At 43.6% G+C, this 243,497-nt stretch overlaps 11 protein-coding genes across 16 annotated transcripts in view; 7 read left to right on the top strand and 4 right to left on the bottom strand.

Annotated features, from left to right (window-relative positions):
* Nucleotides 1–13,621: 13,621 nt before the first annotated feature.
* On the bottom strand, nt 13,622–26,244 carry POLR3C (RNA polymerase III subunit C). The gene is made up of 15 exons (XM_040412853.1): nt 26,117–26,244; nt 24,678–24,846; nt 24,117–24,372; nt 23,758–23,949; nt 23,603–23,685; nt 23,425–23,529; nt 23,252–23,344; nt 22,975–23,055; nt 22,840–22,891; nt 22,643–22,703; nt 22,400–22,550; nt 14,548–14,649; nt 14,288–14,337; nt 14,015–14,164; nt 13,622–13,931 (listed from the first exon to the last, which is right to left on the bottom strand). Exons 2-15 carry the CDS (start codon nt 24,822–24,824, stop codon nt 13,847–13,849), a joined length of 1,608 nt encoding a protein of 535 aa, XP_040268787.1. The 5' UTR covers nt 24,825–24,846; nt 26,117–26,244; the 3' UTR covers nt 13,622–13,846.
* A 53-nt stretch (nt 26,245–26,297) lies between these two features.
* On the top strand, nt 26,298–38,497 carry RNF115 (ring finger protein 115). The gene is made up of 9 exons (XM_040412855.1): nt 26,298–26,487; nt 31,065–31,123; nt 32,682–32,739; nt 32,874–33,082; nt 33,282–33,353; nt 36,968–37,040; nt 37,180–37,273; nt 37,347–37,462; nt 37,911–38,497. Exons 1-9 carry the CDS (start codon nt 26,410–26,412, stop codon nt 38,040–38,042), a joined length of 891 nt encoding a protein of 296 aa, XP_040268789.1. The 5' UTR covers nt 26,298–26,409; the 3' UTR covers nt 38,043–38,497.
* Nucleotides 38,498–39,940: 1,443 nt separating this feature from the next.
* On the bottom strand, nt 39,941–80,356 carry ITGA10 (integrin subunit alpha 10). The gene is made up of 30 exons (XM_040412852.1): nt 80,239–80,356; nt 70,126–70,237; nt 66,770–66,879; nt 66,429–66,517; nt 63,868–63,982; nt 63,372–63,499; nt 62,645–62,793; nt 53,706–53,856; nt 53,460–53,625; nt 53,075–53,148; nt 52,565–52,709; nt 52,188–52,336; nt 51,856–51,999; nt 51,411–51,614; nt 51,198–51,328; nt 50,892–51,058; nt 50,665–50,807; nt 48,933–49,043; nt 48,757–48,842; nt 48,531–48,672; nt 46,980–47,072; nt 46,820–46,896; nt 46,653–46,742; nt 46,296–46,380; nt 45,861–45,977; nt 45,665–45,751; nt 45,444–45,557; nt 44,974–45,069; nt 44,546–44,659; nt 39,941–40,584 (listed from the first exon to the last, which is right to left on the bottom strand). The coding sequence occupies exons 1-30, from the start codon at nt 80,288–80,290 to the stop codon at nt 40,519–40,521; spliced, it is 3,507 nt and encodes a 1,168-aa protein (XP_040268786.1). The 5' UTR covers nt 80,291–80,356; the 3' UTR covers nt 39,941–40,518.
* Nucleotides 80,357–83,103: 2,747 nt separating this feature from the next.
* On the top strand, nt 83,104–91,912 carry LOC120982450 (low affinity immunoglobulin gamma Fc region receptor II-c-like). 2 transcript variants are annotated; one of them, XR_005774902.1, is made up of 9 exons: nt 83,104–83,231; nt 83,327–83,347; nt 87,545–87,808; nt 87,893–88,159; nt 88,425–88,592; nt 90,209–90,289; nt 90,610–90,713; nt 91,230–91,255; nt 91,791–91,841. XR_005774902.1 is itself a non-coding variant. In XM_040412596.1 (8 exons), the coding sequence occupies exons 1-8, from the start codon at nt 83,201–83,203 to the stop codon at nt 91,836–91,838; spliced, it is 894 nt and encodes a 297-aa protein (XP_040268530.1). In that variant the 5' UTR covers nt 83,105–83,200; the 3' UTR covers nt 91,839–91,912. The 2 variants fall into 2 exon arrangements, 1 of the variants encoding a protein (XP_040268530.1); XM_040412596.1 differs by lacking the exon at nt 90,209–90,289 and having other exon boundaries at nt 83,105–83,231; nt 90,645–90,713; nt 91,791–91,912.
* Nucleotides 91,896–110,810, bottom strand: LOC120982449 (Fc receptor-like protein 5). Of its 3 annotated transcripts, none has more exons than XM_040412594.1 (18): nt 110,747–110,810; nt 109,549–109,569; nt 109,142–109,162; nt 108,786–109,043; nt 103,128–103,394; nt 102,264–102,545; nt 101,264–101,509; nt 100,825–101,085; nt 99,865–100,146; nt 98,826–99,077; nt 97,674–97,925; nt 96,882–97,175; nt 95,714–95,986; nt 94,841–95,128; nt 94,456–94,762; nt 94,064–94,200; nt 93,344–93,404; nt 91,896–92,978 (listed from the first exon to the last, which is right to left on the bottom strand). In XM_040412594.1, exons 1-18 carry the CDS (start codon nt 110,775–110,777, stop codon nt 92,957–92,959), a joined length of 3,555 nt encoding a protein of 1,184 aa, XP_040268528.1. In that variant the 5' UTR covers nt 110,778–110,810; the 3' UTR covers nt 91,896–92,956. The 3 variants fall into 3 exon arrangements, with proteins under 3 accessions (XP_040268528.1, XP_040268527.1, XP_040268529.1); XM_040412593.1 differs by having other exon boundaries at nt 94,064–94,204; nt 94,460–94,762; XM_040412595.1 differs by having other exon boundaries at nt 94,064–94,204; nt 94,460–94,762; nt 97,833–97,925.
* A 9,105-nt stretch (nt 110,811–119,915) lies between these two features.
* On the top strand, nt 119,916–126,645 carry LOC120982451. Its single transcript, XM_040412598.1, has 5 exons — nt 119,916–120,032; nt 120,653–120,973; nt 122,921–122,947; nt 124,850–125,167; nt 126,426–126,645. Exons 1-5 carry the CDS (start codon nt 119,963–119,965, stop codon nt 126,563–126,565), a joined length of 876 nt encoding a protein of 291 aa, XP_040268532.1. The 5' UTR covers nt 119,916–119,962; the 3' UTR covers nt 126,566–126,645.
* A 1,830-nt stretch (nt 126,646–128,475) lies between these two features.
* On the top strand, nt 128,476–190,935 carry LOC120981576 (Fc receptor-like protein 5). The gene is made up of 27 exons (XM_040411114.1): nt 128,476–128,514; nt 129,119–129,139; nt 132,628–132,891; nt 135,738–135,968; nt 136,202–136,483; nt 136,724–136,999; nt 137,214–137,483; nt 154,722–155,039; nt 155,383–155,532; nt 155,612–155,633; nt 155,769–155,830; nt 156,637–156,708; nt 156,947–156,972; nt 157,716–157,841; nt 166,584–166,725; nt 168,571–168,591; nt 171,648–171,914; nt 172,419–172,691; nt 173,851–174,105; nt 179,645–179,923; nt 183,756–184,037; nt 185,164–185,481; nt 185,788–185,903; nt 189,221–189,299; nt 189,826–189,885; nt 190,078–190,115; nt 190,573–190,935. Exons 1-27 carry the CDS (start codon nt 128,484–128,486, stop codon nt 190,711–190,713), a joined length of 4,422 nt encoding a protein of 1,473 aa, XP_040267048.1. The 5' UTR covers nt 128,476–128,483; the 3' UTR covers nt 190,714–190,935.
* A 7,201-nt stretch (nt 190,936–198,136) lies between these two features.
* Nucleotides 198,137–208,329, top strand: LOC120981974 (low affinity immunoglobulin gamma Fc region receptor II-like). Of its 3 annotated transcripts, XM_040411801.1 has the most exons (8): nt 198,137–198,275; nt 199,618–199,638; nt 200,646–200,912; nt 201,011–201,271; nt 202,894–203,046; nt 204,418–204,492; nt 205,001–205,023; nt 207,188–208,329. In XM_040411801.1, exons 1-8 carry the CDS (start codon nt 198,206–198,208, stop codon nt 207,266–207,268), a joined length of 951 nt encoding a protein of 316 aa, XP_040267735.1. In that variant the 5' UTR covers nt 198,137–198,205; the 3' UTR covers nt 207,269–208,329. The 3 variants fall into 3 exon arrangements, with proteins under 3 accessions (XP_040267735.1, XP_040267736.1, XP_040267737.1); XM_040411802.1 differs by lacking the exon at nt 202,894–203,046; XM_040411803.1 differs by lacking the exon at nt 200,646–200,912 and having other exon boundaries at nt 198,147–198,275.
* Nucleotides 208,165–212,182, bottom strand: SLAMF8 (SLAM family member 8). Its single transcript, XM_040411112.1, has 6 exons — nt 211,847–212,182; nt 210,547–210,873; nt 210,166–210,459; nt 209,508–209,618; nt 208,734–208,831; nt 208,165–208,236 (listed from the first exon to the last, which is right to left on the bottom strand). Exons 1-6 carry the CDS (start codon nt 211,968–211,970, stop codon nt 208,165–208,167), a joined length of 1,026 nt encoding a protein of 341 aa, XP_040267046.1. The 5' UTR covers nt 211,971–212,182.
* Nucleotides 212,183–213,588: 1,406 nt separating this feature from the next.
* Nucleotides 213,589–236,479, top strand: LOC120982051 (NACHT, LRR and PYD domains-containing protein 3-like). The gene is made up of 11 exons (XM_040411930.1): nt 213,589–213,628; nt 215,646–215,736; nt 216,372–216,532; nt 217,259–217,439; nt 218,187–218,249; nt 219,521–221,222; nt 221,713–221,799; nt 221,957–222,127; nt 230,560–230,724; nt 231,530–231,784; nt 236,469–236,479. The coding sequence occupies exons 2-10, from the start codon at nt 215,703–215,705 to the stop codon at nt 231,615–231,617; spliced, it is 2,652 nt and encodes an 883-aa protein (XP_040267864.1). The 5' UTR covers nt 213,589–213,628; nt 215,646–215,702; the 3' UTR covers nt 231,618–231,784; nt 236,469–236,479.
* Nucleotides 236,480–238,395: 1,916 nt separating this feature from the next.
* Nucleotides 238,396–243,497, top strand: part of LOC120981756 — a 28,990-nt gene continuing 23,888 nt past the window's right edge. The window contains exon 1 of the mRNA XM_040411463.1: nt 238,396–238,870. Coding sequence (XP_040267397.1) covers nt 238,646–238,870 — 225 coding nt within the window. The 5' untranslated portion in view covers nt 238,396–238,645. The remainder of the gene's footprint in view (nt 238,871–243,497) is intronic.

Raw genomic sequence — 243,497 nt, 5'->3', positions numbered from 1 at the left:
ATAGGATTAGATACACAGCTCAGCAGTCAGTATCACACAGGATAGGATTAGATACACAGCTCAGCAGACAGTATCACACAGGGTAGGATTAGATACACAGCTCAACAGACAGTATCACACATGATAGGATTAGATACACAGCTCAGCAGACAGTATCGCACAGGATAGGATTAGATACACTGCTCAGCAGACAGTATCACACAGGATAGGATTAGATACACAGCTCAGCAGACATTATCACACAGGACTGGATTAGATACACAGCTCAGCAGTCAGTATCACACAGGATAGGATTAGATACACAGCTCAGCAGTCAGTATCATACAGGATTGGATTAGATACACAGCTCAGCAGACAGTATCACACAGGGTAGGATTAGATACACAACTCAGTAGTCAGTATCACACAGGATAGGATTAGATACACAGCTCAGCAGACAGTATCACACAGGGTAGGATTAGATACACAGCTCAGCAGACAGTATTACACAGGATAGGATTATATACACAGCTCAGCAGTCAGTATCACAGAGGATAGGATTAGATACATGGCTCAGCAGTCAGTATCACACAGGATAGGATTAGATACAGAGCTCAGCAGTCAGTATCACACAGGATAGGATTAGATACACAGCTCAGCAGTCAGTATCACACAGGATAGGATTAGATACACAGCTCAGCAGTCAGTATCACACAGGATAGGATTAGATAGGACCTTCTCCTCATAAAGGGAAGGCTGTCAGTCACTGATAGGACCTCCTCCTCATAGAGGGAAGGCTGTCAGTCCCTGATAGGACCTCCTCCTCATAAAGGGAAGGCTGTCAGTCACTGATAGGACCTCCTCCTCATAGAGGGAAGGCTGTCAGTCACTGATAGGACCTCCTCCTCATAGAGGGAAGGCTGTCAGTCACTGATAGGACCTCCTCCTCCTCATAGAAGGAAGGCTGTCACTCACTGATAGTTCCTCCTCCTCATAGAGGGAAGGCTGTCAGTCCCTGATAGGACCTCCTCCTCATAGAGGGAAGGCTGTCAGTCAGTGATAGGACCTCCTCCTCATAGAGGGAAGGCTGTCAGTCACTGATAGGACCTCCTCTTCCTCATAGAAGGAAGGCTGTCAGGAAGGCTGTCACAGCCTTCCCTCTATGAGGAGGAGGTCCTATCAGTATAGGACCTCCTCCTCATAGAAGGAAGGCTGTCAGTCACTGATAGGACCTCCTCCTCATAGAAGGAAGGCTGTCAGTCACTGATAGGACCTCCTCCTCATAGAGGGAAGGCTGTCAGTCACTGATAGGACCTCCTCCTCATAGAGGGAAGGCTGTCAGTCAGTGATAGGACCTCCTCCTCATAGAGGGAAGGCTGTCAGTCACTGATAGGACCTCCTCCTCATAGAGGGAAGGCTGTCAGTCACTGATAGGACCTCCTCCTCATAGAGGGAAGGCTGTCAGTCACTGATAGAACCTCCTCCTCATAGAAGGAAGGCTGTCAGTCACTGATAGGACCTCCTCCTCATAGAGGGAAGGCTGTCAGTCACTGATAGGACCTCCTCTTCCTCATAGAAGGAAGGCTGTCACTCACTGATAGGACCTCCTCCTCATAGAGGGAAGGCTGTTAGTCCCTGATAGGACCTCCTCCTCATAGAGGGAAGGCTGTCAGTCACTGATAGGACCTCCTCCTCATAGAGGGAAGGCTGTCAGTCACTGATAGGACCTCCTCCTCATAGAGGGAAGGCTGTCAGTCCCTGATAGGACCTCCTCCTCATAGAGGGAAGGCTGTCAGTCACTGATAGGACCTCCTCCTCATAGAAGGAAGGCTGTCAGTCACTGATAGGACCTCCTCCTCATAGAGTGAAGGCTGTCAGTCACTGATAGGACCTCCTCCTCATAGAGGGAAGGCTGTCAGTCCCTGATAGGACCTCCTCCTCATAGAGGGAAGGCTGTTAGTCCCTGATAGGACCTCCTCCTCATAGAAGGAAGGCTGTCAGTCACTGATAGGACCTCCTCCTCATAGAAGGAAGGCTGTCAGTCACTGATAGGACCTCCTCCTCATAGAGTGAAGGCTGTCAGTCACTGATAGGACCTCCTCCTCAAAGAGGGAAGGCTGTCAGTCACTGATAGGACCTCCTCCTCATAGAGGGAAGGCTGTCAGTCCCTGATAGGACCTCCTCCTCATAGAGGGAAGGCTGTTAGTCCCTGATAGGACCTCCTCCTCATAGAGGGAAGGCTGTCAGTCCCTGATAGGACCTCCTCCTCATAGAGGGAAGGCTGTCAGTCACTGATAGGACCTCCTCCTCCTCATAGAAGGAAGGCTGTCACTCACTGATAGGACCTCCTCCTCATAGAGGGAAGGCTGTCAGTCCCTGATAGGACCTCCTCCTCATAGAGGGAAGGCTGTCAGTCAGTGATAGGACCTCCTCCTCATAGAGGGAAGGCTGTCAGTCACTGATAGGACCTCCTCTTCCTCATAGAAGGAAGGCTGTCACTCACTGATAGGACCTCCTCCTCATAGAGGGAAGGCTGTTAGTCCCTGATAGGACCTCCTCCTCATAGAGGGAAGGCTGTCAGTCACTGATAGGACCTCCTCCTCATAGAGGGAAGGCTGTCAGTCACTGATAGGACCTCCTCCTCATAGAGGGAAGGCTGTCAGTCCCTGATAGGACCTCCTCCTCATAGAGGGAAGGCTGTCAGTCACTGATAGGACCTCCTCCTCATAGAAGGAAGGCTGTCAGTCACTGATAGGACCTCCTCCTCATAGAGTGAAGGCTGTCAGTCACTGATAGGACCTCCTCCTCATAGAGGGAAGGCTGTCAGTCCCTAATAGGACCTCCTCCTCATAGAGGGAAGGCTGTTAGTCCCTGATAGGACCTCCTCCTCATAGAAGGAAGGCTGTCAGTCACTGATAGGACCTCCTCCTCATAGAGGGAAGGCTGTTAGTCCCTGATAGGACCTCCTCCTCATAGAGGGAAGGCTGTCAGTCACTGATAGGACCTCCTCCTCATAGAGGGAAGGCTGTCAGTCACTGATAGGACCTCCTCCTCATAGAGGGAAGGCTGTCAGTCCCTGATAGGACCTTCTCCTCATAGAGGGAAGGCTGTCAGTCACTGATAGGACCTCCTCCTCATAGAAGGAAGGCTGTCAGTCACTGATAGGACCTCCTCCTCATAGAGTGAAGGCTGTCAGTCACTGATAGGACCTCCTCCTCATAGAGGGAAGGCTGTCAGTCCCTGATAGGACCTCCTCCTCATAGAGGGAAGGCTGTTAGTCCCTGATAGGACCTCCTCCTCATAGAAGGAAGGCTGTCAGTCACTGATAGGACCTCCTCTTCCTCATAGAAGGAAGGCTGTCACTCACTGATAGGACCTCCTCCTCATAGAGGGAAGGCTGTTAGTCCCTGATAGGACCTCCTCCTCATAGAGGGAAGGCTGTCAGTCACTGATAGGACCTCCTCCTCATAGAGGGAAGGCTGTCAGTCACTGATAGGACCTCCTCCTCATAGAGGGAAGGCTGTCAGTCCCTGATAGGACCTCCTCCTCATAGAGGGAAGGCTGTCAGTCACTGATAGGACCTCCTCCTCATAGAAGGAAGGCTGTCAGTCACTGATAGGACCTCCTCCTCATAGAGTGAAGGCTGTCAGTCACTGATAGGACCTCCTCCTCATAGAGGGAAGGCTGTCAGTCCCTGATAGGACCTCCTCCTCATAGAGGGAAGGCTGTTAGTCCCTGATAGGACCTTCTCCTCATAGAAGGAAGGCTGTCAGTCACTGATAGGACCTCCTCCTCATAGAAGGAAGGCTGTCAGTCACTGATAGGACCTCCTCCTCATAGAGTGAAGGCTGTCAGTCACTGATAGGACCTCCTCCTCATAGAGGGAAGGCTGTTAGTCCCTGATAGGACCTCCTCCTCATAGAGGAAAAGCTGTCAGTCACTGATAGGACCTCCTCCTCATAGAAGGAAGGCTGTCAGTCACTGATAGGACCTCCTCCTCATAGAAGGAAGGCTGTCAGTCACTGATAGGACCTCCTCCTCATAGAGTGAAGGCTGTCAGTCACTGATAGGACCTCCTCCTCATAGAGGGAAGGCTGTCAGTCCCTGATAGGACCTCCTCCTCATAGAGGGAAGGCTGTTAGTCCCTGATAGGACCTCCTCCTCATAGAGGAAAAGCTGTCAGTCACTGATAGGACCTCCTCCTCACAGAGGGAAGGCTGTCAGTCCCTGATAGGACCTCCTGTTAGGTTTGTAGATTAAGATGGTCAGTCATGAAGGTACTCTTGTGTACACATGGAGCTACTGCTATGTGGGTGGTACTCACCAGTGACAACTGTGCCCCTTATGTGTTATATTACTTTGTTTTTTTATTACACGTTGATAAAAAGAAAACTACATAAATTTGTGTTTAAAGCGAACCTTTCACCTCATTTTCACTTTATAAACTAACAACAGTACCTTATAGATTATCTTGAGTGTGTTGTTATCCATGTTAGTGCCGCTTTCCTGGGCTCTTTATACTTTAAAAAATCGTCTTATAAACTTCACATTCGGTGCTCCAACAGTCATGCAACCAGTCAAGGGGGTAGCCCTTCCATCTCCTCAGGCCGTACCGCCCCTGCCCTAACCCCTCCTCTATGCTCCTAACTGACAGCCGGCTCAGTCGCCGGGACGGCGCTTCCGAAACCTGCGCATGCGCAGTCCTCCTGATTCGCCGCGCGATCCCGTCATTCTTGCTGACAAAAGCGCGATCATGTAAGAGAATCGCGCATGCGCCTTACGCGATGCCGGCCTGCATCGCGTAAGGCGCATGCGCGATTCTCTTACATAATCGCGCTTTTGTCAGCAAGAAAGACGGGATCGCGCGGCGAATCAGGAGGACTGCGCATGCGCAGGTTTCGGAAGCGCCGTCCCGGCGACTGAGCCGGCTGTCAGTTAGGAGCATAGAGGAGGGGTTAGGGCAGGGGCGGTACGGCCAGAGGAGATGGAAGGGCTACCCCCTTGACTGGTTGCATGACTGTTGGAGCACCGAATGTGAAGTTTATAAGACGATTTTTTAAAGTATAAAGAGCCCAGGAAAGCGGCACTAACATGGATAACAACACACTCAAGATAATCTATAAGGTACTGTTGCTAGTTTATAAAGTGAAAATGAGGTGAAAGGTTCGCTTTAACAAACCATTTCAATTATTTTTAAAAGTCAGACATTAATTAGCAGAGCCCAACCAGACACTTCTTAATTTTTTTTTTTTTTTTTTTAATCAAAGTGTTATGGTTGTTGACTCATTTAACCCATTCTTTTTAATTTTCTTTACACTCAGGGAGACTTTCAGCAATGCAATCTGGGTAAGTATCCAAATCATGCACATTTCTATTGGATAAAACAAAACTATTCAAAACACTTGTCCCATCAGCAGTTCGTGCATCAGGCAAGGCCGTTCAGCACCAGAAGCATGGCCTTCTCTCTAACTGTCCCTCACTGGTCATCAGGAAGCCATCAGCCTGTTCACCGGCCTATAAACGAAGGAGAGATTAATCTCTGATCACTACTAGGAGGTCTCCATATGGAAAAATAGTCCCCCCTGAGTCCTGACAAAGGCCTCTCAGCAAACAGTGTTAGGACGCTCTCCAGTGCATAAGTATGTGATGATCACTTTTGAGCAGAGATATGACATTTAATTTGCATAAACTCCCATAGTGCTTTGCTTGTAACTCTCCTTAGGTTAAATGAACATGGCAGTAAAGGTAACACTATGTGTGCACATTGTGTGCATGAAGTCAGGAAGGTTTTTTGAATGATGGAAGCGGTGAGCTTTTTCAGTGATTCATGTGCAGTGTTCTTTATGTGTGACAACAGTGTCTTTGGTTGACAATTGTTTGTAATAAAAGTGTTTCAATAAAAAATAAATAATATGTGTCTTTATTGGGAAGGAAATTTTGATCTGGATTGAATGGTCAGGATCTAAAGCATTAAAAAAAAAAAAAAGACTACTCTCTGAACCCGTTCAGTTGCACAATCCATGGCGAGCGCTGTTACTTCTCACTGGATTAGAGCCCAACCAGTCTCCTCCCATTCAGTCCAGCTGGGCTGCGTATGAGCTGTGGCATCATTGAACTTTCAAACTCTTAGCAATGCATTCTGGGTAAATATGCAAATCTTGCACATTTCTATTGGATAAAATGTAAACTATTCAAAACAGCTGTCCCATCGGCAGATCGTGTATTAGGGAAAGTAGTGCAGCACCAGGAGCATGGGCTTCTTTTCTCCACCTGCCCCCACTACTAGGAGGTCTCCATAAGGAAAAACAGTACCCCCTGAATCCAGACAAAGGCCTCTCAGCCCGACTGATCTGTTTTTATATGAAGTAGCTATCTGTCAATGAAGTTGATAGCTGCCTGTTTCATCTTAGTTTCTTGCAATAGCCATAGACTTGAGTAGGTTTATGAGAGGGTCCTTTTCTTATGCAGGGGATCTGCAATAGACTGTTGCCTAGTGTGCATTTTTTTTTTTTTTTGCATGGTTGTAGAAAGGATACTCCACGGTATTAAAAAAAAATAAAAAAATTATGCAGTAGATGTCCAGCAGGTGTCAGTAGAGATCAGTTTATTAAGGACTAAATGTAGTAGCACAGAATGTCCACTAGGTGTCAGTAGAGACCAGTTTATAAGTTAAATGTAGTAATGCAGAATTTCCAATGGGTGGCAGCAAAAAGCCAGACCTTTTCAGATTAGCATATTTCCCACAGTGCATTGCCTTCAACTCTCCTTAAGTGTAATAGGTGTCTCACAGAGGGAGGCCGCTGGGTTTTGTAATGGTTTATATGGGCTATTGTGGTTCTGCTGAATGGAGTCTGAAAGTTTATAGGCTGAAAGTATAATCAGTATTACACCCTAAATGCAATAACACAGAATGTTGATAAAGTGTCAGTAGAGATGAGTTTATTATGCAGTAAATGTAATAGCAGTAGATGTCCACCAGGTGTCAGTAGAGAGGTGTTTATTATACTGTACTTGTTATAACAGTAGATGTCCAGCAGGTGTCAGTAGAGAGCTGTTTATTATGCTGAACTTGTTATAGCAGTAGATGTCCAGCAGGTGGCAGTAGAGAGCTGTTTATTATGCTGTACTTGTTATAGCAGTAGATGTCCAGCAGGTGGCAGTAGAGAGCTGTTTATTATGTAGTTAATGTAATAGCACAAAATGTCCACCAGGTGTCAGTAGAGAGCAGTTTATGAGTTAAATGTAGTAATGCAGAATTTCCAATGGGTGGTAGTGGAGAGTCAGACCTTTTCAGATTTGCATATTTCCCACAGTGCATTGCCTTCAACTCTCCTTAAGTGTAATAGGTGTCTCACAGAAGGAGGCCGCTGGGTTTTGTAATGGTTTATATGGGGTATTGTGGTTCTGCTGAGTGGCTTCTGAAAGTTTGTAGGCTGAAAGTATAATCAGTGTAACAATCTAAATGTAATAACAGAATGTTGATAAAGTGTCAGTAAAGATCAGTTTATTATGCAGTAAATGTAATAGCAGTAGATGTCTACCAGGTGTCAGTAGAGAGGTGTTTATTATGCAGTAAATATCCAGCAGGTGTCAGTAGAGATCAGTTTATTACGCAGTTAATGTAATAGTAGATGTCCAGCAGGTGTCAGTAGAGAGCTGTTTATTATGCTGTACTTGTTATAGCAGTAGATGTCCAGCAGGTGGCAGTAGAGAGCTGTTTATTATGCAGTAAACGTAATAGCACAAAATGTCCACCAGGTGTCAGTAGAGACCAGTTTATAATGAGTTAAATGTAATAACGCAGAATTGTCAATGGGTGGTAGTGGAGAGTCAGACCTTTTCTGATCTGCATATTTCCCACAGTGCATTGCCTTCCACTCTCCTTAGGTGTAATAGGTGTCTCACAGAAGGAGGCCGCTGGGTTTTCTCAGTTTAGTTCTTGTGGTTCTGTTTGGTGGAGATGGAGTGGGTTCTGTGAGCTCCTTGTGGTGTTGGGATTGGTTTGTTCAGAAATATAAGAAATAAGTTTTATAAGAAAGAGGTGATTGTTCAGTTGGTTTGTCCTGGTCCATCTGTCATATAATTACAAGCTCTGCACACAGGGCGGGTCTCAGGAAAAACGGGCGTCTGATACCTTTGCTTTTCTATTGGCTAAAAACGTGTTTGAAACCCATTAATTTGCATATTTCCCATAGTGCACTGCCTGAAAGTCTCCTTAGGTTAAATGATCATTGCAGTGAAGGTACTACTGTGTGTGTGTGTATATAGGGTTCTTACATGGTGAGTGCTTCTGTCCTCATGATGTCCGTGAGGGCTGAGCTACTGCAATGTGCGGTGGCGGGAGGCTGACCAGTGTGAACAGTGCTCCCTGGTGGAGGCCTGAGCTACTGCAGTGTGCAGTGGTGGGTGGCTGACCAGTGTGAACAGTGCTCCCTGGTGGAGGCCTGAGCTACTGCAGTGTGAAAATCGCCCCCTGTCTGATTTTTATTGAAGACGTGAAGCTCCCCAATTATTTTTCTATACAACCACTTTCAAAAATAAAAAAGTTTTTTATTTTTTTTAATCAAAATTATTATTCCACATACCTGTTGCCTGGGAGTCTCTGCCAGAGGGTCCGGACAGCGCCGGCCTGTGGCTCAAATAGGCTCCGCCCACTTCATCTTAAAATTCAGTTTTTTAAGTCCAAATTGGGATTTAATATATTCTTTTCGATGTTCATTTAACTTAGGGCGACTTTTTGTAATGCATTGTGGGTAAATATGCAAATGAGGTCCATTTCTATAGGTTGAAAACGTAATTATTCAAAATGGCTGCCTCAAAGGCGGGGTTTATCTCAGGAGAAGGCACATCAGCTTTGTTCCCCATGTGGGATGATTGGTTTGTCCAGAAATATAAGAAAAAAAGTTTTGTAAGAAAGAGCTGGTTGTTCAGTTGGTTTGTCCCAGTCCATCTGTCATATAATTACAAGCTCTGCACACAGGGCGGGTCTCAGGAAAAACATGCGTCTGATACCTCTGCTTTTCTATTGGCTAAAAATGTATTCTCAACCCATTAATTTGCATATTTCCCATAGTGCACTGCCTGAAAGTCTCCTTAGGTTAAATGACCATTGCAGTGAAGGTACCGCTGTGTGTGTACATACAGGGCCTTACATGGCGAGTGCTTCTGTACTCATAATGTCTTGTGGGCTGGGAAGTCTGCTCTCTGGTGGAGGCCTGAGCTACTGCAGTGTGTGGTGGCTGGAGGCTGACCAGTGTGAACAGTGCTCCCTGGTGGAGGCCTGAGCTACTGCAATGTGTGGTGGCGGAAGGCTCTGAACACTACTGTCAGTTATTTTTTATATTGAAGACGTGAAGCTCATCAAATACCCACTTTCTAGAGTACTACCACTTTTAAAAATAAAAAACAAAAATAAGTATATATATTTTTTTTAAAATCAAAATTATTATTCCACATACCTGTGCCTGGGAATCTCTGCCGGAGGGTCCGGACTGCGCCGGCCTGCGGTTCAAATAGGCTCCGCCCACTTTGTCTTAAAATTCAGTTTTTTAAGTCAAATTTGGGATTTAATATATGCTTTTCAATGTTCATTTAACTTAGGGAGACTTTTTGCAATGCATTGTGGGTAATTATGCAAATGAGGTCCATTTCTATAGGTTGAAAACGTAATTATTCAAAATGGCTGCCACAAAGGCGGGGTTTATCTCAGGAGAAGGCAGATCAGCACCAGGAGCATGAGCTTCTCCTCACCTCAGACCTCACTGACCATCAGGAAGCCATCGACCTGTTCACCGGCCAGAGGGAGGAGAGGCAGAGGACAGAGCGCAGGGAGGAGAGGCAGAGGACAGAGCGCAGGGAGGAGAGGCAGAGGACAGAGCGCAGGGAGGAGAGGGGAGGACAGAGCGCAGGGAGGAGAGGCAGAGGACAGAGCGCGGGGAGGAGAGGGGGAGGACAGAGCGCAGGGAGGAGAGGGGGAGCAGGGAGGAGAGGGGGAGGACAGAGCGCGGGGAGGAGAGGGGGAGGACAGAGCGCAGGGAGGAGAGGGGGAGCAGGGAGGAGAGGGGGAGGACAGAGCGCAGGGAGGAGAGGCGGAGGACAGAGCACAGGGAGGAGAGGCGGAGGACAGAGCACAGGGAGGAGAGGCGGAGGACAGAGCGCAGGGAGGAGAGGGGGAGGACAGAGTGAGAAAAATCAGCACCATCCCTGGACTCAGCTTGTGTGAGGTACTGACACTCAGCCCCATCGCCTTCTAGAGCTGAAATACCGCACACGACCACTGACAGGAGAGGCGCTGTTCCTGGAAGAAAACATCCATGACTTTCCCAGTCCTGTACAACACAACACTTTTCACATGGTCATTAGATGTAGGTCAGGGGTTGGTGTTTTTTGGCTCTACAGCTGCTGTGAGACTGAAACTCCCAACATTCGCACCCGCTCTGCTGTTCTCAAAAATTGTAGAATTGAATGGTGCATGCTAGGAGTTGTAGCTTAATAACAGCCAGAGGTTTCCAACTCCTGCCCTAGAAGCAAGGCGTAGGGATTTCCCAGGCACAGCGCCCCCTAGAGTTGTGATCCTGCCATTCAGGGCTCTAAAAAATAGGGTGTTGGCAAACAATGGGGACTTTCTAGAGTCCGGAATAGTAAAAACAAGCCATGTTATGCAGTAATGGGGGATGTACTGATGTAGAAGAAGCATATTAACCATTGATAGCTCCCTCTAGTGGTGACTGTATAATCTGTATGTAGTGAGCTCCCTCTAGTGGTGGCTGTATAATCTGTATGTAGTGAGCTCCCCCTAGTGGTGGCTGTATAATCTGTATGTAGTGAGCTCTCTCTAGTGGTGGCTGTATAATCTGTATGTAGTGAGCTCCCTCTAGTGGTGGCTGTATAACCTGTATGTAGTGAGCTCCCCCTAGTGGTGACTGTATAATCTGTATGTAGTGAGCTCTCTCTAGTGGTGGCTGTATAATCTGTATGTAGTGAGCTCCCCCTAGTGGTGGCTGTATAATCTGTATGTAGTGAGCTCCCTCTAGTGGTGGCTGTATAATCTGTATGTAGTGAGCTCCCTCTAGTGGTGGCTGTATAATCTGTATGTAGTGAGCTCCCTCTAGTGGTGACTTTATAATCTGTATGTAGTGAGCTCCCCCTAGTGGTGACTTTATAATCTGTATGTAGTGAGCTCCCCCTAGTGGTGACTGCATAATCTGTATGTAGTGAGCTCCCCCTAGTGGTGACTGTATACTCTGTATGTAGTGAGCTCCCTCTAGTGGTGACTGTATACTCTGTATGTAGTGAGCTCCCTCTAGTGGTGACTGTATACTCTGTATGTAGTGAGCTCCCTCTAGTGGTGGCTGTATAATCTGTATGTAGTGAGCTCCCTCTAGTGGTGACTGTATAATCTGTATGTAGTGAGCTCCCTCTAGTGGTGGCTGTATAATCTGTATGTAGAACTCCCCCTAATGGTGGCTGTATAATCTGTATGCTGTGAGCTCCCTCTAGTGATGGCTGTATAATCTGTATATACAGAGCTCCCTCTAGTGGTGGCTGTATAATCTGTATGTAGTGAGCTCCCTCTAGTGGTGACTGTATAATCTGTATGCAGTGAGCTCCCTCTAGTGATGGCTGTATAATCTGTATATACAGAGCTCCCTCTAGTGGTGGCTGTATAATCTGTATGTAGTGAGCTCCCTCTAGTGGTGGCTGTATAATCTGTATGTAGTGAACTCCCTCTAGTGGTGGCTGTATACACTGTATGTAGTGAGGTCCCTCTAGTGGTGGCTGTATACACTGTATGTAGTGAGGTCCCTCTAGTGGTGGCTGTATACACTGTATGTAGTGAGGTCCCTCTAGTGATGGCTGTATAATCTGTATATACAGAGCTCCCCCTAGTGGTGACTGTATAATCTGTATGTAGTGAGCTCCCTCTAGTGGTGACTGTATAATCTGTATGTAGTGAGCTCCCTCTAGTGGTGGCTGTATAATCTGTATGTAGTGAGCTCCCTCTAGTGATGGCTGTATAATCTGTATGTAGTGAGCTCCCTCTAGTGGTGGCTGTATAATCTGTATGTAGTGATCTCCCTCTAGTGGTGGCTGTATAATCTGTATGTAGTGATCTCCCTCTAGTGGTGGCTGTATAATCTACATACTGAGGGTGGTTTGGGGGAGAGGAAAAGTAAGACCCCTGACTGGAGTAGAAGCCGCCATTCTCAGATCAGCCAGGGCAGGGCTATAAACAGCGTGGAGTTTGCACACACAAATATTGTATCAACAGCAGGGACACATTCATTTTTTTTGCAGAAGGAGATGTGCAGAACTGATCTCTAGAGTCGCTAGGGCAGTGATGGCTAACCTCCGGCTCTCCAGCTGTGGTGAAACTACGACTCCCAGCATGCTCCATTCATTTCTATGGAGTTCTGAGATAAGCCAAGCAAGTGTGCATCTTGGGAGTTGTAGTTTTACCACAGCTGGAGTGCAGGAGGTTAGCCATAACAGTTCTAGGGTCATTTCTAGATTACTAGGGTCTCAAAAGATCAGGGCACATACAAGAATGCATATACACATTACCAAATAAGATGTGATCATGGTGTGGCGGTATTATCAGCCATACAGAGCTCAGTATTACCCCCCACACATTGACCATACAGTGGTAGATATGGCTACAGTGCAGTTAGTTCCAGTGACTTACAAGTAACGTCTTCTCTGTCTGGAGTCCTTCACTTTCCAGTCTTCTCCATCTGGCCCAGACCGCCATGATGACCACTTGACAGTTTGTTGGCTCCTCACTTTTCCAGCCTCCTCCACACCTATTACCAACCTAAGGGTTTATTCACACCGCAGTGTCCATTTTGCGGACCGCGAAACACGGGCACCAGCCGTGTGCACCCATCGACTTCATGTCCTACCTTCCGTGTGCTTCCAGGTCCATGCCTCCGCATTGCAAAAGATAGGACATGCCCTATCTTTGCCCACATCTTGCAGATCGCGGACCGATTTAAGTCAATGGGTCCGCACCGCGATGTGTGGTGAACATGGCCAGTGCACAGAGTTTCCGGTCCGAAAAACCGACTAGGCCATGATACGGTTGTGTGACTGGGGACTAAACAAACTCTGCATCCTGCAAATACTGAACCTGCTACTGCCATCCGCTGCTGTGTGCCATGGTGCCTCCACATACTGTATTATAACTATAATTCACCCCCCCCAAATACTGACACATGACATCACCCTGAAACCAGATAGATAGTGGCCACATTCTAGCCAGGATTCAACAGAGCTCGTCCTGCTTCTGCCCCCACGTGACTGTATAATACCGCCACACAATGGAAATGCCCACCGGCCTCTGCCATCCTCCAGCCATATTGCTCAGAGTAGGTGTGGCCTTGTTCACAACAACCAATCAGACCTCAGCTCATACTACGAATTGCAGCGGAAGAATGAACAGCGGATTCCGATTGGTCACTGTGAGAATCGCGCAGAGATCAGGCTCCGCCTCCAAGACTTCACAGAATGACAGACAACAGGAAGAAACCATCCAGGAAAAAATTTATTTCACAAAATCTGCAGCGAAGATGTAAATTGTGAATGCGACGCAGCGGCCGGACGCCTCCGCGGAGGCAGAAAAATAACCACGCTGGCAAATCACAGCGTGCCGCGTCCAGCCCCAGGATGTCCCTAACGTATGATGGCGTCACAACTATTAGGCCAGTATCGGAGGGAGGGGTAGGCGGGTCACATAGTATATACAAGGTGGGGGAGGACAAGGTGGGGGAGGGGAGTGGTGAAATAACCACGTTGTCAGGTGGGACGCCAACCGATAGACCACCACCTGCACACACGGTGTACAAGCTGGGAACAGAGGTCCTGTGCGTCAGAGGATAGTGGCCTTTGTGCTAGTCACATAGGACTCCAGAATGAATATGGTTTCATCCACCTGGATCTCGCTGGCATCCAGTCTGTGGGTCAAAGAGAGAAGCGAAAGGTCAAAATGATAATAGGTCTGTAACAGATGAAATATGGCGGCTCAGTCTCCACTCACTTGTTCACGTTCCGTTTCAGGTTCTCGAGCTGCTGGCGCTCCGGGGCGGTGATCATCTCCTCGATCTCCGCGAGCTGAGACTCCTCAGCCCCGGTGGCCTGCATGGAGGTGAGGATTGCCTCAATCCTCTGGGATTTCTCCAGCAGCCTCCTGACGGTTACAGCAAGAGAAGGACAGTGGTGACGCGGCAGCCCCAAAATATTCCCCAGTAGAGGGCGCAATAATAAACGTATATTTGGTGGCTGCAGCCATATTGTTATACTCAACACTTACTTGTTTTCCTTGGTTTCGAACTGTCGCCTCTCGATCAGATTAGCCACTGTCTGAGGGTAAAAAATGGTGGAAACTAAACTGGTAGTCTCCTAATGACAATTGGGAGCAGTTCTTCGCCTTGACCTGCAGGTGGTGCTATAGAAAAGGAGATGCACTGTATACCATCACCGCCTGCAGGCTAAAGGTGGAACTGCACCTGTTTCAACAATAAAAAATAAAATAAAAAGCCTTATTAGAAATGGAGAGGACGTTGTATGTACCTTGTAGCATCTCTGCAGTAACATCCGAGCGGCCGAAAGAGGATTCACTGTGTACAGGTAGAAGGTTCTGGATGGGGCGTGATCAGGAGTTTTAGGAATTTCCTACAGACAAGAGAGAATGAGATTTACAAGATTACATTAAATTCCAAAAAATAAAGAAAAGTACAACTGAGTGTCCCTAAGGGTCTATCCATCGAGCACAAAGACAATATAGGTCACAATGGTTGTTACTGTACCTTTAAGCTGTAGCTATGGTGCTTATGACATCATAAAGTCACCGGATTGCATGCCACACCCCCTATATATTGGAGGTTCCGTCACCTCTACACAGGTATGGAGGAGGCATCTGCTGAACCAAGCAACTCACAGAGAAGGAGGAGAGAGATGGAGACAACTCCGAGCCCCGCCCCTGAGGTGCGAGGGGATGGCGAGGACATTATAAGAAGATCGGCCGCTACTTCCGGCCAACCAATCAGAGTGAAGAAAAACAGAGCAGTGGTTTATAGAAGAGTTAGGAATCCAATTTATGGGTAATTATAACAAGGATCATCTGATCAGTTATACAAGTCGTCCCCTCCCTGATGACTGGGGGCGAGGGTTAAACGTGCCCCCCCCCCATGTATGAACCGTCCTGACATTCTACGTATCGTTTCCCAACCAGACGCAACGCTGCATATAAAGTGCGCACTGCCAGTCATCAATGGGCGAATTCCCTCCATAGTGAGAGACGGCAGAACGCGGGGAGGGAGGTGAGAAGACTCTACATGGACGTGGACGAGATGCTTCGGAGGAGGATCCTGCAGCTTCTGAGGAGGAATCGACAAGGAGGAAACTGGGACCCGGAGTAAACGAGGAGAATCTGAGGGCGCCGTCACCAGCCCCAAAATATCCCCGTACCCGGACACCCCCATTTCTTATCACTTCTTGTATGAAAATGTATAAATAAAGAATTCAAAATATATATTTGTGTCCTGATTATATAATATCATCATGTACAAGACAGTGGGGCGTTGGCCCGGGCGCAAAACTCCAGGGGGCGCTAGCACATGATTGGGGGGCATCTATGGGGGCACCTGTTACTGGCACGATTGGGGGGCATCTATGGGGGCACCTGTTACTGGCACATTATTGGGGGGCCTCTATGGGGGCACTTGTTACTGGCACATTATTGGGGGGCATCTATGGGGGCACTTGTTACTGGCACATTATTGGGGGCAGCTACTGAGGCCACAAAGAAGGGGGATTTTATATGGGGGAAGGGGGGGAGGAACACTATGGGGGCTTCTACTGAGGCCACACAGAAGGGGTATTTTATACGGGGGGCTCTGTATAGGCACATTTTATACTGGGGCACATTATGGTGGGTACTATGGGGAAAGGGAGAGAGGAGTACTATGGGCTCATCTATGGGGGGCACTTAAAAGGGGCATTTTATACTTGCAAATTAAGGGGGACACTGAGGGCATCTACTGGGGCACTATATACTGGTACATTATAGGGGCACTATGTGGACATTAGCTCAACTGGGGGCATTAAAAGGGGGTATTGTTTGCACTGGCATATTATAAGGAGAATTATTACTACTGGGGGTCTATGGGGAACATGATTACTAGTATGGGCCCTATGGAAGCATTATTTCTTCCGAGGCACAGTGGGGACATGTTGGGGGCCCTGTAGGAGCACTATTACTACTATTGGTGGGACTTTTGGGAGCACTATTACTGTGGGGGCACCTTGGCACAGTATAAGCTTACCACAATTGTTTTTGGGGGACGTTCTGTTTACAACATTAGTGTCAGGGGCACTACTTGCTGGGCACAGTTATTTTAGGGCACTGTGTGGCAATAATTATTGGGGGCATTATCTGTGTAGCACTAGTATTATCAGGGGGTTTATCTGTTTCTGCAGTATAGTATTGGGGAGCACAGCGGCACAATATTTGGGGTGGTAGGATGAGAAATGGCTGAAAACTGGTGTTCTGGTCTGAAGGGAGAACATAAGGAAAGAACATCTACATCAAAGAGACGTCACTGGATGTAAGAGGTATGTGCGCTGTATTACTCTGGATGTTCTGTAGTGATGGGAGGGGGGATATAGAATTTGGCCGACCCTGAAGCAGCCTGGCCCCAGACAAACTACTATAATACTGCTCCTATGTACAAGAATATAACTACTATAATACTGCTCCTATGTACAAGAGTATAACTACTATAATACTGCCTCCTATGTACAAGAATATAACTACTATAATACTGCTCCTATGTACAAGAATATAACTACTATAATACTGCTCCTATGTACAATAATATAACTACTATAATACTGCTCCTATGTACAAGAATATAACTACTATAATACTGCCCCCTATGTACAAGAATATAACTACTATAATACTGCTCCTATGTACAAGAATATAACTGCTATAATACTGCTCCTATGTACAAGAATATAACTACTATAATACTGCCTCCTATGTACAAGAATATAACTACTATAATACTGCCTCCTATGTACAAGAGTATAACTACTATAATACTGCTCCTATGTACAAGAATATAACTACTATAATACTGCTCCTATGTACAGGGATATAACTACTATAATACTGCTCCTATGTACAAGAATATAACTACTATAATACTGCCTCCTATGTACAAGAATATAACTACTATAATACTGCTCCAATGTACAAGAATATAACTACTATAATACTGCCTCCTATGTACAAGAATATAACTACTATAATACTGCTCCTATGTACAAGAATATAACTACTATAATACTGCTCCTATGTACAAGAATATAACTACTATAATACTGCTCCTATGTACAGGAATATAACTACTATAATACTGCTCCTATGTACAAGAATATAACTACTATAATACTGCTCCTATGTACAGGAATATAACTACTATAATACTGCTCCTATGTACAGGAATATAACTACTATAATACTGCTCCTATGTACAAGAGTATAACTACTATAATACTGCTCCTATGTACAAGAATATAACTACTATAATACTGCTCCTATGTACAAGAATATAACTACTATAATACTGCTCCTATGTACAAGAATATAACTACTATAATACTGCTCCTATGTACAGGGATATAACTACTATAATACTGCTCCTATGTACAAGAATATAACTACTATAATACTGCTCCTATGTACAATAATATAACTACTATAATACTGCTCCTATGTACAAGAATATAACTACTATAATACTGCCCCCTATGTACAAGAATATAACTACTATAATACTGCTCCTATGTACAAGAATATAACTGCTATAATACTGCTCCTATGTACAAGAATATAACTACTATAATACTGCTCCTATGTACAGGAATATAACTACTATAATACTGCTCCTATGTACAAGAGTATAACTACTATAATACTGCTCCTATGTACAAGAATATAACTACTATAATACTGCTCCTATGTACAAGAATATAACTACTATAATACTGCTCCTATGTACAAGAATATAACTACTATAATACTGCTCCTATGTACAGGGATATAACTACTATAATACTGCTCCTATGTACAAGAATATAACTACTATAATACTGCTCCTATGTACAATAATATAACTACTATAATACTGCTCCTATGTACAAGAATATAACTACTATAATACTGCCCCCTATGTACAAGAATATAACTACTATAATACTGCTCCTATGTACAAGAATATAACTGCTATAATACTGCTCCTATGTACAAGAATATAACTACTATAATACTGCTCCTATGTACAGGAATATAACTACTATAATACTGCTCCTATGTACAAGAATATAACTACTATAATACTGCTCCTATGTACAAGAATATAACTACTATAATACTGCTCCTATGTACAAGAATATAACTACTATAATACTGCCTCCTATGTACAAGAATATAACTACTATAATACTGCTCCTATGTACAAGAATATAACTACTATAATACTGCTCCTGTGTACAAGAATATAACTACTATAATACTGCCTCCTATGTACAAGAATATAACTACTATAATACTGCTCCTATGTACAAGAATATAACTACTATAATACTGCTCCTATGTACAAGAATATAACTACTATAATACTGCCTCCTATGTACAGGAATATAACTACTATAATACTGCTCCTATGTACAAGAATATAACTACTATAATACTGCTCCTATGTACAAGAATATAACTACTATAATACTGCCTCCTATGTACAAGAATATAACTACTATAATACTGCCTCCTATGTACAAGAATATAACTACTATAATACTGCTCCTATGTACAAGAATATAACTACTATAATACTGCTCCTATGTACAAGAATATAACTACTATAATACTGCTCCTATGTACAAGAATATAACTACTATAATACTGCCTCCTATGTACAAGAATATAACTACTATAATACTGCTCCTATGTACAAGAATATAACTACTATAATACTGCTCCTATGTACAGGAATATAACTACTATAATACTGCCTCCTATGTACAAGAATATAACTACTATAATACTGCTCCTATGTACAAGAATATAACTACTATAATACTGCCTCCTATGTACAGGAATATAACTACTATAATACTGCTCCTATGTACAAGAATATAACTACTATAATACTGCTCCTATGTACAGCAATATAACTACTATAATACTGCTCCTATGTACAAGAATATAACTACTATAATACTGCCTCCTATGTACAAGTATATAACTACTATAATACTGCCCCCTATGTACAAGAATATAACTACTATAATACTGCCTCCTATGTACAAGAATATAACTACTATAATACTGCTCCTATGTACAGGAATATAACTACTATAATACTGCCCCTATGTACAAGAATATAACTACTATAATACTGCTCCTATGTACAAGAATATAACTACTATAATACTGCCCCTATGTACAAGAATATAGCTACTATAATACTACCTCCTATATACAAGAATATAACTACTATAATACTGCTCCTATGTACAAGAATATAACTACTATAATACTGCTCCTATGTAAAAGAATATAACTACTATAATACTGCCTCCTATGTACAAGAATATAACTACTATAATACTGCCTCCTATGTACAAGAATATAACTACTATAATACTGCTCCAATGTACAAGAATATAACTACTATAATACTGCTCCTATGTACAAGAATATAACTACTATAATACTGCTCCTATGTACAAGAATATAACTACTATAATACTGCTCCTATGTACAAGAATATAACTACTATAATACTGCCTCCTATGTACAAGAATATAACTACTATAATACTGCTCCTATGTACAAGAATATAACTACTATAATACTGCTCCTATGTACTAGAATATAACTATAATAATACTGCTCCTATGTACAAGAATATAACTACTATAATACTGCCTTCTATGTACAAGAATATAACTACTATAATACTGCCTTCTATGTACAAGAATATAACTACTATAATACTGTCTCCTATGTACAAGGATATAAATGCTATAATACTGCTCCTATGTACAAGAATATACCTACTATAATACTGCTCCTATGTACAAGAATATAACTACTATAATACTGCCTTCTATGTACAAGAATATAACTACTATAATACTGCTCCTATGTACAAGAATATAACTACTATAATACTGCTCCTATGTACAAGACTATAACTACTATAATACTGCTCCTATGTACAGGAATATAACTACTATAATACTGCTCCTATGTACAGGAATATAACTACTATAATACTGCTCCTATGTACAAGAATATAACTACTATAATACTGCTCCTATGTACAAGAATATAACTACTATAATACTGCTCCTATGTACAGGAATATAACTAATATAATACTGCTCCTATATACAAGAATATAACTACTATAATACTGCTCCTATGTACAAGAATATAACTACTATAATACTGCTCCTATGTACAGGGATATAACTGCTATAATACTGCTCCTATGTACAGGAATATAACTACTATAATACTGCTCCTATGTACAAGAATATAACTACAATAATACTGCTCCTATGTACAAGAATATAACTACTATAATACTGCTCCTATGTACAAGAATATAACTGCTATAATACTGCTCCTATGTACAGGAATATAACTACTATAATACTGCTCCTATGTACAGGAATATAACTACTATAATACTGCTCCTATGTACAAGAATATAACTACTATAATACTGCTCCTATGTACAAGAATATAACTACTATAATACTGCTCCTATGTACAAGAATATAACTGCTATAATACTGCTCCTATGTACAGGGATATAACTGCTATAATACTGCTCCTATGTACAAGAATATAACTACTATAATACTGCTCCTATGTACAAGAATATAACTACTATAATACTGCTCCTCTGTACAAGAATATAACTACTATAATACTGCTCCTATGTATAATAATATAACTACTATAATACTGCTCCTATGTACAAGAATATAACTACTATAATACTGCCTCCTATGTACAAGAATATAACTACTATAATACTGCTCCTATGTACAAGAGTATAATACTACTATAATACTGCTCCTATGTACAAGAATATACCTACTATAATACTGCTCCTATGTACAAGAATATAACTACTATAATACTGCCTCCTATGTACAAGAATATAACTACTATAATACTGCTCCTATGTACCAGAATATAACTACTATAATACTGCTCCTATGTACAAGAATATAGCTACTATAATACTGCTCCTATGTACAGGAATATAACTACTATAACACTGCTCCTATGTACAAGAATATAACTACTATAATACTGCTCCTATGTACAGGAAAATAACTACTATAATACTGCTCCAATGTACAAGAATATAACTACTATAATACTGCTCCTATGTACAAGAATATAACTACTATAATACTGCCTCCTATGTACAAGAATATAACTACTATAATACTGCCTCCTATGTACAGGAATATAACTACTATAATACTGCTCCTATGTACAAGAATATAACTACTATAATACTGCCTCCTATGTACAAGAATATAACTACTATAATACTGCCTCCTATGTACAAGAATATAACTGCTATAATACTGCTCCTATGTACAAGAATATAACTACTATAATACTGCTCCTATATATGAGCATATAACTACTATAATACTGCTCCTATGTACAAGAATATAACTACTATAATACTGCTCCTATGTACAAGAATATAACTGCTATAATACTGCTCCTATGTACAAGAATATAACTACTATAATACTGCCTCCTATGTACAAGAATATAACTACTATAATACTGCTCCTATGTACAAGAATATAACTGCTATAATACTGCTCCTATGTACAGGGATATAACTGCTATAATACTGCTCCTATATATGAGCATATAACTACTATAATACTGCTCCTATGTACAAGAATATAACTGCTATAATACTGCTCCTATGTACAAGAATATAACTACTATAATACTGCCTCCTATGTACAAGACTATAACTACTATAATACTGCTCCTATGTACAAGAATATAACTACTATAATACTGCCTTCTATGTACAAGAATATAACTACTATAATACTGCCTCCTATATATGAGCATATAACTACTATAATACTGCTCCTATGTACAAGAATATAACTACTATAATACTGCTCCTATGTACAAGAATATAACTACTATAATACTGCTCCTATGTACAAGAATATAACTACTATAATACTGCTCCTATGTACAGGGATATAACTACTATAATACTGCTCCTATGTACAGGGATATAACTGCTATAATACTGCCCCCTGTAGATGAGGAGGCGTCACTGACCTGCAGGTTGACTAGGTTGACTGATAACATGCGGTATAACATGTCTTTCGCCTCCTTCGCTGGGATCATTGCAAAATCCTCCACTTGTTTCTGCTCCAGGTGTTTCTTTCGTAGGAGGAGTCGGAAGATCCGGGCGCAGCGAGAGCCGAACCTGACGGAAAAACAAAGAAACAAAAAGAAAAAGTCAAAAACAGAGAAATAAAAAACAAACAAACAAACGACCATTTTCTCTCCGTTTCTCACCTCTCTTGGACGATGGACTCCAGGTTGGAGGTGGCCAGCGAGGTGACAGCTTTGTGCAGATCTTAGGGAGTCAAGAAACCAACGAGACAGAACTGGATGTACAATCCCTTTAATCCGGAACGAGGGGGGGGGGGGCATCGCCGGATTAACAGAGAGAAAACAAATCTGTAAAACCCTCCCCTATCACAGAAGGATACTGATGACGAACATCCCGCCGCCGCTGTCTCCCGACCGTCCGACAAACTCCAACTGCAATCAGCAAGAGAGAGCAGGGTTAGAGGGTGTGGGGGGGGGGGGGGGGGGGGCAGCCGGAAAATGGGCGGAGTCATTACCGGGTCGTCCGCCAGCAGCGTTAGGTACTGGTCCAACACCTGCTTGGCAATGTTGTACCCTGCGGGCAAAGCTCGGAAAATCTGCAAATCAGGAAAAAAAATTAAGTAAGTTCTTAAAGGGGAAGACCACCTCAGACTTCAGTTATCATTATCTAGGATGAGAAAAAGATGGCTGCTCTCTGCTAAAAACAGCGCCACCACGTGTGTGGTACACTGCAATACCAGACCCAACCCGTGGGCAGGGGTGGCACTGTCTTTGGCATTCCTCGGAGAATACCTCGTTGGAGGAGAGCGGCTGAGTGAAGGCGGCGTTGGAGGAGGTGGTGATCTCGCTCATCCTCAGCATGGTGCGGACGATCTCACTGCTGGTCTGTAATCCAAAACAGAGGCTCGGATCAGGAGCTGCGCCCCCTGGCGAGGCGTGAGGTTCTGGGGCGGCCCGCCTCCTACCTGGTCCATCTTATTGGACACGGCGCTGATGATGGCCTGATCCCGGAAGTGCTGGTGGAAGCGATCCATGTTGATCTGCCAGTAGATCCCATCGTCCTGGCCGTCCTGGGGAAGGAGGAGCCGGTCACATGACCTGAAGGCGACGTCCAGCGCCCCCCGCCCGCTGGCCGGTACTCACCTCTGCACCGCTGTCTCTCTTCGGCCTCTTGCTCTGAGTGGCGCCTTCATCGTCATCGGAAGAGCGGCGCCGCTTCCCCCTCCCTGCGGAGAACACAAGACACAGTGAGCGCCCACCCCTCGCCCCGATATAACCCGGGCTTTGAATTTCCTTACCGATCAGGGTGACTTTAGGGACGCAGTACATCTCCTTCTCGTTGGTGACCAGTGTGGGGGCTGGGGGCCGACGCCCCTCTACCCTGGGCGCGTCCCCAGTATCGGACACCCCCGGGCACCGCTGGACAAAGTGAGTGTCTGCCAACTGGGTGAAAGTCGCCAGCACCTCGCTGTACTCTATGCTCTTCCCGTCTGCGGGAAGACACCACCTGTTAGCATGGCGTGCAACTGTACCAGAGCCTCAGCTGTGAGGAGCATTAGGCCAGGACGGTATTCCACCTCTTGACAGTTGGGTTGAACCCTTCGTGCAGTTAGTGATTCGCACCACTAGGGGGCTGTACGAGGCTCTGATCACTTGCCTTCCATGGTCTCGGTCATGCGGTTGGCGACTTTCTTCACGCCGGCGGTCAGCGTCATCTTCCCGTTCAGCAGCAGCTCCTCCACGATCAGCTCGCCCGCGTCCCCGTACAGCGTCTTGGCCGTGAAGATGTAGCGGGGGAAGCGCAGGATGCGCAGGCAGCGGTCACAGCGGGCGGAGTACTCCACAAAGCCGCGGCGGTGCATCTGGTACGTGGCCAGGCCGTGCTGCAGGAGGACGCACAGCGCCTTCTTCACCTGCAAGAGGGCGGGACATCTCACAGCTGAGGGTCTGTTCCAATGGATCACACTGGAACAAACCCTCTGATGCACTAGGTCAGTGATAGGCAAACTGCGGCTCTCCAGCTGTTGCAAAACTACAACTCCCACCATGCCCTGCTGTAGGCTGAAAGCTGGAGGCAGTCTTTGCATGCTGGGAGTTGTAGTTCTGCAACAGCTAGAGAGCCGCAGTTTGCCTATCACTAGGTCACCAGGGGGTTTTCAGTCACTGACAGCAAACGGAGATCTTGAAGATGGTGAGGAATTGATGGCGGCCCCCTTACCTGGTCGGTGGGGGTCCCGGTCTCGCTGACGATCACCCTGAGCGGTTGGGCGCCGTTGCGGATCAGGAAGGCGCCCACGCGCTCCACGATCTCGCCGTAGTGCTCCTGCAGGAGCAGCGCGCTCAGCCACATCTCCATCGCCGTCATGGCGCCTCCTCCGCGGTCCAACCTACGACAAAACCACACATTGGGAGTTGTAGTCCGCAATGTATAAACCTGGCAGCTGCTCTCGCAGGGCATGCTGGTTTTTGTAGTACCATAGTGATCGAACACCCGAGATGGAGATGTTAGGACTACAACTCCCAGTATGGTGCCATACAGCACACGTTACTACCCTAACAGCTATAATAGGAGTAGTATATCATCAGCATGCTGAGACTTGTAGTTCCACCACAGCCCCGACCCTCTATAATAGGAGTAGTATATCATCAGCATGCTGAGACTTGTAGTTCCACCACAGCCCCGACCCTCTATAATAGGAGTAGTATATCATCAGCATGCTGAGACTTGTAGTTCACCACAGCCCCGACCCTCTATAATAGGAGCAGTATATCATCAGCATGCTGAGACTTGTAGTTCACCACAGCCCCGACCCTCTATAATAGGAGTAGTATATCATCAGCATGCTGAGACTTGTAGTTCCACCACAGCCCCGACCCTCTATAATAGGAGTAGTATATCATCAGCATGCTGAGACTTGTAGTTCCACCACAGCCCCGACCCTCTATAATAGGAGTAGTATATCATCAGCATGCTGAGACTTGTAGTTCCACCACAGCCCCGACCCTCTATAATAGGAGTAGTATATCATCAGCATGCTGAGACTTGTAGTTCCACCACAGCCCCGACCCTCTATAATAGGAGTAGTATATCATCAGCATGCTGAGACTTGTAGTTCCACCACAGCCCCGACCCTCTATAATAGGAGTAGTATATCATCAGCATGCTGAGACTTGTAGTTCACCACAGCCCCGACCCTCTATAATAGGAGCAGTATATCATCAGCATGCTGAGACTTGTAGTTCACCACAGCCCCGACCCTCTATAATAGGAGTAGTATATCATCAGCATGCTGAGACTTGTAGTTCCACCACAGCCCCGACCCTCTATAATAGGAGTAGTATATCATCAGCATGCTGAGACTTGTAGTTCCACCACAGCCCCGACCCTCTATAATAGGAGTAGTATATCATCAGCATGCTGAGACTTGTAGTTCCACCACAGCCCCGACCCTCTATAATAGGAGTAGTATATCATCAGCATGCTGAGACTTGTAGTTCCACCACAGCCCCGACCCTCTATAATAGGAGTAGTATATCATCAGCATGCTGAGACTTGTAGTTCCACCACAGCCCCGACCCTCTATAATAGGAGTAGTATATCATCAGCATGCTGAGACTTGTAGTTCCACTACAGCCCCGACCCTCTCACCCTCGTACCTGTCGACTCTACGTCAGAAAGTCATGTGTGTCCACATTAGTTGTTAATAAAGCTGGTTGACACACTGGTGTGTAGTGACTGGGATTGAGCAGTCCCGGGCGCCGTACTCTCTGTACTTCTTTTGTTGGTTGTGGAGGACTACAGGGGAAAAACAGAGCGCCTCTCACTGGTCGCTGGTGGATAGAGCGGCTCGGGAAGGGGGCGGCACTCTGTGAGCAGCCTCACTGCTGCTGGGAGGACTGACGTGACGAGTGGAGGAGCAGCAGCGGCGGCCGGAGGAGGAAAGAGGAAAATGGCGGAGGCGGCGGCGGTGTCTCAGCATCGTTTCTTCTGCCATCACTGCAAGGGGGAGGTCAGCCCCAAACTGCCGGTGAGTGAGGATCAGCCGGGGGGAGGGTCATGACGGGGGAGCCTGACAGGGCGGAGCAGGTACCGGGAGAGGCCGGCATGTAACGGGCAGGTGTGGATGTCCTCTGGACTGATAGGTGCGGGGGCCCCTCAGATGTCCCCCGGGACGATAGGTGCGGGGGCCCCTCAGATGTCCCCCGGTATGATAGGTGGCGGGGGCCCCTCAGATGTCCCCCGGTACGATAGGTGCTGGGGGCCCCTCAGATGTCCCCCGGTACGATAGGTGCTGGGGGCCCCTCAGATGTCCCCCGGTACGATAGGTGCTGGGGGCCCCTCAGATGTCCCCCGGTACGATAGGTGCTGGGGGCCCCTCAGATGTCCCCCGGTACGATAGGTGCTGGGGGCCCCTCAGATGTCCCCCGGTACGATAGGTGCGGGGGCCCCTCAGATGTCCCCCGGTATGATAGGTGCTGGGGGCCCCTCAGATGTCCCCCGGTACGATAGGTGGCGGGGGCCCCTCAGATGTCCCTCGGTATGATAGGTGGCGGGGGCCCCTCAGATGTCCCCCCGGTATGATAGGTGGCGGGGGCCCCTCAGATGTCCCCCCGGTATGATAGGTGGCGGGGGCCCCTCAGATGTCCCCCGGTATGATAGGTGGCAGGGGCCCCTCAGATGTCCCCCGGTACGATAGGTGCTGGGGCCCCTCAGCTGTCCCCCGATACGATAGGTGCTGGGGCCCCTCAGATGTCCCCCGGTACGATAGGTGGCGGGGGCCCCTCAGATGTCCCCCCGGTACGATAGGTGGCGGGGGCCCCCCAGCTGTCCCCCCGGTACGATAGGTGGCGGGGGCCCCCCAGCTGTCCCCCCGGTACGATAGGTGGCGGGGGCCCCCCAGCTGTCCCCCGGTACGATAGGTGGCGGGGGCCCCCCAGCTGTCCCCCGGTACGATAGGTGGCGGGGGCCCCCCAGCTGTCCCCCGGTACGATAGGTGGCGGGGGCCCCCCAGCTGTCCCTTGGTACGATAGGTGGCGGGGGCCCCTCAGCTGTCCCCCGGTACGATAGGTGGCCCCTGACTAGGACGGCCCCCTGTGCTGCACTGTATTCCGCTCCATCTGCTCAGGAATATTCAGGGGTATAAATATGGCGGCTTCGCCTGCGGGATCACTGCTGATCTTCACTACAACTCCCAGCATGGTGGGCACGTTGGGAACTGTAGTTTAGCTATAGCCGGAGAGCCGTGATTACTGGTCTGGACTTATACATTGTAACAGACCCTCAGCTTTAGAAGTATTTACCCCATTCACTCACAGCAAGCAGAGATTCAAGCTCAGGGTCTATCAGAATGCTGGGTGTTGTAGTGACAGGAGCCTGGACCAGCTGGGTGACGACCAATATGGCCGCCTGCGGACTGTCACCCTTCTTTCCCAGGCTTCTGAGCGGACGGTGTCATCATTGGGGGAGGTTTCTGGTGACGCTGCCTCAGCTCTGCTGTGTCACGAGGCGGGGGAGGCGTAGCTTTCACTTTCTCATTGCGGAGGCTGGATGAGGGGGCAGCAGAGCGGCACGCCCCCTGTGGGCCCCCCCCTTAACGGTTACCTGCTGTTATCACCCAGCTTTCCATAGTCTGGGGTAGCAGGGTACTGACCAACATGGCCGCCATGACTGCCGCTGCCCAGCTGAGTGTCTATTACTGGTGCCCGCTGCCCCCCCGCCCTGGCATCTTATACAGCAGATAATCCCAGAACCTTATAAATGAGCCGCCAGTCCCGTGTAGCAGAGCTGTAGGAGCGTTCTTAAAGCGACAGGGGCTGCAGTAGATCTTGTCTCATCTGGTGCGGGGTGCTGTGCCGCCAGTGGTGCTGCAGGGGGCAGAAGTGTTTCCTGTGTGGATGGCGCCATGTCACCTATTGGGCTGCTTCTACTTTCCCTTTAAGCCCGATCCCATCGGACCACTCGGTGATACGGTAGACGGTGAGTGGCGGTTGGTACTGACCTCCCTGCGCTGCTGCCTCTCCTCACCCACATGACCCAAAACTCTCAGCGTTTGGCCAGGTTTCAAGGTGACTCCGCAGAAAACCCGACACTACGCACTGTTCAGTCAGCGGGTACACGGCGCCTCATATAGTCCTGTATGGTGTCCGTGTAATACCGCCATACGCTGCACACATAATAGCGCTGTATGGTGTCCGTGTAATACCGCCATATGCTGCACACATAATAGCGCTGTATGGTGTCTGTGTAATACTGCCATACACTGCACACATAATAGCGCTGTATAGTGTCCGTGTAATACCCCCATACGCTGCACACATAATAGCGCTGTATGGTGTCTGTGTAATACTGCCATACTCTGCACACATAATGGCGCTGTATGGTGTCTGTGTAATACCGCCATATGCTGCACACATAATAGCGCTGTATAGTGTCCGTGTAATACCGCCATACGCTGCACACATAATAGCGCTGTATGGTGTCCGTGTAATACCGCCATACGCTGCACACATAATAGCGCTGTATGGTGTCCGTGTAATACCGCCATACGCTGCACACATAATAGCGCTGTATGGTGTCCGTGTAATACCGCCATACGCTGCACACATAATAGCGCTGTATGGTGTCTGTGTAATACCGCCATACACTGCACACATAATGGCGCTGTATGGTGTCCGTGTAATACCGCCATACGCTGCACACATAATAGCGCTGTATGGTGTCCGTGTAATACCGCCATATGCTGCACACATAATAGCGCTGTATGGTGTCTGTGTAATACCGCCATACGCTGCACACATAATGGCGCTGTATGGTGTCCGTGTAATACCCCCATACGCTGCACACATAATAGCGCTGTATGGTGTCTGTGTAATACCGCCATATGCTGCACACATAATAGCGCTGTATAGTGTCCGTGTAATACCGCCATATGCTGCACACATAATAGCGCTGTATGGTGTCTGTGTAATACCGCCATACGCTGCACACATAATGGCGCTGTATGGTGTCCGTGTAATACCCCCATACGCTGCACACATAATAGCGCTGTATAGTGTCCGTGTAATACCCCCATACGCTGCACACATAATGGCGCTGTATGGTGTCCGTGTAATACCCCCATACGCTGCACACATAATAGCGCTGTATGGTGTCTGTGTAATACCGCCATATGCTGCACACATAATAGCGCTGTATAGTGTCCGTGTAATACCGCCATATGCTGCACACATAATAGCGCTGTATGGTGTCTGTGTAATACCGCCATACGCTGCACACATAATGGCGCTGTATGGTGTCCGTGTAATACCCCCATACGCTGCACACATAATAGCGCTGTATAGTGTCCGTGTAATACCCCCATACGCTGCACACATAATGGCGCTGTGTGGTGTCCGTGTAATACCCCCATACGCTGCACACATAATAGCGCTGTATAGTGTCCGTGTAATACTGCCATACTCTGCACACATAATGGCGCTGTATGGTGTCTGTGTAATACCGCCATATGCTGCACACATAATAGCGCTGTATGGTGTCCGTGTAATACCGCCATACGCTGCACGCATAATGGCGCTGTATGGTGTCCGTGTAATACCGCCATACGCTGCACACATAATAGCGCTGTATAGTGTCCGTGTAATACCGCCATACGCTGCACACATAATAGCGCTGTATGGTGTCCGTGTAATACCGCCATACGCTGCACACATAATGGCGCCTTACACTGCACACTATAGCGCCGTCATCACCCCCCGGGGTGGCCCCTGTGTCACAGCTTCCACTTACATACCTGAGCGGCCGTTGATGTTATCTGGGCAGGCGGCAGATATAGTGCCGTCACGTGGCGGTGCCGCAGCCGTTACATATCCTGCTGACAAGTGACAATGACAAACCTCAGACACAGACCCTGGCACCAGGCGGAGAGCGCTATCTGTATCTAGGAAAGCTGAGTGACAGCCCATGTGGCCCTCTGGTGCCCGCCGGTGGTACTGGCGCTGGTCTCGCTCGGCTGCCCTCTGACAGATGAGATCCCGGTGTCAGATCTCGGGCCCCGGCAGCAGCTGCTGTACACCTGGCAGCGAGCCCCTCCCCCTCAGGCTGGGTGACCGCTGGGGTGCGAGGTGTTAATGGACCCCACAGGGTTGTCACCCAGCTTTCCCGGGCTCATGACTGTCACATCCTGGAAATAATCGCCTCTGAAACTGGTCCTGCAGCTCTGGTGGTATCCAGAGATAATCCACATAATCACCGATCCTGCACTACATCACGTCACACCCGGAGCTGCACTCGCCGTTGTCCTATTCCAGTCACACATGTGGCTCTTTTCACTGCACTCCAATTAAGCCCAGAGCTGCATTAACCACCCTTATACTCCACTTACAACCAGAGCTGCATTCACCTTTTTTACACCCCATTCGCAATCGGATCTGCATTCACAACTCTCTCTAAGCACATCCAAAGCTGCATTCACCACCCTCATGCTACAGTTCCACTTAGAGCTGCATTCACAATTACACGTGATAGCACCAGAACTGTGCATGCAGCTTTAGTGGTTCCTGGAGTAGAAGACCTACCATCACTCTCATCATCCTTCTTGTCTTTCAGGAGTATATCTGCCCCAGATGTGACTCTGGGTTTATAGAAGAGGTGACGGAAGACTCCAGGTAGGTGGCGCTCTGCAAGTAATGGCTGACAATAGAGGCTTTCAGAGTAGCTTTGGGTGTGACTAGAGCGTAGAGCATGGTCACATGAATAGCGGTTATCCTAACTGAAGCTCATTCCAAGGGACGGTAGAATTCTGGATGCAGCTTTGTATGTGATTGGAGTAGTCTGATTTTCGGTCCCTTTAAGGGCACATGGTAGTGAAATAATTTCTGAGATCAGTATTGCCCAAACTGTGACCTCAAAACCCATCTGGTCTTATACTCCAGTTCCAACCAAAGAAGCATTCACAGATCTGCAGGCAGACAGTTGTGGGGGGCAGCGGTGAGGGCTGAGCCCCCTGTGTGGACTGTGGGGGGCAGCGGTGAGGACTGAGCCCCCTGTGTGTGGACAGTGGGGGGCAGCGGTGAGGGCTGAGCCCCCTGTGTGTGGACAGTGGGGGGCAGCGGTGAGGGCTGAGCCCCCTGTGTGGACAGTGGGGGGCAGCGGTGAGGACTGAGCCTCCTGTGTGGACAGTGGGGGGCAGCGGTGAGGGCTGAGCCCCCTGTGTGTGGACAGTGGGGGGCAGCGGTGAGGACTGAGCCCCCTGTGTGTGGACAGTGGGGGGCAGCGGTAAGGACTGAGCCTCCTGTGTGTGGACAGTGGGGGGCAGCGGTGAGGACTGAGCCTCCTGTGTGGACAGTGGGGGGCAGCGGTGAGGACTGAGCCCCCTGTGTGTGGACAGTGGGGGGCAGCGGTAAGGACTGAGCCTCCTGTGTGTGGACAGTGGGGGGCAGCGGTGAGGACTGAGCCTCCTGTGTGTGGACAGTGGGGGGCAGCGGTGAGGACTGAGCCTCCTGTGTGTGGACAGTGGGGGGGCAGCGGTGAGGACTGAGCCCCCTGTGTGTGGACAGTGGGGGGCAGCGGTGAGGACTGAGCCCCCTGTGTGTGGACAGTGGGGGGCAGCGGTGAGGACTGAGCCCCCTGTGTGGACAGTGGGGGGCAGCGGTGAGGACTGAGCCCCCTGTGTGTGGACAGTGGGGGGCAGCGGTGAGGGCTGAGCCCCCTGTGTGGACAGTGGGGGGCAGCGGTGAGGACTGAGCCCCCTGTGTGTGGACAGTGGGGGGCAGCGGTGAGGACTGAGCCCCCTGTGTGTGGTCAGTGGGGGGCAGCGGTGAGGGCTGAGCCCCCTGTGTGTGGACAGTGGGGGGCAGCGGTGAGGGCTGAGCCCCCTGTGTGTGGACAGTGGGGGGCAGCGGTGAGGACTGAGCCCCCTGTGTGTGGACAGTGGGGGGCAGCGGTGAGGACTGAGCCCCCTGTGTGTGGACAGTGGGGGGCAGCGGTGAGGACTGAGCCCCCTGTGTGTGGACAGTGGGGGGCAGCGGTGAGGACTGAGCCCCCTGTGTGGACAGTGGGGGGCAGCGGTGAGGACTGAGCCCCCTGTGTGGACAGTGGGGGGCAGCGGTGAGCGCAGGGATCAGTACACTATCTTTGAGGTTAACCAGCGATGTGCTGCCAGCCGTTGCGGTGTGACCTTTGCCCCGGTCAGAGTCCTCATCCTCTCTCTTGTTTGTGTCTCAGTTTTCTGGACGGCGGAGGCAGCGCTCTAGACGACAATGGGACGCCGCATTTTGCAGAGGTGAGTGCCCTCTCTGGGGCCCCTGGAGAACAGGCTCTGGGGCCCGGGGTCCCTCCTGCAGGGGGGAGCACTAATCCTGTTTTCCTGGGCAGCTACTGTCCCTTTAACAGATTTTTTTTATTATTTCCCCCCAGCTCTGGGACCACTTAGACCATACCATGTTTTTCCCCGATTTCCGCCATTTCCTGAGCGCCAGCTCCTTGGACCAAGACAACCGCGATTCCGAGCGCCGCCACCAGGGGCATCCAGACATTAGGGTGACCCGCCGCCCCCCGAGACAGCCCACCACCCGCTACAGGTCCCGTGTCAGCTCCCGGCCCGACCGCTCACCAGCCATCGAAGGGTAAGTGCTGTGGGCGTGGCCTAGGGGGTCCCCTCCTCCCATGATCCTTTGTGATTGGTGGGGGTTGAGTGTCAAGCTGGTTGTTTTCTTAAAGGGGAAATCCACCCTAATCATGAAGATGGGTGTGAGAGGCGGATGAATAGACTACCACTCCTATCCTCTGACTTCGTCTGCTAATATCTCTTTCATTCTTTCACAGGATCATCCAGCAGATCTTCGCCGGGGTCCTCGCAAACCCCCCCTTACCGGGGTCACCCCACCCCTTCTCATGGTAGGTGTCATAGCTGGGACCTAGGGGAGCACAGCTGTAGTGTAAAGCATGGAGGAGCACTCAATCCTAAGTCCCCAGAGCACAGTGGATCAGATAAGGAGGTTGTGTCGCCCCCTGTGGTCAGGGCAGGGCTAACCAAGTATAAAACTATGCTGCCGAGATGGGAGCAGCCTGCGGAGTGTACAGTGGGGGTAGTAGTTGGAATGTGGCAGATGGCATTGGGTTGTGTAATTATTTTCCTGCAGGGGGCACTCATCAATGCAGCAGTCACAGCTGGTGTGCGGGGCGAGCCGCAGATTACATTACACACCCTCATATCTGTAATATGATAGCCCCCCAACAACGTGTAACAGAGCAGAGCCAAAACCCATCCTGCTGCTGCCCCCTGCTGTCTGCTCCAGGAACTGCACATATCCTGACTATAGAATTACATTACTGTGCTCTGCTGCCCCCTGCTGTCTGCTCCAGGAACTGCACATATCCTGACTATAGAATTACATTACTGTGCTCTGCTGCCCCCTGCTGTCTGCTCCAGGAACTGCACATATCCTGACTATAGAATTACATTACTGTGCTCTGCTGCCCCCTGCTGTCTGCTCCAGGAACTGCACATATCCTGACTATAGAATTACATTACTGTGCTCTGCTGCCCCCTGCTGTCTGCTCCTGGAACTGCACATATCCTGACTATAGAATTACTGTGGTCTGCTGCCCCCTGCTGTCTGCTTCTGGAACTGCTCTGATATACTTGATAATGATCTCCAGTGACCACCACACAGAAGCTGTGGACATAGTGACCCCAACACAACCGAACTCCCACTAATGAAAATGTCTAAACCGACCTTGTAGGCAATAAGAAATGGATTTGGAAATGAAAGCCCTGGAGCCAGCAGATGTAGGGGAGACGTTCTGGAGCGTGTCCCCCTCCAAATCAACCCATTAATGCTTGTCATAAACACTTGGGGTCCACACTGCGCTATTTGCAGAAGCTAAGGATAACAGGATGATATTCAGGTCAACATAATCCTCCTACTCACTACCACCGCCTAGTACTAAAGGGGGGTTATCCTAATACTGATGACCTATCCTCGTACATCGGTCACAGGTCCTAGTTGCAGCTCAGCCCCATAGCAGTGAATGGCTCTGAGCTGCAATACCAAGCACAACCACTATATAATGTATGGCGCTGTGCCAGGAGTCGGTCCCCCGCTCATGTGATAATGATGACCTATTATGAGGAATTTTTAGGGTTGTTTCGATAACATAAAAAAGTATTGCGATACTCGATACAGCATGCGTTCCGCATTTTATGAAACGTCTGGCCCATAATCCGATCCTATTTTTTGGGGGGACTATTTTTCTGTTACGGCGTTCATAGGAGGGAGGGTTAGGGTTGATTCCGACAAACTACAGTATCATCGCCATACAGAGAGTGCGCCTGATCTATACCCCTCATTACCACTGCCCGTCCTTACCACCAATGCCAGCGCTTAAAGGATAACTGTCATATTTTCATTAAAAAAATGAATTTTAGCATATGTTACTGCTGCAGCAGCATTATGCATAAAGCAATCTTTAGTTTCTTCACTTACGGCTGTTTCGAATCCTACATTATGAGTATCTTCTCAAGATGGCTCCTCTGCCAGTTCTCTGAAGCCAAAACTGCCTTCCCTCAGGTCACGTACACACTTGCTGTAGCCAGCAGCTCCCTGCCAGCCAATCAGATTGGATGACTGAGAGACACGCCTCCTCACTCTGAAGCCTAATGCAGGCCTGCAGTGTGAAGGACCGCCCCTCCGTCTTCTGCTTATACTACAGGGAAGACAGACGAGCCCTAACAACGGTATTTTAAGGGAGCAGTGGAGAGGGACAGAGGACATTATACTATTATAAGGTGATTACAGATCTTCTGACAATCATTGACAGACTAGCTCAGGTATACATGCTGAGCTCTAATAAAAAAAATGACATACCCTTTAAACAAGTTTAACGGACTTGAAATCTCCCCATGAGCCTGGCCTGAGGATCGGAGTAAAACAGCTTCACCCAAGGGCTCATTCACACAAACGTAAGCCGTCCGTGCTGTGGACCACAAATAGCGGTAAGCAAGGCTCGGGCACCGGCCGTGTGAATCCCGTATTGCAGGGCGGACCCATCTACAGACTTGAATGGGTCCCGGATCTGCAACATGCGGCAAAAGAGAAGACGTGTCCGATCTTTTGTGGTGCGGAGGCACAGACCAATAAGCCCACAGAAGCGCTTCCGCTCCGTGCCTCAGCTCCATATCTTGCAGACCCATTCCATCATACGGAAGTCACATATTCACGTAGATTGGGCCACAATACGGGTGTGTGATTGTAGACCCCCGACGCAGAGTCCAAAGCCTGAATAATACAAAATACCTGATCACACCATTGACGCGCGGCGCTGTCTGTCCACTATTCAGTTACACTGCGGATGGACAGGGAAACTAGCGCATGCGCAGCCTGTCCCCAGTGTCTGATGGCAGCGCCTGGGCGTCAGCTGTGCAGTAAAGCCTTCTACTAGCTTCAGCTGGTCCATCACACCTGCCTCTGGTAACAGCCCCCCTTCCTTCTGATTGTTGGACGGCCCACCACATGGTAGAATCAGAGAGGTGTTTTCAGGCTTCATATAGTATACCAGTACAGCTGCAGTGTTGTTACAGTGTTCCACAGGTTCAGACGCAGTATTTCAGTACGGCGATGGCCACACCTTCAGCTTTTTTGAAGCCAGAGCCAGGTGTCCTTTATGCTTACTCTCCCTTTATGATCCACTCCTGATTTCGGCTTCAAAAACTGCTTCCAAAAACCCGAAGGTGTGGATGTGGCCAGCAGTATCACACAGCTTCAGACAATACCTGACAAACTGCAGGAAATCCCCAGCGGGGCTCCGCACCACGGGCGACATATACCGTCCTGCCATCTCACAACCCCAGAGCACCCCTTAGGCAACTTACCTCCAGAGCACCGTCCGTACTCTCACCGAACATGACCCAGTCAGCTGACAGTCTCATACAGCAGGCCCAAATACTGGGAGCCGCCTCACCACCGAACATGCGGCACCTTCAAGGCCAGAGCAATCAAATGCAGACAGGTCACATTTCCTGAATGGCTCTCTGCTGCCCCAGTGTGGCTGGTTTATGAGGGGTTACGTTACCTGAATGTCTCTGTTGCCCCGTGTGGCTGGTTTGATAGGTCACATTTCCTGAATGGCTCTCTGTTGCCCCCTTGTGGCTGGTTTATGACAGGTCACATTTCTTGAATGTCTTTGCTGCCCCCTTGTGGCTGGTTTGATAGGTCACATTTCTTGAATGTCTCTGCTGCCCCCTTGTGGCTGGTTTGATAGGTCACATTTCTTGAATGTCTCTGCTGCCCCCTTGTGGCTGGTTTGAGAGGTCACATTTCCTGAATGTCTCTCCGCTGCCCCCTTGTGGCTGGTTTGAGAGGTCACATTTCCTGAATGTCTCTCTGCTGCCCCCTTGTGGGTGGTTTGATAGGTCACACTTCCTGAATGTCCCTCTGCTGCCCTCTGGGGCTCAGTTCAAGAACTGTTCCTTCTGTCAGGATCTCATAACCTTTGCTTTTCCTTTAAAGGAGTGGGATGCTTCATTCAAATCCTGGTGACTACGCCTGGGGGCAGAGTGGCCTGGACTCAATCGTCACTCAGGTACGGGGCGGGGTTACCCTGGCCCTGTATACAGGGTGGGTGGGGCATACCGAATAGGACCGCTATGTCTATAATAGAAGGTGCTGGTGAAGCAGCGAGCGCCGCTCCGGAGGATGTAACTTCTATTTCTCTTCAACAGCTTTTGGGCCAACTGGAAAACACGGGCCCACCTCCGGCTGACAAAGAGAAGATCTCCTCCTTGCCGACCGTCACAGTAACTCAGGAGCAAGTGGGTGAGTACCAGACTGCAAGGGGTTAAGCGTGGCCCCCCCTCACCCTGACGGTGGCCCATTTTGTCTCTGGCAGATATGGGTCTGGAGTGCCCGGTGTGTAAGGATGACTACACTGTATCGGAACAGGTCCGGCAGCTGCCCTGCAATCACTTCTTCCATGGAGACTGTATTGTGCCTTGGCTCGAGATGGTAATTATACCCCGCGGCCCCTTTCCACATGTGTGTGGCCCCCAGCTTTGGGGGGTTGCTATGATGTGGTGTCCTTTTTCAGATATAGTGCAGCAGCGCTATCTGGTGGTCGTGTAGAAGATTACACACAGCAGTGTACTTGGGTGGGAAGGCAGTAATCTTTATGACCACCAGATGGCACTGCTGAGACATTTATATGCTGTATTACAGGGATGCTCAACCTGCGGCACTACAACTCCCACCATGCCCTGCTGTAGGCTGTCCGAGCATGCTGGGAGTTGTAGTTTTGCAACAGCTGGAGGGCCGCAGGTTGAGCATCCCTGCTGTATTAGGTAGTATTGTATCCGGAGTCTAGCGCATCTGGGTGACAACATGTCTGTAGCTGTCCGCAGAGGGTCTTGGGTTGAAATGCCACTTGGGGGCGCTCACTCTTCTTGTCTCTTCCCAGCATGATACTTGCCCAGTTTGCCGAAAGAGTTTAAACGGCGAGGACTCAACGCGACAATCGCCCGGCTCCGAGGCCTCCGCTAGTAACAGCTACAGCGGCGAAAGCCAAGCGCACGACAGATGGACCTTCTAAAGGGGCCCGAGGTTCTGCAGCAGCGTGTACATTGTGTGAGAGACTTCATCGCCAACCAGATTCCAGAACTGGCAGCGGCAGTCGGTGCCCACCGTATCCAAACCAAAAAAAAAACCTTTTACATTTCCTCCTCACCCCGAGGCTTATTGGTTGGACAAGGTCACATGATCACATAGTCCGCTTAGTGTCTGGAGATAGCGGATGTACGGACATGCTATTGCTTTGACTATAAACTGGACAATTTGGACCTTATCCCCTCCCCCACTGCCTAACATCTCGCCGCGCTAAGGGGGCGGGTCCTGGGCCTTATATTTTTTTTTTCTCTTTTGCACATAATCCCCCTTCCCCCACAGACTGTCCCCGGATCAGACGTGGAGGATAATTAAATGATGCAGAAAAATCTATAACGTTAAATATTTGTAAATTTAAGATAAATTTGTTCATATACCTGACAAGAGGCGCCGTGTCCGACCTGGTCCTTCAGAGGAGCGCCGCTGATCTCTAGTGATAGGCTGGATTCTCAGTGATGTCACCGCTGAACTCTAGTGATAGGCGGCATTGTCAGTGATGTCACTGCTGTTCTCTAGTGATGGATAGGCTGCATTCTCAGTGATGTCACCGCTGATCTCTAGTGATGGATAGGCTCCATTCTCAGTGATGTCACTGCTGATCTCTAGTGAATGGATAGGCTGCATTCTCAGTGATGTCACCGCTGATCTCTAGTGAATGGATAGGCTGCATTCTCAGTGATGTCACCGCTGATCTCTAGTGATGGATAGGCTGCATTCTCAGTGATGTCACTGCTGATCTCTAGTGATGGATAGGCTGCATTCTCAGTGATGTCACCGCTGATCTCTAGTGAATGGATAGGCTGCATTCTCAGTGATGTCACCGCTGATCTCTAGTGATGGATAGGCTGCATTCTCAGTGATGTCACTGCTGATCTCTAGTGATGGACAGGCTGCATTCTCAGTGATGTCACCGCTGATCTCTAGTGATGGATAGGCTGCATTCTCAGTGATGTCACTGCTGATCTCTAGTGATGGATAGGCGGCATTCTCAGTGATGTCACCGCTGATCTCTAGTGATGGATAGGCTGCATTCTCAGTGATGTCACTGCTGATCTCTAGTGATGGATAGGCGGCATTCTCAGTGATGTCACCGCTGATCTCTAGTGATGGATAGGCTGCATTCTCAGTGATGTCACCGCTGATCTCTAGTGATGGATAGGCTGCATTCTCAGTGATGTCACCGCTGATCTCTAGTGATGGATAGGCGGCATTCTCAGTGATGTCACCGCTGATCTCTAGTGAATGGATAGGCTGCATTCTCAGTGATGTCACTGCTGATCTCTAGTGATGGATAGGCTGCATTCTCAGTGATGTCACCGCTGATCTCTAGTGATGGATAGGCTGCATTCTCAGAGATGTCACCGCTGATCTCTACTGAATGGATAGGCTGCACTCTTAGTGATGTCACCGCTGATCTCTAGTGATGGATAGGCGGCATTCTCAGTGAAATCACTGCTGATCTCTAGTGATGGATAGGCTGCATTCTCAGTGAAATCACTGCTGATCTCTAGTGATGGATAGGCTGCATTCTCAGTGATGTCACCGCTGATCTCTAGTGATGGATCGGGTGCATGATACAGTTTGATATAGGAAATTATGCTTCCTGCAGCCACCACTAGGTGGAGTATCTTACTGCGTGTTGTTAGTGAGTTTGTATATGCAGTGGGCTCCCTCTAGTGGTGGCTGCAGGCAGGAACTTTATGTAATTGTCTATGCAGGGGATTTGGAGCAGTGTATCAGAAAACAAAGCTCTGGTGGTAACAGGTGGAGATTCACTTTAAGGCTGCGCTCTGCCAGCAGATAAACAACCCAGCGTCTTTGGAATATATTTTATTACACGTTTTCCTTATCTTCCAGTCCATTCTTGTACAGAAACCATCAGCAAGTTGCCTGTCCGCCATTACCAGATCTGAATTTGTCAAGCTCTTCTTTCCCAGTTCCGTTCATGGGGACTGGTCCGACATGACAATGGCCACTGGCCGGTTTGCTGATGGTTTCCAGGTAGGAACAGATTCTTTACCTTTTATCTTTTCAGTGTAGAAAAAGAATATAAAATATGAAGGTTCATTACATATAATACTCCATGATATGTGCGGTGTGCTGACTGCAGTCACCGGGAGGCGCCGCGCACCTACCCTCCATATAAAATGCCCCTCCCCCATGGTACCCTGTATTCCTGAGAAGGCTTCAATGGTCTGCAGACCCCATCTCCAGTCACGTCAGTGTTCATACAGTGTCTGGGGCCGCGTCGTCCTCGTTGCCGCTTCTTTGTGATTATAGTTTGGGGGGAGGGGGGGCTCAGGGTTGCGTTGAGTCCTCAGGGCTGGATCATCATCAACCAGCCTCCTAATCACCAGAGCGGCAGATATGGGGGTCTCTGACAGCAGGATGTGGGGGGCTGCAGATCACTGCTCTTCCTTGGCAGCTTCTTCCTTCTCCTCTCCCTGCATCTTCCGGGAGAAAAATCCCAACTGCAGAAGCAAAAGGAAAAATCTGCTGTTATTCCTACCCAGTAGGTGTAGTACTGTGACCGTCCACTAGTCGGCAGTACAGTAACATATTGCTATCTTTTCCCGTAGCTTCGTAAGAGCTTCCAGTCTCCGGGTTTTGTCAGTGACACATAACAGCAGGGGGCGCTCTGTGGACCAGATTAGGGGGAGGCATGAAAAATATTATTTTCTGTTTCTTTTTAAAGGGGTAGTCCGGTCCCAAAATCAAAATTCTTTTTATGTGCTCCTAACACCCCTCACCATCCATACATAACCCCAATACCTGTTTTTCATGTCCCCCCTGGAAGACATCACATTATCCTGGCAGATCTGTTTCCGTTCTCCCCTTCTTGTTTTGTTGAATACATAACTTTATTGATACACAAGCCTGGCTGCACTGCACAGTGATGAGTGACAGGCTGGCCCCCCCCCCCCCCCCCCCCACTCTGCCTGCAGCAGCCACACCCACTACACCTCCTGTGTCCATGTTACTACACCCAGACAGGAATCTACTTCTCACCCAGTGTCTAAATCCCATTACTGACCGTCCACAGGCTCTGCCCTCACATGTGTATCTAATCCTCTCCTGTGTGATACTGTCTGCTGAGCTGTGTATCTAATCTTCTCCTGTGTGATACTGACTGCTGAGCTGTGTATCTAATCCTATCCTGTGTGATACTGACTGCTGAGCTGTGTATCTAATCTTCTCCTGTGTGATACTGTCTGCTGAGCTGTGTATCTAATCCTATCCTGTGTGATACTGACTGCTGAGCTGTGTATCTAATCCTATCCTGTGTGATACTGTCTGCTGAGCTGTGTATCTAATCTTCTCCTGTGTGATACTGTCTGCTGAGCTGTGTATCTAATCCTATCCTGTGTGATACTGACTGCTGAGCTGTGTATCTAATCCTATCCTGTGTGATACTGTCTGCTGAGCTGTGTATCTAACCCTATCCTGTGTGATACTGTCTGCTGAGCTGTGTATCTAATCCTATCCTGTGTGATACTGACTGCTGAGCTGTGTATCTAATCCTATCCTGTGTGATACTGCCTGCTGAGCTGTGTATCTAATCCTCTCCTGTGTGATACTGTCTGCTGAGCTGTGTATCTAATCTTCTCCTGTGTGATACTGTCTGCTGAGCTGTGTATCTAATCCTATCCTGTGTGATACTGACTGCTGAGCTGTGTATCTAATCCTATCATGTGTGATACTGACTGCTGAGCTGTGTATCTAATCCTATCCTGTGTGATACTGACTGCTGAACTGTGTATCTAATCCTCTCCTGTGTGATACTGTCTGCTGAGCTGTGTATCTAATCCTATCCTGTGTGATACTGTCTGCTGAGCCGTGTATCTAATCTATCATGTGTGATACTGTCTGCTGAGCTGTGTATCTAATCCTATCCTGTGTGATACTGTCTGCTGAGCTGTGTATCTAATCCTATCCTGTGTGATACTGTCTGCTGAGCTGTGTATCTAATCCTGTCCTGTGTGATACTGCCTGCTGAAGTGTGTATCTAATCCCATCTACTATGATACTGCCTGCTGAGCTGTGTAGCTAAACCTTTATGCACACAACGGTATCCACTTTGCGATCCACAATTTTTGCAGTCCCATTGAGTTCTATAGATTTGAGGTCCTCATATTGAGGACCAGAATAGGACATATGGATGTAATAAACACACTGATGACGTCCTGTGCTTTCCACATCCGTATGTCAGTTCTGCGAAAGACAGAACATGTCCTATTCTGGTCCTCATAATGCAGATCTAAAACCCATAGAACTCAATGGGACTGCAAAAAAATGTGAATTGCACACTGACAGTAACCCTATTTAGTGGGACCGCAAAACAGATACAGTTCTGTGTACTAGCCCAATCACTTATACTGAGCCCCCATAACAGTGACATCCACAGTGCCCCCTTGTTTGCCATCCATTGCCCCCTGTGACATGCACAGTACAGCGGACAGCCTCTGCGGCTGATCGCTATGCTGTCACTCCTGCACAGCGCTTACATCGCGCAGTGCAGGAGTCACATAGAAGCCTGTACGATACAGCGACTGGCGGCCGGCCTGCACATGCGCACTAGTGTTTAGCCTAGTGCGCTGTGCAGACTGCCGGCCGGAGCTTTCTCCAGCAGGAGACGGTGACGTCACTCGTGACAATCCGTTTCCTGCTGGTGAAAGGAAGAGAAGACGGACTTCTTCCGGAAGCACAGAAAAGCCATCTGGAGGGAGCACGTCTCACAACGGCTGCACTCTGGTAAGTATGTGAGCAATAAGCTTTCCTCAACAGGTTAACTTTTAAGAGCCAAAAAAAGGTTAAGCCCAGAGAACCCCTTTAAGTCCTCATGCACACGACCGTATTTTTTCACTGTCCGCAAAACGGGGTCCGTTGGTCCGTCCGTGGGTCTTCCTTGATTTTTGGAGGCCGTGCGGAGCCAAACGGATCTGTCCTGAATTACAATGCAAGTCACTGGGGACGGATCCGTTTGACGTTGACACAATATGGTGCAATTTCAAACGGATCCGTCCCCCATTGAAAGTCAATGTAAATTCAGGAGTTAATATACCATAGGATCTGAGTTTTCTCCAATCCGATGGTATATTTTAACTTGAAGTGTCCCCATCACCATGGGAACGCCTCTGTTAGAATATACCATCGGATTTGAGTTACATCTGAAACTCATTTCCGACAGTATATTCTAACACAGAGGCGTTCCCATAGTGATGGGGATGCTTCTAGTTAGAATATACTACAAACTGTGTACATGACTGCTGCCTGGCAGCACCCGATCTCTTACAGGGGGCTGTGATACGCACAATTAACCCTTCAGGTGCTGCACCTGAAGGGGTTAATTGTGTGTATCATAGCCCCCTGTAAGAGATCGGGTGCTGCCAGGCAGCAGGGGGCAGACCCCCCCCCTCCCTCCCCAGTTTCAATATCATTGGTGGCCAGTGTGCGCCCCCCCCCCTCTATTGTAATTTCATTGGTGGCCAGTGTGCGGCCTCCCCTCTAAATACCCCCCCCGCCCGATCATTGGTGGCAGCAGAGATTCCGATCGGAGTCCCAGTTTAATCGCCCTGGGCCTCCGATCGGTAACCATGGCAACCAGGACGCTACTGCCCATGGTTACTTAGCAATATTACAATATTATAAGCATCATACTTACCTGCTGCGATGTCTGTGTCTGGCCGGGAGCTCCTCCTACTGGTAAGTGACAGGTCTGTGCGGCGCATTGCTTAATGATCTGTCACTTACCAGTAGAAGGAGCTCCCGGCCAGACACAGACATCGCAGCAGGTAAGTATGATGCTTCTAATATTGTAATATTGCTAAGTAACCATGGTAACCAGGCCTGCAGTAGCATCCTGTTGCCATGGTTACCGATCGGAGCCCCAGAGCGATTAAACTGGGACTCCGATCGGAGGGGGAGGGGGGGGGGGGGGGGATATGCACACTGGCCACCAATGATATTCAAACTGGGGAGGGAGGGGGGGTCTGCCCCCTGCTCTCTTATAGGGGGCTATGATATGCACAATTAACCCCTCAGGTGCAGCACCTGAGGGGTTAATTGTGCGGATCACAGCCCCCTGTAAGAGATCGGGTGCTGCCAGGCAGCAGGGGGCAGGCATGTACACAGTTCGTAGTATATTCTCACTATGGGAACGCCTCTGTGTTAGAATATACTGTCGGAGTGAAAACTCATCTCTGAAAAAGCTTTTATGCAGATGGATCTTCGAATCCGTCTATATGAAAGTAACCTACGGACGCGGATGCCAATCTTGTGTGCATCCGTGTTCTTTCACGGAACCATTGACTTGAATGGGTCCGTGAACCGTTGTCCGTCAAAAAAATAGGACAGGTCCATGTAGGGGCTGGATATATAAGGCACTGGGACGGGATACCAATCCCTGGTCAATGATGACAATCTCAGATTTACCTTCCATAGGATGAAGATGATGAGCGCCAGAAGCAGGAGACCCCCGATGACACTTCCAATGAGGATCCACAGGGACAGCGGCAGGAGGACGGGCTGCAGCAATTCCAAGACGCTCTGAAAACAGGTCACATGATCACTTCTTAAAGGGGTTGTGCCAGGAAACACATTTCAATCAGCACGTACATCGGAATACTTCTGTAATTTGTGTAGTGCTTTTTTCTTGTCCACCCCACTGAGGTGGTCAAGTGCTCAGTTTAAATCTTCAGCTGCCGCCACCGGGGGGAGCTCACTGCATCCATCTATGCTGTTTCCATGCACTAGCTAATGTATGCTGTAAGCTCCCCCTAGTGGTGACTGAAAGTAAGAGACTATATTAGGGCGAGTGGGCCACTAATGAGGAGTACAACATGTCCCTTCTCCTCAGTTACCTCTGTCCTGTGTTTTGCACTGTCGGTAAACAGGGCGCCATCTTCTTTTACGTCCAGGATGAACTCGCTGACTACTTTGACCGATCGAAACTTGGACTGGAAAACAGAAAGAGACATCCTGATGTGGAACTACAAGTCCCAGCATGTCATGGGCAGAAAGGGAGGGGGGTGTTAGACATGATTATCATCATCTCCCATAAAGCCTCGATTGATGCTCCAAACCCTGAGATGTCAGAGCATTGCATCCTGAGCCACTGTGACCACATGGGAGGGGGCGCCGAGCTGCACCCCCTATATGTTACACTGCAGCTCATTACACCCCTGACCTCTCTGCAGAACATCGCTCTCTCCTGACCGATACATAGTGATATATCCTGCAGATTATTACACCCCTGACCTCTCTAGAAAACTGCAGAACATGGCTCTGTCTTCTCTACGAAGTGATACATGCTGCAGATGGTTGCACTCACGTTGGTGAAGAAGTGGTTGTGGATGATCCTCAGGATGGACAGGGAGAGCTCCGCGTTCTTCTGCAGGGTCGGGATGCGGCAGGTGATGGTCTCGCACCAGCTGTTACTGCAGTTCTGATAGAGACAGATTATTGGGGTACATTATGTGCCCCGTCTTCACTAATTGCATTACGTTCCTCTCCTGAAATACTCTGTGCTGCTCCTTCCACTGTATAACTCACCAATATACTGGTGTGGCTCAGGTCTTCGGGGTGGAATGGCACCATGGCGGTCCTGGATCTGGTCATATTAGATAACATGCAGATCACCTATGAGACAGAGCGGAGGTTACTGTAATGTGGCCCCCCCCCCCCCTCCTCCCTTAAAAAAAAAAAAAAAAAGTCAGAAACTGCGTGACAACAGCACCCCCCATCTTACATCATCAGCTGATAATATCCTGGACACCGACATGAAGTAGAGGCCCCCGTAGCCCATGGCCGGCGTGTGGATGTGAACCGACACATTGTACATGGGGTAACAGTCCACATACTGCACCTGATGAGAGACGTAGACATCTATTATTAAAGGGGCACCCCGCAAATGTGTGTCGCCCTCTGTGGCAGCACGGTTAGTGCTTAGAACCTACCAGGGCAGTAAATTTGGCGCTAGAGGTCTGGCTCTGCCAGGTTAGTTGCAGTTCAAATAATGGACACTTGGTGGCAGCATTGTAGCATTATTATTATTTCTCTATTTCTGTGTGTGAGGGGAACACTGGGACCCCTCGCCCACAGACGTATGGCAGGGGCTGGGGTACTATTTGTGCTCTGTAGGACGTGGCATGTCATATAATGTGATAAGCACCCCCATCATTACCTTGAATTTCGTTATGAACTCTGGGCCGGGCTCCTGGGTGGACAGCAGGACAGGTTGTACCTCATAGCGGTTGAGGCTGGACTCTCTGCAAACACAATCCAGGTCAGTTAGGTAAAGCTTATGCTCCAGTCACATTCAAAGCTGCATCCACAAGCTTTATCTCCCATAATGCTGTGCAACTTGCACCTATGCTGTTAAAGAGGACGGTCTCTGCACAGGAGAGGATGGCAGAATTGCGAATGCAGCTCTGGAGGTGACTGGAATGCGGCATGATGTAACTTTGTGGCATTCCTACATATGTGATACTACAACTCCCAGCATACCCTGTGAAGCAGTATACGGATTTGAGGTCCTCACCTCTGAATGAAGAGCTCGGGTTCGTATCGGATGTGGGCGCTGAGCTGGGCACCGTTGTCATGAAGAGTCTCGTCTAGTTCAGTGTTGTCACTGGGAAGAGGGGAAGGGTCAAGGCACATTTCACCCCTGGCCAGGCACCTGGCAGAAGCTCAGCAGCGCCCCCTTACCTACTGGCCGTGAGCCTAATCTGCACTCTGTTTAAGAGACTGGTACAGCTGTACTCAAACTCCAGGACGAACGCCACCTGCAGGACAACAGAGGTCACATCTCCTCACATTCATGTCCCCAGACCGCCTGTCACCTCCCGTAGATTGCCCAAGTTCTTACCTTTGCCATGGATCTGAGGACGGGGTAACTGATGCTGCAGGAGCGGGTGCTGGGGGACAGCGTCGTGCACTCCACCTTACTTTGTGCATCTCCCTGGGAGAGAAATGATGATGTCATCACTGCAGTATTACTTCATCATAATACATAATAATAGTCTTTATATAGCGCCAACATATTCCGTAGTGCTTTACAGTTCAGCGGTTTATGTGCACACAGTACATCCTGCCCACTGTGTGACACTGAGCTGTGTATCTAACCCTACCATGTGTGATACTGCCTGCAGAGCTGAGTATCTAATCCTACCCTGTGTGATACTGTCTGCTGAGCTGTGTAACTAATCCTATATCATGTGTGATACTGCCTGCTGAGTTGTGTATCTAATCCTATCCTGTGTGATACTGTCTGCTGAGCTGTGTATCTAACCCTACCATGTGTGATACTGCCTGCAGAGCTGAGTATCTAATCCTATCCTGTGTGATACTGCCTGCTGAGTTGTGTATCTAATCCTATCCTGTGTGATACTGTCTGCTGAGCTGTGTATCTAACCCTACCCTGTGTGATACTGTCTGCTGAGCTATGTATCTAATCCTATCCTGTGTGATACTGTCTGCTGAGCTGTGTATCTAATCATATCCTGTGTGATACAGTCTGCTGATCTGTGTATCTAATCCTATCCTATGTGATACTGTCTGCTGAGCTGTGTATCTAATCCTATCCTGTGTGATACTGACTGCTGAGCTGTGTATCTAATCCTATCCTGTGTGATACTGTCTGCTGAGCTGTGTATCTAATCCTATCCTGTGTGATACTGTCTGCTGAGCTGTGTATCTAACCCTACCATGTGTGATACTGCCTGCAGAGCTGAGTATCTAATCCTATCCTGTGTGATACTGCCTGCTGAGTTGTGTATCTAATCCTATCCTGTGTGATACTGTCTGCTGAGCTGTGTATCTAACCCTACCCTGTGTGATACTGTCTGCTGAGCTATGTATCTAATCCTATCCTGTGTGATACTGTCTGCTGAGCTGTGTATCTAATCATATCCTGTGTGATACTGCCTGCTGAGCTGTGTATCTAATCCTATCCTGTGTGATACTGTCTGCTGAGCTGTGTATCTAATCCTATCTTGTGTGATACTGTCTGCTGAGCTGTGTATCTAATCATATCCTGTGTGATACAGTCTGCTGATCTGTGTATCTAATCCTATCCTATGTGATACTGTCTGCTGAGCTGTGTATCTAATCCTATCCTGTGTGATACTGACTGCTGAGCTGTGTATCTAATCCTATCCTGTGTGATACTGTCTGCTGAGCTGTGTATCTAATCCTATCCTGTGTGATACTGACTGCTGAGCTGTGTATCTAATCCTGTCCTGTGTGATACTGACTGCTGAGCTGTGTATCTAATCCTATCATGTGTGATACTGACTGCTGAGCTGTGTATCTAATCCTATATCATGTGTGATACTGCCCGCTGAGTTGTGTATCTAATCCTATCATGTGTGATACTGCTATGAGGTAGCTGTTGATGGTTTAGGGGGGCTTTGCTTACTTTGCTGTATATGCTGGAGAACAGGAGGTTTTTGGAGAACCAGACCTTCACGCTGGTGTTGTAGGAGTTTTCCCCGCGGTTCTCAAGCTCAGTCTCCACTGACACCTTCTTCCGCTCCCTCCGGATTATGGTTGGTTGATCCCTGGAGTTGGAAGGATAAATAGTAGAAGGTCCTGGATTATAAGGATCAGAACCAGAGCAGTGACGTTTTCAGCCAGCGTCTCACCTGGTGCCATTGATGTCCATATGAGCTCGGAGGGACAAATCCGTTATACACTCATTGTCCTCACCACAGTCCTTGAAGAAAGGAACCTGAAGACAAGGGGATCAGAGAACCTTTAGTGCTGTCTACGATGGTACGATGTTCTAGGTTCACCTAAGGTTCTAGGTAATGAAACTCACCAGTCTCTTCATAGAAGTAGGACAGCGGTCGTCAAGCACAGGACTGGACTCTGTGTCGCTTAGGTTAAAGCGCAGGTGGACGCCAATGGGTCTCAGATAGTCAGCGGTATCCTGAGAGAGAGAAAGAATGGGAGTTGTTATACAATGATGACTGGAAACATCTAATGGGGAAATCCACCTCCATCTTCTGACAGATCACAAGTGGGACAGTTATGTACCATGAAGCACTAAATTTCTTTGACATCAGATGGTAACCTCCAACAATGCTCCCCAAAAGAAATGTTGAGTCCAAGACTCTAAGTTGAAGGACTTTTCAATAGATGCCCAGGAGTTAGGGAATTTTACAATATCACCCTTTTGCCATATTGAAGTCACCCATCCCTCTCAACCCATGATCACACATTCATCTTAGGTTTTTGTTGAAGTCTGGGGCTCACAAGCTATCCAAAGACATCAGGAGTAACTCAGATGCCACCCTCTAAGGCTGGCTGTAGACATTAGAATATCTAAGGTCAATGGGGAATGCCAAATGTTGCTCTCACATTAGGTTTCAGAGGAACTTAGACCTGGTAGGGTCCACCAAGAAAAGTCTACATAGATAATGTCTTTTCCCCCATATCACTCAGCTTCCCTACCTGACCTATCCATTACAGTTAATAGCACAACGTTTTCTCCAGTCTCGCAGGTTCGATGCCTGGGGATAACATTTTATTCCGCCCTGTACTTGGAACCAAACATCCAAACCCTAAAATGCTATTGCATGCCCAAGTCATCTCCCGCCTGGACTACTGCAACATCCTCCTCTGTGGCCTCCCATCTAGCACTCTCACTCCTTCCAATCTATTCTCAACCCTGCTGTCCGGTTGATCCACCTCTCCCTTCGTTTCTCCTCTGCCAATCTCTTCACTGGCTTCCCATTGCCTGGCGAATTTTAATATTCTAAATACTAACGACGACATATATGGCTGTCCACAACCTGTCCCCTCCATACATCTGTGACCTGCTTTCTCGATACATCCCCACACGTAATCTCTGATCCTCCCAAGACCTCCACCTTTGTTCTCCTCTCATCTCTTCGCATAATCGACTACAAGATTTCTCACGTGCCTCTCCACTACTCTGGAACTCGCTACCCCAGCACATCAGGCTCTCCCCCAACATCCAAACCTTCAAGGGTAACCTGAAAACTCACCTCTCCAGGAAAGCCTACCACCTGCAATGAGCATGCTGCCATCACACAGCCAGATGAGCAGCATTAACCCTCACCACTGTTCTTCCCCCTTACCTTGAAGATTGTGAGCTCTTGTGGGCAGGATGCTCTCGCCCTCTATACCAATCTGTTATGGTATTTTTATATTATGTACGTGTAACCCCCTCCTGGTGTACAGCTCCATGGAATTAAAGGCGCTTTCAAATGAATAATAATAATGTATTACATCTCAACAAGACCAAGAATCCCAAAACAGCTGTCTACAGATGCGGGTCTTTTGTATGCCTGATACTGGTAGTCAGGTTTCAAGTTTTTTTTTAATGGGTCGGACAATGGCTTACAGGTCAGCAACCTCTAGACGGCACTAGAGACAGTTTGCATACTTTTTTCCCCAGGGAGCATTGCTTCCAGACTAGCTGGCTCTCTGCAGGAAGGAACTAGATGATTCTCCAAAATAAGTGATCAGTCATGAAGCTCTGTACTACTTAGACATCATCCCAATTTTTGGTAGCTCTTACTCACAATGACGTGGAATCCGAGGTTCATACAAGTCACTTTGCCCGTGGTCACTCGAACACGTTTGCTGAGGAGTTTTTGGAGGTTCTCATCAAACACAGCGCGGGGAGTAAGCTTCTTATCATCAAGGGACAGGTTGTAATGGAGTCCTACAAAAATGATGGAACATTCCTAATTTATAATAGTAACCAGTCAAGTTAATGGGAAATCGGTGTTGACCGTTATTTACCGACCGAAACGACTGTCCCATTTGCTGGGGGATTTGGAGTTGACAGAGAAGCAGATGGTGATGTTCAGGCAGACGGACTCCTTGCCTTGTCTCAAGCAATTTTTCTGGAGCAGGTTGATGGAGGTTGGGTTTATCAGCAAGGTGGCGTTAACACGAACAATGCTTCGAGACCTGAGGGGTGGGAGGAAACAAGGATCATACCCACATAGTCCAAGCCAGTTCTCCAGTGCCCAAGTCACCCGATCCACCCTCCCAAATCTCCAACCCATTTCATTTCCACCACCTTTCTCGTATGTGGATGGATCTGTACCTCAACACAACGACTGCTCCTTGGCTGCCGACAGTTAGGTCACCCAGCCCATCGCCATCCAGGTCCATCTGAGCGCTCACGCTGCGACCAAAGTAAGTGAGGCCGTGATGAAAAGAGGCCGAGTCTATTCTCTGACAACAGAAGAGGATAAGGGTTATCACCCTCCATCAAGGTTCACTTATTTCTGTCTGCTTTATTATTCTTGCCCCATACCTGCTTGTAAGATGGTATGACGGTATTGCGGTACCCATGGTAGATGTATACAGCCCCGCGATGGTTATCCTCTAGTGGTGCTCCAACCACTACATCGTTGAAGCCATCGTGGTTCAGATCGGGAGACCCTGACATGGCGTAGCCGAAACGGGAGTCTTGGACTTTGCGGTCAGAGTGCAATGTGCCATTCAGGTTTAACAGGAGCTACGAAAAAGTGATGAGCATTGTTTATACAAATGAGGAAGATAACTCTGCCCACTGGGTTATCGTGGTGACCACTACAGACAGCCCTTAGAGGGACGCTTCATCTTGGGGGATAATATAACATTGGCCAAGCTCTTAGAGGAACCTGTAGGATCGAGTTCAAGTGTCACCATGGTCAGATATCTGCAGAGCTACTGGTACAATCAAGCTTTACAGTGGTGTCTCGTGATTTGGTTCTTACCTGCCCCACCCGGTAGATATAAACACGTCCCGTTTCTTTATTGTGGTGTCCAAGGAACATTGGGGCAGCCACCAGTAAGACATCAGTGACACCATCTCCATTGACATCCAGCGGGCACACTTCACTGCCAAAATAGGAACCAATCTGAAGAGGGAAGAACATGGCGGAGAGATTAAAGCAGAAACAGAAAATATCTAACCACGTGTGAAGTATAGGTGTCCTGCCCAAGGTAAAATTATAACACTGCCACCTGGTGGTCATAAAGGATATTTCATGGGAAGAGACAATACTATTGACAGGTATTTCATTAGGTCTACTCACGGCTTCCTCACCTGTTCCCCCACCAAAGCCTGAGAGATGGTGACATTGCCTTTCCTGGACATCTCAAACAGAATGACCTTCCCCTTGTGTTTGAATCTGGGGGCTCCGGCTATATACATAGTCTTGCCGCTGCGCAGCGTTAAAGAGGATACGGTGTAACCTGGGGGAGTAATTACTACATTACAGTGGTTGTATAGGATTAGAAGAACATGGCTGCTTTTATCTAAAACAACGCCACCCCTGTCCACAGATTGTATGTGGTACTGCAGCTTAGCTCCATTCAGACACAACTCATGGACAGGCGTTGCACCCAAGAAAGTAGTTTCAAACTGGAGCCTGGATTGTGTTGATGGCACCACATGGCCATTGGATATGCACGTCAGATTACCCAAGTAGGCAGCATGTTTCTTCATCTTCACCGGAAACTCCTTCTCGAAGGCCGACCGCGGTGGCATAATCCGACTATTCCGGCTCTCCTTCAGAACTGCTCCGTCCCAGTCATATGCACCCACGGTGCCAAACAGGATACCGTCCTGTGGAGATCAAGTGACCATATAGCAAGGTTTAACCCCAAAAGTGTCACTACACTCCCAACTGAGATCATGGTGTTGTGCATCACATTGTGCTCTACTGGGACGACTGCTTTATCCCAGTTCTCAGGTAATGGGATTATACCCTAAAACATGATTGCGCCCTCTATAACCTCTCCCAGGATGCCTCATTAACATGGATCAGATATAGTAAGCCAATTGTGCCAGACAACACTGCACCTACAGGCTATAAGAGGTACTGCACCCTGTCAACAGAACTGCTAAAATGCCTGTCCCAGTAGACCCTTAGTAAAAAGATATGCTGGGTCTGAGCTGAGGCATCTTCAAGACGCTGCTTCTTTCCTTACCTCCAGGATGTGAATGGAGAATCCGACTTGTGACATCTCCAGTTCAAAAGAGCTTTCGTTCAACTCATGCGTCGCTGTAGAAAAAGCCCCAAAAATGGGTGTGGTAAACTTTAGTAACTGGTTTGTATATCTACTCAAAAATCAGGACACGCTATGAAATTAACCCCAATCCCCCCCAAAATCGTTTACCCAGCACAAAGATATATATCCATAATAGAATCCTGCCTTAGAATAGACTACAAATTACGATCTTATAGATTATCAGGATAAATGGTGTTGCTTCTCCACCTAGTGGATTGAAGAGGTACTACGCTAGATTTATTTTACCTTGTGGGGTCCATAAATAGTGATGGGGACAGAATAAGGGGCCCTGCAAGGTCTCTACCTTCTAAACTGAAGATTCTGTCTCCTAAAGCGTCCACAATGTCGTTCAGCGCTGCTTCATCAGTGACGTTAAAGAAGTATTTGTCATCTGGATCGCTGGCGATGTATTTAATCTCATTGATGAAGGAGTCCGGGTCCTGCTGTCTCCTCATATAGTTACCCAGCACCTAACGAGGTATAATGTAAGAAGGGGGTCACCTGAAAGTTATAATCATCCGTGTGGAGGTTTATTGCATATGTAACATACAGCAATGGCGTAACGGGTGATGTCCCGTTTCTCACATTCCGCCAAGGCGAGAGGCAGCTCATCCCCGTCATGTGACTCGCCATCTGTTACCACAATAAGAAGTCTAGTGGCGTCTTCCCTGCCACCCCTCTCAGGGCTGAAAGCTTCAGAACTGAAAAGAGACAAAAGTGCATATAATATATACAGGAGATGCCCAGGTTATACCAGCTGTACATATATAATTATATACAGGAGATGCCCAGGTTATACCAGCTGTACATATATAATTATATACAGGAGATGCCCAGGTTATACCAGCTGTACATATATAATTATATACAGGAGATACCCAGGTTATACCAGCATGCTCCATATCACTATATACAAGAAGATGTATAACTTATACCAGCTGTACATATATAATTATATACAGGAGATGCCCAGGTTATACCAGCATGCTCCATATCACTATATACAAGAAGATGTATAACTTATACCAGCTGTACATATATAGTTATATACAGGAGATGCCCAGGTTATATCAGCATGCTCCATATCACCATATACAAGAAGATGTATAACTTATACCAGCTGTACATATATAATTATATACAGGAGATACCCAGGTTATACCAGCTGTACATATATAATTATATACAGGAGATACCCAGGTTATACCAGCATGCTCCATATCACTATATACAAGAAGATGTATAACTTATACCGGCTGTACATATATAATTATATACAGGAGATGCCCAGGTTATACCAGCATGCTCCATATCACTATATACAAGAAGATGTATAACTTATACCAGCTGTACATATATAATTATATACAAGAAGATGTATAACTTATACCAGCTGTACATATATAATTATATACAGGAGATACCCAGGTTATACCAGCTGTACATATATAATTATATACAGGAGATACCCAGGTTATACCAGCATGCTCCATATCACTATATACAAGAAGATGTATAACTTATACCAGCTGTACATATATAATTATATACAGGGGATGCCCAGGTTATACCAGCCTGCTCCATATCACTATATACAAGAAGATGTATAACTTATACCAGCTGTACATATATAATTATATACAGGAGATGCCCAGGTTATACCAGCATGGTCCATATCACTATATACAAGAAGATGTATAACTTATACCAGCTGTACATATATAATTATATACAGGAGATGCCCAGGTTATACCAGCTGTACATATATAGTTATATACAGGAGATGCCCAGGTTATATCAGCATGGTTCATATTACTATATACAAGAAGATGTATAACTTATACCAGCTGTACATATATAATTATATACAGGAGATACCCAGGTTATACCAGCTGTACATATATAATTATATACAGGAGATGCCCAGGTTATACCGGCTGTACATATATAATTATATACAGGAGATACCCAGGTTATACCAGCTGTACATATATAATTATATACAGGAGATACCCAGGTTATACCAGCATGGTCCATATCACTGTATACAAGAAGATGTATAACTTATACCAGCTGTACATATATAATTATATACAGGAGATACCCAGGTTATACCAGCTGTACATATATAATTATATACAGGAGATACCCAGGTTATACCAGCTGTACATATATAATTATATACAGGAGATACCCAGGTTATACCAGCATGCTCCATATCACTATATACAAGAAGATGTATAACTTATACCAGCTGTACATATATAATTATATACAGGAGATACCCAGGTTATACCAGCACGGTCCATATCACTATATACAAGAAGATGTATAACTTATACCAGCTGTACATATATAATTATATACAGGAGATACCCAGGTTATACCAGCATGCTCCATATCACTATATACAGGGAGATGTATAACTTATACCAGCTGTACATATATAATTATATACAGGAGATACCCAGGTTATACCAGCTGTACATATATAGTTATATACAGGAGATACCCAGGTTATACCAGCTGTACATATATAATTATATACAGGAGATACCCAGGTTATACCAGCATGGTCCACATCACTATATACAAGATGTATAACTTATACCAGCTGTACATATATAATTATATACAGGAGATACCCAGGTTATACCAGCTGTACATATATAATTATATACAGAAGATACCCAGGTTATACCAGCTGTACATATATAGTTATATACAGGAGATACCCAGGTTATACCAGCTGTACATATATAATTATATACAGGAGATGCCCAGGTTATACCAGCTGTACATATATAATTATATACAGGAGATGCCCAGGTTATACCAGCTGCACATATATAATTATATACAGGAGATGCCCAGGTTATACCAGCATGGTCCATATCACTATATACAAGAAGATGTATAACTTATACCAGCTGTACATATATAATTATATACAGGAGATACCCAGGTTATACCAGCATGCTCCATATCACTATATACAGAAGATGTATAACTTATACCAGCTGTAAATATATAATTATATACAGGAGATGCCCAGGTTATACCAGCTGTACATATATAATTATATTCAGGAGATGCCCAGGTTATACCAGCTGTACATATATAATTATATACAGGAGATACCCAGGTTATATCAGCATGGTTCATATTACTATATACAAGATGATGTATAACTTATACCAGCTGTACATATATAATTATATACAGGAGATACCCAGGTTATACCAGCTGTACATATATATTTATATACAGGAGATACCGAGGTTATATCAGCATGGTTCATATTACTATATACAAGAATATGTATAACTTATAACCTAGGTATCTCCTGTATATAATCATATATGTACAGCTGGTATAAGTTATACATCTTCTTGTATATAGTGATATGGAGCATGCTGGTATAACCTGGGTATCTCCTGTATATAATTATACATGTACAGCTGGTATAACCTGGGTATCTCCTGTATATAACTATATATGTACAGCTGGTATAACCTGGGTATCTCCTGTATGTAATTATATATGTACAGCTGGTATAACCTGGGCATCTCCTGTATATAATTATAAATGTACAGCTGGTATAACCTGGGTATCTCCTGTATATAACTATATATGTACAGCTGGTATAACCTGGGTATCTCCTGTATGTAATTATATATGTACAGCTGGTATAACCTGGGCATCTCCTGTATATAACTATATATGTACAGCTGGTATAACCTGGGTTTCCCTTACGTCCTAACCAGCAGCACATGTGGGGGGTTTATCCGCCCCAGTGAAACTGGTAGGACAGACGGAATATTTAATGAAGTAAAGTAATCAAATGAATCCACGCCCCCACTACCTCACTATAAGAGGCCAAACCCCCCATACATCAGTGTGTTTTTTTCTGTCCTTGGGACTGCAGGACAGGCGGGGGCAGCCATTTGGCTGCCGTACTCTTAGATTATATGCTAACCTTGTGTTTTTCTTTCAGGGTTGCAGCTTATCTGATGGAAGCTGTTACTGCCGTGAGACAAACTCCTGCTAGGCACGGAGCTTCCTGTTTGGCTTCCTCTCATCACCTGCGGTAGCTTGTGTGCCAGCGCCCTCTGGTGGGCTGTCGGTGAACAGCAATGATTAAAGTTTGTTCAAACCTGGCGTCTGACGTCACTTTTGGGCGCCAAATTTGAATATATAAAGCCTCCAGTCCTTCCAGGCTGTGCTGTTTGCAGCCTTGGGTTGGTTACTGAGGCAAACTACTTTAGTTACCAGCTTTCCTGTTCCTGGTAGGTTTTCTGCTTCTTTGTTTATCTAATGAATAGACCTTGTTCATTCATTATAACTTTTTCTCTGCAGATAATGTCCTCTGCCGGTGATGGAGATCGGTCTGGGCGCAAGACGTCATCCAAGCGCAAGCATTTGGCGTGTAGGGATTGTGACACCCCTCTAGCAGACTCCTATGAGTTTAATAGGTGTCCCTCTTGCCGTCCTCCTCCTCTGCCTCCTGATACGGAGCCTACCATACGGGACGTAGTAGTCTGGGTAAAGGACTTTGTGGAGTCCTCAATGAACACCCTAAGGGATTCCGTGTCATCCAGAAGACCCAGTGTCCGATCTCCTCTGAGACCCACTCCTATGCAGGAGGAAGCCTACCATACCGTGGACGAAGTCCATTCCTCTGAGTCTAGCGGGGAGGAAGAAGAGGCTGTAAGGTACTTCTTTCCTGTAGAGAAGACCCAGAGGTTACTTAGATCCATCCGGTCGGGGGACCAGGATGTTGATCCCGGGGAAGCTTCAGAGTCCACCTCTAGGGGGCCAAGGGCCTTCAAAGTGGACGAGACTCTGTCTCGGTTAATGAAGCTAGAATGGAAGCATCCTGAGAAAGCGCCGGTCATCTCAAAGCGCTTCAAATCCATGTACCCGATTGTGACATCCCAATTAGACCAGTGGGGCACTGTGCCCAAAGTTGATTTGGCAATTGCAAAATTGTCTAAGAGGACTCTGGTCCCGGCTGATGACGGCTCCAACTTACAGGACCCGATGGACAGGCGGGTAGAATGCACCTTGAGAAGGTCTTACTCCACCGCTGCTGCTGCTGCATCTGTGGCTATATCCACTACGGAGGTAGCCGTCTTCCTCCAAAGACGCCTCCGACAGGTGCAGTCGGATATCGACTCTGGCATATCCCGTGATGACATCCTGGCGCAGTTTAAGTCCATTCTACTGGCCGTGGAATTTCTGTGTGACTCCGGCCCACAGCAGTTAAAATTAGCCTCTAAGGCTATGGCCCTCTCTTCAGCGGGTAGGAGACCACTATGGCTAAAACCTTGGGTGGCAGATAATGCCTCCAAGTATAATTTATGCAGCCTCCCTTACGAGCCAGGAAGGCTTTTTGGGGCTGAACTAGACCGCATTATGGAGGGTCTTGCCGATAAAAAAGGTAAATGCCTCCCTCAAACCCCTAGGGGTAGGGGTAGGCAGGGTAGAGGGTCCAGACCCTTTCAGGGCCAATCCAGGCCTCAGCGAGGCCGTGGGTCCAGAAGGGGAGGATCATATCGTTCCGGTGGGAACAAAAACAATAAAGCCGACCAGTGACGGCCCTCCCCTTCCGTCAGATCCAGTCATAAATTTGACTCCTATTCTTTCAGACCTCCCAGTCGGAGGCCGTCTAACTTTTTTTCTAAATACCTGGACAGAGTTTGTTCCAGATCCCTGGGTCCTGAATATAATAAGGACAGGGTACAGGATAGAATTTTTATCTGTTCCCCCAGAAAAATTTGTTTTGACAAGATTACTTCCGCGCGAGAAGCAAGCGGTGTTGGAGGAGTCTATACTGGAATACAGGCGGAAAGGGGCCTTGGAGGAGGTTCCTCCAGAAGAGATTGGATCCGGCGTTTATTCGCCAGTTTTCCTTGTTCCCAAAGCCACAGGAGGTTGGCGCATGATCATAGATCTCCGCTACCTCAACCGATTCATAAAGAAAAGGCGGTTCCGGATGGAAACCATCAAATCGGTAATCAGCATCCTGAACCCAGGGGACCTGATGGTTACACTGGATCTAAGGGATGCCTATCTCCATATCCCTGTGTGCCAGGCCCACAGGAAGTATTTACGAGTGGCAGTGAGTCTCAGGGGGACGGTGAAACATTTTCAGTTTGCCGCGCTTCCCTTCGGCATCACAACCGCGCCCTACATCTTCACCAAAGTGGTAATAGCTGTAGTAGCTCCCCTCAGATTGAGAGGCCTGGAGATCATTCCATATCTGGACGATTGGCTTCTAAAAGCCCACTCGGTAGAGACGCTTCATCTTCATCTGCTGCAGGCTCAGTCCTTCCTCCAGCGCTTGGGCTGGATTATCAATTGGCAGAAGTCAGAGATTTCTCCCTCCACCACCAGGAGGTTTCTAGGGTTCATAATAGATTCTGCCAACATGACGCTCTACCTTTCTCCGGAAAGGAAGTTACGCATTTCCAAGACTGCAGATCAACTCATGGTTCCCCGCCGGGTAACTATCAGAGTATTGATGAGGATGTTAGGCCTAATGTCAGCAGCCGTGGATGCGGTTCCTTGGGCCTTGTGGCATATTCGCCCTCTTCAAGCGGAAGTTCTGAGTCTATGGGATCGAACACCCAGAGGGCTAGAGACAAAGTGCTCCCTGTCATCTCAAGCTCGCCGCTCACTGAAGTGGTGGAAACAGGTCAAAGATGGGAGGTCCTTGATCCAACCTTGTTGGATCCTGTTGACGACAGATGCATCCCTTCTAGGCTGGGGTGCCCATCTAGAGGAACTTCAAGTTCAAGGATCCTGGAGCCCTCAAGAGCGTTTGATGTCATCCAATCTGAGAGAACTCAGAGCAATCCGGATGGCTCTCTTTCATTTTTCCCCCCTTATCAGAAACAAGGCTGTAAGGGTTCGCTCGGACAATTCTACTGCGGTATCCTACATCAACAAACAGGGAGGCACCAGGTCTCAGAGTCTACTCTCAGAAGTAGGTCTAATTCTGTCTTGGGCAGAGCAGAATCTTTCCCACCTTTCAGCAGTCCACATTCGGGGGTCCCTGAATGTGGTTGCGGACCAGCTCAGCAGAGGAGTCCCAGCTCTGGGAGAAATGTCTCTGAACCAGGAGATCTTTCATCAGATCACTCTCCGGTGGGGTCGCCCAGACATAGATCTCATGGCGACAAGATTCAATGCCAAAGTGGAAACGTTCTGTTCCCTGTATCGGGAGGACAATCCCTTGGCAGTAGATGCTCTGTCAATTCCATGGGAGTTCAGGCTGGCCTACATCTTTCCTCCCATCACCATGATACCCAGGGTATTGATGAAGATTCGGCAGGACCAAGCCTCAGTAATAGCCGTGATTCCATTCTGGCCCAGGAGGTCTTGGTTTACCCTGCTCATGCAGATGAGCCGAGGGCAATATTGGAAGCTTCCCCCAATGCAGAACCTGGTGTCCCGGGGCACTCAGCTCTGCCTGGATCCATCCAGACTCAATCTGACAGCCTGGAGATTGATGAGTCCCTTCTAGAGCCTGAAGGGCTATCAGCAGCGGTCTTAAGAACGATGTCTCATTCCAGAGCTCCTGCGACTATCAAGGCCTACGCCAGGGTAAAGCGCATTTTTCTTCTATGGTGTGCATCTCATCAAGTACCATCTCAGGATCCTCCAGTATCTGCTATTCTCCAGTTCATGCAGGATGGACTAGATAAGGGCCTCAGCCCTTCTACACTTAAGGTACAGATCTCTGCTCTGTCAGCCGCCTTTGGCAGATCTTTACATCAAGACCCTCTGATTAAGAGGTTCCTTAAAGGAGCCGTACGTCTTAAGCCTAGCATTTCAAGACCTATACCGCAGTGGGATCTCTCAGTGGTGCTTAAAGGGTTGAGTGGTCCCCCCTTTGAACCCTTGGAGGAAGTGGACTTTAAGTTTTTATCCTGGAAGGTAACCTTTTTGTTGGCCGTAACTTCAGCCAAACGCATTTCAGAGCTTCAGGCTTTTTCGGCGTATGAGCCATACACTTTATTTTTACCGGACAAAGTCCTCTTACGTTTTTTACCCACCTTTTTGCCTAAGGTGCCCTCTGTGCACAACATTAATCAAGTTGTGTCTTTGCCTGTGTTATGTTCCTCTTCTTCCTCTGCAGAAGAAAGTTCCCTCCATACTCTGGATGTGGCCAGATGTTTGAGAATCTACATTGAGAGATCCCAGGAGTTCAGAAGGTCAGAGAATCTTCTTATCCTGTTCTTTGGCAGGAATAAAGGGAAGAAGGCCTCTAAGCCTACTCTAAGTAGATGGATCAGAGAGGCCATCAGAGAATCTTTCGCTTCCCAGAATAGACCTCCTCCTGCCTTTGTCACTGCTCACTCCACCCGAGCAGTCTCTACTAGTTGGGCCGAAAGGTCTCTTATTCCACTGGAACAGATTTGTTCCGCGGCCTCCTGGAGCTCACATTCTACCTTTGTGAGCCATTATAGACTCAACCTCAGGGGTTCAGAAGACACTGCCTTTGGGCGGTCTGTTTTGAGTTCCATTCAGCATTGAAGTCCCTACCCTTTAGGCTAACTTCTTGCTAAGTCCCCACATGTGCTGCTGGTTAGGACGTAAGGGAAGCGTTAATTTCTTAACGTTAATTTGTTTTCCCTTAGTCCTAACAGCAGCACACAAATATCCCTCCCTTTGTTTTTTGAGAGTTTCTTGTTATGACACACTGATGTATGGGGGGTTTGGCCTCTTATAGTGAGGTAGTGGGGGCGTGGATTCATTTGATTACTTTACTTCATTAAATATTCCGTCTGTCCTACCAGTTTCACTGGGGCGGATAAACCCCCCACATGTGCTGCTGTTAGGACTAAGGGAAAACAAATTAACGTTAAGAAATTAACGCATCTCCTGTATATAACTATATATGTACAGCTGGTATAACCTGGGTATCTCCTGTATATAACTATATATGTACAGCTGGTATAACCTGGGTATCTTCTGTATATAATTATATATGTACAGCTGGTATAAGTTATACATCTTCTTGTATATAGTGATATGGAGTATGCTGGTATAACCTGGGTATCTCCTGTATATAGTGATATGGAGCATGCTGGTATAACCTGGGCATCTCCTGTATATAATTATATATGTACAGCTGGTATAAGTTATACATCTTCTTGTATATAGTGATATGGACCATGCTGGTATAACCTGGGTATCTCCTGTATATAAATATATATGTACAGCTGGTATAAGTTATACATCTTCTTGTATATAGTAATATGGAGCATGCTGGTATAACCTGGGTATCTCCTGTATATAATTATATATGTACAGCAGGTATAAGTTATACATCTTCTTGTATATAGTGATATGGAGCATGCTGGTATAACCTGGGTATCTCCTGTATATAAATATATATGTACAGCTGGTATATCAGCATGCTCCCTATCACTATGTACGGGGCTGTAGCCATCTTTTTCGGTTTGGTTTTGGACATACCAGGCCTTGTGGATGGCAAATGCTGTCCGGGTCTCTCGTCCTTCTTGGCGACTGATGTTCTTAGCAGCCTCCACCACCTCTTTAGCGGTAGTATAGTCCTTCAGGGACCATTCATGGACTGCGATCTCTCCATACTGAAGGACGCCTACCTGCAAGCAGATATCTCATGAACATTGCCATAGTCTATGCACCTCACATACAAAGGAAGGGGGTGGGTTGAAGACTTCTGCAACTGCCTTGTGTCCTGGCCAAACCGTAGATGAGGATGTGCGGCCCGGGGCTGACTTCTGATGACTTTTGCCCAGATGTGTGTGGTTTAGTTTTGCTTTGTGTTGCTAATGCCAATCTGCAGCGATCAGCGTCTGGCGCTATATAAAGCGATCGGATGGAAACCACGCAGGAAGCGCCGACCTCCGGAGGAATGACACGCTCAGTGGTCAGAGACGCATAAACTTACAATGCGAGGGAGGTCAGATTTAAAGGGACAGGAGCGACATAATATATGTCACCCCATCACAGAGTTGCACGAAACGTCAAAGAGAATTCTCTGAATTATTTAACTATTTTTTGTATGAATGTGGCCACTAGGGGGCAGTGTTCTATTGCTATCCCCCCCTCTTATATTTGGACCAAACCATATATTTTTTTCAGTTTTTATGTGAGAAATATGTAGATCCTCACCACAGATGGAGAAGAAGAAGAAGGTAAAAAAAAACGGGAAGTTGACCTGGATCTGGTCGGGGCCAATGAAAAACTTGCTGAGAATGTTGCTGAGGAAATTCTGCACCTCGTACCAGGGGTAGATGCTGTTTGACCCGTCCAGCAGGATGACGATGTCCAGGTACGTGGAGCATCCTGGGGTAGAGAGAAGGATCCCAGATATTAAGCTGTACCCCAAAAATTAGACATGGGAAAAGCTGCACCCCCAAATTAGTGCACCATTGAAACTGCACCCCGAATATCCTGCACGTGAAGCCATGACAAATCTGATTTGTGCTCTATTATGGGGGTACAGACCTAGCTTTGACATTGTGGAGGGGTAGACACTTACATGTAGATGTGAACCCCAAAATACCAACCCCAGAACATAACCACATGGATAAAACGGCACAACATATCATACCGAAGAATCTGAACCCAAAACTAGGCACCGCTTCTACGTGAAGCCCAAAACCAGACACCAACCAAGCTTCCGAAACACAACATGCGTAGTCTTGACTCACTCTGCGCTGTGGGTGCGATGGTCCCCGAGGGTCTGAAGGACTTATCGACGTTGGCGCAGATCCCAGTGCTGTACATGGAGGTCCCACATTCTTGGGACCAGAGCGGAGCGCAGGCCTAGGGGGGAGACAGAGGGTCACGTGACCCCAAAATCAGTGGAGATAAGTATTACAAGACCTCCTCACCTGGGTAACCCACCAACCATCTGTAGAACCTTCTATGGTGGACGGATCTTTGGGAGATTCTAGGACGTAGAATATTCTTGTTAAATAGGGTTACGGTTATTGGGGTTCACAACAGCCCACCACCAGTGCCCCAAGAGCTCGCGCTCTGTCTTAGGGCTCATGCACATGACCGTTGGCTGTTTGGCGGAACGGAACAGCTGGCCCCTAAGGGTCCATTCATACGTCCATAGTGTCCACACCCGGCCGGCACCCCCCACAGAACTGCCTATTGTTGTACCGCAATTGCGGACAAGAATAGGACATGTTCTATTTTTTTGCAGTGCCGCGGATCTTGGCTAAAGTCTGGAAGTTTGGAGCCGCGCTCGGGAATGCGAATGCGGAGAGCACAAAGTGAGAATGAATGGGTCCGCACCCGTTCCCGATATTGCAGAACGGATGCGGACCCGTTTGCGGACGTGTGAATGGACCCTAATGCTGTGATTTTGCAGATGGCACGGAACGGACATACGGATCTTTTTCAGCCCCATATAAGGCCTCTTGCACACGCTTCGTTTTTTGCGTTCCGTATACGGACTGCATACGGAACCAATTATTTTAATGGATCCGCCCAAAAAAACTGAAGGTACTCCGTATCCCTTCCGTCTCCGTATTTCCGGTCAAAGATAGAACATGTCCTATTATTGTCCGCATAACGGACACGGATAGGACTGTTCTATCAGGGGCCGGCTGTTCCGTTCCGCCAATAAACAGAATGCACACGGACGTCATCTGTATTTTCTGCGGATCCCTTTTTTGCGGACCGCAAAATACTGAAAAAGCCGTACGGTTGTGTGCAATAGGCCTGAGTGAATGGGTCTGCGTCTGACCCTCGAAAAAGGCGGATCGGATGTGGCCCCAAACCGCGGTTGTGTGCACGAGCCCTTGTAGAAATCTCTGCTTCCACCTCCGTCTGGTTGACCTGATGAGGGTTGTTGACTCAGGGCTGAGCGGATGTCTTACCTGCCTCGGCAGTCACAAGACGCTTGTTTTGGCTCAAGACGTCAGCAGCTCCTGGACCGGAAGACCACAAATATGCCCTCACCCCCTGCCCCCTCCTGACTCCTTCCTGCCATTAACCCCTGAAACACCAGAGCTACAAAAACAGGCCAGGAGGCGCATCAGTCAGATGGAAACCGTGGAAGAAAAGAGGAGCAACAATAAGGGCACTTGGCTGAGGGTGTCCACCGCCCTCCTGACCCACCATGCTCTACACTTCCAGCTCCAGTAATACAGAACTTATAGCAGTACTATCCATCAATGACAGTATTATATGGACACTGTATGGGACTGTGGCATGGTATGGTGGTATTACTTACGTAGCATTGTGGCAGTATTTCCTTCTATCAAAACGGTGCCAGATTAAAGCAGGGTCAAGGGGTAATTGCTCTAAGTTCTTCGCCTTCCCACCCATATTATACGACCTGGCCTCAACCACACCCTGGGGACCACAATGAATTAGAAGGTGGAGGAGAACACTCTCCGCCCTGAGCCCGTCATAGCTGAGACGTCAACAGTTCCTGGTCTTAGGGCTCTGTATAACAAGAAGGTTAGGGGCCACCAGAGACCTTTACACAGCAAGGTCCATCCCACTGTTACAACAGCAATGCCCGGTGACGACGTTGGCAGAAGTCCAAGAAAATCTGATTAATACTGCAGAAAGAGAGAGAATGAGGCCTAGTGTGGGCTCCGCCCTGCCCTCCTCTTGGCTCCACCCTGCCCTCCTCTTGGCTCCACCCTGCCCTCTTGGCTCCGCCCTGCCCTCCTCTTGGCTCCGCCCTGGCCTCCTCTTGGCTCCGCCCTGCCCTGCTCTTGGCTCCGCCCTGCCCTCCTCTTGGCTTCGCCCTGGCCTCCTCTTGGCTCCGCCCTGCCCTTCTCTTGGCTCCGCCCTGCCCTCCTATTGGCTCCGCCCTGCCCTCCTATTGGCTCCGCCCTGGCCTCCTATTTGCTCCGCCCTGGCCTCCTCTTGGCTCCGCCCTCGTTATAGCAGGAGGAGGGACCCAGCCCTCAGTTCTTGGTTCACCTTGCACTATTAATTAGATTTTTCAGAAAATTCTTCCTACACAGCGGATTCGAGAAGTTTAGGTACTTTTAAAGTGGCGGAGCTTGCTTGTCAATATGATTAGCCTTCTTAAAGGGATTGCTACAGATCGCCCATTATATATATAGGGAGTCAGTAAAAGGAGCTAACCTCCGAAATGCAAACACAGGGGTTCGGTCTGTTGCCTCCTATTATGGAGTTCTGTAAAATGGACAACCCCTTTAAGGGCGGCAGATCGGATATTTAAAATGACAAGGGCCATCAAATGTGGCAAGTCACGTGACCCGCCTCGGAGACTCACCACAAAGCCGCCCTGTGTGTCCTGGGTCAGCGACATCCCGAAGTGCATGTTATTCGTCTTTTTGGAGACATTCCGGAGAGCGAGATCACCTTCAGAGGGTTCACATCCGGCAGACAGGGTGATGAGGGTGATGATGGTGATGATGATGATGGTGGTTGGGAAGAGATGAGATATGGAAATTAGAGAACCCCTTCATCTCATGAACAACAGGTGAACCTCAAGGAATGTACGATGTTTTCATCAGTGACAGGGAAAGCTGGGTGACCACCAATATGGCCGCCATTACAGCTCCGGTCAGTACAGTGTCCCCCATAGCACGGGACTTCAGGATGACTACTCACCCAAGTTGATCCTGGTGCAAGAAGAATTGCTATGGGGTCCGACAGTGCATTTATATACATCCCCCTGACGGTTACCATCGGACCCGGCCCACGGCGCCCCCACCAGGATCCTGCCGAAACAGAGGGAAGGAATGACACAAAGCAGACTGTATGATGGGGAATGTAGTACTGGGCGGTACTCTGACTGAGTATTACAACTGAGGGGATTGGATACATGGCCTAGCAGACAGTATCACACAGGATTAGATACACAGCTCAGCAGTCAGTATCACACAGGATAGGATTAGATACACAGCTCAGCAGACAGTATCACACAGGATAGGATTAGATACACAGCTCAGCAGACTGTATCACACAGGATAGGATTAGATACACAGCTCAGCAGACTGTATCACACAGGATAGGATTAGATACACAGCTCAGCAGACTGTATCACACAGGATAGGATTAGATACACAGCTCAGCAGTCAGTATCACACATGATAGGATTAGATACACAGCTCAGCAGACAGTATCACACAGGAGAGGATTAGATACACAGCTCAGCAGACTGTATCACATAGGATAGGATTAGATACACAGCTCAGCAGACAGTATCACACAGGATAGGATTAGATACACAGATCAGCAGACAGTATCACACAGGATAGGATTAGATACACAGCTCAGCAGACAGTATCACACAGGATAGGATTAGATACACAGCTCAGCAGACAGTATCACACAGGATAGGATTAGATACACAGCTCAGCAGACAGTATCACACAGGATAGGATTAGATACACAGCTCAGCAGTCAGTATCACACAGGACAGGATTAGATACACAGCTCAGCAGACAGTATCACACAGGATAGGATTAGATACACAGCTCAGCAGACTGTATCACACAGGATAGGATTAGATACACAGCTCAGCAGACAGTATCACACAGGATAGGATTAGATACACAGCTCAGCAGACAGTATCACACATGACAGGATAAGATACACAGCTCAGCAGACAGTATCACACAGGATAGGATTAGATACACGGCTCAGCAGACAGTATCACACAGGATAGGATTAGATACACAGCTTAGCAGACAGTATCACACAGGATAAGATTAGATACACAGCTCAGCAGACAGTATCACACAGGATAGGATTAGATACACAGCTCAGCAGACAGTATCACACAGGATAGGATTAGATACACAGCTCAGCAGACAGTATCACACAGGATAGGATTAGATACACAGCTCAGCAGACAGTATCACAGAGGATAGGATTAGATACACAGCTCAGCAGACAGTATCACACAGGATAGGATTAGATACACAGCTCAGCAGACTGTATCACACAGGATAGGATTAGATACACAGCTCAGCAGACTGTATCACACAGGATAGGATTAGATACACAGCTCAGCAGACAGTATCACACAGGACAGGATTAGATACACAGCTCAGCAGTCAGTATCACACATGATGGGTCTCCGGTGGTACATGTCGCTGGCTCTCCTCCTCCTCCTCTGCAGGATAAGCGATGTCTGTGATTCTCATTTCTCAGGGAGGAAGATGAAGAAAACAGTGACTGAGAACTAAAGGAAAAAAGAACATGGAGGCTACACACATGTACCCCATACACACACATGTACCCCGTACACACACACACATGTACCCCGTACACACACATGTACCCCGTACACACACATGTACCCCATACACACACATGTACCCCATACACACACATGTACCCCATACACACACACATGTACCCCATACACACACATGTACCCCATACACACACATGTACCCCATACACACACATGTACCCCATACACACACATGTACCCCGTACACACACATGTACCCCATACACACACATGTACCGCATACACACACATGTACCCCATACACAGACGTGTACCCCATACACACACACACACATGTACCCCATACACACACACACATGTACCCCGTACACACACATGTACCCCGTACACACACATGTACCCCATACACACACACATGTACCCCATACACACACACATGTACCCCATACACACACACATGTACCCCATACACACACACATGTACCCCATACACACACACATGTACCCCATACACACACACATGTACCCCATACACACACACATGTACCCCATACACACACACATGTACCCCATACACACACACATGTACCCCATACACACACACGTGTACCCCATACACACACACGTGTACCCCATACACACACACGTGTACCCCATACACACACATGTACCCCATACACACACATGTACCCCATACACACACACGTGTACCCCATACACACACACGTGTACCCCATACACACACACGTGTACCCCATACACACACACATGTACCCCATACACACACATGTACCCCATACACACACATGTACCCCATACACACACGTGTACCCCATACACACACATGTACCCCATACACACACATGTACCCCATACATACGTGTTCCCTATACCTGCATAGATGCACACGTCCTGTGTACTGTAAACAGTGGCGCCTTTGGCACTGTCCCTGGGCTGAAGAGCTTACAATCTACGGCTGTATATAACACTGTGGCTGCTCTGTATTCATCTCCCATCTGGATAAGACATTTAAAGTGACCTCCGCCTACCCGGGGGCAGATAGGAGATGAGGCGCGAGGTACGAGGCGCTTGTGTTTTCTCGTTCTTTCACGCACTCAGATGTAACGTGACCTGGAGAAGTAGAATCTCAGACTCCAGCTCCCTGCATATAGGAAGCCCCCGGAGACCCCACTTCCTACAGGTGGCTTATTGCACAACGTGATCCCCATTAACCCTTCCCTATCTGGCTCTCATTGAGGAGGCGCTCCTGTGACATGGAGAAGGAATCACATTACTGAAGATGACAGCCATGATGGGACCGCGCTGCCCTCACATCTTTAGGATTAGTCGCCCATAGACGTTAGTTAACCCCAAACCTCCTTCCTATAAGGGCCCTGCTCCTCCACACCGCTGCCCTGCACTGCATGATGGGAATTGTAATACCGTACAACTTCAGTGTTACAGGGGTGCTGCTCCAAATCTCCGCTCCTCCTGACACAACCAGAGAGGTACCTGCAATAACCACTAGGGGAGCTGTGGGGTCTGTATGCACTGAGCTCCCCCTTGTGGTGGCTGCAGGTAAACCATTCCACCATCTAGCCAGGTGTGGAGTCCAGAGCCCCCAGTCACCCCTGTAGATGCCAGTCCTGGAGGCAGCATGGACTACTATATATATATATACTATACCATCTTCAGGCCTTTCCTCCATTCTGGGAGATGTAGTGCAGCAGAGCTGGCGCTGATCACCGGTTATACCACTCACCACTTCTCGCCGTCCACTTCATGCTGAAGAACTTTATATCCGAACTGAGTGTCATCAGGACCCCGGAAAACCTGCGGCCTCCGAGCATCGATATTAAAGGAGACCACCAAACCTGCAACATGATAGAGCATCAGTAACTCACCTCCAGCATGTGTGATACTGGCACTGAGCCGTGTATCTAATCCTATCCTGTGTGATACTGACTGCTGAGCTGTGTATCTAATCCTATCCCGTGTGATACTGTCTGCTGAGCTCTGTATCTAATCCTATCCCGTGTGATACAGTCTGCTGAGCTGTGTATCTAATCCTATCCTGTGTGATACTGTCTGCTGAGCTGTGTATCTAATCCTATCCTGTGTGATACTGACTGCTGAGCTGTGTATCTGATCCTATCCTGTGTGATACTGACTGCTGAGCTGTGTATCTAATCCTACCCTGTGTGATACTGTCTGCTGAGCTGTGTATCTAATCCAGTCCTGTGTGATACAGTCTGCTGAGCTGTGTATCTAATCCTATCCCGTGTGATATTGTCTGATGAGCTGTGTATCTAATCCTATCCTGTGTGATACAGCCTGCTGAGCTGTGTATCTAATCCTATCCTGTGTGATACTGACTGCTGAGCTGTGTATCTAATCCTATCCTGTGTGATACTGTCTGCTGAGCTGTGTATCTAATCCTATCCTGTGTGATACTGACTGCTGAGCTGTGTATCTAATCCTATCCTGTGTGATACTGACTGCTGAGCTGTGTATCTAATCCTATCCTGTGTGATACTGACTGCTGAGCTGTGTATCTAATCCTATCCTGTGTGATACTGTCTGCTGAGCTGTGTATCTAATCCTATCCTGTGTGATACTGACTGCTGAGCTGTGTATCTAATCCTATCCTGTGTGATACTGTCTGCTGAGCTGTGTATCTAATCCTATCCTGTGTGATACTGACTGCTGAGCTGTGTATCTAACCCTATCCTGTGTGATACTGACTGCTGAGCTGTGTATCTAATCCTGTCCTGTGTGATACAGTCTGCTGAGCTGTGTATCTAATCCTATCCCGTGTGATATTGTCTGATGAGCTGTGTATCTAATCCTATCCTGTGTGATACAGCCTGCTGAGCTGTGTATCTAATCCTATCCTGTGTGATACTGACTGCTGAGCTGTGTATCTAATCCTATCCTGTGTGATACTGTCTGCTGAGCTGTGTATCTAATCCTATCCTGTGTGATACTGACTGCTGAGCTGTGTATCTAATCCTATCCTGTGTGATACTGACTGCTGAGCTGTGTATCTAATCCTATCCTGTGTGATACTGACTGCTGAGCTGTGTATCTAATCCTATCCTGTGTGATACTGTCTGCTGAGCTGTGTATCTAATCCTATCCTGTGTGATACTGACTGCTGAGCTGTGTATCTAATCCTATCCTGTGTGATACTGTCTGCTGAGCTGTGTATCTAATCCTATCCTGTGTGATACTGACTGCTGAGCTGTGTATCTAACCCTATCCTGTGTGATACTGACTGCTGAGCTGTGTATCTAATCCTATCCTGTGTGATACTGTCTGCTGAGCTGTGTATCTAATCCTATCCTGTGTGGTACTGTCTGCTAAGCTGAGTATCTAATCCTATCCTGTGTGATACTGACTGCTGAGCTGTGTATCTAATCCTATCCTGTGTGATACTGTCTGCTGAGCTGTGTATCTAATCCTATCATGTGTGATACAGTCTGCTGAGCTGTGTATCTAATCCTATCCTGTGTGATACTGTCTGCTGAGCTGTGTATCTAATCCTATCCTGTGTGATACTGTCTGCTGAGCTTTGTATCTAATCCTATCCTGTGTGATACTGTCTGCTGAGCTGTGTATCTAATCCTATCCCGTGTGATACTGACTGCTGAGCTGTGTATCTAATCCTATCCCGTGTGATACTGTCTGCTGAGCTCTGTATCTAATCCTATCCCGTGTGATACAGTCTGCTGAGCTGTGTATCTAACCCTGTCCTGTGTGATACAGTCTGCTGAGCTGTGTATCTAATCCTATCCCATGTGATATTGTCTGCTGAGCTGTGTATCTTATCCTGTCCTGTGTGATACTGTCTGCTGAGCTGTGTATCTAATCCTATCCTGTGTGATACTGTCTGCTGAGCTGTGTATCTAATCCTATCCTGTGTGATACTGACTGCTGAGCTGTGTATCTAATCCTATCCTGTGTGATACTGTCTGCTGAGCTGTGTATCTAATCCTATCCTGTGTGATACTGACTGCTGAGCTGTGTATCTAATCCTATCCTGTGTGATACTGTCTGCTGAGCTGTGTATCTAATCCTATCCTGTGTGATACTGACTGCTGAGCTGTGTATCTAACCCTATCCTGTGTGATACTGACTGCTGAGCTGTGTATCTAATCCTATCCTGTGTGATACTGTCTGCTGAGCTGTGTATCTAATCCTATCCTGTGTGATACTGTCTGCTAAGCTGAGTATCTAATCCTATCCTGTGTGATACTGACTGCTGAGCTGTGTATCTAATCCTATCCTGTGTGATACTGTCTGCTGAGCTGTGTATCTAATCCTATCCTGTGTGATACTGTCTGCTGAGCTGTGTATCTAATCCTAACCTGTGTGATACTGTCTGCTGAGCCGTGTATCTAATCCTATCCTGTGTTATACAGTCTGCTGAGCTGTGTATCTAATCCTATCCTGTGTGATACTGTCTGCTGAGCTGTGTATCTAATCCTGTGTGATACAGTCTGCTGAGCCGTGTATCTAATCCTATCCTGTGTGATACTGTCTGCTGAGCTGTGTATCTAACCCTATCCTGTGTGATACTGTCTGCTGAGCTGTGTATCTAATCCTATCCTGTGTGATACTGTCTGCTGAGCTGTGTATCTAATCCTATCCTGTGTGATACTGACTGCTGAGCTGTGTATCTAATCCTATCCTGTGTGATACTGACTGCTGAGCTGTGTATCTAATCCTATCCTGTGTGATACTGACTGCTGAGCTGTGTATCTAATCCTATCCTGTGTGATACTGTCTGCTGAGCTGTGTATCTAATCCTATCCTGTGTGATACTGACTGCTGAGCTGTGTATCTAATCCTATCCTGTGTGATACTGTCTGCTGAGCTGTGTATCTAACCCTATCCTGTGTGATACTGTCTGCTGAGCTGTGTATCTAATCCTATCCTGTGTGATACTGTCTGCTGAGCTGTGTATCTAATCCTATCCTGTGTGATACTGACTGCTGAGCTGTGTATCTAATCCTATCCTGTGTGATACTGACTGCTAAGCTGAGTATCTAATCCTATCCTGTGTGATACTGACTGCTGAGCTGTGTATCTAATCCTATCCTGTGTGATACTGTCTGCTGAGCTGTGTATCTAATCCTATCCTGTGTGATACTGTCTGCTGAGCTGTGTATCTAATCCTAACCTGTGTGATACTGTCTGCTGAGCCGTGTATCTAATCCTATCCTGTGTTATACAGTCTGCTGAGCTGTGTATCTAATCCTATCCTGTGTGATACTGTCTGCTGAGCTGTGTATCTAATCCTGTGTGATACAGTCTGCTGAGCCGTGTATCTAATCCTATCCTGTGTGATACTGTCTGCTGAGCTGTGTATCTAATCCTATCCTGTGTGATACTGTCTGCTGAGCCGTGTATCTAATCCTATCCTGTGTGATACTGTCTGCTGAGCCGTGTATCTAATCCTATCCTGTGTGATACTGTCTGCTGAGCCGTGTATCTAATCCTATCCTGTGTGATACAGTCTGCTGAGCTGTGTATCTAATCCTATCCTGTGTGATACTGTCTGATGAGCTGTGTATCTAATCCTATCCTGTGTGATACTGTCTGCTGAGCTGTGTATCTAATCCTATCCTGTGTGATACTATCTGCTGAGCCATGTATCTAATCCTGTCCTGTGTGATACAGTCTGCTGAGCTGTGTATCTAATCCTGTCCTGTGTGATACTGACTGCTGAGCTGTGTATCTAATCCTATCCTGTGTGATACTGACTGCTGAGCTGTGTATCTAATCCTATCCTGTGTGATACTGTCTGCTGAGCTGTGTATCTAATCCTATCCTGTGTGATACAGTCTGCTGAGCTGTGTATCTAATCCTGTCCTGTGTGATACTGACTGCTGAGCTGTGTATCTAATCCTGTCCTGTGTGATACTGACTGCTGAGCTGTGTATCTAATCCTATCCTGTGTGATACTGTCTGCTGAGCTGTGTATCTAATCCTATCCTGTGTGATACTGACTGCTGAGCTGTGTATCTAATCCTATCCTGTGTGATACTGTCTGCTGAGCTGTGTATCTAATCCAGTCATGTGTGATACTGAGCAGTGTATCTAATCCAGTCCTGTGTGATACTGAGCAGTGTATCTAATCCAGTCCTGTGTGATACTGAGCAGTGTATCTAATCCAGTCCCGTGTGATACTGAGCAGTGTATCTAATCCAGTCCTGTGTGATACTGAGCAGTGTATCTAATCCAGTCCTGTGTGATACTGAGCAGTGTATCTAATCCAGTCCTGTGTGATACTGAGCTGTGTATCTAATCCTATCCTGTGTGATACTGACTGCTGAGCTGTGTATCTAATCCTATCCTGTGTGATACTGTCTGCTGAGCTGTGTATCTAATCCAGTCATGTGTGATACTGAGCAGTGTATCTAATCCAGTCCTGTGTGATACTGAGCAGTGTATCTAATCCAGTCCTGTGTGATACTGAGCAGTGTATCTAATCCAGTCCTGTGTGATACTGAGCAGTGTATCTAATCCAGTCCTGTGTGATACTGAGCAGTGTATCTAATCCAGTCCTGTGTGATACTGAGCAGTGTATCTAATCCAGTCATGTGTGAAACTGAGCAGTGTATCTCATCTGGTCATGTGTGACACTGTCTGCTGTATCTAATCAGATGTGTGATACTGTCTACTAAACTGCTGTATCTAATCCTATTAGATATGATACTGTCCCCCCACAGTACTACATCACCCATCATGTAATATTAATATATGTTCATTGTAAAATCTATTTTTCGGCACCTGCTGCTTCCCCTTTAAGGCAGACACCTGCAGCCTTGGTGGCGGGGTGATGTCTGTGTGTGCAGGGCGTAGGCTCAGCCCCACACAGAGACCCTCTGTCCCAGCAAACATCCGCCACGGGGCGGAGAATCCCACAGCACGTGATTTAAAGGGGAAATGCATCGATAACCATAACCGTCCATGACCAGATACCTCCAAGCTATGCCGACTGGGGAGGGCGGAGTCTTCTAATCACAGCTCCGCCCACTGCTCCTACACCATCTTTTCCTTAAAGGGGTCGTCTCACTTCAGCAACTGGCATTTATCATGTAGAGAAAGTGAATACAAGGCACTTACTAATGTATTGTTATTATCCATATTGCTTCCTCAGCTGGTTTCCATGGTTACGACCACCCTGCAATCCATTAGCGGTGGTCGTGCTTGCACACTATAGGACCTCTGGTGGCCGGGACTGTGGAAGTGCAAGCACGACCACCGCTGCTGGATTGCAGGGTGGCCGTAACCATGGAAACAAGCCGTGTATAAAGTGATGGAAAAATGAATCCAGCAAAGGAAGCAATATGGACAGTCACAATACATTAGGAAGTGCCTTGTATTAGCTTTCTCTACATGATAAATGCCATTTGAGACGACCCCTTTAAGAGCTCTGAGCGTCTATATGGTTAAATTCCTTTTATCCAGAATCAATGGGACAGAGCCAGTATTGGATTATCAGATGTGCCTAGAAAATACATAAAACTCACTTGTCAGGGAATAAAAGGTAAAGGGGTCGTCTGGAAAGAAGTGCTGGATTATCAGACTTTCCGGATTATCAGGTTGAGGAATAACTCGTCCTATAGGAGGCGCTGTGTTGGCGAGATCCGTTTTAGATCCAGGCAGTTTGCTTGACATCTACGGTATTTCGTGTCATAGCGTCTACTAGTCCACTGCTTGTGGGGGGCAGATGTTGTCACAAGGTTTGCCCCCTGCGTCTGCCCCTTTAAGGCTTGTGGGGTAAAAAGCTTTCACTTGACCACTGATAGGGCCACCGGGGAAGTCATGTGACTGCATTTCGCTGCTGCTACAGTGAAACATATGGTCACATGTCAGACGTATTATTACGTCCCATTCCCCCCCCCCCCCCCCCTGGGAAAAACCTGCCATTACACCCCGTCTACTGTGGGTGTTAGTCTCTTCTCTCTAAGGCCTCTCAGTGCAGAATGTGGGGGGCTGCGGTGACGGTGGGGGGCTGCGGTGACTGTGGGGGGCTGCGGTGACGGTGGGAGGCTAAGGTGACTGTGGGAGGCTAAGGTGACTGTGGGAGGCTAAGGTGACTGTGGGGGGGGGCTGCGGTGGGGCTGTGGTCACTGTGGGGGCCTGCAGCGACTGTGGGGGGCTGCTGCGACTGTGGGGAGCTGCGGTGATTGTGGGGGGCTACGGTGACCGGGGAGCTGTGGTGACTGTGGGGGGCTATGGTGACTGTGGGGGGGGGGGGGGGGCTACGGTGACTGTGGGGGGGGGGGCTGCTGTGACTGTGGGGGTTGCAGTGGACTTTGTGGGGTGCGGGGCACATTTTAAGGTTTCTCACACTGTTATTAAAATTCTTTGCGTTTCTCAAGATGGTAAATTGCAGCCTGGAGAACCTAAAATACACAGTAGTAAGTCTATAAATGCTCAGCGCCCACACCCCAGGACACCTCAGCGCCCACACCCCAGGACACCTCGCCTGGTGGGGGGCGCAGGCCTCCGGGAGATCACCGCTATTCTCGTGGGCAGTGAGAATGAAAATATTTCCTCAAGACAAAGGCAAGAATAGACGCCGGTCACTGGGGTCAGTGAGGACATAGGCGGCCATTTATTATTAGTTTTACGCCACTTTGTGAAGATTTTGTCGCAAAGGTGTTTTAATACAAAATATGTGCCTTTACCGCACTCACACCACTATTTCTCATATGGAGATGAAAGAGGAGGAGATAACATGGAGATGATAGAGGAGGAGATAATATGGAGATGATAGAGGAGGTGATAACATGGAGATAATAGAGGAGGTGATAACATGGAGATGATAGAGGAGGTGATAATATGGAGATGATAGAGGAGGTGATAATATGGAGATGATAGAGGAGGAGATAATATGGAGATGATAATATGGAGATGAAAGAGGAGGTGATAACATGGAGATGATAGAGGAGGTGATAACATGGAGATGATAGAGGGGGTGATAACATGGGGATGATAGAGGAGGTGATAACATGGAGATGATAGAGGAGGTGATAACATGGAGATGATAGAGGAGGTGATAATATGGAGATGATAGAGGAGGTGATAATATGGAGATGATAGAGGAGGTGATAATATGGAGATGATAGAGGAGGAGATAATATGGAGATGATAGAGGAGGTGATAATATGGAGATGATAGAGGAGGTGATAATATGGAGATGATAGAGGAGGAGATAATATGGAGATGATAATATGGAGATGATAGAGGAGGAGATAATATGGAGATGATAGAGGAGGAGATAATATGGAGATGATAGAGAATGGGATAATATGGAGATGATAGAGGAGGTGATAACATGGAGATGATAGAGGAGGCGATAACATGGAGATGATAGAGGAGGCGATAATATGGAGATGACAGAGGAGGTGATAATATGGAGATGATAGAGGAGGTGATAACATGGGGATGATAGAGGAGGTGATAACATGGAGATGAAAGAGTAGGTGATAATATGGAGATGATAGAGGAGGTGATAATATGGAGATGATAGAGGAGGTGATAATATGGAGATGATAGAGGAGGAGATAATATGGAGATGATAGAGGAGGTGATAACATGGAGATGATAGAGGAGGTGATAACATGGAGATGATAGAGGAGGTGATAATATGGAGATGATAGAGGAGGTGATAATATGGAGATGATAGAGGAGGTGATAATATGGAGATGATAGAGGAGGAGATAATATGGAGATGATAATATGGAGATGATAGAGGAGGAGATAATATGGAGATGATAGAGGAGGAGATAATATGGAGATGATAGAGAATGGGATAATATGGAGATGATAGAGGAGGTGATAACATGGAGATGATAGAGGAGGCGATAACATGGAGATGATAGAGGAGGCGATAATATGGAGATGACAGAGGAGGTGATAATATGGAGATGATAGAGGAGGTGATAACATGGGGATGATAGAGGAGGTGATAACATGGAGATGAAAGAGTAGGTGATAATATGGAGATGACAGAGGAGGTGATAATATGGAGATGATAGAGGAGGAGATAATATGGAGATGACAGAGGAGGTGATAACATGGAGATGACAGAGGAGGTGATAACATGGAGATGACAGAGGAGGTGATAACATGGAGATGACAGAGGAGGTGATAATATGGAGATGACAGAGGAGGTGATAATATGGAGATGATAGAGGAGGAGATAATATGGAGATGATAATATGGAGATGATAGAGGAGGAGATAATATGGAGATGATAGAGAATGGGATAATATGGAGATGATAGAGGAGGTGATAACATGGAGATGATAGAGGAGGTGATAATATGGAGATGATAGAGGAGGAGATAATATGGAGATGATAGAGGAGGAGATAATATGGAGATGATAGAGGAGGAGATAATATGGAGATGATAGAGGAGGAGATAATATGGAGATGATAGAGAATGGGATAATATGGAGATGATAGAGGAGGTGATAACATGGAGATGATAACATGGAGATGATAGAGGAGGTGATAATATGGAGATGACAGAGGAGGTGATAATATGGAGATGATAGAGGAGGTGATAATATGGAGATGACAGAGGAGGTGATAACATGGAGATGACAGAGGAGGTGATAACATGGAGATGACAGAGGAGGTGATAATATGGAGATGACAGAGGAGGTGATAACATGGAGATGACAGAGGAGGTGATAACATGGAGATGACAGAGGAGGTGATAATATGGAGATGACAGAGTAGGTGATAATATGGAGGTGATAATATGGAGATGATAGAGAATGGGATAATATGGAGATGATAGAGGAGATGATAACATGGAGATGACAGAGGCGGTGATAACATGGTGATAATATGGAGGTGATAATATGGAGGTGATAATATGGAGATGACAGAGGAGGTGATAATATGGAGATGATAGAGGAGGTGATAATATGGAGATGATAGAGGAGGTGATAACATGGGGATGATAGAGGAGGTGATAATATGGAGATGACAGAGGAGGTGATAACATGGAGATGATAGAGGAGGTGATAACATGGAGATGATAGAGTAGGTGATAATATGGAGATGACAGAGGAGGTGATAACATGGAGATGATAGAGGAGGTGATAACATGGAGATGATAGAGGAGGTGATAACATGGAGATGACAGATGAGGTGATAGAGTAGGTGATAATATGGAGGTGATAATATGGAGATGATAGAGAATGGGATAATATGGAGATGATAGAGGATGTGATAATATGGAGATGATAGAGGAGCTGATAACATGGAGATGATAGAGGAGGTGATAATATAGAGATGATAGAGGAGATGATAACATGGAGATGATAGAGGAGGTGATAATATAGAGATGATAGAGGAGATGATAACATGGTGATAATATGGAGGTGATAATATGGAGATGATAGAGAATGGGATAATATGGAGATTATAGGACCCTCCTCTATTCTACAAAGTTGACAACACCAAATTTGTAAGAGCGATAATACAGGATCAACGAGAGCGATAGCACCGACTCACAAGAACAAGAACACCAGATCCATGAGAGAGAGAACACTGGACTCGTAAGAGAGAACGCTGGACTCATGAGAGAGAGAACGCTGGACCCATGGGAGAGAGAGAGAGAACGCTTGATCCATGAAAGAGAGAGAGAGAACACTGGACTCATGAGAGAGAGAGAGAGAACACTGGACCCATGAGAGAGAGAGAGAAAGCTTGATCCATGAAAGAGAGAGAGAGAACACTGAACCCATGAGCGAGAGAGAACCGGAACAAGGACAGCATCAAGAATGGACTCTCGAGAGGAGCCAACACTCAAAAAGTGGCGCCAGGATCCAGCACTCACCTTGTCTGAGCAGAAGAGACAGCAGGAAGATGAGGGGTTTGTGAGACTCCATGATCACAGCTCAGGCAATGAGAAGGAAGAAAGTGCCCGGAATTTGGGATGGAGATGGGTGTTCCCCGGCCACAGGCTGAAAGCTCGCTCTGTCCTCAGTCCCTGCGTCTCCTGCCGCTTTCATTGGCAGCTAAAAATAATCCTGGCTTTTCTTGGACCCGACTGCCTGTAACTTCAGGGGCAGCTGCCCGGGGGCGTGGACCCATGGAACGGCCACCCAGCGGAGGTGGAAACTGCCCCAAGCCACAGAGACGTGGACGGAGAGGTCAAGGTGACACCAGTGAGAGGTGGAGGATGCAGGGGCTGAACGTCTGCTAAACGTCAGGCAGTTCCTACAAGGATCCGCTCTCGGCTGACTGCAAGCTCTTCAGTCCAGGGCTCTCTCGCTGCACTATAGTCACCCAGCTTTTCCAGACTCCTGAAAGGAAGTTGTAAATATCTGTGAAACAAAGGAAGATGCATCGCCTCATAATCAGACTGGCCCTATAGTCAAGGAAAGCTGGGTGATAGACTCCGGTGAAACCATACCAGAGGTGACCCAGCTTTCCCAGGCTCCTGAATGGAAGATGCAAATACATGATGTGTAACGTCATATCTAGGCAGAGTCTATCTCCAGGAATGAGACACTTGTGCTGAGCTCGGCCTTCTGTGGTCTAGTAATGAAACGTTGCTGCATTCGCGCGGCTTTCCGCTATGTCTGGGTGCACTTTTTAACCCTGTATAACCCACGCAGCACTCAGTGCATGATGGAAGTTTCACAACAGCGGGAGAGCTGCAAGCCGCAGGTCACTAGTTTAGAAGCAAGTTGGGAATTTTATGAGGAAATCGCTTAATGGCAATCGCATAATATGTTTTATTGTCCAAGAGACTGAACAGGCAGGCTTTAATCCGCTGGAAGCTTTGCACCCTACTGTATACACCCGCTACCCGGCTCGGTATATAAAGCGGATTTACTATAACACTCATCATTTTAATAAGCGCAATTGCAAATAAAAAAATATAGTACAAGTGCGCCACCTGGTGTTCACTAAGGAAATTACTGGAGACTGTATAGTAGTGGCAAGTGAGTAAGTTAGTATGTACGAGATATACTATAAACCCTTCAACTCCAAGGATACAACATTATGTAATGGTGCCACGTATTATTTGGCCATTGAATGGCAATATTATATATTATAATGCATATTCAATGTGGAAGCTGTATGATAGTGTCTATTGTACTGTATCTTATACAGTCCTGATCAAAAGTTTAAGACCACTTGAAAAATTGCAAAAAATCGTATTTTACATGGTTGGATCTTAACGAGGTTCCAAGTGGAGCTTCAACATGCAATAAGAAGAAATGAGAGGGAGACAGAACATTTTTTGAGCATTCAATTTAATAAAAAAAATGTTTTTCAGCTGATCCAAAGTTTAGGACCACATGCCTTTAAAAGGCCAAATCTGTGCACAGATGTGGATTCATTGTCCTTGTCTGTCAGGTAGTCACACGTTGTGATGGCAAAGGCAAAAAAACTCTCCCTTTTTGAACTGCATAAGCAGGGTCTCTCACAGCCGCCATCGCTGCTGAGGTGGGACGCAGGAAGACAGTCATTTGGAATTTCTTCAATGATCCTGAGGGTTATGGAACAAAAAAGTCAAGTGGAAGACCCCAAAAAATTTCAGCAGCACTGAGCCGGAGGATCCAATTGGCTGTCCGTCAAGACACTGGACGATCCTCGACCCAAATTACGTCCCTTACTGGTGCTGACTGCAGCCCCATAACTATCAGACGGCATCTGAGACTGAAGGGCTTCAAAAACAAAAAACGTCTTCAAAGACCTCGTCTCCTTGAACGCCACAGAACTGCTCGTTTGGACTTTGCAAGAGAGCACCGAACATGGAACATGGGACATTCAAAGGTGGAAGAAAGTTTTATTCTCTGATGAAATGTAACCTTGATGGTCCTGATGGTTTCCAACATTACTGGCATGACAAGCAGATCCCACCTGAGATGTTTTCTACGCGCCACAGTGGAGGGGGCGCCATAATGGTCTGGGGGGCTTTTTCCTTCAGTGGAACAATGGAGCTTCAGGAAGTGCCGGGGCGTCAAACAGCCGCTGGCTATGTCCAGATGTGTCAGAGAGCATTCCTCATGACTGAGGGCCCTCGTCTGTGTGGTAACAGGACAACTCTACAGTACACAATGCCCGCAGGACAAGGGACTTCTTCCAGGAGAATAACATCCCTCTTTTGGCCCATCCTGCGTGTTCCCCTGATCTAAATCCAATTGAGAACCTTTGGGGATGGATGGCAAGGGAAGTTTACAAAAATGGACACCAGTTTCAGACAGTAGATGGCCTTCGTGCGGCCGTCTTCACCACTTGGAGAAATGTTCCCACTCACCTCATGGAAACACTTGCATCAAGCATGGCGAAACAATAACGGCGGAGCTACTCATTACTGAGCTCATGTTTGGAAGTTGGATTTCTGTTTTGGGGGGGTTTAGGAGTTTTTTGGAGGTGTGGTCCTAAACTTTTGATCAGCTGAAAAACAGCCTGTTTCAGTTTATTCGTTGTTTTTATTAAATTGAATCCTCAAAAAATGTTTTGTCTCACTCCCATTTCTTCTTGTTGCATGTTGAAGCTCTTGGAACCTCGTGAAGATCCAACCATGATACATAGGATTTTTTTGCCATTTTTTAAGTGGTCTTAAACTTTTGATCAGGACTGTATTGTTCTATTATGTGGGCGCTGTATGGTGGCTGTAGTATTACAAGGCAGCAGGTGGGAGTACTATGTGGACACTGTAAGAAATGCTGCATGGTAATTGCCATATGTGAACAGAGTCTTCTTAGGGAAGGAAGTAGACGCCTCCAGTTTCTATTTTACAAGACAGGCAGTAAGATGACCGCACGCAATGTGACAGCACCATGTCCGTCCTGGCTCGGTGTGTAATACTAGGTAAGTACACAGATAAAGGTCGGTAATGTAATCTCAGAGACCGAGTGATCATGGACGGACTTACTAGGAAATGCTCTTATTTCTTCTCGTTTCAGCACTCACTATGCAAGGACTGGGTGAGTACAACACAAATATTAATACTGCCCTAAATGTAGACACCATAATCCTGACGAGACAGGTAGAAGCTGCACCAAACATGCCGCAGGGGCTCATGCCACATTTGGCACATCTTGATGGATCTTCAAAGACATACCGATAGGGACCTTAGATTGTGAGCCCCATTGGGGACAGTTAGATGCTAATGTCTGTAAAGCGCTGCAGAATATAGTAGTAATAAAAATAAAAATAAATAGATGTTAGACACTTTTTGGCTCATGCCAACCCTTGACTTGTATACTTTATGCCAATGCTTTGCACCAAAAAGTGCTGCACACCGCTGGTAACTCTGGTGCATTTCTAATGAGGTGCAAAAAGTTTCTAAAAACATCTGCACGCGGAGTGGGTAGAAGAGATGGAGAGAGAGTAAAGGGGAGAGAGAGGGACATAGAAAAAAGAGACGGGGAAGTAGAGAGAATAGGAGAGCGCAAAGGAAGAGGAGAGGGAGAATGGAGAGATATGAGAATAGGGGAGTGGGGGAGACAGAGGGAGAAAGGAAGGAAGAGAAAGAGAAAAAGAGTGAATAAGAGAATAGAGAAAGAAACAAGACAAGGAGGAAGGTGAAGGGGTAGGGGGGGATAGAGATTAAGAGAGAAGGGTGAGAGAGGGGGATAAGAAAGAGAGAGCAGGAGAAAATAATAGACAGAGGCCAATACAGAAAATAGAGGGAGAGAAAGAAAGAATGAGATAAGGAAGGAGATAGAAGAGAGAGGGGGTAGAGAGAAAAAGAGAGGTGGTGGAGAGAAAGACCTCTTGCACACAACCGTATGGCTTTTTCAGTATTTTGCGGTCTGCAAAAAACGGATCCGCAAGAAATACGGATGGCGTCTGTCTGCATTCCGCTCAGCTGGCCCCTGATAGAACAGTCCTATCCTTGTCCGTTAGGACATGTTCTATCTTTGAACGGAACGGAAATACAGAAACGGAAGGAGAGAGAGATAGAGAGGGAGGAAGACAGAATTGTAGAGGCAGAGAAGGTAAGAGAGAGCAAGTGAATGAGGAGGAGGAGGGGGAGAAGGACAGAAAGGGAGAGGAGGAAGGTGAACAGAGTGGGGGGGATATAGAGAGGGAGAGGAGGAAGGTGAACAGAGTGGGGGGGGATATAGAGAGGGAGAGAGAGAGGGAGAGGAGGAAGGTGAACAGAGTGGGGGGATATAGAGAGGGAGAGGAGGAAGGTGAACAGAGTGGGGGGGGGATATAGAGAGGGAGAGAGAGAGGGAGAGGAGGAAGGTGAACAGAGTGGGGGGATATAGAGAGAGAGGGAGAGGAGGAAGGTGAACAGAGTGGGGGGGATATAGAGAGGGAGAGGAGGAAGGTGAACAGAGTGGGGGGGATATAGAGAGGGAGAGGAGGAAGGTGAACAGAGTGGGGGGGATATAGAGAGGGAGAGGAGGAAGGTGAACAGAGTGGGGGGATATAGAGAGGGAGAGGAGGAAGGTGAACAGAGTGGGGGGGATATAGAGAGGGAGAGGAGGAAGGTGAACAGAGTGGGGGGGATATAGAGAGGGAGAGGAGGAAGGTGAACAGAGTGGGGGGGATATAGAGAGGGAGAGAGAGAGGGAGAGGAGGAAGGTGAACAGAGTGGGGGGGATATAGAGAGGAAGAGAGAGGGAGAGGAGGAAGGTGAACAGAGTGGGGGGGATATAGAGAGGAAGAGAGAGGGAGAGGAGGAAGGTGAACAGAGTGGGGGGGATATAGAGAGGAAGAGAGAGGGAGAGGAGGAAGGTGAACAGAGTGGGGGGATATAGAGAGGGAGAGAGAGAGGGAGAGGAGGAAGGTGAACAGAGTGGGGGGGATATAGAGAGGGAGAGAGAGGGAGAGGAGGAAGGTGAACAGAGTGGGGGGATATAGAGAGAGAGAGAGAGAGGGAGAGGAGGAAGGTGAACAGAGTGGGGGGATATAGAGAGGGAGAGAGAGGGAGAGGAGGAAGGTGAACAGAGTGGGGGGATATAGAGAGAGAGAGAGAGAGAGAGGGAGAGGAGGAAGGTGAACAGAGTGGGGGGATATAGAGAGAGAGAGAGGGAGAGGGAGAGGAGGAAGGTGAACAGAGTGGGGGGGATATAGAGAGGGAGAGGAGGAAGGTGAACAGAGTGGGGGGGATATAGAGAGGGAGAGGAGGAAGGTGAACAGAGTGGGGGGATATAGAGAGGGAGAGGAGGAAGGTGAACAGAGTGGGGGGGATATAGAGAGGGAGAGGAGGAAGGTGAACAGAGTGGGGGGGATATAGAGAGGGAGAGGAGGAAGGTGAACAGAGTGGGGGGGATATAGAGAGGAAGAGAGAGAAGGAGAGGAGGAAGGTGAACAGAGTGGGGGGGATATAGAGAGGAATAGAGAGAAGGAGAGGAGGAAGGTGAACAGACTGGGGGGGATATAGAGAGAGAGAGAGGGAGAGGAGGAAGGTGAACAGAGTGGGGGGATAAAGAGAGGGAGAGAGGAGGAAGGTGAACAGAGTGGGGGGGATATAGAGAGGGAGAGGAGGAAGGTGAACAGAGTGGGGGGGGTATAGAGAGAGAGGGAGAGGAGGAAGGTGAACAGAGTGGGGGGGATATAGAGAGGGAGAGGAGGAAGGTGAACAGAGTGGGGGGGATATAGAGAGAGAGGGAGAGGAGGAAGGTGAACAGAGTGGGGGGGATATAGAGAGAGAGGGAGAGGAGGAAGGTGAACAGAGTGGGGGGGGGGTATAGAGAGGGAGAGAGAGAGAGGGAGAGGAGGAAGGTGAACAGAGTGGGGGGGATATAGAGAGGGAGAGGAGGAAGGTGAACAGAGCGGGGGGGATACAGAGAGGGAGAGGAGGAAGGTGAACAGAGCGGGGGGATATAGAGAGGGAGAGAGAGAGGGAGAGGAGGAAGGTGAACAGAGTGGGGGGGATATAGAGAGGGAGAGGAGGAAGGTGAACAGAGTGGGGGGGATATAGAGAGAGAGGGAGAGGAGGAAGGTGAACAGAGTGGGGGGGATATAGAGAGGGAGAGGAGGAAGGTGAACAGAGTGGGGGGGATATAGAGAGGGAGAGGAGGAAGGTGAACAGAGTGGGGGGGATATAGAGAGGGAGAGGAGGAAGGTGAACAGAGTGGAGGGGGATATAGAGAGGGAGAGGAGGAAGGTGAACAGAGTGGGGGGGATATAGAGAGAGAGGGAGAGGAGGAAGGTGAACAGAGTGGGGGGATATAGAGAGGGAGAGAGAGAGGGAGAGGGAGAGGAGGAAGGTGAACAGAGTGGGGGGGATATAGAGAGGGAGAGGAGGAAGGTGAACAGAGTGGGGGGGATATAGAGAGAGAGGGAGAGGAGGAAGGTGAACAGAGTGGGGGGGGGGGGTATAGAGAGGGAGAGAGAGAGAGGGAGAGGAGGAAGGTGAACAGAGTGGGGGGGATATAGAGAGGGAGAGGAGGAAGGTGAACAGAGCGGGGGGGATACAGAGAGGGAGAGGAGGAAGGTGAACAGAGTGGGGGGATATAGAGAGGGAGAGAGAGAGAGAGGGAGAGGAGGAAGGTGAACAGAGTGGGGGGGATATAGAGAGGGAAAGAGAGAGGGAGAGGAGGAAGGTGAACAGAGTGGGGGGGGATATAGAGAGGGAGAGAAGAAAGAGAGAAATAAAGGGGAAGGTAGAGAAAAGAGTGGCAGAGAGAAAGAAAGAGAGAGGAGAGAGGGAGAAAAAGCACAGGTAGAGAGCGGAAAGAGAAAAGATGGGTGAGGGCGATGGAGGAAGAGATATGGGAGAGAAGATACGGGGTAGAAGAAGGAGAGGGGAATAATAGTTGTGGGAAAGAAAATGGAAGAGACAAATGGAAAGGTGGATACAGAGGCAAAAGGAGAGAAACAGAAGGAAACAGGATGCAAGAGAAAGGGAAGGAAGGGAGAGATATGGGAAATTAATGAAGGAGCAAACGAGGAGACAGTAAGAAAGAAATAAGACTGAAATGGAGAAAGTTAGGAGAAGGAGAGCACTAGTAATGGTAATTCCCGGGATCACTTGACCCGGGTAGATTTTCATGTTCTGGAAGTAACCAATAGATCTACCTACAAGCAGGAACCCTGACAATATGGAATAGGTGATACACTAAATTAAAAAGATGTAGGATGAATACAGTTGATTTGCTAGAACTGGAAACCCCCTTTTAAGTAAATCCAGAACCCCCTATAATTACTACTTCTGCTTGTAGGTGTCACAGTCAGACCGGTGGTCACCTTCACACCCAACTGGAGTCAAGTCTTATACCATGATGGAGTGACCCTAACATGTGATATGGGATCTGCTCTCGTGGAGAACCAGAAATATTACTGGTATAAAGATGGCAAACTGATGCCAGATATAAGAGGGAAGAGCTTTGAGATTAAACATGTCGGAAACAAAAGTGAAGGTCATTACCAGTGTCGGATAAACAATAGTGACTTCAGTCTTCCTGTCACGCTGGATGCTATGGAAGGTCGGCTGTCTGCTCATCCATGTATTCTCCATGTATTGTATTTAGAGGTGATTCCTTATCTTGTATTCACTGTTATTATTGCAGGTCATCTCATCCTGCAGGGACCTCCAGTTACCTATGAAGGAGACCCCCTGACTTTGAGATGTCACCATGTATATGGATATCTAGGAACAAACACAACATTTTACAAGGAAAATAAAACTATAAAGTTCTCAGTCAATGACTCAGAGTTACATATAGATACAGTAGATGAGGCCTCAACTGGGACATACAGATGTACTAAACTGCTTCAACATCCTAACGATCATAACTATCAATGTATCTCTGCCAAGATCCACATCTTAGTGTTGGGTAAGTCAATCATTAAGAACCTCAATAGGTTACTCTTTACCCAGAAGTGTATCAGCTGTAATTTTGCTTCCCCTGCTTACCATCACACAGTAATTTAGTTCAAGGATGAATTTTGTGCCAAAACTTTGCTGTTTTTAGCTTTTGTGCAGCACACCCTGTGGTCTGGAGTGGTATTACAAATCAAAATGATTAATGGTTTTGATGCAGAACAGTTATCAGGATGTCCTAAAGTCAACGGATCACAAAATGTCCCAAACCATTACAGGTCGTTCTTCTTCCAAGACTGCAGTCCATCACATTATCATTATTTGGGTTACAGTCGGGATTGTAGTAGTCTTTCTCCTCCTATCCCTCATCTTCTGGAAATGTAGAAATAAAAAGACTTCACTGTCTACGAGTCAAGAACAACATGCAACCAGGACACCAATGGAAGGTAACTAAACGGAGACATATCTAGGGTCAAAAACTTTGGAAAAGAGAGGATGCTTATATCTAATGCAGAGTGTAGTCAACCAAGACTGGAGTAATGTGGACAGTGCTACAGTACCCCAAAGCCATCAGTGGAGACAAAAACTGGAAGCTGACCTGGGTGGCATTGTTACAGGGTGTTTTAGAAGGAAGACATTAGAAGTAGTAAAGGTGCCCATACTCATAAGGGCATAGTTGCCCAATTGTCATGGCTGTATGTGAGCAACAATAGAAATACACAGTACAGAGCAACTGACTGGACCCAGAACTAGGGAGGATAAAGGGTGACCCCTGTCCGACCCTCAACGCTCTCCCTATTCTGCTAAAGCACATGCCCGGATCCCAATGGCGGAACGAGGCATGCCCACGTGCCTAAGACTAATGACCACTGTAACCCCTACAATAGTGGAAGGGGCACGGCCACCAGTGCCCTACTCAGTATATGGAGGGAACCGTGGCCACCTCAGATCCAGTCAGAAAACAAACAGGAACACAACAATGTCTGCAGACTTAGCTGAAGGTGTTGCAGCCACAGAGAAGACGGAACCAAGGACAGGCTGGCAATATCCGGAGTGCTAGCTGCAGCAGAACACAGGTCCAGTGAACTGATAGCTACAAGTGAAGAACCTAAAGCAAGAGCTACAACTGAAGTGAGAACTATAATCCACATCCTATCATAGGAGGAGGGGTGATATAAAGAGAGGGAAATCAAACACATGAAGAACAGCTGTGGTGAAAGAAACCAAAAGTAAACAGAGTAGTGAGAACTCCTCCCAGCTCTAGTAGTGACATCATCACAGGGGTGGAGAAACAGAGCTGTGAGAACGTCCCAAAGCTCTGGTAGTGACACCAATCCCACCAATTTCAACTAGACTGATCGATTATCTTATCAGTATGTGGGTGTGTGCCATCTCTCCCCGACAGATGATGTTAAAGGCATGTTGAATTTCAACACCCAATCCTTTTGTTCCCAATGCAGATACATTGTTCTCAGAGGAGTATAACTGCTTGTTCAGGTTCTGCAGAGAAGTCTTAAGAGAGTTACCGTACCTTCACTGATATCCCCTTCTTCGTCAAGTAGAAGATTTGAGAGGGATGCATCAGGAGAGCTTGGAAAGCCCATGCAGTTGGGAGCCATGATGGCACAGCAAGGGTTATTGGAATGGCAGGTGATCAGACAAAGGAGCTCCAGGCAGGGGTGGATTGGCCATAGACCCTACAGGGAAATTTTTTGGTGGGCTGATGTCTAGGAGGGCCACCCAAGCCCTCCTCATGGACGCCAGTCGGGTTCATAATTATCTGATTCTCTCTTTCACAGATGGCCAGCAGCCGCAGGTGCCCTCCTGAATTCAACTGTATCGACGTCCTCAGGACAGCGATACAGTTGAATACTGTGGTGCTGCAGTATTTTGTGTTGCTCTGTGGTATTTGGTTCAGGTAGAGAGGTATATTGCCACGCAATACTGTATTGCTGGCCCCGCCAACTTCTGTTGTCCCTACCAACTTATGTTGTCCCGCATTCTGTCAATTTGGACCTATCTGCAACATGGGGGAAGGGGCACTTTTACTTTTTTTTTCCAGGGCCACTTTTAGTTCCCAGTCTGCCCCTGGCTCAAGAGGATATCACTTTCTCATGTCTATCGACATTTCAGAATTTAGAAGATTTTATAGAAGTTTTGTAAAGAAGAGGACCGGCACTCGCGAATGGAATTTTCACTGCTGTGGTTTATTCAGTCACTCTTAAAGACATAGTGACGCGTTTCAGCACATAGAAAGTGCTTTCATCAGACCATGGTCTGATGAAAGCACTTTCTATGTGCTGAAACGCGTCACTATGTCTTTAAGAGTGACTGAATAAACCACAGCAGTGAAAATTCCATTCGCGAGTGCCGGTCCTCTTCTTTACATTGTTTGCTGGAACGCCGACCTCTTGACACGTGCACCGCAGCCATCACAAGGCAGTGCCGACCCTTATCTTCAAAATTTTATAGAAGTTTTGTCTTTTTGGATTTTGTAGCTGACACACACCCTGCTCTTGAAGACGATATCTGCTATACTTATCTCAGTATGGACCACTTGCAGATAGGTTGGTATTAGATCTTCAGAATTCAGACCAAAATCTTCAGTCCCATGATACTTATTCCAATGCCAACTCGGGTCGTATTTCTTTTGAATGAATATTTTTGTATGATTTTCATAAACAAGTTTTATACACAGATGCTATAAACTAGGTGGAAACACTCAAGGTTCTCTAGAAGCCCCCTAATCTTGGCACACACTATGGCTACTGGAGTGGTCACCGCTAGCCAGATAGAGAAGGAGCTTTTTAGTTAATGTCTGTTCCCACATGAAGGACACCTCAGGCAGGATACACCATTTTGAAAAACCACTACATATGATGCCATCACTGTTGGTAAATTTGGGAAATTCAGCCCTGAACCCAGGCATTACCAAACCCACATGTGTCCACACACTTGAGTGTGGTTTATATATACCCCAACCATTTGGGCAGCCGAATTTTCTGGGATTGTCGTAAAATGCAGTAAATATTTTGGCACCTATGCCATGGTTGCCTACCCCTGTCCTAGACCCTTTTTTTTTGCCCCATCCAAATCTGCCAGTAAAAATGTGAGTAACATGCAATGTGGAGGATTCTGGGGGTTGGTGATTTTGGAACAAATTAAAGACATGACTTTGTTTGTAGGGATGGAGATATGAGTTTAGCCTTGATGGTTTCACAGTAGATCAGATGAAAATGGGGTAAGGGTTGTCCCAATATGATGACCCCTAACTATATTCCGAAAGGAATTCCCCCATTGAAGGGCATTGAAAAGATCATATTATTTGGGCCCCTAGATGTAAGGGTTACAGCGGCCACCTTTCTGCCCCATCCTTGGCATGACAAGCACAGGGCATATTTTCCCAGATTGGTATTGCCATCGTGGCCCAATGGGTCCTTACGTCAGGAGGACTGGACATAAATGTGTAAGAACGTCAGTGGCCTTATCACCACCACAGAGCCTTGTGGGTTACTGTCACAACATCGTGTAGTTCTCTATAAAGCCTAACCCTCCGTGTAGTGTAGTGCAAAGAAGTAGGAAACCATATATTAAAAAAATATATACGGTATATATTCTAAAAGTATTTTATTTTCATCTCACAGGTTGATATGTCTACCACATACGCAGAGGTGAAGCATAGACACCACTGAATGAACATACCAATCACATTGGACCTGAATGTAGAAACCCACCATTTTTTATTGGACATCACAACCCTCTCCGACATTGATGAGGAACACGAGTCTTATTAAATATGGGTTCACAGCCTTCAAGTCATTTTTAAAACAGCCACTGAACCCCAAAACCCAACTGGACCAAAGGGAAGCACTAGAAGATGCTTACAGCCCCCACAAAGTTACCTAGAGCTCAGTCCTTATTTTCTCTTTAATCCACAAATATCAAATGAAATGCATCAAATAAATCCTATTTTCATTTAAAATATTTGGAATTCTTAAAAAAATGAGTCATTGGTCTCAGGTCAAGACATTTGGGCCACAGCACAACTGTGGAGGGTTACATTTACTGTAGAGTTATAGAGATCTCTTTTGGCCATAATAAAAACATTAGGAATATATTACAGGTGTGAAGGGGGCGTCCACTGAGCCCTAAGACAGGTATACCAGCTAACTTTAGGCCATAGTAAAGACTTAGTAGGACAATATAGGAGCACAGTCAAGGCATGAAGAGACACATATGGTTTGCAAATGAGCTCCCCTCAGAAGAGAACTGTCTCTGTCTTGTCACCTACAGTCACTCTATTTCCCAGCAAACATTGCTTGCTAGGCTTTCTTCACAACCAGTACACGAGAGCTACATTTAAGGCATTTTGCTCATTCAACCAGTAATCTGCTCTGTACTGAGAAATGGCAGAGTTTACTGGGTATCTTTGGTTTGGCTGAAATCCCTAGTTATGTCTGAAGGCTTGTTCAAGGGTTGCCATCTATAGGTGACACTAGAGGGACAATTTTCTTCCTTTCTGGAAAAGATTTGCATAGTTTTACTCAAGAGGCATTGCCTGTTAGACCTCACCAGAGGAGCTGGATCTCCACGAGGAGAACCAGCAGACCACAAGAGCTACATATAGGTGACAGGAATGGCATGATGAGCTACATTTCGGACACCATACAGACATTGAAATAGTTTGCATGACATAGAGGCACACATAGGGATCACAATGGAAACATTAAGAACCAGGTTTGGTCCATAGTAAAGTCTTGGAGTACACCTGTGGACATGTGTCATTATCCATCCTTGGTTTCTTGCTGTTTCACTGGTGGGAATTGGAAGTTCTGGAAACAAAACCCAAAAATGAGAATGCGAAACGGCAAATACAGTCATTTTCTAAGAAAGGTTCCAAGTAATCAGCTGTAAACTACAGGGAAGTCCCGAAGCAAGTGTTCAATTTCTCTGCAGCACCTCCAGAGGAGAAATGAAGTATTACATGGTTCACTTTGAAATGAATGGGCTGTCTGTGTAATGTATGTATGCATTTACTCTTCCAGAGAAAGAGAGAAGCTCTTGGTAGCAATTCTCTGGACTGATCTATAGATCTGAGGAGGACGCCCCACTATACCCTGATTTTATAATGGAAGGTTCAACACAACCTTAAGTTGCACTTTAAGTAAACGGTAGACATCCCAATAGAAATACTGACCTCTCCAAAATCTCCATGTTGTCAACGAGAAGAACCTTATCTTCAATGGTTTTCAGTGAGACTGGAGGTAAATAATAGATATTACTTTGTGTACACTACACATAGCTATTTCAGACCATACCCAACCCATTCATTTTATTATACTCTTAAAGGTGCCCATACACCTTCAACACTCAATTGGCTGACAGCTATTCCTGGGAATGCCTGTGTTCTAAAAGAGGAGAGTGGAGCAAGTCGCTTCCAGATACCTATGGTGATGGCTTATTTCCCAAAGAATCCATGGTTATTTAGGCGATATCCAACTTGCCCCATCATTATCTTCTCCCACCTGCTGCTGGTGGTCAGCTAGTTTCTCCAAAAGTGGTGGGTTTGGACAGCATACATCTGATCAGCTGTATGGACAGCATTAGACCTTAACCATATTGTTCCTAATCCATCACAATTTCCTAATCGCTTTTATAGGTGCCGCTGTGAGTGATCCATATAGTACTTATACTATAGTACAGTGAGATCTCTTTGAGATGGCCCCCTATAATTGCAGTGAAAAATATTCTTCTAAGGAGATGGTCCTAGTAAGGAACAGACCAATATACAATAGAAGATCTGTTCTGGAGGGTTTGTGGTCTTTTTACAGAGGTGACCGTTCGGATTGGCTGTATATTTTTCATGATCCAATTTTATATTGAAAAAATTGCATAAAACATTGTTTTTCCTACTTACATGTGGTCTTCTGGGGTTTTCCTTGGAGAAAGTTAGGTATAACCAACTTGTTCTGATACTTGTACACCAGAATACCAATTAAGAGGATAGATGCCACCACCATGACTATAAGCAGTGGCTTTAGGTATGAGCTGTCTTTACCTATGAAAGAAGTCAAGAGTTAAATGGGTTTGTGTCCTTTACAGATATGTCCCCTTAACATTCTACTTGGCTCAAGATATCTCGAGAAAAGAAGTATCAGATGACAAGCAATTGCTGAGCATTGGGACTGAGTAATGTAAAAGTTATTGTTCGTCTTGGGATGTCTCGAGCCAAGAGAAAAGCTAAGGAAAGGCACATCTGTACTAGATCGGTATAATCATTTTAGCACAAAATCATCACTAGAAAAAGACTTACTTGAGATTTTCAAGGTTAGAGTACCACTTTCTGATACCAGTGTTCTTCCAGAGGAGATATCCTTTGCAACTCTACATTGGTATGATCCTTCATGGAGCAGTTGCGCAGACTTTATATGTAGCACCTTTCCTCCTTCTCTGAACTCGTACGTAGAGGTGTCTTGTTTCAATTCTTGCTTGTTGTGTATCCAGAAGAAATGAGTACCATTGCCTTGAGTCAAAGAGCAAGTTAAAGAGAAGCTTTCTTGAGGCATCAAATTAAGGACTTTGCTGTCGGTTCTGAGGATGGCATCACCGATCGGTTCTGTAGGGAAATATTACAGAGAAGGTTACAAATAAACTGCCATGTCTTTCTTCTACTGTCTACCTTGGTGACTCTTACCTATAACAGTGACCTCCAGCTTATTGGTATCACTAGAGGAGAAGTGGTTGCTGACTATACATTGATACGATCCAGAGTGAACCTCCAGAATGGATTCGATGAAGAGCACTCTGCCATCTTGTCGGACTTGATATATTGCACAGTTCTTGTCTATCTTCTTGAAATTGTGCAGCCATGTAAATGAAAGCGAGGTACCTTCACGCACAGAACACGTGAACGTTACATTACTTCCAGTCATCATCTTGAGATCTTGTCGGTCGGCACTGATTTTTGCACCTACTACTCGTTCTGTACGAAAATAAATGTATGATAAGCCCCATCTCCACAACAAAGCTCATCCCCTTGGCTGTCCACCAGCTAAAAGCATAAGAAATACACATATCGTATTCATCCCAAAGGGAGATGCCAGGGGGTAGTTGGCCATCCCTTAGACAACATGTTGTTGACAGGAGACACCAACTAATATCTAATGTATCTGAGCTGCAATCCCACACACCACCCATGACCAGGAGTGGCGGTCTTTCTAGAGGAAAAGGAGACACTCTTCTAAGTTCATATTTCTTTAAATGAGTTTATCCCTTAAGAAACAGTTATCATCTACCTGAATGCTAGGTAATAAATGTATGATCTTTGGGGTCCTAACGCTAGGACCTCAGCCCCTATTCTGGAGACATTTAATGGATTGTTGGTTACACATGTGCCAGTATCTAATTAAGTTCCGTATGCCACTGATTAGATGAGGGACAACCCCTTTAACTCCTGAAAATTAGACTTTCTTTATAGAAAATGGTACAACCATGCAGTCTAGTTAAAATGTGGACACTGACGTGGACAGAAGAGGAACAACACCCACAGACGAGGCTTTACAGTTACCTTCCACCAGGATATGAATGGTGTTGCTATATTTGATAATGTTTCTGCTGGAATCAGCCACTTCACAAATATAATCTCCAGAGTTTTGCTCCTGAGCCGATAGAATTCGGGAAGTTCGGACTCTCCCAGTAGCTTTACCATTCTTGAAAATGGTAGGCCTCAGATCTGCTGTCATTCTGTCCGCATGAACTGTATAATCGCACTGTAGAGTCATTTGTTTCCCGAGCTCAATATTGGTGGGGTTGACCATGAAAACAGGAGTGGAAAATAGCTCTAAAATCAAGAATAGAGCATAAAATTATATAATTAAAAAATATATATTTTTTTTTAAAAGTAAATCCTCCCACTATACACTAATGCACAGCTCCAAATCCTCTTCTTCCTTTATTGCAACCACCAGGGGGAGCTAAAAACCTAATGAATTGATTTATTTATATTTATCTACGGAGCCCCCCCTGGTGGTGGTGATAATTTGTAAGCTTTATCTTAAAAATGGTCCAGTAGGGTACAATACTCATACTAAGGGTGGGTTCACATTATGTTTTATGCCTCCGTTTGACGTATACGTTATAAAAAAAAAAGGATACAAAAATGCAGCACACCACGTTCTTGTATGCTGCACAGTCAGGTTTAAAAAAGCAACTCTATGGTGAACAGAAGCCGCTGTACGGTATCAGTCTGAGGAATCCGTTTAACGTATACATTTTACGGATGGGAAAAACGTAATGTGAACCCAACCTAAGTGAACAAAATATATCACAAAAAAATAAGGAGCTCCATTTTGATTTTTACTATGAAACCCAAGGTTTAATCTGACCTTTTAGGTAGTAGGGCAGTGTCCTAGGGCCCAGGGCTAGATGGGGTTCACGGCTCCTCAATTAGTTGCAACCCATGCTAACTCTACGATGACAATGGTGGTTTGTAACAAGTGCATTGGGGGCAGACCTGGGCAAATGGAGACGGGGCCCCACGACAGATGAGCCCCCCCTTCACACTGAAGCTTCTAAGGTGCTCAAGATTCTAGTTAAACCCCAAATCCTACTTGTAGGGAGCAGCACTATTATATGTCCTTGCGCCATAATCTACAAGGGCATTTAACTTCAGTGAACACTAGAGTCTACTTCATATCTAGAAGGCCACCAAACGAGCCGATCTCACTCCTCGTTACCTTGCACGGTGACTTCAAGCTCTTGGCTGGTCCTCACTACATCGTTGAGGGAGCATTTAACGTTGCATGTATAATTCCCAGAATTCTTTGTCATCGCTGTTTTAATTTCATAGGTATGAAGTTTAGTGAAATCCTGTATTTTCTGCCCATCCTTGTAAAAAGCAAATTCCACTGTAGTGCTGCCACGGAGAGGATTCAAGGCCGAATTTAGAGCGACATCACAGGACAGGGTCATGGGCTCGCCTTCTATTATTGGAGCGTTTTTCACTTTTAGTACCAGATAGGTGAAGATTTCTTGGAAATAAAAAAAAAATTGCATGAAGCAGAAATTCGATAAGCTTCCACGGGACAGAGAAAAAAAGATGCATTTCTCAGCAAGGGACGACAAAGAGCACAGGGAAGAGCTCCTCCCAAGAGGAACTCGAGCCTCCATCATGAGTAGAAGACACATTTAGTAAGAAGGAAGGGAACCAATCAACACCTCTGTTATTAGTTGCGGGGCACGACCCAGGTCCATGCATGTAAATTGGGCTACTTTCACACTGGCGTTTTGGCTTTCCGTTTGTGACTTTCAATGGTGTTCAAGACGGATCCGTCATGGCTATAGAAGACATAATACAACCGGATCCGTTCATGCTGAATGCATAAAGTTGTATTATTGTAACGGAAGAGTCTTTGTAGATCCATGACGGATCCGCAAAAAACGCTGTGTGATAACTTTATGTTACTTTCTCTACACGTCTCTAGTCAATTAAAGGTCCAGTGATACAACCGAAAGATAGGAGTTCTTACCTGTGACAGAGACAAATATATCTGCCATATTAAAGATAGGGCCGAAAGCTTTTTTGTGGCATCCATATACTCCGGTCATAGTGTAGTGCGCTTTTCCCAGCTGCATAACAGACTCACTCTCCAGTAATTTGAGAAGTTTGTCATCCTTATAAAACTCACTGCGGCGTAAATCTAGACCTTGACGACTGTGACAGCTGAGGGCCAGGTTGTCACCTTCTAATATGGACGGAGGAGCTTGTACAATAAGATTACCTGAAAGACAAAAGGAGCTCACAAGATAGGACAACCTTTAGGCACCATCTTACAGCTTTTCTTCTAGTTGACTTTGGAAACAGTCAGCAGACTTGGATGGGCTCCTATAATGTGTTGGGTTGGGGGGACCACAAACATTTATAGCACCAATGCATGCACTGAGCAATTAGGGAATGCTTGGATTTCAGCTCTGAAGTTAACACAGGAAAAGATATGTAATAAAACATATTTGTAAAATTACTTTCATGTTTAAGTAAATTTATTTTGTGTATAATTTAGGATATTGCCTGGACATGTGCTTTAAAGGAGTTTTCCGTTAGTTAACTATTGATGGCCTATCCTATACTGTAGATCATCAATACGTCATCAGTGGAGGTTTGACTCCTGGCAGCTGAAGCCTCTTCATGCACAGCGCCATACATTGTATAGTGGCTGTGCTTGGTATTGCAGCTCAGCTTCTTTTACTTGAACTGAACTGCACGGTGACCAATAGATGTGACCTTTTGGATCTCTTCAAACAGCTGGTCGGGGAGGTGGTGGGAGTTGGATCCCCATCATTTTGATATGGATGACTTATCTTGAGGATAGGTCATCAATATGTAATTCCTGGAGAACCTCGTTAAGATGCTTGATTTACTTCATATTAATGTCTTGTTTCAATCCCTAAATGTTTTTATTCATCGCTCCCCATGACATCCAGTTATCATAAGCCACCACTAGGGGAAGCTTAGGCATCACTTCATAACTGTTGTACATGAATCTCTGAGCTTCAATACCAGGCACAGCCTATGGAGAAGAGGGGCGCTGTTTCAGTTAAAGAAGTAGACTTTTTTTGCAACCCCATACAACCCCGATAAGGTGTAGGAGGCACCGAGTTCCTTATGCATGTAAATGACTTACTGTTAGAGACATCCAGCCTGAGGGGTTCACTCATGTGAGTGTTAGTGGATCGGCACTGGTAATAACCGCTGTCGCTGACAAGTGCATCCTGAATGGTGAGGCTCGGTTGAGTTATATTCATTTGGTTACCATCCTTGTACCAGTAAAAGGCTTGTTTGTCTACGATTTTAGGATCCACTTTACACGTCAGGGTCATGTTTTCTGTCGTCAATATCTTTCCAAAATTGGGCTCAAAAGACACCACTGCCATACCTAGAGGAAAATAAAATTCTGACATAAGGGAACTGTTCAGAATGAGATATCGGGATAGTCCAATTTTGGTAGTCTCCTTGAATCAAGCGAATAAAATGTGACCAGTACCTTGGCTGGTGGTAGACATGAGGCAATCCTTGGCCAAGCAATCCTATAGCTGATGCTACAATGACCATGCGTATTCTGGCTCAGCCTAAGATTGGCCATACACAGTCAATCACTGGTGGCCAAACATTCCTCCGGCTGATACTGTTTCTCTCAACACCACCACATACATGCACACTTGACTTGACCCTGTGGCTTTAATGGGGATGAGGAGGTTGGACACTGCCAGACACCTCTGGTGGTGACTTATCTCCTGTGAAAATTAACCAACAGGCCTGATCCTTCTAAAATCATGCTTGATCGGCAGATGATGCCCATGAGAGTCAGCACCCCCATACGCATAAGAGAGATGGCCGATCCCATTGAAATTGGTGGTTTTGTCCACTTTTCTCTTATGTGTATGAGCAACTTCAAGGGCATGTTGTTTCTGTTGTGGGTTATGACCATGATGACAGCACTTTTCTCAGGGAGGGCCAAATGTATTGATTCGATTGATGTCTAATCTACCAAGCCGCACCTAGTTTTATGTTATAGGAAGAAGTGCGCCCTGTCTGGGAGTCCTAATATGTCTACAATTCCCACTAGCTAGAGTTAAATGAACCTAAATGAACCCCAATTTTATAAAATGTTTAAAAAAACTTTTGAGGGATACTTTTCTTCACCAAAAACATAACTGGCTCACCTTGTACATCGATGGGTACAGCCTTGCTTATTTTCTTGACCACATTGAAGGAAGATTTCACCTCACAGGCATAACTCCCAGAATCCTCCAGCTGGGCGGATGAAACTCTATATTTATTGGATTCACCGAATTCTTGCACAGTCTTTCCATTTTTATAAAAGGCAAATGCCAAGCGTGTTGACTGTCTGAGTGGACTGATGGTAGTGTGACAAGTTAAGGTCATGTCAGCTCCTTCCACTACCGGATGGAGATTTACTCGGATTTCTGGAGAGGTGAAAAGCTCTAAAACGGAATAATGCAAAATGGCTAACATATTATTCAACATTGTTAACTAAATGACTACATGTCTACTTAATACTCCTTTGACTTCATATGAAATTCCAGCCATGAGCATTAGGGGTACTAAGTAAACTTAATTTCATCTGAAGGTTAAGACTACATGTCTACTTAATACTCCTTTGACTTCATATGAAATTCCAGCCATGAGCATTAGAGGTTCTAAGTAAACTTAATTTCATCTGAAGGTTAAGACTACATATCTACTTAATACTCCTTTGACTTCAAATGAAATTCCAGCCATGAGCATTAGGGGTACTAAGTAAACTTAATTTCATCTGAAGGTTAAGACTACATGTCTACTTAATACTCCTTTGACTTCATATGAAATTCCAGCCATGAGCATTAGGGGTACTAAGTAAACTTAGTTTCATCTGAAGGTTAAGATGAAGGAGAAAACGTAAAATATTAGTCTCCAGCTCAAGGAAGTCTGTGAACCTAATAATCAGGAATCATGACTTGGATACGCACTTCTCACCATTAAATAGGTTCGTTGGCTTCACATGAAACTATCTAGTGTGTGAGATATGGAAATTGGGATGTGAGACCCGGAGGAGGAAGGGCCACTTAATTTAGTGGTTACAATAATATAATAAAGGATATAAAAAGAGATCCTAGATTTACCTGCTACTGAAATGTACTCCTCGGCAACATAGACTTTAGAAGCAGACCCCGTGTTTATAAATCTTGTACATTTATATTTTCCTGTAGCGTTTGTGTTAACGGTTCCAAGTTTTAAGTCTGATTGAAGACCCAAAAACTTTATCATATTGTCATCCTTGTAAAATGTAGTATTAAGAGCCGAGCCGCTGCGCCACATTTTACATTCCAGTGTCACGCTGTCCCCTTCGTGGATGGAGAGGGGTGCTTGCAGGATGAGCCACACTGGAATAAAGATGTCAAACTGTAGACACAATCTCACCAAAAATCATTTTTGAACAACAGAATATGACCTATTCTGAATCAAGGTTTCCAACAGCTATTGGGAGACTAGAACTCCCAACATTCTCTGACAGCAAAAGCCAGACCTTTAGAGATTGTGGAGCTGAGCTGCCAATCTTACCAAAGAAAATATCCAGATGAACAGGGTCACTCTTCTCACCAGATTCTCCCTGGCACTGGTAATGCCCAATATCCTTATTACTGTTAGCATTAACCATTATTTTCCTTTCAGTCTTTAACATCCTGACATTGTCTTTATACCAGGTAAATCGCTTGCTTCTCTGGTCATTGCAGGTCATGTGTACTAGGTCATATCTGAATACTTTGTTCCAATTTGGGTAAAATGACAGCAGTGGCTTGAAAGACTCTATGACACAGAGAAAAATGTATTCAAAAATATTACTTAAAATATTCATATAAACCATTTGTACATTTTACTCCGTGGGCATTGATATTACATACATTACAATCAATCTCTTCCCTTATATATTGAGGTTGAGGATATTGATTCTGCTTCTGTTATTGATCTCCACCTTCCCAGACCGGGCTATTCAGGAAACTGAAAACTCTGGAGACTTAAGTAAAAATTTCTATGTTTATTCACTGACTGCAGCTGGAGGCTGCTTCTCCTGATTCTTCAGATAAGTCTGTTTCCTTTATTTGTCTTTCTTGCTGGCTTGATTGTAGGTGACCCTGACTCCGTCCGTATTAATTGCAGGGAGCCGGTGGTCGTGTCCCCTCACTATTATAGGGTTTTCAGGTGTCACATAGTATAAGGTACGAGGGCATGCAATCGTCTACCATAAAGATCTTTGCATGGGCATAGTAGTCAGGGAGAGCTCTAGGGGTTTTATAGGGCTCACCCCTATGCTCCAAGCTAGTCGGATGTTTATTTCCAGCTTTCTGCAACACCATCCGTGACACCAAGCCAATTGTAGGTGTTTTCTTCCCCAGTTGTTTTTAATTTTTTTGACCCTAACCGTAGTTGTGGGAAGAGGAGTGCTATAGATTGTACCGCCTGGTTATTTCTCTGGGTATCATAGGAACCAGACCATTACAAGAATAAAGTGAGTAACAACTATACTCTTGCTGTTTTTAACACAACGGGTCATGTTCCCTACCTTGTATGAGGACCGGTTGCTGTTTACTTATCTTGTTCACACTGTTCATTAATGTTCTTACTTCACATGAATATTCTCCAGAATCCCCCAGTTGAACAGACTGAAGTATGTATTTATTAGAGGATCCAAATCCCTGAACATGCCAGCCATCTCTGTAGAAAGCAAATTGTAATTCCACATCTGCTCTAAAAGGATGGAGAGACGTCACACAAGTCAGAGTCATGTCCATACCCACTGATATTGGATTTGCGCTTATTTTTAACTCTGGAGGCGAAAACAATTCTGGAAGAGATCATGAAAATTAAAATATATAAGTAGAAGAAATGGTAAGTAGGACACACATTGATGATTCTAGAAGGACCTAAACAAACCTTGGTCACATCAACCTTTTGGTGAACAGCCAACTGTCATGTGTATTGGAGTGTGCCAACCTTCCTTGGACAGATATTGGAGGAAGGAAGAATCCGTCATGTTGATTTTAAGACCCTTTTACAAGGGCCAAGGATCTACTCATCAAGAGCAAGTGTTTAAAAGGACTCTCCTAGAAAATAATTCCACATTCATCAAAACTGAACATGTGGGCAATAAACATGTTCAGGCTATGTAAAGTGGTTCCAAATTATGTGATGGGACAACAAAGCTACAGGGTCATCAAGACCAAAAGGGGATGAAACATCTAAAACTTGGGGTACACTTTGTTGACTTTGTCTTTGTTGCCAAATGAGCATCTAGCAACAATGAAGATGTAATCTAGTCACGGGCACACATGTCCTTTGTCCTAATGGTATGGTCCATATCAGAGCTGAAAGATCTCCATTCTATGCACTACAATGAACTTTGCATGCAGAGGTGAAAGGATGTTACCTGTAACTTCAATTAACTCTTCATTATCAGAATCCTTTATTTCACTCTTTAAGATGGCCTTTTTTGTACACTTATATTTTCCATCAACACTTCTGTCCACTTTCCCAACAAATAAATACGTTTCGTAGTTCATAGATTTAACTACTTTATAGTTTTTGGTAAACGAGGCTACAGCATTGGTTGTATCCATATCAAGCCGACTGTCACATGTCAGGGTCAGGATATCGCCTTCAAAGACGTAGCGTGAGACTCTCAATATGGCGAGATCTGGTGGAGAGAGGTAAGATTAGACCCCAATGGACTCAAGCAATTGCATACAATGGCCATATATTACTTTAACTACTCTCCTCAAGGAGTTGTTCGTCTTTTGCTGTGAAATAATATATAAGTTGTGTCCTTTGAAAGTAACCCCAAAGAGGGCTAGAAGTCAGTTAAATGACACAAAGCAACAAATTGGAAAGTAGATGTGGAAGCCAAAAGTTCGAGATCAAGTTTGGTTCGAGGTCAGACATTTTGGATAGGTTGGCACACTTGTGCATTATAAGGAAGATGAAGTCTATAAGGTTGTTGGAAAAGAGATATGGCCGTAATTACAACATGCTGTATCTGCAAGAAGTCTCGCGCAAAGAAAGTGACAGAGGTGGTTGTTGGCATTAAAATTTGAAATGACCATTTCGGTGGTAAACATTGTGTTCATCTGATCTGATGAATATGTAAAGTGGCTGCATATGTGAAACAAGGTAATAACGAAGTGTGTCACTGATGATGGAGAAGGCAACACCATGTTAATAATAATGAGTAAAGTAGAATAATCCTTACATTTAAGTAATAATAATGAAGATGCAGCAGAACTGAATTTTACCATCACTACACCAATAAAGAAGGCTCTCCTACATTAGCTTATTTTCCATCCCAGACTGCCACGGATTGTGACATTTATCCCTTCACTACCCAAGACCACGTGGAATTGTAACATTCATCCCTTTGATACCCTAAACCACCAGGGATTCTGACATATATACCTTTACAACTGTTCACTATTAGGGATTGTGACAATCATTCCTTCATTACCTTGGACTACCAGGCATTTTGACATTTATCCCTTAGCTACAATAGACCACCAGTGATTGTGACATTCACCCCTTTACTACCATAGACCACCAGTGATTGTGACATTCATCCCTTTACTACCATAGACCACCAGTGATTGTGACATTCATCCCTTTACTACCATAGACCACCAGTGATGGTGACATTCATCCCTTTACTACCATAGACCACTAGTGATTGTGACATTCATCCCTTTACTACCATAGACCACTAGTGATTGTGACATTCATCCCTTTACTACCATAGACTACCAGTAATTGTGACATTCATCCCTTTACTACCATAGACCACCAGTGATTGTGACATTCATCCCTTTACTACCATAGACCACTAGTGATGGTGACATTCATCCCTTTACTACCATAGACCATTAGTGATTGTGACATTCATCCCTTTACTACCATAGACCACCAGTGATTGTGACATTCATCCCTTTACTACCATAGACCACTAGTGATTGTGACATTCATCCATTTACTACCATAGACCACTAGTGATTGTGACATTCATCCCTTTACTACCATAGACCACCAGTGATGGTGACATTCATCCCTTTACTACCATAGACCACCAGTGATGGTGACATTCATCCCTTTACTACCATAGACCACCAGTGATGGTGACATTCATCCCTTTACTACCATAGACCACTAGTGATTGTGACATTCATCCCTTTACTACCATAGACCACCAGTGATGGTGACATTCATCCCTTTACTACCATAGACCACTAGTGATTGTGACATTCATCCCTTTTCTACCATAGACCACCAGTGATTGTGACATTCACCCCTTTACTACCATAGACCACCAGTGATTGTGACATTCATCCCTTTACTACCATAGACCACCAGTGATGGTGACATTCATCCCTTTACTACCATAGACCACCAGTGATGGTGACATTCATCCCTTTACTACCATAGACCACTAGTAATTGTGACATTCATCCCTTTACTACCATAGACCACTAGTGATGTGACATTCATCCCTTTACTACCATAGACCACCAGTGATTGTGACATTCATCCCTTTACTACCATAGACCACCAGTGATTGTGACATTCATCCCTTTACTACCATAGACCACCAGTGATGGTGACATTCATCCATTTACTACCATAGACCACTAGTGATTGTGACATTCATCCCTTTACTACCATAGACCACTAGTGATTGTGACATTCATCCCTTTACTACCATAGACCACCAGTGACTGTGACATTCATCCCTTTACTACCATAGGCTACCAGTAATTGTGACATTCATCCATTTACTACCATAGACCACTAGTGATTGTGACATTCATCCCTTTACTACCATAGACCACCAGTGATTGTGACATTCATCCCTTTACTACCATAGACCACCAGTGATTGTGACATTCATCCCTTTACTACCATAGACCACCAGTGATTGTGACATTCATCTCTTTACTACCATAGACCACCAGTGATTGTGACATTCATCCCTTTACTACCATAGACCACCAGTGATTGTGACATTCATCCCTTTACTACCATAGACCACCAGTGATTGTGACATTCATCCCTTTACTACCATAGACCACCAGTGATTGTGACATTCATCCCTTTACTACCATAGACTACCAGTAATTGTGACATTCATCCCTTTACTACCATAGACCACCAGTGATTGTGACATTCATCCCTTTACTACCATAGACCACTAGTGATTGTGACATTCATCCATTTACTACCATAGACCACTAGTGATTGTGACATTCATCCCTTTACTACCATAGACCACCAGTGATGGTGACATTCATCCCTTTACTACCATAGACCACCAGTGATGGTGACATTCATCCCTTTACTACCATAGACCACCAGTGATGGTGACATTCATCCCTTTACTACCATAGACCACTAGTGATTGTGACATTCATCCCTTTACTACCATAGACCACCAGTGATGGTGACATTCATCCCTTTACTACCATAGACCACTAGTGATTGTGACATTCATCCCTTTTCTACCATAGACCACCAGTGATTGTGACATTCACCCCTTTACTACCATAGACCACCAGTGATTGTGACATTCATCCCTTTACTACCATAGACCACCAGTGATGGTGACATTCATCCCTTTACTACCATAGACCACCAGTGATGGTGACATTCATCCCTTTACTACCATAGACCACTAGTGATTGTGACATTCATCCCTTTACTACCATAGACCACTAGTGATGTGACATTCATCCCTTTACTACCATAGACCACCAGTGATTGTGACATTCATCCCTTTACTACCATAGACTACCAGTAATTGTGACATTCATCCCTTTACTACCATAGACCACCAGTGATGGTGACATTCATCCATTTACTACCATAGACCACTAGTGATTGTGACATTCATCCCTTTACTACCATAGACCACCAGTGATTGTGACATTCATCCCTTTACTACCATAGACCACCAGTGACTGTGACATTCATCCCTTTACTACCATAGGCTACCAGTAATTGTGACATTCATCCATTTACTACCATAGACCACTAGTGATTGTGACATTCATCCCTTTACTACCATAGACCACCAGTGATTGTGACATTCATCCCTTTACTACCATAGACCACCAGTGATTGTGACATTCATCCCTTTACTACCATAGACCACCAGTGATTGTGACATTCACCCCTTTACTACCATAGACCACCAGTGATTGTGACATTCATCCCTTTACTACCATAGACCACTAGTGATGGTGACATTCATCCCTTTACTACCATAGACCATTAGTGATTGTGACATTCATCCCTTTACTACCATAGACCACCAGTGATTGTGACATTCATCCCTTTACTACCATAGACTACCAGTGATTGTGACATTCATCCCTTTACTACCATAGACTACCAGTGATTGTGACATTCATCCCTTTTCTACCATAGACCACCAGTGATTGTGACATTCACCCCTTTACTACCATAGACCACCAGTGATTGTGACATTCATCCCTTTACTACCATAGACCACCAGTGATGGTGACATTCATCCCTTTACTACCATAGACCACCAGTGATGGTGACATTCATCCCTTTACTACCATAGACCACTAGTGATTGTGACATTCATCCCTTTACTACCATAGACCACTAGTGATGTGACATTCATCCCTTTACTACCATAGACCACCAGTGATTGTGACATTCATCCCTTTACTACCATAGACTACCAGTAATTGTGACATTCATCCCTTTACTACCATAGACCACCAGTGATGGTGACATTCATCCATTTACTACCATAGACCACTAGTGATTGTGACATTCATCCCTTTACTACCATAGACCACCAGTGATTGTGACATTCATCCCTTTACTACCATAGACCACCAGTGACTGTGACATTCATCCCTTTACTACCATAGGCTACCAGTAATTGTGACATTCATCCATTTACTACCATAGACCACTAGTGATTGTGACATTCATCCCTTTACTACCATAGACCACCAGTGATTGTGACATTCATCCCTTTACTACCATAGACCACCAGTGATTGTGACATTCATCCCTTTACTACCATAGACCACCAGTGATTGTGACATTCACCCCTTTACTACCATAGACCACCAGTGATTGTGACATTCATCCCTTTACTACCATAGACCACTAGTGATGGTGACATTCATCCCTTTACTACCATAGACCATTAGTGATTGTGACATTCATCCCTTTACTACCATAGACCACCAGTGATTGTGACATTCATCCCTTTACTACCATAGACTACCAGTGATTGTGACATTCATCCCTTTACTACCATAGACCACCAGTGATTGTGACATTCATCTCTTTACTACCATAGACCACCAGTGATTGTGACATTCATCCCTTTACTACCATAGACCACCAGTGATTGTGACATTCATCCCTTTACTACCATAGACCACCAGTGATTGTGACATTCATCCCTTTACTACCATAGACCACCAGTGATTGTGACATTCATCCCTTTACTACCATAGACCACCAGTGATTGTGACATTCATCCCTTTACTACCATAGACCACCAGTGATTCTGACATTCATCTCTTTACTACCATAGACCACCAGTGATTGTGACATTCATCCCTTTACTACCATAGACCACTAGTGATTGTGACATTCATCGTTTCTTCAGTCTCACGGATTTATGACTTTCATCCTTTCACTACCTTAGATCAGCCAAGATGTTGGCATCAACCTCTCCAGTACACTAGACCACCAGAGAAGCAGACATGAACTCTTCTGCTTCTCTAACCAAGTAAAGATTAACTCCCCGCCCTACCCTACAGTACCCTAGACCACCAGTGGTGATGACATTAAAGAGGTTATCTAAAATAAAATAAAAATCTGGGAATGTGTTAAATCTCAAATTCATCTCTATGCTCACATGATCCTCAGACAAATTATATTTCAGCAGCAATGACCAGTGACTGGCTGTGGCGCTCATATGCCACTGTTGCTGCCATGTTAACAAAGACCAGCAAGGAACCTCGAGAGTATCAATGATGAAGAAATGAGGACTTACCTGTTATAACATGTGGTCGAACAGATTCACTTATCATGCTGGTGCGGGTCTGGCATTTGTAGTTTGCCCGGTCATATAACTGAATGGAGGAGACGGTAAAGTTCTGAGTACTTATATCCATCTTATTATTATCTCTGTACCAAGTATACGTCTCATTCTTCTGTACATTAGATGGGTAAAGGCATGATAGAGTCAACGTCTCATTGTAGAACATGCTTCTCCAGTCAGGAGTAAAGGAGACAATTGGTCTGTCCACATCTGTGAGAGGACACAAGACACCGACATTATAATGGAGGTATAACATGATCAATATATCTATGTATCTAATAATAGATTTCAGAAAATTCACAGCTCACCTGGGTTTTCAGTGTCTAAAGCTGAAAAAAAAAACATAATAAATGGGAAAATGTTAAAGATTTTTTGTAAATAGAAATGAACTGAACTTATTAATGTACTTTAATTATAGCCTCAGCACCATTGCCCTAATTACGGCCCCATCTCGAGGTCCTGACCACAGAATTCCCATGTTCATTCCTACACAGCAGTGACCTTCCCCTTCCCTTCCTGTGTTTTGGCATGTGACAAAGAGGGCTGACTGTCAGGTTCATTAGTTAAACCAGCCCACTTCTCTGTCTCTATGTCTGCCATGACGGAAAACGGACAAGCCAATTTCGCCAAAACGTACATGAACCTCCCCACTACTCCCCTCTTCTCAGCAACCAATGACGGAATCAGTTTTTTAAAAAAACACATAGATACTCACCTAAAATAGGTAGAATAATCCCTGCATGAAAGACAGAAGATAACATTTCAATGAATTAATCAAAAGTCTTGCGTTTTATTATATTGTTCTATGATGTATTATGCTTTATTATACATTTACACTGGCGCTAACCTAGCAGATGGGTGGTGGATGGCAGGGAGTTATCTGCGGGTGCTGTGTGCCAACTGACCTTGTCGTCCAGAGTAGTTAGAAACAGGGCTAAAACAGCAAACTGGATCTCCGCTCACCTACATATTATGGAAGCTATCAGCTTTGCCAACACGGGCACCACATGACCAGCGGCAATTGCGTTGGCATTCATCAAGACATGCGTGCTTAGATAATTCTTTGAGTTAAATATACAAAGCATTTCAGATCTGTTGAAGGTCTACAACTGGGGAAGAGGTCTTCTGCTCACAATTGTGTCCTAAAGCTTTAGAAGACTGTGTGACATGTAACGAGGTTCTCAAACCTCAGAACCTACAGGTTCACCAAATCATGCGATAGGGTTGCCAATGAAAGATTTGAGAAGGAGTGGATAAATGAGATATCCAGTGAGGATCAACAAAAAACACCACCCAAGGCTGAGAGCATTATTTTTGGTCAATTCCTTGATTTCAATGGAGCACTCCAACCACCCACGATCATCTACCTATCAACCATCCGGTGGTTCTGGCACAACCTCTCTAATGAAGGTTCAAGAATCTACTCTAAAATAGGAAAATTTCAGGAGCAGAGAAAAATATAACACACATTTAGCTAAAATGTACAAAAATGAAATATGCAAACATTAACCAATGAACTAAAATAAAGTATAAAAAAATAAAATCGAACTAATAAAAAAACTAAATTACACAGATAACATAAAAAAGTAGTATATAATTTTTTTTTAATAATAAATAAAATATCTAAAAAATCTAAAATACACAAAAAAGGATAAACACATTATACAATTAACATTCTGAACTTATTACTATTACTTATTACTATATTACTCAATTCGAATACTAATATATATATATATAGACCACCATATATTTATACTCAAGTCCACAAAATTCAAAACAGACTTCACATAATGCCTATCACTTTCATCGGTGATACTACAATACCTATCAGACACAAGACTCCATAGAGGACACTATATAAGAGCTATATACTATAAAACATCTACAATGCAGAAGACACTTGTACTCACAGGCCAGTACACACAGACATAGGGCTGACATGGTGTCTGGGGTTATCTTTGGCAGAATGGATGTTTTTTTCTACTCTGGAAAAAGCAAATGATAAAACTACGTTTTGGTTTCCTGGGGAAGGGGGGACGAGTCCGGAACTTCTGAACACAAAGCTGCTTCAGCATCTTTTTACTGATCCTCACATCATTCCTGGGAAAAATATGTGGAGTATTGCAGAAGTCAGATTATTAGTATCGGAGTTAGGACATCCTGACCACTGGTATATACTGTGCTCGGCTGTATATATACAAGCCACTCTCTGGCTTAGCAATATACACTCGATGACAAACAGTAAACCAAGGAGTTATTGAAATGGAATGAAACTTTCTATGTGTGAATGTAATGATGAGAAATGTAAGTGATTACAGCAAAAGGGGAAGTTTATTGGGGAACATTGTACAATTGAAAGGAGGCTTTAGGACCCTGTTTGGCTGCCTGTAGCCTGGATACAAGATGAGATACAGCCTCTAGCCTGGATACAGGATGAGATACGGCCTGTAGCCTGGATACAAGATGAGATACAGCCTCTAGCCTGGATACAGGATGAGATACGGCCTCTAGCCTGGATACAGGATGAGATACGGCCTCTAGCCTGGATACAGGATGAGATACGGCCTCTAGCCTGGATACAAGATGAGATACGGCCTCTAGCCTGGATACAGGATGATATACGGCCTCTAGCCTGGATACAGGATGAGATACGGCCTCTAGCCTGGATACAGGATGAGATACGGCCTCTAGCCTGGATACAGGATGAGATACGGCCTCTAGCCTGGATACACGATGAGATACGGCCTCTAGCCTGGATACAAGATAAAATACAGTCTCTAGCCTGGATACAAGATAAAATACAGTCTCTAGTCTGGATACAAGATGAGATACGGCCTCTAGTCTGGATACAATGTGAGATACGGCCTCTAGCCTGGATACAAGATAAAATACAGTCTCTAGCCTGGATACAAGATAAAATACAGTCTCTAGTCTGGATACAAGATGAGATACAGCCTCTAGCCTGGATACAGGATGAGATACGGCCTCTAGCCTGGATACAAGATAAAATACAGTCTCTAGCCTGGATACAAGATAAAATACAGTCTCTAGCCTGGATACAGGATGAGATACGGCCTCTAGCCTGGATACAAGATGAGATACGGCCTCTAGCCTGGATACAGGATGAGATACTGCCTCTAGCCTGGATACAAGATAAAATACAGTCTCTAGCCTGGATACAAGATGAGATACTGCCTCTAGCCTGGATACAGGATGAGATACGGCCTCTAGCCTGGATACAAGATGAGATACGGCCTCTAGCCTGGATACAGGATGAGATATGGCCTCTAGCCTGGATACAAGATAAAATACAGTCTCTAGCCTGTATACAAGATGAGATACGGCCTCTAGCCTGGATACAGGATGAGATACGGCCTCTAGCCTGGATACAGGATGAGATACGGCCTCTAGCCTGGATACAAGATAAAATACAGTCTCTAGCCTGGATACAAGATGAGATACTGCCTCTAGCCTGGATACAAGATGAGATACGGCCTCTAGCCTGGATACAAGATGAGATACGGCCTCTAGTCTGGATACAAGATGAGATACGGCCTCTAGCCTGGATACAAGATAAAATACAGTCTCTAGTATGGATACAAGGTGAGATACTGTCTCTAGCCTGGATACAGGATGAGATTTAGCCTCTAGGCTGGATACATGACAAGATGCAGCCTCTAGCTGGATTCAAGATGAAATACGGTTGGACATGGAGGCATACAGGTTTTTTATGGTATCCTGCAGCACATTTGCCCACAGATGTTACAGCTGGATCTGTAGATCCTGCACACTCATAGGCTCCCGAAGCTGGCATCTCAGATGGTCCCGTATGTCATGAAAGAGTAGGGAACAGTGCAGCCCTGAGCTCCTAAGTGACGGCCCACAACTGGACAACAATCCCTTCTTAACTAAGTGCAGGGGCCTAAACAGAAAAAGGAAGAGGTGAAAACCAGACAGGCAAAATCAGGATCCAAAATCAGAAACCAATACACAGGAAAATCCTGTACCTCCTCTCCAAGTCTGTCAACTGGACAAAATGTCTTCAAGTGCATTGTAGAAGCATGTCTAGCAGTCAATGACCTCTCACCAAGAGGTACACTGCCCAAAAGTAGCCCTGAGAGTCTTTTTATAGAGCACATGGGGAAAAGCTTTTCTGCCCTCTTGTGCCGGAGACATAACTGCATGGGTGTGGTAGTTTTTTGTCAGTGAATATATATCAGAGTAAACCAAAATGAAGGGCAATGGAAATAGCACTCCTTACAGCAAATTTGTAACCTTTAATCCAGATGCAACGTTTCGGCTAATCAAGGACTTCTTCAAGCTTGTAGATGGATTTGATTAGCCGAAACATAGCATTTGCAGTAAGGAGTGCTGCTTCCACTGCCCTTTATTTTTTTTGGTTTGTCCTGTTTTCTTTTAGGCCATTGACACATACCCAGAGGGAGGTGCGCATCCACCACATTTTTTCATTGCTGTCCATACTGATATTCTGTAGATCAGAGCAGATAGTGACCAGTCATGTAGATGCAGTTCTCCTCTGGCACACGGCTGCTCTTGTTAGTGAAAAATTTGCAGACTGACAGCATTTTGTTCTGATCAATGATTTCCTTTTTCCTGTTTGTACATTCTGGGATCACTCTGAATTCTTACACAATTATTTCTGAGAATAACTATTGTCCCTGGGGGAAAACGATGAGGAAAGATTTTCAAATTTGCTGTTTTGGTGAAAATGAATCTGCTGGATAACAGGTGTTAATGAAGGTCTGATCACTATGTAATTAAATTACTATTATATTAGTGATATCTAGTGTTGAGGGAATCGAGCTTCTGTTCATAGATCTGAAGAGACCCTCTTTAAAAACATTTCAAATTCGGAATCTGAAGTTGGGTTTCGCTACTGGCTGGTACCTCGGTACCAAACCTGACTTTGGATTGCTAATGTGAAATGTTTTCAATGGCTTCCTGACCGAGGCATTTTCAAATTTTTTTCATTTTCATTTTTTGTTGATACCACATTTATATAGTTTATGGGTTTTGTTTTTATGGCGTTCCCTATGAGATAAAACTGACCCGTTCCCTTCATTCTCTGGGTCAGTACAATTACAGCAATTTCACATTTATATAGTGTGAGGAATATGGATTATTATTTAATGTCAGACATGTTCCCACACCAGCCATCTGCTGTCAGATAGCAGAGGTAGTGAACTCCACAGGGGGGCCCTGCTTCAAAGCCCAGCAAAATGGCAGAGAACTTCTAGCAGGTCACCTTTGTTTACAACTTTTCACTTCCATTCAGATAGCACGGATCCTGCAGGAAAGCTTCCCTGCAAGGGGTCTAGGCAATTCCCCAGTTCAATGAACATTATCAGACATCATGGAACCGGTGATTCATAAGGAATTATGAATCGCCCGTCCATCACAGACATAAACCAGATACATATTTGTGTCCCTGTGGCCACAATGAACAGGCCCGTGGTCATAGTGTGGTGGTGGGATGCCAGGGAGGGGAGACATACATATCTCCCCACAGAAACCAAATAACGGTACCATGCTTGGACTCTACTGGTAGCTGGAACCCAGGTGGATCCATTGGTCCCAGAACCACCTCCCTGCGACATTCTGGTCAGGAGCCATGAGCCCTAATCAGTTTTGTGGCTCATTTTCTGCCAGCCGCAGAAGTGGGGGAGTGGACTCCTCCCAGAGGCCGGGAGGGGAGGGGCTGGCTACAGATCAAAAGGCTCGTGCCCGCAAGCGTGCATGTCTTTCTTTTGAAGGGGGGGTCACGCTGCATTCGTGTTTGGAAGGGACCTGGAGACGGCTGACCTCACTGCCTCCCATGTGACTACAGCCAAGCCTTACAGAAACCCATTATTCATCACAACCCAAAGGACTCATCTATCTAGTAAACTGACTTTTGTTCTGCTTAACCCTGTTGTACCACGCCATCTGTATTTACCACTCAGACCACTGTATATATTTTCTATGTATATTGTGTTATGTCTAGTGAGCCCTTAAGTCCGTGTTTCGGCCAAGTTATACACTACTGCGGGTTGGTTTTTCACCCTATAGAATCCCATTAGCGGACCAGGCTTATATCAAACGAAAAGCTGGTGGCAGTCTTCCTGGGCTGAGGAAGCGCTGTTTCACTGGGGCAGTAAAAAGGCTCCCTAAGCTTGTTGCCTCTCTGTGCCCATGTGAACAGGAGGAGTCTGTGAACATTGTACCAAGCTGACCTTACCTGGCCCTCAGGGACGGTGTAACGTCACGCCTTGATAACCAGTGACTATACCGTATCTCGCTGGCTCTACGTATTTGACGTCTGACGTCAGTCGGGGTACGGTATTCGTCACATTTAGTTTATGGTTTTGTTTTTAAACGTTCCCTATGAGATAAAACAGATCTGTTCCCTTCATTCTCTGGGTCAGTACAATTACAGTGATACCACATTTATATAGTTTTATGGGGTTTGTTTTTACATTGTTCCCTACGAGATAAAACTGACCTGTTCCTTTCATTCTCTGGGTCAGTACGATTACAGTGATACCACATGTGAATGAAAAAAACGGCGAATCTCAGTATGAAATAAATATTTTGGGAATTTTGGGAGTCTGCAATATCTATGATGTTTATTAATTTTTAATATGGGGGAAAGGGGGTGATTAGAATTTAGATAAACAGTTTTTTGATACTTTTGAAAGTCACCCTAGGGGACTTTGACATGTGATCATTCGATTGCTTCCCCCATAGACTGCAGCCTATTCCCTGTGCTCCTATGGAGCTCAGCTCCAAAGTGGGCGCCATCTTCAAAGTTTTGAAGGGATAAAAAGGGTTATTCCTATCTCATCTGTTTATAGCAGAAATGGAAAAAAAACAAAGTACACTGCAGTCAGGGGTAGGTGGCGTTACAGAAATGGCCGTATACCAGTGAGTCTATAGCTTGACAGTCAACCACGATTCCAGGTATTTTATGTCCTTTTATTTTATTTCCCTTTTATGCTTTTCTGTTAAAGCATATCCTGTTAGCTACAAGATTTGCCTCTATCAACTCTTTCTGTTTCTTAAACACCCCGATATCACACATAGTGGCTGTTCCTGCTCTTATGATACATTGGAATTGAGAATTTCCATTGGTATACAGCCATGTGAAAAAGTAAGTACTCCCATCTAAATGTTAGAGCCTTTTAAGAACCCTCCATTTATGTTTTTTCAGCCATTCCTTGGTGGGTGTTTAGGGTCATTATCATGCCACAAGGTCCACTTTCTCCTGAGCTTCTGTATCACAATGTCTTCCCTTCCTATGCAATGTTGATCCAGCAAATCAGCCTCAAACCAGATCACCATGCTTTACACTGCTGGTGGAATGCTGTCATGACTTTGTTACAGTGGACACATTGTGCCATTAATACTGGTGAAGACTCTTTATAGGATCCATGATGAAATTCTGGCCTGAGGATACTACAGATACCACTTACTCTAGCAGGTAATAGGGATGAACATACTTTTGTACCACCAGGATATGGCATTTCTGTAGAACGATGCTATCTACTCTACCTTCAAGACCTCAGGCACACGACGTGTGTACGATTGCACATTGACTAATTCATTTCTATGGGTCTGCAAAAAAAAAACAGACCGCACGCAGCTGTCATTCGTGTGCTGTCCGCATCTGTGTGTCCGTTCTCCTAACAGATAGAACATGTCCTATTCTTGGCTGCAAAAGGCATACAACTGAAGTCAATGGGTTTGCAAAAAAAACCAAAAAAACGAAAGTAACACGGACGTCTTACGTGTCTTGCAGATCCGTGTTTTGTGGACCGCAATTTTATTGTGCTGTGTCATGCTCTGCCTTGCCCTGTCTAAGGAGTATTATGGTAGTATTGTTACTAGATGTCACTGCTGTAGTAAACTATAACCACCATGCTTATTGTGCCTTCTCAAAGTGACAAGCAACTAACTGCGTTTGTGCCACTGTATCCGCAGTTGCACACAACAGAGACATTTGATGAATTGTTACGTCCTGCGGTCTATCATCCCTCCCAGTTCAGGAACATCTCTCCAGTGCTGCAAAGCCTAGGAACATCTCTCCAGTGCTGCAAAGCCTAGGAACATCTCTCCAGTGCTGCAAAGCCTAGGAATATCTCTCCAGTGCTGCAAAGCCTAGGAACATCTCTCCAGTGCTGCAAAGCCTAGGAACATCTCTCCAGTGCTGCAAAGCCTAGGAACATCTCTCCAGTGCTGCAAAGCCTAGGAACATCTCTCCAGTGCTGCAAAGCCTAGGAACATCTCTCCAGTGCTGCAAAGCCTAGGAACATCTCTCCAGTGGCTGCAAAGCCTAGGAATATCTCTCCAGTGCTGCAAAGCCTAGGAACATCTCTCCAGTGCTGCAAAGCCTAGGAACATCTCTCCAGTGCTGCAAAGCCTAGGAATATCTCTCCAGTGCTGCAAAGCCTAGGAATATCTCAACTTCAAGAACCCAAGAGCTGGCAATCTATGCAGAGCAGAAGGGGATATTTCTTCCTATAAATGAGGTGGAAAGACCAGACAGAAGCTTCCGAACAAAACAGGGAAGCCTGACATTACAAAAAATGCAAACTGACCTCCATCATTGCTTCATGCAAAAAAAAGAGGATGTGGGGAAAAAACAGAAAAAAAAAAGAAATAAACAGAAAGCTTACAAAACAGCGAAAGCATAAAGATCAATTCCAGGAAATGCATTCAAGTACAAAGTCGATAAGAAGATATTGATAGGAAATACTTGTATATGGCAGTCCAAGATGCCAAGATGGCTTCTAATCATAGAGGTGTCCTGTTAGTATGTCATAGTCAAGGGACCCTTGCTGATGTGCTCAGCCTTCAGCCTCAGTGAAGGACAATTCTATATTCTGGAGGACTAATGGCCACCATTATCACATGATTGTGAACCCTCTGTCATCAGCTCCTTCTGATGGAATAACCCGGTCTAATAAGATAAACTATGTCTGATAAAATGTACCTTGTCTTCATGAAGAATGATGACGGACAGATATCTACCTTCACTATCTACAACTACATAATTTATTTTAATTTTAATAGCCTTATGTATCAGGATACTTACACCCCTGGAGTAGGATGAATATAGAGCGTGGAATGCATGCTGTATCCATGGCCTATCCATGGTGGTTACAGTATCTTTGGTCAAATGCATCTCTTGAAGACAAATAATACTGGGGAGAAATTTTTTATTAACATTAATTATTGCCATTCGTCTCACCCCCGTACCTAATACCTAAACATTCCATGAAACGATTCGCATATTTTATCAATCCAATGTTGATCAAATAAGGCAGAATATTCAAGAGGGCATGGATATGAGAGAGGAGAGGGAAGGAGAGAGAGAGAGAAAGAAAAAAAACGAAGAAAAAAAACACACACACCTTTGACCCAGTGGGCACTAGCCCCTGACTCTCTTCTATAACGTTAACCCCCCTCATCCCCAGTCACATCCGTTTAATTAGACAATTTATCCTCGATCCATGCTTTACTATCTTCCAGGGAGTCAAAAAAACGGACTTTGTCCTGCCATTGAACGCGTAACCTAGCCGGGAACATCACTGCGTAACACATTCTTCCTACGCAGTTCTTTTTTAATCTCTAAAAAACGGGCTCTCTCTCTTGCATAGTTTCCTTGGCATAGTCTGGAAATACCATAACTGTAGCCCCATTGCAATCTAACTTTCCCTTCTTCCTAGCTCTACGTAAAATGTCATCTCTATCCTTAGCCGACAACAGCTTGACTAGTATTGCTCTAGGTCTTGTACCCGGAGGGGGCGGTCTGGAGGGAACTTTAATGTTGAAACCTCCTGTCCGAATTGCTCTATAAACCAGTTCTGGACAAATGTAAACACATCCCCCTCCCTCCGGAAAGCCCACGCATCTCAAATTAGTCCTTCTGGATCTATTTTCCATATGCAGTAGTTTATTTTTAATATCCCTATTCTCCATTTGTAACTTATCCTTATCTTGAGTGATTTTCTGTAACAAATCCTCTGTACGTGATATTCTTTTTTCGGCCTCTTCCAGTCTATCCTTATATTTGTGCAAATCTGCCCTGAGCAGACTGACAGACTCTCTGACATTCCCCACCTGGAGAGAGAGGTCCATGATTGACAAATTACATTTTTTAATTTCTTGAAATATGTCCTGTAAACTAGGAGTATACGCTCCTTTATGCTGGCCATCATCTACTACGAGTGTGTCCACTCCAGATCCTCTCTCCCCAAGTGAGGAAGCCCCCTCCAACTCCCCACCGACAATATCTTATCCTTCATCCTCTTCATACTCATTGTATTTTTGATGGTAGTACTCATTGGATTCACCCCTGCTATACACAGTGTTCTATGGGCTCCAGCTAGTTGTGGACTTGTTGCTACATTTTTGTGGGATTTGAAGACCGCTGTTGGTGTGTGTGACCTACCATGCGCTGCTATATAGGATCCATTTTAACCGTATTGATGTAATGATTCTATGATATTTATATGTACATTTTTGTGTATTGGATTTAATAAAGATTGTTAATTTTACTAATTGCGCGTGGCTCTTTTTGGTGTTTTGGAGCACACTGACATTGACCAGACATCCAAAAAAAAGTACTTCCATGAAATGAACGTGAGCTCTTGAAAAAGTGTGAAGGACCTTAGATGTTTTTATCTCTTGAAGCCCAACCTTTACATTGATGGTTGGAACAGATTGGGATTTGTTGAAGCCCCTATAAACTGACTTTCATGAAATCTCAGATTGAGGGTACAGCTACAGAACGGCATGTCACACGACACTACAAAACGGGCTACTTGTCTCCAACTTTCTGTCACGCGACTATTTTAGAGCTGGGATTTGGCTATGAAAACATATGACCTAAAATCCAGCAGTGGTGCTTTTTATTTGACTGTGGCAGTTGCAGCATGTCCCCTGTAGCATTGCGATACCACTGACATAAATTCTATGAAATGTTGTGTGACATATTTCATGTTGGTTACCTTTAAAAGATGTGGGTGTTGAAACTGGATATATACAGAAGTAGCATGTTGGTGTGTGTTTTTGGGTGGTACAAAGAGGAAGTGGATGTCCTTCACTGCTCCTGGAAGGCTAAGATGCCACTCATGAGAAGACAATTAGCCTCCTCTTTCTGCTGCTGGGTTATTGTAATTTGTCTATGGAAAGGTAAGTTTCAATTTGTTTTGTGCCACATTTTGTCTCTTGGGGTCTAGTTTTTATCTTCATTATGAGACTCTGAAAATAATCCAAGAATGTGTCATGTCAGGAAAGGTAGCCAGTTATACTTATTGTTAGAAATTTCAGCATATGTTGAGGTTAATTGATGGTTATTACAGCCACTTCCACAATCAACATGTCTAAGGGTGTATAATATTAAGTTATAAAGCACCGTCTAACTTGTCCTATCAGGGAATTCTGATCTATTAAGAGCCCTCATCAGTTAGCCCCAGCAAAACCTTTTTACTGGCACATTCCAATATTACAAAGGCATCCCACTGATATAAATGATAACCGTGTAATACTTCATCTATCCTGTGGGGGCACTGCAGGAAAAGTATACACTTGCCTGGTTTCCTCAAAGATTACAGTTAACCTTTGGGGGTCTCAGAAGAAAGACAATCCCTGATAAGCTTATGGTCTAAGTCACTTTCAACAAACACATTATCCAAAGTGGACAGCGCCTTTATATTAAAATGTGTCTGTATTTAAAGAATGGGATATATTTTGGAGAGGATAATTGATGCATATAGATCTCTGTTTTCCCTAAATACATTACTTCATCATAGATGTTTCCTGCTGTGAATCTAACAAGTCTCTTACTGTTGACGAAGGAGAAGACGTCATACTAGAGGTTGGTCAGACCCAACCTCAGTTGTCTTATATCACTTGGGACTTTGAAAAGCATATCATTGCAATAACAAGACCAGGGCAAGCACTCCAGCTGGAGAAGTATAGCTACCGATACCCTGGAAGACTCTTCAGCTCCGATGATGGCTCTTTAATCATTACAAGGTTAATGGCCGAAGACAGACTCATCTACAGAGCAGATCAGTTTGATGTGAATTGGCACTATCTGTGTGTACAACTTTTTGACGTCAGAAAGGATGGTAAGTGGAAACAATGTAATGTGATAATTGCCATGGGACAAGACAACTTTTATATCAAAAAACTTTCTATGAGATGATGTGTATTGTACTAAGGGTGTACTACACTGCTCAAAAAAATAAAGGGAACACAAAAATAACACATCCTAGATCTGAATTAATTAAATATTCTTCTGAAATACTTTGTTCTTTACATAGTTGAATGTGCTGACAACAAAATCACACAAAAATAAAAAAATGGAAATCAAAATTTTTAACCCATGGAGGTCTGGATTTGGAGTCACACTCAAAATTAAAGTGGAAAAACACACTACAGGCTGATCCAACTTTGATGTAATGTCCTTAAAACAAGTCAAAATGAGGCTCAGTAGTGTGTGTGGCCTCCACGTGCCTGTATGACCTCCCTACAACGCCTGTGCATGCTCCTGATGAGGTGGTGGACGGTCTCCTGAGGGATCTCCTCCCAGATCTGGACTAAAGCATCTGCCAACTCCTGGACAGTCTGTGGTGCAACGTGACATTGGTGGATAGAACGAGACATGATGTCCCAGATGTGCTCAATTGGATTCAGGTCTGGGGAACGGGCGGGCCAGTCCATAGCATCAATGCCTTCATCTTGCAGGAACTGCTGACACACTCCAGCCACATGAGGTCTAGCATTGTCTTACATTAGGAGGAACCCAGGGCCAACCGCACCAGCATATGGTCTCACAAGGGGTCTGAGGATCTCATCTCGGTACCTAATGGCAGTCAGGCTACCTCTGGCGAGCACATGGAGGGCTGTGCGGCCCTCCAAAGAAATGCCACCCCACACCATTACTGACCCAATGCCAAACCGGTCATGCTGGAGGATGTTGCAGACAGCAGAACGTTCTCCACGGCGTCTCCAGACTCTGTCACGTCTGTCACATGTGCTCAGTGTGAACCTGCTTTCATCTGTGAAGAGAACAGGGCGCCAATGGCGAATTTGCCAATCTTGGTGTTCTCTGGCAAATGCCAAACGTCCTGCACGGTGTTGGGCTGTAAGCACAACCCCCACCTGTGGACGTCGGGCCCTCATATCACCCTCATGGAGTCTGTTTCTGAAGGTTTGAGCAGACACATGCCCATTTGTGGCCTCCTGGAGGTCATTTTACAGGGCTCTGGCATTGCTCCTCCCGTTCCTCCTTGCACAAAGGCGGAGGTAGCGGTCCTGCTGCTGGGTTGTTGCCCTCCTACGGCCTCCTCCACGTCTCCTGATGTACTGGCCTGTCTCCTGGTAGCGTCTCCATGCTCTGGACACTACGCTGACAGACACAGCAAACCTTCTTGCCACAGCTCGCATTGATGTGCCATCCTGGATAAGCTGCACTACCTGAGCCACTTGTGTGGGTTGTAGACTCCGTCTCATTCTACCACTAGAGTGAAAGCACCGCCAGCATTCAAAAGTGACCAAAACATCAGCCAGGAAGCATAGGAACTGAGAAGTGTCTGTGGTCACCACCTGCAGAACCACTCCTTTATTGGGGGTGTCTTGCTAATTGCCTATAATTTCCACCTGTTGTCTATCCCATTTGCACAACAGCATGTGAAATTGATTGTCACTCAGTGTTGCTTCCTAAGTGGACAGTTTGATTTCACAGAAGTGTGATTGACTTGGAGTTACATTGTGTTTTTTAAGTGTTCCCTTTATTTTTTTGAGCAGTGTATATTAACCCCCTTCCTCCACCTGCAGACTCCAAGAGCCAGAGCTGATTCTGCAGGACAGGGAGGGGGCTTTAGATGGGCTCGTTCTAATGGGACAAATTAGACAAAATAAAAGAAGAAATAATGTGGAGCGGAGATAGGTTAAATGACCATATACAGTAGTCATATGCCATGTGGCGTAGCCACAGCCTTGTTATATGTAGGATACACACTTTTGGTTTCACTTCATCAACATTTCTAACACTTTGTTTCTTCTGCTTATAGTGCATGATGGCATATCCCCAAATGTTGGTAAGTTATTTACTTGCTTCTTATATAGCATCAAAAAGTTTAGCAGCACTGTACAGGGAAAATCATCCCATCAGTCCCAGACCCCAGTGGGGATCACACTGTTTAAAGGCTGTACATACAGTACAGACCAAAAGTTTGGACACCTTCTCATTTAAAGAGTTTTCTTTATTTTCATGACTATGAAAATTGTAGATTCACACTGAAGGCATCAAAACTATGGCATCCACACATCTGGAATTATATACATAACAAACAAGTGTGAAACAACTGAAAATATGTCGTATTCTAGGTTCTTCAAAGTAGCCACCTTTTGCTTTGATTACTGCTTTGCACACTCTTGGCATTCTCTTGATGAGCTTCAAGAGGTAGTCACCTGAAATGGTTTTCACTTCACAGGTGTGCCCTGTCAGGTTTAATAAGTGGGATTTCTTGCCTTATAAATGGGGTTGGGACCATCAGTTGCGTTGAGGAGAAGTCAGGTGGATACACAGCTGATAGTCCTACTGAATAGACTGTTAGAATTTGTATTATGGCAAGAAAAAAGCAGCTAAGTAAAGAAAAACGAGTGGCCATCATTACTTTAAGAAATGAAGGTCAGTCAGTCAGCCGAAAAATTGGGAAAACTTTGAAAGTAAGGGCTATTTGACCATGAAGGAGTACGATGGGGTGCTGCGCCAGATGACCTGGCCTCCACAGTCACCGTACCTGAACCCAATCGAGATTGTTTGGGGTGAGCTGGACCGCAGAGTGAAGGCAAAAGGGCCAACAAGTGCTAAGCATCTCTGGGAACTCCTTCAAGACTGTTGGAAGACCATTTCAGGGGACTACCTCTTGAAGCTCATCAAGAGAATGCCAAGAGTGTGCAAAGCAGTAATCAAAGCAAAAGGTGGCTACTTTGAAGAACCTAGAATATGAAATATTGTTTCACACTTGTTTGTTATGTATATAATTCCACATGTGTTAATTCATAGTTTTGATGCCTTCATAGTCATGAAAATAAAGAAAGCTCTTTGAATGAGAAGGTGCGTCCAAACTTTTGGTCTGTACTGTACATTGGGGGGATTTCTTTTATTATTATTGCATTATACTCTTTTTGAGCTAATAATTATGGAGACCTTTTCTCTGTACAGGGCTGAGATGCTCTAGTAGCAGCCTTTGGATTTTCTCTCTTTTCCGTCAGTCAGGGGAGCTGACGAGCTCCTTATCTCTGCTCTCTGACCTTTCAAACACTCATCAAAGCTCAATCCTTATCTTACTGATAAGAATGTGGCTTAATAAGTGTTTAGGACCTCTTAAGGTTTATTAGATGACCAGCAAAAAGTGAAAGTAACATTTACACAGCTAGACAAACAGTTTACCCTTTGTGACAGAACAGCTCAATATTTTTTTATACAGACCAATTGAAAAAATGATTTTTAGCCCACAATGAGTAAAATGCAATCATAAAAATGCGCCTCTGAAGGTGTACATAGACTTTAGGCTTGTGTTTAAATTGTTGTGAGAAGTTTTATGTTGCAAGCTTCTCTCAATTATTTATTTTAAGACATTCCCATATACTGTTTACAACATGCTACTAGTATCATACTAGCAGCCCCCCTGTTATACAGTTTGGATATGAGGTCTGTGTGTCTAGGATGCTGCTGACTTTACTAATACTCTTATATTAGTACAGTTTCCTTCCTGTACCAGTTTTCACTTCTACAGCCTGAGGAATCTTTTCTCCCTTTGCTGACAAACACTGATGGTGACTGACGTCTCCCTCCCTCCCCTCCAGAGTCTGATTGCCATGTAATATTTATCTCAGCCGATTGCTTAAAATCTTAGCTCTTGTCTTTTGCTCGCAGCTGTGCAGTAGGTTAAAAAATAAAAACAACCCATCTCCTTTTCTCAATATATTACTAGATCCTGCAGAAGCCTGCAGTCCCACTAAACCAATATTTCATGACCTTGGAGAAAATGTTACTTTGCAACTCCCAAGTAATCCAAGAGTTGCAAATGTACTGTGGGACATAAATAACATCGATCATATAGCAATTACACAACCAGGTGGTATTATGTATCGCCAAGATCCCAGCTATCGTGGTAAATTGTCTGTCATGAGAGATGGATCACTAAAAATATTTAAAGTGACCACCAAAGATCAGCATGTCTACAGAGCAGAACTTTTCACAAAGGAATGGAGCCACCTCTGCCACCAACAATATGATGTCAAACTGAAAAGTAAGAACTAAATTAAAGTTTTCCATTGTAATGAGAGTTTATCTGGGTGTTCAATATGTGGATATCAGGGGGACTTCACTGAGGATTTAGGTATTTGATTGCTCTTCATTGGTACATAAGTGTTATGGTTGATTATCTGGTTTCTTATGGCATCATTACAGCTTCCCAATGGCATGGTGGGTATCATGGTTTATTTCCAACTGTTTGTGGGTTTAATGGTTGTTTTCCAGTGAGTAAATACGGGGTCATTTGTGTCCACCAGAGAAAATTATTCTTGAGGCTAAAACCCTATATCATCTAATAGTTTTTGATTCAAAGAAATAGACCCTAGTGGCAACTATGGCCAGCTCCAAATGTTTTTTTTTCTCTAGACCTTTGGGGCCCACTATGGTAACAGAGGCTGAGCCCACCAGAACTCTGGTGGTCCAGCCCGACATTGAATATGACTGCTTCACTTTAGCAGAAGGCATAATATTATGGCTTTACCTTGGCATGTAGGTGCTATGGTTGGTTTTCTATGAGGTGCCTATCACAATGGCTTTTTATCTTGGCCAAATTATGTTACTTTACACTAGAATGGTAGGTTTCAGGATGTCCTTCATATCATGCGAGTATCCAGAGTATTGTGGTTATAGTAATCAGTTATTACTGCTAATTTAGACAATAGTTGGCCTGGTGGGCAGATTTTTTTTTTAACTAAAGTTACATTATTCTCATTTCTTTCCAATAGTTTAAATCTCATGGAGGGAGATGCAAGGCCATCAAAGAACACCCATAGCCTCTCTTACCTGGATAAGGCTTCAGGAGTTCCCTCTTTTAGTGTAATGTCCTCCACATCCAGGATTGGCCATAGACCTTACAGGGAAATTACCAAGTGGGCCGATGACCAGGGGGCCGCCTGGCCCCTCCTCACGGCCGGCCAGTGGAAGTTTTTGGGGATGTATTGTGTTCTGCTGGCAGTATTTGGTGATGGACTGTGATATTTTGCTCTGTTGGGGTGGTATAATGTGCCACAATATGGTATTGTTTGTCTTGCCTTCCATCAGTTTGGACTCAACTACAAAACGGGGCCACTTTTAGTATTTTTTCCAGGGCCACTTTGAATTCCCAGTCCGCCCCTGTCCACATCTCAGATTTAAATCTCTAGCAGGAAACGGGAACATGGGCAACATTGGAGATACCGTTTAATTTTCTAAATCTAATACATCAATACAAAAAATTGACATAATTTTTTTTGTACATTTTCATTTTTCTCCAGATATATCTTCTCCGGAATTATCCAGTACTCGTGGAGTCCAGAATGGCATCCGCCTGGTCCTGTCTGCCTGTATACTTCTTACTATTCTATCTATACTGCTTTATCATTTGAAAACAGAAACATCCAGGACACCACAGTGATTTCTTGTAATGGAGTCCTCTGAAGACCTAAAAATAGGCAATCAACTAATGTCTAAATGATAACCAGGTTGTGGGACTGAAAATAAATTGTAGAGACAACGTTAAACCAGAGGACGTCCGAATATAAGAACGCTGGATGTTGGAGATCATCTGTTATTCACTAAAAAGTTGCCGAAATATTCACCAAAAATTTTACAAAATTGTTGACAATAAACCCTTATATCCATGGACATTGGGTTTCCTGTGCTTTTCATTATCTCCTATTCAGTCTCCACACAGGAAAACGCACGCTCACCTCTTCACGTCCATGTGTAATCATTCTATGCCAGGTCTATCTTTCACCCTCCACTCACTGTGTGAAGGGCAGGAGAAAGTAAGGCTCCTGGCGTGACCTGCGCTCTGATGGCAGAATCTTTACATTAGTTGTTAGATCCCCCTCTGTTCCACATTAAATTCTGGATGTTTTACATTATATACAAAGCAAAGCCCCAAAGGTCTAATGAAAAGTTGCAATCTGTGCATCTGGTTCCCCCTAGAATGACCCCCCTGGAATACATAGATTACCACAAATATTTTTCTAACTTTCTTTTCTAATTTTTGTAATTTTAGTTTACATTTTGAGTTATGTTGTCAGTAATTTGGGTTCACAATCTTACTATTGGCTATTCATCTATCTGTCTATCTATCTCATATCTATCTATCTATCTATCTATCTATCTATCTATCTATCTATCTCTCATATCTATCTTTGATGCATCTGTCGCCCCTCAATTGCTCTCCTAACCAGGATCACAAACACATTCTATCCTTATTTGAGTCTTACATTCTTAGTTTTTACCATCTTCTGTATTCCATATACCACCATTTCACTCAATTCAGCCTATTTTTGCAGTGTGGGAGGAGACGGGGAACCCAGAAGGAAGCCACCACACATGTACACTGATGGCCACCCCTCATGTTTTGTTCTAGGTTTACTGTGAATGTTTTTGCGTGCGCTAGTTTCAGGTGTACCGGGGCAGCACCCATCACATGTTGTTTCACTTTCCACAGTGGTGACAGACTTTCCTATTATCTTCATCATTTTTGTATTTTATTCATGAATTTTATATGACTACAAAGGGAAAACTTGAAAAACACCCACAGGATCCTCACATTACACCATATATGAATTAATAGAAGCCTGGGGAACAGCTACGTTAGAATCCATAGCTTGAAGTCTCTTGATGGCTTGAAGTCTCTTGATGCCAGTCATATGGGATTATCTATAGCTGATCCACGTCTCCTCTGGTTCCTGTAGTATCCACACAGAGTGACATTTTCAACTCTGTCCTTATGATGGCTCTAAGCCATCAACCAGAGGGGCCCCTTCTGTGTGTGGTCTCACATGTCCCCATTTGAAGTCTAGAGAGCCCAGTGCTTGGCTGGCCACCGTCTACTCATTCTTTGTTGGACAGAGGGTTGACAGAATCCTCCTTCTCTGTTTTCCTCCTTGTCTACTAGCCAGGAAGTGGGATATCCTTACTTAACATCCTTCAGCCCATTGGGGACCCATGGCATCCTCCACAATACCCAGCAAGCTCCATCACGTTTATGGATGTTCCAAGGACGTAACTAGCAAGTTTGCATGCAGGGAGTTGTACTGGCGTTGCACAACAGTCGGGGTCCTGGGAGTTGCATCTATGCTGCACATGCACTACGGTGCCATAAAGCGTAAAATGACAATGCTAATTAATAATACCGCCAGTATATCATTAGATAAGACACCTTTGTGTCTCAGACGATGACTTCTGGACAGCGTAGGTGACTTCACAGCTACGATGGGATCACTGCTCATCACTGGAAAGGGGAAGTGAGAGTTGTGCTTTACACTTGACTACATGCTACAATTATCGTTACATTTCCACCACAAGTAGACATCATGTCTGCTCTGCTGTGGATGGTCTCAGTCTGTAAGTACCAAGAATATTTTTATTTCATTAATATCGTGTTTCTAAAGAATAATTATGTCGGTGGTAAATATTAAGAATAGAGAACAACCCTCCTAACTCAGGTTTTTATTCACCAGGGGCAAAAGTGTCCACCTCTGTGCAAGATGTAAGCACCTCTATTATGTGCGTTTATGTATGTTTGCAAACTAAATTTCTACCTCAATTTTCTGGATACAATTTATACAAAACTCTTGCCCTATTTTTATAAAAAAATATAAAATACAATGAACTGAAAAAAATCACCGGAAATTACTCGGAATCATAATTTTTGTAATCAAAAGACTCCAAAATAGACTGAAAGACAATATTGTAAATTTAATTTTTTTACTCTCAGCCTTTTTGTGAATTTCTTTTTTGCCGATTCCTTTCGGTGATCTCAGCTCCTAAATAACTGAATTATAGTTACTTTTGTTTAATGATGTTTTGATGTTTTTATTCAATTTATAATAAACCTAAAGAAGTTTACGTTTTCTCATCAGGGATGGCTCTTGTTATCACTACAAAAAATTTAGTTTTTTTATGGATGTCTTTTTCACGTCTGATATGTTTTCTGCTTTGGTTTCAGCATTCCTTGTGGATCAGACAAGTGAGTATTTAAAAAAAAAACTACAAAACATAAAATTCATATGACTTATAGTGTGCTCGGAATAACAGTCGGGGGAAAGGCTCTGTTTCTTTCCATTTTTGTGCTCATCGGTAGACATAATACATATGTACAAAAGAGGGATCAATGTACTATAGAGTCCATAGTTCCAGTTCTTTAAGAATACAATATCTGGGGTCAGGATCTAGTGGTTAGGGAAATTAGGGCACGCTAAGAGAACAATACATACGGGATTATGCATAGACTGTTGTGTAAAATACGCCACCATTTGATGCATTTCTGCTGCATAATATTTATGAAACAGATGTACAAAAAAGGATAATCCACTACACCTAAGGGGCGTGGTTTAGTAGGGAAGGGTGTGGTTTATTAGAAAGGGGTGTGGCTTAAGAAGCAACATTGTGTATTAACATTTTTGGACCAACCAATAGTTGGCATCAAGTTAGATAAAAAGGACATTCACATAATAGATATAAATATGGTCCGTGCTTATCTACACAGGATTAATAAATCCGCCCCACTGTGCCTCCTGACTGCTCAGACAACGCTTCTAAAATACATAATACCACCACCAGTATAGGACGGCTTATGTGGACAATAGAGTTATACAGTAGTTTCCTCTCTGCTCAATCCTGCAGGGTCAACAGGGTCAACCTCAGAGAAAACACAGAATTCTAAAAGACCAAAATCTTACTTCTGGAAAACAAAACAACAAAAAAAAAAAATAAAATATATATATATATATACAATCGTGGCCAAAAGTTTTGAGAATGACACAAATACTAGTTTTCACAAAGTTTGCTGCTAAACTGCTTTTAGATCTTTGTTTCAGTTGTTTCTGTGATGTAGTGAAATATAATTACACGCACTTCATACGTTTCAAAGGCTTTTATCGACAATTACATGACATTTATGCAAAGAGTCAGTATTTGCAGTGTTGGCCCTTCTTTTTCAGGACCTCTGCAATCCGACTGGGCATGCTCTCAATCAACTTCTGGGCCAATTCCTGACTGATAGCAACCCATTCTTTCATCATCACTTCTTGGAGTTTGTCAGAATTAGTGGGTTTTTGTTTGTCCACCCGCCTCTTGAGGATTGACCACAAGTTCTCAATGGGATTAAGATCTGGGGAGTTTCCAGGCCATGGACCCAAAATGTCAACGTTTTGGTCCCCGAGCCACTTAGTTATCACTTTTGCCTTATGGCACGGTGCTCCATCGTGCTGGAGAATGCATTGTTCTTCACCAAACTGTTGTTGGATTGTTGGAAGAAGTTGCTGTCGGAGGGTGTTTTGGGACCATTCTTTATTCATGGCTGTGTTTTTGGGCAAAATTGTGAGTGAGTCCACTCCCTTGGAGGAGAAGCAACCCCACACATGAATGGTCTCAGGATGCTTTACTGTTGGCATGACACAGGACTGATGGTAGCGCTCACCTTTTCTTCTCCGGACAAGCCTTTTTCCAGATGCCCCAAACAATCGGAAAGAGGCTTCATTGGAGAATATGACTTTGCCCCAGTCATCAACAGTCCATTCACCATACTTTCTGCAAAAGATCAATCTGTCGCTGATGTTTTTTTTGGAGAGAAGTGGCTTCTTTGCTGCCCTTCTTGACACCAGGCCATCTTCCAAAAGTCTTGGCCTCACTGTGCGTGCAGATGCGCTCACACCTGCCTGCTGCCATTCCTGAGCAAGCTCTGCACTGGTGGCACTCCGATCCCGCAGCTGAATCCTCTTTAGGAGACGATCCTGGCGCTTGCTGGACTTTCTTGGACGCCCTGAAGCCTTCTTAACAAGAATTGAACCTCTTTCCTTGAAGTTCTTGATGATCCTATAAATTGTTGATTGAGGTGCAATCTTAGTAGCCACAGTATCCTTGCCTGTGAAGCCTTTTTTATGCAACGCAATGATGGCTGCACGTGTTTCTTTGCAGGTCACCATGGTTAACAATGGAAGAACAATGATTTCAAACATCACCCTCCTTTTAACAGGTCAAGTCTGCCATTTTAACCCAATCAGCCTGACATAATGATCTCCAGCCTTGTGCTCGTCAACATTCTCACCTGAGTTAACAAGACGATTACTGAAATGATCTCAGCAGGTCCTTTAATGACAGCAATGAAATGCAGTGGAACGTTTTTTTTGGGGATTAAGTTAATTTTCATGGCAAAGAAGGACTATGCAATTCATCTGATCACTCTTCATAACATTCTGGAGTATATGCAAATTGCTATTATAAAAACTTAAGCAGCAACTTTTCCAATTTCCAATATTTATGTAATTCTCAAAACTTTTGGCCACGACTGTACATTGTTAGTTTTCTATATAAAATGTAAATAAAAAGTAACACACAGTACTCACTGATATGGCACGTAGAGCACCTCCATAATGCCACACAGCAACCAATTGTCCAAATTACAGAACATACATGTACATTGCTTCACACGGTGTCACATTGGATCCAGGTAAATAGTGTCACACAGGGTCCAGATAGTGGTATCACAACGAGTCTTGTAAAAAAAAAAAACGTTACAAAGAATCCAGATAAAGTATTACACAAAATCCAGATATTGTAAGACAGTGTCCAGATACATAGTGTCACACAGCATTAGGATAGACAGTGTGGTGTCACATAGAGTCCAGACAAATAGTGTCACACAGCATTGAGTTAGTGTCACACAGTGTCCAGATACTGTCACACAGGGTACACATAGGGACAGATATCCATTTTTGAAATTACCTGACTTTTCAATATCATTTTATCTATGCTACTGCTCATAACTAATGAGTAGGGATGAGTGAACCCGTGGAAGTTAAAGTAAATGGGGACCCGAACTTCACTTTATAACATGGTTATTACGGAAAATAATAGCATTCTTCAGACAGAATGCTAAACGATATGGCCATTGAGGGGTTAAAAATAATTAAATAAACTCACCTCATCCACTCGATCGCGCAGCCGGTATCCTCTTCTTTCTTCAGGACCTGCGATGACGTCCTGCTGAATGAAGATAGAAGGACCTACGACCACGTGGTGAGCACGGTGACGTCATCGCAGGTCCTGCAGAAAGAAGAGGATACCGGCTGCCCGATCAAGTGGATGAGGTGAGTTTTTAGTATTATTTTTAACCCCTCCATGGCCATTTTATTTAGCATTCTGTCTTAAGAATGCTATGTTTTTCCGTTATAACCATGTTATAATGGAAAATAATAAAATCACCCGAACACCGAACCCGAACTTCAGTGAAAAAGTCTGGGTTCGGGTCCAGGTGCCCGAACTCGCGAAGTTTGGTACGAACCTGAACTTTGCAGTTCATGTTCGCTCAACCCTACTAATGAGTCATCTACATTTTATGAATATTATATGATGTTGATGTTTGTGTTTCATCAGTTTTATTTCCAATATGATGACAGGACCTTTCGCATATTTAGCATTCTGTGTAGTCATAGTGGATGTACTGTCCTGTTTCAGAGGCAGCACTACTGACCTACGTGACCTTGGACCCAGACAGGAGGACGATCTTCATAGGAGATAAAATGTCATTCACCTGTAATGTTGTTTCTTCTACTGTATGGAAAGAAGAGAGCTTTTACTGGTATAAAGATGATCAGCCATTATATACTTATCAGCAGACAATTCAGATCAAAAGTGCCAAAATGGAATACAGTGGAAACTACCAGTGTAGAACAAGTTCAAGTGACAGAAGTGATCCACTCTGGTTGGATGTGAGCAATGGTGAGATAATAAATCGAGCAATATATGTGACAGTGTCCAGATAAATACTGCCACACAGAATCCAGATAATGTCACACAGTATCCAGATAATGTCACATAATGTCCAGATAATGTCACACAGTATCCAGATAATGTCACATAATGTCCAGATAATGTCACACAGTGTCCAGATAAATACTGCCACACAGCATCCAGATAATGTCACATAATGTCCAGATAAATACTGCCACACAGCATCCAGATAATGTGACACAGTGTCCGGATAAATAGTGTCACACAGAATCCAGAAAACGCCACACAGCATCCAGATAACGTCACATAATGTCCAGATAAATAGTGCCACACAGCATCCAGATAATGTCACATAATGTCCAGATAAATAGTGCCACACACATCCAGATAATGTCACACAGTATACAGATAAATAGTGCCACACAGCATCCAGATAATGTCACAGTGTCCAGATAAATAGTGCCACACAGCATCCAGATAATGTCACATAATGTCCAGATAAATAGTGCCACACACATCCAGATAACGTCACACTGTGTCCAGATAAATAGTGCCACACAGCATCCAGAAAAGGTCACACAGCATACAGATAAATAGTGCCACACAGCATCCAGAAAAGGTCACACAGTATCCAGATAAATAGTGCCACACAGCATCCAGATAATGTCACAATGTCCAGATAAATAGTGTCACACAGCATCCAGATAATGTCACACAGTATCCAGATAAATAGTGCCACACAGCATCCAGATAATGTCACACAGTATCCAGATAAATAGTGCCACACAGCACCCAGATAATGTCACACAGTATCCAGATAAATAGTGCCACACAGCACCCAGATAATGTCACACAGTATCCAGATAAACAGTGCCACACAGCACCCAGATAATGTCACACAGTATCCAGATAAATAGTGCCACACAGCACCCAGATAATGTCACACAGTATCCAGATAAACAGTGCCACACAGCACCCAGATAATGTCACACAGTGTCCAGATAAACAGTGCCACACAGCATTCAGATGTCACACAGTGTCCAGATAAATAGTGCCACACAGCATCCAGATAATGTCACAGTGTCCAGATAAATAGTGCCACACAGCATCCAGATAATGTCACATAATGTCCAGATAAATAGTGCCACACACATCCAGATAACGTCACACTGTGTCCAGATAAATAGTGCCACACAGCATCCAGAAAAGGTCACACAGCATACAGATAAATAGTGCCACACAGCATCCAGAAAAGGTCACACAGTATACAGATAAATAGTGCCACACAGCATCCAGATAATGTCACAATGTCCAGATAAATAGTGTCACACAGAATCCAGAAAACGCCACACAGCATCCAGATAAATAGTGCCACACAGCATCCAGAAAAGGTCACACAGTATACAGATAAATAGTGCCACACAGCATCCAGAAAAGGTCACACAGTATCCAGATAAATAGTGCCACACAGCATCCAGATAATGTCACACAGTGTCCAGATAAATAGTGTCACACAGCATCCAGATAATGTCACACAGTGTCCAGATAAATACTGCCACACAGCATCCAGATAATGTCACAATGTCCAGATAGTGTCACACAGCATCCAGATAATGTCACACAGTATCCAGATAAATAGTGCCACACAGCATCCAGATAATGTCACACAGTATCCAGATAAATAGTGCCACACAGCACCCAGATAATGTCACACAGTATCCAGATAAATAGTGCCACACAGCACCCAGATAATGTCACACAGTATCCAGATAAACAGTGCCACACAGCACCCAGATAATGTCACACAGTATCCAGATAAATAGTGCCACACAGCACCCAGATAATGTCACACAGTGTCCAGATAAACAGTGCCACACAGCATTCAGATGTCACACAGTGTCCAGATAAATAGTGCCACACAGCATCCAGATAATGTCACACAGTATCCAGATAATGTTGGTGTCCAGATAAATAGTGCCATACTGCATCCAGATAATGTCACACAGTGTCCAGATAAATAGTGCCACACAGCATCCAGATAACGTTACACAGTGTCTAGATAAATAGTGCCACACAGCATCCAGATAATGTCACACAGTATCCAGATAAATAGTGCCACACAGCATCCAGATAAATAGTGCCACACAGCATCCAGATAAATAGTGCCACACAGCATCCAGATAAATAGTGCCACACAGCATCCAGATAATGTCACACAGTATCCAGATAAACAGTGCCACACAGCACCCAGATAATGTCACACAGTGTCCAGATAAACAGTGCCACACAGCATTCAGATGTCACACAGTGTCCAGATAAATAGTGCCACACAGCATCCAGATAATGTCACACAGTATCCAGATAATGTTGGTGTCCAGATAAATAGTGCCATACTGCATCCAGATAATGTCACACAGTGTCCAGATAAATAGTGCCACACAGCATCCAGATAACGTTACACAGTGTCCAGATAAATAGTGTCACACAACATCCAGATAATGTCACACAGTATCCAGATAAATAGTGCCACACAGCATCCAGATAAATAGTGCCACACAGCATCCAGATAAATAGTGCCACACAGCATCCAGATAAATAGTGCCACACAGCATCCAGATAAATAGTGCCACACAGCATCCAGATAAATAGTGCCACACAGCATCCAGATAAATAGTGCCACACAGCATCCAGATAATGTCACACTGTGTCCAGATAATGTCAGTGTCCAGATGAATAGTGCCACAGTATGCAAATGTCACACAGTGTCCAGATAAACAGTGTTACACAGAGCCCAGATAAAAACCTCATCTGATCTGTTTATTTTTGACTTTCAGACTGGGTAATACTTCAGGTGCCTTCATACATTTACGAAGGAGACAAGTTGCTTTTAAATTGTCGAGGTTGGGATTCATGGTTTTCAAATCAAGTGACAATTTACAAGGATGATCACATAATAGGAACCATGGGTTATTATATGGATGGAACAAGAAGTGGAATATATAAATGTAAAAAGACACGAATATTGTCTGTTTATACATCGAAAGAAACGTATCTTATTGTCAACGGTAAAGAATACTGATAAAATCTAAATACTGTATAACTGATAATATGGTGGCAAAGGTTATCTATCACTTCTATCTATCTATGTATCTATCTATTTATCTATCTATCTCCTATCTATCTAATATCTATCTCTCTCATATATATCTATCTATCTATCTATCTTATATCTATCTACAGTATCTATCTATCTATCTCATATCTATCTATCACCAATTTTAACTAATTTCTTTTACAGAACTGTTCTCAGTCCCAATTTTACAGCTGAAACAACCATTAGTAGCAGAAGGTGATGAAATGACACTTACATGTCACACAACTCTTGCTCCTCGAAAAAGGAACACAAAACTGCAGTTTGCCTTCTACAGAAATGAACAGAGACTACAGGAATTCAGTGCAGATAGTGAATACAGCGTCTCATCTGCAAAGCTTGAGCATTCTGGGAAATACTTCTGTGAAGCGAGAGCATTACTTAGTGCTGTGACGAAAAAGAGTGACGTCGTAAACATCCAAATAGAAGGTAGGTATTATAACTCAGCAGAGGGTGGCCATGAACAACGTGCATGAGAAGGCGACTGTACAGATGTCACAGTGCTGCCCTCTACTGGCCAAATTGTTGTTACACATTGCATTTCTAAATATCATCTGCCATGACTTCACTATAATCTGTAGTTTGACCAGAAAATGGTAAGAAGTAGCAAATCTGAAAATTCCTTGGGCTATGGAATATTTTATAGTAATTGTTCTCATTCTTACCTAGAGATATTCAAGACCCCAGTGATACAGGTGTTCCCATCATCCACTGTAAGTAGAGGAGAACAGGTGGTACTACGGTGTGTAACCGCTTCTCCAACTGGGAACCATATCCTCTACAGCTTCTTCAAAGACTCACAGATTGTACGTGATTACACTACGAATAACACTTATCTCATCCCTCGAGCCGGAGACGACCACAGTGGAAATTATCGATGCTCCAGTAAACCTGCGAATAATAAGGTTATAAAGTACAGCAAGGACCTCAATATCATGGTAGTAGGTGAGTAGTCATACAATATAAAATAAGCTCCAAAATAAATCACACAATGCCATACAGTAACGGAACTAGTGATTACAAGAGAACCCTTAAGATGGCCACCAGTCCCTGGGGTAGATGGCCTGATGAACAAGTGACGAAAGTCTGAAGGAGCTGTTATCCATATTCATTCGCGTGCTACTACACATTATAATTTATGTTTGTGTCCTCTCTGCAGTTTTAGGCCAGCCTCGCTTCATGCTGGTACCAGATAAGGTGGTGATCGGCGATGAGATTACCCTTCGTTGTGAGGCCTCCAAGAGTTTACACTACAGGTTCTATAACAACGGGACAATATTAGGAAATGTTACAGTTTCCCAAAAGAAATCTGCGGAAATTAGATGGATCATAAAGTCAGCAACCATGACTGGACCCTACTATTGTGAGTCTCGAAATTCTATTTCACCGACGATACTGCGAAGTGAGACAGTAAATTTGTTTATTCTGGGTGAGTACTCGCTTCATTTTATGTCATTTAAGAAATATTGTAGGGAAATCAACACTAAAGAGCAACATTTTGGTAAATTTTGTGAACATTTGGTTCTTTTGAAGAGGTTCTTTGGTCAAGAAAATCAAATTTTATTTGCTCCTAACACTGCATATTTCTGCCCCCAATTCATGTCCGTGCTTTCCTTCCCTGTCTGGACATTTGGGATCTTTACAGGATGTTTACATCCAGCACTTCCTGTTTTCTTCAGCTTCCTGCTTTTTATCTAACCCCTCCCAGCATGCTTTGCAGTGTGATGTGTCACAGTGCTGGCCCCGCCCTCCACACTGTTCAGTCTGCAGTAGGCACGCCCCCTACACCTCCTCCGGCCATGTTAGTACACCCAAGCATTAACCCTGCTAATCTCGTGCTTGTGAGATGCTGACAGTCCACAGGAGCTTCCCTCACCATCTCCAGAGGGCACTAAACAGCCTGAATCAGCAAACACATCTGTATCTAATCCTATCGTGTGAGATACAGTCTGCTGAGCCTATAATATAGCCTGCCGTGTATGATACTGACTGCCTGCTGAGCTGCGGAACTAATCTTATCTTGCATAATACTTGTGTATCTAAGCCTGTCATGTCCGATACAGTCTAATATGCCTCTGTATCACAGTCTACTGATTCTGTATTAAATCTTCTTCTGTGTGATACTGTCTGCTGAGCTATGTACCTAATCCTATCCTGTGTGATACTGTGTATCTAATCCTACACTGTGTGATACAGGCTGCTGAGCTGTGTATCTAATCCTATCCTGTGTGATACTGTCTGCTGAGCTGTGTATCTAATCCTATCCTGTGTGATACTGACTGCTGAGCTGTGTACCTAATCCTATAATGTGTGATACTGACTGCTGAGCTGTGTATCTAATCCTATCCTGTGTGATACAGGCTGCTGAGCTGTGTATCTAATCCTATCCTGTGTGATACTGTCTGCTGAGCTGTGTATCTAATCCTATCCTGTGTGATACTGACTGCTGAGCTGTGTACCTAATCCTATAATGTGTGATACTGACTGCTGAGCTGTGTATCTAATCCTATCCTGTGTGATACTGTCTGCTGAGCTGTGTATCTAATCCTATCCTGTGTGATACTGTCTACTAAGCTGTGTATATAATTACATCATGTGTGATACTGTCTACTATACTGTGTATCTAATCATATCCTGTGTGATACTGTCTACTATACTGTGTATCTAATCCTATCCTGTGTGATACTGTCTGCTGAGCTGTGTATCTAATCCTATCATGTGTGATACTGTCTGCTGAGCTGTGTATCTAATCCTATCCTGTGTGATACTGTCTGCTGAGCTGTGTATCTAATCCTATCATGTGTGATACTGACTGCTGAGCTGTGTATCTAATCCTATCCTGTGTGATACTGTCTACTATACTGTGTATCTAATCCTATCCTGTGTGATACTGTCTACTATACTGTGTATCTAATCCTATCCTGTGTGATACTGTCTGCTGAGCTGTGTATCTAATCCTATCATGTGTGATACAGTCTGCTAAGCTGTGTATCTAATCCTGTCCTGTGTGATACTGTCTGCTGAGCTGTGTATCTAATCCTATCCTGTGTGATACTGTCTACTATACTGTGTATCTAATCCTATCCTGTGTGATACTGTCTGCAGAGCTGTGTATCTAATCCTATCATGTGTGATACAGTCTGCTAAGCTGTGTATCTAATCCTATCCTGTGTGATACTGTCTACTGAGCTGTGTATCTAATCCTATCATGTGTGATACTGTCTGCTGAGCTGTGTATCTAATCCTATCCTGGGTGATACTGTCTGCTGAACTGTGTATCTAATCCTATCATGTGTGATACAGGCTGCTGAGCTGTGTATCTAATCCTATCCTGTGTGATACTGTCTACTGAGCTGTGTATCTAATCCTATCCTGTGTGATACTGTCTGCTGAGCTGTGTATCTAATCCTATCCTGTGTAATACTGTCTGCTGAGCTGTGTATCTAATCCTATCCTGTGTGATACTGTCTGCTGAGCTGTGTATCTAAGCCTATCCTGTGTGATACTGTCTGCTGAGCTGTGTATCTAATCCTATCCTGTGTGATACTGTCTACTATACTGTGTATCTAATCCTATCCTGTGTGATACTGTCTGCTGAGCTGTGTATCTAATCCTATCATGTGTGATACAGTCTGCTAAGCTGTGTATCTAATCCTGTCCTGTGTGATACTGTCTGCTGAGCTGTGTATCTAATCCTATCCTGTGTGATACTGTCTACTATACTGTGTATCTAATCCTATCCTGTGTGATACTGTCTGCTGAGCTGTGTATCTAATCCTATCCTGTGTGATACTGTCTGCTGAGCTGTGTATCTAATCCTGTCCTGTGTGATACTGTCTGCTGAGCTGTGTATCTAATCCTATCCTGTCTGATACTGTCTGCTGAGCTGTGTATCTAATCCTGTCCTGTCTGATACTGTATGCTGTGTCTCTGTATCTAATCCTATCCTGTCTGATACTGTATGCTGTGTCTCTGTATCTAACTCTATCTTGTGCGATACTGTCTGCACAACCTGTAACATAGCCAGACAAGTGATACTGTATCTAAGTATGCAAGTGTTTTTCTTTATTTTTCTGCAAACATTCCACTAGTGCTGGTGAAGGGGGACACAGTATATATATGTGTACACGTATAGTGACTAGTGCTGGTGAAGGGTGACACAGGATATATGTGTACACGTATAGTGACTAGTGCTGGTGAAGGGGGACACGGTATATATGTATAGACGTATAGTGACTAGTGCTGGTGAAGGGGGACACAGTATATATGTGTACACGTATAGTGACTAGTGCTGGTGAAGGGTGACACAGTATATATGTGTACACATATAGTGACTAGTGCTGGTGAAGGGGGACACAGTATATATGTGTACACGTATAGTGACGAGTGCTGGTGAAGGGGGACAGTATATATGTGTACACATATAGTGACTAGTGCTGGTGAAGGGGGACACAGTATATATGTGTACACGTATAGTGACTAATGCTGGTGAAGGGGGACACAGTATATATGTGTACACGTATAGTGACGAGTGCTGGTGAAGGGGGACACATGATATATGTGTACACGTATAGTGACTAGTGCTGGTGAAGGGTGACACAGTATATATGTGTACACGTATAGTGACTAGTGCTGGTGAAGGGTGACAGTATATATGTGTACACGTATAGTGACTAGTGCTGGTGAAGGGTGACACAGTATATATGTGTACACGTATAGTGACTAGTGCTGGTGAAGGGTGACACAGTATATATGTGTACACGTATAGTGACTAGTGCTGGTGAAGGGGGACACAGTATATATGTGTACACATATAGTGACTAGTGCTGGTGAAGGGGGACACAGTATATATGTGTACACGTATAGTGACTAGTGCTGGTGAAGGGGGACACAGTATATATGTGTATACGTATAGTGACTAGTGCTGGTGAAGGGGGACACAGTATATATGTGTACACGTATAGTGACTAGTGCTGGTGAAGGGTGACACAGTATATATGTGTACACGTATAGTGACTAGTGCTGGTGAAGGGTGACACAGTATATATGTGTACACGTATAGTGACTAGTGCTGGTGAAGAGGGACACAGTATATATGTGTACACGTATAGTGACTAGTGCTGGTGAAGGGGGACACAGTATATATGTGTACACGTATAGTGACTAGTGCTGGTGAAGGGTGACACAGTATATATGTGTACACGTATAGTGACTAGTGCTGGTGAAGGGTGACACAGTATATATGTGTAGACGTATAGTGACTAGTGCTGGTGAAGAGGGACACAGTATATATGTGTACACGTATAGTGACTAGTGCTGGTGAAGGGGGACACGGTATATATGTGTACACTGTATCTAAGTATGCAAGTGTTTTTCTTTATTTTTCTGCAAACATTCCACTAGTGCTGGTGAAGGGGGACACAGTATATATGTGTAGACGTATAGTGACTAATGCTGGTGAAGGGGGACACAGTATATATGTGTACACGTATAGTGACTAGTGCTGGTGAAGGGGGACAGTATATATGTGTACACATATAGTGACTAGTGCTGGTGAAGGGGGACACAGTATATATGTGTACACGTATAGTGACTAATGCTGGTGAAGGGTGACACAGTATATATGTGTACACGTATAGTGACTAGTGCTGGTGAAGGGGGACACAGTATATATGTGTACACGTATAGTGACTAGTGCTGGTGAAGGGGGACACAGTATATATGTGTACACGTATAGTGACTAGTGCTGGTGAAGGGGGAAACGGTATATATGTGTACACGTATAGTGACTAGTGCTGGTGAAGGGGGACACAGGATATATATGTGTAGACGTATAGTGACTAGTGCTGGTGAAGGGGGACACAGTATATATGTGTACACGTATAGTGACTAGTGCTGGTGAAGGGGGACACAGTATATATATGTGTACACGTATAGTGACTAGTGCTGGTGAAGGGTGACACAGGATATATGTGTACACGTATAGTGACTAGTGCTGGTGAAGGGGGACACGGTATATATGTATAGACGTATAGTGACTAGTGCTGGTGAAGGGGGACACAGTATATATGTGTACACGTATAGTGACTAGTGCTGGTGAAGGGTGACACAGTATATATGTGTACACATATAGTGACTAGTGCTGGTGAAGGGGGACACAGTATATATGTGTACACGTATAGTGACGAGTGCTGGTGAAGGGGGACAGTATATATGTGTACACATATAGTGACTAGTGCTGGTGAAGGGGGACACAGTATATATGTGTACACGTATAGTGACTAATGCTGGTGAAGGGTGACACAGTATATATGTGTACACATATAGTGACTAGTGCTGGTGAAGGGGGACACAGTATATATGTGTACACGTATAGTGACTAATGCTGGTGAAGGGGGACACAGTATATATGTGTACACGTATAGTGACTAGTGCTGGTGAAGGGTGACACAGTATATATGTGTACACGTATAGTGACTAGTGCTGGTGAAGGGGGACACAGTATATATGTGTACACGTATAGTGACTAGTGCTGGTGAAGGGGGACACAGTATATATGTGTACACGTATAGTGACTAGTGCTGGTGAAGGGGGACACAGTATATATGTGTACACGTATAGTGACTAGTGCTGGTGAAGGGGGACACAGTATATATGTGTACACGTATAGTGACTAGTGCTGGTGAAGGGGGACACAGTATATATGTGTACACGTATAGTGACTAGTGCTGGTGAAGGGTGACACAGTATATATGTGTACACGTATAGTGACTAGTGCTGGTGAAGGGTGACACAGTATATATGTGTAGACGTATAGTGACTAGTGCTGGTGAAGAGGGACACAGTATATATGTGTACACGTATAGTGACTAGTGCTGGTGAAGGGGGACACAGTATATATGTGTACACGTATAGTGACTAGTGCTGGTGAAGGGTGACACAGTATATATGTGTACACGTATAGTGACTAGTGCTGGTGAAGGGTGACACAGTATATATGTGTAGACGTATAGTGACTAGTGCTGGTGAAGGGGGACACAGTATATATGTGTACACGTATAGTGACTAGTGCTGGTGAAGGGGGACACGGTATATATGTGTACACTGTATCTAAGTATGCAAGTGTTTTTCTTTATTTTTCTGCAAACATTCCACTAGTGCTGGTGAAGGGGGACACAGTATATATGTGTAGACGTATAGTGACTAATGCTGGTGAAGGGGGACACAGTATATATGTGTACACGTATAGTGACTAGTGCTGGTGAAGGGGGACAGTATATATGTGTACACATATAGTGACTAGTGCTGGTGAAGGGGGACACAGTATATATGTGTACACGTATAGTGACTAATGCTGGTGAAGGGTGACACAGTATATATGTGTACACGTATAGTGACTAGTGCTGGTGAAGGGGGACACAGTATATATGTGTACACGTATAGTGACTAGTGCTGGTGAAGGGGGACACAGTATATATGTGTACACGTATAGTGACTAGTGCTGGTGAAGGGGGAAACGGTATATATGTGTACACGTATAGTGACTAGTGCTGGTGAAGGGGGACACAGGATATATATGTGTAGACGTATAGTGACTAGTGCTGGTGAAGGGGGACACAGTATATATGTGTACACGTATAGTGACTAGTGCTGGTGAAGGGGGACACAGTATATATGTGTACACGTATAGTGACTAGTGCTGGTGAAGGGTGACAGTATATATGTGTACACGTATAGTGACTAGTGCTGGTGAAGGGTGACACAGTATATATGTGTAGACGTATAGTGACTAGTGCTGGTGAAGGGGGACACAGTATATATGTGTACACGTATAGTGACTAGTGCTGGTGAAGGGGGACACGGTATATATGTGTACACGTATAGTGACTAGTGCTGGTGAAGGGGGACACAGTATATATGTGTACACGTATAGTGACTAGTGCTGGTGAAGGGGGACACAGTATATATGTGTACACGTATAGTGACTAGTGCTGGTGAAGGGTGACACAGGATATATGTGTACACGTATAGTGACGAGTGCTGGTGAAGGGGGACACAGGATATATATGTGTACACGTATAGTGACTAGTGCTGGTGAAGGGTGACAGTATATATGTGTACACGTATAGTGACTAGTGCTGGTGAAGGGGGACACAGTATATATGTGTACACGTATAGTGACTAGTGCTGGTGAAGGGGGACACAGTATATATATGTGTACACGTATAGTGACTAGTGCTGGTGAAGGGTGACAGTATATATGTGTACACGTATAGTGACTAGTGCTGGTGAAGGGGGACACAGTATATATGTGTACACGTATAGTGACTAGTGCTGGTGAAGGGGGACACAGTATATATGTGTACACGTATAGTGACTAGTGCTGGTGAAGGGGGACACAGTATATATGTGTACACGTATAGTGACTAGTGCTGGTGAAGGGGGACACAGTATATATGTGTACACGTATAGTGACGAGTGCTGGTGAAGGGGGACACAGTATATATGTGTACACGTATAGTGACTAGTGCTGGTGAAGGGGGACACAGTATATATGTGTAGACGTATAGTGACTAGTGCTGGTGAAGGGTGACAGTATATATGTGTACACGTATAGTGACTAGTGCTGGTGAAGGGGGACACAGTATATATGTGTAGACGTATAGTGACTAGTGCTGGTGAAGGGTGACACAGTATATATGTGTACACGTATAGTGACTAGTGCTGGTGAAGGGGGACACAGTATATATATGTGTACACGTATAGTGACTAGTGCTGGTGAAGGGGGACACAGTATATATGTGTACACGTATAGTGACTAGTGCTGGTGAAGGGGGAAACGGTATATATGTGTACACGTATAGTGACTAGTGCTGGTGAAGGGGGACACAGGATATATATGTGTAGACGTATAGTGACTAGTGCTGGTGAAGGGGGACACAGTATATATGTGTACACGTATAGTGACTAGTGCTGGTGAAGGGGGACACAGTATATATATGTGTACACGTATAGTGACTAGTGCTGGTGAAGGGTGACACAGGATATATGTGTACACGTATAGTGACTAGTGCTGGTGAAGGGGGACACGGTATATATGTATAGACGTATAGTGACTAGTGCTGGTGAAGGGGGACACAGTATATATGTGTACACGTATAGTGACTAGTGCTGGTGAAGGGTGACACAGTATATATGTGTACACATATAGTGACTAGTGCTGGTGAAGGGGGACACAGTATATATGTGTACACGTATAGTGACGAGTGCTGGTGAAGGGGGACAGTATATATGTGTACACATATAGTGACTAGTGCTGGTGAAGGGGGACACAGTATATATGTGTACACGTATAGTGACTAATGCTGGTGAAGGGTGACACAGTATATATGTGTACACATATAGTGACTAGTGCTGGTGAAGGGGGACACAGTATATATGTGTACACGTATAGTGACTAATGCTGGTGAAGGGGGACACAGTATATATGTGTACACGTATAGTGACTAGTGCTGGTGAAGGGTGACACAGTATATATGTGTACACGTATAGTGACTAGTGCTGGTGAAGGGGGACACAGTATATATGTGTACACGTATAGTGACTAGTGCTGGTGAAGGGGGACACAGTATATATGTGTACACATATAGTGACTAGTGCTGGTGAAGGGGGACACAGTATATATGTGTACACGTATAGTGACTAGTGCTGGTGAAGGGGGACACAGTATATATGTGTACACGTATAGTGACTAGTGCTGGTGAAGGGGGACACAGTATATATGTGTACACGTATAGTGACTAGTGCTGGTGAAGGGTGACACAGTATATATGTGTACACGTATAGTGACTAGTGCTGGTGAAGGGTGACACAGTATATATGTGTAGACGTATAGTGACTAGTGCTGGTGAAGAGGGACACAGTATATATGTGTACACGTATAGTGACTAGTGCTGGTGAAGGGGGACACAGTATATATGTGTACACGTATAGTGACTAGTGCTGGTGAAGGGTGACACAGTATATATGTGTACACGTATAGTGACTAGTGCTGGTGAAGGGTGACACAGTATATATGTGTAGACGTATAGTGACTAGTGCTGGTGAAGAGGGACACAGTATATATGTGTACACGTATAGTGACTAGTGCTGGTGAAGGGGGACACGGTATATATGTGTACACTGTATCTAAGTATGCAAGTGTTTTTCTTTATTTTTCTGCAAACATTCCACTAGTGCTGGTGAAGGGGGACACAGTATATATGTGTAGACGTATAGTGACTAATGCTGGTGAAGAGGGACACAGTATATATGTGTACACGTATAGTGACTAGTGCTGGTGAAGGGGGACAGTATATATGTGTACACATATAGTGACTAGTGCTGGTGAAGGGGGACACAGTATATATGTGTACACGTATAGTGACTAATGCTGGTGAAGGGTGACACAGTATATATGTGTACACGTATAGTGACTAGTGCTGGTGAAGGGGGACACAGTATATATGTGTACACGTATAGTGACTAGTGCTGGTGAAGGGGGACACAGTATATATGTGTACACGTATAGTGACTAGTGCTGGTGAAGGGGGAAACGGTATATATGTGTACACGTATAGTGACTAGTGCTGGTGAAGGGGGACACAGGATATATATGTGTAGACGTATAGTGACTAGTGCTGGTGAAGGGGGACACAGTATATATGTGTACACGTATAGTGACTAGTGCTGGTGAAGGGGGACACAGTATATATATGTGTACACGTATAGTGACTAGTGCTGGTGAAGGGTGACACAGGATATATGTGTACACGTATAGTGACTAGTGCTGGTGAAGGGGGACACGGTATATATGTATAGACGTATAGACGTATAGTGACTAGTGCTGGTGAAGGGGGACACAGTATATATGTGTACACGTATAGTGACTAGTGCTGGTGAAGGGTGACACAGTATATATGTGTACACATATAGTGACTAGTGCTGGTGAAGGGGGACACAGTATATATGTGTACACGTATAGTGACGAGTGCTGGTGAAGGGGGACAGTATATATGTGTACACATATAGTGACTAGTGCTGGTGAAGGGGGACACAGTATATATGTGTACACGTATAGTGACTAATGCTGGTGAAGGGTGACACAGTATATATGTGTACACATATAGTGACTAGTGCTGGTGAAGGGGGACACAGTATATATGTGTACACGTATAGTGACTAATGCTGGTGAAGGGGGACACAGTATATATGTGTACACGTATAGTGACTAGTGCTGGTGAAGGGTGACACAGTATATATGTGTACACGTATAGTGACTAGTGCTGGTGAAGGGGGACACAGTATATATGTGTACACGTATAGTGACTAGTGCTGGTGAAGGGGGACACAGTATATATGTGTACACATATAGTGACTAGTGCTGGTGAAGGGGGACACAGTATATATGTGTACACGTATAGTGACTAGTGCTGGTGAAGGGGGACACAGTATATATGTGTACACGTATAGTGACTAGTGCTGGTGAAGGGGGACACAGTATATATGTGTACACGTATAGTGACTAGTGCTGGTGAAGGGTGACACAGTATATATGTGTACACGTATAGTGACTAGTGCTGGTGAAGGGTGACACAGTATATATGTGTAGACGTATAGTGACTAGTGCTGGTGAAGAGGGACACAGTATATATGTGTACACGTATAGTGACTAGTGCTGGTGAAGGGGGACACAGTATATATGTGTACACGTATAGTGACTAGTGCTGGTGAAGGGTGACACAGTATATATGTGTACACGTATAGTGACTAGTGCTGGTGAAGGGTGACACAGTATATATGTGTAGACGTATAGTGACTAGTGCTGGTGAAGAGGGACACAGTATATATGTGTACACGTATAGTGACTAGTGCTGGTGAAGGGGGACACGGTATATATGTGTACACTGTATCTAAGTATGCAAGTGTTTTTCTTTATTTTTCTGCAAACATTCCACTAGTGCTGGTGAAGGGGGACACAGTATATATGTGTAGACGTATAGTGACTAATGCTGGTGAAGGGGGACACAGTATATATGTGTACACGTATAGTGACTAGTGCTGGTGAAGGGGGACAGTATATATGTGTACACATATAGTGACTAGTGCTGGTGAAGGGGGACACAGTATATATGTGTACACGTATAGTGACTAATGCTGGTGAAGGGTGACACAGTATATATGTGTACACGTATAGTGACTAGTGCTGGTGAAGGGGGACACAGTATATATGTGTACACGTATAGTGACTAGTGCTGGTGAAGGGGGACACAGTATATATGTGTACACGTATAGTGACTAGTGCTGGTGAAGGGGGAAACGGTATATATGTGTACACGTATAGTGACTAGTGCTGGTGAAGGGGGACACAGGATATATATGTGTAGACGTATAGTGACTAGTGCTGGTGAAGGGGGACACAGTATATATGTGTACACGTATAGTGACTAGTGCTGGTGAAGGGGGACACAGTATATATGTGTACACGTATAGTGACTAGTGCTGGTGAAGGGTGACAGTATATATGTGTACACGTATAGTGACTAGTGCTGGTGAAGGGTGACACAGTATATATGTGTAGACGTATAGTGACTAGTGCTGGTGAAGGGGGACACAGTATATATGTGTACACGTATAGTGACTAGTGCTGGTGAAGGGGGACACGGTATATATGTGTACACGTATAGTGACTAGTGCTGGTGAAGGGGGACACAGTATATATGTGTACACGTATAGTGACTAGTGCTGGTGAAGGGGGACACAGTATATATGTGTACACGTATAGTGACTAGTGCTGGTGAAGGGTGACACAGGATATATGTGTACACGTATAGTGACGAGTGCTGGTGAAGGGGGACACAGGATATATATGTGTACACGTATAGTGACTAGTGCTGGTGAAGGGTGACAGTATATATGTGTACACGTATAGTGACTAGTGCTGGTGAAGGGGGACACAGTATATATGTGTACACGTATAGTGACTAGTGCTGGTGAAGGGGGACACAGTATATATATGTGTACACGTATAGTGACTAGTGCTGGTGAAGGGTGACAGTATATATGTGTACACGTATAGTGACTAGTGCTGGTGAAGGGGGACACAGTATATATGTGTACACGTATAGTGACTAGTGCTGGTGAAGGGGGACACAGTATATATGTGTACACGTATAGTGACTAGTGCTGGTGAAGGGGGACACAGTATATATGTGTACACGTATAGTGACTAGTGCTGGTGAAGGGGGACACAGTATATATGTGTACACGTATAGTGACGAGTGCTGGTGAAGGGGGACACAGTATATATGTGTACACGTATAGTGACTAGTGCTGGTGAAGGGGGACACAGTATATATGTGTAGACGTATAGTGACTAGTGCTGGTGAAGGGTGACAGTATATATGTGTACACGTATAGTGACTAGTGCTGGTGAAGGGGGACACAGTATATATGTGTAGACGTATAGTGACTAGTGCTGGTGAAGGGTGACAGTATATATGTGTACACGTATAGTGACTAGTGCTGGTGAAGGGGGACACAGTATATATGTGTACACGTATAGTGACTAGTGCTGGTGAAGGGGGACACAGTATATATGTGTACACGTATAGTGACGAGTGCTGGTGAAGGGGGACACAGGATATATATGTGTACACGTATAGTGACTAGTGCTGGTGAAGGGGGACACAGTATATATGTGTACACGTATAGTGACTAGTGCTGGTGAAGGGGGACACAGTATATATGTGTACACGTATAGTGACGAGTGCTGGTGAAGGGGGACACAGGATATATGTGTACACGTATAGTGACTAGTGCTGGTGAAGGGGGACACAGTATATATGTGTACACGTATAGTGACTAGTGCTGGTGAAGGGTGACACAGTATATATGTGTACACGTATAGTGACTAGTGCTGGTGAAGGGGGACACAGTATATATATGTGTACACGTATAGTGACTAGTGCTGGTGAAGGGTGACAGTATATATGTGTACACGTATAGTGACTAGTGCTGGTGAAGGGTGACAGTATATATGTGTACACGTATAGTGACTAGTGCTGGTGAAGGGGGACACAGTATATATGTGTACACGTATAGTGACTAGTGCTGGTGAAGGGGGACACAGTATATATGTGTACACGTATAGTGACTAGTGCTGGTGAAGGGGGACACAGTATATATGTGTAGACGTATAGTGACTAGTGCTGGTGAAGGGTGACAGTATATATGTGTACACGTATAGTGACTAGTGCTGGTGAAGGGGGACACAGTATATATGTGTACACGTATAGTGACTAGTGCTGGTGAAGGGTGACACAGTATATATGTGTAGACGTATAGTGACTAGTGCTGGTGAAGGGGGACACAGTATATATGTGTACACGTATAGTGACTAGTGCTGGTGAAGGGTGACAGTATATATGTGTACACGTATAGTGACTAGTGCTGGTGAAGGGTGACACAGTATATATATGTGTACACGTATAGTGACTAGTGCTGGTGAAGGGTGACACAGTATATATGTGTACACGTATAGTGACTAGTGCTGGTGAAGGGTGACACAGTATATATATGTGTACACGTATAGTGACTAGTGCTGGTGAAGGGTGACACAGTATATATATGTGTACACGTATAGTGACGAGTGCTGGTGAAGGGGGACACAGGATATATGTGTACACGTATAGTGAGTAGTGCTGGTGAAGGGTGACACAGTATATATGTGTACACGTATAGTGAGTAGTGCTGGTGAAGGGGGACACAGGATATATATGTGTAGACGTATAGTGACTAGTGCTGGTGAAGGGGGACACAGTATATATGTGTACACGTATAGTGACTAATGCTGGTGAAGGGTGACACAGTATATATGTGTACACGTATAGTGACTAGTGCTGGTGAAGGGTGACACAGTATATATGTGTACACGTATAGTGACTAGTGCTGGTGAAGGGGGACACAGTATATATATGTGTACACGTATAGTGACTAGTGCTGGTGAAGGGGGACACAGTATATATATGTGTACACGTATAGTGAGATTTGCTTCCTAATTATACTCATAGGGTATTTTATTAACCCCTGCACATGACAAATGGGGCTGTGCGACTTTTTGGGGACTGCACCAGTGCCACCTACTGATGTGGTCTGAAAATGTGGCCAGGATTGCAGAGCATTTCACTTTGGTCTCACATTCATGAAGTGCAACATTTTTTAAAACTCACAACTCCACGGCAGGCATCCCCATGGCATACTTTCACTGAAATAAGCGCAACCACATTACACGTGTGCCATTCTTACATATTTGCCGCATGTGCACATAGCAATGCAGTCTATAAACCCTACAATGATAATTCCCGCACAGACGCCTACACTCAGATCACACAGTGAGAGACTCCTTTCTGTCTCCCAAGCTCCTTCTGGCTGCTCCACACCCATCTTTAATGGATGGCACACCTGGGGCTTGATTGCACCCCTCTGACGGTGTAAGACCTGGCCTGTAGTCCTGGACTAAGGTCCCCACCCTTCTCTGTCCCCCCTCCTGCTACCAGATCCTTGACCCTGGTCTTCCAGAAGACCGGCACTGAGGAAATCATCTGTTACATGGTGGAACACCAGTTCTGCTTCCTGAAATAGAAGGATAAGGGGGTATTCACACGACCGCATGTATTTCACGGTCCGCAAAAAAAACACGGATGATGTCCGTGTGCATTCCGTATTTTGAGGAACAGAACAGCTGGCCCCTAATAGAACAGTCCTATCCTTGTCCGTAATGTGGATAATAATAGGAATTTCTTTTTGTGGAATGGACATACATGGAGTAACTTCCGTTTTTTTTTGCGGACCCATTAAAATGAATGGTTCCGTATACGGTCTGCAAAAAAAAAGGAATGGACGTGGAAATTAAATACATTCTTGTGCATTAGCCCTAAAGGGGTGTAAATACACAGCTGTATCCATTTTGTGGTCCGCAAATACAGATTCTGGCAGCGCACATTCTGCGTTTCCCCTCCTGCAGGTCCCCCACTATGTAATAAATGCTTATTCTAAGGTTACTTTCACACTAGCGTTTAAGTTTTCCGGTATTGAGTTCCGTCATGGGGGCTCAATACCAGAAAAAACGCTTCAGTTTTGTCCCCATTCATTGTCAATGGTGACAAAACTGAGCTAAACAGAACGGAGAGCTCTAAAATGCATTCCGTTTAGTTGCGTTCCAAGACCGGAGAGCAAACCGCAACATGTTGTAGTTTGCTTTCCATCCTGGGATGCGAAGCAAGACGGATCCGTCATGACCCCCAATGCAAGTCAATGGGGACGGATCCGTTTTTTCTGCCACAATAGAAAACGGATCCATCCCCCATTGACTTTCAATGGAGTTAATGACGGATCCGTCTTGGCAATTTTAAAGATAATACAACCGGATCCGTTCATAACGGATGCAGGCGGTTGTATTATCAGTAATGGAAGGAAGCGCTGCCGGATCCAGCAAATACGCTAGTGTGAAAGTACCCTTATCCTCAAAATGAGTAAGAATAGGACATGTTCTATCTTTTTTGTGGGGCCGTGGAACGGATATACGAATGTGGAAGGCACATGGCGTGCTGTCTGCATCTTTAGTGGCCAGATCGAAATTAATGGTTCCGCATCCGATCTGCAAACAATGCGGATCGCAGGCGCAATACATCTTCTAAACAGTAGTATACTATATCTAAATATATATTAAAAAAAAATATATAGCATGGCTGTAATAGCTGATCCGGGACGGCTCTTACTGGGCGTAGTCAAAGTGCTGGGTGGGTGACTACTCCCCACGTTCCAGGCCGGGTTTTGCCAGGCATAAAACTAGCCAGCACTGCCAGGTGGAGAGGATTACCTCTGTCTGACAGTGGAGCTCCGGAGGTCTGTGTGCTGGGATCTGGGGCCTGTGCTGGGCTGGAGAGCAGAGACCCATCTGTCAGGGGAACAGGCCGCCTAAAGCCTGTATTTGAACTTTCTGAGGCAAAACTGCCACCAAGGTGACTTTTGTTTTATTAAATTGCCATTGGGTGTGAAGTAACACCAACACTGCAAAAGTGATGTTTTGTTTTTGGCATCATGTGGGAATAAACACTGAAGTTTAAATTACGAACTTGTATTTTGCCTCTGTACTGCGCCCGCTTATCCTAACTACCAGAGCGAATCCCCACAATACATATATAGATAGTAATATGTATTTCTATAGTTGTAAGTCCCCATTCACATCGCAGCTTTGGACAAGGGAGTTTTGTAATGGACTGCACTCCAAAAAGCTGCCAGCTATGGCAGGCCGCGCAGCTATAAACCACCGACCTCACGAATGACCGCGTGACCCGCCGCTGACAAAAATGGGAGGCAGAGTCCACACAGTCGCCAATGCAGAATCAGCAAAAAAAATTACAATGTCAAAAGCTACCACGTCTAAAGATATACTGTATGTACATCCAGTGTTCCAGATCTTTCAGTTTATTTAGATATTTATATGCGGTACATTTTATTATATAATTCCACATTATATATTTAGGCTTTTATATATATATATATATATATATATATATATATATATATATATATATATATATTCAACTTGCTTTTTATTTTATTTAGAATTGCATTTTACTTACTATATAGATTATATATGAATATAGGGGGTCATTTACTATTCTGAAATACACCTAAATTAGCCGCTATCTGCGACTTCTCCCTGCTCACGCCAGGTCTAAGATTGTGGCGTGGCGGGGAAAGGCCGGCAGGTGTCTGACATTTAGAACTGGCGGTGTATGCGCCGAAGTTATGGAGAGGTCGGCGCCTCTTCTTAACGTCGGCAGATCCACTGCCAGCGCAGGGGCTTTATTAAGACCGGCGTCTAAAACAACGGTCTTAATAAATGTGCCCAATAGATAGAGAGAGCTAGAGGGCGCTGCTATCTACATACACACATTTATTTATATATATATATATATATATATATATATATATATATAACCGATAAAGTAGCCTGCCCCCAATATTTCCAAATCAAACTACCTAATAGTAACTCAGTCTTACTTGTCCATAGCAACCAATCAAAGCTCAGCTTTCATTTTTTCAGAGCCCTGTAGGAATTGAAAGCTGAGCTCTGATTGGTTGCTATGGACAACTAAGACTGATTTACTATTAGGTAGTTTGATTTGGAGATATCTTTCGTCGGCCACCCTGTATATATATTATTTATATATACTATACACTGGAATCCCAGATGACAGGCTTCTCTGCAGCAGTAAGAGGAGGTCAGTGGTGACGCTCGTCTCACTGCACAGAGTCCAGACGCATGCGCAGCACTAGGATTGTATTGAGCATGTGTCAGCAGGGAAACACAACCTTCCAAGTAGCAGCAGTCCGCTCCGTCGTCTGCTGAGGCCTGGAAGAGACCTTCTGGACGGAACGTCACAGGAAGAAGCAGGAGGTTACATGACAGGACTGCAGACGGTAAGTATTACACTCTCATTCTTCCTTCCATAGGTTAGGTTAAGTGGCTCCTTTTTGGGTTTGGGCTGGAAAACGCCTTTAATTTAATTTTATGAGAAATGAGTGACTTGACAATTTTTTTTCTTTTTGGACTGAACAGACCCAGTGGCAAATGTCTCGATTCATATGGAGAAATCAGATGAAGATTTTGTATTTGGTGAGCCTATAACTCTTTCCTGCTCCAGTCAACGCGGCACCTCTCCATCATTTCTTTGGCTCCACAATGAGACTGTAATTGAACAAGGGTCTAAGTTCTACCAGCTTATAGACAATCAGAAACGTCTCCATATAGACTCTCTACAGATCCACCATAGTGGAACCTATCGATGTGTTGCGAGGAATAAACTACCACCTGACAGAACCTTCTCTGTCCGGAGTGCCCCCAGGGTCATCAGTGTGTTGGAGCCAAGAGAATCCGGTGAGATTATTTGTGACAAACAATGGCTTCTCTAATAAATAAAAAAGTTAAATGAAGATGATTGGATGGATGTGGCTGGTATTTGTCATTGTGCTGGGACTTCCTGCTGAGAGAAGGAATAGGGAGAGCTGTCTCATTCAGTTACTTGGTATTGGCTTGTAAAAAAGGAATCTCATAAAAGTCTGAACAAAACTGATAAGGGTATCACCAAGGAGAAACGAGCGAGGCAGTAGAAGTTTAATACATTTTATGTAATCAGCATTCAAAGTAGTTTTTGACTTTTGATAACTTTTCAATATGACTTGACAGATTCTATAAATTAATCCCTGAACTTCTATTTCAGAAATTCTTCTTTTGAGAGAAAGCCGTGTCCCGCTTATTGTCCTGGGGGTGCTGCTGCTGTTGACTATTCCCATGGGTGTCCTGAGCTTTATGTATAGACAGAAAATGGCTTCATTATTCAGAAGATGTGCCTTGCAACGACCCAAAACAGGTAATATTAAAAACATTGTAGATATTTTAAATCTCTTTTTTACATTTTTTCAATTATGATTTATTTTTCCTTTTTTTAGAGAGAACTATAGTCCAGTCTAGGTAAGTGGACATTGTTTGCTTCATATGGACCTGCAGCATGGAAATTTATAGATGATTATTCAATTCTGCTGAAAGTAACTACGAATGTGTGACTACAGTATATTATTACTTTCTTATTGCTCTTGTGTTATAAAGAATTGCACAGGACCCAGCAAATGACGGTCTAGAAGGTTCAGGCCAGGGAGACTACAGTAACGGTAAGAGTCCACATATTTGCTGTCAATCTTTTCCAGTCCTTACTTTTATATGTTGTCACTCAAGAAGTAGAACTTCAAGTGTTTCAACCTAAACCAAGGCAAAGAGTCCAAGGAAGCGTTCCGTTCTTCAACTTTATCCTTCTAATGGGGTAATTACCTTTCCCGGTCAGATTCCCTTACGAGCCCCAGAATAGTCACTGGCTGGCTGCTGTAGCACTACTATCAAAGTCACAAAGGACATAGCATTAGGTTCAGAGGGGTAATGACAGAATAGACAACTGGATCCTAGCAGGTGTGCCAAGAGACAGAGAGGAGCCATATTTAGGACCACCAGAAATACAAGCACAAGCTTAAGGGCTCTATCACACGAGCGGATCACGTGCGTCGAATCCGCTGCGTGAAAGAGATCCAAGCCCCGTTCCGGACAGCAGAGACCTGGAGCATTAACATGATTGAGGATATATATTTGGGCCTTGCCAATGGTATGTGGCTCAGGAAGCACAAGAAGCAGAGGGCCACAGGAGGGAAGCAAAGCAGAGGGCCACAGGAGGGAAGCAGAGATACTGCATGCTGAAGCAAACTGGTAGCAGGTAATAGCCTAATTATTGACCACCAAATTGACCTGTACTTTTAATAGTGCACTTTGTTCCTCATTGTGTTTTACTGTTTTTTGCCCCCTTTAACAGCTTCCACCTGACCCTGAGATGCTGTTTTTTAATGTCCAGGAAATTACAATTACAAAGTCTTTTCTATTGTTCTTCCGTATCACAAGTACAATATGTTAACACATATTGTCTTCTTTTCAGTCCCTCCCAGGGGCCATGTTGTATGTGAAGACGTATGTTATGCCCATATTGATATTAACCAGGCAAAAGAAGGTAAGTCACGAGATTTGTGTTTGCTGTATTTGCTTTAATGTGTAAGTGCACCTGTAAAACATTAGTCACTGTAAAATATCAATATATTCCAAAATTATTAAAAGAAAGGTAGGTTTACACTGTTAACATTAGGCATTTTCTAGCGCTAACAATTCTTGATGATTTCATAGTCTTACTGCTGTAACTGTGAAGAATCCCTCCATTTACATGTTATTATTAAATCTAATTCTTCCCCTAGCTTCTCCACACTGGAACAAAGGGAACGTGAGTATTTACAATATTTACAAGACTGGTGATGTAATAAGAAGGTTTATTCCACTGAAATAGAATATTTTGCAATAGTGGAAGTGTGACTTTCTCCCACCACCTTCACTTGATGTTTTCTGGATTACATCATTACCACTTACTTTATATTTTTTTTACAAATAGTAGACCAGTATCTGCTGTGAGATGGACCTTTCATACCACTATAGGACCTTGGACATGGAACCATCATTTGTACCTACAGAAATGTCCTTCTTTACATTTTGACTTGGCTCAATATGTCCCCAGCTTTATGGCGTGAGAAAACTTTTCTTTTGTAAAAGCTGGTCATCTCACACTACTCATCTCTAGACATCTCGAGCCAAGAGGGAACATAAGGAAGGATGCATCTATATCTAATAAGGGACAAGGTGGTCCTCTACACCTAACAAAGCCTATAGTTTCCACCTTGTCCAGCCACCAACTTGGGGCATCTCTAATGGACCTTTCCACTAGAGCAATAGATAACATTTCAGTCTATTGGTCCAGGACGATGTCTTCATATGTTCATGTCAAGATTTGTGGTGGTATTTGACCTTGGAATTTAAACCAGATGACTTTGTCAAATCTTTCATAACTTTATGGGTCCCGTCAACACTATATAAACAAAAAAAATATCTGGAATCTGTGAAGCCATGATAAAATCTTTTATGGCCAATGCAAAACAAGTAGATTAAAGTTTAATTCCACCTTCTTCCCTTCAGGAAGAATTATCGGTTACATATTCGGCTGTCAAATCTTCTCAGTCATCAACAGATCCACGATCAACCCAAGAGATATCTGGCTGTACTGGTCTCTACCAGAACTTTAATGCGACAAGACTTCAGTACTGATGACCCAAAACACTTTGCATTAAAAATGTGGCACCATGTTTGGTTGAAAAATGGTTCCAGTGACATGCACCATGCGTAATTTTACTTTGTGATATTTGGAAAAGAATCAAAGTCACGTGAGACAAATCAACTAGTAACAGTTGCCCCAAAGCTATCATGGACTAGCACAATTTTTGGAGAAAAGCTACAGGTGTACACATATAGCAGCCATAACGTGATGGAAGAATGTGAATTCTACCTATAATTGGTGATTAATGTTTTCTATAGAACCATGTTTTGTAAAAATGTTGTCCTATTTGAGCCATAATAACATCTTTGCGTAATTTGCGTCATTCTTTTGAAGCTTCATAACATTTTATCGTTGATACTGTAAGTAAATTACTTGTATATTCCGAATTTTCGGGAATCCGCCCAAATGATACTGATTGATGCTATGAAATAAATGTTTTTGTTGTTCTATAGATTATTATATAGTTGATATTTACTGATATCTATAGTATCTTCCAACTTTTATCATCAAAAATGCATAGCCGGCCTTAAGGTGTTCCTTCCCGGCAAGCGCCTGCTCGTCTATGAAGGGGACCGCTGTATTTACACGCACTATTGTAACGCTACCAAACCACAGGGGAAAACACGTGAGGCTGACGGACCGATGGGTGTAATAGTTCATGTACTCACGGTTAGCAGAAGCCTCCCTGGGCCGGCGTACAGCGGATGGGAAGACAGCACGAAATCCTCCGGGGCACTCTCGGTTGCGGGTTACACCACAATGAAGGAAGTTGAGGTGCCTTTGATGGTAATGAGTGTTAGGTGCTTTTGCGGCTGGGCCCCTGGTTCGTGACGCCAGCACCATTAGGTGCAAATGTTGAGATTAGTAGTAAGAATGAGGAGTCTATGGAAAGTTGGTACAGTTCTTCAATAGAAAGCTTTTTGTATAGCATAAGCAATAATAAGTTCAATTGTACTCTTATTATCAGGTAGTGGCAGTTGCCAATGGAGGGATTCTTCTAATGCTGATACCTTGCAGGCAAGGATCCTGGTGGTAATCCTAAGTTCACTCTGGCACTAAAGATGCTATTAACTATTTATTTAGGAGTTATCCTTTAAGGGCGTTCCCCTCACGGCAGGCAAACACATCTGCTTCATTATTTGGCAGGAAACTCTTCTAGAAAGGTTTTTGGTTTTCACTACTACCTGGAAGGTTTAGTTAGTGATAAAGACAATTCTATGCATCAATTATCCATTCGTGTCCAGACACTCGGAAAGCTACTCCTGGTCACTTGTGCTGATGAGGTCCATAAGCTATAGTTAGCTGATACCCTCGCTAGGCCCTCTGCATCTCGGTCTATAGACTTACTGTCTGTATATCTTCTCCAGGCTTGATCAGGGCCCAGAGGAAAGGCACACAGCTACATGGTGACTTTAATCTGTTTCTTCTCCTCCTCTCACCATCTACTAACTTTCTGACTACATTCTGCTAGACCCCCCCCCCCCCCCCACTTTATATACTATGTGGTGCCAGCACCACCTAGGGGCGAATGGATGTAAATGAACTTGCCAGCCAAATAATAGAGAATATCATACACACATACTGTATGTGGGACGCTGCACTATGGGGAGGAGACATTGCTAATGCCATGGCTCGTCACCATACACAATCATTATTTGCCGGCAGCAGAGACTGTGTAGACACCACAATCTGCTGCCAGAAAACAATTATTTTGGTGACTGCTCAAACGATCATATTAGTTGATTAACAATCAAATAATCGGCAGCACCTTTATACCAGCAGATTAGAGACAGAGATTATCTGGCCGATGTGAAGGGGCCTTTGCTCATTACGTCCTGTGGCAATATGTTCTCACCATAAGGTGACAGTTTATGTAAGTCTCGGGGGTTTTTTTTTTTCCTTGAGGAGAGCATATAACCTAGAGGGAGTCTTATAAGTCGTCACGCAGTGCTGTCATTCTCTTGATTTGCATATCATTTTTAAAGAACCTCCACTAGATGGCACTGCAGAGTCAGCCCTCTTTCTCTTAGAAGTGTGCTAATCTGCATGTCAATGGGAAAAATGCATCATGAAATATAATGTTGGTGATGACCTTAACTGCATGAGAAAAAAGGGGCATTACTGAGAGCAAACGTATTGTACAGTGGCGTAGCTATCAGGGAAGCGACTGCTTCGGGGCCTGAGGTCAGAAGGGGCCCCAGTGCAGTACTGAATGTTTTCATTAGATCTAATGCCCCTACTCACAACTGCTGCACTTTATAGAAGCAGATGCCAGGGATGAAGCTCAGGTCCTTACTCAGTGAGGAGCAGATACAGTATAATTGCCGTCTTCTCCTCCTCCTATGGCCGTTCTCAGGCTGGGATCCGCCGTACTGGCACACCACCTGCCAGTACCGCTTTCTGTTTTCTATTGGCTGGCAGCTCACTATGACATCAGCTGCCAGCCAATAGCAGAACTTTATGGGATCAAGCCCCACCCACCAGTGTGAAGCTACGGTAGAGCAGGCTGCCCCAGCACACAGAGCTCTACAATGCCTGCCCCCCATGTGTCTTTTTCTCTGACCCCCCATAGTATGTTACTGATTAACGCCTCATTAGTTTTCTACAGGAAAGGTAAGTGTCTGTGTGTAGAAATAGGTATATAACTACTTGTATGTTCATGTGTGTGTATATATACAGTCACCTAAAGAATTATTAGTGCCCCCATACTAATACGGTGTTGGACCCCCTTTTGCCTTCAGAACTGCCTTAATTCTACTTGGCTACTTGATTCCACAAGGTGCTGATAGCATTCTTTAGAAATGTTGGCCCATATTGATAGGATAGCATCTTGCAGTTGATGGAGATTTGAGGGATGCACATCCAGGGCACGAAGCTCCCGTTCCACCACATCCCAAAGATGCTCTATTGGGTTGAGATCTGGTGACTGTGGGGCCATTTTAGTACAGTGAACTCATTGTCATGTTCAAGAAACCAATTTGAAATGATTCGAGCTTTGTGACATGGTGCATTATCCTGCTGGAAGTAGCCATCAGAGGATGGGTACATGGTGGTCATGAAGGGATGGACATGGTCAGAAACAATGCTCAGGTAGCCCGTGGCATTTAAACGATGGCCAATTGGCACTAAGGGGACTAAAGTGTGCCCAGAAAACATCCCCCACACCATTACACCACCACCACCAGCCTGCACAGTGGTAACAAGGCATGATGGACACATGTTCTCATTCTGTTTACGCCAAATTCGGACTCTACCATTTGAATGTCTCAACAGAATTCGAGACTCATCAGACCAGGCAACATTTTTCCAGTCTTCAACAGTCCAATTTTGGTGAGCTTGTGCAAATTGTAGCCTCTTTTTCCTTTTTGTAGTGGAGATGAGTGGTACCCGGTGGGGTCTTCTGCTGTTGTAGCCCACCTTTCTTTCCCATTCTGACATTCAGTTTGGAGTTCAGGAGATTGTCTTGACCAGGACCACAACCCTACATACATTGAAGCAACTGCCATGTGATTGGTTGACTAGATAATCGCATTAATGAGAAATAGAACAGGTGTTCCTAATAATTCTTTAGGTGAGTGTATATATATATATATATATATATATATATATATATATATATATATATACACACACACACAGTACAGACCATATACACACAGTACAGTACAAAGGTGAACGGATGGACTCTACATGCCTGGTTCCCACCGTGAAGCATGGAGGAGGAGGTGTGATGGTGTGGGGGGGCTTTGCTGGTGACACTGTTGGGGATTTATTCAAAATTGAAGGCATACTGAACCAGCATGGCTACCACAGCATCTTGCAGCGGCATGCTATTCCATCCGGTTTGCGTTTAGTTGGACCATCATTTATTTTTCAACAGGATAATGACCCCAAACACACCTCCAGGCTGTGTAAGGGCTATTTGACCATGAAGGAGAGTGATGGGGTGCTGCGCCAGATGACCTGGCCTCCACAGTCACCGGACCTGAACCCAATCGAGCAGAGTGAAGGCAAAAGGGCCAACAAGTGCTAAGCATCTCTGGGAACTCCTTCAAGACTGTTGGAAGACCATTTCAGGTGACTACCTCTTGAAGCTCATCAAGAGAATGCCAAGAGTGTGCAAAGCAGTAATCAAAGCAAAAGGTGGCTACTTTGAAGAACCTAGAATATGACATATTTTCAGTTGTTTCACACTTGTTTGTTATGTATATAATTCCACATGTGTTAATTCATAGTTTTGATGCCTTCATAGTCATGAAAATAAAGAAAACTCTTTGAATGAGAAGATGTGTCCAAACTTTTGGTCTGTACTGTATATATACACACACACACACACACACACACACACAGAGCAGTGTATTGATGTGAGACATACAAGGTATAATACTATAGATGCATTGTTTACAGAAATATGTGGTCAGTTATACATTATGGTCACTGTGTGTGTGAGGTACATGAGGTATTAGTCACAGTATCTGTCTGAAGTATTATACATGAGTGAGCAATGAGTAAAAACAGGGCATGGAGGGGGGGGGGGGGGTAAATGATGAAAAGTGGAGGACCTCCTCTTACCATTCCATTCCAGTCTGTATGGATCAATGCAGAGCTGATTGTGAACTTCTAATACTTGCTGCTAGGGGTTGAAGGACCTGTGATGATGTTATCATAGGTCCTGGCAGATGTACCTTTCAAAACTAGGAACTACACCATTTTGGTGCAGTTTCTTTGCTACATCCTGCAGGACCTGTGATGTTGAAGATGATGTCATCACAGGTCCTGGCAGATGCACTGTTCTAACCTGGGAACTACACTATATACTGTGCAGTTCCCTTACAGGACCTGTGATGACATCATCAAAGGTCCATTAGCTTTCTAAAGATAGACAGAAGTAATTAGGGGGCGGGGCCTCTACGCTGCGGGCCCCTCTTCCTCATGGGCCCCATAGCAGCTGCGTGGTCTGCCTATATGGTAGGTACGCCACTGGTGGCAGTGCATATGAGAGCAGGAGATTGGACTGTGAGCCATTGTGGTTAGGGATGGTATATGGCTACATACAATACCAGGGGCGTAACTAGAACTGACTGGGCCTCACAGCAAATTTTTGTACAGGGCTCCTCCCCAACTTAATGGACGCACTCATACACGCATTTACCACATACATGGACGCACTCATATAGGCACTCACCACATATATGGACGCACTAATACAAGCACTCACCACATACAGTACAGACCAAAAGTTTGGACACACCTTCTCATTCAAAGAGTTTTCCTTGTTTTCATGACTATGAAAATTGTAGATTCACACTGAAGGCATCAAAACTATAAATTAACACATGTGGAATTATATACATCACAAAAAAGTGTGAAACAACTGAAAATATGTCATATTCTAGGTTCTTCTTTAGGGCCTTGCATCCTCAGAATAGGTCATCAATACGGTTACTCCAAAAAAAACCTTCCTGACCAGGGCCGTACATGCTGCTGTCATAGTTGAGGGGTGCCCGCTGTTTTAAACAGCAGACGTCCGGGGATAATGTCTGCAATCAGCAATAACACTTAACCTCTCAGATGCCATGGTGAAATGTGACCACAGCATCTGAGTGCTGAAAATGTGGGAATTCTGCGTTCTCGGGGCTGAACCCTCCCCAGTGCCAGTCAGGGGAGTCATTAATTCCCTATGACAGGCTCCGTCCCTCTGAAGAATCCAAGACCTGCTACAGCTATGTGCCTGTGGAGACCCTGCCATAGGAACGCAGAAAATCTCTCATAGACATAAATGCTAATGCACTGGAGTTTATGACAGAAGCGATCGGATGATCACATGTTCAAGTTCCCTAAGGGAGTTTTTAAAAATATAAAAAAATAAACATTCTAATCACCCCCTTTCCCCAAAATTAAGAAATAAACAGTACAAAATAAACATCTTAGGTATTGCCGCATCCCAAAACTGCCATAAAAATATTTATCCCACACGGAAAATGTTGTAAAAAAAAAATATGTAAATGGCTGATTCTCTGTTTTTTGTCACTTTAGGTCCCCCAAAAAATTGAAAAGGTGATTAAACAGTCACACGTATAACACGTGTAACAGTTACACAATACACACACCAAGATGGTTTCAATGAAAAATACAGACCGCCACACAAAAAATGAGCCCTGTAAAGATGAGAAATTTATGGGGGTTGGAATATGGCGTTGCAAAGAACAAAATATTTTTTCCCAAAGTTTAGATTTTTTGGTCAGTATTACAATGTTGCAATAAAAACGATATAAAAACTATATAAATGTGGTATCGCTGTAATCGTACTGACCCAGAGAATGAAGGAAACAGGTCAGTTTTATCTTGTAGGGAACGCTGTAAAAACAAAACCCATAAAACTATACAAATGTGGTATCACTGTAATCGTACTGACCTGGAGAATGAAGGAAACAGGTCAGTTTTATCTAATAGGGAACGCCGTAAAAACAAAACCCATAAAACTATACAAATGTGGTATCACTATAATCGTACTGACCTGAAGAATGAAGGAAACTGGTCAGTTTTATCTCGTAGGGAACTCTGTAAAAACAAAACCAATAAAACTGTATAAATGTGGTATCTCTGTAATCGTACTGACCTGGAGAATGAAGGAAACAGGTCAGTTTTATCTCGTAGGGAACTCTGTAAAAACTAAACTCATAAAACTATATAAATGTGGTATCTCTGTAATCGTACTGACCTGGAGAATGAAGGAAACAGGTCAGTTTTATCTTGTAGGGAACGCTGTAAAAACAAAACCCATAAAACTATACAAATGTGGTATCACTATAATCGTACTGACTTGAAGAATGAAGGAAACTGGTCAGTTTTATCTCGTAGGGAACTCTGTAAAAACAAAACCAATAAAACTGTATAAATGTGGTATCTCTGTAATCGTACTGACCTGGAGAATGAAGGAAACAGGTCAGTTTTATCTCGTAGGGAACTCTGTAAAAACTAAACTCATAAAACTATATAAATGTGGTATCTCTGTAATCGTACTGACCTGGAGAATGAAGGAAACAGGTCAGTTTTATCTCGTAGGGAACTCTGTAAAAACTAAACTCATAAAACTATATAAATGTGGTATCTCTGTAATCGTACTGACCCAGAGAATGAAGGAAACTGGTCAGTTTTATCTTGTAGGGAACGCTGTAAAAACAAAACCCATAAAACTATACAAATGTGGTATCACTGTAATCGTACTGACCTGGAGAATGAAGGAAACTGGTCAGTTTTATCTCGTAGGGAACTCTGTAAAAACAAAACCAATAAAACTGTATAAATGTGGTATCTCTGTAATCGTACTGACCTGGAGAATGAAGGAAACAGGTCAGTTTTATCTCGTAGGGAACTCTGTAAAAACTAAACTCATAAAACTATATAAATGTGGTATCTCTGTAATCGTACTGACCTGGAGAATGAAGAGAAAAGGTCAGTTTTATCTCGTAGGGAACTCTGTAAAAACTAAACTCATAAAACTATATAAATGTGGTATCTCTGTAATCGTACTGACTTGGAGAATGAAGAGAAAAGGTCAGTTTTATCTCATAGAGAACACCATAAAAACACCACCCATAAAACTATATAAATGTGGTATCACTGTAATCGTACTGACTTGGAGAATGAAGGAAACAGGTCAGTTTTATTGCAAAGAGGAAGGCTACAAAAGCAAAACTCATAAAACTGTGGCAGAATTGTGATTTTTTTTTTCTAATTCCACTGTTTTCAGCTTCCCACTACATTGTATGCAACATAAATGGTGCCATTAGGAAGTACACTTTGTCCTACAAAAAAAGGGATAAAGAGACACAGGGACAAAAAGATAAATAGCCAAAAAAGAGTAGAGCTAAACTAGAAGTGAGACAAGACATATACGATATATACAGGGACAAAAATAACAAAAAAACTATGGGGGTCATGTATGATGCTGAAATACTCATATATTAGACTTATTTCAGGCGCAGATTGCGACGCAGCGATTAGTTGCGCCGCAATCTGCGACTCCTCCCTGCTCAAGCCAGGTCTAAAGTTATGCAAACAATAGACAAGAAAAGACGAAAAAGCAGGAACATTCCTACTGATCCTAACAAATTCAACCCCTAAAAGGCAGTACTCCTTTGCTCAGTGTTTTTTTTTTTTATCAGTGTTTTAAATGCTTGCAAAATAAAACGTGATTCGAGTTGTGTTTGGTGTTTTTCTTTACATGGTGTTTGGTGACATTTTTTATTTTGTAACACCTTGAACATGAGCTTTATCGAAAGCTTTCAAGATCATTCTATGAGAAAAAAAAGCCAAAAACATCACACCTAGAGCAGGCTGCAGATACAAAAAAAGCCACAAAAACACCACAAACCAAACGTTTTGCATGTACAATACCGGTAATTTATATTCAACTATAGACTTTAAACAAAAATCTGCCAGCAATGGTTTGATATTAAAAACGTCAATGACAAAAACACTAAAATGCACAAAATACAGCGGGGGAGATTTATCAAAACTGGTGTAAAGAACCAGTTTTCATAAATCTTCTCCAGTTTGTGAATTCAGGCTGGAGATATATTATGATGGACACAAACGTTAGTTAAAAAAAGAGTAGCTGGAGCTCATGGTGTGCGCTTGGGAATAATTTCTAGTTTTCCTTTGAGGCCCTGTGAAATGGTCGTCATACTGAGCACCTCTTTTTTTGGGGGGGGAAGTAAAACTGGGTGACAAAAATTTTTCTTCCTCCTTTGCATCAGAAAGGGGAAGTGAAACAAACAGTGAACATAGAGAGAGAGATGGAGATAGCCGAGCGCTACATTTACCGACTGTGCATCATGCCGGTCCTCACCCTCCTCATCCTCATCTGTAAGTAGAGATACGTTATAGTCATCCTATATTCTTTACCGTGGAGTCCTTATGTGTATCTTCTTTGTTGTGGGTCGTTTGTAACATATTCAAAAGAACTCATAAAGTGGGGAGTCTTATCTGGCAACCGTGTCCATGGGCCCTTCTTCTCCACAGAAACACATTGCATCTTCTTTAAATGTGCTTGATGACTTTCCTTTATCCTGTAAAATATATTTTTATATACAGTACAACATATTATACTTAAATTGAGTTTTGGATATTATAATTTCTTTTATTATTATTATTATTATTTTTTTTTTTTACTGTTCTATTATATAATATTCTTGAGTAGGTAAACTAAGGAAAGTAGTAACCAAGAAGTCAAAATGTAACTCAATATTTAAAAAATCATAAAACTATAGATTTTTTAAAAATAGTCACTTTTAAAAATCTATACTCATTAAAAAAAAAAAAAACTCCTTGGATGCCTTACAGAAGACCTGTCACCAAGAAATGCAATGCAATCGTCAGACAGCATGTTGTAGAGCAGGAGAAGCTGACCGTCTGATAATAGTTTTGGAGGAAAAGATTCAGTAAAATGGATAATATTCAGTGACTGGCAGCTACAGATGTAGTAGAGTTAACACACATGCTTTAGGAGACGTGTTATCTAAACTAAATGCGTTAAGCAAACACCTTTAATTGCTTTTCAATGGCTTTTGTTTCAAGATAACGCGATGAGTTAAGAAATTTGAGTTAAGAGTTTGTGTTAACCCTGCTACATCTGTATCTACACTTACACAGTATACATGTATACACACTTACACAGAGAATGCTACTAATCACTGATAACACCTCCCTGTGTACAACTATTAGTGATGATAACTATCTCTGTATACATACTTACACAGGGAACGCTATCAGTCACTAATAACACCTCCCCATGTACAACTATCAGTCACTGACAGCAATCTCTGTATACACACTTACACAGCGAATAATACCAATCACTGATAACACCTCTCTATGTACAACTTTCAGTCACTGACATCTCTGTATACACACTTACACAGCGAATGCTATCAGTCACTAATAACACCTCCCCATGTACAACTATCAGTCACTGACAGCAATTATGCATACACACTTACACAGCGAATGCTATCAGTCACTAATAACACCTCCCCATGTACAACTATCAGTCACTGACAGCAATCTCTGTATACACACTTACACAGCGAATGCTATCAGTCACTAATAACACCTCCCCATGTACAACTTTTAGTGACTGACAGCAATCTATGTATACACACTTACACAGCGAATGCTACCAATCACAGATAACACCTCTCTATGTACAACTTTCAGTCACTGACATCTCTGTATACACACTTACACAGGGAATGCTGTCAATCAATAATAAGACTTCCCCCATGTACAGCTGAAGTCAGAATTATAATTGTATAAATCACAATTTTTACAGATACTTTTTCTGACAAAATTATTATCAATCTGCTCTGCTCCTCCTGCTCTATAACATGCTGCCTGCCGACTGCATTACATTTTGTGGTAACAAGTCCTGAGCCCTGATAAGATTTAATTCAGGACAAAACCAATCATATCAGCAGCGATTACACCGCTGTTACTGTCCATGAGAATCAATCCACAAATTAGGGCAGCTCCATATACATCCTGTACTAATAAACCTGTAATAATAATCCTGACTTCCACCTCAGTTATTTTGCACTTATCAGTCAGTTTAGTACTACCTAGCCTATTATTATAAATGATTAATATATATAAAATTATATGACTGTGGAGTAAACTTATTAATTACTATTTTTGCTTCTGTTTTAATTTCAGCATCGATAATGGAAAATTCAGGTAAATAATCAGCATTCAGCATTACTGTAACGGAGTGCCGAAGGTGCACTCGGTCTCCCATCAGCCGCAGACCTGCTGCTTAGCTTCGGGAGCGAGGATCTGTGTTTGACCTCGTTCCCAGGGCGGCTTTGCTAGCTGGGAGGCTCCCTGCTCCTAGGTCTGCTGTATATACTATATATCTGTACATAGTACATCTATTATACCTCATACTTCACATATAGGTACACTGCTGGGTATACTACATTCCTGTGTCCACTGCATCTATTGTACCTCGTACCTCACATGTCAGTACACTGCTGTACACTGCGTGCAGAATTATTAGGCAAATGAGTATTTTGACCACATCATCCTCTTTATGCATGTTGTCTTACTCCAAGCTGTATAGGCTCGAAAGCCTACTACCAATTAAGCATATTAGGTGATGTGCATCTCTGTAATGAGAAGGGGTGTGGTCTAATGACATCAACACCCTATATCAGGTGTGCATAATTATTAGGCAACTTCCTTTCCTTTGGCAAAATGGGTCAAAAGAAGGACTTGACAGGCTCAGAAAAGTCAAAAATAGTGAGATATCTTGCAGAGGGATGCAGCACTCTTAAAATTGCAAAGCTTCTGAAGCGTGATCATCGAACAATCAAGCGTTTCATTCAAAATAGTCAACAGGGTCGCAAGAAGCGTGTGGAAAAACCAAGGCGCAAAATAACTGCCCATGAACTGAGAAAAGTCAAGCGTGCAGCTGCCAAGATGCCACTTGCCACCAGTTTGGCCATATTTCAGAGCTGCAACATCACTGGAGTGCCCAAAAGCACAAGGTGTGCAATACTCAGAGACATGGCCAAGGTAAGAAAGGCTGATAGACGACCACCACTGAACAAGACACACAAGCTGAAACGTCAAGACTGGGCCAAGAAATATCTCAAGACTGATTTTTTTAAGGTTTTATGGACTGATGAAATGAGAGTGAGTCTTGATGGGCCAGATGGATGGATTGGTAAAGGGCAGAGAGCTCCAGTCCGACTCAGACGCCAGCAAGGTGGAGGTGGAGTACTGGTTTGGGCTGGTATCATCAAAGATGAGCTTGTGGGGCCTTTTCAGGTTGAGGATGGAGTCAAGCTCAACTCCCAGTCCTACTGCCAGTTTCTGGAAGACACCTTCTTCAAGCAGTGGTACAGGAAGAAGTCTGCATCCTTCAAGAAAAACATGATTTTCATGCAGGACAATGCTCCATCACACGCGTCCAAGTACTCCACAGCGTGGCTGGCAAGAAAGGGTATAAAAGAAGAAAATCTAATGACATGGCCTCCTTGTTCACCTGATCTGAACCCCATTGAGAACCTGTGGTCCATCATCAAATGTGAGATTTACAAGGAGGGAAAACAGTACACCTCTCTGAACAGTGTCTGGGAGGCTGTGGTTGCTGCTGCACGCAATGTTGATGGTGAACAGATCAAAACACTGACAGAATCCATGGATGGCAGGCTTTTGAGTGTCCTTGCAAAGAAAGGTGGCTATATTGGTCACTGATTGTTTTTGTTTTGTTTTTGAATGTCAGAAATGTATATTTGTGAATGTTGAGATGTTATATTGGTTTCACTGGTAAAAATAAATAATTGAAATGGGTATATATTTGTTTTTTGTTAAGTTGCCTAATAATTATGCACAGTAATAGTCACCTGCACACACAGATATCCCCCTAAAATAGCTAAAACTAAAAACAAACTAAAAACTACTTCCAAAAATATTCAGCTTTGATATGAATGAGTTTTTTGGGTTCATTGAGAACATGGTTGTTGTTCAATAATACAATTAATCCTCAAAAATACAACTTGCCTAATAATTCTGCACTCCCTGTATATACTATACAGTATATCTTAATGGGGTTATCAAACACCTAAAATGCCTCCCCTACTGCCCGGGCCCCTCACACATATTGTACTTAACTGACTCCCCGGCATCCGCATGGCTTCTGATACCCACACATCCGGTGACGGGGGGAGCAGCCAATATCAGGCCACGATGGGAATAAGCCTCCCTAGCGTCACCCGCGCGTTATCGTGAGGTACATAAGATAATAGTGGTTGTAAATGTCTGCAGTATTATATATATGAGTGAGATATGAGATATGAGTAAAAATAGGGAATAGAGTGCAAATGAAGAGAAAGGAGAAGGACCTCTGCTTACAACTCCATTCTAGTCTCCCTGAAGAGCACATCCTACAGTTCTTCTCCATGCTGTTGAGGGTTGTAGGACCCATGATGATGCTCTTTGCAGTTCCTTTATTAGATGTACAGGACCTGTGATGATGATGTCATCACAGGTCCTGGCAGATGCTCCTATCTAACCTGGGAACTACACCATGGTCTGTGCAGTTTCTTTACTAGATGTAGGGATACTATACTGGAGCAGGACAGTAATGAGTGTAATTAGAGGGTGGAGCATTTGCTTCACTCCGAACCCCTTTTCCCCACGGGCCCTATAGCAGCTGCGTGGTCTGCCTCTATTGGAGGTACGCCACTATTTGAAGGCTGAACCGCAGGACAGGCCGAACTTGATGGATGTCTTTTTTCAGCCTAGCAAACTATGTCATATATCATATAACTCTGTCTAAACAGGGGCTGTGACAACTAGGGATGAGTAAATCGACTTCGGATGTGACATAATAGTTAGTTTGAATACTGTGAGACTTCGCATAAAAACTTCATAAATAAATTTTTACTGTAAAAAAAACATTTCCCCAACTCGGGTTCGGTTCCAAGTGGTACCTTGGAACCGAACCCGGGAAATGTTTTTTTACAGTAGAAATTAATTTATGAAGTTATTATGCAAAGTCTTGCGAGACTTCGCGAAGTAATAACCTTGGCTCATAGCAGCCAATACATTCTAATACTGTACGGAGTGCTCGCTCTGTACAGTATTGAAACAAAGTTTTATGCGAATCGACTTTGCTCATCCCTAATGACAACCTTCCCCGTGGTGCAGAGGCTGGAAGTTAGCTGGCACTGTTTTACCACTCCTTTCATTATTATGTGTAAATTTTTTCATTTGGTTTCTTGCAGGAAATTTAGTCCATTACATGGTTACCGTCACACCTAACTGGAACCACATATACACAGAGGATTCTGTGACTTTAAAATGTGACTTTGGACCAAATAATGACATCACAAACTACAACTTCTATTGGTATAAAAACAAAAAAAAAATAATTCAACGAAATCATGAATTTACAATTAGCAGGGCAAATCTTACTGATACAGGACTATATGAATGCTCGACCGGATCTGGTGATCGCAGTCACTCACTCCATTTATACGTTATAAGTAAAGGTGAATGATCTTATAGTAGAATCAGAATATCTCCTATCTATCTATTCCATATCTGCCAATCATCTATTATCTGTCTATCTTATATCTATTTCATATCTATCTATCTGTCTATCTATCTGACAATAGTTGAACATATCCAGCCCCTGTGCAGAATAGGATGCGGCTGTGGACAGGTAAGAAATTGGTAACGAGATGACCAGGTGACTGCCACCATTGTGGCTACCATGGACATGGCGGGCACTGGAGTGGGATGTATACATAGGTGAAGAACGGGCAGCCAGGGATCTTGCGAATGACCTTAAAGGTACATGTCACGTTACTTTGGCACTGCGTGCACTTGCATGTCCATTTTCCTGGATTCTTTTAAGGGGGGCAACCCCTTCAGCTTCTAAAATTATATTTTTGTGACTATGTTTTTCTGTGTTTTTATTTGGCCACTTCGATCATTATTATATGTAATTTTTTTCCCCGCGTTTTTTTCCCCGCGTTTTTTTCCCCTTGCAGATGTAGTCCATAATATGTTAAGTCTCACCCCTAACTGGAACCACATATACAGAGGTGACTCAGTTACTTTAAAATGTGACATCGGACCAAATAATGACATCAGAAACTTCAAATTCAATTGGTATAAAGACAGTAAAGACATAAATAAAAAAACACAAGAAATTACAATTGGAGATGCAGGACCTGCTGATGCAGGAGAGTATGAATGCTGGGCCACATCTGCTGGTCGCAGTCACTCCAGTCACTCACTCCATTTATACGTTACAGGAAAAAGTAAGTGATCTTCAATTATTATCAGAATAGTCATCTAAGATTTGACTCATATTAAGGGTCCATTCACGCGTCAGTATTTTGTAATCCGCATCCGTTCCGCAAATTTGCAGAACGGAATGCGGACCCATCCATTTCAATGGCCCCACAAAAAATGTGGAGAGCACTCAGTGTGCTGTCCGCATCCGTCGTTCCGTTCCGTTATGCGGATCCGCCAAAAAATAGAGCTTGTCCTACTATTGTCCACAAAATGCAGTCTGTTGTCCCATTGTAGTCAATGCGGATGACATGCGGAATGCATCAATATGTCATCCGCAATTGTGGATCCGTTTCCAGGAAATAGAAAAAATATATATTCTTTAGTACCCTAGCAACATATATTCCTGCTTCAGTTTTTTTTTTGCGGAAAAACGTAACAGATGCGAATGTACAAATTGGTAAAAACTCAAGGTTTTTGCGGAAAATGGAACGACAATCTAAAAAAGAAAAGTACTGTCGTGTACCCTAGGGCTCCATTCAGACGTCCGTAGTGCATTGAGGATCCGCAATACACCCGACCGGCACCCCCATAGAACTGCCTATTCTTGTCCGCAATTCCAGAAAAAAAACATGCTCTATTTTTTCGCACAGCTGCGGACCGGAAGATCGGGGCCACTCTCGGGAAATGCGGATACGGAGAGCACATAGTGTGCTCTCCACATCTCTTCCGGCACTATAGAGAATGAATGGGTCCGCACCCGTTCTGGATAATTGCGTAACCGATGCGGACCCATTCTACGGACGTCTGAATGGAGCCTAAGTGGTCATTCAGACGACGTGTTTTGTCGTCCACAAATTGCAGATCCGCAAAACACAGATGCCGCCCATGTGTGTTTCGCAATTTGCGGAATGGAACGGACGGCCCATTATAGAAATCCCTATTCTTGTCCACAAAACAGACAAGAATAAGACATGATCTATATTTTTTACGGTGCCACGGAACGAAGCAACGGATGCGGACATCTTTTGCAGCCCCATTGAAATGAATGGGTCTGCACCAATTCTGCAATTTTGTGGACCCAAAAATACGATCGTCTGAATGAGCCGTTATCCAATATCAATTTATCTGATATCTGTCTGTCTCATATCTATCTATCTATCTATCTAATCTCTTCTCTTTTAGAACCTCCTGAACTCATCCTGCAAACTCCCCCCAATATGGTAGAAGGCGACTCCCTGGATGCGAGGTGTCACAGCTCTAAATTCAATGATAAGAAGGCCATAACTTTTTATAAGGATGGCAACAGAATTCAGGAATCAACAAACATTTTACATTTGTCAAATGTGAATAAATCTATGAACGGAATTTACCGATGTGATAAAATGACTCAAAACGAAAAATTTGCAAAATCAGAAGAAACATTTATATTTGTCCAAGGTAACAAAGAAAACATTTCCTTACATGGCCCCAATAGTGACAGTGTGAGGGCACGCTCTTCAGCTAGATTGTACAAATCTCCCAGCATGACCAGGCAACTGACTAAAGCCTGGTCCCACCAGATGTGCTATCATCCATATTAGTAGAACATGAAGGATGATGGCTTGGGAAGAACCAAACCACAGAGCAGACCCCAAAATGAATTCAGACCCCTACATAAATCAGACACTGTAATGTATCAGACCACAGACCCCTACATATATCAGACACTGTACTGTATCAGACCACAGACCCCTACATATATCAGACACGTACTGTATCAGACCACAGACCCCTACATATATCAGACACGTACTGTATCAGACCACAGACCCCTACATATATCAGACACCGTAATGTATCAGACCACAGGCCCCTACATATATCAGACACTGTACTGTATCAGACCACAGACCCCTACATATATCAGACACTGTAATGTATCAGACCACAGACCCCTACATATATCAGACACGTACTGTATCAGACCACAGACCCCTACATATATCAGACACCGTACTGTATCAGACCACAGACCCCTACATAAATCAGACACTGTACTGTATCAGACCACAGACCCCTACATATATCAGACACCGTACTGTATCAGACCACAGACCCCTACATATATCAGACACTGTAATGTACCAGACCACAGACCCCTACATAAATCAAACACCGTAATGTATCAGACCACAGACCCCTACATATATCAGACACGTACTGTATCAGACCACAGGCCCCTACATAAATCAGACACGTACTGTATCAGACCACAGACCCCTACATATATCAGACACCGTACTGTATCAGACCACAGACCCCTACATATATCAGACACTGTAATGTACCAGACCACAGACCCCTACATAAATCAAACACCGTAATGTATCAGACCACAGACCCCTACATATATCAGACACCGTACTGTATCAGACCACAGACCCCTACATATATCAGACACGTACTGTATCAGACCACAGGCCCCTACATAAATCAGACACTGTAATGTATCAGACCACAGACCCCTACATATATCAGACACGTACTGTATCAGACCACAGACCCCTACATATATCAGACACTGTACTGTATCAGACCACAGACCCCTACATATATCAGACACCGTAATGTATCAGACCACAGACCCCTACATATATCAGACACGTAATGTATCAGACCACAGGCCCCTACATATATCAGACACGTACTGTATCAGACCACAGGCCCCTACATAAATCAGACACGTACTGTATCAGACCACAGACCCCTACATATATCAGACACCGTACTGTATCAGACCACAGACCCCTACATATATCAGACACTGTACTGTATCAGACCACAGGCCCCTACATATATCAGACACGTACTGTATCAGACCACAGACCCCTACATATATCAGACACGTAATGTATCAGACCACAGACCCCTACATATATCAGACACTGTACTGTATCAGACCACAGACCCCTACATATATCAGACACGTACTGTATCAGACCACAGACCCCTACATATATCAGACACGTACTGTATCAGACCACAGACCCCTACATATATCAGACACGTACTGTATCAGACCACAGACCCCTACATATATCAGACACCGTACTGTATCAGACCACAGACCCCTACATATATCAGACACTGTAATGTATCAGACCACAGACCCCTACATATATCAGACACGTACTGTATCAGACCACAGACCCCTACATATATCAGACACCGTACTGTATCAGACCACAGACCCCTACATATATCAGACACTGTAATGTATCAGACCACAGACCCCTACATATATCAGACACTGTAATGTATCAGACCACAGACCCCTACATATATCAGACACTGTAATGTATCAGACCACAGACCCCTACATATATCAGACACTGTAATGTATCAGACCACAGACCCCTACATATATCAGACACCGTAATGTATCAGACCACAGGCCCCTACATATATCAGACACTGTAATGTATCAGACCACAGGCCCCTACATATATCAGACACCGTAATGTATCAGACCACAGGCCCCTACATAAATCAAACACCGTAATGTATCAGACCACAGACCCCTACATATATCAGACACTGTACTGTATCAGACCACAGACCCCTACATATATCAGACACCGTAATGTATCAGACCACAGACCCCTACATATATCAGACACTGTACTGTATCAGACCACAGACCCCTACATATATCAGACACTGTAATGTATCAGACCACAGACCCCTACATATATCAGACACCGTAATGTATCAGACCACAGGCCCCTACATAAATCAAACACCGTAATGTATCAGACCACAGACCCCTACATATATCAGACACTGTACTGTATCAGACCACAGACCCCTACATATATCAGACACGTACTGTATCAGACCACAGACCCTTACATAAATCAGACACCGTAATGTATCAGACCACAGACCCCTACATATATCAGACACCGTAATGTATCAGACCACAGACCCCTACATATATCAGACACTGTACTGTATCAGACCACAGACCCCTACATATATCAGACACTGTAATGTATCAGACCACAGACCCCTACATATATCAGACACCGTAATGTATCAGACCACAGGCCCCTACATAAATCAAACACCGTAATGTATCAGACCACAGACCCCTACATATATCAGACACTGTACTGTATCAGACCACAGACCCCTACATATATCAGACACTGTACTGTATCAGACCACAGACCCCTACATATATCAGACACTGTACTGTATCAGACCACAGACCCCTACATATATCAGACACTGTACTGTATCAGACCACAGACCCCTACATAAATCAGACACTGTAATGTATCAGACCACAGATCTCAGACAGAACCCCTAAATTACTTCAGACATCATAGAACCCTAAGTTAAGACGACTGTAGATCAGACCCCTAAATTAGGTCCTAGAACCCTAAATCCGACCCCATCTGACCTCAAAATCAGTCAGACCCCCCAAAAAGGTATTTACTTACTGATCCTTACTTCATGATTGTGTTGTCTTCAGCACACAAGGTCCTGGCACAGGTCAAAATCAGGACCTTATGTATGACATCACAGCCAAGTCCTGATACAACTGCTGTAACTCTTCTTCCACTGGGTAAAGGGGTACGAGAACCTACCACCAAAGCTGGTGACTAGTGTGATGGTGTTAGCAAAAGCTTTTATCTTTCTTTGTGGCCTCCTACTGTTGCCATACGATGTGCCAGCCTTTGGGGTGTGTGTACTAGCTGTCCGTGCTGCAGAAGGTGTCAAAGTTGGCACATTGCAACACCACAGATGGTTATATATTGTGATGATTATGTTGTATAGCAGTATTATTTAACATTACATAGCACAGTCTGTATGAATACTCTAAATCAAACCAAGCCTTTAACTCTTTATTTTATAGGCAAAGGCAATGAAGAATCTAATATAGTAAAGGCCACGATGACATCATATGAGCAAAGTATAACATTAACTACTAATAACCCTTATACAAATCCAAAACAATGCCCCCTCAATCACTTGTCTGCTGAACCTTTTAACAAATGAGACTCTGATGGGAAACAAGGCCAGCAGAGGTCCAACAGGGTTCATCTACCAAGTATAGCATTACCATGCCCTAGCCGTGCCCATATCCATCTAATATGTCTACCTAATCTATCTAAACATCAAATCACATAGCTCACCTGAGCTCAAGAGGTCATGGCCGTCTAGCTCCGTCAGGAGATATGGGCCAGGTCTAATTAATGGGCATTATAAACTCCCAAAAGCCAAATGGAAGTATGAATGGCCAATCAGAGTCTGAGTAATTGAAGCCCCCCAACATGGAGACTTCCACCCGCTGTCTGAAGTCCACGCCTGGAAGGGCAGACATGAGGGACATTAATGCTTTTATCTGGATGGGGTTTCATTTTACATTTGGAAGTGCAAACTACATATCTTTTGTGGACCTTGTTTTCAAGGTACTGGTTTGATTTGGAGTCTTCATAACTGATTGGAGCTGTCCCCGGTGATGGGTTTGACATGAGAGAAAAGGACATTGGATAAATCTAGCAGTCATTAGATTATTTTATGCATGTAGCTGCTATATGGTCGCTGTATGGAGGTATTACTCAAGCACTGTATGGTTGTATTGACATTGTGTAGTGATACTTGAGCACTGTACAGTTTGTATTTTGTGTAATTTATGATGGTGGCAGCACAGTGTAGCATGCTTATTTAGTCAGCCATATACATTATTTGGTGTATGGCACTGGTATCTGAACTCCATACTATATGGTGCGGTGCTTATAATTAGGCCCTTTAAGAAGACAAAAAGAAAAGTTACACAGCACAACCTAAGAAGCAGGTGCCATGACTGAAAATACAAAACTCTGCTTACACAAAATACATGCTCATACAATATAGAAACTAATATATAAACCATAATGCTTGACTCACTATATAAATGTATGTGAACTCCCTCAGGATACAATATTTTCAACATACAATGGTTTTTTTCTGATCCATCATAAGTTAAAACTAACCTCCACATGCAATGCCTCAGACTCCAACCAATCATCATGGCCATTTCACTGGTTAAACAGCTGTAGTGGTTGTCTAGTAGCTCCTCTGCGGTACTACATGTTATGTACTGCCCCCTGTCTGTGCCAGGATGAGCTGCGCCAAAGGCACCAGTTGAGCGGCAACTCCATGTTATTTTTCTGGTACATCTATGTAGTATGGAAGACCATGAACAGCTCCTGCTCTCACCATAGAAAGTCATTTACAGCTTCCAGCATCTATTCCTGTCTGTTTTACTTAAGGGCTTGCTTTATATGTCTTGGTCATCTGCTAATTTTTCTTAAAACTTCCCTTTTTCTTATTCTGGGATGAAATTTTTAGGCTTTGGAAGAAATTACTAGTTTTCTATAGAATTATGGACTCAAGCTACAATGGTTTCAACTTACAAAGGTCGCCCCAGAACCAATTATTATTGTAACTTGAGGAACCACTGTACATTTTGATCATAATTATGCCCATCTACCAAGGCAAGGTGACCTCTTCCTGACGATCCTACATGCTACTTTTTCTGGTGCCAATCAGATTCCACATGCAGTATATTCTGGACCCACTCTGCTACCTTGAGGCCAGCTAGCAGCAGGAAAGGTAGCATACGAGTGGGTCCAGTATATGTGGAATCTGCTTCCCCTGAATTCATTGGAGGCACAAGGTAGCATTTAGCATAGTTTCTGTCAAGTACAGGTCACCTTGCCTTGGTGGATGGGCATGAATAATTCTGATCAAAATGCATTTGCTAAGAACCTCACATTCAGTTATACAGTGAGTATAGCTATTGGATTGTATTAAATTAGGCACCTTATAAAGGTATGTCATATGAGAGGAAAGGCACATCCAAGCTAAGGTCAGTGCTGGTCATAGGCTACAATAAAATATTATTGATGAAGTATAGAAATTAATGATAATGATATTATTTTAGATCTCTTTACAAGTCCAGAAATAAAAGGGCCCTCCTCCATGGAAGAAGGAAGTAATGCAACCCTAAGGTGTGACACAAGACGAAACCCTCTGAGATGTGGTACAGAGCTGCAATTTTCCTTCTATAGAAATGGAGAGAAAGTGCAGGAATTCGGTTCATCTAATGAATACAGAATTATGCCCGCTGAGTGGCAGCATTCTGGTAATTATACCTGCGGGGTGCAGACTCCATTAGGTACGGTGATGAAGATAAGCAAAGTGTCCTACATTAGTATAACAGGTTGGTATGAAAACAGATTTATGGGTTCTAAAATGCATGAATTTACAAGTTGGGTCAAATGGTGCAAATTGCTCCAAATTTCTAACGCTACTCATTAGGCACGTTACTCTTTATTAGCTCCACCTCATGGCTTCATATCAAAATTGTTTTCAAGTTTATTTGCTCTCATAATTTCTGTACAGCAGGGGTGGGTTGTTTACCACGTACTAAGTACTATTGCCAACTGGTTTAGGGCAATGAATTACACGTGAGGAGCACTTATCACTTCCATTTCTTTAGTTTTTCCAGACCCAGCTTTTAAACTATAAGGAGAGTTTTACCAATCTAAGGGGTTCTGGGCCATAATTCCTTGGGCTCTGCCCAAATACCCACAATGCCCAAGATTTAGGACCAGTGTTAGGCCTCCTGCACATGACCATATCCATTTTGCAGTCCGCAAGCCACATATCCACAAAATACAGATGTGGTCTGTAAACATCCCAGAATTGTCACTGGACCCACTGTAAAAAAGCGCGGCGGGGGGCACACATGCAGACACATAACATCCGTGTTCTTTCTGTTTTGTTGTTTTTGCGGAGCCAAAGAAATGAATGGTCCGTGAATTTATTTACAGCTATCATTCCCCATCTACCCATACAGTCGGGCTAGCTCGGTCTTAAAGACAGAACACCATCGCTCTAGTGTTACCTATAAGTGGCCTCCCTGTAAGTCAATGTTCAACCTCTTGAAGATCTGTGAAATTGGGTACGAACCACTCACGAGTGTCTCTTGTTTATCTAATAACTGAGTCATTTATCAAAGGCCTTTAAGAGGCCAAACAATGCGGTTGGTTGGGATTCAAAGAAAGTTTGTGTTTTTCACCACTCTTGTGCATAGGTGGTTCCAGGTAGTCAACTGAATGGGACGGAGCTGAAATACTCAAAAAGTAGACAAAAAGATCCCTTTAACGGCAAATCACACATGGATAGGCTCATTAATTAACTTATGAACGTCTATGGACCTCAAAGATTATAAACTGAGCTATAAAGCTAATTCGGGATTGAGGAGTTCAATGGGATGATGGCCAGATATCACTTTGGGTGTGCTTACACAAAACATAAACGAACTACCAAATTATTTTCTCAATGCACATTTATGATGCCATTGCCCTGGGAAAAAATTATTCTTGAGGTCCTCAGGAAATTACCTGTTGCACTGAATACTATGTAAGACTGTGTACTGGGGTGGGCTCCCCAGGATACAGCGACGTCACAAACGAGGAAAGCTACACCGACACCAGCTTTTATGAAAACAGAAACTTTACTGAACAGAAGTATTAAACACAACCTCAAATGTGGTGAATATATAATAAAGTTACATACGCTCGGCCTGGACGCCGACACCCTTGTGCTGCACAACACGGTGCCCCCAGATGGCAGACACACACCACTTGCGATAATTTACCTATTGTGGGCACAACTATCACTGCCCGCCGTATCGCTTATTACCCTAGGAAACGGGAACAATTGTGTGGAGTGCAAGATACGGACGGCCCGCGGTGCAGCACAAGAGCTCACAATGTTACCGGTTTATACAATAGTTTCCCTTCCCTTCTTCCTAAACGACACCGTGACACGTGTCCGTAATACTCCCAGTCAAGACACCTGAGTAGCTGTAGTGTGCAGTAAAGTCCCTTGTTGATCCAGGAGCAAACTATAAACTTATAACTAGTAGGTCTTGGTGTTAGGTAATTTCAGAATCCTTGTAGCACAATCCTTGCAGCCTGCCTCACACAGGATCCCTATGTGACTAACTAAATGCAGGCTAGATCACAATCTCTAGTTTTCCCCACAATATACTGCGGTGCGTGCACGATCTGGCTTACCAACCCAGGTCTGTTCTTCATCCGATGGTGACTTAAACCAAATAACAAGTCTATCCATCCACAATGAGGCCCTGCAGGGTCTGTAGCTCTGTTCCACAGCTTTTCAAGCCTTCCGGGAACCGATCCTCTCTTTCCTGGACGACATCTGGATTGCTGACAGTCATCAGTCACTTCCAACAGTGACTCTGGCCACTCCAGATCTCACTGACACCTGGATGCCACTAGATGCTGCCTTCCAGCTCCTGTCTCCACAAAACAACATGTCTGCTGAATCATTTCCTGGTTCTTCTTCCAGCTAGTAACCACACCTCTCAATGCATATTCAATTACTTGCGGTATGTTAGCTGTGCGGGGAAACAGCGGCCTCTTGCGGAAAAATGCAGAATGACAGTTCTAATAAAGTAATGTGTACAGAATGAGCTGTTTCTCCATCTTACAACTATGAATGGGGGCAGGGGAGTGTGGATAGCAGGAAAGAGACCACTTCTTTCCAAGATGAACATTGTGGGTTATCTAAACTTTGCAAAATACCCCGTAAGTGATCCACAATGCTAATGGGAGAATTTTTTATTTTTTTTCCCCTTTAGGGACTAGAACCCTTGTTCTATTCACCCTAATAGAGCTCTATCTGGATGAATAGGACTTCACACTCTCCCTGCTGCCCTGTGCACACAGCAGCAGGGATCTGACTATGGCAGCCAGGGCTTAAGTAGCATCCTGGCTGCCATAGTAACCGATAGGAGCCCCAGGCTTACACTGCTGTGGCTCTGATCAGAAGCTGCCACTGCCACCAATGAGGAGGAGCTGAGGGGACCCTGTGGCCACTGCCACCAATGATTAATACTGGGGGACTTGGGTGGGGGGGGGGCGCACTGCTCCACCAATGTCTTTAATACCGGGGGGGGGGGGGGGCGGACTGCACCACTAATGATTAATACTGGGTTTAGGGGGGCGCACTGAGCCACCAATGTCTAATACTGGGGTTGGGGGGGCACACTGCACCACCAATGAAGATAACTCTCTCATTAATTCATATACAGGAGGCGGGAGCTGACTGCAGAATCACATAGCCGTCTCCCGACCTCTATGAGCGGTAGCTGTGATCCGCGGCACCTGAGGGGTTAATTACCGCAGATCGCAGCTACTTGTCATAGAGGTCGGGAGCCGGCTATGTGATTCTGCAGCCAGCTCCGCCTCCTGTATATGAATTAATGAGAGAGTTATCTTCATTGGTGGCGCAGTGGCCACAGCTCCTCCCCTCCTCTTGTCCTCCCTCCTCTCATTGTTGGCAGCGCAGCAGCCGCACAGGGGGGAGGGAGACACTGCTTCCTTCTCCCCTGTGCTGCTGAGGAAACACGGAGAGCGCTGTCAGCAGCGCGATCCTTGTTCCCGATACGTTATCGGTATATCGGCAAAATAGATGCCGATAACGTTCAAAATCCTGAATATCGGGAGATAATATCGGTAAAACTGATAATCGGTCGATCCCTAGTAAAAATATTCCGGTATAAGACACATGCTGGTAGCAATTGTCAGAGTTGGGTTTTGGATAGCCAGTTTTTATTGAACTTTGAATTTTTGATTGCCCAAGGAAACTCAACAGGACGATTCAGGTTGTCTGAAAATCAGAAATGTAACTTTTTGGAATGGCTATGACAAAGTCTAGATCTTGATCAAGCAGGAACATTGTTGAAGGACCAGGAGTAGGCGTTGTCATGTACGGATATAACACCTTAAATGTGTTAAAATATATACTAAAATATATTCTATGTATGTATTTATATGACTTAGATGAAGGTCATATCACATTTAGGTAAAATCTTTGCAGAAATTCAGAAATTTTAAGCCCCACTAAATACACAACAGAAAAATGTCAAGTATCATAAAATTATATATAAATTTTATTTTTAAAAATGAATATTTATTCAAACCTAAATATGGAATAATGTGCATTTTCCTTGTCCATAGGTTCTGTGGATAAGCCTAAACTGACGCTCTTACCAAGCGAGGTGGCCGTGGGAGATTATACTACTCTTCAATGTGAGTCCTCTAAAGGCTCCCCCCCTATACACTACCTGTTTTATCACAATCATACATTGTTAGGAAAAATTACCACTCAGCAAAAGGAGATAGCAGAACTAAATCTGACCATTGAGTCAATGACCATGGGAGGACTCTACTATTGCGCTTCATACAATGATATCCATGACCAACATCAAGTGAGTGAGGAAGCCAATTTGCTAGTTATAGGTAAGTAATTATTTCACATGTATTCAGCATTTGAATAAAATTCTTATAATTCATCACTGCATTATACCTTGTAACTTCCCCAAAAGCAATCTTAAAATAAATCCTTGTCATGGGGTAAGGATATGGTTGCATATCCATCATGGCTTTTTGTTTGTATCAGAAGCCATGATATTGTGCTGGATCCTAGATATGATGGACCAAATGGGGTCTGTGTCACGGCGGACGTGCACTCAGACAAACAGATAAACCACCAACCAGGTTCTAGGCGAGAGGCAGGGGAAGGATCACCTCCTAGCTAATCCCTGACCTCTCTCCCTGCACTGCTCAGCCCACATGCAGACCTTGGTGGTAGGTATGATGTGTCCCCGTGCCTGGGCTGAAACACCCTAAATTCCCTGAGATGGTGAAGAGGGGAAATAGGAGCAGCCTGCTCGCACAGAACCTGGATGGGAGAGATGACACAAAACAACCAAACTAGAAACCACACTTATCTTTCTGAGCTGGAACAGACAACCTTCCTTCCTAGCTTCCAAGACCAAAGTGATTCCTCTAATCCGCTCAGAGCACTGGGATGGAGTGCTATTTAAACTAATGACCCCACCCAGTGCACCTGATGAGAGGCGGATCCAGCACGGCTCCAAAACAAAACACTAAACTCGTGCTGCTATTCTGGCCGACCTCCGCACATAGTCAGGGCGGGGCATGACAGTCTGGTGGTGACCACTGACTTATGAGGCCTGTTGGGGGTTTCATTGTATTTTGTCATTGTCATAGGACTGACAATGTAAAGCCAACAGTACTGTGACTAAAGCCTTCTCTGCATGATTAGGAACCAGTAGACTATGCATCATCTAGGATTTCACAATAACTTTATTCTGGATCATATCAGTCTTTTGTTTTGTTTTTTTAACCTCCTTGGTATGTGCCTCAGAAAGGGAATTGAAAGGCTTTCCCAATCAAACAAGCCAAAACTAAAGCTGTGGATAACCACTACAGTCTACTTATATCAAGACACACATTGATTTTGATGGGTACAAGTGGAAAGTTGTAGTACCAGTTGGAGATGCCAAGGCAGTCAAAACATGCTAATTATCCACTTGTATCACTTTCAACATTTCACTAACAGAGCCAGTAGCAGATATTAACCTTACCACAGATAAAAAAGGTGAAGATTTTGTACTAGGAGAATCCTTGACATTGATCTGCTCCGTTCAGCATGGCACTTCTATCTCTATCTTCTGGAAGCACAATGAGACTTTGGTGGAGCAAACTTCTGCGCTCTATCAACTTCAAGACAATGGGACGGTCTTGTATATCCAGTCCCTTCAATACAATCATAGAGGAACATACCGATGTGAAGCCACCAATAAGCTGGCAGTCAACAGGACTTTCTGTGTGATCAGTGAAATACAAAATGTCAACGTCTTGGAGTTGAGTTCTGTTGGTATGAGCAGCCCTAAATACATGTTTTATGACTCTTCTTTTTCTGTTGTTGCTGTTTATTGTCTTCTCCTTAATCTTCTCTGTTTTTGTCCTCTACCTTTTCTCTTCATTGTTTTCATCATTTTTTTCTTCATCAACTTCTTGTCTCCTATATTACAATGTCATCTACTATCTTCTCTGTCTTCCTCTTTATCACATTCTTTTTTGTAATCTTCTTACGACTTCCAATTTCTGTTCATCATTATAATAATGACCACTGTTGACATTATTCTTATTACCATGTGGCTTCTCTTCTTCTCTATTACAGACTATAGCATCCAGTTGTCAGCACTTGGGATTTTGCTTCTAGTCATCATCCTTGCGATTGTCCTAACGTTAATGTACAGAGAAAAAATTGTCGGAGGTTGTCGCAAGAAACCGCCAGGTTGTCGCAAGAAACCGCCATCTACAGGTTATAGCTACTGATATCTACAGTATATAATATGAAATCACATAAATACATATCATGTAAAAATATATTTAAGTTGGTCTTTACTCCCTATGAGACACTCTCTCTACTTCTCCTACCTTGCACATTCAATGACCAAATTCTTAGGCTAGGTTCACATCACCATTTAATTTTTAGTTCTTCTGATCTGTCAGAAGATCAAAAAATGAAAAATTAAAACAAAGCCAAAACAAAAATGGAGCACCCATTGTGCTTCTTTTTCACCCATTTTAAGCCATTTCCATCTGAGCTTCATTATTTTTCATGGGGGGTGAAAAGTCTTCATGAATAACTTTTCCTCCCTTCAAAAATAACAGATCTCAGAAAGAAATGGCTAGAAGTGATGCAAAATAAGTACAAAGGATGCTCAAAACAAAAATACATTTTTTGTTTTGATTTTCGTCTTCTGATGGATCAGAAGAATGGAAAACTAAACAGTGATGTAAACCTAGCCTTAAAGAGGTTCTCTGGGAACTAGGAAAATGAAAATACTTAAATATTACTGTATTATAAATATATTCCCAAATACCTTTCACTAGTTATAATGGCTCGTTTTGTCTGGGGAGGAATCATTAGGAGAAATAAAATGGCTGCCGTCCTATCAGTACACACAAAATCTGTCCTAATCACATAGGAGGACATGTTACTTCACAACACTGAGCTAAAGAGCTGCCTCATCCTCCTCTCTGCTCTGCTTGTCAGGGATTATGGTTCTGAATACAGCTGATAAGATCTTCAGCTGAATCTCTGTGGAAATGGCGTTCATGGAGACATGAAGTACAGAGAGGATGGACAGGACAGACTGTGGTAATGTAGACTGCATACAAGAGCTGCTGCTCATCAACCACACCTCCACTCTAAACTCCATTCCTACAGAGATTCATCTTATCAGCTGTATTCAGCATAATCCCTGAAAAGCAAAGCAGAGAGGAAGATGAAGCCACTGTTTAGCTCAGTTTTGTGAAGTAAGTCTACTTTCACACTGGCTTTCCGTTTGTGAGATCCGTTCAGGGCTCTCACAAGCACTCCAAAACGGATCAGTTTTGCCCTAATGCATTCTGAATGGAAAAGGATCCGCTCAGAAGGCATCAGTTTGCCTCCGTTCCGTCTCTACTCCGCTTTAAAGGCGGACACCAAAACGCTGCTTGTAGCGTTTTGGTGTCTGTCTGACGAAACTGAGCCAAAGGGATCCGTTCTGACACACAATGTAAGTCAATGGGGACGGATCCATTTTCTATGACACAATCTGGCACAATAGAAAACAAATCCGTCCTTCATTGACTTTCAATGGTGTTCAAGACAGATCCGTCTTGGCTACGTTAAAGATAATACAAACGGATCCATTCTGAACGGATGCAGACGTTTGTATTATCTGAACGGATCCGTCTGTGCAGATCCATAACGAATCCGCACCAAATGCGAATGTGAAAGTAGCCTAACTTCTCCTCCTGTGTGATTAGGACAGGTTTTGTCTGTACTAATAGGACAGCAGCCATTTTATTCCCCCTGATGATCGCTCCCCAGACAAAAAGAGCCATTATAACTAATTAAAGGTATTTGGGAATATAGTTATAACAAAGTAATATTGAAGTATTTTCATTTTCTTAATTCCCAGAGAACCCCATTAAGATGACATTTAAGCCAAAGTTCTAGAAATATAGAACCCCTTTCAAATTTAGACATCTATAACACAAACTACACTCACCTAAAAAATTATTAGGAACACCTGTTCTATTTCTCATTAATGCAATTATCTAGTCAACCAATCACATGGCAGTTGCTTCAATGCATTTAGGGGGGTGGTCCTGGCCAAGACAATCTCCTGAACTCCAAACTGAATGTCAGAATGGGAAAGAAAGGTGATTTAAGCAATTTTGAGCGTGGCATGGTTGTTGGTGCCAGACGGGCCGGTCTGAGTATTTCACAATCTGCTCAGTTACTGGGATTTTCACGCACAACCATTTCTAGGGTTTACAAAGAATGGTGTGAAAAAGGAAAAACATCCAATATGCGGCAGTCCTGTAGGCAAAAATGCTTTGTGGATGCTGGAGGTCAGAGGAGAATGGGCCGACTGATTCAAGCTGATAGAAGAGCAACGTTGACTGAAATAACCACTCGTTACAACCGAGGTATGCAGCAAAGCATTTGTGAAGCCACAACACGCACAACCTTGAGGCGGATGGGCTACAACAGCAGAAGACCCCACCGGGTACCACTCATCTCCACTACAAATAGGAAAAAGAGGCTACAATTTGCACGAGCTCACCAAAATTGGACTGTTGAAGACTGGAAAAATGTTGCCTGGTCTGATGAGTCTCGATTTCTGTTGAGACATTCAAATGGTAGAGTCCGAATTTGGCGTAAACAGAATGAGAACATGTATCCATCCTCTGATGGCTACTTCCAGCAGGATAATGCACCATGTCACAAAGCTCCAATCATTTCACATTGGTTTCTTGAACATGACAATGAGTTCACTGTACTAAAATGGCCCCACAGTCACCAGATCTCAACCCAATGGAGCATCTTTGGGATGTGGTGGAATGGGAGCTTCGTGCCCTGGATGTGCATCCCTCAAATCTCCATCAACTGCAAGATGCTATCCTATCAATATGGGCCAACATTTCTAAAGAATGCTATCAGCACCTTGTGGAATCAATGCCACGTAGAATTAAGGCAGTTCTGAAGGCAAAAGGGGGTCCAACACCGTATTAGTATGGTGTTCCTAATAATTCTTTAGGTGAGTGTATTTCAGAAGAATTAATAGACCCTTTATATTGCTTCAAGTGGATAGTCAGGAACCAGGAGAAATACTGCCTAGACCTCTACTTTTTTTGAATAGTCAGGATTGAATAATCTAAATTCCCGGATGCATAGGATAGTCATATGTGGCCAACATGTTTTCTAGCCACTTGCATTAGGACTTTGGTAAGCTGATTAGTATTATTCAGGTATCAGTACTGACCTCCTGCTTTAACCGAGGTCCTTTCCAGGATACCGCAATCAACAGTAGAGGTAAGGGGTTTGGAAGGGGTTGCTGCAGATAGATCAGGACACTTTAGAGATGAAAGAAGGCCCACCCAGAAGGACACATAATGATACATTAGAATACAGAGGGTAAGTGAATAAAAGAGAATATTCTCCATATGTTAGGTTTATGTGGATGTTTGAGAGTTAACAGTTTATAGCGTTTCCTTGGAAATTTTACTCATAAAATATATATCTCATAAAACAGGATAATATAATTAACTAATCTATAGGGCTGAACACATTTAAGAATAATGAAGATAAACAACAGACTGCAACCATCCCTGAAATAGTATATGAAAATGGTAAGAAAAATACCTTAATGATAATTACATTCCCTTCAATATCTCTTCCATTCCACTTCTTCTTCTACTCTCTTTACTCTTTCTTCAGTTCCCATCACTTTCACTTCTATTCACTTGACTTTCTCTTCCTTTGTCCTCAATTTCTCTCCCATGCCCACCATATTCTCTCCCATTCTTATTACTTTCTCTTCCATCACTTTCTCTTCCATGTCCATCGTTTTCAATTTTGTTCTCATCCCCTTCTCTTCCATTCACTTTCTCTCTATTCTCATCGCTCTTTTCCATTTCTTTCACTTTTTTTTTCATGCTCATCACCTCCTCTTCCATTTTTTTTTATATTTGCTCTAGTTTTGCTTTGCTCTAATTTCTTTGTTATACTAAATATTCATATTTTATCAACACAAGTTTGCAGAGTTTTTAATCCTTCATTATCACAGAGCTAGAGATTACCACAATTATTACATATTGGCTTGGTAATTCATTTTGGTCTAAAATAAAGGTTTGACCATATCACCTTCTTTGCCAGTGCCATTAAGGGAGAATGTTGATGAAGATTGCACCTACATTACTGTTAGAGCAACAAAAGGTCAGTATGATCTGTGTTTCGTGCCATAGACTACATGACAGGTGCGGTGCACAGTGGGGATGGGAGGCTATGTAAAGAAAACTTTCATGAAGATTGTTCATAGTCAACAAATCCAATCCTGAATAGAGAATGTAGAAGCCTAGGAGAACCTGACAACCTATGATAGTTATTGTTCTTCATGTCTTCTTTTAGCTCCTTCTGTCTATCCACCTACTGCTATAAGAGAAAATGTAAGTATATGGAAGGATGAAACAGTCATGTGTAGCGACAACATGAACAAATATATCAGAAGAGATGGAAATTTGCTTAGCAACTTCTACAGCACTAGACCAGGAACTGGCACACGTGGCACAGACGTGTATAACAGTGATAGCAGCCACAGTTACTTATTGCACTTACATGGATGACTCAAGTCCACCAGAGTGAGAATCACTTACAGACCCCCCTCTATATGCCACAGCCATCTCTTCAAAGCCAACTGCGGAACAGCATGGTGACCTAAGATCTACTGGTCTCCACTCTAAGGTCTACTGATACCTACCAATTGGCCACCACTTTTCCATACCATGATCTTGACAGTTAGACTTACCGTATCTCACTTTCCAAGGGCTCCCGTAGTGTTTAGTCCTGTATTATTTTTATGTTCAAAATCTTTTACAGATTTGTGTTGTTTTTTTTTTTTACCAGGTCACGGTTATGTATTCCGTGGCTAAGTGTTCCATGGAGACTTCGGAGACCAAGACAGACCAAAAGACTTTAGAGACGTTGGACTCTAACTGTATCTACCATACCATTACAGCCGATAACATCAATGATCATCATCAGTAAAATCTGGCTAATGACATTAGGGAGTTCTGAAAAATATATATAATAGACCTGTCTAGTAATATACTTAAATGTAATACCTTTACCTGAGTCATTGTAAGTCTATACAGATGTAGCAAAACTTTGCTATTCAGCTACTTCTCATGAGCGCTCATGATTCTGTATTATACTCCAGAGCTACACTCACTATTCTGCTATCACACGTAAAGGGGAGGGGAAACACCAGAATACACACAGAAGAGAACAGACCAGAGTCTAGGCCTCAAAGCTAAGTAAGAGGGATGGTGACCTCCTAGGAATCCCTAGGCCTCTCCCTGACTCCTGCCAGTATGAGTAGGCCCAGATGGTGGAAATACTCATACACTAATACCTAGCCCTGGAGAGCCTGGAAGCCCTAGGAATGGTGGCAGGGAATGAGACTACTGGTTCCTTCCCAGATGAAGAAACCAGTGTCTCCCTGAGGCCTAGAAAACAACACACACAAGCCAACAACAAAATGCTAAATAGAATGCACTTATCTTTAAAGAAGAATGGAGATGCCGAAGATCCAAAGGAACAACACTCCGCATGGTAAGCAGTGTGAGAAAGGACTAAATAGAGCCTCAGTAATGACCACCAGCTGCACCTTATGAGAGGTGTGGTCATTACTAAACATCAACACTGCAAGGTGAGAACAGAGAGACTGTCAGATACCCTCACGTGCCGCCAGTCTCTCAGATCTTCTCACCTCTGTCATGGGAGAGACGGTGACATCTGCTGGTGGAGTCACTTTGTACATACATTACTTATCCTGAACTGATCCTGAGTTACATCCTGTATTATACTCCAGAGCTGCACTCACTATTCTGCTAGTGCAGTCACTGTGTACATACATTACATTACTTATACTGTACTGATCCTGAGTTAAATCCCGTATTATACTTAAGAGCATCAATCACTTCTGCTGGTTGTCAAACTTGTGAAAGACACCCCACTAACAGCTTAGCTAAACCACAATAATTCAATTATGTGGAGACATTGAACAAGCAGGGAATGCTGGAAGACCTCTGCTCTGAAGATTACTGAACTGCTTTGGATTACATATTAGAATAATAGAGAGTTCTGGTCACAAAAATATATCTGTAATAAAACTTATAGTAGTCGTGAATTCCATAGGTGTTCACAACCTCACCCCAATGGTTCTGATGTGATTCATTGTGTATGTTTTTACAACAGTGTATCTTTACTCTTTTTTCTTGTATTATTTCTATACCTGCATAATTTTATAATTTTTTATTAAATACAACAGATCTGCTTCAAAATTCATCTAGTCCTCTAGCCCCAGGGCATCACAGTATGCTACTTGGAGTGATAGTTATTTATCCTTCTTATATTTTATCTCGTGCCTTCAGTATATTTTAGTACTTTTAGGCCTCATGCACACGACCGTTGTTTGGGTCCGCATCCGCGCCGCCAATGCAGACCCATTCACTTCAATGGGGCCGCAAAAGATGCGGACACAACTCCGTGTGCTCCGTTCTGCGGTCCCGCTAAAAAAAATCTAACATGACCTATTCTTGTCCGCGCTTTGCGGACAAGAATAGGCATTTATATTACCGGCGCCTGTTCCGAAGATTGCGGAAGGCAACACAGGCGGCTTCCGTTTTTTGCGGATCCGCGGACCGCAAAAAATGGCATGGCCATGTGCATGAGGCCTTAGAGGGTGGTTTTCATGTCTTCTTTAATGGTGCACCACCCGGTTAACAGAATCTACTTCCTATCTCTTCCAAATGGTTTTACCCCTAACTTCACAGCCAAGCATCCTCCTTGCTTTCCCATCCGCCTGCTGACACTGTGCACTGATTTTGAAGGCGTCTGATATCAGGACCCATAGATTCGTCTCTTCTGAAGTCTTGGTTAACACAGAACTGCCAATATGATACTTAGGTTAGAGGGTTCATTCTTCTCAAGTGCATTATTTTACGTTCGGACACATTGAACTGCAGTTTCCATCGTTTGGACTAGAGAAGCAAAGTCTTTTTCCATGTTACTAATCTCTCCAGGAATATCTACCCTGTTACATACTTTGTTGTCACCAGCAAACAGGCAAACCTTACCTACCAAACCTTCTCCTATGTCACCTATAAACATATTAAAAATAGTAGGACCCATGACAGACCCTTGCCCCTCCTCAGACTGCACACCATTAACAACACTCTGGTGTCTATTCTTCAGGCGACTGTGAATCCACTGAACTGTCCAGGGATTCAGTCCAATCTTCAATAATTTATCTATTAACTCTTTATGTGGCAATGTATCAAAGGCTTTGCTCACGTCCAGGCAAGTAATATCCACGGCGCCACCTTCGTCCAACAGTTTTGAGACATAGTCAAAGAAATAAATACAATTATTTTGACATGATGTGTCCTTGGTGAAGCCATGCTTTTTTGGATCCAATAAGCTGCTGGTTTTTGGATGGTCAACTATGGTTTTTTTCAGGAGGGTTTACATTATTTTTACAACTACCGAGGTCAAGATAACCGGTCTGTAGTTTCCAGCTTCTTTTCTGTTACTCTTCTTGTGGATAGGTACAACATCGGCCATTCTCCAATCTTCAAGAACATTTCCTGTCAGGAGGGACTGGGCTGGAGCAGCAACCATAGACCGGAGTTCTGTAAGGACTTTGGGGAGGATGCCATCTGGACCCATTGCCTTGTTTGACTTTAAATGTGACAATTCACTTATAACATCAGCCTCCAAAAGTACTGGGACTGAGCCTTTACAGGTAGCAGTAATGTCATGATCATAAAGCCTGAAAATATTGAACAAAAGTAAGTAGTCAAATGGTCAGTGACAGCCTTGTCCCCATCCATATAGTGACGTTGCCTATTTCTAATGTTTGTAATCCCACAACTTCCTGTCACTAATATACCTGAAGCTTGTATCCCCCTTCTTTATAGATTGGGCCATTTCTTCTTCCTTTGATGCATTGGCTTTTTTTCTTTTATACAGTCCTCTATCAGCCACACTTCTGGTTTCCTCATATCAGTTAAAAGCAGCCATCTTCTCTTCTACTATATTACTTATCTAGTAAACCATAGTGGTCTCTTTCTCTCTAGTAAACCATAGTGGTCTCTTTCTCTCTAGTAAACCATAGTGGTCTCTTTCTCTCTAGTAAACCATAGTGGTCTCTTTCTCTCTAGTAAACCATAGTGGTCTCTTTCTCTCTAGTAAACCATAGTGGTCTCTTTCTCTCTAGTAAACCATAGTGGTCTCTTTCTCTCTAGTAAACCATAGTGGCCTATTTCTCTCTAGTAAACCATAGTGACCTCCTTTTCTCTAGTAAACCATAGTGGTCTCTTTCTCTCTAGTAAACCATAGTGGCCTCTTTCTCTCTAGTAAACCATAGTGTTCTCTTTCTCTCTAGTAAACCATAGTGGTCTCCTTTTCTCTAGTAAACCATAGTGGCCTCCTTTTCTCTAGTAAACCATAGTGGTCTCTTTCTCTCTAGTAAACCATAGTGGCCTATTTTTCTCTAGTAAACCATAGTGGTCTCTTTCTCTCTAGTAAACCATAGTGACCTCCTTTTCTCTAGTAAACCATAGTGGTCTCTTTCTCTCTAGTAAACCATAGTGGTCTCTTTCTCTCTAGTAAACCATAGTGTTCTCTTTCTCTCTAGTAAACCATAGTGGTCTCCTTTTCTCTAGTAAACCATAGTGGCCTCCTTTTCTCTAGTAAACCATAGTGACCTCCTTTTCTCTAGTAAACCATAGTGGTCTCTTTCTCTCTAGTAAACCATAGTGGTCTCTTTCTCTCTAGTAAACCATAGTGTTCTCTTTCTCTCTAGTAAACCATAGTGGTCTCCTTTTCTCTAGTAAACCATAGTGGCCTCCTTTTCTCTAGTAAACCATAGTGGCCTCTTTCTCTCTAGTAAACCATAGTGTTCTCTTTCTCTCTAGTAAACCATAGTGGTCTCCTTTTCTCTAGTAAACCATAGTGGCCTCCTTTTCTCTAGTAAACCATAGTGGCCTCCTTTTCTCTAGTAAACCATAGTGGTCTCTTTCTCTCTAGTAAACCATAGTGGCCTCCTTTTCTGTAGTAAACCATAGTGGTCTCCTTTTCTCTAGTAAACCATAGTGTTCTCTTTCTCTCTAGTAAACCATAGTGGTCTCCTTTTCTCTAGTAAACCATAGTGGCCTCCTTTTCTCTAGTAAACCATAGTGGCCTCCTTTTCTCTAGTAAACCATAGTGGTCTCTTTCTCTCTAGTAAACCATAGTGGCCTATTTTTCTCTAGTAAACCATAGTGGTCTCTTTCTCTCTAGTAAACCATAGTGACCTCCTTTTCTCTAGTAAACCATAGTGGTCTCTTTCTCTCTAGTAAACCATAGTGGTCTCTTTCTCTCTAGTAAACCATAGTGTTCTCTTTCTCTCTAGTAAACCATAGTGGTCTCCTTTTCTCTAGTAAACCATAGTGGCCTCCTTTTCTCTAGTAAACCATAGTGACCTCCTTTTCTCTAGTAAACCATAGTGACCTCCTTTTCTCTAGTAAACCATAGTGGCCTCCTTTTCTCTAGTAAACCATAGTGGCCTCCTTTTCTCTAGTAAACCATAGTGGCCTCCTTTTCTCTAGTAAACCATAGTGGCCTCCTTTTCTCTAGTAAACCATAGTGGCCTCCTTTTCTCTAGTAAACCATAGTGGCCTCCTTTTCTCTAGTAAACCATAGTGGTCTCTTTATCTCTAGTAAACCATAGTGGTCTCTTTATCTCTAGTAAACCATGGTGGTCTCTTTATCTCTAGTAAACCATGGTGGTCTTGTTCTCTCTATTAAACCATAGTGACCTCCTTTTCTCTAGTAAACCATAGTGGCCTCCTTTTCTCTAGTAAACCATAGTGGCCTCCTTTTCTCTAGTAAACCATAGTGGCCTCCTTTTCTCTAGTAAACCATAGTGGCCTCCTTTTCTCTAGTAAACCATAGTGGCCTCCTTTTCTGTAGTAAACTATAGTGGCCTCTTTTTCTCTAGTAAACCATAGTGGTCTCTTTCTCTCTAGTAAATCATAGTGGTCTCTTTCTCTCTAGTAAATCATAGTGGTCTCTTTCTCTCTAGTAAACCATGGTGGTCTTGTTCTCTCTAGTAAACCATAGTGGTCTCTTTCTCTCTGGTAAACCATGGTGGTCTTGTTCTCTCTAGTAAACCATAGTGGTCTCTTTCTCTCTGGTAAACCATAGTGGTCTCTTTCTCTCTGGTAAACCATGGTGGTCTTGTTCTCTCTAGTAAACCATAGTGGTCTCTTTCTCTCTGGTAAACCATAGTGGTCCCTTCCTTCTTTAATTTTTGCTTACCTGTCTGACATATAGTTTAGTTGACTTTAAGATGGCCATTTTTGATGGAGTGCACTGGGCATACACACCTGCTGTTATATGCTGTGAGAAGCCAGCGACGTTCAAATCCAGAGGATGGGTCATCAGTATAAAAATCCAGGAAAACAATTTTAAGACTACTCTTGACATAAATGGCTACTCCACCACCTCTATTGACTACTCTGTCTTTCCTGCACAGTGGGTATCCAGGTATGGTTATTTTTCAGTTATTACAATTACTGAACCAAATCTCAGTTATTGAAACCAGATCCAAATTATCCCTAGACATGATCACCATAAGTTTGCGGAGCTCGTTTCCTAAGCTAGGAGCGTTGGTACACACTGTACGTAGAACATTACTGTTATGCCCTGTAGTATCTATAGCATCAGCTGCATCTACTGGACAGACAACCTCATTTTCACACTGATTCATCCTAACGGGCTGGGGACAAAGATCATCCTCATCATTTAACTTTCTGTCCCCAACTTCTAGTTTAAATATCTGTCCAAAAGACTTCTGAACTCTGCACTAAATACTTGTGTTCCTCTTTGAGATGGATGCAAACCATCCTTCTCGTTCAGTTCCTTGGTCATTTCCTGTGTGTCGAGCCAGAGGAGACCAGCAGGGACCAGGTAAGTGTTGGAACATCAGCAGCAGGGGTTAGCGAGGGTGCGTAGTGATTCTTAAAAAAAAAAAAAAATTCCACACTTTACTAAAATTTTTGCTCCAATGCTCCCGTTTCCATGCTCATGATCAGCCTTCTTAGCAATGCTTGCTCATCAGAATGTTTCTCTAATCCATTCTTTGCAATGAAAGTTCCTTACTGTCACTACCTTATGTCATAGTATTCATAATCGCTTTTATGCTTTCTTATATATTTGATAGAATTAAAGGTTTATACATTTAGTATAAACAAGCTCTTGAGGACAACCTAGGTGTATGTTACCTTAGGCTCTGCCCTCTATGACATTTGGCACCATTTTTGATGCGTCTTGTCCTGTGGTATAGCACGGACTAGTCTGAACAGCCTGAAGAAAGGGTAATACTGCCTTGACTCACAGACTATTAATATTAATGAAATCTCCATAAGAAGAATCCTCCAGTGACTATGGCAGGAATCAGCAACCTCCGCCACTTCAGATGTTCTGAAACTACAACTCCCAGAATCCTCCTTTTACTTATATGGGAGTTACAAGAACAGCTGAGTAGGTGTGCATGCTGGGAGTTGTAGTTTCACATCAGCTGGAGTGCAGAAGGTTGCTGACTCCTGGACTATGGTATCCTTTGTTGTGTGTGGGTCTTAATGGATACCATAACATTTAAGAAAAGACACTACTACTCTCATGAACGTCCTGCAAGTCTCTGACAACTCACTTTCTGATTACAGAGAGGACACATTGGTGGTAAATTCTTTATTCTGCACAATCAGCGTTTTTAAGTTAAAGAGGAGGCGCCACTGTGTCTGCGTACTGAAACACTGCGCTTACACTGCGATATTTTTCACATTGTTAATTGAGTAAAATCATAAGCAAGTGACTATTAAAATGTACTGTTTTAATGGTGCAATCCTCTAATTATATTTTTTTTATCAATATGAAGTCGCGCAGGGATGTGACTACCTCTCAGACAGGATATACAGGCAGGTTGTCAGCAGTAATAGATGTTTCTTTAGTATAATGTATATGGATCTCGTGTCTGATCACATGTCATTATACCAGTGATGTCATCAGCAGGGGGCGGGGCTGTGACAACCTCTCAGACAGGATGTACAGGCAGGTTGTCAGCAGTAATAGATGTTCCTGTAGTATCAGGTGTGGATCACATGTCATTATACCAGTGATGTCATCAGCAGGGGGCGGGGCTGTGACAACCTCTCAGACATTAAACCATTATTTACACCTGTACAGCTCCCATGGTAGTTGTCATCTAGCTATGTAGGAATAATGAAGTAGGGGATGTCTTCTATTTTTTTTGGGGGGGGGAAAGGGGATGAATAATAGAGAATTTCCCTAATTGAACCTGTACACGGTCTCGTGACTGTGACCAGGGACAGTCCCCGGTAAGACCCATACATAGACCACTCACGCATTGCTAATGTATTCGCCAGAGCCGTGAAACAGGAAACAAGAATCTGCTTCACTGTGAATAAGTGAAATGATTTATTGTGCAAGTGTGGATCGGACCAAGTGCACCATGAGAGCTCAGATTATCATCCTCATTATCTGTAAGTAGTCACCCCCTGCCTGATCCTTCTCTGCCCTCAGAGTTATAGACAATGACCTCCATAACATGAGGCATGGGTAGATAAATGGATAGGAGATAGAGATTAGACAGTTAATAACACAGATGAGAGATTAGTAGATGGATAGAGAGATTAGTAGATAGCTAGACAGAATGATACATTACCATAGAGATAGATAGGAGATAGATAGATAGATAGATAGATAGATATGAGATAGATATGGAATAGATAGATAGATAGATAGATATAAGATAGATGATACATAGATGATAGATAGATATGGAATAGATAGATAGATAATAGATAGATAATGAGATAGATAGATAGATAATAGATAGATAGATATGGAATAGATAGATAGATAGATAGATAGATATAAGATAGATGATACATAGATGATAGATAGATATGGAATAGATAGATAGATAGATAGATAGATAGATAATAGATAGATAGATAATAGATAGATAGATAATAGATAGATAGATAGATAGATAGATATGAGATAGAATAGATGATAGATAAATAAAATGTATTTGCTTGCCAGTAAATCCCTTAGTATCACTGCTGGTCGAGTGGCTCTGTCTGCTGTGGTCTTTGTCCACTGTGTGGACCAGTACAGGGAAAGCACGTTTGACTGGTTTTCCAAGCAGTTGGTTTGATTGGGCTTAATATGGTCTTGGCAATCCGTGTACCCAGTTGGCAGAACTCGCATTACATTTGGCACCAGGAAGGTACCTAATGCTTTCTATATACGTTATTAAAAGCTATTGTAAATGCCATAAAATACATTTTTCCAATATAGATTTTTGTTTGCTTTCCCAGTGACACAGGCTGCAGTCTTAGAGTCTGTCCACTGCTGCATACTAGGGTATGGACTCCCCTGCAGCCGCTCTGCGTCAGGCTTTAGCAGAGTGGGCACAAGAGCGATGTTGTCTGTGAGCCCCTGCCCTGCCCCCACTCCCTTCACTCTGTTAATAGCCTGCTTACCTCCTCGCACCACACTTCAGGTGCCTATTTTTCACATAGAAAAATAAATAAAAATGTGAAAAATTTATTTTATGGCATTTGCAATAGGTTTTAATAAAGTATGGAACAGTTTAAAATTCGCCATATAATAATTCTTCTATAGAATCTCCTATCTATCATCTCCTACTCTGGGCAGCAGTTTGTGCTTCAGAGCAGCTCTTCGTTGGGGGCTAATACAACAATAGTAAGCCACTTTGGAATCATGGTGACCCAGTTACCCATCTACATACCAGTATACCTATACCCCCACACACTCAGTCCTGACGCCGACCTCTCTTTTTTTTATCTTTTACAGCCGCCACAACAGAACACTGTGGTAAGTAATAATAAATGATAGTCCTATAAAAGATTAGTGATCCAGTGATGTCATCAGTCTATGAATATTCAATGTGATGTCATCTGTCATGCCATGAATTTCTCCTTGAGAACCATGTAAGTAGTGGCCTCAAACCTATGTCTTTCAGGAAGCCACATTTGCAGATCTGGCCTAAAAACAATAAAGTTATGTTCCCCAAAACACCGCTCCAACATTAGAAACCCTTTTGCAAAGTATGGTCATTAAATCGGCAGTTGATCTGATGTCAACAGAAATGATGTCCTTCTTCCCGGTCTACATCTAGTTACTGATGCACTAGTTACACTTTACGGGATTCTTACCCATCAGTGCACCTGTGTGAAGTCTTACTTGCAGATTTTTTGAGAACTTTCTACATGTTCTTATTTGCATGTCGTTGATACTTCTGCAAAGAAAGGAAACAGAATAGTCACATTTCAGGACAGCGGTGGTGCATATAAACCCACCCCACCCCCATATGTATGAGGGTATCCTTAGGCAGTCAACCATCACTCACGGATGGTTGACAAACGCCAAATGCATCATATAAAAAAATCACATCACATTTAAAATGGCTACACAATTAATAACTTTACATTGTGCCACCAACTAAATATTGAACTCATATTTAAAGGGGTTGTCGGACTTCAGCGGCAGCCGTAGCCCCTGGAAACCAGCAGTGTATGATGTGATGGCAAAACGAATCCAGCCAACAAAGGAGACCATACGGACCATCACAGTATATTAGTAACTACCTTGTATTAACGGTGTCTACATGATAAATGGCATTTGCTGAAGTGAAACAAACCCATGTACTGAAGTGGGAGTCCTACTATATTGATACAATGCCCCCTGCTGGTCTGACACATAGACATGTTATATTGATATGCTCCCCGCTATTCCAAGGGATAACAAAGTACAGTAAACAAGGAATGCCTCCGTATTGCTTCTTTGCCACCTGTGCATACTCTATGTTTTGGGTTTTTTAGGGGCCCAAGTCAAACCTGTGGTGACCTTTACACCCAACTGGAGGATTATATTTCCATATGAATCAGTGACGATATCCTGTAACGTGGGATCTACGACTCAGGGGAACCTAAGATACTACTGGTCCAAAGATGGTAAAGTACTGTCTCAAAGTCATCATCAAAGGACAATCAAAATCGGGTCAGCATCGGATGAGAATACAGGGAGTTACCAATGCTGGGCCAAAGCTGAGCTCAAAAGTGATGCAGTCAGACTAGAAGTGGTTGGCAGTAAGTTGACCCGGATGGTTTCCATCTTACGTAAAGGCAATGTGAAGCACACATGTTTCGAGCTCCTAAGCTCTTATTTTTGATTTTTCTCCTTTCAGCCCCTCTGATCCTGCAGACTCCTTCAGTCGTCTATGTAGGGGAACCACTGACTCTCAGATGTCACAGTTTTTCCAGTTACAAAAAGACAAACACAACCTTCTACAAGAATAAAACTGCCATTCACTTCTCCGACAACAACACCGAGTTGCGGTTTACAAGTGTAGACTGGAATGTGTCCGGGTCCTACAGCTGCTCCCAAAAAATACTCCTCCATGAGACATATAAGATATTCAATGCTACAGCAACTGTGACTGTCCAAGGTAAGACACCTGACATGTACAGACTGTATGAAAGATGGATATTTTGGGATTTTTTCAGTACATTTTCACGTATACAAATCCATAGCCTGGAAGGTACAAATTTTACAGGAAATAGCTCTTTATCATCATTTATGATTAAAAAGTCATATCCCATATGAATGTGCAGTAGAGCATAACACGGCACTCACCCGGAAGTAACAATCTTCTTGCTTTGTTGCTTTCTGCAGGTTACATAGACATGGACATGAACACATCTAGGCTTCACCAGGCCAGACGAAGTGCAGGTATGCACAAAACGGACGTCGCCTAGATGTTCATGTCCATGTTTATGTAACCCGCAGAAAGCAATAAAGCAAGAAGATTTCTACTCCTGTTATGCAGTCCCAGTAGTGCCAGTCTGCTTCTTGGTTGTTATATCCCATATGAGCAGTGAAGGAGAGTCAGATCTCATCACTGCAAATGAAGGACATGGGACAACGAATGTAACGTAACACCCTTAAATTAAATTAAGAGATCCTAATGATGTTGTAGGTTGACCGCCACTGATTTACTGTGTTGCACTCTATGATCCATCTGCTCATGATAGTAAAGCTTCCTCACAACAGCACACCATGTGTTTAGGCATGGTATTACAAGCAAAACTTATAATTTGTTTTTAGGTGAAATACTATCACTATTATCTGATAGATTATACAGTTTTATGTTTGATATGCTTTGAATGTTGAAACATTTTCGCTCTTATCTCAATTTCTTCAACAATTCTCTACTCACTAATCGTTTTATACATGTTTAACTGGTTTCTGTTTATTTTAATTTCACTGACTCTCCCTTCCTATACCTATCTATTAATAGCCTGTATGCTAGTGGACCTGAAAGGTGATAATGATATGCTCGCATCTGGTAAGGGCAGAGTTTCCGATAAATATAATTGTAAAGACAGTTGTACGACAGCAGAATATATCCAAGGCGTGTACTAGACAGCTGCGACACCAGCAATGTGCACAGTAGTGCGATATATAGAAGCAGCGTTAAACCTGATGTCTATTGTTTCCTATTTCACGCTGGCTGTGGGGTCCTGGAGGACAAAATGCCATTGTCCCCCATTTTATGTCATATATCTCACAATCGTCAGCTTATGATTAGTGCTCCTTGAAGACATGGACAAAAGTTACAACATGATCATCTAAATCCTTACTTAGCAAAACTTTTCCAAGTCTTCAGAGAAGCAGCTCACCGTTTGAACATTACAGAAACACATATGGAAGAGCTATGTGGCCAATTGAGGCATATTTGGGGGGGGAGATCCCATCAGTCCATACTCTTCACCTACAGCTGTCCCTGGCACTAGGTCGAAGGTGGTTTCTTCAGGCGTATTCTCTAAATAACTTAAAGGATGAGAGTAAAAGTGAAGAAAATGCTTGCCCGCACCACTAAGAGCACAGACTAGATCAGCAAGTCACCCCTGATGCAGATCCCAGTCGAAATGTTATGAATTAACAGATGAAGTAATACTCTTGGAAATTACTTGACACCTGCACCGATACTGCCACAGTTTTTTTATTTTATATCTTAAGAGAGTGCCCATACACTGGTTCTTTAAAGTGATTATTTTGTCCTCACAGAGCGGCCTCAGATATTGCTTAGTGGAATGACTCCGCGGTCTACATGGATTTTGGTCATTGCCCTTCTTCTCCTGCTCTCTGCTGCTCTCCTGATCTTCATGTGGAGACACAAGCTTCAGATTAGAGGGCAACACCTTGAGAATACCATCACAGGTTGGACTATGTTGATGACATTAATCTAAGAAAAATCTTACATTTACATGTTTTATGAACACTGTGTAGACTTTTCCAATCTGGGTACTTACTGGTACTAGGACATAATCAATTCCTGGTACAGAGGTGGGGGAGGGGGGTGGGCTTAGAACCATAAAGAGGTAATCCAAGGCTTTTATATTGATGGCCTATTCTCAAGATAGACCATCAATTTAGTTTAAGTTGAGGTCCAACACCCTGCACCACCACTTATCAGTGGATCCACTACACAGTAGATGGAGCTGTGACCTTCTGGCACCTACTTCCAGTTTGCAATGGAAGATGTATACATTTCTATGCAGTAAGCAATCTCCAGTGGTGGCTGTAGGAAGCCCAAATAATTTTATAAAGTAGCTCTCAGAACAGAAAGTCAGAGTTCCTATCCTTGTAAAAAAATATTATTAAACAAATTAGCACAAAACTTTAGAAATGCAGTTCAGAAGTGGAAAATCACTTTAAGGAAAATACATTATTACCAACCCTGACCCCAGGCTGGAAAAACTATTGAGAAGACATTACTGACCATCCTAATTAACACAGATTATAATAATATACAATGTACGATTATGAAATATTGGAATATTTTCTTTGAGGTTTGGTTCCTCTTTTTTAGTTAATTCTCTTTAGATGCAACATACTATAGCAGATATAGCATGGGGACACCATTAAGTTGTCTACAGATCTTCTCTGCTATATCCTGGTTCTCAGAAGGTACAGATTCCTCTCCTACCAGAATGTTTAGGGCAATGCTCCCTGGGAAAATGTATACAAAACACTGTCTCTCTAGTGTCACCTGTAGGTGGCTATCATGTCAATGTCTGACTCTTCATTAATCCTCGAAACCTGACTCGGGTTATCACCCAAACAAAAGACACCCAATTTCAGGCAACAGATTAGAAACTTCAGAGAGTCAGCAAATATGGCACAACCAATATGATCCCTACACATGCTACATTTTTTTCTAGGCATATAGTACATTATGGCACCACAATTTGCTACTGGAACATGTTTAGTATACAATATGGCTTCACAGGATGACCTATGAAACCTGACTTAATACATACAAAAGAAATGTCATCAATAAGTGTCCACCCTTTGAAGAATTAAGCTCCACCCATTTGACCACTTAAACATGGAGAGTGGATCACATGACCATTCTTGGCTTTGTTGAATCCAAGGGGAAGAGATTATGTGGAATGCTATTTTTCATTGGTATTAGGGAAGCCTGGTTGACTTTAAAGGCAATGGAATATGACAATGATATGACAGTTTCAGTTTTTCTGTATTAAACCAGGAGATCCATAATCATTCTTGTCATTCTCTGACTTTTAGAACCTCAGAGAAAATGCGGGTCTGAAGAAGATGATGTGTGTTACACGTATATAGGAATGAAGCATGTACAGACAGGTTGGCCACATTCTTATTATAATTTGGTTGCCCATTGGTTGTAGTAAAAAGTAAGTCATTACTGCAATTCGCACTCAACCTCAGCATTTCTCTGTGGAGGAACTTCTATCGAGTCTATTTATTTATGCACTTATATAGCACTACTATATTCTGCAGCGCTTTACAGACATTAACATCCAACTGTCCCCAGTGGGGCTCACAATCTAAGGTCTCTATCAGTATGTCTTTGGAGTGTGGGAGGAAACACACAGTATCATAGTAACCCAGAGGAAACACACACAAGCTCCATGCAGATGTTGTTCCTGATCAGAATCGAACCTAAGATCCCAGCACTGCAAGGCACCAGTGCTAACCACCGAGCCACCGTGCGTTCCCAAGTTATTGAGAAATGCTAAACTAGTATGCAACCAAATGTTCACGTGGAGCCTCCAATTTTCAGTTTTCTAATATTTGAGGTGAACCAAGAATAAAGTAGCTGATTTCCTCTGTTTTCTTATTTTTATTACAGCTTTGCCTGCTCAACAGCCAGATGTAAGTATAAGATTTTTAAAGGATTTCATATTGGACGGGTAAGATGTCTTAGCCATACTCTTTTCACCCTTCAATCTACACTGGCATGGTGAGATTCCAGCCTTTCCATAGAACAAAAGAAAGAAATTAGTCAGCAAAACAATATTTTGGAAATTCTCTACATATTATTAAGCACTCTATAGTATTTTGTATAGTCTAAGGGCTCATGCACACGACCATATGCCCTCCGAGACATACGGTGCGTGAGCGGGCCATTTGTCCCGGAGCAGCACAGCATACATCGTGCGCCCGGGAGCGCACAGCCTCATAGGTTACTATGATACTGTGCACATCGGGCCGCCCGCGGGGCTACTGTCCTGCACTCAAATGATCATATGAGTGCAGGACAATAGTCCCGCCGGTGGCCTGAAACGCACAGTATCATAGTAACCTCTGATGCTGTGCGCTCCTGTGCACACGATGTATGCTGCTCCGGGATATATGGCCCGCTCACACACTGTATGTCTCGGAGGGCATACAGTCGTGTGCATGAGCCCTAAGTATAATCCTTGGTCATTGTGAAACTTGTCAGAAGAAAAAGGCACTTTACTAGAAAAATGTCAAAAGAAACTTCCTCAAATAAGAGAACTGTCAGAAACAGAACTTTCACAAAGAATTTTCCATCCTGAAATGAAAAGATTTAAGCTTAGTTCACACTTACCTCTAAACAGACCTTTCAGAAAGAGGTTGCACTCGCAGAAGAAAGGGAGAGTTTCTCAAAAGAAGAAACCATTAAGAAATACATTTCTTGAAAGAAAAGTATTCATCAGAAGAAACTTGTCTACAGGTGTCTCAACATAAGAGTGTCACAACCAGACAGCTGAGAAGCTCTGACAGAACCCTTTCAGAACCTCCTCCTTGAGTTTTCTTTGTTTTGGTTTTCAGTTCCTCATCTCGTTAGTCTCTCTCAGCTGTCATGTAGTTGGACTGATTGCATCCCTTTAAATTCCTCCCCATAATGCATTAGTGTGCGGCTTATACAACTTCCTGGAGTGTGTGTGCATGCTGTTCCTATTTCCCAGTCTTCTACAAGATAATTGCTGTACATTCATTTGTGATTTTCTGTTTGCTGGATCCCAGATGACCCTGACTCCCTCCGTGTCTAGTGTAGGGAGCCGGTGGTCGTGTCCCCTCACTATTGTAGGGTGTTCAGGTATTATATAGTCGAGGTACGGGGATATGCGATCATCCACCTTTGGGGTGTTCGCATAGGCTGAGCAGTCAGGGAGAGTGCCAGGTCTCATGCAGGGGTCTCCCTTTTGTTCCTTAGTTTTGGATCCAGTGAGTCATAGATTCTTTTGCATTGTCTTGTTTCCTGTACACCTTCCGTGACAAAGAGACCTGTTAGAAGTTGAATTTACTTACCCAGAAAATACTCAGAAGAAAAGAAAAATCCCTAAAAAGAAGATATTTTAAATAGGGTCAGATCTCCTAAAAAAACTTTAGAAGAGAAGAGACAGATCCACTAAAACCAGAGAGCTCTTTAGAAGAGACAACCCGTCGAGGAAAGTACTTAAACGGGTTGTCTCATGACAGATAATGGGGGCATATCGCTAGGATATACGCATACGCAGCCGCCCTCCATTAATTTTCTATGGGGCCGGCGAAAATAGCTGAGCGCTGGCTCGGCTATTTCCGTCGAGCCCACAGAAGTGAATGGGAGCGGTGGCCGGTCATGCGCGCTCTGCATTCAGCTCTGCATTCACTTCTATGGTGGACGGATCGGAGTCCTCCAGCCACCACCTTGCAGGGCTCCGTTCTCGATATAGGTGCAGGTCCCAGCACCTATAAAAGTCAATGGGGGCATATCCTAGGGATACGCCCCCTTTGTCTATGATGAGACAACCCCTTTAAGAAGCAAATACCTGTTAACAGAAGATATGACTTCCTCAGAAGAAGAGACTTGTCAGCAGAAGAGACGTGATCTTTCAAAAGAGAAGAAAATTATGACTTCGGAAGTAAAGTTCTTCCGGAATTTTGGAAAGTCTCTATACAATATATCCCATCAGACCTAATAGTAGGGTACTTTATGCATGTATGGTTAGATACCACTCTGACTGTCCTTAGGGTTACCTTTGCACCTAATTTACAGTAATTTATAAATATATTATTTTCTGATTTGCAGGATGACTACTCCATTGTATATTCCTTGGTGACACCAGCAGTAGGCACCGTAGAAGGAACAGACTCTTCATTGACTTGTTAATAAAGATCTTCACCAAGTTGCCAGCCGATGAATAAACTCATCACAAGACATCAAAGTGACCAGAAAATCTACACAAGCTGTTTTAAAATGCCCTTCATCAATTTAGCACGGGAGAAACAGTTCCATACATGGTATCTGTGCTAATACTGATCTGTTGTAATTAGTTCTACTAATAAACTGTTGAGATAGAAACCTCTGTTTAAACATGGAGAGAGGAGTTGAGAGACATTTTCAAATTCACAGTCATACAGAAAAGTGGAAATCCTATGGTGAAATTCAAAATGTTGTCCCCTGTAGGTCAAAGCCACCTCATCATTACGCACCTTTTAGCCCTTGGCAGTCATCATGCTTTGCTGGTTTTTAACTTCATCTTTATGCTACAAAGATCGTCAATAGAAGAAAAGACCAATGTGGGGACTCCCATAATCTTGGGGACAATAAAAATAAAATCCTACTTGAAGCACCTGGAGGCCTTAGGAGTCCTTAAGAAAATATGATGCCCATTGGCAATTTGTTCTGGGAATGTATTGACCTGCCCTTCTAAACAGACTGAATTACCCTCAGATATTCCATTATTTGTTGTGATCTCAACCTTCTATCTATGCAACTTAACACTCATAGACTTTTAGATGTTGTATTCCAAGCCAAGAAGAATCTTTTGCTTCTCTGGACCCACCTCCATTCTTTTTGTTCTGATGTTATTTTACCCTTGTTTTTTTTTAAATCGAATAATGAATTGTTTTCCTAAATTTTTATAACTAATAAAGCTCAGTAAATGAAAATTCCCAAAAAACAAACAAAAAGATTTTTCTATACAAATGAAATGTAATATTTTCCCACTAAGGGGAACTGTGCCAGTAGATGTCAGTGGTCCACAGTTCCTGGAAAAACAGTGTCTAGTTCCTTCCCTTAAATTCCCCCTGCACACTTCTTGTGTATTTATAATCCAATCGGACTGTTTTGTAGATCTAGAACATAAGGAAACTAACAATTTAAATAGAAAAATAAAATTTATACTTGATACCATATCAACATGATGCAATATAACATTACCACCATTATACAAATTTTACAAACATTTTCTAAAACTGTTTAACAGGAGGAATGTAGTGCTGTGTGGTTTCCTGAGACAGTATAAAAAATGATAGGCTTAGATACAACAGGTCAGGAGACAGTATCACACATAAGAGGCGTAGATACAATGGCTTAGACAGTATTACACATGATAGATTTAGATATGCTGCTTCAAAAGACAGTATCACACTTGATAGACTTAGATACACTAACTGATCAGCACAGGATCACATATAATTTTCTTAGATCAACTGGCTTAGCAGCATTGCAGTATATAGTGAAGTCTCCATCTCTACCAGAAATCCTATGTCTCCTCTTGATTAGATCTGTCTCTTCTATGACCTTTGTCTCTTTTATGCTACAAAGTTGTCTCTCTTTGTAGTGATCTCACATCACTGTTCTGTAGTCTCAAGTCTTCTTCTTGACCTCCAGTCTCTTCATTGAGTTGTGAAGTTGTCCTTTGATAAGTCTTTTTTCTTCTGTCTTTACCTGTGAGCAGAAGAAGTAGATTATCAGAAAAATCCTGCGTTCCTGCAGCTTTAAGTGCTTCTTAGCCAGCTGCAGCACAAATGGAAACTTCATCACAAAAGAGACCCATGAGCAGAAGAGCATTCCTCCAGAGGTTCCAGGTTCTTGAATATACTGCCAGAACCAGAGATGTAATCTTAAGTTCCTGGGTCCTAAGGTAAATCTGTAGCAGCTCCCATCCCAAACTCACTTAGGAACAGTGGACAGATTGCAACTGTTACCCTAGAACCTCCTCTAGCTACAACTCTGTCCAGACCTTGAAAACTACAAGTTACCGTATATAGACATGGCAAAAGGAATTACTTGTCATTGTAATGTTGAAACTGTGGGATTTTAAATAACTCAACCCATAGTCTCAATTCAGTAGCGTCTTTCAGTCATCCATGTACACCATAAGTTTATGACCTGTACCACTATGTACAGACCCAAGGATTGTGGCCAAAATGCTGAGAAGTAATGACCTGGAGGGTTTACAAAATGGCCTTTAAATTTCAAGTCTACAGAGATGCCAATTTTCTTCTCTATATGGACACTTTGTAGATACCATGCTTTACAGGGATAAATCCTAGAGACAAGCCCCCTTTATCTTCAAATACAATTGCTATGTAGCCAGTTTACCTATGAGGGATTTACTTACCAGAGTGTCTGGTCAACAAGAAGACTAAGAACATCAAGACAGCAAATGTGACCACAAGAAAGATCCCAATAACCAAGATGACTTTCCCACTGAAGAAACCAACATCAGTTCCTGTATGAGAGAACATGTCTCAAATGAATGATATATGCAAAATACATCCATCTTCCTGAAGGTTACCCCATAACGTTATATTAAAGATTTTGTAGAGGTTTTTAATGAGGGACTGTATATAATCAATTGCTGAAAAAAGTGCCATTGACTCCAAAGGGTAGAAAGCCCACAAAAATGCATTAGTCTCTCCGACTGAATGAGATTTTAGAGCATGGGTACTTATCAATTAAGGACATTGGTGATGGTCTCAGGTTGTTACACTATAGACAAGCATATTAATGTAGCCCACTTGTCACCACAACTAGTGAATATGAGTAGTATGAACCAACCTTGGCTAGTAGTTAGATTAAAAGAAATGAATAGACCATGTCTTAGAAGTTTCTTTTAATGAATATCTATAGGTTAGGAGGGAGAGGTCCGTAATAGGAAAATAAAGAAACCCTTTTGCCCCCATTGCTGGTAATATGATCATCTTCACACCAATCCCACCTGCCCACCACCATCATGGTTGGCCTCAAAGACTTTTATGAAGAACAGCTTCATTTACCCTGTTTTATGAAACAATTGTTCCAAGGAGTTACGACTGTTTTCTCTTGACTGACCGGGTTTGCTACCATACATGTAAAGGAAACCTCCTGATCACTTAGATTAAGAAGAACGTTAAGAAGGCGACTGTTGTCATGTAACATATAAGTTCTGTTTAGAGGACGACCTTCTCCAGTGTCGGTTGTCCAGCCGTATGTCACATTGTTTCCTGTGGATGCATTGCAAGCCAAAAACACAGAACAGTCTGTGGTTCCTTTGGATGTATACACCTGGACTTCTGGCTTCACGACCACTTCTAGGGCAAAAAAATTGTTTCTTAGGCTTGGAACTACATGCAATTCAATGTCATTCCGACATATAACATTCCCAACTTGACACTCACCGTAGACTATTAGGTGGAACTGATGAAGCCTCATGTGTCCATTGGTGTCCACCATTTGACAAGTGAATATCCCAGTGTCCTCCAGTTCAAGATTTAGGATAACCAAAGTAAAGTTGTTAAGAAGCTGGACTCTCTCGTAGAAACAAGATTGATATGTTGTGTCGAATGATCCTCGGGAAAAGGAAGCCACCAAGTGATCTGTAGGTGACAAATGTCTCCAAAAGACATCCCTGGTATTAAATTTAGCTGGCACAATGGCTGGCAGATGTACAGCTCCTCCTTTCTTTCCTATTATCTGGGTAACCTTTTCCATTGTACAAACAGTACCTGTACAAGAAAGGTTATAGTATACCAATAAATGAGACAAGGGGATTGTCACAAATAGGGGGTGGGGAAGGGTGCATAACTGACTCCACCCACATCTCTGTCCCTGCCTACTTGCACTTGCACGTCCTAGGTAACAGAGCGCAACTGGGCGGCAGTCCCTAACCTGACTAAGTGTGGGAGAGACAAACAAGACAGACAAACACAATGCAGTCAAACAAGCAAAGTCTAAACCAGGAGGTCAAAGCGGTACCAGGGAGCAAGCGAAAGCCAAACGTCAGAACACAAGGCAGGAGTCAATACCACGAGAAGCGACTAGACACAGGGAGCAGGCGAGGACGAAGACAATAAACGAGCCGAGATTCAAATACCAAAACAGGAAATAACACTGGAGGATACACAGAGTGTGGGACATTAATCACAGGCAACCTGTGGCCAGCAGGCCGCCTGTTAAATAGAGGGGAGGAGTCATGTGACGTGGCCAGCGTCACACGACTCTTTCATCTGCATACAGTTGAGTGCTGAGTACCCAGCTCGGCACCCAGACTCCTCACCGTTACCATGGGAGCAGAGGACGCCGGCCATGCTAAAGAGGCATGCGCGGCCAGGCTCTCCCCGCCCCCTTTGCTCTGGAGACGAGGACGCAACGCACATCCTCACTCCGATCTCACCCTAGGGCGCCGGCGGCACTTTAAATCTCAAAAGAGCAATGCTTTTAAAAACATCATGCTCTAGGAGCACAGTTGTATACATGTCTATGGAATTTATTTACAGCAGGCTGCTGTAAACTGTGGTATTGCAAGTCAATTCAACAATATTTGAAAACAAAATTAAAAGCTGAGCTGTGATGTGGGCCCATAATCACAATTGAGGGCCCACACCAGCAATATCAGCAACAACTACCACGTGTCTGCAGAACTTTTAAAGGACACCCTCATCCCAGAGTAGTAGTCACAGATGCCTCCATCTCACTCACCTGCTTGCACTATGAAAATGAGTGTCAGCAGTGGCCGATCCATCCTCATGGTAATAGAGGTGCTGCTTTTGACCACGAGATCTGATCTGAGGCTTCTTGGATACTGACTTTCTGTCTCTATCATCCAAAACTTCCAATATGTTCACAAAAATCCCCCGTGATTACAGAGCAGGAGGAACGCATAGAAGAAGATTCCAAACTCATGACCAGATGATAGGTCAGAAGTGAATAGGGGAACTCCAGCTGTGGTCATTGACAAAGTTTCAAATGTGAAAGAAAACGTACACTATTTTATTACTTATTTAAAGAGGACCTGTCATGTTCAGAGGTGGTGTCTGATGCTGCAGTTTAGCCCCATTCAAGTAAATAGGACTGAGCTGTGGTTCAGCCGCACAGACAAGAGTGGGGGGATGGAGCTTCACTGGTCACACATTGATGGGCTACAGACTGTTGAGGCTAGTGTCCCTTTAATCCTTGGCAGGACAGGTTTATAAGCAATAAAAAACTCAGTCGCTTGTTCTACCAGAAGTGTAATAGGAGAAAGGGAACCATAAATCATTAACCTGCACAGCCTTCACTATAGTCACACACCCAAAATGTCCCATGATTTTTATATGCAGGGACTGACCTCCGCTTTACAGGTAGATAGGGTCACCATGAAGCACAGCATTAATGGAGTGAGGTTACAAACTGCCCTGAGGAAGATCTGCATGGAGGTTATATGTTCTCATGCTAAATCTCCTTAGTAAAAATACAGTGGTTCTTGAAAGTACGTAAACCCTTCGGAATTGTTGATTAGTCCTGCACATCGGCTTGGACGAATCTTTGCCCATTCCTTCATTCAAAATAAGTTTCCATTCTGCTATGTTGGTCCGTTTTCTCCCATATACTGCTCACTTTAGGTCTTGCGACAACATTTCTGTAGAATTAAGGTGAAGATTTTGACTTGTCCATTCTGAAACTTTATTCTTTAGCCGAATGATTTGTGTGCTTGGCGTCACTGTTTTGCTCCACGGCCTCCCACTAATTGTGTATCAACTGTGGCTAGCCTTATACACTCACATGGACCGCATTTAAGTAAGTCCAATACAGGAGTATGCATCCACTAGATGGTGACTCCTTGGCCTCTGACTAAGCTGGGCGCTTGGGTTTTTACATATAAGCTCTAGATTTTTTTTTTGTACATGATTTTTAAACGTTACTTAAGATTTCATCTCCTGGGGAATTGGTAATAAGCAATTGTATATCAGAGTTACCCTATAGGGTCATATTCAACTGCCTGCTCCATTATAGGCACAGATCAATGAAAATAATGGAAGTGTAGGATTTGGCACGTAGCTGACATGAACTAAGCCAACCCGATCCTATTGACTAAAATGGGATCCATTTGGTGTCTGTCCGCTTTTGAAATAGAGAAAAAATGTTCTGCATGCAGGACTCTTCTCTCCAGAGATCCCAAATGAAGCCTCTAACACTGATGTGAACAAGTCCTAAGACTGTATTCAGATGACTTCACTTTATCAGCCATATGACATCAGTAATAGCAGGTAATGCAGCTGTAATATGGATGCTAAAATAGACCCACAAGTGCCTCGAAAGTGACCTGTGAATATATGTGTGAACGTGTCCATTAAAACATTTCATTTCCATCCACAAAGTATTCCACCTTAACAAAATACATACTTCCTTCCAGACTGTACAGAGTTAACCAGAAGCAGTTTCGTCATCTCCGTATGTTCCTGTTTAGTTTCACTTTCAGGAATAACAGGAGGGCACCGAAAGGTAAAACACTCTGCTTCTAATTCTTTACAGTAAAATAACATTGTCCTAAAAACAATCCAAATGTCGTCAAACATTTCCACCGTATGATGACTGTCCCCACACAAGAAGCGGCAATGTGGCAGTACGGCTACTTCTGAAATGCAAAAAGGAGAGGCGTGCTGGGCAAAGGGCAAGACTAGGAAGAAACAGGAGAATCCCGGGGCGACTAGGGTCTTGAAAGGGGGTATTCCCGAAAGGTTTTAGCTCCTGTCTGGGACATTCCTGTGAGGATTGGAGTTCTGACTGGGGCATTTGTGTGTTGATTGGGGTTCTGAATGGAACATTCTTGAATGGGATTAGGGTCCTGAAGACTGTGGTTCGTATTGGGACATTCCTGAGGACTGTTCTGATCTGGATTCTGATCGGGACATTCAGGAGGAGACTGTTGTTCTGACTGGGACATTCCTGGGATGACTGTGGTTCTAATTGGGACTTTTCTGGGGACTGTGGTTCTGATTGGAACATTTTGTGAGAGGACTGGGGTTCTGAATGGTACATTCATAGATTGGGGTCCTGACTGGGACATTCCTGGGAGGACTGAGGTTCTGACTGGGACATTCCTCAGAGGATTGGGGTCTTGACTGTAATGTTCCTGAAAACTGTGGTTCTGATTGGGAAATTCCTATGAGGCCTGTGGTAAGGGTACTTTCCCACTAGCGCTATTCTTTTCCGGTAATGAGTTCCGTCCTAGGGGCTCAATACCGGGAAAAAACGCTTCAGTTTTATCCTAATGCATTCTGAATGGAGAACAATCTGTTCAGTATGCATCAGGATGTCTTCAGTTCAGTCCTTTTACGGTATTTTGGACGGAGAAAATACTGCAGCATTAATTCCTATTGAAATGTATTAGTGCCGCATTGACGGATCCGGTCTTCGCATGTGCAGACCCTTAAAAATGTGGAAAAAAAAAATACCGGATTCGTTTTTCCGGATGACACCGGAGAGATGGATCCGGTATTTCAATGCATTTGTCAGACGGATCCGCATCTGGATCTGTATGCAAATTATATCCGCTTGCGTTTGGATTTCCGGATACTCACAACGCAAGTGTGAAAGTACCCTAATACCTCAGACGATTAGAGTTCTGATTTAGACATCACTGGGAAGAGTGGAGTCCATGATAGGGACATTACTGGGAGGACTGGCATCCTGACTGGTATATTGTTAGGTTAACTGGAGCCCTGATTGGGATGTTTCTCCGAAGATTGGGGTCCTGTTTGGAACTTACACATTAGAAAAGCCCCCCTGACACTCCTGGCCACCTGAGACAAGAAGTCCTAGTTGCCCCATCCCAGTTTTCATTACTCAAATACATTTTATGTTTGCTAATAATGCAGTAGCAGTGGAGTCTGTCTGGAGGTTCCCACCACCCATTAAAATGATGACCAACTTAGAGCAGACTCCCTTCCTCCAGGGGCCCCATATTGGCATAGGCTACCTCTATGGTATGTGCTTCCTTGGTGGATAGGAACATTCCTAGATTACTGCAGTCCTGATTAGGACAATCCATAACACAGCAGCCACCCTATAAAAATGAATTCAACAAAACGTTTAAAGAAAAGTCTCAGTTACATTCATTGATCCTGAACCAGCACACAGTTGTAACCTGATCTTAAATCCTACAAACAGCCAACCACCATACATAACAAGACACCAAATCTGTCACTTACTGTAAAAATTATTCTAGATGTGGAGGAAGTAGAAATTTTTTACACCCAAGTAGTTTTAGAGAAAGTAACCTTCATTTCACATCTGCCATGACCGGCAACACAGGTGCACATTCCTAAGGACACATTCTAAGTATCTGGAGGTCCAGCATACATCAGGAAGGCGTGTAGAAGTCATCAGTAATACTTGCACATCTCAATATATCATTAAATATTAATTACTTTATAACTATGATGGGACAGATTAAGAAGGACGTCAAGCAATACTGAACACTATGACAACATTAACATCTACCACTTTGCTTGGACAGGAATTCTGGGTTGAAGTTTGAAGACAACCATAATCTTAGCTGTGGAAAACTTAAGCCATGGAGAAAAATTGTTCAAGGGTCGTCACCGATGGTCAGTAACATCACTCACGTCACTTTCTGTTCGTATGGGGGCTGCTACTGTGCATTCGAAATGAAGAGTGGGGCAACAGCTGTAATGCACAGTGACAGCCCTCCTGTAATAGCAGAGATATGTGCTATAGTAAAAAATAAAAAAACAGATACATATAGACAGATACAACAAAAACAACTCCAAAGTATCATCAAAATTAAGTTTCCTTTCAAAGCTGGTCATCTCATCCTACGCATCTTGTGGAAGGATGCTACAGTACGACTGAACGCAAAGAGGCAAGGCCAAAAATTGGTCTGGTTAATGGTTCAATTGGAGAGATTTTTCCAGGAGTACAAAAAAAAAAACACCTGCGGTATTAGCGCTTAATCCAATTCACTTCAATAAAACTGACCTGCAACACAAGACACAATTCGTGGAGAGGTGTGGTCCTGATTCTGGAAGAAAGCAGCTATTTATTTTAATCCTTTAGGCCCCCTTTAATTTCATAGTTATCGGTAGTGAGTATGATTCACAGCATCTTCTTGATCTTGTCTCCTAATTACTTGTCTCTTCTTTTTGAGCAGCAGGAACTACTGTATGCTTCCCATTGTGTTTCTCAAAAATGGTGGCTGACCCTATTTCATTTTCTCCTTTAGATGACATTAAGAGGTTCCGACAGCAACTGCTTCAGTATGAAATGTGCAACCTGAGGATTCTAAATGACTACTTCCTGAATGACCTGAAACATATGGTGGAGATTTTGGACACGCAGAACCTCTTGAGCGAACTGAAGTCCCGAAATGTTCCCATGAGTCAGGTTAGAGAAATGTCTTTCACATTGTGGAATGAAGTGCGGTATACCTTGATGAGTTGATGGATAAGGGACTGATTTATCCAACCTGCATACAACCCACAGCTACTCTTTGAGACCAAAAACCTGAATCAATCCCTTCTTTGAACTTTTAGACAACCATGTACTAATGACTAAGATATTACAATGAAATCTATATAAGACATACACCATGAATTGCATTAAAAATAGCCAATGAAGATGGCCAGCGTTCATGGGATATGATAAAGTTGAAAATCTGTCTAGATAGAGGTGGTATTCTAGAAACGCCTCATTGTATATATGTCTGATCAGCCAGGTATATAGATAACATGGTCATCTGGTATCAACAATATCAGTATAACTTAACCTGGACCCACATAGATAATTTATCCCTGAAGGCCATATGGAGATGTTTTTGGTGGCCCATGTCTTCACTCAGGCTGTCCATATACATTAAATTGCTTTCAGCCGATTGCTTTTTTTGGTGGGTAGCTATTTGTCCCAACGCTCTGAATGGGGAGAGGGGAGTAAGCCACTGGCAGACATCTCTGGTAGCGTTATATCTCCCCTCGCACAGACAGTACAGTCTCCCGCCATACACATTAGATGACTAGCCTTGCGCCCTTTAACTTTTGTTATGACTGAAATTGCAGCTTTGAAGATCTGTGATGTTGTACAATTATAATGCCTGTAATTCTACTGTTCTTTTAGCAAAATTACCCCTTAATGGAGAAAGAATTAGGATCCTCTGTGCTTTCTGAATGTCTGATACAAGACATTATGGATGTCGGCCGAGATGCTGTGCTAGCATTGTGGGAGAGCCTCTTTGTCCTACAGAATGATTACCAACACCCTAATCTGATTGGAATATTGGCCGAATTCAGCCAAACAGGTAACAATGACGATGTGCTATTATTGATGTTGCGAATTGCGAACATTTTTGCCCTGTCGCTGCCACTAGGGGCGCTGTTGATAACTGCCCTACTGATACAAATTATATAAGCTAAAACAGGTCTCCACAAGAGTAAGACTGAATAAAGTAGTACAGTAGTGTGACCTCAGGTGCATAACCCAACTGACCTGAATGTTTTAATCCAGGAAAACAAAAAAACATAGCTTGTTTGGCACAATCTACAATAGAGCAGCTATTCTGTTCTTCCAAGACGTTCCTACGTTGGACACTCTATGATCATTATCATTTAGTTATCTTCTCAGTACACAAAAATTTATTTTTCTTGGTTAAAAACATCTAAAATACAGTAAGAAACTTAGTAAATAGTCTCCATGAAAGAATATCCTGACTATCCTAAATGTCCTATGTAGATCTGAGTTTCCAGAGTAACAGACTACAAGCAAACCCGTGTGTAGTCTGATCCTTAGGAAGAAAGCAGCGGAGGGAAAGGAATATGATAGCAAGATTCACCTAAATGTTGTGGCATAACGTACACTAATGCAGATTCCCCCGTGTGTCTCTTGTGTTCCTTTTCTCATTAAGCTGCGAACACTCTTGTGCTTTCTATCATGCAATTGAACCATAAGAACTGGGAACACTGGTCATCTATGGATTCCAGTTGAGATTGGGACTATTAATTTAAAAAGTATCGAATTACTGGTTACTGCTATGTTTCTTTTACTGCAGGTCCTACATTAGTGTCACTGATCCAGCTGGATAAATATGGACACCAGTTATTTCAACTAAATGGTAAATGATGCAAACAATGAGATTCAACTCTGAACTTACAGTGGATTTCACACATTTGACTGTATCACCTACTGTATACAGAGGGTCCCCGATCCTCCTCACCACACACAAGAAGTTTGAATGAAGTCGAGGATACGCCCTGTTGCTCAATTCTATGTATATGGGGCTGCGTAAAAAAAATAAAAATCTTTGGCCAAGAAATATAGATAATGGTAGTAGGGATGAGACAACACATCTAAAGGGGTTAACCAGCTTTTAGTAGATGGTGGCCTATCCTCAGGATAGATCATCACTATCTGATCAGCACCCCGCTGATCAGTTGTTTGGAGGACATCTTTCACTAGACGTCGGCAGCAAAAGTACAAAGCGCCATCAACCTTCTAGTGGACGGAACTTGCTTCTACGGCACTGTTCCCACTGAAGTCAATAAAATCAGCACTGCAGTGAAGAGCTGAATCCTTTACACAGTTCCTTTCTGCAAGGGAAACCAGATTCTCACATTACTAGAATAGGAGCTAACATGGTCTGTAAAGGTGGCCATATACCTTCAATTGTTTTTGCCTGGATATCCGCTCAACTGACAGCTATTCCTTCCATGAATATGCATGCTTTGCTTGAGAAGTATACAACTGTTCTAAATGGGAAGAGTGGAGCACACAACCGCCAGGCACCTATGGCATATCTCTAGATGTAAAAAATTCAGCATACCTGATCCCTTTTTTCTGCAACATTACATTATACAGGAGAATTAGAACATAAACATCAGTCTGCTGGCCCCACCAAAATCGGCGTTTGCCCAATCTAGTATGTATACCCATCTTAACGCAATAAAGAAATTGTCTCATCATAGACAATATCGCTAGGATATGCCCCCATTGTCTTATAGGTGTGGGACCCGCACCTATATTGAGAATGGAGCCACACAAGTGAAGGAGAGCGCACTGCGCATGCGCAGCCGCCCTCCATTCATTTTCTATAGGGCCGGTGAAAATAGCCGAGCGCGGTACGCTCCCATTCACTTCTATGGGGAGCCAGCTTGGTGGGGGCCAGACAAGAGTCCTCCAGCCACCACCTTGCAGGGCTCTGTTCTTGATATAGTTGCAGGTCCTAGCGATATGCCCCCATTGTCCATGATGAGACAACTCCTTTAAGGTGAAAACTAAATTATAAAATAACATAATAGATTTGGGGGTATTTATGCTTGTCTATCTCAGTTTGGGGAAAATGTGGTATTTTATATGTCAATTATATTCTGAAACCATTTTTTGTAGAAACCTATGATTGTCACAAGAAAAATCTACAGGAAATGACCAAAAATTTAGAAGAACACAAAGCTCCAGGACTTGTAGGACCTAGACTAAGCGGTAGCATTTCTTCTTGCTACTTGGATCTAATTGTTGTCTCCACTCAGCAGTTCAGGAATCGTTCTCAACATGAGATAATAGAAACTGGAGGGAGACATGAGCATTATTTGAGAAAAGCACATAGCGCTTTGGAACGGATTTCACCCAACAGGCTGTTTCGCTGGTGCCACCGATCTGGCTGCATACCACATGCAGTCATGGTGAGTGGTGTACCAGGAGTTGGAAAGACCACTCTAATGCAAAAATTTGTCTTTGACTGGGTGAACAAGAAACATTATCAAAGATTTTCATTCATTTTCTTCTTCAAATTCCGGGAACTAAATAAATATGATAAAGTCAGTTTGGATGAGATGATCCTTGAACAATATCCTTATCTATGGAGTCAACTTGATATCATCTTACAGGATCCAGAAAAGCTGCTCTTCATTTTTGATGGTCTAGATGAAAGTAATCACAACATTGATTTTGCTTCAGAAAAGACAAGCTCTAACACCAAAGAGCAGGTCAACATTGGCATAATTGTGGTTAGCTTGGTGAGACAAAGTCTTCTCAAAGGGTGCTCAATACTGTTAACCAGTCGGCCAACCAAAATGGCTTCTGTTGACATTAGTGTTTTCCAAAGGTTTTCTGAGATCATGGGATTCTTTCCCAAAGAAAGGAAGCTGTACTTTGAGCATTTTTTCCATGACCAGATATTGTCTGCCAAGGCTTTTCAGTACGTGAGGGAGAATGACATGTTGTACACATTCTGTTACATCCCGTCGTACTGCTGGATCGTCTGTAAAGTATTATCCATGTGTTTCAAGGCCTCATCTATAATCAGCGATCAACAGATTTTGAGTCTACCAAAAACAGTGACACAGCTCTTTGTATCTTATGTGGCCAACACCCTCCTTAATCATTGCATCGATACTGAATGTCCTGTGGAGGTCATGAAATCCACTGGGAAGATGGCAGAATATGGAATAATGAATCACATTCTTACTTTTGATAGAAAAGATTTTGAACTGTTTCAAGTGGACATCACATCGAAATTACTATCCAGCTTTATAATAGAAACGTATCAGAATAAGAGCCATACTGCGACCTTCTCCTTCCTACATCTCACCATTCAGGAGTTCTTCTCAGCTTTACATCACTACTTAATTTTTTCTGAGATAGACTTGCAGTTGTCACTTGACAAAGCCAGATTTGACGATGGCCGTGGTGAAATGTTTATCCGATTTCTCTGTGGCCTTTCTGATGGAATTACTATATCTCTTCTGAAGCCTTACCTACGAGATAAAACTTCAGCCTCCGAGCAGGTTATTAGGTGGCTCAGCCAGGAAATTGCAACAAAATGGGGGCCAAAAACAGACCCTCGTGAGAAAATGAATTTGCTGACATATCTTTTTGAGTCCCGCAATAAACCCCTTGTTTACAGTACCATAGGGCCACACGGACAGCTGGACTTTTCTGAATTTCACCTTACACCTGTGGACTGCACCGTTTTGGCTTTTATCCTTGATTCCTGTAGAGATACCAATTGCCTTAACCTAGATAGATGTTTTATCCAAAGCGAAGGCTTGGAGAGATTAACTACAATCCTGCACACAGTTCAAAAACTCAGGTAGGAAGTCAATTTGATTCTGATAATGACATTTCTAAAACAACTTTGCACTGAAATTCAATGTGCATCTTTCATATAAAAAAAAAGCAAAAAAGTAGCAATAAACATTGATGTTGATCTGATGAAGGGGCTAGTTAGGCACCCAAAATGCGTCATCTTGTATCTAACAAAGAAGTTTGAATTTGTACACCTCTACTACTTTTCCTCGCTCAGACAAGCAGCGTGCAAGGTTCTTGCTACCTTTTTCCTTTGCTGGCTTAACACGGGTGGCCAGTCCTGGTGACTAATATGAATGCGCAGCAGCCTGTGGTGATCTCCTCACGTGTTTAGGAGTGTTGTGCCTCTAGCACAGCATCCTGAGGTGAGCCTCCCATCTGCCATGCCCATACCTCCTTCTCCTTCTCTCTGTCTTTGCATCTCTCGCATTAAGCCCATTTTGCGTATAGTTGTATTCACCAACCTTTGTTGATTTTCTATTGCATTGGTTTAGGCTTTCAAACAATGACCTGAAAGATAGTGACATGCAGCTAATTTACCAAGTGCTAACACACCCCACCTCCAAGCTACAAAAACTGAGGTAAGAACCTAAATTCTCCAAAAATGTGCTATTCCAACAGACTAGACCTATTGTAAAGATATGTCTCCAGTCTACTGTCCTATAGCCTGGAGAAGACTACAATAGCAACATGGATCATCTACATCCATAACATGCAACTTCTATATTCTTTTCACAGTTTGAGGAATAACTCTTTAACAAGCACAGCATGTTCCTTATTGGCAGTAGCATTAAGTATGAACCTGAGCCTGACAGAACTGGATCTATCCAGGAACAATTTAGCTGGTCCAGATATCCATAACTTGATGACAACTCTCTCCTCTCCAACCTGCACCATATCACATTTGTTGTGAGTAGCTATATTAAGTCTTTATGCTCTATGAGATTGTTTTACCCTCTCATTAGATCCTTCTTAGTTTCTGGGAAAATGGAAACAGCCATTAGAGAAGTGGCCACCAACCAGCAGCCACATATGAACTGCAACCCGCATGTCTGTGGCTAGCCATAGGAATGCTCCGTTGTGGCCATATGCATTGGTTACCATATGACATTCACAGTGACAAAACATAACATAAGCCCTGAACAGCGCATGGTATAATATTATTGTGTCAAATTTCACATATAAATATCAGAAAATATTTGCAACCCTATGAAACCAGGCATACAGGCCGGTAGGGCTCATCATGCTGATTAAAACTATACTTTTGTCTGTATGTTAAATAGCTGCGGAGAATATCTGTGTTTTTATTTATATGCAAATGAGAAGTTTGAGCACCAGGAAGCGGGGCTGAATCCTTTGAGCACTGCTTTGTAACGCCCCCTGTGGTCTGCACACTCCCCCTCCCCTCTTTTTCTCTCTCTCTCATTTAACCCATAATGAAAGGCTATACCAAGGATCAGCAACCTCCTCCGGTTCTGAAACCAACTCCCAAAATCCTCCTTTCACTTCTGTGGGAGTTACAAAAGCAGCCCAGTAAGTTTGCATGTTGGGAGTTGTATTTTCACAGCATCTGGAGTGCCGAAGGTTGCTGACCCCTGGGCTATACTATAATAAGTCATTTATAATCATATAATAACCATAAAAGGCCTTACTATATTTAGATATTTTTTAATTAGAACACTAAAACCTATTATTGGTTTATTCACAGGCACAATATATGAATATAAAGAAACCAGCAATATTTATTATATTTTTAAGCCTAAAAACATTATTCTCAATATGATATGAATATAGGCCCTGATTTATCATACCTTCACTTCAGAATTCTGGCATCAAAAAGTCGTACAAATAGGGCTTTTGTGACTATTTTTGCACTTGTTTGTGCTTTGCGACTTTTTGTATTTTTACACTACTCACTCCACTTGAGTGGGTGTGGTTAGCTATGTTAATGGGTAGGGATGAGCGAATCCAAGGTACCATTTGGAACCAAATAGGAGTTCGGTAAAAGGTTTTTAACAGTAGAAATTAATTTCTGAAGTAATTACCCAAAGTCTTGCGAGAATTCACGAAGCAATAACTTCAGCTCATCTGAGCAAATATATTCTAGTACTGTACGTCAGGGTTCGACAAATCCCAGGCGCCAGGTCGCCATGGCGATCATGAATTTTGTCCTGGCGCCCGGGTATTTGCCCTCACATGGCTGCCCCCCAGTAATCTGGGGTGCTCCCGGCACTCCGCCGCCTCTACGTGGACTTCTCGGACAGTCTGGCAGGGAAGGAGTTACCCGGGCGGTGTGACCTGCTGGCAAAGAGCGGGGTGAACAAGGTGGCATCGGGGGAGCGGAGGAGGTAGGTAGGACGCAGTGGGTCCGCATCATGTGGGCGTTCCTTCTCCATGGCTGTAGTGCTGTCCAATCGCAGCGCAAGGAGAAGGAACGCCCAGGAGAGAAGCTGATTTCTCCTCCCCATTGCTCCGATAGTAATTAGCATATGGAGAAGGAGATGGTAATGGGGCACGGCGGGCGAACCGAGCGGCGCCCAGGAATAATAGTAAGTGCTGGGACATCTCTGGGCGCCGCTCTGTGTAGCCTGCTACTTAAATTCTGGATCCATATAAGGTCGTCTTTAACACATAATACAGGAGGCAGGTGCCGGCAGCAGAATCACATAGCCGACACTCTGCCTCTGACAGGGAGCTGCGATCAGCAGCAGTTAACCCCTCAGGTGCGGCACCTGATGGGTTAACTGCCGCTGATCTGCTACCAGTACACGCCTCCTGTATTAAGGGTTAATTATCATTGGTGGCACAGTGCTCCCTCCCGTCCCCCCATTAAAATCATTGGTGGCACAGTGCGCCCGCCCCTCTCAACCCCCCAGTATTAAAATCATTGGTGGCAGTGGCCACAGGGTTCCCTTCGCTCCTCTTCATTGGTGGGAGTGGCAGCTTCTGATCGGAGCCCCAGCAGTGTAATCCTGGGGCTCCGATCAGTTACCATGGCAGCCAGGACGCTACTGAAGCCCTGGCTGCCATAGTCAGCTCCCTGCTGCCCTATGCACAAAGCACAGAGCAGCAGGGAGAGTGTGAGGTCCTATTCACCCTGATAGAGATCTATCAGGGTGAATAGGACAAGGGATGAAAAGATCCCAGGTTCTGGCCCCTAAGGGGGGAAATAGTTATTAAATAAAAAGTGTACTTTTTTTTTTTTAAATGTTTAAAAAACAAAAACAAAATATTAAGTATAAATCTCCCCCTTTCCCAATTTCACATATAAAATATATAAACAATAAATAAATAAACATATCAGATATTGCCACGTCAGAAAAGTCCAAACTATTAAAATATAAAAAAAATCTTTGTGGTGAACGCCGGAACAGAAAAAAATTAAATAAAACTGCGTGATTCGTAATTTTTTAAAAATGCGGAGTGCACGTGGCTTTTTTTGCTTATTTTTTTGCATGGTATTGAATGGTAACGAGTATCGCAATACTTTTTTATGGTATCAAAATCGAATCAAAAATTTGGTATCGCAACAACTCTACTCTGTACACTGCCACTGTATATGTGTGTGCTATTCTGTGCACTGCCACTGTATATGTGTGTGCGGTTCTGTACACTGCCACTGTATATGTGTGTGCGGTACTATACACTGCCACTGTATATGTGTGTGCGGTTCTGTACACTGCCACTGTATGTGTGTGTGCGGTTCTGTACACTGCCACTGTATGTGTGTGTGCGGTTCTGTACACTGCCACTGTATGTGTGTGCGATTCTGTACACTGCGACTGTATACAGTATGTGTGTGCGATTCTGTACACTGCGACTGTATACAGTATGTGTGTGCGGTACTGTACACTGCCGCTGTATATGTGGGTGCGATTCTGTATACTGCCACTATATATGTGTGTGCGATTCTGTACACTGCCACTGTATATGTGTGTGCGGTTCTGTACACTGCCACTGTATATGTGTGTGCGGTTCTGTACACTGCCACTGTATATGTGTGTGCGGTTCTGTACACTACCACTGTATATGTGTGTGCGGTTCTGTACACTGCCGCTGTATATGTGTGTGCGATTCTGTATACTGCCACTGTATATGTGTGTGCGATTCTGTACACTGCCACTGTATATGTGTGTGCGGTTCTGTACACTGCCACTGTATATGTGTGTGCGATTCTGTACACTGCCGCTGTATATGTGTGTGCGATTCTGTACACTGCCACTGTATATGTGTGTGCGATTCTGTACACTGCCACTGTATATGTGTGTGCGGTTCTGTACACTGCCACTGTATATGTGTGTGCGATTCTGTACACTGCCACTGTATATGTGTGTGCGATTCTGTACACTGCCACTGTATATGTGTGTGCGATTCTGTACACTGCCACTGTATATGTGTGTGCGGTTCTGTACACTGCCACTGTATATGTGTGTGCGATTCTGTACACTGCCACTGTATATGTGTGTGCGATTCTGTACACTGCCACTGTATATGTGTGTGCGATTCTGTACACTGCCACTGTATATGTGAGTGCGATTCTGTACACTGCCACTGTATATGTGTGTGCGATTCTGTACACTGCCACTGTATATGTGTGTGCGATTCTGTACACTGCCACTGTATATGTGTGTGCGATTCTGTACACTGCCACTGTATGTGTGTGTGCGGTTCTGTACACTGCCGCTGTATATGTGTGCGGTTCTGTACACTGCCGCTGTATGTATGTGTGCGGTTCTGTACACTGCCACTGTATATGTGTGTGCGGTACTATACACTGCCACTGTATGTGTGTGTGCGGTTCTGTACACTGCCACTGTATGTGTGTGCGCGGTTCTGTACACTGCCGCTGTATATGTGTGCGGTTCTGTACACTGCCGCTGTATGTATGTGTGCGGTTCTGTACACTGCCACTGTATATGTGTGTGCGGTACTATACACTGCCACTGTATATGTGTGTGCGGTTCTGTACACTGCCACTGTATGTGTGTGTGCGGTTCTGTACACTGCCACTGTATGTGTGTGTGCGGTTCTGTACACTGCCACTGTATGTGTGTGCGATTCTGTACACTGCGACTGTATACAGTATGTGTGTGCGATTCTGTACACTGCCGCTGTATATGTGTGTGCGATTCTGTATACTGCCACTATATATGTGTGTGCGATTCTGTACACTGCCACTGTATATGTGTGTGCGGTTCTGTACACTGCCACTGTATATGTGTGTGCGGTTCTGTACACTGCCACTGTATATGTGTGTGCGGTACTGTACACTGCCACTGTATATGTGTGTGCGGTACTATACACTGCCACTGTATATGTGTGTGCGGTTCTGTACACTGCCACTGTATATGTGTGTGCGGTTCTGTACACTGCCAATGTATGTGTGTGTGCGGTTCTGTACACTGCCATTGTATGTGTGTGTGCGGTTCTGTACACTGCGACTGTATACAGTATGTGTGCGATTCTGTACACTGCGACTGTATACAGTATGTGTGTGCGGTACTGTACACTGCCGCTGTATATGTGTGTGCGATTCTGTATACTGCCACTGTATATGTGTGTGCGGTTCTGTACACTGCCACTGTATGTGTGTGTGCGATTCTGTACACTGCCACTGTATGTGTGTGTGCGATTCTGTACACTGCAGCTGTATATGTGTGTGCGATTCTGTACACTGCAGCTGTGTGTGTGCGGTTCTGTACACTGCCACTGTATGTGTGTGCGCGGTTCTGTACACTGCCGCTGTATATGTGTGTGCGGTTCTGTACACTGCCGCTGTATGTATGTGTGCGGTACTGCACACTGCCACTGTATGTGTGTGCGCGGTTCTGTACACTGCCGCTGTATGTGTGTGTGCGATTCTGTACACTGCCACTGTATATGTGTGTGCGGTTCTGTATACTGCCACTGTATATGTGAGTGCGATTCTGTACACTGCCACTGTATGTGTGTGTGCGATTCTGTACACTGCCACTGTATATGTGTGTGCGATTCTGTACACTGCCGCTGTATATGTGTGTGCGATTCTGTATACTGCCACTGTATATGTGTGTGCGGTTCAGTACACTGCCACTGTATGTGTGTGTGCGATTCTGTATACTGCCACTGTATGTGTGTGTGCGATTCTGTACACTGCCGCTGTATATGTGTGTGCGATTCTGTATAATGCCACTGTATATGTGTGTGCGGTTCTGTACACTGCCACTGTATGTGTGTGTGCGATTCTGTACACTGCGGCTGTATATGTGTGTGCGATTCTGTACACTGCGGCTGTATATGTGTGTGCGATTCTGTATACTGCCACTGTATATGTGTGTGCGATTCTGTACACTGCCACTGTATGTGTGTGTGCGATTCTGTACACTGCCACTGTATGTGTGTGTGCGATTCTGTACACTGCCGCTGTATATGTGTGTGCGGTTCTGTACACTGCCACTGTATATGTGAGTGCGATTCTGTACACTGCCACTGTATATGTGTGTGTGCGGTTCTGTACACTGCCACTGTATGTGTGTGTGCGATTCTGTACACTGCCGCTGTATGTGTGTGTGCGATTCTGTACACTGCAGCTGTATATGTGTGTGCGATTCTGTACACTGCGGCTGTATATGTGTGTGCGATTCTGTATACTGCCACTGTATATGTGTGTGCGGTACTGTACACTGCCACTGTATGTGTGTGTGCGATTCTGTACACTGCCGCTGTATATGTGTGTGCGATGCTGTACACTGCCACTGTATATGTGAGTGCGATTCTGTACACTGCCACTGTATGTGTGTGTGCGATTCTGTACACTGCAGCTGTATATGTGTGTGCGATTCTGTACACTGCCACTGTATGTGTGTGCGCGGTTCTGTACACTGCCGCTGTATATGTGTGTGCGGTTCTGTACACTGCCGCTGTATGTATGTGTGCGGTACTGCACACTGCCACTGTATGTGTGTGCGCGGTTCTGTACACTGCCGCTGTATGTGTGTGTGCGATTCTGTACACTGCCGCTGTATATGTGTGTGCGATTCTGTACACTGCCACTGTATATGTGTGTGCGATTCTGTACACTGCCGCTGTATATGTGTGTGCGATTCTGTACACTGCTGCTGTATATGTGTGTGCGATTCTGTACACTGCGGCTGTATATGTGTGTGCGATTCTGTATACTGCCACTGTACACTGCATGCAGAATTATTAGGCAAATGAGTATTTTGACCACATCATCCTCTTTATGCATGTTGTCTTACTCCAAGCTGTATAGGCTCGAAAGCCTACTACCAATTAAGCATATTAGGTGATGTGCATCTCTGTAATGAGAAGGGGTGTGGTCTAATGACATCAACACCCTATATCAGGTGTGCATAATTATTAGGCAACTTCCTTTCCTTTGGCAAAATGGGTCAAAAGAAGGACTTGACAGGGTCAGAAAAGTCAAAAATAGTGAGATATCTTGCAGAGGGATGCAGCACTCTTAAAATTGCAAAGCTTCTGAAGCGTGATCATCGAACAATCAAGCGTTTCATTCAAAATAGTCAACAGGGTCGCAAGAAGCGTGTGGAAAAACCAAGGCGCAAAATAACTGCCCATGAACTGAGAAAAGTCAAGCGTGCAGCTGCCAAGATGCCACTTGCCACCAGTTTGGCCATATTTCAGAGCTGCAACATCACTGGAGTGCCCAAAAGCACAAGGTGTGCAATACTCAGAGACATGGCCAAGGTAAGAAAGGCTGAAAGACGACCACCACTGAACAAGACACACAAGCTGAAACGTCAAGACTGGGCCAAGAAATATCTCAAGACTGATTTTTCTAAGGTTTTATGGACTGATGAAATGAGAGTGAGTCTTGATGGGCCAGATGGATGGGCCCGTGGCTGGATTGGTAAAGGGCAGAGAGCTCCAGTCCGACTCAGACGCCAGCAAGGTGGAGGTGGAGTACTGGTTTGGGCTGGTATCATCAAAGATGAGCTTGTGGGGCCTTTTCGGGTTGAGGATGGAGTCAAGCTCAACTCCCAGTCCTACTGCCAGTTTCTGGAAGACACCTTCTTCAAGCAGTGGTACAGGAAGAAGTCTGCATCCTTCAAGAAAAACATGATTTTCATGCAGGACAATGCTCCATCACACGCGTCCAAGTACTCCACAGCGTGGCTGGCAAGAAAGGGTATAAAAGAAGAAAATCTAATGACATGGCCTCCTTGTTCACCTGATCTGAACCCCATTGAGAACCTGTGGTCCATCATCAAATGTGAGATTTACAAGGAGGGAAAACAGTACACCTCTCTGAACAGTGTCTGGGAGGCTGTGGTTGCTGCTGCATGCAATGTTGATGGTGAACAGATCAAAACACTGACAGAATCCATGGATGGCAGGCTTTTGAGTGTCCTTGCAAAGAAAGGTGGCTATATTGGTCACTGATTTGTTTTTGTTTTGTTTTTGAATGTCAGAAATGTATATTTGTGAATGTTGAGATGTTATATTGGTTTCACTGGTAAAAATAAATAATTTAAATGGGTATATATTTGTTTTTTGTTAAGTTGCCTAATAATTATGCACAGTAATAGTCACCTGCACACACAGATATCCCCCTAAAATAGCTAAAACTAAAAACAAACTAAAAACTACTTCCAAAAATATTCAGTTTGATATTAATGAGTTTTTTGGGTTCATTGAGAACATGGTTGTTGTTCAATAATAAAATTAATCCTCAAAAATACAACTTGCCTAATAATTCTGCACTCCCTGTATATGTGTGTGCGATTCTGTACACTGCCACTGTATGTGTGTGTGCGCGATTCTGTACACTGCTGCTGTATATGTGTGTGCGATTCTGTACACTGCCACTGTATGTGTGTGTGCGATTCTGTACACTGCAGCTGTATGTGTGTGTGCGGTTCTGTACACTGCTGCTGTATATGTGTGTGTGCGATTCTGTACACTGCCACTGTATATGTGTGTGTGCGATTCTGTACACTGCCACTGTATGTGTGTGTGCGATTCTGTACACTGCCGCTGTATATGTGTGTGCGATTCTGTACACTGCCGCTGTATATGTGTGTGCGATTCTGTACACTGCCGTTGTATATGTTGTTAATGCCCATGTTGTTTGGTCCTAGACTTCTTTATATGTTAATTTAAGAGGTGATATTTTGGGGTTGTGCAAGGGTTGACACCAACATCCCCGGTGATTTGTGGTAGTGAAGGGTTTAAGTGACAGATATTGTCCATTTGAAGTAGTGTGTGGACACCTTTTTTTCTTTTACTGGCCTACAGGTTCCCTCTAATGAAAACCTCTCCAAATTCCTAGGGTGGTAAAGAGTGAATGCTTTTACTTGACAACTTTATGTTTCTCATAGTCTCCAACAGATAAAACTGACAGATGAATATGCTCATCTTCTGACCTCACTGAGTAAAAACCCAAACCTCAGACATCTAGACCTGAGCCATAATTTCCTTACTGATGCAAGTGCTGAACATATACAACAACTTATATTGAGTTCACAAACCCTAAAAGAAATTAGGTAAGTACAGCCAAGGGAACTCATATGACCCAACTCTCCTAACGAATAACTCCTCTTCTTATAATTTATAAGTAAGATTTGCTTCATCTGACACTCTAGTCTAGAGGCCAAGTAGTGGGTTCGGTTGCAATTATCAGTTCAGGTACCATAGTTCATTGTGTAGATTACTTACTCTGATGGCGTGTCTCGTTAGAGCTCTCCAAAAAAGTTATTAGTTGGGTTAAGTAAGTAAGTATAGTAATTAAAATATACATTTTGCTCGCCACAGCCATCTGAATCCTCTTTCCCAATGGACCTAGTGTCATGAAGACATCAGATGTCCTGTTAAGGCATAGGAACTATAAGTAAGCCTAGAGGCAAAGCGTTCCACTGAAGGGTAGACATTTTCTGCTGGATTTTGTGGGGACATCCTGCTATCCAGCTCTACAACGTTGGTTCCTCTTTGGGCATTCCTGCAGTCTGTATCACAGCAGATAAATGGACTGTCAAAAAGACTGGATGCCCACCCCGACTTTTCTGGGGCCCCTATAAATATTAGCTATGCCCTGGAAGCCCTAAATGACTTTTTTCCCAAGCTACAGCTGATTACCAATCACACTGCCCTTACTTGAACTAAGGACCAGAAAGCAATTTTCCCTTCAAATGCTGCTCCTCTTTTTCTCTTGGGTCAACCTCCTTTATACTTATTCAGCAGGTACGACCCTAAGAGAGGATGAGAGGGCCCTGACACAGGAACGGGCAGTAGTCTAGGCATAACTTAGGTTTGTCTTGTCTTGTTCCTTGACTTTATCTTTTGTTTCTGCAGGATTGAGGTAAATGAATTTTCCAAGGAAAAAGAAGGATTCTTACAACAACTTCAAGAACTTCAGCCAGGGTTATCTATCGTTGTATAAAATATAACCGACAGAAGAAGGCACCCAATAACGTGAAATCGGTTAATGAAGGACATTCTTAAAGGGTTTCTAGGATCACAAAAACACTGCTGCTTGTTTCCATAACAGCACCACCATATGTACATCGGCTATGTTAGACATTGCAGCTAAAGCATTAATAAATTCCAGTTTAACATCGTTAAAGGCTATATTCCTTGTGCAAAAAGAAAAGATTCAGCAGCAAGAGTCCATCGGTCTGGATATATCCATTCTTAGGAATTCCGGGTCAGGTCCAGGCTCAGAACCCCAAACACACCAAGGAAGGAAAAACTGCAGCACTTCTCCAGTCAATGCAAACTGCGGTTTATTCACATACAGGCATCAGACAAAGTGAGATTGTGACTTGCATAAGTCTCTCAGGCTTCAGAAACACTTATCTAAGTCAACATGTCGCTTTGTTTGATGCCTGTGATAAACAGAGGTCTACCTTGTGGTCTCTAGTATCAGTGTATGATTTTATGTCCTGCAATCTCAATGTGCAATGTGTACTAGGAGAGTCCCTTTGCCTACTCCGTCTCTTACATTTTCTGTAATGAGATTGTGGGAGTGTGTCACATGTACATTGTCGTGCAGTCTGGACCCTATGTGGGGAATATACATCCCCTCCAGCTGGAATACCAGAGGATCAATAGAAATATCATAGGTTGTATCTCCTTCCTGGTACAACGCACTTATTAATAACTGGAATCATCACGAGAGATCCAAACACCAGATCCGCCACAGCTGATATTCCTGCATAATAATAAGGATCTCCCATTCTGGGGCCCCTACACATATCTGGTATTAAAACAACAGGCATGATGAAACATCCATTATGAAAACATGATGGTGCCGTATCGCCATCAGAGTGGATGAAAGGAAACTTGCTATTTCATATCTGCAAGCTGAGTGAGAGAGGTGGTGTATAAACATGTATGCCTTCCCAGTAGGTTGGGCCAAGAATGGGAGCTACACCCTCTACCGAACTGGGCTAAAAAAAAAAGAGGTATTTTGGACATTTCTGGGGCACAATTTGGGATTCTGATTGACATTTGGTATTCTTCTGCATTTACCCAATCCCCAGAACCAGAAACAGAAACAAGCCATTAGTTAAAAGGGGATTCAATATTTTATAACGGGTGACCTATCCTCTGGACCCCCACGATCAGCTTTTTGAGAAGGCACCAGCGCTCCTGTGAGTGCCGTGCTTTCCTCTGAAGGTGGAGTGTATGTAACAAGGGATTTCCATCAGCCTACTCTTAACCTGATGAATGGTGGCAGCTTGGGTAAGGACAAGTGTGCGCTTGATAACATGTGATTTGTGACAATGCCTTAAAAAAACACTTGTTTGCACTGACTGGAGGAGTGTTGCAGTTTTTCTTTCCGTGGTATATTCCATTCCTTGTGCATCATAATTTGCCGTTGGTATCAGACAAGTTTCATGGGACCACATAAGAAATGGACTCCTGAGGGCACCATCTCGGAAATTTCAGGGGAGAGGTCCCTCAATCTTGATTTTAGTAAATTACATCTTCCCATTATTGACAAAGGCAAGTGTAGCCAATTCTCTATGTCTTTAAGTATTTTTTGGATCTGGGGTGGGTAATTCAGGTTGTATAATGATTCTGGGGTTCGTCCCAGCTTAAGGCCCAAGTATTTTATGATGTTGCAATTTTGACTAGCGTTCTACCTAAGAGTGAGGCTAGATTATAGGAGTTTTGCGCCTGTCCCAGTAGTAACAATTCTCTTTTATCCTCATTTATTTTAAGGCCTGATACACACCCAAATTCCTTTAGATGTTGTAGTAGTGTGCTTAAATCACTTTGTGGATCTTCTAGAAAAACCTGTAAGTCATCTGCAAAAAGTGCATGTTTTATTTCTGTCGACCCTATCTTTATCACTCTAAAATGGTGTGGTGTGGAGTGGTTCGAGTGTCAGATTAAACAGTAATGGTGATAGAGGGCATCTTTGTTGTGTCCCATTATGTATTATGCAACGCAGGGGAAAGAAATCCTGAATTATTTATTCTAGCCTATGGATTTGTGTATAGCGATGTCAGATAGTTCCTAAATGGTCCCCTCACACGTATTGAATCCAACACTTTTCCCATCCATCCCCAGCCCATATTATAAAACGCTTTTTCTGCATCAATAGCTAGTAGGGATGGTGATGGATGAGCTGCCGGCCTCAATTTAACCTTGTCTAAGTTTGTAACAGCCGATCATCCTTTGACAAAACCCACTTGCGATGTAGATATTAACTTGAGCAATATGTTGCTTAATCTCTCCGCCAGAATTTTGGACACAATTTTTATGTCTGTATTTATTAATGATATGGGTCTGTACGAAGCAGCCATGTGCAAGTCCCTACCAGGTTTTGGTAGCAGCTTGATATGTGCCGTGTTTATCTCTCGAGGAATGGTGGTGCCATCCAAGTAGCTATTAACGACCTCAGCCCCCCTAGCTTAAACACCCTGAAAGACCAGGCCACTTTTTACACTTCTGCACTACACTACTTTCACCGTTTATTGCTCGGTCATGCAACTTACCACCCAAATAAATTTTACCTCCTTTTCTTCTCACTAATAGAGCTTTCATTTGGTGGTATTTCATTGCTGCTGACATTTTTACTTTTTTTGTTATTAATCGAAATTTAACTAATTTTTTGCAAAAAAATGACATTTTTCACTTTCAGTTGTAAAATTTAGCAAAAAAAACGACATCCATATATAAATTTTTCTCTAAATTTATTGTTCTACATGTCTTTGATTAAAAAAAAATGTTTGGGTAAAAAAAAAAAATGGTTTGGGTAAAAGTTATAGCGTTTACAAACTATGGTACAAAAATGTGAATTTCCGCTTTTTGAAGCAGCTCTGACTTTCTGAGCACCTGTCATGTTTCCTGAGGTTCTACAATAGCCAGACAGTACAGACACCCCACAAATGACCCGATTTCGGAAAGTAGACACCCTAAGGTATTCGCTGATGGGCATAGTGAGTTCATAGAATTTTTTATTTTTTGTCACAAGTTAGCGGAAAATGATGATTTTTTTTTTTTTTTTTTCTTACAAAGTCTCATATTCCACTAACTTGTGACAAAAAATAAAAACTTCCATGAACTCACTATGCCCATCACGAAATACCTTGGGGTGTCTTCTTTCCAAAATGGGGTCACTTGTGGGGTAGTTATACTGCCCTGGCATTCTAGGGGCCCTAATGTGTGGTAAGTAGTTTGAAATCAAAATCTGTAAAAAATGGCCGGTGAAATCCGAAAGGTGCTCTTTGGAATGTGGGCCCCTTTGCCCACCTAGGCTGCAAAAAAGTGTCACACATCTGGTATCGCCGTACTCAGGAGAAGTTGGGGAATGTGTTTTGGGGTGTCATTTTACATATACCCATGCTGGGTGAGAGAAATATCTTGGCAAAAGACAACTTTTCCCATTTTTTTATACAAAGTTGGCATTTGACCAAGATATTTATCTCACCCAGCATGGGTATATGTAAAATGACACCCCAAAACATATTCCCCAACTTCTCCTGAGTACGGCAATACCAGATGTGTGACACTTTTTTGCAGCCTAGGTGGGCAAAGGGGCCCACATTCCAAAGAGCACCTTTAGAATTTCACAGGTCATTTTTTACACATTTTGATTTCAAACTACTTACCACACATTAGGGCCCCTAGAATGCCAGGGCAGTATAACTACCCCACAAGTGACCCCATTTTGGAAAGAAGACACCCCAAGGTATTCCGTGAGGGGCATGGCGAGTTCCTAGAATTTTTTTTTTTTTGTCACAAGTTAGTGGAATATGAGACTTTGTAAGAAAAAAAATCCCATTTTTTGCTTGGCTAGGTAGCAAAATTTACCAGTTTGCAGGTCCACATGGAGAGGAGCTCTCTCACATGCATTTGGTCCGGCAGACAGTCAGTCTCCGCCCCCCATGGTAGTTATATTCTTGTACATAGGAGGCAGTATTATAGTAGTTATATTCTTAACCAAATCTCTTTTTATTAAGAGGCAAGTTGTCAAGAAGGACAAGACACATCATCCCGAAAAGCCAGTCGCTGCTGGCAGCATAATCCAGTATCTAATTCAGTCCCGGACAATGACATCAATCTAATTGCAATATAAGAAAAAACATGTGTAAACATGAGAAACAGTAGTGGGGTAGACAAAGGGGAGAGTAGGGGGGGGGGATTAGGAGGGAGGTGTGTGGGATGTTGTCCCTTTCAAGAGTCTAAAAATTTCGGAATTGTTTCCAACGAAGCCATAATTTCAGAAATTGAGGTCTAAAATGAGTTTCCCAATGAGCCAGTTCCTCAAATCTAAATATTTGGTCTGTTCTCTCAATCCATGTCGAAATGGAGGGAGGGGTGTCATTCTTCCAAAGGAGGGGAATCAAGTGAGCCGCGGTGAGAAGCATGGTCGGGAGATTGGATTTAGAGGGAGTCAGAGCAAAATCAATTTAGCGTCTAGCTGTACTTGTGAAACACAGATCCAGTTCAACAAATTTTCTACCTGGGACCAAAAGGGGCGGATTTTACTGCAATGCCACCATAGATGGGAGAGCGAGCCAACCTCTGTTCTGCACCTCCAGCACAGGTCCAAGATGTCAGGATTGAGCCTATGAAGAAACTCTGGCGTCTTATACCATCTCGTCAGTAAGTTGTAGGAATTAGCTTGGATCTTGATGCAGCGGTTGAAGCAATGGGAGTGTGTGAGAATAAAAGCTTTGTCAGGCTCAGACAGTTACTGAGAGCTCTTTCTCCCAGGCCCTCAGAAACTGTAAAATCTGGGAGTGCGGAGGAGAGCAGCTCCTTATATAGTGTAGAGAGGGGCTTAGACGGGAGGCGAGTTGAGGAAAGCCTTTTCTCCAGCCAAGAGGAATCATCAGTAGGCCGGAGCGACGTTTCAAGGAGTGTTAAATCCTTCCGAAAGGCCATAAAGGCTAGAAATGAGGCAGCTTTGACCTTTGAAAGGTCAAAGATCTTACCCCAATCTAAGTGACCAGTCTCAGAGGTAATATCTTGTAGAGTGAGGTCCGCTAGTACAGTAGGTGCAAGGGTAGATGTGGGCTAGGGAATTTGAGATCTAGGGACCGATATAATTTGGCCTATTCTACTAGGAGGCCTTTCCATATGGAAGATGGGAACCTATTAGCCGTGCATGTACGTAATCCCCATAGGACTAACAACAAACAACAAAAAGTCGAATATTGCAAGACATTTCCAGAATAAACACACAGCCTTTGCTGAAAAATATCCAGATGGAGATGAGAGACGAAAAGCCGTTGCAGAACTTATGAGGAAGGTTAATACGAGCAAAAAAAAATTTCAAGAAGTGGGTGAAGTCTGCAAATTCCACAACATATGCTAGTTTTGTGGCCGCTCAGGAAATAGTCAAGCACGGGAAGCCCTTCACAGATGGAGAGTATATAAAAGAAGCATTCATTAAGATTTCGGAACATCTATACATGGACTTCAGAAACAAGAATGAAATTGTGCAGAAAATCAAAGACATGTCTCTCTCTGCGAAGGCATGCCAAGGATCCTAACATTAACCCCTTCACTGTCCTTGACCACCTCAATATTGACATTAACCTCTTTACTGCCCTAGATCATCAAGGACACTGACACTATCCCCTTCAATCCTAAATGATGAGGTAAACAGACTATAATCCCTTAACTGCTCCAGACCTGGATGCTACAAAATCTTGTATATCTGCCTGACTTGTAGCTATTATTGATTTGCAGCAGTATTGCATTACCTGGCTTTTGTTGCAGCACTCAGGTCTGAAATTGCCATGCTTCCTACTTAGAATAGTTTATAAAAAAAAACTCTGGGTTTGGTTCCTCTGCATGTTTTAATATTTCATACTAGGTGTGTAGAAAAGGCTATAGGATTGCACCATTAGATAAATGTTAACAGACTACAATTCTAATCAGTAAATCAGGCAAAGTTCAACAACGAGAAGTCATGAAGGAAAATATGACTGCAATAAAACCTCAAAAATTAATATTTTCTGGAGAACAGACCAATCATTTGAGATCTCCTAGGCAATTTAGGTGAATGAAAGATAAACTTATCATGATGAGTTCCATCGACCTATGTGATAAGACCACATCATATTAGTCGTACTCCTTCAAAGTGATCACGTGTTTTGGGATTAGCTGCTGAATTTACACCTACCACACGGACGGCACTTACCGGCTTTTTTTTTTAGCTATCTTCTGTTAACCTCTGCAAAACAGAATTGGAAAAAATGAAGATGAGAATGGTATAGTGAACTCGGTTGGATTTTTGGGAGATTTCAATGAAACAGAAAGATAGGCATTTTTTTCTCAGCTGAATAAAGAGGACAACAGACGTGGTAAGACACAACTCATTGACCAAAGGAGCCCTGGCGGATGTGAAGCCTACAATCCCTACAATAGAGGTGCTGGATGCTTCTGTCTTCTTTTGTACACAATGCAGCTCCATTCAAATAAGGCCGCACAGAGAACATGAAGGAAGCATTTAAAACTTATTTTACACTTTCTCTGGAATACCTTAGCTAAAAATGTATTTCTCTAATAGAAGTATGAATCTTTTCCTTTCTAGAATGTTTCTTGCTTTGTCTCCGAGTATAAACGATGGATCTGGTTTCAGAACGAGTTATAACAGAAGGTCAGTGCATCATCTGTGTGTACATCTATTTCTCGGTCACGCTTATATCCAATAGTAAAAATCATTCTCTAAAGAGTCACTGTCTTTATACTTCTAAGGCAACATGAACATGGACACGATACTGGCACTGTGCAGGTCACATTTTTCCCGGCCCTAGTCGTAGAAATGCCTATTCTTGTCTTCAATATGGACAAGAATAGGTAATGTTCAATAATTTGTGAGGTGGACAAACCGATACCATCCATGTGTTGTCTGCATTTTTTGCAGTTACCTAGACTTCATTGGTTCAGCTTCTGAATCACAAAAATGCGGATCGGAAGAGGGGCAAAAACACAATCGTCTGCATGAAGTCTTACAGACCTATATTCAACCTAGATATATTTTATACCTTTTACCTCTATCCTCTAGATGAAATTAAAGATTTCATATGGAAAATCTCTCAGTATGAAGATCATAAGGTGAGGAAGATGTACAAATACTTCAAAGAAGATTTAGCCTTTATTGTAGAATCCATGGACACGCACAGTCTTCTTTCTGAACTTGAGTCTCGGAAAAATGCTTGGACAAAGGTAAAAAACAACAACAACAAAAAAACATATAGTAATCTATATATCATATTATATAAAAATCTGAAAAGAATATCTACACATATATGGTATGTGTCAACCACAGGCTGTCGATCACATGGGACAAAAATACCGCTACAACACTGTCCTAGTGTTTCAGAATATAACTTCCTTAATATTGTCCCTTATGTACAAAAATATAACTACTATAATACTGCTCCTATGTACAAAAATATAACTACTATAATACTGCCTCCTATGTACAAGAATATAACTACTATAATACTGCTCCTATGTACAAGAATATAACTACTATAATACTGCTCCTATGTACAAGAATATAACTGCTATAATACTGCTCCTATGTACAAGAATATAACTGCTATAATACTGCTCCTATGTACAGGAATATAACTACTATAATACTGCCTCCTATGTACAAGAATATAACTACTATAATACTGCTCCTATGTACAAGAATATAACTACTATAATACTGCTCCTATGTACAAGAATATAACTACTATAATACTGCCTCCTATGTACAAGAATATAACTACTATAATACTGCCTCTATGTACAGGAATATAACTACTATAATACTGCCTCCTATGTACAGGGATATAACTACTATAATACTGCTCCTATGTACAAGAATATAACTACTATAATACTGCCTCCTATGTACAAGGATATAACTACTATAATACTGCTCCTATGTACAAGAATATAACTACTATAATACTTCTCCTATGTACAAGAATATAACTACTATAATACTGCTCCTATGTACAAGAATATAACTACTATAATACTGCTCCTATGTACAAGAATATAACTACTATAATACTGCCTCCTATGTACAAGAATATAACTACTATAATACTGCCTCTATGTACAGGAATATAACTACTATAATACTGCCTCCTATGTACAGGGATATAACTACTATAATACTGCTCCTATGTACAAGAATATAACTACTATAATACTGCCTCCTATGTACAAGGATATAACTACTATAATACTGCTCCTATGTACAAGAATATAACTACTATAATACTGCTCCTATGTACAAGAATATAACTACTATAATACTGCTCCTATGTACAAGAATATAACTACTATAATACTGCCTCCTATGTACAAGAATATAACTACTATAATACTGCTCCTATGTACAGGAATATAACTACTATAATACTGCTCCTATGTACAAGAATATAACTACTATAATACTGCTCCTATGTACAAGAATATAACTACTATAATACTGCCTCCTATGTACAAGAATATAACTACTATAATACTGCTCCTATGTACAAGAATATAACTACTATAATACTGCTCCTATGTACAAGAATATAACTACTATAATACTGCTCCTATGTACAAGAATATAACTACTATAATACTGCCTCCTATGTACAAGAATATAACTACTATAATACTGCTCCTATGTACAAGAATATAACTGCTATAATACTGCCTCCTATGTACAAGAATATAACTACTATAATACTGCTCCTATGTACAAGTATATAACTACTATAATACTGCTCCTATGTACAAGAATATAACTACTATAATACTGCTCCTATGTACAAGAATATAACTACTATAATACTGCTCCTATGTACAAGAATATAACTACTATAATACTGCTCCTATGTACAAGAATATAACTACTATAATACTGCCTCTTATGTACAAGAATATAACTACTATAATACTGCTCCTATGTACAAGAATATAACTACTATAATACTGCTCCTATGTACAAGAATATAACTACTATAATACTGCTTCTATGTACAAGAATATAACTACTATAATACTGCTCCTATGTACAAGAATATAACTACTATAATACTGCCTCACATGTACAAGAATATAACTACTATAATACTGCCTCCTATGTACAAGAATATAACTACTATAATACTGCTCCTATGTACAAGAATATAACTACTATAATACTGCCTCCTATGTACAGGAATATAACTACTATAATACTGCTCCTATGTACAAGAATATAACTACTATAATACTGCCTCCTATGTACAAGAATATAACTACTATAATACTGCTCCTATGTACAAGAATATAACTACTATAATACTGCTCGTATGTACAAGAATATAACTACTATAATACTGCTCCTATGTACAAGAATATAACTACTATAATACTGCTCCTATGTACAAGAATATAACTTCTATAATACTGCCTCCTATGTACAAGAATATAACTACTATAATACTGATCCTATGTACAAGAATATAACTACTATAATACTGCTCCTATGTACAAAAATATAACTACTATAATACTGCTCCTATGTACAGGAATATAACTACTATAATACTGCCTCCTATGTACAAGATTATAACTACTATAATACTGCCCCCTATGTACAAGAATATAACTACTATAATACTGCTCTTATGTACAAAAATATAACTACTATAATACTGCCTCCTATGTACAAGAATATAACTACTATAATACTGCTCCTATGTACAAGAATATAACTACTATAATACTGCCTCCTATGTACAAGATTATAACTACTATAATACTGCTCCTATGTACAAGAATATAACTACTATAATACTGCCTCCTATGTACAAGAATATAACTACTATAATACTGCCTCCTATGTACAAGAATATAACTACTATAATACTGCTCCTATGTACAAGAATATAACTACTATAATACTGCTTCTATGTATAAGAATATAACTACTATAATACTGCTCCTATGTACAAGAATATAACTACTATAATACTGCTCCTATGTACAAGAATATAACTACTATAATACTGCTCCTATGTACAAGAATATAACTACTATAATACTGCCTCCTATGTACAAGAATATAAGTACTATAATACTGCCTCCTATGTACAAGAATATAACTACTATAATAGTGCTCCTATGTACAAGTATATAACTACTATAATACTGCCTGCTATGTACAAGAATATAACTACTATAATACTGCTCCTATGTACAAGAATATAACTGCTATAATACTGCTCCTATGTACAAGAATATAACTACTATAATACTGCTCCTATGTACAAGAATATAACTACTATAATACTGCTCCTATGTACAACAATATAACTACTATAATACTGCCTCCTATGTACAAGAATATAACTACTATAATACTGCTCCTATGTACAAGAGTATAACTACTATAATACTGCTCCTATGTACAAGAATATAACTACTATAATACTGCTCCTATGTACAAGAATATAACTACTATAATACTGCCTCCTATGTACAAGAATATAACTACTATAATACTGCTCCTATGTACAAAAATATAACTACTATAATACTGCTCCTATGTACAAGAATATAAGTAGTTATATTCTTGTACATAGGAGCAGTATTATAGTAGTTATATTCTTGTATATAAGAGCAGTATTATAGTAGTTATATTCTTGTACATAGGAGGCAGTATTATAGTAGTTATATTCTTGTACATAGGAGCAGTATTATAGTAGTTATATTCTTGTACATAGGAGCAGTATTATAGTAGTTATATTCTTGTACATAGGAGCAGTATTATAGTAGTTATATTCTTGTACATAGGAGCAGTATTATAGTAGTTATATTCTTGTACATAGGAGCAGTATTATAGTAGTTATATTCTTGTACAAGAATATAACTACTATAATACTGCTCCTATGTACAAGAATATAACTACTATAATACTGCTGCTATGTACAAGAATATAACTACTATAATACTGCTCCTATGTACAAGAATATAACTACTATAATACTGCTCCTGTGTACAAGAATATAACTACTATAATACTGCTCCTATGTACAAGAATATAACTACTATAATACTGCTTCTATGTATAAGAATATAACTACTATAATACTGCTCCTATGTACAAGAATATAACTACTATAATACTGCTCCTATGTACAAGAATATAACTACTATAATACTGCCTCCTATGTACAAGACTTTAACTACTATAATACTGCTCCTATGTACAGGAATATAACTACTATAATACTGCTCCTATGTACAAGAATATAACTACTATAATACTGCCTCCTATGTACAAGAATATAACTACTATAATACTGCTCTTATATACAAGAATATAACTACTATAATACTGCTCCTATGTACAAGAATATAACTACTTATATTCTTGTACATAGGAGCAGTATTATAGTAGTTATATTCTTGTATATAAGAGCAGTATTATAGTAGTTATATTCTATGTACAAGAATATAACTACTATAATACTTATTCTATGTACAAGAATATAACTACTATAATACTGCTCCTATGTACAAGAATATAACTACTATAATACTGCTCCTATGTACAAGAATATAACTACTATAATACTGCTCCTATGTACAAGAATATAACTACTATAATACTGCCTCCTATGTACAAGAATATAAGTACTATAATACTGCCTCCTATGTACAAGAATATAACTACTATAATACTGCTCCTATGTACAAGTATATAACTACTATAATACTGCCTGCTATGTACAAGAATATAACTACTATAATACTGCTCCTATGTACAAGAATATAACTGCTATAATACTGCTCCTATGTACAAGAA

This window comes from Bufo bufo, chromosome 11, assembly GCF_905171765.1.
Source record: "Bufo bufo chromosome 11, aBufBuf1.1, whole genome shotgun sequence".
NCBI classification, from domain to species: domain Eukaryota; kingdom Metazoa; phylum Chordata; class Amphibia; order Anura; family Bufonidae; genus Bufo; species Bufo bufo.
Note: the sequence above shows the minus strand (reverse complement) of the source record. Positions and strands in the feature narration are given on the sequence as shown.

Coding starts and splice junctions, on each gene's coding strand:
- LOC120981576 (XM_040411114.1), top strand. CDS start 128,484: ATGTCTGCTCTGCTGTGGATGGTCTCAGTCT. Junction 171,915..172,418: donor TTTATACGTTATAAGTAAAG/GTGAATGATCTT, acceptor TTCCCCTTGCAG/ATGTAGTCCATAATATGTTA. Junction 185,904..189,220: donor GTTGTCGCAAGAAACCGCCA/GGTTGTCGCAAG, acceptor ATAATTAACTAA/TCTATAGGGCTGAACACATT.
- ITGA10 (XM_040412852.1), bottom strand. CDS start 80,290: ATGGAGTCTCACAAACCCCTCATCTTCCTGCTGTCTCTTCTGCTCAGA. Junction 52,710..53,074: donor TCTCCATTCACATCCTGGAG/GTAAGGAAAGAA, acceptor TGATCTCCACAG/GACGGTATCCTGTTTGGCAC. Junction 46,381..46,652: donor CCCGAGCTCTTCATTCAGAG/GTGAGGACCTCA, acceptor TTGTGTTTGCAG/AGAGTCCAGCCTCAACCGCT.
- POLR3C (XM_040412853.1), bottom strand. CDS start 24,824: ATGACGGCGATGGAGATGTGGCTGAGCGCGCTGCTCCTGCAGGAGCAC. Junction 24,373..24,677: donor CCGGGACCCCCACCGACCAG/GTAAGGGGGCCG, acceptor GCCCTCTTGCAG/GTGAAGAAGGCGCTGTGCGT. Junction 14,165..14,287: donor TTCGAAACCAAGGAAAACAA/GTAAGTGTTGAG, acceptor TGTAACCGTCAG/GAGGCTGCTGGAGAAATCCC.
- LOC120982051 (XM_040411930.1), top strand. CDS start 215,703: ATGGAGAAAAATTGTTCAAGGGTCGTCACCGATG. Junction 221,223..221,712: donor CACACAGTTCAAAAACTCAG/GTAGGAAGTCAA, acceptor GCATTGGTTTAG/GCTTTCAAACAATGACCTGA. Junction 230,725..231,529: donor CAAACCCTAAAAGAAATTAG/GTAAGTACAGCC, acceptor TTGTTTCTGCAG/GATTGAGGTAAATGAATTTT.
- LOC120981974 (XM_040411801.1), top strand. CDS start 198,206: ATGATTTATTGTGCAAGTGTGGATCGGACCAAGTGCACCATGAGAGCT. Junction 201,272..202,893: donor AGCAACTGTGACTGTCCAAG/GTAAGACACCTG, acceptor TTGTCCTCACAG/AGCGGCCTCAGATATTGCTT. Junction 203,047..204,417: donor CCTTGAGAATACCATCACAG/GTTGGACTATGT, acceptor TCTGACTTTTAG/AACCTCAGAGAAAATGCGGG.
- LOC120982451 (XM_040412598.1), top strand. CDS start 119,963: ATGCCACTCATGAGAAGACAATTAGCCTCCTCTTTCTGCTGCTGGGTT. Junction 122,948..124,849: donor TGGCATATCCCCAAATGTTG/GTAAGTTATTTA, acceptor ATATATTACTAG/ATCCTGCAGAAGCCTGCAGT. Junction 125,168..126,425: donor ATATGATGTCAAACTGAAAA/GTAAGAACTAAA, acceptor ATTTTTCTCCAG/ATATATCTTCTCCGGAATTA.
- SLAMF8 (XM_040411112.1), bottom strand. CDS start 211,970: ATGATAGAGACAGAAAGTCAGTATCCAAGAAGCCTCAGATCAGATCTC. Junction 210,460..210,546: donor GTTCCACCTAATAGTCTACG/GTGAGTGTCAAG, acceptor TTTTTGCCCTAG/AAGTGGTCGTGAAGCCAGAA. Junction 209,619..210,165: donor CAATTGTTTCATAAAACAGG/GTAAATGAAGCT, acceptor TCTCTCATACAG/GAACTGATGTTGGTTTCTTC.
- LOC120982450 (XM_040412596.1), top strand. CDS start 83,201: ATGTCCGTCCTGGCTCGGTGTGTAATACTAG. Junction 88,593..90,644: donor AACCAGGACACCAATGGAAG/GTAACTAAACGG, acceptor TGGATTTTGTAG/CTGACACACACCCTGCTCTT. Junction 90,714..91,229: donor TATGGACCACTTGCAGATAG/GTTGGTATTAGA, acceptor CCTTTTTTTTTG/CCCCATCCAAATCTGCCAGT.
- RNF115 (XM_040412855.1), top strand. CDS start 26,410: ATGGCGGAGGCGGCGGCGGTGTCTCAGCATCGTTTCTTCTGCCATCAC. Junction 26,488..31,064: donor AGGTCAGCCCCAAACTGCCG/GTGAGTGAGGAT, acceptor CTTGTCTTTCAG/GAGTATATCTGCCCCAGATG. Junction 33,083..33,281: donor CGCTCACCAGCCATCGAAGG/GTAAGTGCTGTG, acceptor ATTCTTTCACAG/GATCATCCAGCAGATCTTCG.
- LOC120982449 (XM_040412594.1), bottom strand. CDS start 110,777: ATGTCAGCCCTATGTCTGTGTGTACTGGCCT. Junction 99,078..99,864: donor TGTACCCATCGATGTACAAG/GTGAGCCAGTTA, acceptor ATTTTCCTCTAG/GTATGGCAGTGGTGTCTTTT. Junction 94,763..94,840: donor GCTGGAGGTCACTGTTATAG/GTAAGAGTCACC, acceptor ATTTCCCTACAG/AACCGATCGGTGATGCCATC.